This window comes from Mauremys reevesii, linkage group 7 (genome assembly GCF_016161935.1).
Source record: "Mauremys reevesii isolate NIE-2019 linkage group 7, ASM1616193v1, whole genome shotgun sequence".
NCBI classification, from domain to species: Eukaryota; Metazoa; Chordata; order Testudines; family Geoemydidae; genus Mauremys; species Mauremys reevesii.
This window is the reverse complement of record NC_052629.1, coordinates 26,154,155-26,442,512: the sequence shown is the minus strand read 5'-3', so window position 1 is coordinate 26,442,512 and position 288,358 is coordinate 26,154,155. Positions and strand designations below refer to the sequence as shown.

At 41.0% G+C, this 288,358-nt stretch overlaps 1 protein-coding gene and 3 long non-coding RNA genes across 5 annotated transcripts; 2 read left to right on the top strand and 2 right to left on the bottom strand.

The window, feature by feature from the left end:
- Positions 1-2,312: 2,312 nt before the first annotated feature.
- Positions 2,313-47,718, bottom strand: PPP2R2D (protein phosphatase 2 regulatory subunit Bdelta). Of its 2 annotated transcripts, XM_039481141.1 has the most exons (10): positions 47,561-47,718; positions 47,103-47,195; positions 29,979-30,076; positions 18,504-18,669; positions 13,965-14,077; positions 8,704-8,881; positions 7,598-7,762; positions 5,830-5,999; positions 5,656-5,747; positions 2,313-3,208 (listed from the first exon to the last, which is right to left on the bottom strand). In XM_039481141.1, the coding sequence occupies exons 1-10, from the start codon at positions 47,565-47,567 to the stop codon at positions 2,929-2,931; spliced, it is 1,362 nt and encodes a 453-aa protein (XP_039337075.1). In that variant the 5' UTR covers positions 47,568-47,718; the 3' UTR covers positions 2,313-2,928. The 2 variants fall into 2 exon arrangements, with proteins under 2 accessions (XP_039337075.1, XP_039337076.1); XM_039481142.1 differs by lacking the exons at positions 47,103-47,195; positions 47,561-47,718 and adding an exon at positions 19,457-19,577 and having other exon boundaries at positions 29,979-30,072.
- Positions 46,804-119,465, top strand: LOC120368715. Its single transcript, XR_005582737.1, has 3 exons — positions 46,804-47,213; positions 49,006-49,131; positions 118,592-119,465. It is a non-coding gene; the product is annotated as an uncharacterized LOC120368715 (long non-coding RNA).
- LOC120368714 lies at positions 106,347-113,565 on the bottom strand. Its single transcript, XR_005582736.1, has 3 exons — positions 113,434-113,565; positions 111,834-111,969; positions 106,347-106,924 (listed from the first exon to the last, which is right to left on the bottom strand). It is a non-coding gene; the product is annotated as an uncharacterized LOC120368714 (long non-coding RNA).
- Positions 119,466-163,413: 43,948 nt separating the features above from the next.
- Positions 163,414-282,890, top strand: LOC120369484. The gene is made up of 3 exons (XR_005583178.1): positions 163,414-163,547; positions 169,028-169,115; positions 282,670-282,890. It is a non-coding gene; the product is annotated as an uncharacterized LOC120369484 (long non-coding RNA).
- Positions 282,891-288,358: the final 5,468 nt, after the last annotated feature.

The window sequence follows — 288,358 nt, the reverse complement described above, 5'->3', positions numbered from 1 at the left end:
GGTGCAGTATAACAACCTCCCTAGAAAACAGACAATAGAAATCTCGCTCCCACCAGCCCCAATGGAAGTTTTCATCCTGACTTCAACTGGGTCAGGATCAAGACTATTTAACTTGAAAAGAGTAATGTGGTGTTACAAACTGATTTCAGACACCAAACAACTGATTTTATTAATCACATTTTATTTTCATGCAAATATTTGAAAATTGGAGTGGAAGAATCCCACCCACCAAAAAAGGTCAAGAAAAATTGTTTCCAAGTAAGATGCGTGTTGAAAGCTTTTCTTGAATCACGAGCTGTCTAACCAAAGAATTAAAAAAAAAATTTTTTTTAATATGAAGTAGCCAAATATAATGTCTCTTACAAAATCCTTTAGGTTTTTCCTAATCGCACCTATGGCTTGGTGTTTGCTGGACACAACTACAATGGCTCTATAATAAGAGCCCAACTGTATTTACAGTCATCCAATATGGTGAGATGTCCTTCTGAATTAAGGATCTGACCTTACGAACACGTAGTCCTGGTCTATAGTAGAAAATGAGTTTGGTTTAACTACATTGGTCAAGGGTGGGAGAAATCCATACCCAAGTCATGTCAAGCTGATGCAAGTCCCTGTGTAAACAGCACTAGGTCGATGGAAGAATTTTTCCATCAACCTAGCTACTGCCTCTCAGGGAGGTGGATTACCTATACTGGCAGGAGAACCCCTCATGTCGGCCATACATAATGTCTACACTGAAGCACTACTGTACCACTGTAGCACTACTGTACCACTGTAGCATTTTAAGTGTAGAAAAGCCCTTACACATATTTAACTTTGCTCAGTGGAAAATTAATGGGTCTACTCAAATGAACCAAGTGAAGTGCATAAGAAATGTTTGCAGGAGATTCTACAGGCTTTTGCTAAATATACTTGGTCATTTCCCTTTCCTAAGGAGCATACTAATTTAATATGGAAGTCTACATTGAATTATATTGGGGGAAACTCTGCTAGAATTTCAATTTCAGAAGCAAAAAAGGAAAAAGTTGTCAAAATACACAGAGCACATTCAGGTAAACATTTAAAATTTATTAAACTTTTTGGTCAAAATAATTGAACAAGTATATACAATCCCATTGTATTAGCTCTATTATGTATTTTAAGAACAAGGTCAAATCTAATGCTTAAATGACCTAGTTCCACATTTCAAGATTTGCAAATAGTGTCACAACCAATATACAGTATAAGATTTTTATTTAAACTTTATTCGTAGAACCCCAAAAAGTTAGCTGTATTTACTAGCTTATTGTGAACAAGAGTGGCACTATGGACATTAATTGAGAGGGAAGGAACAGAGACATTTTTCTCTTGCATATCCATATCTGATTGAGTAATCATAATACACCTTCATTTTTATTAAAAATGGAGTGTAAACCACACTTCTGTATTTCATCAGGGAAGCTCAAAGGTCTAATTTTCAGAAGACGCCTCTGATTTTGCAGGCACATTTCATAGTCCTTACATATCTAGGTAATTTGATGCTATTAAAATGAGCCTGTAGTTATTTCAGGTACAATTTTACACCCACACCTATTTTGGGTGAAAAACTGATGGATGAGTTTCAGGCTCTTTTTCAAAAGAGCCTGAAACTCATCCAAGAATTATTGTTTAATCTCCTGTTGTGAACAGGAACAGACATTACCACAAATGCATTTCATATCAGTATGTAGCCTCCATATAACCTGATCTCATGGTGTCAATGGGTTACAATACATTAAACTTTGTTATGTTGTGCTGCTGCTTGGCATAAGAAGTTATTTTTTTTTTTAACTGCAATGTGAAATTTAATATACATATGCCAATTTTTAATATTTAAAATAAAGTATATTTTTTCCAAAACAAAGGTACTAAACAGGTAAAAAAAAGTAATGCACGTAAGGTATGTGTCTATGTCAAACATTTGAGAGGCATCTGATAAATCGGATTTTGAATTGTTAAAGCAGCAATTTTGTTGAATGTTAAGATATTTTTTCCTTCTGTTCTAGGTGGTCTCTTTCTATTATGGCCCTAGATAACTTTATACCAACCTTTTCAATCTCCTACTTTTTGTATAAAGTATGATGTAATTTTACATGAAACCAACACAACTTAAACTAATACAAATTTTGTGGAAACTAATTTCAGAGTTTGAAATATTTCATACTACACGAAACTGTTCATACCTGCCTGTCAAAAATCAATGTTCTGGGACAAATTTTTCAAATCTTCCCATCAGAATTATTTTTCACAACCTCAATACATGCGATAAAAAAATAAAAAGACTGAATACATACTTTCAGATTTAAAAACACTTTTTATAGTTTGTTATTTTTATTAAGTGGTTTACACCAGAAGGTGTGGTTATCGATACAGTTGGTGAGTAAATATACATGGAAATCTGCCTACAAACCCAACTCAAGACCTACCTAAGTGCTTAGAGATAAAAACACCTAAGCCTAGATAAAAGGCCAGAGGAGGAATGTTTTACAGGCATAAAGCACAATATATGTTTTGAAAGGCCCAAATATTACAGCAGAGAAAGAGCGCAGAGACAGAAATTACATTTTTATGACAAGTTTTCTTCTTGGGTGTTAAATTTTTGGTCTATAAACTGGAAAGGAAGGCTCAGACTTAAATAAATACATTTGAGTATTGGCCTTTATTGAGCACTGTCCATCAATTCTGCTTCTTGTGGGTTTTTTCTTGTTGAAAATTGCAACTCACATCCCCCCTCACCGAAGGCAGAACTACACCATGAACTCAAAACCAGGCAAGCTTCTCTCCTTTATCTATAAAGGGAAGTAAGTGCATCAATGTTCTTTACTGGTAGGACAACAAGGCCTTCTCTTTTACAGAAACAACTGAGCTTAACTATGCAAGAAGACGACTTTGTCCTCAAATAAGCCATCTTTAGTTAATTTTGTCCTGGAATATATACAAGTTATTGGTGGCAGCTACAGCAATGATGTTCTCTGTGGGGTGCCATGCTGTATGAAGGATCTTCTTGTTGAAGTCCAGACTGTCAACACTTATCTCATCTTTCTTTCTCTTACCACCTGTACACACTTTGCGTGGCTTTAAGATGGCACGAGGTTTGCTACTTTCTCTTGATGCTTCTAATGTAATATCCCGTCGTGTGTTACGGTCAAACATCCTAAAGAAATTGTTGTAGGAGCCAGTCATGATAGCACTGTTTAAAACCAGAAGAAAGGGAAATATTTTACTTGGATTACTAGAGACCATAATACATTATTCCACTGCAGTGTGCCTCTAATTTATTTCTTCTGTGCACAGAACAAATGACTGCCAGCGCTCAAGTTTAAGACAACTTTGCACTATATTCTTTTCCCTCTTACTTTATATCCTTCCTCATTGCTACTCCTTTGATCCATCTTCCCACATTATTTCATACACCACATCATGTGACCTGCCCCTTGTGTCCAATCAAAACTAGCCAGCACTGCCTTCTCTCCAGCTCTCTTCCCACCCCCTTGCTATCCTACACATCCTCTCCCCTCACTGTCTCTTCTCTTACAGACACAGACAAATCATTCATGACCTTTCCCTGCTCTAGCCCTCTTGACCAGCACAAAAGAAAGTGGCTAGTGAAGTAGCAGCACCCTCCCCCTCACAGCAGAACTGCCCCTATTCTCTCTCTAGTATTATCCCTTCCCTACCCCCTTTTCATCCTACAGCACTGGAAGCAGCCAGGGGGAAAGGTAGTCCTTGAGCAACCACCCAATTCCAGCTAGCAGTACCAGAAATGCAGGGCAGCTCTCCTGCACTGCAGACACTTGGATGTGTATTTCAAAACTGCCTCCTGGAGCCCAAAGCCACTTCCCAGATACCAGTTATCTCTACCTTCCCCTGATGAGAACAAATTATAAAAGTTAATACAAATATCTACATCACAGTGAAAATTTAATAATTGAGAACAGTGTAAAATACGTTGACTTTAATATCAAAATACAAAGAATACTATACTGATTGGATTATACTAGAGAGGGAGAGAACTTCTCTGGGGTGGAAACAGTGCCACATAATTTGTGTAACAAGGACGATATCAGAGCCTTCACTACAGAACAGGTTTGTTTATATATAACATTCTAAACCTATGATAGTTCTTTTGACTTTGAGAAATCAAAAAGATAATGCAGGTAACCTTTTGCCTGCAAAATTCAGAAAATGATCAACTTTGTTGAAAGATATTTAACTCTTGTATTAGCAGAAAAGTAAACCGATTGACACCACTCCTTTCTGGAACTTGATACAAGCAGGATAGGATTGCTAACATTCCAAGTGAGATTTTTGCTATGACCCTAATAAGAAGCTCTCTGTCATGGTTACAGAGGTAGCTGCACCTCTGTCCTCTTTCTTATCTCACTGAATGCACTCCTTCAGGTGTTAGGCTCATTCCCATATCTATCCCAGGGTGCAATTTTGCAATGCTCCCTCTCCTTGACTGGGACCTAGGCTACAGTACCCTATCAAACATTTCTGCCCTGCAGATCTCCCTGTGTTTGGGCATCAGGATTTTCCCCTTCGGGAATCTGTAACCAGAGGTCTATATTGACCAAACAGCCTTCTTAAAACAAAAGCATTGTTTATTTTGCAGCAGAAACAAAGTGTATGGGGGAAAAAGGATTTTAAAATAAATAAGTCTATATGCATGTCTATCTTATTTAAGAGTCCTATCATCCCATGATGTTGACATAGGCAGGTCTAGCTTCCCCAGAAGCCTGGAGTAAGCTGTTATGTCAGAGTCTCATTTTACTCTGGTTCCTTGTAGGTTCTAACTCCCCCTGAGAGCATGTTCCTATTTATACCCTGCTATGGTTCTTTTGTTCTTTGGTATTTGGCGGGTCCTGGCCAAATCCAGTTTTGTAGACTGTTTGGAGACTGAAGCAGAATCAAGCCAGCAGTGCTGGCATTGTCCCTTAACAACTCTCCAGTGTTTGCTGATAGGTAGCTCTCTTGAGCCATTCTTCTCCTTCCTGCCTGTATTTCAGACATACCTCTATTGAGCTAATATATCAATATATTCATACAGTAAACACCCAATAATCCGGGCAACATACAGTATCAATAAGTTATCATAGTGCAGCTCCAAACCACTGCACTCTTGTATAGCACTTTTTATCCAGAAATTTTAAACGTTTCCATGGATCATGTAAGAAAACAAAAGCTAGAAGACGTAAAACTGCATTATATAGCTACCTCTGTTTCTACATGTATCATTTACCTTCGACAACAAATTTAAGGACAGAACCCAACAGAAAGGTTGGAAATAAAATTAAACAAAAACTGATCTTTCAAAATATTGAAAACCAGTTATTTTTTGTCTTATTTCAAAAAATTATGAAAAAAATGGTTTCAGGATAGTTTTAAAGTCGAAATCCAAAAAAGCTAGTTGTATGCAACCGCAGCAATAATTTATACTGAAATAGGGTTAATTGAGAGAAAGTTTACATTGCCTTTGCCACCTCTTTGAGAATGCAAAAGAAAATTTAGGACTCTAATCTTGCACATTGAGTTCAAAAGGACTGTTCACATACTTTACATAAGCATGTGTTTAAGTGTTTTCAGGATTGGGGACTAAATTTCTGAAATTAACCTTATTTCACAAGTTAACCTTACCTATCAGAACCATTCCAGCAGCACTCAAACTTGTCAAAGATGCAGTCATTTTCATACAGAGAACAAAGCTTGCTTCGAAGATATTCATGAACCTTAAAACATTTAAGGAAGTATTAGACAGATCTAAAAAAGAAAGAGATAATATTTTTTAATTTAAAAAAAGCAACACTTTACCTGATATGTCTCTACAGGCCTGTTTTCCATATTGAGATCCCACACTTTAACTGAAAGGTAGTCTCTTGTCATCATGTATCGACCACTGTGACTGAATTTTACATCAGATATTGAAGAAATAATTTCTGAAAAGAATGATCTGCTGCTAGGATCTTCAGGCTCTTCAAAAACTGTAAATAAAGATGTAAAGTAAAACTGAATCCAATACACCAAATTTTACAAATGGCAATGCTATTCAATATTTACATATTTTAAAATCATGGACCTGAATACCTCCATTTAAAAAAAGAAAAGAAAAGGAGACCATAGGCCTGCTTAGTTTTGTGGGATTTTTTTTTTTTTTTGTTTTAAAAGGTGATCCTTCTTTAAAAAGGCACTATGTTCTCGTAGCTAGTATCACTAGCTGTTAAGCTCCAATGGGTTCTCCCATTAGGGCATATCAAGAAGCTGCAATTCCTGGAGTTTGAGAATGAATGTTAAGAGGCAGAAACTAACAAAAAATGGTATATGAAGTTAAATTCAAAAGTCACTGTGTTCCACTAAGACTACCGATTATTCTATAACGTTATGATAAAGTAAATCTAAAATTTTTTAAAACATGAAACAGTAAGAGAAGTCAGCATCTCCAGGGTACATTTCTTTTACAGATCCCACATATTTTAGTGGTGCTGTAAGATACATGGTTTATTTATAAGTGAATATAAATTGCACCACACACAAAATTTACTGAAAGAGCAAGTTTGTATTTACACTGAAATTGCAACGACGATCTTTGTCTGCTTTCTTGAAACATGCTTTTTGGTTAGGTTGAAAGTTATTTACTCTTAATTCTTCAAATCAATGACAATACGAAGCATTCAACACCAAGGGAATAATACCAAAGTTCTTTCTTACAAACCTTTATAAAAACATCATAGATTACTGTACATTTTACAAAGTAAAGGAAACTATCAAAAATATGACAAGTTAGATTGGCCATTGACATTTCCAATTATATAAGCTAAGTTGACTAAAAAGGAAATGCACCATACCATACTTGCCACAATGTTTAAGCATTTTCCTTCCCCAATAAAAAAACCCTTATCTTTGCTACAGTATATGAGCTTACCTGGAAATATCAATGCAATTTAGGTCAACCCCAGGAAGTAGATATATATAAAACCATTACTACTGTAATACAACCAAGAAACAACAGGCTGTGTGTAAAGATGGGCCCTATTCCTTATGGTGGAAATATAAAAGCTTTCCTCACCTATATGAGGCTGTGTGGCTCAGTGCTTCAAAAACACTGGCCTTTCACCTCTGGGAACTGGCTTCAAATCCAGCACAGATCATTATGAATAAAATTCATTCCGATAGCTGTAAATGGTCACAAATGAAATGGGTTCTGGCAGCCTCAGCCCAGTTCCTAATGCACAAAGGTAGATGTCAATAAACTGCCCTGAACTGGCACTTGTTAAGCAGATACCTTTGAGAAGCACCAAGACTGAGTCTGGACAGAAGACAGGTCTCACTGGTGCCAAAAGCACTTGAGTCACATCGTCAATTGTCTCATGCTACACTTCTGCTTGCTGATGGCCTAGAACAAGACAATTAAAATGTTCCATTCTACAAAACTATGACTCCTTACCTTTGTAAGTTCTTTACCAATAAGCAGAATTTGACATTTTAATGTTTGTTTATATAAGCAGAATACCTACACCGTCTCATGTTGTATACGACAAACAAATCTATAAAGCAAAAAGATAGAATATTCTAAGTTACTTACATTTTGAATGCCTATCACAGAGGGCTGAAGAACGCATATCACAGAGTCGTATAGTTCCTTTGCTACTACTGTAGACAAACACATTACAATGATGTGGGTGAAACTCTGCGGCAGTAATCACTTCTGTTAGTTCCTCCATATTAGCAGGCTTAATATCTACAATGTCTGAAAGTTTGTTGGTAAAGGCAACAAATAGCATTTCACTTTTATTGTTTCTAAAATAAAATTTCCAAAAAAAAAAGAAAAAGTAAAAGAAAAAAAAAAGGTTAATTATGATTCTGGTATATTTTTAGACGCATAAGGTGAGTTCCTCCCTTCTGCTTTGGGGATATTTACTCATTGTAAAAGGACAGGAGCAGCATAAAAATAATCCTGGGCTGGTCCTAGAATCTGTACCCTACAAACTAAAAATATTTGTGTGGAATTTTTTTGCAGGATCTTACAAACTGAACAGTGAATGGCCTTCGTTCCCCTTATGCCCTGAAACAACTTAATGGCTATTTTATATTTCTTTCATCTTTGCTTTTATTGAAGACACCTATGTTACTTGCCAAAATATCTCTTGGACCATTTTGGCCTGAGATGGGCAGCCTTAAGCCATAGCAAAAGGGTCACTTTCAGTATTGTTTGCAAGGCATATCCATACTTGGTATGCAAAATTCTAAGTTTTTACTTTATTTCAAGATTAACATCAGACTACACAGCTGACACTTTGAATACAACAGGAGACAGAACTCTCTAGCAAAATGGAATTCTTTATTTTATTTTACATATATTATCAATAAGCTCCTTTAATGGAAGACTGACCCCCACATTTAAGATATATGGTCCCAGCATTTCACCTCATCTTCACTTTCTGCTCTGCAAAATTAAACTACCTAAACTCTACATATCTTCCTACTTGCAGCTTTCCATTTAAAAAACATGTTTCACTGTGATTTAGTGCATTTGAACTATTGTTTAATTACGAGACTAGAGTTAAATGAAAGTATTTAGGGCACTTATGTTTAGTAAAACTGCACTTATAACAATAAAAATGTTTCTATTAATAGTCAAAACAGAGAAATTTTATATATAATCATAGAATTCATACAGGAAAAGGATACTAAAACTTCTATCTGTGATTTCTAAATGCCATAGGTTAATTCTTAGGTCATCCGCAGAAAGGTATGTTTCATGATCACTATTTACTGAAATAGAGTTTATGTGATACGTGTGTGCATTTGCAAATATCCTTCGGGGACTTGCTTCTACCATTAGGTCCATGGGTTTCAATATTGGCACCTGCAAAGGGGAAGAGAAGATACAAGAAAAGTCAGTTTTTATATGTGGGGGAAAAAGTTCACTGTAAAGATAAGAGCTAGTAATTTGTGATTCAAAAGTTTACATTAAAGATGAATTAATTCAGCTACTGTATAAATAGTCTTATTTGCTATTATGTAAAACAATAATGTAGACTACAGAAATCTGATTTTCTCTCTGTACAGGAACACAGTTCACTTAGTTCTGGGGCACTTTTATTATATTTTTTTGCCCAGAGGATTTGAAAACAGTTGCACACCCTACTGACTTTCCCCATATTAGCAGTCACAAACCAGATCCCCCGATTGTCATTTTTTTGCATTTCAAATATGTAAGGCTCTCCCATACTTCCCCGTCGAGAGATAAGTACATGTTCATATGGAACAATTTGGAGATACTCAATTTGAAACTCTCACATACAAGTAACTACAGAAGATTTATTTTCAGGTAAGATCTATAACAAAAATTAGCTGATCAAAAGAGATCTAAGACTATTTACTTAGTGCATCTGATAGCAGTTGGTGCACTGTTTCTCCTCTAAAAATCAGTTAATCCCTTCTACACAGCAACAAGGGAGCTGAAAAACCCTTAAAACAACATTTTAAAATGGAATGAAAAAAACTATTTGAAAGATGAACAAGAAAGTTAATTTACAAATGAAATCAACTTGACCATGTCCTCATAACATAATCTGATGCTCTTTTTACTGAACTATTGACAAATTATTAACAACACACCAAGTGGAAAAGGTAAGAGAATGGAAACTTTTTTTTATTTTTTTTAAACGTAGATACAAGGTTTCTGGAGTTGCCACATATCTTGTTTATTATATAAAAAAATTCTTCTTGTCACTAACGATTAGTCACATTTTAACATTTAAGGTTAAAATGCAAGAAAAAATATAATTGATGAAGTGGAGTGCTAGGATGAGGTGGACTAAAATAATATTTCAGGGTACATGACTTTTATTATAAAAGAACAATCAAAATCCAGAACACTAGAATTAGTGTAATTAAGGAAAGGTTAAGCAAAATCTAAATTACAATTAATGCAGTTAAGTGTGAAATTCTCCTTTAACTCCTGGCTGCAAGGCTGCACAGAGGAACAGTGGGCACATGAGCCACACAGAAGGCTTCCACTCTCCATGCCCAGGGGAAAGACCCTCTGTGCCAGTTTCGTAGACCAGTACTGAAGGAATGGGGATGTCTTTATGTGAATCCAGTAGGCCTAACACCCCAATTGCTACAACTGCAATTCTGGAGTACCTGCTGTTTGGAGCGGAAGTCACTGTGTACCACATTGACAAAGATACATTCCCTGCATCTAGTTATTTAGGTTTTATGTGGGTGAAGCAAATTTCTTTAAAAAAGGAAAAGGGTGAAGTAAATTTCACTCAATGAAATCTAAAAGTAACTTTTGAGACTAGAATGTGAAAATGAAATAGCATCAGGTGAACATATTAAGAGACCACCTGAATCATTCCTGGGTGATCGATTATGAAAACATTCAAGTGTAAATATCACCAAATCTCAAATAAAAGGAACATATGTTATTAATAAGTTACTGGTGAAACTAAACCCTGAACCACAAAGCTGTGGAAGTAGTTTTTACTACTTATGGCTACGGGACACTAAGAAAAATATTACCTACACATACAATCTTGCTTTGGAAAAATGACTTGACCTATTATTGTAATTTGATTGGGTTGTGACTGGCTTTAATAATACTGTGTTTTTATAGCCTCAGTAATAAAAGCACATGACCAAAAGTAGAAAGCCTTCTTGTTTCTGCTCTCAAAGAATTTTTAATGTATAATAGAACCTCAGAGTTAAGAAAAAACACAGAATTACAAACACTGACCGGTCAAGCACACATCTCATTTGGAAGCAGATGTACGCATTCAAGCAGCAGCAGAGGGAGGGGAAAAAAAAAAAAACTACAAAAAAAGGAGAAAGCTTAAACTGTAAGGTAATGAAACTGTTTCTGTGCTTGTTTCATTTAAATTAAAATGGTTAAAAGCAGCATTTTTCTTCTGCATAGTAAAGTTTAAAAGTTGTATTAAGTCAATGTTCAGTTGCAAACTTTTGAAAGAAAAACCATAATGTTTTGTTCAGAGTTACAAACAACTTCCATTCCAGAAGTGTTCGTAATTCTGAGGCGCTACTGTATTCGGTCTTGTCTTGACACAGTATTGAATCTTCCTGCAATGGCTTTATATATTAAAAAGGGTAAATCAGGATTAGGAATGGATCCAGTTCTTAGTTTACGATGGTGAAATAGAAGAAAATGTTATCAATAACATTTCTTTGCATATTAAAAACATTAAATCCACAAAAAGAACAGGAATACTTGTGGCACCTTAGAGACTAAAAAATTATTTGAGCATAAGCTTTCGTGGGCTACAGCCCACTTCATCAGATGCATAGAATGGAACATATAGTAAGAAATTATCTATACATACAGAGAAATGAAAAGGTGGAAGTAGCCATACCAACTATAAGAGACTAATTAATTAAGATGAGGTATTATCAGCAGGAGGAAAAAAAAAACGTTTGGAGCGATAATCAAGATAGCCCATTTTAGACAGTTGACAAGGCGGCGTGAGGATACTTAAAATGGGGAAATAGATTCAATATGACCTAGCCACTCCCAGTCTCTATTCAAACCCAGGTTAATGGTATCTAGTTTGCATATTAAGTCAGCAGTTTCTCACTGGGGTCTGTTTTTGAAGCTTTTCTGTTGCAAAATTGCCACCTTTAAGTCTGTTATTGAATGACCAGAGAGGCTGAAGTGTTCTTCCTTAGCTCTCGTCCCCTAACACCCCTACTCTATTTGTGCTACGCTGATGACATCTTCATCATCTGGACCCATGTAAAAGAAGCCCTTGAGGAATTCCACCATGATTTCAACAATTTCCATCCCACCATCAACCTCAGCCTAGACCAATCCATACAAGCGGTCCATTTCCCGGACACTACTGTGCTAATAAGTGATGATCACATAAACACCACCCTATACCGGAAACCTCCTGACCTGCTATACTTACCTACATGACTCCAGCTTCCATCCAGGACACACCACACGATCCATTGTCTACAGCCAAACTCTAAGATATAACCACATTTGCTCCAATCCCTCAGACAGAGACAAATACCTACAAGATCTCTATCAAGCATTCTTAAAAACTACAATACCCACCTGCTGAAGTGAAAAAACAGATTGACAGCCAGAAGAGTACCCAGAAGTTACCTACTACAGGACAGGCCCAACAAAGAAAATAACAGAACGCCAACAGCCGTCACCTTTAGCCCCCAACTAAAACCTTTCCAGCGCATCATCAAAGATCTATAATCTATCCTGAAAGATGATCCCTCACTCTCACAGATCTTAGGAGACAGACCAGTCCTTGTTTACAGACAGCCCCCCAACCTGAAACAAATACTCATCAGCAACCACACAACAAAAACAGTAACCCAGGAACCTATCCTTGCAACAAAGTCCGATGCCAACTCTGTACACATATTTATTCAAATGACACTATGATAGGCCCTAATCACATTAGCCACACCATCAGGGGCTCATTCACCTGCACATCTATCAATGTGATATGTGCCAGCAATGTCCCTCTGCCATGTACATTGGCCAAACCAGACAGTCTCTACACAAAAGAATAAATGAACACAAATCTGACATCAGGAATCGTAACATTCAAAAACCAGTAGAACACTTCAACCTCTGTGGTCACTCAGTAACAGATGTAAAGGTAGCAATTTTGCAACAGAAAAGCTTCAAAAACAGACTCCAATGAGAAACTGCTGAGCCTGAATTAATATGCAAACTAGATACCATTAACTTGGGTTTGAATAGAGACTGAGAGTGGCTGGGTCATTACACATATTGAATCTATTTCCCCATTTTAAGTATCCTCACACCTGTCAACTGTCTAAAATGGGCCATCTTGATTATCACTACAAAAGTTTTTTTTCCCCTCCTGCTGATAATACCTCAATTAATTAGCCTCTTACTGTTGGTATGGCTACTTCCATCTTTTCATGTTCTCTGTATGTATATATATTTCTTACTATATGTTCCATTCTATGCATCCGATGAAGTGGGCTGTAGCCCACGAAAGACTATGCTCAAATAAATTTGTTGGTCTCTAAGGTGCCACAAGTACTCCTGTTCTTTTTGCAGATACCGACTAACACAGCTGCTACTCTGAAACCTGTCATTAAATCCACAAGCACTAAATCAAAACCATTAGGAAAAAATACTTTGACCTTTCCAATTTCAGAACAAGCTCCACTCAAATACAACATCAAATGTCCCTTGTAATGCATCCTTGAAACCATTAAATTTAGACCTAGATGACCAATATGGCCTAACAGTTCATTTTAATTAAAAAGTGAGCTGACCATTTCAGAAAAATATTCTTGAAATTTTATCTTTGACACTGGTGGAAAATTATCACCATACTTTAAGTGCAAATTTATGAATCCACACAAATACTGCGAGATGAGTCACTAACACAACAGGCTATTCAGGGAGATAAGTAGAAGTGATACATTATTTAGGTTCAAAGATAGCTTAAGAGTCTTATGTTAAAAAAATGATTATTCAAAAATATTCTCTCTTAATTTTACTGTCTTCTAGAAATTTAGATGAGTGAAAGGATACACCTAATGAAAAATATTAACTTATTTTAAACAGACTTTAAAAACCCTATTTATATTTACAACAGCATTAAGATGTTCCAAGATGTCACTAAGAAGCCCATAACAAAATATTTGTGCCTGAAGCACTCTGGTCTTTAATCTTCTCAAGGCATCTAGATAGTGTTATGGGCCCATGAATTAATGAAACTTCAGTAATGTCTTTCATTTAATTCTGTATGTTTTGTATGATCCTGAAATACCCAATACAGTTTTGACTCCACATAATACAAACTACAATACAATACACAACTTTATAAGTGAATAATACCTCTTTTTAAATGTACAAAGGTAAAGTTGTACATTCAAAAAGTAGATTTAACTAGAGCCAAAGGAAAAAACAAAAAACATACTCGTAGTGAGGTGATTCTAAATGGATCCCGAAGTCGTCCATCTTCATCTTTCAAGTTATAACCTTCAGCTCTTTTATCCCTTTCACTTATTTTCCATAATTTAATAGTTTTATCTAAAAACAAAAATTCACATTCTTGAAATTGAAATTACAAAATTAAAGATGATTCAATAATTATAAAGTTATATGCCAGATTATAAACTCTCCCAGGCAGGGATTGTTTCTTCATCTGAGTTTCCTCTGTGCCTATTACAAAGAGGCCTCAATTCTGATTGTCGCCTTGAGCGCTACCATAGTATAAAATGATTAAAAACACAAACACTACATACTAGAATATTTTACTTTGTTTGAACTGCTTATGAAACCATTCAGAATTGTCCTGAAAGTTGCCTATTTTAACTATATAAAGTTTCCAGACAAAATATAAATTTTAAATGGTGTTAAAGTTGAGAATACATATCAGTAATGTAGAGATTTGCAGGGATGTTCTTATTATGCCCCAAACAAGATCAACTGAGGAAGTTTGGAATTAAAACTGAAATGAAAAGAAATTCAAATATGTTACTGTATGGAAATGCATAGTTAAGGCCCTAACGCCTTAATTCTGCCCTGTAGCACCAGCATAAAATAATCATATAAAGGCACTGTATTACCCTGGATTAGATGAAGTCCAGACAGACATTAGACTTTTCATATATTTTTCCTTATAGTGTCACTATAGGATAGAGTTAAGGTTTTCTGGGTGCTCTAACAGTGTATTTCCATTCTTTAACATGCTTGGATTTCTTGTAACTTCAACTTTGAATTTCTAGGAAACAGCTTTCTCAGCCATTCCCCGAAATCCTGGATTCCAATCTGAGGACTACAAAAGCCATGTTGGATTTATTATTCAAGGGGGCAAAAAGCCATGACAAAGTTCCTAAATGACTGTAATTTTTCATATGCAGTCAATTTCCCAGACAAGCATCCTTGAAGGCAGCAACCTCTTTCCTCCCTCCCTCCCACTGCCAAAAACTGGGCCTCTCTTTCCACCTTCTGGAGCCAGAGAATAGTCCTCTGAATGTAGCTTTCAGCTCACCTGCTTTTTCAGTATGGTTCAAATATATTCCATTGGAAAATCTACTTGGGAAAGAATCCTATTCTCCTTCAGGATCACCAATCCCCATGATCCTTGTGCACATAAGGATACTGAACTATTAAGACAGGAAAGCTCTTTTTCCACTACAGAAAGATGGAAGAATCAGCCTCCAGGGACAATGTTAGAAAGGAATGTTACCCTGATCCAAGTAGTGAGGTTGTGTAAGAAGATTTAAGGAGGAACACTACACAGGGTGAATCACCTTGTTAAGGTCAGGAGCATCTTGGTCTGCTGGTTCAGACAAAGAATTGAACCCTAGGCTTCTGGAGACTAGCAGGTCATCTATGTGAAATAAGTTGTCCAAGGATGAGGCTGTGAGTTTTTCAATATATGACCAGACTGAAAGCTCTGGCAAAAATATTCTGAGGACCACCAGCAAGGAGTATTAACGCAATGTGTCTTTTGACAAATTTCCATGTTAAATATTCTTCTCCAAGAAAGCATATGATTATTCTATTCCTGACATGCTTACATCAGAACCAAGGTACCAATGGGCTTCTGGGCTAAGTGGGGGTTCTGACTTTTGAGAGGGGAGAGGAGCAACGTAGGAGCAGTGAAATCCTGATACCATAAGCATTGGGTATACTTGTATCTGTTGACATCATAAATCAAGGGGCATTTCTCACAAGATCATCTCTACCAACTAAAGGAGAAGGAACACTGCACCTGAAGGAGGCTGACTCCACTGAACATTCTGAGTGTAAGGAAAAACATTCAAAGCCCCTGACTCTATCCTGGCTAATCCTGAGGTAAAACCACAGCTGTGTGTGTGTGCGCGTGTGTGTGCGCGCGCAAATTTAAACAGAAGTCTAGCCTCTTTTTATCTGCTAAGACAAGGAAACAGCAGAGAAGCATGAATCATCCACTTTCCTTTAGAGGAAGAATGAGATCTTTAAGAAGTCTGCTATTTTCATTTGCCGTTAGGAAAATCTACTCCTCTGACTTAAGGAGAGATGTTTGAAAAAAAGTTTCTCCTCCTTAAGAAATAAATATACACATATGAATATACAATAAAAGGTTTGAGTAGCATGCTCGATGTAGTTGAATTTAGTAATTTGTTTTTGTTATTCCCCATCAAGCTAACAAAGAAATGTACAGTTGAACCAATGATCTCCTGAGGAGCGAGACTCCCTTTATATTTTAAAATTCTACTAAAAGTGTGACATACCCATTTGAATAAACCTTTCTTTCAGAAGGTGTTATATGCACTATTTTCATAAACAAAAAGGAGACTGATATACAATGTTGACATGTACAGGGATTTGTTCTGCTGTTTCACAGCTGATGTCCCTGGTGTTCTGTTTAACAGGTGATCATGAGATAGTGGACAAGTCCTTCTGAAAGGTAATAGGGTATGTGAACTGACACTTTCATAAAAGGTAGATGATTCCAGTCAAATGCTGGGTAAGATAACAGACACATTCTCTAAGGAGCTGGGTTGTGTTATTGCCAAAGGGACTGTAACTTCAACAGTACAAAGATGAAGCTTTGGCTGTTAGAATGCCAAGAAATTTCTACCATGTAAGGAACAAGGTAAACTATCCAGTTATTTCAAGTTTACAGATAGACTGCAATTCCTTTTAATAGACTCCATATAAACATATCTCATCTGAAACCTTTTTAGGTTTTCTTTCCATTCTATAATTGTCTAATTCAATATAGAATAAGCAAAAGCTGTATTTGTAGAATTGATAGATATCTGGGGAAAATTGTTTGCTAGCATTCTGGAAAAAAGTGAATTCATTATGGGAGACGAGGAAGAATGAGCCTTATTCCCAAACCCCAAATGCTAATCAGAAAAGCTATTATCACTTTTTTTTAAACCTATAAACTAGTACCTTCAAGGCCTCTGAGTAAGGGGGTTTATTTGGATTACAAGCTGATCTGGGGAGGGGCCTTCCTTTAAATCTTATACAGTGGCAAGTACATCATCAGCAAATAATGATAACTTGTGTAACAGTCAGATGTACAATAAAATGTAGGCTTCTACAGGCATATAAGACCCACCCCAACCACCAAAGATACAAAGTTCTTTCACACTCACTTTGCAGGTTATTTTATGATAAAGAACACCAGTGCAATTGTATACTGCAGTATTCCATATGAAACTCAATCACACTTGTTCCATGTTTTAAATCTATTAATTACAAATAATCATAAGGCTACATTAGTTGAAAGATTAGAGGGAAATAATTTTGATGTCATTTGTTTTTAACATTTAACATCACTTTTGTATTCAGTTTCACTGCTTCCTTATGTAGTTTCCATCTGTGTTCACCTTTCACACAGTAATGGGGAAGAAAAACAGTTACAACTAGAAAAAAGTGATTTAAAACAACAAAAATTGGCAGGTAGATTCCAGGTCAGATGTAATACTTGAAACTACTGTTGATTTTTTTTTTTTTTTAAACTGGTTTGATTTCAAGTTCATACCATCTCTTTGGACTTGCCAACCGGCATTTTGAGGACATAGTGTAGGAGTAATAACCTGCAAAAAAGCCCTTCCCTATTAATAGAGCATTATGGTGAAACAGCTGCACTGTATTACCTTACCCAGCACAATCGTACTGCAATCCAGAATGGAGTATTTTAGTGAAACCATGACATAAATATTTACTACTAACATATATTAGAAGATAACTACTAAGATTTTCCCCAATTTAATAAGGCAGAAAGGAGATTTATTTAAGTGAGACTCTTTAATTTTATGTATGGAATCGACATATCATGATCATGTACGTAATGGAAATATAAATAAATGTATTCCTGTCAATACAGCTGTTCCTTTTAGTTTGTAAGCTCTTCTAAGCAGGCACCATGCTCTGATGTCTGGGCAACGTATCACATTGTGGGAACCACCAGAAATAATGTTGCATCACTAACATCAGGTTGCTCTGTCATTGAAGAACGGCCCTGCCACTGGACAGCACCAGGATCAAAGAAACACAAAGGAGGCTTAAAGCCTCCTTCTCTCAAGCTATGCTAAGGTTATGGGGCTAAATTCCTGCCTTTTGCAACACATTTGTGCATTAAAGGAGTAGAAAGCACACACAGCTTCTTTACATAGCCTTCAGTCACGCAAGCAGAACAACAGGCAGGGAAAGTACTGCTGGCTATTATGTCAGCTTGCATATTACATCCAAGGGCACATTCAGTGGGTTGGTAGGTATATCATTCCATATTCCCCTAAGACAGCTAATGCATAGTTACTTCACTATTCTAAACATATGGTATCAAACCTAACATGTCTTGCATGGAATTAAAACTATGAAAAAAGAATACTATTCTGTTGTATGAAAGTAATGAACAAATGGATCCAGGGTAAGACTATGAAATTCAACTAGAAGTATCAGAAGATCTTGCTGTTTTACAAAATAAAAGTACACAATGAAATGTCCTTACCATTTGTAGACAGCAGGAAATGAGCAGCATTCTGTTGTGGTAACCACCTAATTTTATTAATTTTTTCCTCAATTTCTAGACTCTTCAAGTAGTCAAACTCAGGTTCATGACTCTGAAAGGTACTGTAAACGTTATATTCTCCCCGAGAATGAGGACGGCTTTTATTCTGTAAGGAAGCATAACATTTTTATTAATGAAATAGAACTTATTTATTTTTATACCTAGAAAATGACAACATTATATACATTCTAAATGTGAACCAGGAATTGGGAAATGCTACTAGGCAAAGTCTTGAACTGGTCAAGATCCATTAGAACAGGGGTTGGCAACCTTTCAGAAGTGGTGTGCCGAGTCTCCATTTATTCACTCTAATTTAAGGTTTCGCGTGCCAGTAATATATTTAAACATTTTTAGAAGGTCTCTTTCTATAAGTCTATAATATATAACTGAACTATTGTTGTATGTCAAGTAAATAAGGTTTTAAAAATGTTTAAGAAGCTTCATTAAAAATTAAATTAAAATGCAGAGCCCCATGGACCAGTGGGCAGGACCTGGGCAGTGCGAGTGCCGCTGAAAATCAGCTTGTGTGCCGCCTTCAGCACGCGTACCATAGGTTGCCTACCCCTGCATTAGAATGATATTTTGTATAACTGGTCTTTTACAATACAAATTGTAAGTTTTAATTAAACTTCCATTTTTGTTTAGTTTTAGAAATTGTAAAATCCAGTCTGTTCCTGCTATGTTTGATGCACCAGCATGCTCTCTGCTGGCAATGTTCTAGCCACAGAATTTCACTGCACATTAGACATACCCTACATGGTTACGGAAAGACCCCATTTCTCACAAGATGTGTGGTTTTGTAAAGTTTTTAAAATGTATTTTTTTAATATGCCAATGTTATAACATTACAAACTCTACAAAACTGCGCATATTGGAAGACAGTGGACTCTTACCACTATTGGGCAGCTCCAGTCCACAGTAGGGTTCTGTGGCTGGTATGTCAGCAACAGAGAGAATGTGGTGCACCAAATAGTGAGGGAGCAGGAGATCTGCAGCTGGCCTTGACTTAGAGATCTGCAGAGAAACAAAGAAGTTTTACAGTAGATTAATATTATACAAATGTTTCTTGTTCTTGTTATTAAGGACAATCAACATGTAATTTCTAAAATTACTGTTTTTTTAAAATATGCAAACTGACATCAATGCAGATTTGCATTAAAAGTGACCTGCAAATGGTCATCTCCCCTTATCAATGTGTGGCAAAACCCCAACCATCAAGCAAAGATGGTCCAATCCTGCAATGTGCTGAGCATCCTCAACTTCCATTCATTTCAACAGAAGGTGAGGACATTGTAATTCAAGACATCAACTTGGCTTCCATTCTGTTTTAGACCACTTATCAGCAGGCTCTTGTTCAGGTGCTTCCTTCTGTTAACAACAACCACCACGAAATACAACCGGAATATGGAGTAGGCTGGTGAGGCCTCAGGTACAGTAACTCCTCACTTAACATCCTCCCATTTAACACTGTTTTGAAGTTATGTCGCTGCTCCATTAGGGAACATGCTCGTTTAAAGTTGTGCAATGCTCCCTTATAATGTCATTTGGCTGACTTTACAAGAAAGCATTGCATAAGTTCCTCATCTCCTCCTCCCCCTCCCTTCCTCCCAGCGCTTCTGGGAGGACTTTCAAGGGGGGGGGGGAGCTGCCCCCCCTCCACCCCCTGGCAGGCAGGGCCACCCAGAACACAGGGACTGTAGGGGCTGCAGGGCCCTGGGCTAAGGGGGACCAAGGACCCTGGCCTGCAGCTCTAGAGCCCCTTTTGGAATGAGGCCCTTTGAAGGGGAAAGCTCCGCTTCTCTCCAGCCACTGGCTGTGTGGCTGCCCCTGCTCCTCCTGCCTGTGCTCGCAGGGCCACATTCTGAAAGGGGCTTTAGAGCTGCAGGTCAGGGCCCCCTTAGCCCAGGGCCCTGCAGCCCCTAAAGCCCCTGCATTCCAGGTAGCCCTGCCTGCCAGGGTGGGGGCAAATCCCAGAATCGTGGCTCCCAGAATCACGACCATGGGGGCGGTGCCACGCTGCGCAGAGCCATCTGCACACTCCCTGCACCAAACAGAAGCTGGCCCAGGTAAGTGCTCTGCACCTCCTGTGTGCCCCAGTCCTGAGCCTCCTCTCAAACCCCCACCGAGCGCCCTCCCACACCCTAACTCCCTCCCAGACCCTGCACTCCCAGCCCCGAGCTCCAGGAGGACAAAAAGAATGAAGGGGGGGGGAGGAATAAGAGAATGCTCCCCGGGGTGGGGTGGGGGGATGAAGCTGAGCACAGGGCCCCACTAACTCTAAATCCGCCACTGGTGGGAGGGGGAGGAGTGGGAAAGCGCCGCATCTCTGCTCCTCCCCCTCCCTCCCAGAAAGTCCTAAGTGCTGCCAAACAGCTGGGCGGAAGGGGGAGGAGGGGGATGCGGCATGCTCTGGGGAGGAGGTGCAGTAGGGGTGGGAAGAGGCAGGCCTGGAGCATCCCCTGGCAAACTCAGCACCTGTTCTTCTGGGGGGGAAGCTGCTGCTGTGCAAGGTGCTACCTAGCGTCCTTGCCTGCCTCATTGTCTGCAGCGGGCTGTGCCTGTGTGGGGTAAGGCAGGGGCACCTCCCCACCGCAGTACAGTACTGTACAGTATATAATGCCTTTTGTCTGCCCCCAAAAAATTTCCTTGGAACCTAACCGCCCGCATTTACATTAAATCTTATGGGAAAATTGGATTCGTTTAACATCGTTTCACTTAAAGTTGCATTTTTCAGGAATATAGCTACAACGTTAAGTGAGGAGTTACTGTAATTCCTTGTCTGGGAATTTTCCTAGATTTTAAAAAAGCTGTGTATTAGGTTATCCTTAATTGTACATAATTTTAAATATTTTTTAAAAAAAATTACTGTGAAGTCACTGAGGAAGGGACAGGAGTTAGCTCTGTGCCTATTATAGCCCATTAACAGTTATCATATATGGAACAGGTAATGAAGCGTATAGTTAAGGTTGACCAACACTTTATAACTGTACTTATAACTGTCATCACACCACAACCCCCTTCTAACAAAAATGATACATGACCCAAGGAGGGGGGGACCGAAGCCTGAGCCCACCCAAGCCTCCCCTTCCCTATCCCCACCCCGGCCCAGGATGGGGAGCCAAAGCCCCACTGCCCCGTATGTGTGGGAGGAAGGTGTGTGTGTGGGGGGGGGGGTGGGGGAAAATGACAAAACTGAAACCCAAGGGCTTCAGCCCGAGGCAAGGTGCCTGTAACCTAAGCCCTGCCACCCAGGGCTGAAGCCCTCAGGCTTTGGCCCCAGGTGGTAGAGCTCGGGCTTCAGCTTTGGTCCTGGGCCTCAGAAAGTCTAAGCCAGCCATGGCGACCCCAACAAAACAGAGTCCCGACCCACAGTTTGAGAACTGCAGCTCTAGCTCATGGGGATAAGCAGGACTTCCCTGCAGTTGCTTGTTCCAGCAGCCAGGGACTGCTGTGGTGCCAGGCACCAGAATTAAAAGCAGGAATACGGTCTCTTGTCTTCTCAATACTCCCACTGCTGGTGCCCAGGAAGTTTTGAGAAAAATAGCAGCGTAACTACAATGCAAAGGGATAAGGAGCCATGGTGGGGAGACAGGGACTGGGACAAGAAACCAAGAGGAGGCAGTGGGAAGGCAAGACTAGGACTGGAACAAGTTCAGGTTGAGACAGGACCAAGGGCAAAACAGTTTGTAATCACTTGAGTATGCTACACGCAGAATCTGGAATAAAACCCAGGATTCCTGAATCAGAGGCAGAGAATGACCCGGAAGCCAGAAATGGATGCAGCCAGGAGCCCTTCTCTACCCCAGAGGATGCTAGCTAGTCGCAGCTGTCAGATCTTGGCAAAGTGCAACCAGGAGAGGAGGCCCCTGGTAAGTGGCTTTGATTTTGGGAATCGCTGAAGCGAGTTGTTGCAGGCAGGGGCGTTGCAGAAAGCAGGCTTGTGTCTGTGTGATGCGCGTAACACCACGTGCCTAGTTTTGAGCGACGGAACAGGGTGTTGATTTACTCTGTCACTTCATGAGAGTTTCCTGAAGATCTCTGAGGCAGATGCTCATGGAGATACTGGGCAATCTGCTGCCGCAGGTTCTTTGGCAGAGCTGCTTTGTTTCTTGCCCCATTAAGCGTAACTTTCCTTCACCACTCTGCTGTCACTGGAGGGTGGGGTGGGAGGACCATTGCTGCACACAGGCAAGCCGCATAAGGGCCAGGGCGGACAAAAAACAGGAATTGGAGTGTCGGGACAGCAAGAAGGACTGAAAGGAGCACGCGGCACGCCAGAATGAAGCCACGGAGTGGCTCTTAAATGTTACGGAGAGCCAAGCGGACATGCTCCAGGTGCTACTACCACTGCAAACCAAGCAGCTCCTCACCCACCCTCCCCTGCGGCCACTGTCACAAAACTCTTTCCCATGCATCCTGTCCCTCACCCCAGACACCACACACACACTCTTATCAACCTCCCGGCTCCAGTCTGTATCCACAGTATTCCACTCCTCCCCCATCATAGTCCAGCACTGTGGACTCGCAGTACCCACTGCACTCAGCACCCATCCCTCTGCAGTTTAGCCCTGCTGAAGTACAGTACCCACTGCACTGTTCTCCAGAGGAGAAGGTTGGATATGATACCTGGACATACGCAAATCTAACTGTCCCGGGACCCCACCTCCTCCTGGGACCCTCCCTTCCCGCTCAGTGCTGATGTGTTTTTCTGTTTGTCTCTCTCCTCCAGTTGTTTTTTTTTAAATAATCGTGTTGGTTTGAAAGTAATCTTTATTCTATTAACTGAAAGAAAACAGCCCTGAAAAGCAGCAGGCAACTTTCTTAAACCTTCATAGTGCATCATCTGCACCAATGACAATCACCTCTTAGCATTATAAGCACTGCACTTCTGAGCACAGCAACAAATATTAGTGGCTTTCAGCATCAAAATTTCTGCCTCAAGGCATCCCTGATCTTTATGGCACCGCGCCGTGTCCCTCCGATAGTCCTGGTCTCTGACTGTTCAAATTCAGCCTTCAGGAGCTGAGCCTCAGTAGTCCAGCCCTGAGTGAAACTTTCACCCTTCCCTTCACAAATATTATGGAGCGTACAGCATGCAGCTATAAGCTTAGGAATATTGTCATCAGCAAGGTCCAGCCTCCCATATAGGCAGTGCCAGCAGGCCACTAAATAGCCAAAGGCACATTCAACAGTCATTCTGCACTTGCTCAGCCTGTCACAAACTGCTCCTTGCTGCTGTCAAGGTGCCCTGTGTATGGCTTCATAAGCCATGGCATTAAGGGGTAGGCAGAGTCTCCCAGGATCACAATGGGCATTTCGACTTCCCCTACAGTGATCTTCTGGTCCGAGAAGAAAGTCCCTGCTTGCAGCTTCCTGAACAGGCCTGTGTTCTGAAAGCTGTGTGCGTCACGCACTTCTCCGGACCAGCCTGAGTTAATGTCCGTGAAACGCCCACGGTGATCCACAAGCACCTGGAGAACCATTGAGAAACACTCCTTCCAATTAATGTGTTCGGTGGCTAGGTGGTATGGTGCCAGAATTTGAATATGCCTGCCATCTATCACTCCTCCGCAGCTAGGGAAGCCCATTTGTGCAAAGCCATCCACAATGTCACACACGTTGCCCAGAGCCACAGTCTTTTGGAGCAGGATGCGACTGATAGCCCTGCACACTTCCATCAACATGAGTCCAATGGTCAACCTTCCCACTCTGAACTGGTTAGCGACCGATTGGTAGCACTCTGGAGTAGCCAGCTTCCACAGTTCAATCGCCACACGCTTCTCCAATGGCAGGGCAGCTCTCATTTTTGTGTCCTTGCACTGCAGGGCTGGGGTGAGCTCATCACACAGTCCCATGAATGTGGCTTTCCTCATCTGAAAGTTCTGCAGACACTGCTTGTCATCCCAGATGTGCATGACGATGTGATCCCACCACTCAGTGCTTGTTTCCTGAGCTCAAGAGCGGTGTTCTACTGTGATCAGCATCTCTGTGAATGCCACAAGCAATCTAGTGTCGTAGCTACTACGCATGGTGAGATCAATGTCGCACTTCTCTTGCCTTTGTAGTTTAAGGAATAACTCCACTGCTACTCGTGACATGTTAATCAGAGCGAGCAGCATACTGGGCAACACCGCGGGATCCATTCCTGCAGACCGAAGAGGGAGAGCGCACAGTACACAAGCCGTTGAAAGATGGTGCTAAATGCGGACGAAAGCACAGGGATTGCTGGGATGCAAAGCAATGCCTCACAGGGCACTGGGACAGGATCCAGGATGCCCCACAACCCCCTCCGCCTTCCCTCAACTCTTAGTGACAGAAGAAGAAGAGATGCTTTGTGGCATAGCTGCCCACAGTGCACCACTCCAAATACCACTGCAAGTTCTGCAAGCGTGAACACGATATTGCGCAGGCAGCTGACAGTGTGAACACACAACAGAGGTTTCCCTTCAGTGCTCTCTGAGTGGCGCTGTAATTGCCGGCACTGTAACTCTGCCAGTGTAGACATATCTCAAGTGGCAGAGGTCTGTGCTGGGGATCTAAAGGTCTGTGAAGCAGATACGCCTATATACAAAAAAAACAAAAAACAAAAAACAAAAAAAGGATCCCAAAAGTGTGATTTTAGAAGGAAAAAGACTTTTTGCTCTGACCAAATTAAAGTCTAACCTTCAACCCCAAAAAAAATTTTTTCCCCCTTAAACTGAAAAGCTGCTCAAAGAGAACCAAAAAATAAAAGCGGATGTTATGAATATCTGTCTATAAAACACAAACTGTTCTTCTCTGTGCATGGCTCAGTGAATGTCTTGTTTGTGTTTTCCTATTATTTCAATTCCAACTTTTCATAGCTTTGTATTTTTTTTTCAATCATCATCAAATTGGGACTTTCATAGGATAGTTGAAATAATGTCTGTGGACTGACCCAAGACGTCAAATGTCTCAAAATTGCTTTGGACCTGCTGACTGTCTAAACATTTTTCTATCTGTGGATTTTCTGAGTGGTATTACTGCAATCCGGAGGTTCTTTGTCTGGTAAAAGTGACCTAAATTGAACCCCATTGGACAATGCTCATGACTTCAGAAGATGAGTACTCCATTCTGATTCCTCAAGGGACTCCTGAGGTGGTGTTCCAAAGGGAAGGAACCAGCTAGGCCACCAACTTCGTTCCACCAACATGCAAACATCTAAAATTCAACATCTACAAGCCTGTTTTCTCTAGAAAAGCAGCAACTTCTGTCAATGTTAAAACATCCAAGCTGATAAAACCAGTGGCTAATATTCTCAAACATGTAACAGCATCCTGAAGTTGAATTAAACCACAAAAGTATCAAATTTTCAAGGTTTATGTTTTTTCAGTTTTTGTTAGTAGATAGACCTCTCTAATAAAAATGCAAGAACACTAAAGTTTTTTTTTTTTTAAAAGAAGTCCAACAGATGGCTAGTAGCCACCAATGTGTGCACATGTGTGTGCACAGCTAATACCCACAGAATTTGAGACATTTGCAAGGAAAGAATAAAGTTTATCTAAGAACCAAGCATATAGGTATTTTATTGTTTTACCTCTTTTCTCGGAGTTCTACATACATTTGGGTAAATAAATAATGCTTTCTTCTGAGAAGCAGTTTTTGAGTCACTTTAATCAGATGCTAGTCACAGGCCCTCAGAGGAAAAGAGCTTACAGGTGCTGGATGCAGTTGGTCTTGTCATGTAATAATAGTTGGGAAGCGAGGCTGCCACCCAGAGTTCCAGTCCCAGAGTGGTTGGAACATATGTTTCCATCCTTGAGAGAGATGAAGGAATCTAAGCCTATTACCTGAAGGACACACTTGAGAGGGACCAAAAGTGGTCTGAACTATACCTCCCATAACTGATGTGAGGAAAAAAAAAAGTTGGCTTATATACATATATTGATAATTTCTTTATGGGTTGCACAACCTCTGAGGACCTAGTGTGAATACCACCCAGTCAGCTTTAAATGTGACCAATCCCCTACAAGTCTATACTCCCACATGATTCATCAGAAAGGTTGGAACATGTGAGAAGTCAATATGGCTCCACTTGATGGAATTTCTTTTTAGTTTTCCTAGGTTGTTAAGAAAAGCAAATTACACACAAATAGTCACGTTAAATAAACATTAAGGTTGCAAAGTCAAGCACTCAAAAGTGAGATAACCCAGGAAATAAGGTTGCTTGTGCAACCTTAATTTATCTCCCTTGTGTATATGCATTATAATCCTGTCTTAACTACATGATCATTTACTAGAGAGACAAGGTGAGTGAGGTAATATATTTTATTGGACGAACTTCTGTTGGTGAAAGACAACCTTTTGAGCCACACAGAGCTCTTCTTCAGGTCTGGGAAAGGTACTCAGATTGTTGCAGCTAAATACAAGGTGGAACAGACTGTTTAGCCTAAGTAGTTTTTTTATTAAGTCTGTGATTTTTAGTTTTGTCTAGTAAAGTTATGAATTCAAGCTCCAAGGCTAGCCTTTTGAAGGTGTTGTGCAGGTTTCCCTTGAGAATGAGGACTGAGAGGTCAGATATGCAGTGATTGTTTTGTGAAAAGTGTTCGCCCACGGGTTATATGGTGCTTTTGTCTTTAGTTTTCTATGTGATGAGTGCCATAGACAAGCCCATGAGAAAATTAATAATTCTGTATGCAGAGCAGGATTTGAATTGTATGCAGTAAATAAGGCAGGGGTCCATATACAGGGAAACCCCGCTATAACGCGCCCCGCAATAACGCAAATTCGGCTATAAGGCAATCATAAGGTGGCTCTGGCTGCCCCAGGCAAAAAAAAAAAAAAAAAAAAAAAAGCAGCGGCCGGAGCACCGCAGAAGCACAAAAAAGAAAAGAAAAAGAAAAGAAAACAGCCAGAGTGCCGCAGAAGCGCAAAAAAAAGAAAAAAAAGAGGCTGGAGCACTGCTTATCCTTTGGTGAGAAGAGCCATTCTCCTCCCCAGGTGCTCCTCCCTCTTCCTCTGCCCCTTGCACGTCTCCCCTGCTCTCCCCAAGTGTTTCCCTCTCTCGCTGCATGGCTGAGAGCCCCCGCTGCTGGAGCTGCACCCTTTCAGTTACTGTTATGGGCAGTTCGCAAACGCAAGTCGTTTTCTGCCCAAGAGAAATTGACTAGCTTGAAACTGACCATCTTGAAATGGTAAACCTCGCTATACTGCGACCCTACATTTATCGCGATCCAATTTTTTGGACCCCAATCATCGTGTTATAGCGGGGTTTCACTATATTAAACTATGAGGCTAAAATGAAATATTGACTACACATTAACTGAGCACTGCCCATCCTATACACTTAATGAGGCAAGGTTCTGTAAAAAATAGTAAGAGATCTTGAATTAAAGACTGCCAAAATGCATACACACAAGCAGTAAAAGTTAAGGTTTCATGGGCCACCTTAATTCTGGTGATTCCTAACTTCTGAGTGCTTGACTTTGCAAATTGAACATTCTTTTAATGTAGTTTTTATGTATAACTCTAAAATGTAGATATAAATGTACGCATACTTGAGAGCTCAGAGACAGGATTTTCCTCAGGCTTTCAAAGCAAGGTATAAAATGCTCTTTGGAGGCAGAAAAAAGTTGAAAGAAAGTGAACATTCCATTTGGTAGCAAGAACCATATAAAGATTTCTTTTACAGATATGGCAAAGCGATGGTAATCCAAGTATCTGGCTGTGTAAGGATCAGGTAGTAAATCTGTGTTCTTTACATTCCATAAACTCATAGTGCAGTATTCCAATGTACATCATTTGTGTGTTGTAATAAACTGGATTATGACCCTTTTAAATGTAACCATCTGTATTTATCAAGATTGAGGATACCGAATTTTTCTGTGTTTTCTTCCTTCTATTGTGTGAAGATTATGGTACAAACAATATGCAAATATGAAGTGTATATATACACATGCCAGCCCACACTGAGTAACAGGAAAATGTTAACTGGTGCCTACTATCTCAATGACATTATCTGCCAAAGTTTTTGGAGAAGGCCTTCTTATGCTCTGCCCTGCCAGGTTGTCACACATTTTTGGGGTTGATTGGGAAGCTGCTGTCTCTGCTATCCTAGAACACAGCAAGCTGCTGATGCTTCAATTTTCAAGCACCCTCTGGTTTCCTCCTAGCAGGTGAGCTGTCCATGCCTTCTTTCTGAAGACAGTTAAAATATTTCTAAAAGAGACTACAATTTATCTTTTGTCACTGTTAGGATATAGATATTCAGGCCTGTCTACAAAGGCCTATACTTTAAGAATTTAGGTGTATTCTTATCACTTAGCTAGTTATAAAGGTATAAAAGAAAGAAAGAATCAAAAATCACTGTCTGTGTAGTGGCCTTTTCTTACTGTGACAGTCTAAGGCCTGGTTCTTTAGCAGCCATAAACTGGGAAATGTATGGTCACGTCCTCACATTCCAAACTAGTCATATTAAAATAAGGCAATCTGGGGCTGTTAGGAAGGTGATTTGATCTATCACCTCCAGAGAAAGGAAAGAGCCTAGAAATTTAGTTTGATAGTTTTCTGTCTGGTAAGAACTCACTTATCTATAGACACAGCTGCAAAACCCTTATGTCTGTATAGATGTAGTTGTGAAATCCTCACTTCTGTATTGTTTTGTATGTTTATTTGCATGGTCCCTGTCTGGTTCTGTGATTGTTTCTGACTGCTGTATAATTAATTTTGCTAGGTGTAAACTAATTAAGGTGGTGGGATATAATTGGTTAGCTAATCATGTTACAATACGTTAGGATTGGTTAGGTAAATTTTAGTAGAATGATTGGTTAAGGTATAGCTGAAAATATTACTATATAAATTAGGGGCAAACAGAAAGTAAGTTGGGATTCGAAAATAAGGAAAAGGAACTTGAATTTAAGCTTGCTGGAAGTTCACCCCAATAAACATCGAATTGTTTGCACCTTCGGACTTCGGGTATTGTTGCTCTCTGTTCATGCAAGAAGGACCAGGGAAGGGTAAAAGTGAAGGAATAAGCTCTCTAACAGTCACCCTGACCCTGAGCTTTAAGTTAAACGGTAGGTCCCACGGTAAGCTGCAGAATAATTGACAAAGAGTCCTGTGGCACCTTACAGACCAACAGACATATTGGAGCATGAGCTTTCATGGGGGAATACCCACTTCGTCAGATGCAAGGATAATTGTGATGCAGAAGAATTGTGATTGTACAGGCTAAACAGAAATACTTGGAATGGCCATTGCTTCAAATACAACATTGAGTTCAATGAAGCGATTGGGACAATTTCAAATTTTCTAAATAAATATCATGGACTAGAAAACAACATGGGAACATTTAAAGTTGGTGATATCAAAAGCTGTAGCAATATCATGCATGTTAATAAATTAAAAACTCAAGAGCAGCTTTGGTAGGCACACTTCATTGTTTCTGAAGTCACTGACCTCTTGTTCCCTTTGAAATATAACCACTCTGCCTCCCTTGTCTCCTGTTGCAAGAAGATCTCCAGAGTAATTAAATTCAACTGTTGAAATAATATCAGCTGTAAACATAAAATAGAGACAAAGTAGCATTATAATATGTAAACTGAGCCAAGTAGTTTCAAGACCTAGAAACTGAACACAATACAGAGGAAGACAACTATTCCACTTTGGTAATATGACAGCAAAACAATCCTATCTAACTTACAGCATTTCTATCCAAAACTAAGCCAATACTTTTGTGCATGTATATCTTATTATAGTACATTTGCTGAGTGGCAACAGTATGCTCTGTGCTGAATAGAACAAGGTAGCAAGCTAAGCCCACAAAGGTATGTCTATGCTGCAAACATCCATAGCTGGCCTGTGTCAATTGACTTGGGCTTGCGGGGCTATAAAATTGCATTGTAGATGTCTGGGCTCGGACTGGAGCTCAAACCCTGCAAACCCCGGGAAAGCAGGTATGAGATAACCTGCCTTCTGGGGAAGTTTCCTTCTAAGCTAATCTCTAACAATTGAGGGTTACAACCTAAAACATGATATTTATATCCTCTCAATTTTTTTTAATTTTTGAATTTATTACAATTCTGGATATTTTTGCTACCCAGATAAATATCTAATCTTGTTTTGAATCTTGCTAAATTTCTGGCCTTAGTGATATTCTGGGGAAATGAGTTTCACAGTCTAATTGGGCATTGAATGAAAAAAAAAATTTCCTTAGTTTTGAATTTGCCACCTTTAATTCTTTTGGATAACCTCCTGCTCTGATGACACAAACAAACAGATATTCCTCTCAACTTTCTCTATACCATTATTTTGTATTTATGTCCCCTGAAATGTGTCTCCTTTCAACATAAAGAATCCCAATCTTTTTAATCACTTATGAGTTCACCTATACTTTTAAACATTTTTATTATCTGCCTCTGAACCCACTCCAATTCTGCAACATCAGTTTTGAAATGGAGTGACCAGAACAAAACACATTATTCCAGATAAAGGCATACCATTGTCATATAACAGCACTAGAGTATTTTCAGTATTAATTTCCATTCATTCCTTAGGCACTCTACCAATTTGCCTCTTTTTGTATAAACCACTGCGGAACATTCAGAGGCCTTCACTGTTGTCCAAAAGGATGCTTAGATCTTTTCCCTGAATTTATTGCTAGTTTAGAACCCAACCGAGTGTATTAGTAGTTCCAATTACTCTCTGCTGTGCACATCATGCTACATTTTATCAATCCTGAATGTCATCTGCCATTGTGTTGCCTCTTCAATTAACTTGATTAAGGGCCCTCTGAGGTTCCTTAAGGTCTTCTCCAGTCTTGACTAGATAATTGTGTCATCTGCAAGTTTACCACCTCACTGATCATCTCCTTTTCTAGATAAATTTTAATAAATTAAACATTAGTCTTACCATATGATGTTGCGGCACCCTGTTGAAACCTTTCCATGATAAAAAGTGCCTGCTCCCCCCAACTCTATTTCCTATCTCAGTCACTTTCTGATCCATGACAATACTTTGCCTCTCACATAACCTGAAACTATTTTTTAAAGTTCTAAAACACTTTTCCTAAAATAAATTTTCTGCAATACATATGGAATATTCTGAATACAGGATGGTGTGTCATAAAGGTTTTTAATGGCACTGAATAGAATGATCTAATTCAAAAATAGTTTTGACAATCCTGAGCTCCTTGAAGTGGACACAACTTGAGATAAAAATATCACTCCATCATACATATAAAGATATGAGAAAAAAATAGGTGTGTGCATCACGTACACAATGAGAAACTGAAAAATTGCGAAAAAGCAGAACGAATGAGCAAGCGATTTAAGAAAGTAGTGGAGGCAATCCAAATTTGATGCATAAAATCTATAAATTTAGGATATTTTCAAGAATGTTTCATATTTAAATGTCCAGCCTTTAAGTTACAGACTATCATCACTGTATAAATAAGCACATTGCTACTGTAAAATTTGAAAGCTATACAACAAGTGGAAACTGGCAAACTGCCTCTGAACAGAAACTGAAATTAATCCTTCTCTTAAGCTATTACTGATAACCTTTAAATCAAAGGAAAAAAACATTTTCCGGAAAACGCCTAACATCTATTCTATCCTCCAATTCTAACTACCAGAGTACTCATTGACTCATTCCCTCAAAAAAAACATTAAAACAAAAAGCAGAAACTGGCATTGCTGAAACCTTGTGAGACAATCATTATAGGTGTTTTTCACAGACTGATTTTGTTTAATTGCTATGAGTAACTGATATCACTTGCTTAACATAGGTCTATTATTTACTATTTGCATTACAGCAACACTGAGATTGGGTTCCCATTATACCAGGCACTTTACAAATAGGATACAGTCCCTGTCCCAAACACTTTAAAATTGTATTAGGCAAAACAAAGGGTGGCAGGGAAACAGAGGTACAAAGTGCTGAAGTAAATCAGGCAAGCTCACATAGCAGGTTGGTGGCAGAGCCAGCATTAGAACCCAAACTTCTCTGCTGACTCACAGTCCAGTGCTCTGTCCACTGAACTATGCAGTCAGGATACAGAACCCCCCAAAACATGCTGGGTGAATTAAAGACATGTTCGATATGGAGAGGTAGATAACTAGGGGCGGCATAATAGGATAAGGCAACAAAAGAAGTGGAGGCAGTGGAGTTAGGCCTTGGCAACACTTGCAAATTTGCAGCGCTGCAGCAAGGTGTGAAAACACACCCTCTCCAGCGGTGCAAATTGTGGCGCTGCAAAGCGCCAGTGTGGTCAAAGCCCCGCGCTCCCAGCGCTGTATGTTATTCCCCACAGGGAGGTGGAGTACAGACAGCGCTGGGAGAGCTCTCTCCCAGCGCTGGCACTTTGACTACACTTAGTGCTTCAAAGCGCTGCCGCGGCAGCGCTTTGAAGTGCAAGTGTAGCCAAAGCCTCAGTGACAAAGTTCAATGGTGGCAGAGGTAAACAAGGTCAAACAGACATTTGAATCATCTTGCAACTACAGTAGCCATTTGGATTGACTGCTGGAGACTATGAAAATATGGGATTTTCCACCGGAGAACTCCTTTATTGTGTGTCACTACTGGAAAACTAATGAGGCCATGTGGGAGATGCAGCCACTGGAATGACTTTTGGGTGCGTTGTTGGGACAAACGTAAATTGCTGACAGTCCATACAGGAAAGTAAGTTTTGGAGAAGGAAGCGACATGGGGTACAGAAGAGCATACAAGAGAACTTTACTGTTTTGCTGTTGCCAGGGAGCTGCACAGAGCATGGTGGAGTCACCACTGAAATTTCCAGTTTGGAAAAGGTCACTTAATTTCTGCTTCTCTAGCTTGTAACTCTAACAAATGTTTTAGAACACTTCTATTTATTTTTTCCAAAATCTAGAGCTCTCTTATTTAAGCCGACATAAGAAGTTTTAACGATGTTACTGCTATATAGAACAAATACAGAAACATTAGAGGGTCACAAGAATTAGGAAAGGGACTGTTATAGCTAACTACATCTAAGTGTTCTTTGGCTCTTTCAACTCAAACTATCATGAAAAAAATTTGGAACATAACATATAGCAATTCAGAACTATTAATCCCCTGATGACAAAAGTAATTTTTCATCTCCTTTCTAGAAGGTAACCTGGCTTGTTGCCTCCAAGAGCAGTTCATATGAACAAAGAGCTTCCCATAAGGATCAAGATTTCCTGAAAAGGAAAAACTGATTGGGCTTTTGCTCTTTTTGCTTTATGATGCAAAATTCAAATTGTTATGTTTTTTTAAAAAGGGGTTTCGCCTGTTTTTTCTGTTTACCTTAACAATGAGGAATTTCGGAGGACTTTTTGAATGACTCAAACATACGTACTGGAATCTTTCTGAACCCTTGGTCAAAAGGGTAAAGGTACTGAATATATAAAGTCTGTTCTTTGAAGTCTTTGAGTTAAATTAGCAAAAAACAGCTTTAAACATTCTAAATAAGTTAATTTTTCCTTTTAGGCAGGTTTCACTTCCATGATTATAAAGGACCAGTCCCATAAATTCTCTAACCATCCATACAATTCCAAGGGTAGACAAGACCTAAGTGTTTTAACTTTTTTTTTTTTTTTGGTGGGGGGTAAAAAAAAATACATGGAAAACCCTTCCCACCTTCTTCTCGATCCCTTTCTCATGCTGTGCTACCCCAGCCTCCAGCACTTTCAGCTCTTCTTTATGCACTGTGCACAAACCCATTTTCTCTCCCTTACAAGCCACTTTTTTAAAAAAAGCAACCACATTTGCAGGGCTTTATTTTTTAAACTCACCACACTAAACTTGATGTATTTTTAATCACATTTGTTACATAAGAATATTTTTCTTCCACTAGTTGCGGGACCACCAATTTTCTCTACTACTAGAATATATCAGGCGATCCTTGACAAGAGGGAAGTAACCATTACCAAGATTTCCCAGAAAAGTGAGGAAAGAACAAGTAGCATCAACATCATAATATCTTCCCCCGTCCTTTCTGAAGAGACAAAATAGATTTCTGGGCCTATTATACCACGAAGCACTACTCTTGGGAGCGGCACACCCACAGAAAGCTATGAGATTAATTATGTATTACTTGGAAACACTTCTAAGGGCTTGTCCAACTTGCTGCCCTGCATGTTTCCCTGAGGGTGACAGACTCACTCTGCCCAGGAAGCGGTCATAGGCCTCAGCAAGTGCACTTGTAAATTAGGCAAGAAGGCAGGTTTTTGGGGATTTATATGGTTCTATAATGCACTGTTATTAATCAAGCAATGATTTACTATCATCTTACTGTGGCAGAATAGATCTGAAGGAGGAGTATATTCTTACTGGAAGTAGTTCTGTTGATATAACTTAACTGCTCTCTGCAAATATACTGTGCAGCTTTGCTCCTTGTAACGTGATGGTTTAGGGAGGAAGGAAACTAAAATGTCATGGGACACGACAGCTTCAGTGTTGTCAGTAGCCATTCCTAGGGCCATTTTATCATCCTGGAATTTATGACACTCAATCTCTATAGTTGGGACCCATTCTTTTTGATTTGATGTTAGGGCATTTTAAATGACCACTTTTTAGGAAGGCAGTAAATGGAAGTCTTGCTCAGCAGCTCAAAACACTTCTGTTAATGTGTGCAGAAGAGTGTTGCAATTCAGGATAGGTACTCTCAATATTGAGATGCCCCAGTTCTTCACAGCAACAATGAGCATTTTCACAATGTATAACTTAGGATACCATAGAGGGAGAATAGCTTCTCCATAATTAAGGTCACAAACAGCTTCCATTACTAAAGTAATATTTTTGCCTGTTTGCTTTGGTCTGTATAATTGTTTTGGCCTGAAGACCGCCATATTTACTGTAAAGGCATAGGGCAGGGGTCGGCAACTTTTCAGAAGTGGTGTGCCGAGTCTTCATTTATACACTCTAATTTAAGGCTTCGCGTGCCAGTAATACATTTTAACGGTTTTTAGAAAGTCTCTCTATAAGTCTATATATTATATAACCAAACTACTATTATATGTAAAGTAAGGAAGAGCAGTCTCTGTTGCAGCTAGCTGGTGGGTGGTTGCAACCAGGGTGAACCATCAGCCCCCCATTAGCTCCACACTTCCCTAAGTTCCCTGTGCAGCAGCTGTCCCTCCCCCCACTGCCATGTGCTGCTCCTGCCCTCTGCCTTGGAGCTGCTCCCAAAGACTCCTCCTTGCTGTACAGGGGGCGGGAGGCAAGAAGGGGGCTAATGTCAGGGTGTCTTCCCCCTCCCGCTCCTGTACCCCGTTTACCTCATCTTCCACAGAGCAGGGGGGACACAGGACGGAGGGAGCTTCTAGGCAGTAGCTGTGGTCTCAGCAAGCTGATTTAATTAACAAAGCAGTGTACTTAAGCCTGGGGTCTGCTACTTAAAGGGGAAATGCACATTTTTTCTCTCTCACACAGGGTGTGTTTCTCTGTCTCTGTCTGCCCTCCCCCCTTTCCTGCTGTCTTGTAGAGTGTGAGAGTTAACCCTTGAGGGCTCAGTCAATTGCTAGTTCATTTAGCAGTAAGGCATTCCCTGGGAAATATCCCACCCTCTGACTCCTCCACGTCAACTAAGCTTCAAAATCATCATCACTGTGTACCAGTATTAAATTGTTTAAAACTTATACTGTGTGTGTGTATATCTAATATAGTCTTGTCTGGTGAAAAAAGTTTCCCTGGAACCTAACCCCCTCATTTACATTAATTCTTATGGAGGAAATTGGATTTGCTTAACATCATTTCACTTAAAGTTCCATTTTACAGGAACGTAACTACAACATTAAGCGAGGAGTTCCTATACTTTAAGCTGCACACAGGCTTCTGAGTGATCAGTTGTTAACCGGCTGGCAGGAGGTCAGCGGCTGGAACCCCAGATTGGCAGCTGAGGTGAGTGGAGCTGGCAGGGCTAAGCAGGGCCGGAGGCCTGGACCCTGTCTGGCAGCGGGCCTGTGCTGGAACTTCAACTGGAAGCAAGGTGAGTGGGGCTGCAGCAGGGACCCTGGCTGGCAAGGGGCCAGCTGCCGGAACCCCAGAGCGGGGGCAGGCTGAGCAGCTCAGCCCGTCCTCACTCTGAGGTTTTGGCCACAGGCTCCTGCCAGCCGGGTTCTCAGCTCGCTGCCAGCCTGGGGTTCTTTCATAGTGGAAAGGCCAGCAGCAGGAACCCCAGAGCGGCAGTGGGCTGAGTGGCTCAGCCTGCCCCCACTCTGGGGTTTCAGCCACTCCTGCCAGCCAGGGTCTCAGCCCGCTGCCGGCCTGGGGTTCCTTCACCCAGGCCAGCAGCGGGTGCCGAGTGGGACCGGCAGCGGGACCCTAGCTGGCAAAGGGCCAGCAGTGGGAACTCCAGAGCGGCGGCGGGCTGAGCCGCTCAACCCGCCGCCACGTGCCATCAAAAATTGGCTCGTGTACCACCTTTGGCATGCATGCTGTAGGTTGCCGACTCCTGGCTTGGGAGAATTTTTTTTTTTTGCATACTTTACAGAAACAATCAAAATCTTTTGGAATGACAAGTCATTTAAAATGTATCCTGATTTGAATTTGATTGTTGTCTAACGTTTGTCTTCTTGTATCTCAAAACCTGCCTGCTACTGTCCCTTCAAATTTGCATATAGTTACATCTTTTTGAAAAGTTTTAGTTAAGTAAAATTAATGAATCTTGGATTGTTTTGGGATCCAATCCTATCCAACTACATTAGGATTTTAGCGTGTTAAAATACAGCTGCTTTCCTAGATTTGTTAGCTACAAGAAGAAAAAGGAGAGAGGGAAAGGGCTGAGGACATGATCAACACCACAGGAAGGGAAAAACAGCAGTTGCTGGAGTTCAGCCATGAGGAGGGAAATACCTTCACTTTCACCCTCTCCATAGTGTGCCACTCTGTCCCACAGAACAGCGGTCCCCAACTTTTCATGGTCATGCCCCCCCACCTCGGGAGAGGGGCCCATGGCTCACAAGGGTGGGCGGATGGACAGTGGTAAGGGGGATGAGGCTGGGGCCACAGCTAGGGGCATGTCAGGGGCCAGAAGCGGAGCCACAGCCAGGGGCCAAGGCTGGGCTGGGAGAGGAGTTGCAATCAGACTGCGGGGGAGGCTGCGGGTGGGACCTGATGGCAGTCCCTCCCTGTCTCCTTGTGGTGGCTGGGCTGCGCCCCTCCCAAAACATTCCTCTGTGCCACCCTGGTGGGGCATGCCTCACAGTTTGGGGACCACTGCCACAGAAACAGAGGCACATAAGGGACAGACACACACGGGGGCAAGAAGCAGGAGAAGGTAAATATACAAGATTATGCAGCCAGGAGGCAAGCCTATATTTTCAAAAGGAACTCCTTATGGTATTCTCTGGACATATTTTCTAACCCCTGGAACTATGTCAATAATCTAAAATCTACTAAAAGAACATTTAATTTATTTAAATTATTTGGAAGTTATTTCACTGTACTACTGGCAAAGCTGTTTAAATGAACACTTAATTAGTACAAAATCCAGCTGGTACAGAGCATAGTACAGGGGTCCGCAACCTTTCAGAAGTGGTGTGCTGAGTCTTCATTTATTCACTCTAATTTAAGGTTTTGCGTGCCAGTAATACATTTTAACGTTTTTACAAGGTTTCTTTCTATAAGTCTATAATATATAACTAAACTATTGTTGTATGTAAAGTAAATAAGGTTTTTAAAATGGTTAAGAAGCTTCATTTAAAATTAAATTAAAATGCAGAGCTCGCTGGACCGGACGCCAGGACCCAGGCAGTGTTGAGTGCCACTGAAAATGAGCTTGCGTGCCGTCTTTGGTACACGTGCCATAGGTTGCCTACTCCAGGCTTAATACAAGCAGCTTGTTGACATAAAAAGTTTTTTCTAATTACATAAATATACTTAGACTAATGTAATGTCCCCATGGGGACACAATTACACCTCTACCTCTATATAACGCTGTCCTCAGGAGCCAAAAATCTTACTGAGTTATAGGTGAAACCGCATTATATTGAACTTGCTTTGATCTGCCAGAGTGCACAGCCCCACCCCCCCGAGCACTGCTTTACCGCATTATATCAGAATTTGTGTTATATCAGGTCGTGTTATATCAGGGTAGAGGTGTATTCCAGTAGAAAAGTGGCCTTTTTTTCACTTTAGTTTAATCCCTTCCCAAGCAACATAAGCTACACTGAAGGCAATTTTATTCTGGAATGAGAGTGGGGCCACTTGGTAATTACACTGTACCCGTATAAATGGTCAAATTTTATTATGTAAAACAAGTCCATGTGACTCATGGTCTTTACAAGACCTACCTCTCTGCCAGTCTCTTTTTCAAATTAATAACCAAGTACTTTTGCTTTACAGGAGCTGAGTTGGGAGACAGAAGGCGGTAGCTTTCAGTGGGCACACATTATAGCACTGCTGAAATGGACCCAGCTGCTGGGTTGTCATCTGTTTTAAGCTCACAGAGACTGAACAGCGGCCAACCGACGGCCCCATCCTTGGGGCCTTAGGCACATCCTCGGGGTGCAGACCCTCTGTCTAGTGCTCCCCCTCCCCCATGAGAGTTGGAACCCACCCAGCTGCCTAGCCCCTATTCTCAGATTCCCTGTTGCTTAAACTCACCCTACCCCAGAGTTCTGCCAAAAGGTGAGAGAGTCTTCTGGCTTTCAGTTTAACTCTCTCCTGAGGCAGTACAGTAATTGTTGCATATAATGAACTCAGATACTTTACTTAGGCTTTGTCTACACTGGACTTTTGTCAGTAAAACTTTTGTCGTTCAGGTGGGTGAAAAAACCATCCCCCTGAACAACAAAAGTTTTACCGATGAAAAGCGTCAGTGTGAACAGTGCTTGGTTGGCGGGAGGGCTCTCTTCTGCTGACAAACAGCAACAACACTGCACACATTTTAGCAGCATGGCTGTGATGCTAAAAGGTGTGTAGACACAGCCTCAGAAGTCACCACTGCTCTTTTACTTAAGAGATAAAATGCAAGACATTACAGATCATTTAGAAAAACAATGAAAAACCTAAATGCAAAGCCGCTTGTGAGTTCACTCTTTCCCTGGAAGTTACACAAGCAGAGTCTCTAGCCTCATCAAGCCACTACATGCTGGGCTGCAAGCTGCTACATGCTGGGTTGCTTCTTCCTTATCGTAAGCTGAAAAAAAATGGTCACAAAAAGAGCTCCTACCTTTTTGTAACTTTTAGCCCGCTTTGTCAGGTGACATCCCGCTCAGCCTCCTCAGGTGATCAAATTCCTTCCAGGTGACCTCTCCCCTGATTAACTAGTGTATTGTTTAGAGCTATTCCGTTTCAATGGGAAAGCATTTCAGATTTATTGACCTCCTATTGTCAGGCCTGTACCTCTACTCTGTTGGAATTTTGGTCTAACATGGAAGCAACAAAAGGACAACAGAAGAGAAAGGGCTGCAACTTCAAAATGAAGTTTGTAGCTTGGTAAAGATACATACAGAATGTTCATAATCTCAGAGGATGCAAAAACTGTACAGAGTACTCAAACTGTTAGAGCATGGCAACCTGATTTTCAGGTCTCCTATTTTAGAAGTGAGAAGAACATGCTCCGCATGTCCACTTTTGAGATGGGGCTCTTCCTTTTCCAATGGCTCAAAATCTTGCTTTTAGCCTTACCAAGGTTACATGGTACTCAAATTTAAAAAGACAAGTTATAGGATTTAAGGCTGACTGCCTTGCTCCTCAAGACAGTGTATTTTGAGGAACTTATCTGGCCAGCTTTTTTTTTTTTTTTTTTTTTAAGTGATTACTGTCTGGAATGTTCACAATAGTCCTGGTGGAACTGGATTAGTGAGCACAGAGTGAGGGTGCACATAAATGCAGTTATTATATGACTATCACCACAATATGTGGACATACACATGCAAGAGATTTTAAGTCTGACAAAATAGTATCTATGCAACATTGCTTCTAAGAATTAGTCTGTACCTAAAGCACAGTCGCAGCCACATACATTTGAAACTCCATCAATTTTAATGGGTGAGCACCTACTGTGACGAGCTGGGGCTTCTGTCTGAACTAGTTCTGAACTGTGGATGATATTATGAAATTGCATCATGAAATTTCAGTGGCATAGAAAGACATGTATGTTGATCCATCATGAGTTAGAAGGTTGTGTTATGTCTTTGCCAGGCCAGAGACAACTGAGTGATGAGCACTCAAAGATGGTCAATTCAAAGTATGACACCTTAGGACAATGGGTTTGCTCCAGCTGGGCACTTCCTCCTCTTGTCTATGGGCAAGTGAGGAGGGGCAGCAAAAGAAGCTGGCAGCCCCAGTAGGAGTCTATACATGAATTCACAAGGGTAACAGAGTGAAGGAGAGCCATTTTGATCAGATTAAGATGAGAGAGACTGCTGAAGGGAGAGGTTTGGTAAGGCAGCAGAGGACTGCACCTGCCTGTCCTGACAGAACACAGATGATCCCCCAAGTACTCCCAAGGGAAGGATGAGCTACTGTGGAATGCTACATTTGGGATGTATATTTTTGTACTACCTGTACTCTCCTGTACTTTACACGATTAAAGATAAGAGAACATAAAAGGGTAATGCTATACCCACACATACACACTCTGTATATGCTTCACAACTATTACGTGTCACTGAGAGTTAAACTGTAAACCAAAAACTTCACACTTTCGGGTGGAGTTCTGGGACAGGGATGTGTTTAAGTAGTGGGGAGTCTGAAGGGTCAGTGCCATGCCAGAAGGGCTAGGTGGCTAGATATTGGGTTCCAAAACTCCAGGGGCATGAGGGGGAAGGGAGAGTATATGTCAGATAGAAAGTCTGCACCCTGAGAATTTGCCCAGGGACCCCAAGATTAGGGCAGTGTCTGGACTCCACTCAGCCTGCAGAAGCTTGAAACACCCCAGGGATCCAACAGACAGGGGGTTGGATTCCCCTCAGAGCTATCCAAATAAGTGGCCAAAATGGGACACTTGCTAGAATGCGTGACAACAACATGCAGATATCTGCAGGACTGGAGTCTAAACTCATCCCTTTATTTCAAAGAAGGATCAAGATACACCAATGTCCAAATAAAGCTTAAAATACGATAGAAATTCAAGCTACCTTTTAAGAATTTATGAACACTTGTTCTGTGAAGCAATCACACTGTTAGAAAGCACTTCAAGTATAAATAGCAAAATATATATAGTTAGTATTTGACTACAGAAGCCAGCATCTTTAACACCGTCCAAATACCAACACACAATGCTTTCAAGAGAAACACATTTATGACAGTGTTAACAACCTTGGGAAGCCTTAAAAAAAACAAACACTCAAGATGTCAGTCTGATAAGGATCTTAGGTTCCTTCCAATATTTAGGCAGCTCCCTGACTTATCACCCCTGAAATTAAAACAGGAAAAAGGTATATAGTGAAGCTAAACAAATTTTAATGTTATCCATAGTACTCCACTAACCAGATTTGAAAGTGACTATTGCTTGGTCTATGGAGTTAGGTCAACATAAGTTGCCTTATGTCAACCTCATTATGTCAGTGTCTACACTACAATGATGCTTCCCTTAAGTAAGTGGCCCATTATAGCAACATAGTAACTCCACCAGCAGGCACAGTGCTTATGTTGATGTAGTTAGAGCAATGCAGTGTCTGTGTACACAGTGCATTACTTACATTGTTTTTTGTCTCACACTGTGAGCCCCTCCCCCCACACCACTGTTGACAGCTGGGTGTGGGCTCCCAGCCTTCCCCCTGCCCGGCGCTGACATCCCAGAGTTCTGTTGCTGCCTCCTGTGTGGGATTGAGTGGGAAGGAGAGCCTGTCCAGGGTCAGACTCTCCTTCCTTGCCAAATCCCTCACCAGGAGGTGGCAGGAGGACACTCAGCTGTCAACCCTGCAAGCAGGGCCCACAGTGGGAGCCCCAGGGCTGACCAAGTCGCCAGAGCTCAATTTCAGGGCAGAGAGCCCACCAGCAGTGAAATTGACAATCTTGTAAGTTTCACTGCTATTATTAATTCTCATTTTGTCTCCAGCTCAGGCTGTAAGCAGATCCCCAGAGCAAAATGTGAACTAACAGCAGCTGCGAAACTGACAAGAATGTTAATTTCATTGCTGGTAGGCTCCCTGCTGTGAAACTGAGCAACCTTCTGGGTCACTGTGAGCCCAACATCTGCCTGACAGCAGGAGGTGGGGGAAGCAGCTGTGAGCCCCCTGCATACAGATGAAGCTATCAGTCCCAGGGCTGCCAGGCTCCAGCTGTCAGTGTCCCACAATGCCCCACTTCAGTCAGTGGAAAAGCACCACCCACTGAAGAAGCAAGTACGCCTCTATCCTGATATAACACGAATTCGGATATAACGCAGTAAAGCAGTGCTGCGGGGGGGAGGGGGGGGGCGCGCAGGGCTGTGCACTCCGGCGGATCAAAGCAAGTTCGATATAACGTGTTTTCACCTATAACGTGGTTTCACCTATAACGTGGTTTCACCTATAACGTGGTAAGATTTTTTGGCTCACAAGGACAGTGTTATATCGGGGTAGAGGTGTATGGACATGAACCGCTGCTTTAATTATTGTGGTGGCTGTATGCCGACTTAAGTTGACTTAATTCTGTAGTGTAGACAAGCTCTAAGGAACATGGTCATACCTTTTGATCTCAAGGACACAAGCATATCAGTATGCTGATATACACAATAGACCAGTCTTGTTGCTTTCTTGTTTGTTTTAAAGAATTAATTTAGTATTATGTCTGCTGAAAAACAGCTGTCTATCGATCAGATAGGGCAAATTAGAGAAAGTAGTAAGATCAATCAATCACAGTTCTAATTGGTGCTTACAAAACATTTAAACTGAAGCCTACATTTATAAAGTAACTTTAAACAAAGTTAAGCAATCCCAGAGCTATCGTTGCCTGTGAAATCTGGGGTTCTCAACATGGAGGCTTTAGGCAAAATATTCCCCTGAAATAAGGAAACTACAATTGAGATTTAAACAATCCACTTTTAAGAAGTCTATCTTTGTTAAGTAACTGAAACGCTTGCTTTATATTATCAAATTTCTTTCCTCAATACTATTCTTCAGCTGTTCTCAAACTTTCCTACTTTGAAAACTACATCCTTCTATATGCAATAAATCTAATATCTATCATCATTTTGTATGACCAGTTTAGAGCCATCACTGATATCCTGAAACAGCGCACTTCCATTTATTTAAAGATATACATATAAAAAAAAATCCTATATCAATCTCAGCAAAAAAGATTCACTATAAATGTATAATAGCTGTTATAGCACACAGATAGCATCAGAAAGAAAGCAAACTTCAGTTTTCTATATTAATCAAATAGGTAAAAAAAAGTTTTGAAAATGTACATTTCAGATAGAACTTACCTGTATCAGCACATAGTAACAATCCAAATAGATTATATCTCACCACTCAGAATAGTATTTTCATTAAAACAGCATCATAACAGAAACAGATGCTGAACATGATCTTTTATGTTAAAGAAATACCTCTAACTTTAAAACTAAAAGCACTTTTAACTTCCTCAATAGTTGCAAACTAAACATGAGTACTTAATAAAGAGTTTATAGAAAAAAGTCTCCATTTGTGTATTTTATGGATTTGACACCACTTTGTGTACTGTCATTTTCAGATTTCTTTGTAGAGTTAGTTCTCCCCACTTACATCTCTTTTTCCATAGAGCAAAAGATAAAGACAGTTAAAAAAATATATTTGTAAGACCACAAAAAGTGACAGGAGATTTGCAGATAGTAGTCTATACCATCATGACTATAATGCAAGCTGATAATGCCCCATCAAATCAGTTTATATGGACAGCTTGGTAAAAAAAAAAAAAAAAAAAGACTGAGATTTGACACCACAATTCAATAATCAAGGCCCAACCTCAACACCTAGGATCAAATACTGCAATGCTCACTATAGGTGCGGACTCTCAGACTTCAGTGAATGCCACAATGACAAAGAGAGGCACAATAGCTGAGCCCAATGAAGGACTGGGGGACCAGTTATTTTTTTTAAATGTGATTATAAATATTCCTGTTTAAAGACAAAAGGTGAGAGAAAGAACTAACAAATGGCAAAGGCTAACAGTATTTCAAGTGTAGCAAATTATAAATATAACTAAGGTTTCAATCATGTAAAACACATATGCTTTCATATCAATGGGACTACTTACAGGTATAAAGTTAAGCAAAAGGTAAAGCATTAAGGAGTATCAGGAGCAAATAAGTCTACAAGATTTTGATTTATATGGGGGGGAGGGAGGGAAATAAGGCCAAAAAATGAAAAATGATTTTTAAAATGTACTTTGATATAGAGCTAATGAAATGTCCTTCATTTGAAGTCCATGCTTTTCATATAAAATTTAAGACACTCTTCAAAAACACTTAGAAATAAAAGATCCAGCTAATACCTTCAGTTGACACAAATTTTACTATGAAAGAAGATTTTATGAACAAATGGATGAAATTTTAAATCTCAGCCAAAAGACTGAAGAAAACGCTAAGAGCCACAACACCACATGAGTAAACTTTCACAAATATTGGGCTCAACGCACACTTGAAGGAATGGGGTTAAGTAGGGCACGGACCTCACTTCCCATGCCAACAAAGGGGCCCGCTGCACACAAGGGGATTCACTCATATTATAGGGTAGCAAACACCACCATCATCCTCTGTGGGATACACAATGGAAGGGCAATTTTAGTATGGTGATGTGTTAAATAGGAGATCTGTTGGTGAAGGTTGCTTAGAAATAAGCTGAATCAGCACATTATCTAGTAACCCTGGCTGTACCCCTTCTAATGAAAATACTGTCTACTTCAGATTGCACTGGCCAGCAGTTATGTGAGCCTTGCAATACTAGACGTCATTTTTGGGGAGACTTTCTGTCACCTTGAGGCAAGATCACTGCCAGATTTAATGTAGTTTGTGATGCTAAAGTGATGAAGCCACAACAGGTGCTTCTGTTTCACTTAGGCAGAACTCCTGTTGATTTAATAGGTACTTAAAATCAGACTCATAGTTGGAAAGTGTGTTGTTAAGAGTTTTATAAGTTATAGCTATACAGTTTTTCCTATCAGACTATGCCAAGGGATGGAGCTTAAGTCTTTCTAACTTGCAATACATCCTGTAATAATGTGCATTGGATCTTTGATAATATACATTTCTTCCACATTGAATTCTAATGTTACAAAATCACTGAATGAGGTAGTAAAACGTACTCGCTATTTAGAAAGGCGAGAGCTTCTGATTATATACAAGTGTCCTGCTAATCAGCAGTGACTGAAAGGTAATTTTATCATAGTAAATATTTTGCCAAAACTGGATTGTTTCTTAAAATATAAGCAAGGGTGGCTCTTTAAGCTTTTTCACGGACAAGAGGTTTAAAGAAACAAAAAGACAGTGTTCTAGGAATGCCTGAAAACCTATTAATTTACATAAATTCACAACTTTAGAGTGTGTTACAAGTGTAGAAATAATCAGCTGACGTATAAATCCCATCTCTAATCTGAATATTATCTGCTCCAATAAATTGAGTCTCTTCACATGCCAGATATTTTGGAAGCAATGCTGTTTCTCCAAAACAAAAGTAACACGAAAACTAAAACGGTCTCATAATATTTTTGCAGTGAAAAATAATATGGATGAAACAAACTATGTACAGAAAAATACATTCAAAAGTAATTCCAGAACCAAGAACAATGCACACAAGTAGATAAAGTATGTGTGTGTTTTTATTTTTATTTTTAATGTAGTAGAAACTCAAATACGTGAGGCAGCATATGGCATCCTCTTTACAAGCATGTTTCTCAAACTGGGACAATCTGAATATAGGAGATCTTTTAAAAACAGAGACTGTAACTCATTGAAACTCATATAGCAACACTATACACATCAATCTTGATTATTTAGAAGTGGACTTTTTAAAGCAAAATGTTTATCGTTTTACCATTCTTATTCCAAAATGCTCTACAAGTCTAACGTATTTCAACTGCGCTTAAAAGGATACTTATTTCCTACCCAAATGTCCTTATTTATAGCTTTCAAATGTCAGCAGGTATGAATAAAATCCTTCATTGCCACAGTGAAATTCTAAACACTGCTTTTTAAATTCATTGCTAATGAAGGAGCCTCCCTCTCTGCAGAAGGCAGAAACTTGACATGTCTGACTACCTTTCTTTAAAAAAAAAAAAAAAATTACCACTGTCAATACCCCATCTCCCTGGTGATTATAAATGAAGAGGAGGAGGAAGCCACCTTCTCTGTTATGCTATCTTGTGAGAGCAAGCCGTTCTGAAAAGCACAGGCACTAGCTTAGTCATCGCATCCTCCCCCCGTTCCTACACACACCCCATCCTCCGGGATTCACACTGGGGCAGGAGAATTGCAGCACCAGCACCGACTCCTCGCACGAGTCGATAGGCGCGACACGTTAGACAAAAATAGGTGTTGGTGTCTGGGTCTAAGGCGGGGGTGGATTAAAGTGAATGCAGGACTGGGAGTCACTGATACCCCGACTGGGGACCCCTATGACACGGCGATTCCTGCTCAACCGCGGGCCGCAGCGCCCGGACCCCCCTTCTTACCTTCCGCCACGTCCTCGTCGATAGCCCCCTTCACCTGGGAGAAGCACCACTGGAAGTCGTTACCACCTCCTCCTCCGCCACCTCCTGCCACCCCTGCGGAGACAGAGCGCGGTGAGGGCGAGCGGCGCGGGCAACCCCAACCCAACCTGACCCCTAACCCGGCCCCGGCTCCCCCACCAACCCTGGCCAGGCTCTTCAGTGCTCGGCCCGGCCCGGCTCAACCCCCACCCAGCACCGGCTCGGCCAAGGCCCACACGCGGTCCGGCTCGGCCCGAACAACCCAGCCAGCCCCACCGAGCCAGCTCCGCCTCCCATGCCCCGGCTCCGCGCTGCCCGCCCAGGCCTGACTCGCTGCCCGCCCCGGTCGGAAGGCAGAGCGCCCTCCACCCGGCCCCTACCCTAGGCCAGGCCCAGGCCTCCCCAGCTGACGGCCGCGGCGCTGCGTGCGTCCCTCTCACCTGCCATGTCGCGCAGTGTGTGTGGGGCGGGGGGCTGCGGGGCCCACGAGGGGGAGGCGCCGGCCGGGACCGGGTCAGAGCCGCCGCCGCCGCCGCACACAGCTGCAGCCGCTGGAGGTTTTGGGGTTTCAAAATGGCGCCCATTGCCGGTCGGCCTGATCCGGTGACGTCATCCGGCTGCCTCCCTCCGGGAGGGGGAGCTGGGAGCGCCGGGCGGTGCAGGAAGCAGGCGGAGCCGGGCTCGAGCTGTGACGACGGGGGATACAGGGGGTGTGGGGGGACCTGGAGGACATAGGGTGGCCGAAGGGGGAGGCCTGCTGGGCTGGGGCTGGCTGAGGTGGGTGCACTGGAGGGGGTGGCCTGTTGGCACCCAAGGAGGGGCAGTTTATCCCCTTTGAGCTGTAACGGCCGCCAAATGGAAACCTGCTTAGCTGGGGCGGGGGGATCCTGAACCAGGAGGAGGGGGACAGGCTGGAGTGGGGTGGCAGCTAGGGTATCACCCAGTGCTTAATTTGTGCCCGTTCTGAGCCCTGGCAGTTCTGAGCCCCGGCACCTCTGGGCTTGCTGTGTCAGTATGAAACTACAGATGTTGCTTGAGCACCAGTACCTCTTTCATTACCAATTAAGCACTGCTAATGCCAGGCTGGGGGAAACGGTTCCTTCAGGCTGAGACCAAATGGGCAGCGAGGTGGTATAAGGCAGAGGTGACGTGTAGGGGAGCATGTGGGGGTCCAGTGTCTCCCTAGATGGGCCTGCTGGGGGGCGGAGGAGGGGTTCTGTCCTTCCTCTGTGCCTGCCCCCCCAGCACGCTTGTCCCTGGCAGCCAGGTCTGAGCAGGGAGTGGCAGGGGTGGGACCAGCAGCTTCTCATGCCAGCCATGCTGGGTCACTGTAGCAGCTGCCTGAGAGAGTCGGGCTGGGGAAGCGGTGGTGGGCTACCCCCTGCCTGGGCCTGGCTGCTGGGGACACAGGCCGAGCAAGCTGGAGCCCCCTCTTCTCCAGGCATATTTCTAACTTGCTTGGCCCCTGTCCATGGCAGCTGGGACAGGGGCGGGGGGTGGCCCGCTGCTTCCCCAGCCAGGCTCCCTCAGGCAGCTATTGCACAGAGCAGCAACCTGGAGTGGCCAGCTTGAGCTGTACGAGAAGTGCACGGAGAGCAGCCAAACATGGTGGGGAGACACAGTGGGAGATGGACAGAGCCCACTCCGGCAGTAACTCTGGTTGGGTAGGGTGAGCGTGGCGGCCCTGGGCTGGGTGCAGGGGTGGGTTGCTGAGCAGAGGAGACAAGTGTCCTCCCCTTTAGATTGTGCCCCCCCCCCCAGTATGGGGAGACACGGATCATCTCTGGTACAAGGCAGCAAGAGAGGAACAGGAGGGATGAAAGGGCTGAAGTGTTACTATTGCCGTGTTTAAACACAATGCTAGCTAACCTTTTTTCTGTCTCAGTTTGGCTGGTCGGTGCAGCTAATGTTGGATAAACTGTAATGAAGTTCAAAATCAGAGGCGATATAGACCCCAACTTGGTATGCAGGTCCTGTTGGGATCCTGGGCGAGCAGAAGCCTGGTATGCAGGTGAGAGGTAAAAGGATTGGACCTGGGAAGGTTAGGCAAACATCATCTCCACACATCAGGGCACTCAGAGCCAGCATTGACAAGATTGAGCCGTGGTGGTTGCACAGCTGAGAGCAGTTGCTTAGCATTATCCTGTGAGATCAATCAGGACAGAGAGAGTAGATCTATATTGGTGTTTCCATTCTCCATGCCAGTTTATGCAATCATTTCAGTAACACCATAATCAACAGGCCACAAAAAGAGATAATACTGTCAGGAAGATATCTGGCTTCTAAGCTGGCTAGATAGATTCATGGAAGATAGGTCCATCAATGGCTATTAGCCAGGATGGGCAGGAATGGTGTCCCTAGCCTCTGTTTGCCAGAAGCTGGGATTGAGTGACAGGGCATGGATCACTTGATGATAACCTGTCTGTTCATTCCCTTTGGGGCACCTGCCATTGGCCACTGTCGGTAGACAGGATACTGGGCTTGATGGACCTTTGGTCTGACCCAGTATGGCTGTTCTTATGTTCTTAGTATGCTGGACATATTTTTGCTTTTAAATCCCCCATTAATGGTAGGCTCCTCTGCCCCCCACCCCCCTTTAGTCCTCTGTTCGGAATCCTACACTCTGAGCTAATACCATTGACGTATTACCGACTTTTAGTATCTTTATTCCTTACCCTTATACTGTTTTTTTTCTTTAAACAGCCATATGTCTTTATAGTTTTAAGGATCTGATTTAAATCCAAAATAACAAGGAGAATTCAGAGTTGATTTACCATTCCTTGTTAAACCGTGCCATTCTAGTATGGAACTAAATAGTATTATAGAAATGTAGGAGTTGAAGGGACCTCGAGAAGTCATCAAGTCTAGCCCCCTGCTCTGTGGCAGGACCAAGTAAACCTAGACTATCCCTGACAATTTTGTCCAGTCTGTTCTTAAAAATCTCCAATGCTAGGAGTATGTACTGCTCACATTTCCAGCTTGGGACAAGGTTCCCTTTCACATACAACAGTAGTCTGTCCACCTTTCTTCCCAAGTGTTTTTTTTTCCTCTTAATAAATTTAATGCTCACAAAATGTATTTTTGAAGTCCTCTATTTATGTGCAAGGACATTATAGACAATGGCATCTGCAAACTTCTGACTGCTGCCCTGCCAGTGTACATCAACCATGATCTACTTTAGAGAGATCAGTCTTAGAACAGTTTATGTCCATTCAAAACCTCAGCACTATGAAAAGTGCACTAATAACTTGTATTTTTTTCTAGCTAATGCCTTGCACAGCTAATCTATAGTATCAGTCACCCAAGAAGTTTAATTTATACAACTTTATACACAAATGGTACTTTCATGGAAAAATGCCCTGAATCTTTCATTTTAAAAAGGAAAATGGTGTCAGTGTATATTAGAATCCCTTAAAAATCCTTTAGGCCTTAATTAATTAAATGCAGCATACCACTGAAGTTGCATGTTATTCATTAATGCCAATTGGATTTCCTATTTTAAAATGTTCTTTTTAAAAAACAACAACTTCATCCTGGAATGATACAACATGAAGTAATAATATAGACCCCAATCTTGAAAGCGAATCCACGCAGATGCTACTGTGGGCTCCACATGGGCGCAGGAGTCCAACCAGGCATATCATCCTGCAGTATGTGGGCCACAGGTGTATCTTCTAGAGGCCCAAATCTCCATTTAATTCTGACAAAGTCATTTTGACATTATAAATGTGGGACAAATGTAATGTGATTTCAATTCATATTAATAGAAATAACATGGTTTTTAAACTAGTATAAAACCAATGAACACTTCTTAGGAGTAGGATGTGCACATCTGGGTTACAGACCACATTTTATTTATTGCTTCTCCCCTAGTCTCATTTATCTTGTTTTCCTGTAGACTGGTTTGTTTGATTAAATATACAATGAAAAAGAAGACACTTGCATTATGAAAGAGCCATTGCAACACCATAGTTAACGTTGCTGTCTGTTTTGCACTTAAAGTGAGAGTTTAACCTATGTTTTATATGAGAAACACAGTGAGTGAAATCCTGACCCTATTGAAGTCAATAGAGGTATGTCTATACTGCATTTGGGAGGTATGATTCCCAGCATGGGTAGACAAAATAGCATTGTAGATGTTGTGGTACAAGCGGCGGCTTTGTCTAGCCAATCGATCTCAGACCCAGGGGGTTGGGTTGGCCTGGACTTGGTCAGCAAGTCCAAGCCACTACCATTGCCGTAATGTCCACCCTGCTCTTTTTAGCACACTAACTTGAACAGAGCTAGCAAAAGTCTGTCTACCTTTGTTGGGAATCATATGTCCCAGCTGCAGGGTTAGACGTTCACTAAGAATCTTGTCATTAACTTCAGTGAAAACAGCATTTCACCTAGTGTACCTGCCCCCAATTTTCAGTCAGAATCTCTCTCTCAAGTAAACCTTGAATTTTCTGAGGAATTTCAAGAAGATTGGTTAATTCATAAATGTCTAAGGCTCATAATTTTTTGAACTGCTCTAGCTCAGTGGTCCCCAACACGGTGCCCGCGGGCACCATGGCGGCATTTCGGCGGCGACACCTCTTGATGATGCTGCCTCTTGGCAGCATTTTGGCGGCGACGCTTCTTGGCTTTGCCGCTTCTCGGCAGCATTTTGGCAGCTGCTTGTCTAGCAGCCACACTCCTCGGCGGCTAGTCGTCTGGCGCCCGCTACATGGAAAGGTTGGGGACCACTGCTCTAGCTTAAAATGTATGTAACGAGAGTTTGGGCTCCTTGGCGTTATGCAGTCATTTTGTTACATAAAGAAAAAATAGCATTCTTTGTCATAACAATCTTTATGTGCCTCAGGTACCCAATGGAGGATATATGTGACTGTGACTTCTCCAGAAATGTGCAGAACAGATATCAGGCCAGAAAGTTTAGGAGAACTCTGGTTGTTTGATGGTGGTGGGAAGTTTGGAATAGAGGATGCGGGAAGCCTGATATACTTACTGGTATAGGTTTTGATGTTTTTTCTGTGTTATAGTGTGGTGGTTCTATGGTGAGCTGTGTCTCTCTGGGTGAGACAGGAAAAGGTTTGTACTGTTAGATGCCTTAACTTTTGTGGTTCTATGTTAATATGTTACGTCTGCAACAATAGCTCGCAGCATAGCATTTTTATGTGTCAGTATATCTATGGAGTGAGCTAGCTGCTTTACACATGTTGTATAATAGCATATAGGTGTCAGGACTGCTGTTGCATCCCCTAGCTAGAAGTGGTTTCCATCATATACAGGGTTTACAGTTTGGTTCAATGGCTCTTGGCACCCTCACTATAAAAATTGTTCCAACACCCATGAATACATATGCACAGCATTGGTCTGTGTGACCTATTTATTTATTTATTTTGTTAGAATGTTACACTAACTTTGACTATTTTCCTGTTGTTATGTAAACTTTCTCAACTTAAAGCTTGATTTCAAGACAGTTCTGAAGAGTGGTATGGTGGAAAGTGAGAGGGCATGATCAGATATTTAGATTGTAAGCTCTTTGGGGAAGGGACTGTCTTTTTCTGTGTTTGTACAGCACCTAGCACAATTTCGTCCTGGTCCACAACGGAGGGTCCTAAGCGCCATAATACAAATGAATAATAATAATAATAATTAAGAAATAACTTAGTCAGTCATCATACTTGTATTTATTTGTATGCTATAAACCTGTTTAAAATGCTGTAAAGGTTACCGGGTTTTGCTTACATCTGTGCAATATTGTACTCTGCTCACTCCTTCATGGCTGTGAAGTTATTTTTACCAAATGCCAGTGGAATTTTTTTTTCATATGTAAAACATAGACAATGTACTATTAATTATCAGGTGAAAGAAGGGTTAGGGTTTGAGGCTATAGGTTGCTTAGCAGTGTCCAGAGAGACAAAGCCTTAGCATTCAGCATCTGTATTCACTGTAATGCAAAAAAGTGCTATTAGCTACCTCTACCCCAGCACTGGGCTGAGAACTGGTGAGCAGGATGAAAAGTGGACATGATGCAACAAAAAAAAGGGGGGGGGGGGGCGGGGAGGAGGCAAAAGGATGAACCTCTTGGTGCCAGCTGGCAGAGGGATCCCATGGGTCAGATGTGTACATAAGAATTCACTAGGGTGGCATGTGAGCCTGTAGCCCCTTGATCATCATAATCACTGTGAAATGTATGGATGGATAATACAGTATTTAAAGGAGGTGTGTGTCTGTATAGAGAATTTTGTTCTTAAGGCAGGTAACCAGGAAGTTACACATCTTGTACAGGTTCCTTTCAAGCAGGAGGTCATGTGTGATGTGTGTATTGGACATTGTTTGTCTCACAACTGATACCTATTTGCATACTGAGCCAAATGTTAATGAAGAGATTGTGAAATCTTCAAGAGAAGAAATTTATAGGAGGAAGTACACAGCAAGAAGGGATCCCGTAAAGACAGTGGATTGTTGGGGTGTATCCCAGGATGAACTGAGGAGGAAAGCTGACAGTGTGACTTGTCTCATGATTGGAGGGTCACAGCCAAGTGTGGCAATAAAAATCTAGAAGGATTTTGTGAGCACTGCTCTGTTACTTAATTCGATACTTTAATATCTAACTCTAGGTTCTATAATGCTTGATATGATTTTTATTTTATATGTAGCTATTTGTTTCTGCTACTTGAATCTATACTTTGTTAAATAAACTTTTACTTGTTTTCATTATAAACCTACTTACCTGCTATATGTTAAGTGGAGTGGTGATCTGAGGTGTGACTGGTAAGCTGTGGTATACTTTTTCCTTTGGAAGCAGTGAATGGGTGAATACTGTGAGTGTCCTTTGGAATGGGCTAGACACTACAGGACGATGCTAAAAGGGCTCAGAGATTGGAGTGTGCCTGTCACTAACCTGGAGAGAGAGAGAGAGTGGGGCCTGTGTAGGCTTGGAGGAGAGTGAGTGTGTTGCCTGCAGCTTATGGAATCAGGGAGCTGACCCACAGCAAGCACGGACAAGTCTTCCTTACACTAATAAGAGCCTGAGATATTGGCTCACTTTACTAAAGGTCAGGCAGCTGCCCCCAGTTGATAGAGTGGTTAAGGACTTTCACCTTCTTCCTGCTGTTGACCATCACACTTGTCCAGACTGAGCTTCAGTTAGCTGGTTTTCATTCAGATTCCAGTTACTGCCAGACATCAGGTGATGTGCCAGCCTGGAGTGAAAAAAAGATATAAAACTGGGTATCATAATCATAGTGAGGACACCGCAGTCCTTATGGATGATTTCCTACAGGCATTTCATATACACCTCTACCCTGATATAACGCTGTCCTTCGGAGCCAAAAAATCTTACCGCGTTATAGGTGAAACCGCGTTATATCGAACTTGCTTTGATCCGCCAGAGTGCTCAGTTCCGCCCCCCACCCCCATCCCAAGCACTGCTTTACCGCGTTATAGCCGAATTCGTCTTATATCAGGTCGCGTTATATTGGGGTAGAGGTGTAGATGTTGAACTGAAAAGGTGTTAGGATTGAGCCTGCCTGGGGCCTGCACAGCTGAGAGCGGTTGCCCCAAACCATTGTGTAGGATCGCTCAGAACAGAATGAGCAGGTGCTTCTGTTCGCCCAGTCCAAGTCCTGTCATGAGTTGAGCAACATCCTAAGATCAACAATATCAAAGGCCACTGAAATGTCTGGAAGTGTCAGGCAGTGTATCTTTCCTCTTTCCAATATCCTAGGGAGATTCTTGACCACCCAAATTAGTACAACGTCCTATCTGAAGTCTAATTGGATTATATGCAGTACATAGGTATTAATTTAAGGGAAGAACTATAGCTCACAGATGTCTCATGTAAATTACCTTTGCCCTGAGGATTTGTGACCCTGATTGTAATTGGGGGGGGGGGGGAAACACAGTTCTATATGCTTTTTTATGGATTTCATTATACGTTAAAGAAACTTAAAATTAAACTTTCAGCAAAAGACTAATTACTATACCTTTTACTAAACTAAGAAAGAATTAAACACACAGTTAACAAATCAAAGTTACAAACATGAATTGAATAAATAAGCCTATGAATTAACAATGATATGGAATGGAATCGCAATCAGATCATTAGATGAACACAATCAAGCTTCAGATCTTGAAATTAACACACTACATGATTCTTTCAAATACTAACCCTGGAAACTTAAGGAGGCATAGTTTTACTTTTAATTCCTTTGAAGCTGTATCTAGATTCCTGCAAGGTTGCCATATATTGAATAACTTCCCTACCTTACCCACTGTAATAGAGTAGTCAGCAACTCTTAATCTTCCCTTTTGGGCACCGTGGTAAATGCAGGCACGTTTTTACAATCCAGGGTAGCACAAAGTGATTTGAGGTTGAACTTGCTTAGGACTCGGATATGCACTTGCTATTACTTAACACGCATCTTAAAGAGTGTTAGAGGGAAAAATCAGGAATACAATGATCACAAATCCCCATGATCGCAAAATACAAAAAGAAAAAAGGTTACTTAGAGAGAGAATTCTCTAGCTTTCATAGTCTTTGGAGCATCAAAGTCAGGACTAGAGTTCAGGGAACATGGTGATGTGTGTGGAATCTCATGCTGGCTGGCTTTCTCTGGGCACTTGGCTGGTCAGGCTCACATGGCCTGTGGAATCTTGGCATCCTGTTTCCTTGGAACTTGCCTCAGGAAAGCAGAGGCATTGGCTTTTCTTGATGTTGCAGTGGCCCAGGAGGATCACACCATCTTCTATATTTACCTGGTACTTAAAGGTTGCAATTCTTACTTGCTCTATTCTCATGGCACCTTCCTGGAGATCTGAGGAAATCCAAGGATCACAGATCTCACCCCAGTAATGTGTGTGAATCAGGGTTAAGGGTGGGCAAGCTTCAATTTGTCAGTTTGGAAAATCCTCTCCTTTTACTGGCAGTCCTTTAACAGTATCCATCACCATACTGCAAAGCAGATGTACTTCCAAAAAGTATAAAAAGCATGGGATTTAATGGTAGATGACTTCACAGACATGATTTCAGGCCTCTTTTGCCCCCCCACCCCATCTCTGAGTTCAATAGGTGGGTGCAGATGGTGCCAAGTTCCTCAAGTGTCCTACATATTCTGAATGTGATCAATGACCTAATGAGAACTATTTGGGTACAATACCTCACACTTGTCAATATTTCATTCTCTCTGCATTTCTTAAAGTATTCTGGGCTTTTTACTGACAATTGGGGCAACAGTTTGTAGCTTCCCCAGATAAAGGTTCACCTCTTCGCAAAGTTGACAGAGCTGTCTGCGATCCTGTTACTAGAAGTTCCACTTAAACTAAAAAGGACTAGTTTATACATTATAAAGAAAATTGAAGTTTATATATTAGTCCTCACTCACAAAAGGCTATTTCCCTCATAATGATGTCCATGAAACTTCTGGATATGACTTGTTGAAAGAGTTGTCCTGACATCTTCTCAACTCTTTCCTAGGTAAGTGAAGTTTGAGCCTGGAAGACAGGTGGATAGGATATTGGTATCCAAAGTTGTTTTCTTTAGCAGAGGGTTGACCGCACCTTGTTTGAGGTTGTTTGCCAGCTATTTGCTCTGACATGTCTTCTAATAAATGACCCAATTTCATCAGCCAGGACAGGCACAGATCCAGTTCATATGAGGCATACTGCTTGCATCATCACTAGAATTTCAGACACATATCTCGTGTCAACTCTAGAATCAAATTCCCTTCAGTTCACTTGAAAGTTATTTCATTTTCCACAATGGTTCTTTACTTTTCCCTGCCCATAGTGCTGAAGGGGCAGTACTCAGCACCATTCTAATCAGTTGCTATAGTAAATGTGCTACCCATTTTTTTTTTATTCAGTGGGAATAGCAAGCAAGAGTACCCAGGTGAATCATGGGGGTATGTCTACACTACAAAACAAAACAAAAAGCACCTGCTGCAGAGAGTCTCAGAACTGCCTTGGGCTGGCAAGGCTCACGCTAGGGGGATAAAGATAACAACGTAGATATTCCTGCTCAGATTGGAGGCTGAGCTCTGATCATGCAAGGTTGATGGGTGTCAGAGCGTGGACTCCAGCCCGAGCAGGAATGTCTACACTGTTATTTTTAGCCCTATAGTGTGAGCCCAAGTCAGTTGACCCAGAATCTGAGATTTGCTGCCGCAGATGGATTTTTTTTTTTTGCAGTGTAGACATACCCAATATTACCTTTCCACTTAAAGTGGAGATGAGATATTTAACTTAATAATTATTTTTCTATTTTGTCACCTACTATGTCTTATAATTCATGCTGTAGAATGCAGATCCCCTGAATTTAACGTTCTGATTCGTAAAGAAAACTTTTCTTTGTATTTGCAGTTCACCATAATGGAAGGGATTGTCCATTATGCCATTTTAAAACCTACAACAGCAAGAACTTCTGTGAGGTAATTTTAACGTGCAGTTGATGTATGAGGAGTGTCTGTCTATGACATTTCATAATCAAGATGCTATAGAAGGGCACAGTCTTTAGTTTGAAGGGAATTGCTCATCCTCTTGATGCTTCCATGACTGAAGTAAAAATGAGCTTGATTTCACAATTCTCTTAGAAGACAAAAGAGAGACATATTAGTGAATTAGTCATAATTGTAATAATTATTGTAATAAGATTTCTATTCTGTGATACGTTGCTAAATGTCACAGTTACATCCATCCCCACCCAGCTACAGCTCCTTCATTCTGTGGAGGCTAATTAAAACTTTAGAAAAATTCCATACATTTTTGGGTTTGCCCAGCCCTACCTAGATTCAACGTGTGTCTAAATGCAACGTGTGTCTTTTCCAGGGCAGAAGAAATGTTATAAACATGTCACAGCTAAGTTGTGAGTCATTTCTTTAGTTAGGTGTGGTTCCTGATACTCCACTTATACTTTAAAACCAAGAAGACAGTCACTATCTGAGATTGATCACCAAGGCAGATTTAGCATGACAGCACTCATACATTTAGACCTTTTATACCTGTATAAGGCACTAAAATGGATACTTAAAAAAAGAAGTATTTGTGTTTTGCGGTGCCTTAAGGGCGTGGGTCTCCAAAACCTCCTTCAAAATCTGAAGAATATTTGTTTCAGAAACTTTGCCACAGCATTCTGCTCTAAACATAGACCAAATATTTGTTTGCCTGAATATAAACAGTTTATAAATATGGTGCAGAAGTCTGCAAAAGGCCTTTACTGAGGGGAAAAAGAAAAATGACATAATCACGGATGGCAGCCTGATCATGTTTCTTTTTTGCTGGAACTTTTCTACTTTGGGTGTAGTAAACAAGGGCCAATTTATTGAATAGTAACTTTTAATTTGGCCTTTAAACAGATACATTTATTTTCTTCATTTTCCTTTGGTTTGTCTGAGCTACCCCTGGAAGAGGTTAAGGCCCCTGCAAAGGAAATGGCCTCCCAGAGTAAATTTCTAATTGGCCATGAAGTGAAATTAACATCCTTTATCTTAATCTTGTGACTGCATTTCAGTTTTTATATTCAGTGTGCACATCTGCATGCTGATTTCAGTCATAGGAAATAAGTTTTTGGATGACACCCACATATTCCCCTTGGAGTAAAGAAGTGCTGTACATACTGCTACAGTTGGTTCAAATGCAGAAGCAGAGTATTTCTTCACTTCCCAAAACATACTATGCCAAGGCTGGCAAAATTTCTTCCCCTGCTACTTTTCCCTTAGCCATTACTCCCTAAATAAGTATTTAAGAGCAGTAGAAAGTTGATGTAGATATATTGGTGTAGATCTACTCTGGAATTCTGATCAGAAAAAAAAGTGAAATAATTTAGTGAAGCTGAGAAACAATTGTATTTTAAAATATATATGAATCTGGCAAACTGGAGAGGTGGGACTAAATGGATGAAACTCTGGGATCCTCTCAGAGCCAGAAGCAGGCATAATGGCTCATGTTCCTTGTCCAATGTGTTACCCCAAAAGTAGTATGGTAACGCTTCAAAGAGAATATACTCGAGAAATGGTAGGGGGAAAGATAGAAAAGGAAAGCCCCATATATCAGAAGAGCAGAATTGGCTCCCTTCCATGTCTGTCACCAGTGGATATAGCTTACAGTAAGGGTGTCCCTCCCTCCCTGTGTGATGTAATAAAAATGAAGAAAAGACAAGGTAATATGGTGCAAACAAAGGTAAGTGTATTAAGGGGAAAGGTACAGAAAACTGGGAAAAATGGGGGAAGAAACACAAACTTAACCATACAGTGATTCAGTGACTGGCTTTAGGAGCTTGAAGCTCAGACCCACAAAACCTCCCTTGGCATTCAGAAAAACAATAAATGAAATCCCAATACAGAAACCTTTCCTACGATTTAGGCGCAGTGGACACAGTGTACAGGTACAAAGCCCTGGACCTTCTACTCTCCAGCTGATTTAGAGCCTTCGAGGAGGACTACTGGGGAGTCCCGACGACTGTTGGATTTTGTCGCAGGCGGGGAGACCCTCTGGGATGATGGACACCAGGAAAGCAGGAGGACCCTCCACAGGTAAAATGGATTTGGTTCGCTGTGGCGGGGATAGTGAGGACAGGCCTCTCCTTCCTCAACCTCGCTGCGGGATAGATGGTACTCTTCTCTCTAGCTCTGGAGTATTAGGAAGACCTGACCATGCACACGCTGCCGCTGGAATGGACAGCCCTGTGCAGGCTCTAAGAAAGATCTTATATAATCTCTAAGGCAGGAAAAGCTGATTCAGTCCAGTTTGAGCCAGAGGACTCCAGTGTCTAAGTTGTAAACAAGTTTGCTTACTAAGATGGAGTCCAAGGGCCATAGTTCATATACTCCATATTAAATTCTATTGAAGCCAGTGATTTACTTAATATTACTTCAAAAATACATTATTAAAATACCTAATTGAACATATTAAACAACACCAACTTTTTCTTTATACCTAACAAATAGTATGATGTCAACTTGCTTATTGTACAGAAAGTCATCCATCAGCCATTTTAAAATGTTTGCCCTTTCAATATAAATTAAGCTCTCAAACTACATAGAAAAGGTACTGTGCAGATGTGAAGTCTTGGATTCTAGTGAAGAAATAATGGGTCCAATTCGGCTACGAAGTGAGCAGGAACCAGTTTATGCCAGGGCTAAATTTGGCTCTATTGAAAGAAAAGAACATTTAAATTATTATTGGATGTTGCTAACAGAGTTTGAGGTCAGCTACTGGTTTGACATGATATGTTGGCTACTTTGAAATTTTAAATAATTTAAACATACTTAATAATTGAAACAATCTTGCTACTGTCTGTTGTATATTCCATGCATCTCTTCGTAGTAGCGATGGCTAACAGTAGTATAAATATAAAAATAGAGAATAGCATAAAACAGAGTATGCAGTCCATATTTTGGAAATTAGTACTGGTAGTATCTCAATCTAGATGTATATATCATGATCAACAGTTAAACTGAAGACATGCAGCAGCAGTCTTAGGACCCAGGGCTTTTGGTTTTTTAAAATGCAGACCTTATGAGCTAAGAGAGAATCTTCATTAATTGTCATTAGGGGCATAGGCAATGTGGAAAATCGCAATAAGCAGGTTAAATGTGAAAATCCCATTTGTTTCAATAGGAATTAGGCAACTAACCTGCTTACATACTTAAGAAAATCCAATTAGTTGGCTGTCTGTGTCTTAAGGCACCTAAATACCTTTTGAAAACCAGGTTCTGTGGGCCAGATTTTCTAAAGGGCTTACACACAGTTTCCTATGCACCTAATTTGTGTGCAATTACCAAACTGAGTATTTGTGGATTCATTTTTCTGGTTAAACATATAACTGGCCATTTGCATATATAGATATAATTGTGGCAATTTATTTATTACATAATTCAATGTGCATCTGCACCCTCAGTTTTGAGTATCAAGTTAATGGGCATAAATAAGACCCATAGCACATAAGAGGCACCGTGTGCCAAATTCTTCTTGCACTGTATTGAAAAATTACTCCATGGAATCAGCATTCTGCTCTGCAGGAAAGTAACAACTATATGCTGTTGTGAAATGAAAGGAGGAACACTTCCTCACACAGGTAAAATAATAAATGGTAAAAAGTTGATGGCACTCTGTGATGCTTCCCAGGAATGCATAGAGTTCTGAGGCCTCTCGCTACTACCTGCCCTTTATGTGAGGCAGCCTTGTCTCTGCCTGCTATGGGTCATCTCTCTGACTTCATCAGCCATGAGCAACACAAGCACTACCCTGTAGGCCTAGGCAGGCCCATCTCTCTCTCTCTCTCTCTCTCTCTCTCAACGGGTTAGAGATAGGCACGCTCCAACCCCTGAGATCTCCAAAAGTGTCCTCCTGGAGTGTCCAGATCCTCACACACACAATATTCACAAAGTCACTGCTTCCAAAGAAGCAGTACAACCCACCTTACAGGTTACACCTCACATCACTGGTCCACTGGACACACAACACTTAGATGTGTTTATAGTAAAAACGAGTGAACGTTTATTTAACAAATTATAGAGATTCAAGTAATGACAAGTACAAATATTGGAAACAAATGGTTACATATAAAACCATAACACATATACTAGAACCTAGGCTTACTTAACAAGATACTTTCATGTCTTGTAGAACAATGCTCACCCAACATCCTTCCTGAACAGGGCCCTAGGTGTAGGCCTAGGTTGCCTGTACTTTAATCTGGCCCTGCCTATTTCATACACCATGCAGAAATGTGCATAGGGCTGCAGGCGCCACTGACTTCTAAAGTCATCTTCATGGCCCATTGTTTCGACTATATCATGGCCTATTTAAGTCCTTTCACTAGCTTCCCTGCATCCAACACAAGTGCCTTACATTCAAAGACCTGTACAAACTTTCAAAGTCCTGTACAATTTAGCCCCACACTCAGGAGTGGCAGAAGTGCCCTAAAAGTGGGGGGGGGGGGCACAGGTGCTTGAACTGTGGCCCCACCCCTCTCCATGCTGTGCTGCCCCCCGAGGCACTGCCCCCGCACCACCCTTCTCTCTGATCCCCTGCCCTCCTGCTGCCCATTTCCACTGAGGGCCCGCCCTCGCATCGCTCATTCTCCATGAGCCCCCACCCTCGTGCCGTTCCTTCCCCTCAGGGCCTGTCTTCATGCCGCCTCTTCTCCCCGAGCCCCTGCCCTCACACTGCCCTTTTCCCCCCAAGGCCCTGCTCCTGTGCCGCCTCTTCCCCCCAAGACCCCACCCCTCTTGCCTTGCTCCTCTCCACCCCCGCCCTGTTGCTCGCCCTTATGGCCGGTAAAAAGTAAGGGAGCCATAGCCCCCTGACACTCCCTGTTGTGATACCCCTGTGCACACTGCCTATCTAGTCTATTTTATAGCAAGGCTGACTCTCACCTTCACACCACCATAGGTACCAATACTGATCTTTTGCCTTGTGGAAGCACTTTGTCCAAAATTCAGGCAGTCTGAAATTTAGGCATTAGACACGACAGCTAATTAAATGAGATTCTGTACACCACAGTAATTCTAGAGAGAAGTGAAAAAGAGAGGATGGTTAGTCTCAAGATTAAAACACTAGAGTGGGACTTTAAGAGCTGTGGGTTCTGTTTCTGGCTCTGCTACAGACTTCTTGTGCTACCTTGGCCTCAGTGACTCTGCCAAAGTTTTGAGAATCATCATGTGGGAGAAATTCACAGTTTACCAGCAGAACCTTTTGAAAATGTCTTTTGTGACCAGTGGAGATAAAGTTCAACAGCTCTCATGAGGTGCCCCAATGGGCAAGGTTCAGGAGGCAAGCCTTCAAAGTCTACTCTTCCTCCTGTCTGTGATTGGCCTTTGTAGGAAAGGGCTGAGAAAAACAGCAAGGGGTAATGAAGGGGGAGCTGTGGATTATCAGCATAAGAAAAGCTGTGAATCCCTGTCATCATCATAAGAATCTCCTGCTGGTGCCGAGGAGCAAGGAAAAAGTATCTGTATTATATACTCCTTTTGAAGTCATTTGCCAGCAAGCCGCAAAACACTTTTCAAAAAGAGGTAGGAGATAGGAGCATCCTAACATCATCAGTGGCCTCTGGCCTTTTTGCTAACCACAAATGTAAGTTAAGAAATATGAGGGTGAATGAACGAGGAAGGGGATAGACTAAACTGTCAGTGATTTGGAGTGGCTTGGTGAGGTGTCAGGAGACAGAGACTTGAATAGGGAGTGAAGAGAAAATATCCAGATATGGGATCATAACCTGGGTGGGTGCCAGAAGGGCCAAGAAATAGAAAAGCAGCAGCCTCGGTGCCTCCTTCAGAGCTGGGAGGCATGGGAAAGCACTTTGAATGTAGAATGAGTGAATACTGTTATGCCATTAGTGTGTTGTATGGCTATTAGACTCAGCATTTTTTGTTGCCTCTTCCCTTTATCACATCACAAAACTGTGCATAAGTCTGTCTCGCACAATTAGACTATGTGAAGTAGTTGGTGTTTTCACTGTCATATGGACTGCCAATAACATATCTAGATAAAGTTGTGCAGTCAAACAGAATACAAAATCGGCCATTAGTCACTATGCTGTAACACCAGTAGCCTTTTATTTATGTCAAGCTGTGTCTAAGCAGTTGGTATAGATTAAATAGCGCTTAACAAAAAAGCAGTTTCTTACATAGCTTTATCATTTCTATTTGACAGCTTGAATGTTTGTCAGTTGAAATGTCTGTCATTGGTATTTATAAGTAAATGAATAGACAACTTTTGCTAGTCGGCGTGTTTAAGTTGTAGGGAGTAAAAATTTCCTGACCAGATCTGATATTCTGCAGCACAGAACACTTCTTTTCTAACATCAATTATATTTTGTTATCATAGAAATTGAAATATGGAAAAGATCTGTCGGGTCATCACCCTGCTGGTACAGGATATTATGCACTACAGTATATTATCTAGTTCTGGGACCTATATGGTTTTAAATAAAATTGGTGAATCTGGAATTACAGTATATGAGCAAATTCCTGTTCATATAGCTATGAATAGACTCACCACAGGCACGCCACTTGTGACTGAGTTTGGCATAGCAGCCCATTGGTCATCTGGTGCTTCCTTTCCTCACAATAGCAGCTTTGGCACTGTGGTTGCCTCTCTACTTGTGACTTTGCCCTCCAGCCAGGTCACTTAAAAGTTTCTCCCCTTCCAGCATATCAAAGTCCCACAAATAAACAGTCCAGTGCCCTTATAACAAGGTCTTCAGCCGCAACTCCAGGCCTTAAATGGCCATAAGATATTGTGGGGAAGTGACAAAAGTTATAAAAGAACACCAAGAGTCTAGAACAATTAACTGGTGAAAACAATTTCGTAATACTGAATGGATGTACACCCACCAGGTTTAATGCAGCTGATGGAAATCTTTCCTGTCCAGACCTAGGAATTGTGTCAAGTAGTATAGCAAGCAAATGCAGCTAGGAAGTCCATAAAGAGGAGGGAATGGGAGGTGATCACTTCCTTGTACTTATGGTATATCAAGGTAAAGGCAATGTTAAGGAAGGAAGAAGGCCCCCTACTTGGAAAATAACAAAAGCAAACTGGGAACTATTTAGAAGCAAGGTAACAAAAATACGGATGGATAATGTATAAGTGATGACATTGAGGAATTTAGTAGCAATATGACCAAGGGAGTCATGATGGCAGCAGAGTTAACTATACCTAAGATATCAAGTTACCCTAAAGGTAGAAACCACGTACTATGGTGGAATGAGGAGTGTAAAAAAAGCATTTATGAAAGGAACAACATATATAAGAAACCAAAAAAATATAATGAATAGTGAGGACTTAATGAAATATAAAATAAACAAGGCAATTATGCAAAGGGCTAGTAAAAAGGAAAAAAGAAAGCTGGAGAAAGTCCTACGAAAAAATCAAGATACTAAAACAAGGGCAGTATATAGGTAGTTTAGGACAATTAATTGAATACAGATGAAGAGCCATTCTATACCAGGCCTCATTGTAAAAGGCCATTAGAGCTTTTAATCCATTGAAGAAAAAGCAGAAGCCTTAGCAGAAATATTCCATGACATTAGTAATAGTGAAAATCAGAGTATAGAAATCCACATGAGGAAGAAAAAATCATTAAAGGGAATCATGAAACCTGGAAAAGGTGGGAGGAAGATGAGGATACAATATTAAATGAAAAATTCTGTATGAGGAAACTTCAAAAACTATATCTAAAAACAAAAATTCTGCACCAAGCAAGGATGATATATGTAAGAAAATGCTAAAACACCTGGATGAAGAGAGTCTGAAAATACAGCTAAAACTGTACAACAGTATATGAAGAAAAGGTGAGCTACCAACGGAGTGAAAACATGCAGTTGGTGTCCCAGTGTGGAAACCTGGTAAACTGCAAACCAGCCCTAATGTGTACAGGCCAATTGGGGTACAAATGTTGTAAGTGAGATTAATACATGCAGCAGTTTACAAGCATTCCATAAATCTAAACACTGAATACATTTTTATACCTGTTTTAACAATACTAAGATGCAGGTGAGCCAGACTGGCCCCAGCTATTATTTGTTAGTGTTCCGCTGAAGCCAAAGGGCCATGCATGAGCTGGCACCTGGTCTGCTGGCATCACTCATGTCAGTCTTTGACCATTCACCTTTAATCCTTTGGGAATTTAGTACCTTGTATTAGGACTATTTGTTTATCAAAGCTTCCTGAGCCACCACAAATCCTTAAATCTTATTTTGAGATCAAATGTCAGCTTGAATGATGGGATGATTCTGAGAACTAAATAAGGCATCTGATTATCTGAGACAATAACAATTTTTCCCTTAAACCATTATATATTAAAACATACATTTGTTTTCTTCCTATTGCTTTGATAGTCTGAGAGTTCAAAAATATCATATTGCTTTTTAAAATTATATTTGCCATAACTCATAACCTGTACTGCCAGAGCACTCCTGTGTTCCATTATCTTTTATACCTGTTACCCTCTCTTTTAATAGTTATGGAAGAAAATAGCTTGTATTAGCTACAATTCTGTTGATCTTTAACAAGGTGTTGCTATCTATGTTGTAGTTAGAGATCTACATAATGTTCTGGTTCCTTACGTTCATTTCTGGATGAATGGTGCCCTCTGCTGCCTGAGAATCATAGCTTCAACCTGTATATGAATTTCACACTTTGAAACCAATTACAGTGTAGTTCCCCTCTGCTTTGTAATACTTCAGACTGTCATTGCAACAGATTAGGGTTCTCCAGGGCCGGCCCACAACATTTTGGAACCTGAGATGGGGAGCTCAAATGACACCCCCATGCCTCCTCGCTTGGGCCAGACTTTGAAAGGTCTCAATTCTGCCTTCTTCATGTTCTACTCCTTTCATGGTACTACCTACCCCAATAAAGGAGAGCTAACAACTTAAAATGCCTTGTTCAAAAATTTTAAGTAACACTTAACTTCCAAACGCCTGAACAGCAAATGTAACTTTTCTTCTCTGCATAGTAAACACTGGCATTTTTATCTGTTTGAATAATCAAAGTGGTGCTTTCCGTGCCTTCTTGGTTGCAAAGATTTGAACTGCTTCCTGCTGAAGGTCTACAGTATGGGCCAGCTCATGCTCTATTGAGATGGTTGCAAGGCCGACCAGCCTCTCCTGTGTCATTGTGGAGCGTAAATGTGTTTTTATTAACTTCAGCTTGGAGAAGCTGCTTTCTCCACTGGCAACTGTTACAGGAAGTGTTAGAAGTATGCGCAGAGCAAGAAAAGCATTCAGAAAGAGGGTGGTCATCTTATTTGTGCACATATATTCCAGAACAGCCTTTGGAGTTGATCCTGCTGAAATGTACCTTGAAAGGGCTTTCAGTTTGTCACCTAAATCACTCACCTCAACATCGCATGTCATCACGTGTCAACTCTGTCTCTAATGCCCTGCATTGCTGGTGTAGGTCTTCTTCAGGTACATCAAGGAGTTTTGGAATATCATACAACATCCCAAATATACTGCTATGTTCCTTGAGCTGCATGAAACTTTCTTCAACTGGCTGTACTGTACAATCAAGCACCTGGTTAAAGAATTCAACTTTGAATTGTTGTTTGGGGTCTCTTATGGGATTATCCCATGCCTCGTAATCAAAATGTCGTCTTCTTTGGTGGTTTTTGAATGGGTGGGAAAATAGCTTCAGTGTGAAGTTCCTCTGCCAACTTCTGTGCACTCTTCACAACATTTTGAAATCCCTCATCTGACCAGTAAGAGTGTAGGTATGACTTTGCTTTGTCCAGTTGTTCCATTGCTCCAGATATATCAAGGTCAACACCTTGGAGTCTCTTGCTTACAACATTTATTTCAAACAGTATGTCATGCCACAACACTAAGCCACACAGAAATTTGAAGTTATGTATGTTTCTGGTGATTCCATTTCCCTCTGCCACTGTTCTCCCACAACCTGTTCCTGTCACAGCATTATCTTCCATAATGGCAACTATGGCATCATCTATCTTCCCAATTTGGTGTTCGATAGGCTTTATCACCTCCGCTCTGACAGTCACCATTGCAGGGACATTTTCACTAGGTTCTGTTGTTGTTACAAAACACACCATTAAAGTCATTTGTTCCGTATGGCTGATGTCAGGTGTGCAGTCCAGAATAACAGAGTAATATCTTACTGACTTCAAATCTGTAACAATCTTCTGTTTGACGTTTGTTGCCAGTAACTGTATGATCTCATTTTTAATTGTTTTTCCAAGGTAGTGGTGCGTGTACATTTCTTGGGTGGTGACTCTTCTTAGATGCTCCTGGAGTACAGCATCAAACTCAGCCATCAGCTCCACAATTTTAAGGATGTTTCCATTGTTTGGCACATACAAATGATCTGAAGTGCCACACAGTGCTAGGTTTTGGGTAGCAAGCATTCTCACAATGGCAATGAGCTGTTGCAGAACATTTTGCCAGTAAAGAGACTCTGATGCACTCTTCTCTTGATGCTGATCATCGATGGTGGCCTTAGTCTCATCTCAAGCTCTTTCCACCTATGGAATGCTCTCTGGTGATTTGCTATCTTCTCATGGCATGCTAGATTTCTAGCCAGATTTTTTCAGTCCTTTGTTCCTGTAGAACCCAGCGTGGCTGGAACATTAGACTGGAAGAGTTTGCAACAAAAACAGTATGCAGCATTCTGGGTTTTTGAGTACATAAGCCATGGCCTCTCCACTTTGTCACCATTGGGGATTTCAGGCCATTAATGTGTTGAATGGAAAATTCTATATGGATGCTGCAGTAGCTGCCAGGTCACCTTCACTCTGACTAACTGGAAGATCAGGCATCTCCTCACCACTCACATCCTCACTGGGGCTGGAAGGCTTACTGTGAACATTTGTTTTCTCTGTATCTCAGGAGAGCTCCTTCCTGCTTAGATAGAAAAGCTTCCTGTGCTTTCTTTCTTTTTCTGAATGCTGCCCCAGAGAGGTGTTTTCTTCTTTCACTCATGGCTGCTATTCTATGCCAGCTATAGTGACTCTCAGTTGAAGGGGACAATTAAGCAGGCTGGTAGCAGGGCCTGAGTGAGGGAAGATATCAGCATCCTAAGGGCCTAACTGGCTCCTACTACTTCAGTTGACTGCCTGTTCTCCTCACGTGGGTTCAGGGAAGCAGTAGGAAACAGGAAGCTCCCTGAGAAGCTGGTGTTAATCAGTCCAGGCTCCTGAGGGTGCTAGAGGGGTACATAGGAGGCTCCTCCTCCTCTCTCTCCCTGCAGCTCCTGCTGCTTTCTGTTATTCCCTCTCACCTTTTCTCCTGCCTGCCTGGTATGTCTCTTGTGCCCTCCTTCCTCCAGCACAGCACTCCACCATCTCTGTGCATCTAGAGCAGAGAGAATACATATGCACCAGCAGCAGACACAATTTTCTAAACTCTGGGTTCTAGTGGCACCTCCCCACAGACTGGCATCTGAGGCAGCCACCTCAGTTCGCCTCATGTCTTTCATGCTATTCATCTCATGACTATTCACTGCAATCCTGCCCATTAGTATTTTAAAACTTCCTTTGCTTGTAAAAACTGGACAAATACTTAGCAGCTCATAGTGCTTTATGAACATTTCAGAGTTAATCACAACTCTCCTCTCAGGTTGGTAAATACCATTTTCCCCATTGTAGAGATGGAGAAACACAGCCTGACTAATTGCTCAGTTATGGCTCTTCTGAGCCCCGTGTCCAGTGCTTTGCAAAGTACTGTGTGTACAACAGAGTCCGGTGGTTCCTTAGTGCGGCCTTTCTTTAAAGTGATAGGCTTCCAATATACCACATGCAGGGGCATGCATGACCATGGTCTTATACACTTATGCCACCTAAAAATGCCCTTCTAAAGTCACTAGTGCCACTTAGATCACTGCAGAGCTGACCCTCAGTACTCCCCCGCACTAAAACTAGATTATACTGGGATCCAAAGTGTGGTGCTTCTTATACCCTCTCTTCTCTCTTGCACAATTGTACAGCAGGAGGTGTAATTTCTTCCTAAATTACTTGTTCAAGGCCACATCAGAAGAACTCAGAAGTTTAAGGTCCCTAATCCAGTGTTCAGATCACTAGACCATGCTCACTTATGAAATTTTGCTGTTCCTATCCACCAGTATACCACAAGTTTTACTGCAGCACTGTGCACTGTACAATCCTGAAAACTTGGCCTATGTAAACTGTACATGTCTAATTTTTCAAATAAAGTATATTTCTTTCTGTTCTCTCATTGTCTCAGGAAGTTTCCATTCTCATGTGCATTTATTAACATAGCTTTTCATGTTTCCAAACTAGCCTCCCTCGGCTGGGTGGAGCAGGTTGAGTAGGCTGTTCAGCCATTGAGCTGTACGTTCTAACTAGGCCTCGTTCAGGGGTCAGACTGGGAGGAATCTGGAAAATGCAATTCTCATTGTTACTATAAGGCTCTGAGACACACAAGTTTGATCTAAATCTAGATTCAAATCCAACTTATCTAGGTTTTTTTAGTTAGAGCATGATGATGATGAGGGAAAAATCAGGTCATTGTGAGAACCTGAGCACATTGAAGACCCTTTCAAAGGTACTGGGTAGTGTGACAGATATAGCAATTTCCTACACATCTTTGGGAGAGCCTACTGAATTAAGTCTAAGTATCTTTGGGGTGCATTGTGTTAAATGCAAAGTGTATATATTTTTGTGGGCTAGGATTGAATATCACCTCTCTGGGGTTGGGGAGATGTGATGTGAGGCCTGGGAGTTCAAAGGACTATATTGAAAATGTCCCAGACAAGAATGGATTTTCAGGACAATAAATGTGAAGTGGATTTCCTGGGGATTACCTCTGGGAGAAGCTAATGCAAATTCCCTATCTCCAGTTATGCAAAATCCCAGCCTTTTGAAGCTAGGCCCTGAGGAGAGGGTCATTGTCTGCTGATTACCTGTTCCCAGAGTCTGAGATCAAAGGCCTGAGTTACAGAAAGAAACAGGTTTCAGAGTAGCAGCCGTGTTAGTCTGTATCCACAAAAAGAATAGGAGTACTTGTGGCACCTTAGAGACTAACAAATTTATTTGAGCATATTTCCCCATGTTAAGTTCTCCTCACACCTTCTATGGGTCATCTCGATTATCACTTCAAAAGTTTTTTTTTCCTCCTGCTGATGATAGCTCATCTCAATTGATTGGCCTCTTACAGTTGGCATGGCTACTTCCACCTTTTCATATTCTCTGTATGTATAAATATCTTCTTTCTGTGTGTTCCATTCTATGCATCTGAAGAAGTAGGCTGTAGCTTATGCTCAAATAAATTTGTTAGTCTCTAAGGTGCAGAAAGAAACAGCTGAAGTGCCCAGTGTGAGGTCTGGTTTTGAATCTCAGATAGCCATGAACTGGTAACCATGGAGAAAACCCAGCTGTGGGTTTTGAAGGACTGACACTTACCAGAGTCCAAGGTTGGAGTTGGGGTGATCGCTGGTAAGCTTATTAGAATGTGTGTAGGTTCTTTTATTGTTTTTAGTATGTTTTCAGGTTAAGTATGCTTGCTTAGAAAGATCTGTGTGGTAACTTGTAACTGTAGTCAATTACACTGTTCATAGCCTTTGGAGAGAGAGGCTGATGCTGGCCTATTTAGGCTGTCTGGCTTGCTGGAAATCTCACAGAATAAGGCAGGAAACTGTTCAACCTTAAAACACCTGGTCATGAGGGAGACAAGGGTCTCCACTCAAAGAGAGGCGACGGACCCTGAAACTGTGATAGGTGGTAATGCACATAGGTGTCTTTAAACCCTCCAACACTCAGCACTTAGATACTGTAACATTAAAGTGCTCTATAAACATAAACTAATCAAGGATCATGATATTATTTCTATGGGAAGCAGAAAGTCTAAATGATGAGTCAAAGCAGGGGCGCCTCTAGCTTTTTTGCCGCCCCAAGCATGACAGTCAAGCAGCCTTCAGCGGCTTGCCTGCGGGAGGTCCGCCAGTCCCGCAGCTTTAGCGTACTCACCGCCAAATTGCCACTGAATCTGCGGGATCGGCGGATCTCCCGCAGGCGCACCACCGAAGGCTGCCTGATTGCTGCCCTTGCAGGGACTGGCAGCGCGTCTGCACCCAGGCACACGCTTGGAGCGCTGGTGCCTGGAGCCGCCGCTGGTCAAAGACGAATCAAAATGAGTTTAAGTGCATTTAATTGATTGTGATTTATACCTTTCTTTGGCCCCTCAGCATGCAAATTGCACTATGGTAGGGCTCAGTCCACCAGAACATTAGGCTTGGTTCTCATTGATCTGGCAGCACACAGCAGCTTTACCTGGCCGCTCGAGGATTCCCTGCTGGTACAGAGGCCATAGCCAGGGGAAAGTGGGTTGGCTGGGGTATCCCTATGCCTCTTCTGGTCCCTGGCATTAATTAAAGAATCCCTAGGGGGTGCCTGCCACAGTCACCTATGAGCCCCTGCAGCAGCTAAGAATAGAAGGTGCTATTATCTACATTGGCTGTCTTTGGCCCCCAAGGGTTGTTATCGGAAGCCAGGGATCAACACAGCCAACTCCAGAAACTGAGGGGCCACAAACATGGTGTAATATATTGCCTCCTCCCAACCTGTCTGTCTCTCCCCCGCCCCCCCCCCCCCCAGTATCCCAAACAGGAAGATGGCACTACAGGGCTCCCTTGTGAAGTTCCTTCCATCTGAGGATCAGGGTTTGACCCCTGCTGAAGAAACAGAGTGCTCACACGCAAACCTCATGGATATACAGCTCTCTGTGCCTCCACCCTACTAATCAGTTTGATTTGCAGAGGCCCCTCAGTGTGTGGTTCCACTGCATGGGGAAGGCTGTAGTTACTCCTGAGCTGATGATTTCTTGTGGATTTGAGGAGGATGGGGAATGATGTGGTTCTCACTGGTGCAGCCCCAGCTCACCCTCTGTGCCTATCATTCATGTGCAGATCCTGACCCCACAGAAAGCTTTTGAGTGGGGTCCTGAGAAAGGGTTGGGAACTGTGTCATGAAATAGGGGCAGACTCATGAATAGATGACCCCTCTCTTCTGATGGAATCAGGGGAATGAGTGGACCCTAAAATTCCAGTATTCTAGATTTGTATAAGAAAGCTCTGAGTGAGATAGATATGTCTCTTTGATAGCACCTTCTCACATGAGTGAGCAGGAATGGAGACTGTGAATCAAAATCATATAATATGGGATTCAACCCTCAAACCAGCCTATTTGGAATCCCAGAGGAGTAGGCCCACCAGAACAAATGGCCAGCCCTTAAATGAGGGTGGGGCTACAGAACTAGGAATCAACTAAACATGAGGGACAAAATATGATAAACAGGAGGGAGAGTCAAAGGTGTAAAACAAAGGAAACAGATGGGGATACTGAGCAGAGAACTCCAGACCGTGCCCACTGCACCATGAAAGAATTAAGGCCTCAGATATACATACACCTTTGTAGGCGTGAGAGGGTGTGTTACCCATCCAGTTCTCAAGAGACTTTATGCAGCTGGAATGGGCAAGGTCTCCAAGGTAGGGTCAAAGGCCCATATCCTCAAAGGTGCTTGGGTGCCTAACTCCCATTGATTCAATTGAGAGTTAGGCACCTAAATACCTTTGAGGATCTGGGCCCAAGTCCACAACTAGTTTTCATTTCAGATCTGCTGGGTAAGAAACCAGATTTTCAGGGTTAAATGATTGGAGAACCAGTGCAACTGGGGCTCATTTAAGATACAAAAAGGAGCAAAAAGAAAGGCATGAGTTGAGGGTTAGAAAATGTTAGATGGGGAACATGGATCGAGGAGACTGCTGACTTCATTAGCTTTGTATGGTAGGTGAGGGGTAATGTGGTTTTTCTGTTTGTGCTCTGCTGAAGAGGACAGCTTTTTAAATGATTAAGCACCAGATAAGGATAAGAAGTATGTTTGAGTTTCCCTGGTTGTGGGTGAGGGGAAGCCCTATTTTTTGACTGCTGGGGGGAAAAGGACAGATTACTTGAGGTAGCAGGATCCAGTTTAGATTTATTAATAATTCTTTTTCCCCTTTCTCCCTCCCTTCTCACATATATGTTAGTAAGAACAATGTCCTTGGAGTGACGTACCATGCTCCAGCCAAACTGAAGGTAACACTTAGGGCTTAATTCAACCAAAGGATCAATTAAGTTTCACCTGCTTAGGCTGCAGTTGAATTGGGCCAAATATTTTTACAATTTAAATATCCAAAAGGATAAAAGCATAGTTCAAGAAAGTCATGAATGAGCAAAAGCTTGAACTGCAGTCTTTTCTCCCACTTATGATAGGGAAACTTAGGTTTTAGCTGGATATGTTTAAAATACAATATTAAACAAAACTCTGCTAGTTCCTGTTAAACAAATATACTTATTACTGGTGTTTTCTAAAGTGTCACTTCAGGATGAAGCAGTACATTATGCTTGAGAGTAGCCAGTGACAGGGCCAGCCTTAGGGAAAATGGTGCCCTGGGCGAACTTGTATTTTGGCACCCACCGCCTCCCTCTCCACCCCCCCCCTCCTGGCCCCCGCTGTCTCCCCAGGCTCCCCACCGCTTCCCTTCACTCCTGGGCCCTGCTGGCTCCCCACCTTTGTCCTGAGTCCCTTCCATGACTTCGCAACCCAGGCCTGCCCCATTCCTTGCCTCTTAACCATGGCACCCTGGGTGGTTGCCCACGTTGCCCACCCATAAGGCTGGCCCTGGCCAGTGACTTAGCTTGATCTAATTCCACGTGCATGGCCCTGATTTTGAGAGTGTTTGGTTTTAAATTCTTGTTCTAAAGCATTAATTCCCAATCTTTGAAAAGTGAGCCCCCCTTTCTGCCAGTCATGCCCCTCTACACTTCAACCCCAGTTTATGTGGCTAAGAGTCTACACATCTTAATTTACACAAATCCATTCCCACCCTCTGGAGGGGCAGTATCCCACGCTTTAGGAAACTGTTCTAAAGGGTCCATTTTCTCTTCCCAGTGAACTACATTTTTGGCAAACATATCAGCCTTAGCCTGAATTGCTGTAAAATCCTATCAGAACATACCAGTAACCTGTCTGGATAAGGATAATCAGCTGGTGAAATGATACTCACATTCTTCCATATTGAATAATCTTGTGGGGAGGACTAAGGTGCTGAAATAGGCATCAGTGAACCTACTCTTTTACCAAATGCATTAGAAATGGGGAGTGAGACATTTTAAGAAGCTGGTTCCGGGTGTCCACAAATGACACTTTGGTGCCACTTTCTGTCAGAGAATGAAGAATAAATAAAGAGAGGCACAATCAAATATTTGCTAAACAGAACCTCTAAAGAAGGCCTGTGAAATGCCATTTTAGAGCACCTGCTGTTAAAGCACCCTATGATAGTGCACCTAAATTAAAAAAAAAAAAGATCTGCACTTCAAACTATGATCACATCCCCTCTTTCATATATCCTTCTCTCCTCTATTGTAAAGATGACGTCCATGGTGGGCCAAAGTGTTGTAATGGTAGTAACAGCTACAACTGAAAAAAAGGGAGCTAAGTTAGAGTTATCTCTCTGCAGCAGATGATGATGCATGTTTGGTGGTGCAGTGGGACAGTAGCATCTGGAACCATAGGGAGTTGGCTACATAGGTGCCCATTTACCTGTTTTTAAGATGTAGGTGCTGGTTTGGGTGCTCAAATGTAGAACTGGGTAAGCCAATGATGGTATCCAAGTGTGCAATCTGAGCTCCCCAAAATGGCAGTAATCCTCTGTTGGGGTTTAGGATTTATTTTTTGCAGCCTTCTCAAAAGAAGTTCAGTATTGTTCACCTGTATTAAGATTTTCTTTAAAATTAAACAAAATATAGAAAATTATTCTGCAGTTTAGCAAACCCTCAGGCTCCACCCCACCCCCAACAAATGTACCAAATATAGATATTCCTAGAGAACCAGTCACCACAGAGTTTAGGCACTAGATTCAAAAGAGATCATTTGTTCATGTAAGGAAGTTATCCCATCTTAAGAAATATTGAATTTTTATTTTCTGTAGGTCTAGATGTTCAATTATTGTGCTGAGCAAAACAAAGACTTTTTCACTAAGACATTCCTAGTATTAAAATCAGCCACTACATGAAATGGACTAGGTCATCTATGACACAAACTCTTGAATATCCCTTCCAAATGTAGGGGAAGGCTGCACTGTTCCTTCTTTTGCTTTGTGATTAGATTAAACAGTGGATTGAAATACCTGTGTCTATCATTTGAAAATGGATGACAAAGATTTCATCTGATCTGAAGAGACACCAAGTGAAATAAAAAGAAAATCTTTCCCTTGTGATACACACTCTTCACAGAATGGTTACATTCTATGGTCCTTTTTCAGCAGCATGATGCTTTAAAGACCAAAGTAATCAAAAGATCCAGGATGCTAAGAAGTTAGGGGAAAGGATTTGATAGATAGTTTACATTGGTATTGATTTATTAATTTTGATGGAGTTAAAGCCATAGAAAAGGAATCTGGAACTAATGATTTTCTGGGAAAAAACATCTAGTCACTTGGTGGCACTATCGTTCCTTATTACAAAAGATTCAGTGGAGAACATTTGATTGCAGAGAACTTCTCCTAAAAAAACAAAAAAAACCCCTCCAAACCCTAGATAAATGTTTAAATTTTTGTCCCTTTTAGAAACAGTTAAATCAGGGGCATGAAAGATACATACATACATACATTTTTTTTAAAAAAAATGGTGAAAATACTATGGATATTTATTATTCTAGACCAGGTTCTCTAGGTTGTGGGTTTTTATTTTTCTTTAATGTGGGAAAATATGTAAAACATTGGGAAATGTCTCTGACTCTGTTTTTTAGTATTTTTACCATCTGAGTCTATGGGTAGAATACTAACACTGGAAAACCTTGTTTTATATGGAAATACTCCATCAAAGTTTAAGGATTTGTTTTTATACTCTACAAGAATGAGTGCATAATTGCTATCTACTAATCCAGGAAACCAGGTGATGGATTAGTAACTAAAAGACCAAGGGGCATGGCAGAGAAGATAGATAGCATGGTTGGTAAAAAAAACCACTTTTTTTCTATGTAATCTGCCATTAGTAGTTTTTTCCTGCCTATTTTCTCGTATTTGTTTCATGTGTTTACCAAGGAAGGGGAGCTCACCAGAGAATTACAAATCCATATTGTCTGCATAAATGAAAGCTGTATGTTCAGGATAACTGACTGCCCAATTACGATGTCCAGATCAGAATAAGTCATGTTGGACATTGTGCTATATAAAATGGTCATTGGTACATTTAGGCTGCTCAAGTAAGGAAAACACAATGTAATGGCATCCAAAACAGAGAGAGATTATTTCTAGAACTGAAAACTGAAGTTCTCATTCCCAGGGTATCACTTCAACTATCTGTTGGTAACGATGAGCAATTAGGTGTGAGGAAATGCTCCCTTTATGGAAAATAATTTGAACATCACTACAATGGAGGGGAACATTCTCGTATGAAGCTTCACTTCAAAGCTCCATCCATTCCAGGAATGCTTCCTGGGGAAGTAGAAATCAAAAGCCATTTTGACTGCAACTTTCTATTTTAGATCCTTATATGTCCCCCATTAGTATAGTACCTGAGCGCCTCCTTGTCTTTAATATAGTTATTCTAACAACACCTCTGAAATAGAGAAGTGCTATTATTCCAATTTTACAGATGGGAAACTGAGGCCCAGAGAGGCTAGATGACTTAACCAAGGTCACTCAGGAAGTCAGCGGTGGAGCAGGGAATAGAACCTCATTCTCCCAAGTCCCAGCCTAGTGTTTTAATGGCTAATCCTAACTTCCTCATGCCTTTGACCCTGATGATTGTGTTTTGTTTGTTTCCTTCATGCTCCCCCATTCCTCCTCCCCTGCCACTCTTATGTCTTGGGACAGATGCTCCTTCCCTCCTTGCTAAGTATTTTTGGGAAAGGAGGAAGGGTTCATGGCTCCTTTCCTGCCCACCCCCTATCAACTCAGGATTTTAGTGTGACTTCTAATCCATTCAGCACTCACCAGCTGCAGGGAGTCCTGGGGAAGGAAGCAGCATCAAGACTGCATTTTGGAATACTCTACTGCAGGCCTGCACAACATGCAGCCCCTAGGCCTCATGTGGCCTGAGTAGGCTCACTGTGTGGCCTGCGGGCAAGCGGCAGGGTGGGGCTGCTGGGTTCGCTCACAGCCCCACATGCGCGCATAGCGCTCCAACTGCCCTAATAGCCAGAACCGCACGTGTCTCTGTCTCCCGCTCCCCTTGCCTGGCGTACAGCGGGTGCGTCATTTCCGAGGCCCGCTGAGGTGTGAAGTGCTGGGCACGAGGCAGAGCCGGGAAGTGCCAAACAAGGGTAGGGGCACCTGGCCTGGGCTTGAGCTGCAGCTCAGGGGGAGGCAACTGGGCCGAGACCCTCCCCAAGTCCCCCTCTTCAGTTGGGAGCGGGGCGGCTACTGTGCTCGTTGGTCCCAAGGGTGATCTCTGTAGTGATTGCGGGTGGGGGGTTGAACTCTCTGTAGGCAGCCAGGAAATCCCTGGGGGAGACGTGTGTTGCACCTGCCCTGCCCCGACTGCTGTCTCCTTCCCTGGTCCAGGGACCTTCCTCCTTCCGCACCCCCCCCCTCCCGGGCTCCCTGCAGCCCCTGTGTTTGTGTGTTGGACAGTCACATTCAATCCCTTCACGCTGCCCTCCTTTCCCCTCGCCTTAGTTCATAGCCCCAGAAAATCCCTTCAAGCTGTCCCCCTTTTTCCCTTCCCTTATTTCATGGGGGGACTCTCTCATTAAATTTGCAAGGTAATTATGAAAAGTACAAATGTTTTCTTTCAACGGAACAGGTGTTTTTCATTTTTCCATGATTCATAAAAAAACATTAACATTAAAAAAAATTGTTTGCTTTAATTGAAAAATTCTTAATAAAGTATCACCTGCCCTCAGCCTTCCCTTTCAGCCCACAGCTGTTTCGGCAGGGTGGCGCTGGGGAAGGAGGGTTTGTTTCCATGGGGCGGGCGGCGCTGGGGCAGGGGATGTGTTTTGGGGGAGCCGGGTGGCGCTGGGAGGGGGTGTTTCAGCAGGGCGGGTATGGGGTGTGTGTGTGTGGGGGGGGTTAGGCCCTCAGCTGTTTTCCTTGGAGTAATATGGCCCTCGCCGCTTTACGAGTTGTGCAGGCCTGCTCTATTGGCTGTTCCACTGGCCTTCATGTTAGTATTCTGTACTTCCGTGAGACACAAGCTAAGATACAGTCTTTGGTTTTCTGGTGGGTGGTTCTCAGTAGGCTTAGAATGCTGTGGGTAGGACTGGTTTGGAAATTCTCCCTCCTCCCGTTCCCTCCCCCCCCATAAAAAAAATAGAGAACAGAACTTTTTTTTTTTTTTCATTGAAAAATTTCAAATTTGAATCAAACCAAAACCCAAAGAAAACCTAAAAATTTCCCATGAAAATAGACCTTTTTTGCAAAAAGGTCTATTTTTCTGAAAACCATTTTTCATCTAAAAAATCAGTGAAACATCTTTTACCAGCTTTAGCTGTGGGGCACAATCTTGTGGGATAGTGGAATTTGTCGTAAGACTCTCCCTTCCCCTGGGACAGACAATATTCATTTTCACACTAAACAGTTTTTGTTTATATTTTAATAGTACCATTTACAAAAGCACATCAGGTTGAAAAAAATAGGCCTGTGACAGATTGACTAAACTGATGCAAAAGCTATATTTGGTTTCTCCCTCTCCCTTACCTGTGAAGTTTTCATACACTTCCTTTTCCAGTTGGAAACACTGCACGTGTTAGAACAAACAGCATGAAGAACAAACAATGATTCCAAGAGTATTTTGTTTTTTAATTCACCACATAATGTTACAATAAATAGACTATTCATTTGTAAAGGAGATAAATTTTATATAAAGGTCCTAGTTAACTGCAATTAAGAGAATGTCAGGAAGTAATATGCACATTAAAGCAGCACCTTTCCATAGCACACTGAAGGATTTGTCAGCATTTCCACTATCAATCTCTGGTTTCTAATTTGGGAGGGGTTGGGAAATTGTCAAGTCATATTTGAAATTTGATTGCAACTGAATACCCTTGCCCTGCCCCTTCTCCGAGGCCCCACCCCGCTCACTCCATCCCCCCCTCCCTCCGTTGTTTGCTCTTCCCCACCCTCACTCGCTCACTCACTGATTTTCACTGGGCTGGGGAGGGTCCCTTTTCCACCAGGTGTTCCGGTTCAAAACCGGACACCTGGCAACCCTATACTAAGGCACGGGATGGGAGGTAGGTAAGCAGGAGCTTCCAGCCTGGTACTTCTCCCTCCCCAACTTGCAGGGAGAGGACGTGAGGGGGTGGGGGCGGGAAAGTGAATAGTCAGTCTTGGTCTCCCTCCCCAGGACATTTTCCAACACAACTGAACCAGCATATGGGGGGGAATAGTAATCTGTATGGGCCATAGTAGTTTACTATCTCTGACAGTAAGGGAAGAACAAGGAAAGAGTCATGCCTCTCTAGAATATTTCTGAGGTGCTGCACCTGTGAGCTGCTCTCAACACAAGTTGCTTGTATTCGCACTGGTTAGTAGCTAGTTTCCTAAAGTAATTCATCTTTGTGTTCAAAATAATCGAATTTCTCTCCCTGGAAATAGAAAACTCATATTGCCATGAAACCCTAGGAACTATTCAATTTTTTCCTACTTTATACTGTCTATTTCAAGGCCTGTGCCCACTTCCAGAGAGGATTGGCTGGAACAGTCTTCAGAGCCCACTAATGATTCCCTTTAATGCGTTAATGACACCAGCGGGCACAAACTGGTATGTTGTAGAAAATGAATCCAGCATTTAAGGGTCTGATAACTGCTCTTGTTTGATATTGATGGTTTTGCTAAGTTTGTCTCATTATTATTGTTTTGTTTAAAGCAATTATCAAAAAAGATACTTCAAACAGCAGCACTTACCTAACTCCTTATGAGTTAGTTCTATGGCTATTGTAACATGACCAGCATGGAGCATATCACCTATATTGTAAACAACTCAAGGCAAGGAGGGGGACGGTGTCTTTTATTTCTTTTCTAAAGAGCCATAGAGCCTATTTTTTGGCGCCATATAAATTATAACATCTGAGCAGGGGTGGGCTTTAGTACTGTGTGATCTACAAAGAGGATGAAAGGGAAGTGATGCTTTAGTTGTTAACATGTGGAATACCTTCTTACCCTGGGAGATGAGCAATAAAACATGGGCTGCTAAAGATGATGGAATTTTTGCTAAATCCATTTGGAGACCATTTCCACCGCACGCCTGTCTGTAATATAGCTATAAAGGAATATGTAGTGACATGTTAAACTGCTTGTGAGAGACACAGTACTCTTTCCTAAACATTCCTCCATCTTCCTTACCACAAGAAAACAATAAGTCAAAATTAACTGTGAAAAAATTGGACCTATAGGGCCAGACCCTGTCCTGGGAGACAACTGCTTTATATTCTGCCACTGATGTTAAGCATCTCTAGAGCTGGCTTAAGTGGCTACTGGTGTGTGTGTGCATGTATGGTGTTGTTTTTTCCTTGCACAGGGAGACCATTGACAGTAAGTGCAAATTATAGCAGCCCCATGGCTGTGCCAGTTTATGTTGGGGACCAGATGTCGTCATGCTTGGCAGGTTGCATTGTGAATCTTTGCTCAGCTGCAGTTGAGGGTCTTGGCCTTAATGCTATCTATATGTTTGGAGTTGACAGAGAACATGCATCCATATTTTTCATTCCTTCATGCAATCTTGGGTGAGCTCTATAGGAGGCACAATATCCTCTCATACATCACAACATAATTTTTATTTGGTATCACTTGAAAGAGCTGATGGAACTGGGAAGAATGATACAAAGATCCCTGTGATCTCACAAAGCTATAAGTGTTTAAAGCTTCCAGAAAGGAATTTTGCTTGATTCACATTTTGTTAGTTTCCTGGCACATGAAAAGAAGCTGTGTCAGTTTATACTCAGGACAGACGTATTAACAAATCAGACATGAAAAGCAATTGATGAAGAGCAACTGAAGGATTTTCCTTTTGGTGGATGTTATGTCATACTAATATTTCCCCCTAATACAGCAGCAGTGATATTTAGTTATAAACTTTTCAAGACAGCTTGTCACTGGTGTGCATGGAGAGTTAAGCTGAGCATGCCCATTGAACAATACTGCACCTGCAGCCCAACAGACATTTCTCCTCTGTTAGTATGAATAAAATCTCCTTGTATTAACAGCCTGTGCAATGGAAGGAGAGTTATTCACTCCATTGACTGTACTTACAAGTAAGGAGCTATGTAGTGTTCTGCCTTCTCTGTCCTCTTCTGCAGCTTCTCCCTGTGAGAGTGGAGAAGGAAGGACACTGGCTATGAACAACTATGAACAAAGGTTTTATTATCAAACATTGGTCACCCAGGTTATGAGGCCACAGAGTTAGAATACTTCTCATATAATGACTGTCAAATTTAACTGAGGGCTAATCCAATTAGAATAGGTAATACTGTATGAATAGTTATGCTAGCAGGCATATTTAAAGCCCTGATCTTGCTCTCAATGAATTCAGTGAGTTCAATGGGAGCAGGATGGGGCTCAAAAAGTGTAAGTCCCCATTCAGCTCAGTGCACGCTTTCTTAGACCCATGAATGTTAAACTCTTGCCAGCCTTTTAGTCAGGAACAGAAAACAAAACAAAAACCGTAGGATGTAGTTAACAAACTGGCCAGTTTGTGTACAAAATTCAACCTATTGCCCTTTTTGCATTGTACCAGAAATTTTCCAGGGCTGGGGAGTGCAGCCTGAGGCCTTCCCCTGCAGTATAGACCAACCTGCCTGAAGGCAGAGAACAGTGATCCAGGGAGGAGAAGCCCAGCCAACCTGGAGTGGTGATGCTACTTCACCCCCCAACAAGTCCAGCAGACAGCTTTGATGTGGGTAGCCCCCTATTAATGCTACCCAGGGCAGGGGCATGAACATGGCCTGGCATTGCCATCCGTATTACCTTCATCCAGCCTTGCCATACACTCTTATTGCTAACAGTGGGTGAAGTGAGATCTAGATTACTAACAATAAGATGATCAAAGGTATGAAGAAGAAAGGAAACCTGCACAATGCCGAGAGAAATGTCATTTCTCAGGAAACAGAGCATTGTATGTGTGATGTTTTGGGATTTAACCCAGACCAGTGTCACCCCCTGCCCTCCAACTCTGCGTGCCTTAAATGCTATGCTGTTGTGGCTCACAGCTCTGACATCAACAGCTAGCATATGATCATGCAGCTCATACTCCGTCTTCCACCACCCAGTTACTTTTTGCAGGGTGACCCCCCACATCCGCACTGCAGTCCTGAATTTCCCCCAAACCATCTGCCCTGTAGTGTCTGTCCTTCTCTTGGAACACTTACAGAAATTATTAAGTTTGCTGCTTCTTTACAGAGACAGTAAACAGCAGCTCATTAATTTAACTGGGGTTTGACGAACACTCTTCTTTCACTCATAGCACTGTTGGTTATTATTAACAGTAAAATAAGCTTATTAATAAAAACGGCATAGATTTAAATGACAACAAAAGTAAGGAATAAAGATAGAAAAGGTTACAAGCAAACGAGTATGCTTCTAAGACTAAAACTTAATTTAACAAACGAGTAGTATCTCTTGTTCAAAGAAGTGTTTCTGGCCAAGTGTCTTTTCCAGCATGGCTGACCAGACTCTCTGACTAGGACCCTTCACCGAGATCAAAGTGTTCAGTACTTTTGTCTCTTTGGGTGAAGGATGCCAAAATGGCTTTTCTGACTCCTTATGTTCCCAACGTTCATTGACTGTGTTTCAAGAGGCAGGAAGTCTTCCAGGTAGGTGCAGTCTCATTCTCTGTTGAGACTAAGTGGTCATCTTTTCCCCAACTTGCCTCTTATGTCTTTGTTTACCTTGCGTGTAAATGTGATTTTCTTTGTCTTTGGTCACACCTTATTTAATTTACATTGGAGACAGGTAGATCGCTGCCTTCCCTCTTATCTGGCTGAAAACCTGTTTTTCCCTTTGTTTGGTCACAGGTGTCAGTCACTAATATTAAAACATAATATCTGTGAGTACTCATCATCCCTCATAGTGTTAATATATACATTTCACAATGATATTAATCACCAGTGTTTCATTAGTTCTCAAATGATATATTACACAACATCTTGTACATACCCACTATCCCAGCACGCAGTTGTCATAATCTGTGTCATGCCTGACAAGAGTTGCTGACACAGAGTAGTAAACCATCAATGGACCTCTGTGTCACAGTTTTCCATGGCATATTTCTGCTGATATCCAGGAAATGGGGTAGGGGGAGATTTAAAACCTATGACAAAGGATTAGGAGTGGATAATGAAGTTCATTTTTCCAAACTAGGAACTAGGCAGGGCTAGCAATACAGCATCCAACACACATCTGCTGCCTGTGTAATGATGCACTTTTTTTTATTCCTGCACACTGATACTAATCTCTACAAGAAGGTGTTCTGGCTGCCAATTGGCTTTCTGCTCAACCCCCTGACCTATCCAATGTCCAGTTCCCAAAGTTATAACAGCAGGTCCAAAATTAAGTGGGAAGTTGATTTCTCTCAGGTATGTGTGTCGGTTAGCAGGGGATTTGGAGAAATATTTGATAGCAGCCTGGACTAGAAATTCTTAAGTAGCTTCTGAAAGTTTCCAGTTTTTCCTAGTGCAAGGGTTCTAAAATTTCATTGCACCGCAATCCCCTTCTGACAACAAAAATTACTTCATGATCCCGGGTTGGGGGGGGACACCGAAGCCTGAGCCCACCTAAATCCCACTGCTCAAGGTGGGGGGCAAAGCCTGAGCTCCACCGCTTTGGGCAGGGGGGCCAAACCTGAAGCTCAAAGGCTTCAGCCTCAGGGGGCCTGAAACCTGAGTCCTGCCGCCCACGGCTGAAGCACTCAGGCTTTGGCATTGTTCCTAGGTAGTGGGGCTTGGGCTTCAGCCCCCAGGCCCCAGCAAGTCAAAGCCAGCCCTGGTGACTCCATTCAAAGGAGATCATGACCCACAGTTTGAGAACCACTGTCCTAGTGTAATGGTTAATAGGCACTGTAACAGGGGCCCTGCTCCTCTCCATCCTCTTCCCTGCAGAAACTGCACAGAGTCCCTCAGGTGTGCTTTCAAGTCCTCTTCACCAATATCACCACAGTCCCCTGTGCTTCCACCTATTTACAGTGTTTGCCAGGATCTAGGTCTGATCAGCAGGACCTGAAGGGAACAGAGGTCTTCCCACTCTGAGCCCTCTCTGTGACTAGCCCTGTTCCTCCTCCTTTCTCTCCTCTCTCCCCTTGCACTTCCTTGCTGTGCCTCTTTTTATCAGCCCTGGGCTGATGGGGTCAATTAAGTTCTTCCCCAACTCAGCCCACCAGACTGATTAGATCATTACCCCCAATCAGTTTCTCTTGGAGCAGTAATTGTCCTCTAGTCTAAGGGATCAGAATGTAGACCAACTAATCACTCCCTGCAGCCACCGCAGCCATGACCCCTCTTGCTGTATCGCTGTCTGTCGCTGCTTGGGAGCCTGCTGGCCTTCCTCCCAGAGAGGCAGTTTGACACACCACCACCACCACCAAGGCCTCTTCTGGTCAGCTACCAGCTGCTGGTGCTGCCGCTGTTGGAGAAGTTGCTGTTGCTGGAGGAGGCTGTCGCAGAGGTGTTGTTGCTGCTGGGACTGTTGCTGTTATCTGGACGGAGTCTTTGTTTCCATCATTGTCTCTGCTGATAGCAAGGCAGTTGTTGTCCGTGCTGTCAGCAGGGAGAACAGAACCCTCCCCCCCCCGACTCCATCTGCTCTCCCACTACCACCATTATCCCCTCCGCGACTCCCACGGACCACCTGGGACTGCCTCCTCTTGCCAACGCAGCTACTTGCCTCCGCCCCGTCTGCCATCTGGGATTCCAAGAGCAGCTGGGACTTTGCTCACAAGCGCACGCTGGTGCATGTGTCCTCCCCATCCCCTTGTGCTTGTCCCTCCCCAGCTACACTAGGCTGCTAAGGCCCCCACACCCTCTGTTTACCCATCAGCCTCCCTGCAGCGGTTTGCCCCCTTTCCCTTTGCTGTCATGGTTATTAGCTGGAATAATGCTTCATGCAGGGCCGCCCAGATGGGGGGCAAGTGGGGCAATTTGCCCCAGGCCCCGCAGGGGCCCCGCGTGCCGCTCCGGGTTTTCGACGGCACTTCAGCAGCAGGCCCTTCACTCGCTCCAGGTCTTCAGCGGCGGGTCCTTCAGTGCAGTGGAAGACTTGGAGCGAGTGAAGGACCTGCTGCTGAAGTGCTGCCGAAGTCTCGGAGCGCTGCCCGCAAGCGGCGGGAAAAAAAAAAGAAAAAGGAAAGGAACTGCGATTGGCAGCAGCTCTACTGCTGCTGCTTCATTCTTCGGCAGTGGGTCCTTCCCTCCTAGAGGGACCGGCCGCTGAATTGCTGCTGAAGACCCGGCCCTGCCCCAGGCCCCCTGAATCCTCTGGGCAGCCCTGGCTTCATGTGTTCACTTCACCAAGCCAGTATAGGAACCAATTCTGCTTTGTTACAGCAGGATAAATTCTCATCCGTACAGTTAAACTGGATTTACGTTGCTGTAACCGAGAGCAGAATTTGACCTTATGTTGGCTTGGGGAAGTTAGTACATAAAACATCAAATGCTTATGGAATAAACACCTCTGGATCAAAGAGACAGTGTTACTATGGCTCTGCTTTAGGCAAATTTTCAGCAGCTTCTTTACAATTAAAAGGTCAAAATACAAGAAATGGGAGAAAAGAAAAACAACAACATTTTGTGTATTTTTGCTGCTATTTTCCTAAGTACAAAAGTGCATTGTTATGATAATTACTTACCTAAGATATCTTTATGTATTAACCAACACCGTTGTTAACAAGCTTAACTTTGTGAAGCAGTTAATTAAAAATAAAAACACTAAATGAGAGACGTCAATTTGCTTTTACTGAAGGGAAGATCAAATCCCAGCCTAATTATTTATAAAAAGTGGAGATCTCAGTAAACTGCTAACTTTTAGTACATTAGTACACAAAGAAGTACTTTGCAAACAAACTTACTAGTGATTTTTTATGAGCATATAATTATTTGATACTAGAGCGGCTTGGGGGAAGAAAAAGTACATACTGTATAGTTTGGCCTAGGGAAACTAAGATCAGATGATAATATATAGTAAACACGTCTAAAAAATAATTATCCCAAATTGCTTTTGTGAAATTAAGAAACAAGGGAACTAATCAAAGTCCAGGAAAAAACATGATTTAATTAGGAGAAAAAAGGAAATGCGCTAATGCAAAAGGTCAGCAAAAATATTGTGGGATTGTATGGAATCTTTAATGAGTGCTGGTGTTCTGATGTAGACTACCCTTTAGCACTCAACAATTTTAAAAGCTGCTTGATTAATTATTCCACTAAATGGGCAAAATATTAATGATCAGTCTGCTTCAATATATTCTGAGCCTAATCCTGTTCTGACTGGAGTAATGCCAAAACTCCAACTGATTTCAATGAGAGCAGTATTGGACCCATAAATGCCACATTTGAAGGATCAAACATCTGTGGTGCTAATGCAAAAAGAAAAAATGTTAGAAAGAGTCTTCTTGATGAAGCGACTCTAGGGCCAGATCCAATTCACACTGAAATCAATGTGAATCTTTCCACTGACATTAATTGGAACTGGATGAGGACTAGAGTAGAGAAATAAAGCATCATATAGCAATATCAGCATTTAGATATATACAAAATTAAAGAAACAATGTTGAGATGCGTGAATGAATGCAGTCCTGTATTAACAGCCTGCACACTATTCTAATAATCTTTGTACAAAATATGCCTCGTGAGGTACCATTTTAAAACTAATAAACTCACTGGTCAACAATATCATGATGAAATGTGTGCAGCAACATTATATCTAGTTTTAAATATAAACTGAGATTATCTGAGATGTGTTTACCAGACAAGTCTGGGTAAATCAGTTTTTCACACACAAAGGACAAGCTGATGCCTCTACCCAGGTGTCATCAAAGTTGATGGGCCATCACAGATGAAGTGGCCATTCTTTGGCAAGGCAGGGGGGCAGGAACAAACAGACCTACATTTTAGCAAGCAGCATGAAACCTCTGTCACTGGGAGACTCCTTGTCCCTGCCTTTACAGTGAGAATAAACTTTATCTAGAGGTAACCCTCAGGCAAATGCATTTCAAAGAGGGACTGGCTTACAAAAGTGAGGAGCAAAACACCTCAGGGTAACTCTCCCTAACCATCTCTCTCTCTTTCATCTAAGAAGACAAAGGGAATAGCTTTTGGACTTTGGGAGCAGATCCTGGCCTGAGAATTTGGTCAGCAGTGTTACTGGGATCATGTGGTAACCACATCTAGTTTGTTAAATTTTAGTATAAGTATTTTATCTTTATTTCCCTTGTAACCATTTCTGACTTATACTTGTACTCACTTTGTAGTTAAATAAACATTATTTTCTTCTTTAATCAACACTAATCCAGTGTTGTGTTTAAACTGAATTGTGTGGGTAATTCCATTTAAGGTAGCAAACTGTTGGATATTGATCCCTGAAGAGGGGTAACCAACCTAAAATACCTGAACTATCCAGTACTCTTTTTTGGGGGAAATTCAGGACTAGGTGTGTTTGTGGGGTCACCCTGCAAGTGGTAACCAAGGCTGGTGGAAGCCAGAGTGTGACTGGACGTTGCTGACACGTTGCAGCTATACACAGACGCTCAGGGTGGGACCTGCATGCTGTTTGTGAGGGACCTAGGTTGTGAGCTATAGCAGCAAAGCATTATGAGACACCCCAGGTTACAGGGCATATGGTGACACAACCCCTCACTGGCTGGATTGTACCCTGGAATGTCATGAAATAATAGCGACAACGTAGTGATCTAATATTGGCTGAGCGTATTTCTCCAGGGTTAGAACTAGAGCTGAGAGGGCTATAATGGGTAGACCTGGTTGGAAAATTTCTGGCTTCTCAGCAGCCCCGTGAAAACCTGTGGTAAAGCCTGGGCTTTCAGGCTCCCAGCCCCTTCACAGCCAGCCTGGTGAGCTGCTGAGGAGCCTGGAAGCCCTGGCTTTGGGATTTTTTTTTCCCAACCAAAACAAGGAAAATTCACAAAATGTTTTGGTTGATTGGAACCTACATTTTTTAATGAAGAAAAGTTTTGTCTGAAAAATTTCTCCCATCCCTACCTGGGAGCCTGCCCTGGCTTCCGAAAGCCTAGGGCTTCCAGGCTCCCTAGCTCTGCAGTGGCTATTGTGGTGGGGTGCTGTGGAGCCAGGACTTCTAGGCTCCCAAGTGCCTCCAGGGAGCATATTTTACTTTGAAAACACCTGGTGCTTCTGGTCTTTCCAGTTCCATGGAAAAAATCTCAAGCTTTTGGAGGTTTGTTCTTATTTGAGACAAAATATTTTCCAAAAATGTAACTCTTTTCACAGACCATTTCCTGGCCAGCTCTAATAATGGGATGTGGCAGCCCCTGAAATCAAGGGGCTGGGCAGCAAGAAATTAGTAGACAATCAAAAACCTCTTTAAAAGAGGTTTTAATTCTGTCCCACCTTGTATTAAGCTGTGACACTCAGGTTACCTTTTCCAGACCTGAAGAATAGCTCTGTGCAGATCAAAAGCTTGTCTCTTCCACCAATAGAAGTTGGTCCAGTAAAAGATATTACCTCACCCACCTCTCAGATCCTGGGACCAACATGGCTACAACACTGCACTTTACTAAACACAGCTAAAAGCCAGTGCTGTGCTGAATATTGTCTGCACATACTGACATAACTGCTTGCAGGTTTGAAATAGAAATAAAATAGTGGTGGTCTCCCAAGCTATGCCAATACACCAGGCTGCATCCATTTGAGGTGCAGGAATAACATTTGAGACCCTACTCACAGCAGATGGGCAAATGTTCAATATGTGATCATCCATTCTTTGGGTTCCTTCCCATATGGTGGGGTTAATTGCTCCCCATAACTCTGCTAGACTTATTGGGCATGGCTTTCTCTTTGGTAGAGCCCAGGATACCATCTTTGCTGCTCACAATCAAGCTCCTCTCACTTTGTTCCCACTTGGTGGAGCTCACTTGCCTCTATGGTTTCTTTGCTTCCCATGTGGCTTGTTGGTTCCAGGGGTCAGATTGTGAAAACAGTTGGTGATATTCTACCAAACTGCTCCAAACCCAAGCTTCACTCACACATGTCAATATCAAAATAAGATGTTCCTCAAAGTAGATTGTGCAGATCTCCATAATACTGTTATGAGCGGGGTGAAATCTTGTTGTGGTCTGAGTTAAAACCTCATCGAGATGAGTAGGTCTGAACACACCCCTCAATAAACATAACTGTAAGCATAAACTCCACCTAAAACAAAAGGTGTGTGTGAACCCACTCACAAGCTTTTGGCTGAGTATTGTTTTGGGTATGTGTGAGAAGAGGGATTTCACAGAAACTGAGGTCAGGCAGGAACAGATGGAGTGAGAGAGGCAGCCTGAAGGAACAGCTGAAAGCATGTCTGACCCTGGAAGAAACCTGGGAAGAAGTTTTTGTGGCGGGGATGCAGGTTAAAAAGAGTGCTCTTGGTTCTGTGAGCAAAATAATGTTTTCTGTTTGATTTCTTCCGTGTTCAGAGATATGGGACTTTGTACGTTCTTTGTAAATAAAGAAATTGCATCAGAGAAATACCTGATACCATCAATCTCTTCTTCCAGCTGGAACACGCACAGGGCCCCAAACTTTGGCTCAGGTCAAAGAGAGGCAATAGTATGATCATCCCTCAACTGTAAGTGTTACCAACCCCTGAGATGAAAGAGCCAGGTCAAGCTTCTCAGAGTTATAAGCTGTCTGCAGACTACATTGTATTTGTTTTACACATGGTTAACATTTTCAAGATTGTCTTCATTGCCATAAATGCTAGTGACATTTTATAAATGAAAGCTTAGATTCTGGAGTACAAGATGGCAGGTGCTGCTTCTCCCCAGGGCCGGCTCCAGACCCCAGCACGCCAAGCAGGCGCGTGGGGCGGCATTGTCCCGGCAGGGCGGCATTTGGCTCCGGCGGACCTTCCGCAGTCATGCCTGCGGGAGGTCCACCGGAGCCCTGGGACGAGCGGACCTGCCGCAGGCATAACTGCGGAGGGTCCCCTCTTCCCACGGCTCCACTTGAGCTCCCGCAGGCATGACTGCGGATGCTCCACCAGAGCCGCGGGACCACGGGACCGTCCACAGGCACTTCTGCCCGGCTGCGGGACCGGGGAAGGGCGGTGCGAGCGGCGCAGTGCACCGCCCTGCTTCGGGCGGCGGAATTTTTAGAGCCGCCCCTGCTTCTCCCCAAAAACGATGGGAATGAAGATATGGGGGTAGACATTACGGTATCTGAGGTAGAAGCCAAACTTGAACAGCTTAACGGAAGTAAATCGGGGGGCCCGGATAATCTTCATCCTAGAATATTAAGGGAATTGGCGAGGGATATTGCTAGCCCGTTAGCGATAATCTTTAATAAATCCCTAAATTCGGGGATTGTACCGACTGATTGGAGATTAGCTAATGTAGTTCCTATATTCAAGAAGGGGAAAAAAAGTGACCCGGGGAATTATAGGCCTGTTAGTCTAACATCTGTAGTATGCAAAGTCATGGAAAAAATCTTAAAAGAGAGAGTGGTTCCGGAGCATGAGGCCGATGGCAACTGGGATAGATTACAGCATGGATTTACGAAAGGTAGATCGTGCCAAACCAACCTGATCTCCTTCTTTGAGAAAGTAACAGATTTTTTAGACAAGGGAAATGCGGTGGATCTAATATATCTGGATTTCAGTAAGGCGTTTGATACGGTACCGCATGAAGAATTACTGGTTAAATTGGAAAAGATGGGGATCGAAATGAAAATCCAGAGGTGGATAAGGAGCTGGTTAAAGGGGAGACTGCAGAGGGTAGTATTGAAGGGGGAACTGTCCGGTTGGAGGGGGGTTACCAGTGGAGTTCCTCAAGGCTCGGTTTTGGGTCCGATTTTATTCAATCTATTTATTGCTGACCTGGGAACCAAGAGTAGGAGTGGGCTGATAAAGTTTGCGGATGACACCAAGTTGGGGGGTATTGCCAATTCGGAAGAGGATCGGGATATTCTCCAGGGAGATTTAGATGACCTTGTAAACTGGAGTATTAGTAACAGGATGAAATTCAATAGTGAGAAGTGTAAGGTTATGCATTTAGGGATGACTAACAAGAACTTTAGTTATAAGCTGGGGATGCACCAGTTGGAAGTAACGGAGGAGGAGAAGGACCTAGGAGTCCTGGTTGATCGTAGGATGACTATGAGTAGGCAATGTGATGTGGCGTTAAAAAAGCTAATGCGGTCTTGGGTTGCATTAGGCGAGGTATTTCTAGTAGGGATAAGGAGGTGCTAGTCCCGTTATATAAGGCGTTGGTGAGACCTCATTTGGAGTATTGTGTGCAGTTTTGGTCTCCCATGTTTAAGAAGGATGAATTCAAACTAGAACAGGTACAAAGAAGGGCCACTAGAATGATCCGAGGAATGGAAGGCCTTTCGTATGAAAGGAGACTTGAGGAGCTCGGTTTGTTTTCCTTAACCAAAGAAGGATAAGAGGAGATATGATCACACTCTTTAAATATATCAGAGGATAAATACCAGGAAGGAGAGGAATTATTTCAGCTCAGTGCTAATGTGGACACGAGGACAAGCGGATATAAATTGTCAGTCAGGAAATTCAGGCTTGAAATTAGACGAAGGTTTCTAACCATCAGGGAGTGCAATACTGGAACAGCCTACCGAGGGAAACAGTGGGGGCGAAGGACCTCCATGACTTTAAGATTAAGCTAGATAAGTTTATGGAGGAGATGGTATGATAGGATAACGGGCTTAGTCAATAGGTCAATTAAGTGCCACACTGGTAAATAGTACAATGGGTCAATGGTATGATATAATCTTTTCCAGAGGGTTTGGCTGGAGAGTCTTGCCCGCATGCTCGGGGTTCAGCTGACCGCCATATTTGGGGTCGGGAAGGAATTTTCCTCCAGGGAAGATTGGCAATGGCCCTGGAGGTTTTTCGCCTTCCTCCGAAGCATGGGGCAGGGGTCGCTTGCTAAGGAGTGGGTGGATCGGCTTATGTGGCCTGCATCTTGCAGGAGGTCAGACTAGATGATCATAATGGTCCCTTCTGATCTTGAATTCTATGATTCTATGATTCTATGAAAACAACCCCAACAACCCACCACTTACAAGCCACCACAAGATGGCACAATTTAAGCCCTGAATGCCAACAGCGAGACATAGAAAATATTAAAAATTATGCCACTGAAGATTCATTAAGACAGATAGAAATAGATCAAACCAGATGTGTCCTGCTTTCCTCTTCTTTCCTTTAGAGTCAGCCTTTTAGAATCTTGCTGATTAAAGTCCTGAGATAGACACTTCTTTTCAGGACACACATCCAATATAAATAGGCAATGAAGTGGGTAGAAGGTAAAGTGGAACTCGTATTAGCTCAGAGGGAACTAGAGTAAGCCAAGTATATTTATTACATACAATGAACGTACAATTTAGCATGGAAAGTGATGAATGCATAATTCTGAATGAAGTGACACACTAACTGGGGAAGAATATCAAGACTTGACCTGTTGTGATAATTCAAGCTGAAATTTTGCAAACAATTGTTACAACAAGAAAGTCAGTTATTTATTATTCATTATTCTTGAAGCATACATCAGATATCAGCAAGAGCAGATGTCAAGTTCAGTGGAATCTGGTTTGCTGTTCAGTACTTGCAGTGATCACTTGGTAGTATATGAATCACATCTTACTTGTTAAAAGCTATTTCCCATGATGCTAATTTATTTTCTGCATACTTTACAGATTATTGGGTTTTTGGTTATAAGGGTCAGATTGGAAGCAACTTATTTTGATTTCTATGACATTTTCATAGTCAGGAAAAATTTCTTCATGTTTGAGTATACCAGGGTGGGTGCAGATAAAGAACTGAACAGCTTGTGGAAACACTAGTTAGAGCCATTTTAAAAGACATTGACCTTTCATGAGAAAGAAATGTCTGTCAGAACTTGCTGTGCCTTCAATAAGGACACACACACACACTTGTGCTATTTAGACATTAGGGTGTCTCAGAGCCACACCACCCCTGAGGGAAGTCAAAAAAGAATTTTGTCTCAGGGTGGCAGAATTCTTCCTATAGGAGCAGAGCCTGATACTATATTTCTTTAATAGTGGACCTTACTTCCCCCACAGCTTTGGTCCTACTCTATGAACCAGAAGGCAATGGGTCAGGACCACACTTCTTCCCCAACTTTCCCCAACCCCTTTGAAGCACAGGGACTGCTATTTATACAGCTCATTCATTCATCACCTGCTTGGTTCTGGAGTAGGTTCACCAAGGGATGATCCTTCTTCTGTCCCCTCCACCATCTCCACTGTGCAACACTTAAGTGCCAGCCACAATCTGGCCCTAGATGAAGATTTTGACTCTACGCACATATCTGATTTGGAAAATTTACTGTTTTATTAATCATATGAGCAGGCTCATGTGAATTGATGAACTTGAAGGATCCTCCTTCTCCCAGATTGATCCTTGAAGCAGAATCTCACAGTAGTTTGGTTTATAGGGCTTTTCTATCTATGTAGTTAATGCAACGTAAGAATACAATGGGTTGAGTATTGCCAGCAGTGTTTGTTCCCAATTTGAAGGGAGACAATTTGGACACAAATAATAGCTTCAATCAATGCTTTGAGGGAGCAACATGAAAGAAAAGAGTTGCTGTGCAGGCTAATATAAAAGACTTAGATTACGAAGTTCTGTGCTGTGTGGCTTCTAAATCTGGTTGTCTGTGATGGAATAAATTCCTCTCTATTGGTATCAATTTCTGACTATTTGTGGAAGATATAAGTTGCACTCTATATATCCCTCTTCTTCCCTTTCAAATCTTGAAAAATCAAGTAAGTTTCAGTGAAAAGTCATTCAAGAGCCAGGATGGAGAAACGGGGTGAGTGTGTGTGAGTGAATGAGAGAGATGGGACAGAATGGGTTAAGAAGCCTTTTTGGGTCCAGGTGACTCCACCCTGCTGCACCTCCAGAGCCTGTTTCAGCTGGAGAAGTAGCTAAAAAGGAAGGGAAAAATAGCAGACAGCAGAGGAGAGCCATATGGTGGGAGCTCCTGAATAAAGGTATAGTAGCCCTTACTTCAAGGGAGAGGCCTGCAAGGACTAGTTTTCCCAGGCCCTAGAGAAGGGGCCAGGGAAGAGTAGCTGGGAACTTTCTCTTGGGCTGAGGGCTTAGAGACAACTGGGAGGCTGGAAGCTGGAAGCCTGACTGGAGACAGGCTGATCAGAAACTGCAGCCTGCCTGAAATCCTGGGTGGAGGGAAAGTGTGACAGTCATGGGCAATGTGAAGCTGAGGCTAGCTTACAAAGAAGAAGGCTTCCAGCTGAGTCCAGCTAGGATGAACATCCTGTTGTTTTCTGCTGGATTTTTAAGTGAAGGAGTTTGAGTCTTGTGGGGAAGCAAAAAGTAGGAAATGGCCCAGGGGGGAAGACATGAAGTGCTCTGTGATGTTTGCTATTGCTGCTTCTCACAGGGCCCAGGCTCAAAGCCTGGCCGACAGGAAGGGCTCAGGCTCCCATACAATTATGTTTTTTTGTGGAAAGGGCATAAACCCCTTTCTTCCTCCCACCTCACTCTCTTGGAAAGGATAAAGATACTGTAAACCCTGAGTCAAGGGTGTGCCTAGGGTGACCATACATCCCATTTTGGTTGGGATAGTCCCTTTTTTAGGCCCTGTCCCGGCCGTCCCAACTTTTTTGGCAAAACTGGGCATTTGTCCCATTTTCTCTTGCCAACTGATGATCAGTTATTATCATAGAATATCAGGGTTAGAAGGGACCTCAGGAGGTCATCTAGTCCAACCCCCTGCTCAAATTAGCATGAGCAAACTGGACCAATGCCCAGTTTTGCCAAAAAGCTGGGATGTGACCCCTAGCAGGGTGTGGAAGAACGTGCTGGGGAGTGGGAGTGAGTGGCAATGCCAGCCCAGCACTGGAGGGAGGGCTAGGGAGAGCCGCTCGGGCCAGCTGGCTCCACATGTGGGCAGGGGGAAGAGGGGAGCTTCGGGCCGGCCTGTGGGGTGTCCCATTTTCAATATCGTAACCCTACATGTGCCACCATCAGGAGCCCAGAGCTGGGTAGAAAACCCTTTCTTTTTATGGGGACACTAGACTGTATATATTTTGTCAGACTCTTACCCCAGAAGGGGGCAAATTCAACTGGTAGTCTGGCTGGAGGGCTGAGACACTACTTACCAAAAAGTGGACTGCCACAGTGTTGGTGTTATTGCTGCTGAGAGATGCTACAGACGGGGGAGAGTTGGGACCTAGAGACCTAACCACTAAGTGTCACCCCCAGTAAGCCAGCCCCTGTCCTGGGGGAGGGGAGGGTAATTTAAATTCCACTGACAATTCCAAAATTCACTCCCACTTCCAGAGAAGCTGGATATTTCTGCTACAATGATCATCTTTTAAATAGTCAACAATGGTGATTTTAAACGGCCATAATTGACTCTAACATTAAGAATGAATAGTGAATCCCAATTTACAACCAAATGAGCAAAAATCTACTGGACGTTCTGCTTAAAAACTCACAGTGCAGTATGTCCCCATTTTTATTTACTGTCCTTTTTGGTATTTACCTCTCCCATTGCCGCTCCCATAGCAAACACTCTCTATCAGCACTCAAAAAAACAAAGTTGCTTATTTCCCTCTCCCAGAGATAATAGGCTAAATTCTGCCTACAGCAGTCACTTACACCAATATAACTCCAATAGTCTCAATGCAATTGTACATATTCAGGTGACATGAGAGTTTGTTTCAATGTGTTGGTGTGAGACTATCATAAATTGGTCCAACTTGATCTTCAGAAGAATTAGTAATGGACAGGTGATGAATGAATATGCTGCTGAATACTTACAGTGTTTATCCTGTGGTGCATGGGAAGGATTTAGCTCAGCCTAGATGGTGACTGATCAGTATAATCTAGAGCTGGGCATAGTCCCTTAGTGCAAGTGGTTGCCCTGAATGGCCCAATTCCTTCAGCCATGGGAGTTACGATCTTCCAAATACAATGCAGGCGAGCACATGGGTTGAGAGATGGTTCAGTCTGATCCTATTGTACAGTAAATTCTATATTTTACAAACCTGTGTTTTCTCCTTGCAGTTTATAATTGAATTTTACAATCAATATGTGTCTTGTGGCAGTATGTATGTATGCCTGACAATACAAGTTTTTCATTCTCCCTGGGCTACTTCTAGCAGTAAGGAATCAGATATCTTTGCCTGGGTGTGATCAAGATCCAGAGACATTTATTTTTACTGCTTCTAGCCAACTGGGTCTTTATGGCTGTGCAGATATTGTTCTTTCAACAATTAGCTACTGAAGCATTGTGTAGATAGCTCTTGCACTGCATAGCGATTGCTGGAACTTGCAGCTGGCTCTGCTGCAAATGGACAAAGCCATAAGCTCTAACACTGATGATCATTACCCTTCACCATAGGTTTGTCTGTGTCGGGACATGGGACACATTTACTTCAATTTAAACATAAAGAAAAGCAACATGAAACAGCAATACTTGGCACCTATACAATCCTGTATCTTCAAAGTACTGTATAAGCATTAACAAATGCCTTTGTGAGCTAGATGAATATTACTGCCTCCAGTTAACATTTGAAGGAAGAGAGGCACAAAGAGGCTAAATGAATGGCCTAAAGACAAACAGTAAAATGGTGATAGAGCAGGGATTAGTTACTGATTCCCTTTCTTTGGGCTCTCTACTACTCTCTAGTTCACATTTTTAGTTAGTTAAATAGACAGGCAATCAAGTTCTACTTTTATTTACACTAGTGTCAATCCAGCATAATTCCTCCAAACTGAGTGCTCTGAATCAGGCACCTATGCCTAAATATTAGCTATCAGAAGAAAAGGGCCTGATTTTCAGAGCACCTACAGCTCCCACTGAAGTCAATGCCATGGATTTAGGTGTCTGATTTTGTGCTTATTTTCTTAGAAGAAAATGTTCACCATGTGCACTGATGATTGACCCTACAAAACGAATCTAGTTCTGAACATCTCACTCAGATTAATTTGCCTAGTAAGGATTGGTTTCTTGTACTTGCCTTACTAGTACTATATACACACTACTAAGCATAAAAGACTATGTTAAAAGAATATTACGCTTGCAATCTCAAGAACTCATACTTCCAGCTCGGCCTATACTTGTCCAGGGCACTATATGTCAGTCTTCCAAAGAGAAATGACCCTGAAGAAATACTGATAATCTTAGCTCTAATCTTTTTACTAATCACAAAAACTGGTTAGCTGTTGTTCTCCAGTATTCTGTCTTTTTCTCCCAGTTTGCCAAACTCCCTGTTAAAATGATTTACTCATTTCTATATTCATCTTCCTGTCACTCTCTGCCCTTCCCCTGCCCCCGTAAAGAAATTTTAATAAATAACATACACAGCATCCCACCCCCATTTCTTTTCCAGCCCTAGCCTCTTGTTTTTTCACAGTAACCATCTGGAAGAGCTTATTTTCATTAATCTATTCTTTTATGTGTTATTCACTTCACTATTTTTTTCCTAGTTACATTGATGTTTGCTTAAAAGTATGGCACATGCCCACCACCTGCATCCAATATATTTTGCTCCACAGGAGCCAATGCAGCACTCATTAAAATACAAAAGGTACTTGTTGAGTTCAGTGAATACTCACTGAATGTTAATGAACATCTGGGTTCTCGCTATGGATGGGAGAACTTGTTTGCCTGAATTTGAACCCACTCTATCATCATGGATTTGAAAGTTGTGCAGGTTCTGAACTTCTGATCCATCTCAAATTCACATTTGTTAAGCTTCACTAACTTCAGTTTTATAACAGTTTTATGAGTGAAATTAGGTCTTGTAAGAGTCCTAGAGCCTTAAATTCCTGTTTTATCCAAGGAATGGGTACAGATCTCCTTGCCCCAGAGGGGGTTTCTCCATGAATGGTTGAGGCCCACTGGTGGGGCAGCCTGGCAAAACTTGCACTGCTGCTGCCTGTGCTATATTTCTGCTCTGTGCATTCATAAGTCAATGTGTTTTGTGTCCAAGGCTGGCACTTTGCTACATTTCATGAGCACTACATTCATTCTAGGTGAAATTTGCCCTTCCGGAGTAAAGCAATGGCAGTCAGATTGTCTATGGAACTAAACATCAGTGTGCTAATTTATCTCACCCTCAACTCATAGGCAACACTGCAGGGTTGCAGTTTGGCCCTATCATGGAGCCTATGGTTGAGAACAGCAGTTGTTGTTCCTCTGTCTGCTATGTGGGAATTTTGGACCACTAAATCTACATTTCCATTGCTCTCTTATATCCCCAGTCCACACCCTGAGCCCACACACTTCGAGCTAGCATGAAACCCGCTTGGGACCATGTAGTGATTCACTGCCACTCCCCATACAACTCTCTTGCATAGTATTGCAACAGGATTTAAGTGGCACATAGTAGACCTGTCTGAATTCTAAGATGCTGGGCAAATCATGGATTTTTCAGTTTGTTGGCAATTTCAGAAAGTTGAAGACAAATTATTTTGAATGAGATGAAAAGCAAATTTTGATTTTTTTTTCAAATTAAACCTCCTCACTCCCCACCCCCCAAAATTCCCAAAACAAAATCTCAAACTTTTTGTGTTTAACAAAATGTTATGGTTCAATGGCAAGATTATTTTTTAAGTTGAATTTTCAAATGTTAAATTAAAGGAAATTTGTAAGCCAAAAAAAAATCTTTTTGACCAGAAAAATTAAAATGTTGTTTTGAAAGTGTCAAAAGGAAACAGTTGATTTTTCTTTCAGAATACTTTTTGCTTTCCAAGTTTAACAATTCGGAAAAACGGATGCAAATTTGCAAAATGCTTTGGTGTCACCAAATCTGCATCTTTCACTGAAAAAAGTATGGATTGAAAAATTTTGTCCAGCTCTGTGGAAGACCTATGTAGGTTCCAACACCATTATTCTGCACAAGACTATTCTTTGTGCATCTCTGAAATATAACAGAGTTAATAGTAGGATCTCAGAGCTCTGACAGCACAACATGCTGAAGACCATGTGTTGTACATAGTAATGTATTATATTGACATGTAGTTTGGGAATAACATGCTCCAAAGAAATGGAATATAGTTATTTATATAATTAACAATTACATATGTTTCAAAGCTTTCACTTTTCCAGAAGTAAGAACTTCTGGCCTCTAGCTTTTTCCAATTTCAGTACTGTGTCCCAAAACATTAAGTGCCAAGGAAGTCCATGGATGTCACTGGTGTTCAACGCATTTGTATTTCAGATAGCAGTATTCCTTCTCTTCAAACTGATTATCAAAAATGTATTTGCCAGATTTTTAATAAAAGAAAAAGCAGTGTTTTCAATTTGTTAAATATTTGATGATCAAGGCTAGATTTCCATTTAAAAAGCCCTACTCCAGTTACAGTAACTGCCTGCCAGGAAGCATGTTTTAATATTTGTTTATCACACTGTAAAAGGCAATCAAAAGAACAATCCAATCGAGAAAAATGTGTTTCCCTAAATTATTCTTCTAATTACTAATTTACAAAGATTTTGCTTATTAAAGAATGAAATTAAAAAGTGTTTTCAGCTATTTAGAACAAAACAAACAAGGAATGTATCCCCATGTATCAGGAATGAACTGTTAATTTGATAAAAGCTCTAATGGAGACATTTTCAAAACAGCCCACCCCTTCACTCCAATTTACCATGCCAGTGCTTGATTCTTTTACTTTTGATTCCAGTGAGAGCAGGTTAGGCCCTTGCTGTCTTCCATTGTCACTGTTTTCCATAGGGCCCTCAGTTTTTATTGACAGAGGGAATTAAGAGCTAAGTAGAGTTGACATCAAGAGAGTGGAGAGGGGTTGGTCAAACCAAAAGAGCAAGATAGGGGTGTAAGAAAGGAAAAGGAGTTAAATAAGTAATGGAGAAAGTGAAACAAGCATGGGTAGACTATGTGAATTTGGAAAAGCAATACACTTAGTTATGCTGCACAGAAAGCACTTTAGAGGTTTTTTTTACTTATTTATGTTTATGGTAATCCCTGAGGGGCAACCAAGCGTGAGGCCATTATACAAGGCATGATACAAACACAGTGTAGTAGATTGTCCCTGCCCTGAAGAGCTTACAATCGAAATAGACAAAACATAAACAGGAAGTAATGGTGTAGAACAATGATGGTGGTGAAAAGCATGTTCGTTCCATGATTATTTTGGGGGGCAGTGGGGATGAGTATAGTTAGGAGGGAATAAGCTAAATGGAAAGAAAAGGGAAGGGAAGATGAGGCGATCAATACCTCCTGGGTGATATTTGAAAGTAAGGATAAATTGGTGTCCATGGATTTAAGTAGTCCTCATATTTATCTTGGGTTAAACATATCAATTTTTCTTTGATTCCTTGACCTTTACCTTCCAGATGTTAATCCATTTGTATTAGGAGAGGGAACTGAGTTCTTAGCTACCATAATTAAATAGCTGGTGCATAGTGTATAATAGAAAACGAATCTATACATAATAGCAAATCAATAGCATCTCTGGCCACCTTCCCATTAGTTGTATCTCTGGTGAAAGGGATGGCAATAAGCTCATTATTTTTGTGACTGTGGGCCAAGTCCTGTGAAATATTGATGCCTTCAGCTCCCATTCATCCAAACTCTCAAGTCTTTACTCCTGGCAGGACTTCCATTGCCTGCAATGGGAAATGAGGGCACTCTGTACCTTGCAGGACTGGAACAATAATTTCCAGCCTTATTCCCAAAACTCTTATTGAAAAGATTCCTCACCCCCCCACCCCGAAAGGGGCCGTGTTTCCATCATATGGTGTGTTACCAGGGTCGCTTTCATAAGGGGTATCATTTTTCAATTTTTTTTATATTCTGAAAGCTGTTAATGTTTTTAAATCAGATACTTTTTCCATAAAGATTTAGCTAAATTTGAATTTTAATCCTGTCTGCACAGGGCCTTAGTCGATACCAGCTGGGGTGTAAATTCTAAATGTGCAACAATGAGTCATGCGCTAACTGGACCACATGGACCCTGCTGGTGCATCAGTAACAATTCTCTAAGGAGTGTTAATATTGTACTGTTTGAAAGGGAACTACATTAACATACACTAGGAAACTTTCTGTGTGCACCAGCATGGCCTGTTACTATGCAACACACTGGTGCTCCTCAGAATGTACACCCCAGCTGGTGCAGAATAAGGCTTTGTGTAGAAGAGACTTTAGTAAGAAAACTTATCTCCAAACTCCCCCTCACTCCAACTCACTATTTACAATTGTGAAGCACTAGTTTGTTTCACTCTATTCAACGATTCACCTTCTATCCTTGGTTAGTACTAGGATTGCCTCCAGAATTGTCCTGGAGTCTCCAGGAATTAAAGATTAATCTTTTTAATTAAAGATTATGTCATTTGATGAAACCTCCAGAAATATGTCCGAACAAAATTGGCAACCCTAGTCAATACGCAAAATACATATGAGATGTTTTGAAGTAGAGCTAAAAGAAGAACCCTATCAAAAATTTCATTAGTATGGAGGAAACAGTGACAACAAAAGCAAAGCAATGGATATCATGTCTTTGCATAAGAACAGTTCTCAACAGATATTGGGTCACAATAATTTGTATCACTTGTAGAGGCCTAGGCCACTCTCGTCTTATAATTAGAGCCCTGCACAGATACAAAATTTGTATCTGCATCTGATCTGCAATCCGTAAAAATGATCCACAGATATATAATGAATATCCGTGGATTTACAGAGCTCTATTTATAATATACCAGAAGCTTTCTTTGATTTTTTCCAAAATTTTGTTACAGCATATCTGATTCTTGGTTCCTAAGTACCTAATTTTGAATGTAAGAAGATTGTGTATTAATATATTAGTAGCTGCAGACAACATTGACCTTTAAAAAAAAAGTTCTCCTTTTCCATATATTGATTACATTAGCAACATATTTAATGAAAATGAAAACCATACACTATTCTTAAAGTTAAAATATTTTACCAAAAAAAAATACATTGAATATAAACATTAGGATAAATTCACTTTGGTATGAAACTGGACCATTATTTTAAATATGACCTAAATAGAAATAGCGATAATATATTTAGTGTGAGTGGCTCCCAGGTACTAGCATCAAGAACAAGCAAAACACTCACCCTGTTAAAAAAACACCCTTGTACTAGGATATTAAAGAGGCAGTGTAGGCATGTTCTTTGGAGTGTCCATGTTCATACTGGCAGTTGTCTGAGGTCAGGTCTGTACTACAGACCTATATCAGCATAACAATCAGCTGTGAAAAATACACACCCTGAACAACGTAGTTATACCAACCTAACCCCATGAGTAGACAGCACTATGTCGACAGGAGAGCTTCTCCCATCAGCACAGCTATTGCCTCTTGGGGAGGTGGATTAACTACGCCAATAGGAAAAGCTCTGCTGTCGGTGTTGGGGCATCTTCACTAAAGTGCTACATCAGTGCAGCTGCACCACAGTAGTGTTCTATGTGAAGACAAGCCCTAAGTTCCATATATGTTAATTAAGCTAAGTGACATTGATTGGTTTTATGCAGAAGAGGAGATCAACACAGAATACTTAGCACAGACTAATTTTTTGAACGCAAATCTTATATAGCAAATTTTAGACCAGTGACTGTCTTTTGATTATGTGTATACAGTGCTTGGGGAAAACAGATTCATATTGCTTCAATGAGCTTACAATTTTGTCAATAAAGATGGCAAGACAGTTATACAAAGTGATCCAGATTACTTCATAAGCTGGGCTCATTTGAACAGCATGCACTTGAACACAGCCAAATGCAAGGTCACTTATCTAAGAACAAAAAGGCTGGTGGACTGTGGAGTAAATGTCTTATCTTATGCCCAGCTCTGCCTTTAACTCCTTTTATGGCTTTGTACTCACTCTTTTACTTTGCTAGAGTTTCATCTAAAGCTCTCAATATCCACAAATACTGTATACTGGTAGGTGGGCATGGGACTGGCAGGGGCGGCTCCAGGTCCCAGCACGCCAACCCTGCGGGAGGTCCACCGGAGCCGCGGGACCAGCGACCAGCAGAGCGCCCCCCGCGGCATGCTGCCGAGCTTGGGGCGGCGAAATGGCTAGAGCTGCCCCTGGGGACTGGATTCTTTTGTGGTAATGAATATTGTGATTCTGAACCATATGAAATTTCAGCTTAAGTAAGAGTAACAGATACACCAACCCACTGGTGAAACATTACTTCTGAAAGTAAACCTTTTATTTAGTTATTTGAGTTGTTTTTAACAAGACAGCTCACACATCTAATTAAGTTTGTACATTAAACAATGTGCAAAAGAAAATATGCTTTGGCATTAATTTTATCTTTTGAATTTGATGTACTTCCCTCATTAATTTTTAGCCTAAAACCCATGGGCCTCATTACTGCATCACTGATTCACTTTTGGTACATTAGTTTTTTTCCTGAAATTTACTCATTTACTTTTCTTTCCAATCTTTATTAGATGAGTAATATCAGGAGATATAACTGACAGCACATTTCATAACTAGCCTAAGCCCATGTCTGCATCAAGTACATTAAAGATTCATTTATATTTTATATGAAGATAGTATCTGACCTCTTTAGAAATATGTGCAAATTCACCCTTGGTAATACCTTTCCAAGGAAATAATTCACTGGGGAAACACCAGCATCTGTCATTCAAAATCCTAGGGGTTGGAGGATGAGGAATTTTTCTCTCTGCCCTCTGACCAATGTGTGCTCAGAACCAAATAGGAGTTGGTGATTTTACAACATACACAAAGCTTTCCATGACCATGTATCACAGGGGAGGACTGTGCCCTTTATCAATCCAAAATGTATTGCATCATACATGCTATTTTCTCAAAACCTTATGGTTCATTATACATGATCTAGAGTAAAATGTGTGCTTAGCCATCAGAAAAAGAGCATTAGCAGCAGCCTCTTGCATTGAACTCAGCTGAGACCAATCTTTAGTTACAATGTCAGAAGAAACACACTGAAGCTGAGTCTAACTTTAAGGAAAACTACTCTAAATATTTTAGATATTCGATCCAGGTAATTGTTTACCAGGAAAGCTGGAAATTACTGATGGCCTGTGGTTTTAAGAATTATATATGATAAGAAAACAAACTAAATCTTACCATATTTTTGATTAAAAAAAACTTTGCTCTATTATTTTACTAGAATTCAGAAGTATAATTACTGTTTAATTCCCATATTTTACCTAGGTTAATTTTAAGTTCTATTAATTTGCATAAACTAATTATTGTATGCATAGCAGTTTGTTGGGTAAAGGAAGCCCAGCTAAATGTTTCCTTCATTAAGAAAAATGTTCAGGTGCTACTGTGTGCAATAATCTTTAGCCTACGTTGTGGGTATGTACACAGTAAAATATACTGTAAAATAATTGCCCTGATATATTGAGAAATTCTTCTAAAATGAAGCGGAACAACTCTCAGAAGTTAACAGGAATGTTTTAGCATGCAAATGCAGGCATCAGGACACAGAGATCAGTGTTGAAAGTAGATATAGATTTAGCTACTGGATGATTAAAATAATCCATTGCCAGCTCAGTAGCTGGTGCATTCACTCTTTAGAGCAGAAGTTTGTCATAGAGACTACTACGTTTGCGGTAAGTAGTATTCTTTGAGGAAGGTAATAATCAGTACTTCTCAAATAGTTTTTAAAATGGGTTTACAAAAATTAGGGCTTTTGAGTCTCAGTAACACAGTAGGAACATGATGCAGATTTAGGAAATATTTCGGATACTTTAAACCTTTTCCTTCTAGGCCACTTGAATCAGAACTTACTTGACACACTACTACTAGACCGCTTTTGGAAAAGCATTATTTAACAGGAATTCATTCAAGAGGATTCTCTGGGAGTCTTTCTAAACTTCCACATAATTTAAAAGGTAATATTAACTTTGTTACTGATTGTCTGAATCATTCCATAGCAGGATATAATTCTCTACTTCTACTGCATCCTTCACCTCATTATGTCAGTTTACACTCATCCAGTAAGGGAACAGAAGCAACGTTGCGTAATCACATTCAGTAATAATGGTGAAGACACTCTATGCCAGTGATTCTCAAGCTTTTGTACTGGTGACCCCTCTCAGATAGCAAGCCTCTGAGTGTGACCCCCGTTATGAATTAAAAACACTTTTTTATATATTTAACATTATAAATGCTGGATGCAAAGCAAGGTTTGGGGTGGAAGCTGACAGCTCGCAGCCCCCCACATAATAATCTCGGACAGCACATATTTTCACATAACTTGCGTTGCTTTGTGGGGGAATTGGGGGAGCTTTTTCACACCCCTGAGACATGTAAATTATATTGACTTAGGCTGTAGTGTAGAGCTTCCCTGAGACTGACAGTGGAATTTAGCACTCTTAAGCACAGACTTAACTGCTTTTCTAAACTGGAGCTGCATGGAGCCCAGAAATCTGGTTAACACTCCCCTTCATGTTCTTTACAATACACCTACAGTAGCATGGCTGGCTGATGCTACATTTCACATCCAAATGTGTAAAGTGGTTCTGCTTAGTGCATACTAAGCATAAGGGTTTGCCTGTATCCAGCCCTTCCAACATGAGTACTAAACATTGCTTTATAAAATACTTTGAGATAAAGCACCGTGAAATCATTGTTTTAATATCCAAAGTACGCAATGTGAATACACAAAGGATATGAACCATTTCTTCTCAAAATTAACATTCCTGAAAATCAATAGAAAGCCTTAGCGGATATTCCATGATGCTTTTTGACCTTGAATTAAAAGTCGTGATGATAAACACTGACAAGAGGAATGTCTATATTTGATTACTTGGCATCTGATGAAAACATTGCTGTAAAAATAGAGAATAAAAGAAAAACAAAACTGATTCTATTCCAGACTAGATCTGCACTGATGTGAAAGTAAAAGACAATAAACCAAAAAGATCTTCATTTAGCTTACAAGAATGACATTAGAAATTAAGTGTCCAATTCATTAGAACATAATACACTATTTGCATATGATGTATGGGTACAGTAATCAGGAAAGTGTGCAAGGCACTTTTACAAATAAAACATATGACATTGAAATTCATTAAAACGTTTCTTTCTCTTGCACAGAAGTGGCTACTTCTCCATTAGGTACCCAACGGATATATGATGTAAAAAAAATCAGCATCAGCAGAAAAAGGGATGTGGCTGCTTCAGTGCACTGGATGTGGGAACCTATATTTAGTGACAAATGTAGGAAAATAGACAAAAATGGCTTTGCCTAAGTTAAGGCTGCTCCGGGCAAATGTACATGCTGTCAAGTTGCACAGATTTCCACTCTGTTGCTCAAATGAGTAATGATATAGTGACATTTTATATTCCAGGAACATAAACCTGACACAAATGGTCAACTTTAACTGAGGGGTCACAGAGAGATCAGTCAGAACTTATAAAGAAAACTTCACCTTCGTCTCATTATCCTCCATCTCTTTAGTTTCACATACCATCCACATAGCTTCAAATCATTCTATATCTACCAGTCACGCTTCATCTTTTTGTACTAGATCTCATTCAAAACAGTCTCCTTCAGGGTAGTACTGACATTGTTTACTGCTTTCAAGCATCATTGGCATATATTAGACATGAGGTAAAATTCTGGCCTCACTGAAGTCAAAGGGAATTTTGGCCATGACTTTAATAGGGCCAGGATTTCACTCCACCCTAGACCGAACTTAGTCAACTATTAAAACTTTCTTACAAAGGATAGAAGAATTGATTGTTTTCTTGTTTAGTGGCTACTGACTCACAACACCCATATATCTCAGTTAAAGGACGTGTCATTGCTATCTCCTCCATAAAGGGCCTCTTCCATATCTGTCTTGAGCTCCTTAGCCCAAAAGAGAACTCAGATCTTGCTTTATTTCTCTGAATGCCTTACTGTTTTTTAGTTTCCCAATACCAGAATTTTGTGAACTCCAGAGATCTCATAATGGCTTTCCTACCTCACCTAGTGGACAAGTCAATTTTCCCAGATGTTATAATGCCCATGAATCAATTTACTTTACTGACACCCTGAACCTCCTTCATATGGGTAATCACTTACACTCTCTCATTCTGGTTTGACTCTTCCTCCATTAGTGAATTTGCCTAGAAACTTGATTGTCTTTTGAGAATTCACATTTGTTGTTAAGTGTTAGATCTTCTTTCTCCAGTCTTTCCAGGACTGCAAAAGAGATGTTGGTCATGTTGGGTTTGAGATGATCCATAGATAAGGATATCTTCCATTTGGCAGAGGACCCCTTTCCGACCCTCCTGGAGTTGTGACATTTTCTTCTGGAAGTATTCAGGAACAAGTAATATGTCAAACAGTGACCTATTGAAACAAAACCTTCCAAAAAGTGTGATGAAGGCCATTAGTAGTGCAGATTCTGCAGGAAGAGGTAGCTCCCAAAATCCAGACTGGGAATCCAATTTTCAGATGACGACTTTTGTTTCACTAAGTTGTCCAACGGTATGGTCAACTCATTGGTGTACATGTCACTCTCTACAGAAATTCTCATTGAGTTTGGTAAGGTCTACACAGATCTGAACCTTGTCATTCAGTTTTGGGACCACTACCATGCCTGCACACCATTCAACTGGGCATCTAGTCGAAATGAGACCCACCTGCTCCATGCAACTGAGCTCTGCTTTCACTCTGGGCAGTAGAAAGGTAGACTTTCCTAGGTGTAGCCAGAGCAAATGGTTTTTCTCCCACCACTTTCCCCAGTCCTTGGAATAATTTTGGGAACCTCTTCCTGATCTCAGGTTTTATGTCTGTGGTGGCTGGTTCTATACCTATAACCAGGCCTAGGGCTGTGATTGCTGGGCAGCCAAGCAGAGCAGCGTGTAGGCCATCTACACCATAGACCTCTGGGTGTAGTCTTCTCTCTCAGTTTTAGAGGGGCCAAAACATTTTCCTTCCCTGTTTTAAAGGGGACTGTCCTGGGCCTTTCAACATCTTTTTGGGCTCTTGAAGTGTTGGTGCCTTCATCCTCCTATAAAATGATTCTGGAATCACTGCTACCTTAGCACTTATGACTATCCTGAAGTCTATTTTATACTTCCCCCAGGGTGATTGTGATGATCCATTGTGGTGGTGGTGGTGGTGGGGAAGGGGTTGGTCATATCCTATGGCTCCAAGAAGTGCAATCTCACAGGCTTTTGGATCATCTCCTTGAAAGACAGCTGCTACTATGCATGTAGACTGGCAGACTGCTGCATAATGTCCCCATTTTAGACATTTCCTGATTGTGGTGTCCCTTCCTTAACAAAACCGTTTGTTGTAAGGTGTTTTATCACTCCATGAGCATTCTTTCATGCTCCTGTTTTATTCTTGTTCTTTAATCTATGTTAATATAGCCCTCTCTGGATCCTTCTGTGCTTGTACTGGTCTGGGTGGGCATCGTTTCTGGGCAGCCTGAGGTATTTCCCTCCCCATTTGTACAGCATGTACAGTGGGGTTTCCTCTACATTAGTCCTGAGAAGAGTCAGTCTTCCTAAGTCAGTATATAAAGAAGTAACAATGTTCTTGGCTGTCTCTAGTGTGAGGTTAGGATCATTTTGGAGTCTGATAGCTGGCTGTCCCTCTGCCTTGCAACAAGCCTGTCTGATAACTTTTTTATTCATCTCCACATAGCCACAGTATTGGATTAGGTTGTACAGGGCTGTGATGAAATCATTCACTGACTCATCCCTCTCTTGCTTGCATAAGTGAAATTGTGCCTGCTTTAAAAAAAAAATCAAGTTGCAGCCTGTCATGAAATACTTATCCATTTTTTCTTTAGCTGTGTTGAAGTGTTTCACAGTCCTCTGCCGCAGGTCCCACTTTACAGAGCAGGATGATAGCTTGATTTTTTCAGATTTCTGGTCAATACTGGAAGCCTGACAGAGCTCTAGAATCTGCTTACCCAAAGTAGTCATCCTTCAGGGTGCTGGAAATCTAATTCTCCTGGAGGTGGTATTTGGAGTCAGATGTAGTCATCTCTGCTGTTTTACAGATTATAGATTCCCCCCCACACACTTTCCTTTGTTTCTATGAGAAGTAAGGTGGAGTGGCCCTTTAAGAAAGCAAACGGGTGTTGCTGTGAGTGAAGCCTTAATTTCAGTGTCCTTTACTTTCCCATCATGGATTTACCAGTCCTCTTTGGGATCTGGATTTTCAGGCCTCTTCTCCACCTGTTTTGCTGCTTGCTCTGTCCAGCTTTTCACTGTTCTGGCTGGGCTGGAGAGCTAGTTTGACTATTTTCTTTTTCCCTTTTTGTGGGGGAGTTCTATGATCTGTTGGGTTTTTATTTGATTCCACTCTGACACCATATAGAGATTAGAGGCTCAGAACACTGTGGTTGAGGTGAACACAAGAGTGACTTTATGTCCTGTTTACATGGGACATGGCTACACTTGCAGATGTAGTGCACAGTGAGTTAAACCAGCCCTCGGAGAGCGCAGTAAGCGCTGCAGTGTGTCCACACTGTCAGATTCAAGCACACTGGCATGCCCACATTAGCAGCTCTTTCAATGCCACAGAGAGCAGTACATTGTGGTAGCTATCTCAGCATGCAAGTGGCTGCAATGTGCTGTTAAAATGCGGGGGAGAGGGAGGTGGAATGTGACAGGGACTGTGTTGTGTGTATGTGGGGGGAGAGAGAGTGGGTTTTTGAGGGGCTGATAGCATGTCAGCAAGCTGTCTTGTAAGTTCAGACAGCAACAGACCACCCCTCTCTCTCTCCCGCCTCTCTCTCTCACATACTCACAGCAAGCAACATTCCACAGTAATGGCTTACTTTGTCCCGGAGCAGATAATTATGCCGCTGTCAGAAACGGAACTCTGAAAGGGCATATCCGCATTCCTACAGCCAATTCCAAAACGATGACAAGAGGGGCCACTTGACTTAAGGGGATTATGGGACATTTCCGGAGGCCAATCAGAGCGCAGTAATGCAACACCTCGTTCACAATGACGCTGGGGTGTTTCAGCCGAGGCGCAGCAAGCGTTATGCTTCTCCTGGAGGTGAATTACCAGGAGCGCTCCAGCTGCAGAGTCCAGGCGCTCTATGTGCTTTGCTAGTGTGGATGTGTCATGAGTTAGTGTGCCTGGGGCTGATTTAATGCACTCTAACTTGCAAGTGTAGCCAAGCCCATGATCTCATCTCCCTACTCTATGCCCCTGAGTGGTTACTCTAAAAGTTCACAACTAACACCACCACCAACTAATACCACTGACTTATATAAGAGTTGAGGGCGTTCAACATCTCATAGGAGTGCTCATCACTTTGGAGGGTGAAGGGCTAGATTTTTAAGGTATGTAGGTGCTTGAAGATGCAGATAGGGCCTAGCAAGATATTCAAAGCACCTAAGCAGATTAGGTGCTTAACTCCTATTGATATATTGTAGTTGCCCATAAAGAGAAGGAATGGTCTCTGATAGTTTGTCCTTTAGCATCTCTCTGCCTCCATTTACCAGTTTGCTAAATAGGTACACCTCTACCCCGCTATAATGCAACCTGATATAACATGGGTTCGCGTATAGTGAGGTAGCAGCGGGGCTCCGGCGGCTCTTTAAAGGGTCCGGGGCTCCGGCTGCTGTGGGGAGCCCCAGGCCCTTTAAATCATTGCTGGAGCCCTGCTGCCACTACCCTGGGGCTGCGGAAGTGGGGCTCGGGCAGCGCTTTAAAGGGTCCAGGGCTCCGGCTGCTGCGGGGAGCCCAGGGCCCTTTAAATCACTGCTGGAGCCCTGCCACCGCTACCCCGGGGCTGCGGAAGCGGGGCTCGGGCAGCGCTTTAAAGGGTCCAGGGCTCCAGCTGCTGTGGGGAGCCCCAGGCCCTTTAAATCACCGCTGGAGCCCTGCTGCCGCTATCCCGGGGTTTCAGCTATAATGCGGTAGAGATTTTTGGCTCCCCACAACCTCATTATAGCGGGGTAGCAGTGTATATTAATACCTAAATGAGAAGTATTCTCAGGCTTAAGTAATATTGGTAAAACACTCTGAGGAGCTTGGATGAAAGATTCCATGTAAAATAAAGAATATATAGCTATAGAGAATAGATTGATAAATATATTTATCAATATCTGCTACTGTAATAAGTATCTAAGAAGATATACTTACTATAGTAGATAGTTATGTTGTCCCTCCCTGGTGCTTGCTAATCAGAGTGGCTTCTCCCCTCTTCTTGCATGAGTTGGGTCCTGGGTTCTTTGTTGAGATGCCTTGTACCTCCACTCAAGGGGATTCCTTCCTGTGCCTGGGACACAAAGGTTGCTGTCACTTGGGCAATGGCTAATAATGCTACCCTTAGCAAGGAATAGGACACTGTACACAAACAAAATACAATAATACAAACCCCAACAAATAATGTGCCAGACCCCAAAACAACAGTACAACAAAGGGGGACTTTATGGGAGGCAGGGAACAGTGGATCCAGGGAAGTAGAGGGTTAAGGTCAACTAATAATATATTAATAATACAATAAATTCCCCACTTTCCACCATTCACAACTGTACCATAAACACCAGCTCCCTCCCTGGCATCTTCCCAGGCAGAGGAAATGTGAGGAATGAGTCTAAAGAGGAGTGTAGAGCACTGCAAACATTAGCCAGCTTGAAGGCAAGAGGCCCTCTCACAGTATTTTCACCTGAGTGGGGCAGGTTGCCTGGCTCCCTGGTCCAGAGTCCTGGGGAGGTCTCAGCTGGGCCTATAGCCAACAGGGGATTGGTTGTCTGCCTTTCTGACATCCTCTCTCACAACTCCTAACTTCAAAATAAAAGCTCCAAAAGTGAAAATAAACTGAGTCCCTTTGTCTGTGAGTCAGGCTATCTCCTCACACCGAAGGATTAAGCAGTCCTGGCTCCTCATGTAAATCACCCCATCACAAGTGCTACAGACTCTAAGCAGGCTGGTAAATGGTGTCCAAAGCTATGGAGCTACTATTGCACTCCATAAGCAAGGTCCTGTCAAGACTCAGTCCAGTGTTCCAGGAGCTGACAAACTCCAGAAGGGATTACAGATGGAATAATAGATGCAAAAGTGGAACTTCAAAAGAGTGGAATCTGAGAGTGGTGTCTACAATTATCACATTGTCTCTTCCTCAGGTGCTGGACATCTGTGGCTTGTTGGCAATGCTTTTGGTTGCTATGCAGGAAACTCTTCATGTCACAGCCAGCATTATAATATGCACTCCTCAACCAAATGTTTTGATGACAAGTCTCAGTTGTAGTCCACAAGAGCAGGTGAAATTCTGATTAGCTAATGACAGGTTTCAGAGTAGCAGCTGTGTTAGTCTGTATCCGTAAAAAGAACAGGAGTACTTGTGGCACCTTAAAGACTAACAAATTTATTTTAGCATGAGCTTTCGTGAGCTACAGCTCACTTCTTCGGAACACAGAGACAGGAGATATTTATACATACAGAGAACATGAAAAGGTGGAAGCTAAAATAAATTTGTTAGTCTTTAAGGTGCCACAAGTACTCCTGTTCTTTTTGATTAGCTGAATGATAGTTGTCTATCCAGTTCTATCTACACCTGTGTGTTTTGTACTGTGTTTTAAAGATAATTAAGAAAAAAAATCTATATGAAAGAAACTACATATCTACATGGAACCAGAAGGTCATAGCATAATGAAGGCAGGGTTTTTTGTGGGTAAGGTCGCAGGACTGTTGGGGAAAAACCCATCATAGGTAAAAACACTCGGAGTTGGAGCTTACTTACATGTTTTGTTGTCTCAGGACTGTAGTGCTCAGCAGAGAGTCCTAAGTTTAGTTCTTCCACACTGAGAGATTCTGTAGTAATCCTCAAACCCCTAAGCACCCACTCCCCTACTTGCAGGACTTCATTTCCCCTTTCCCAGGTCTCACTCATTACTTTTTACCTGTTCTAATATATGCAACACTCACCTGCTTCACACAGGACTGAATTCATCTTTTGTGATTAAAATTTAATCTTAAAGTAGCAGAACATCAAACAGGGCTTCACTCCTTTTAGAGTAATTAAATGCTTAAACACTTAAATTATGCATATATTTTGTTTATAAAATTGCAGGTAATGCTACTGCTGTAAAAATCAGCCCATCTGTATGTTATGGCAAATCTCAAGTTGACAATAAAACCTCTCTCAAAAAGAGAATGAAGGGGGGGAAATCAAAACAAATTTAACTCCAGGAAGAAAAATAATATAGAATAAGTCATTTCTCAGGACTTATTAAAAAAGTAAATAGTACTTTCACTGAATCATTAAATTGTGAATACCTTTCATTTGGGCCAGGGAGCATGAGTCCTACGTTACTACCATGCAGTATTCTTCCCCTGCTAGCATATTTCTAGTTAGTACTGTTTGTGTAACCATTTCTCCCAACATACCAAGGCCAAAACATGGAATGCAATGTACACCAACATCCCAGAATGAGGGATACACAATATTATTCACACAGGACACTTAAATGACTTTGGGATTCACCCCTGAAATAACTCTTTCTATAGTCTCAATTGCATGATTTTTTGACTCCGATTAAAATAATTGTCAACAATAAAAGTGAGGGAACATCAAATTTATGTGGAATGCAGGTAGCTTTGGGAATAAAATAAATGATGATCCTTGAAATGAGACCTTTCTATCATAAGAGAGCATCCAGATCTTTCATCTTTACTCTGTATTTAATCATTCTCCTTCTCTGGCTTTGTCTCCAGTTTACCACTATTGCATCATATTAATAGTGCTGAACTGTATCTCAGCCACAAGTTAAAAAAAAAGAAAGAGGGTTTGATTCTCTTCTCAGCTGCAATGGTGTAACCAGTTTACTGTTATAGAGAAAGCTAATCTTTTTCTATTGCTTAGCACTCTTTCTAGTCTGATTTGTAAATTGTTCAGGGATTCTAGAGGAAAAATTTCAGTGTAATAAGACATTTTAAAAATTAAATGAATGGTGGCTATGTCTCTAGCTTTTTATGTGGAAAATATTTAGCATGCATATTTAACATTTCTCATTACTTATCTTTCCAATAAGACATCTGCAGCAAAATAAATGTTTGTAGAGACTGGTAATGTGCCTCCCCTGCTGTGTTCTTCAACCTCTGAACTAGCTCAAGTTCTTCCTGGGAAAAGGGTGCACATAAAAACCTGATACCCCTGTATCATTTTCTCATTGTTTCTTCCAATGACCTGCTCCAACACAGCTTTGCAACATCAGAATGTGACTATTTATTGAAGGCACTGTACAGTAGGAAGAAATCCTTTGTCTTTTGAAACGTTACATCTGTTGGATTGCTTCTGAATTTTCTAATAATACTGATGATTTTCCATCAACGTTTTTATTCAGTAATTTGAACGCTGTCTATTGTTACTACTTTTTTTGTATTGCTAGAAAGGAGTTGTTGATAATTTAATCTTAAATTAGTTATGTTGATGTCCTTCTGTTGTACCATTTCTTGATGACGGTAGCCTCAATGAATGCTGATTACTGTTATTTGTATAAAGTAGTGCCTAGAACCCGACAAGGTACATCTTCCATGCTGTACATTGCCATTTATCATTGTTCTTTATTTTGTATCTTTTCCAGTTTTCAGTGTGCATGACAATGTTCCTACCCAAACCAATTTGAATGGTTATCAATCAAGGTTCAGTGAGACACAGTATCAAATACTTTACTAAAATCAAAATAAGTTATTTCTTCATCTTCTTGTGCTCATTCTATAATGCTATCATGTTTTTCTGGAAAGATTTAGTCTTTAAAACCTATATGCTGCTCACTGAATCTATTGATCGTTAAATGTTTATGAATTTTTTCCTCCTAATAACCCTTCCATTAGGGGCATTGCCTGTTGAAATAAACATTTCCATGTGTTGCCCAAAAGTTTATTTTAACATCAATGGTTCTGCATTTATTATTTAAAAAACTAACTTTCTTTTGCAATTGTCATTTAAAAGATGTAAGAGAGAGAAAATGTAGGCTTATTAGAGCAATTTTTGCTTCCGTTACAAACTCAGCCTGTTTGGAGATGCGGAGAGAGGTCTATATGTTAGTACCTTCCCCACCCAGCTACCAGATTAGTAGTGGAAGTCAATAAGTAAGCTCTAATACCTTTGATTTAGAAGGTAAGGGATCCTAACGGCATGCTGATCAACAAACAACTACTCCTTTAGATACAAATCTTGATACAAGAAACGTTGCACTTTTTGCTTGTCCTTTATGATGTATCAAAATGGCCTCAACATTTGCTGGAGATATATATATTTTTAATTTGGGTTTACCTTAGCAATATCAGGAATATCTGCTCTTGCCTTCCCTGAATTTTAATGGAGGCCTTAATGGAGAACTGGATTAGATACTCTGAGTGCACATACCCCACTGAAGTCAATGGAATTTTTATCATAGAATTTGATCCTACGCCCACTGAATTCAAAGTGCTTTGTTAGCTAAGGGCCAGTGTGCACATCACCTTGACGAATCAGGACCAAAGAAAACCCTTCTCTGAGGTAGGAGTTTGAGTTGAACAGGTATTAACAAACAAGCACAATGTAGTTTAAAGAGTTGGATTAAACATCTTCTTCCTCCTTAATTATTCAGGGTTCAGTCTCCAGTGATGTCTCAATCCTCATTAGTTTTCTGTTTTTCTAGACTAGAGGATCCTCTAGGTATTGATCATCTAATGTATTTTCTGCTGTACTGACAAGAGATCAGACTAGTTTGAGCTGGAAAACAGAGATTTTCAAACATGCTGTTAAATTTATTACTTTGAGAACTGTGGGGTTGATGGAAAGAGCTGAAAGGAAGACCCCACTGGAGAAACTAATTAACGGCTGTGAGAATGTTATGGGAACTAAAGTTATTTGGTAACTCATTTTATATCCTTCCTATGGATGCTATAAATCGTAAGGCTCTGACTTCAATGGATATGACAGTTTTCTCAATGGAACTCAGTTGTGTTCTTTTCCTTTGGGAATAAGGTTAACTAAGTTTATGACAGTGGCTTGGGAGAAAAAAGGTCTATCATTTGTCAATCTTTGCAGACAGGCTTGAAGTGCAATACTGATTTCATTGACAAAAGGGCATAAGGATTAGGGATATTGCCACCTCATTCCCTGCCACTATTTTTTTATTAGAGTTGTATTGTGTTGTCAGGGCACTGGAAGACAGGTTGTCTTTTAGTCCTTGTTAAAGCATGAGAACACAAGAACATAAGAATGGCCATACTGGATCAGACCAATGGTCCATCTAGCTCAGTGTCCTGTCTTCCAACAGTGGCCAGTGCAAGATGCTTCAGAGGGAGTGACCAGAAAAAGGCGATTTAATCAAATGATCCCTGTCATCCAGTCCCAGCTTCGAGCATTCAGAGGTTTAGGGATACCCAGAGCATAGGTTGCCTCTCTGTCTTGGCTAATAGCTATTGATGGAGCTATCCTTCATGAATTTATCTAATTATTTTTTGAACCCATTATACTTTTGGCCTTCACAATGTCCCATGGCAAAAAGTTCTACAGGTTGACTGTGTTGTGTGAAGAAGTACTTCCTTGTGTTAGTTTTAAAACTGCCATCTATTAATTTTATTAAATAAGAACATAGGAATGGCCATACAGGGTCAGACCAAAGGTCCATCTTGCTTAGTATTCTGTCTTCCAACAGTGACCAATGCCAGGTGCCCCAGAGGGAATGAACAGAACAGGTAATCAGCAAGTGATCCATCCCGTCGCCCATTCCCAGCTTCTGGCAAACAGATGCTAGGGATACCATCCCTGCCCATCCTGGCTAATAGCCATTGATGAACCTATCCTTCATGAATTTATCTCGTTATTTTTTGAATCCTGTTATAGTCTTGGCCTTCACAACATCCTTTGGCAAAGAGTTCTATGCGTTGACTGTATATTGTGTGAAGAAATACTCCATTTTGTTTGTTTTAAACCTGCTGCCAATTAATTTCATTTGGTGAGCCCTAGTTCTTGTGTTATGAGAAGGAGTAAATAACACTTCCTGATATACTTTCTGCACACCATTCATGATTTTATAGACCTCTAGTATAACCCTTCTTTCCTTGTGTCTCTTCCAAGCTGAACACTCCCAGTCTTTTAAATCTCTCCTCATATGGAAGCTGTTCCATACCCATAATCATTTTTGTTGCCCTTCTCTGTAGCTTTTTCCAATTTGAATATATCTTTTTTAAGATGGGTTGACCAGAATTGCATGCAGTATTTAAGGTGTGGGAATACCATAAATTTATATACTGCCATTTTGATATTTTCTGCCTTATTATCTATCCCTTTCCTAATGGTTCCTAACATTCTGTTAGCTTTTTTGATTGCGACTATATATTGAGCAGATGTTTTCAGAGAACTATCCATGATGACTCCAAGATCTTTCTTGAGTGGTAACAACTAATTTAGACCCCATCATTTTGTATGTATAGATAAAGTTTTCCAATGTGCATTACTTTGAACTTAACAACATTAAATTTTATCTGCCTTTTTGTTGTGCGGTCACCCAGTTTAGCGAGATCCCTTTGTAATTCTTTGCAGTCTGCTACGGACTTAACTATTTGGGGTAATTTTGTATCATTTGCAAACTTTCACAACTCATTATTTACCCCTTTTTCCAGATCATTTATGAAAATATTGAACAGCCCTAGTCCCAGTATAGATCCTTGGGTGACCCTACTGTTTACCACTCTGAATAAATCCAAATAAATACATCATCAAACAGGACTTCTGTTGAAAAAGTAACTGCTCTTATTTAGAGACTCCAGCACCATTTTAAGTCATATTAAAGGGGAGAAAAGAATTTCTAAAAACTCTTTCAAATCTCTTTATTTATAATGTTCGTAATGAGTAAATATTTATTTCCCTATGAAAGTATCACTAATTTCAGCAACTTTCCTTTCAGATCCTGCCTTCAAACAAAGACCCAGAGGCTTCTGAGTGGAATTTTCTAGCACCCATGTTCACAAAAAAGCCATCAGCTTTGACACTTTTATAGAGCAATCTTTACCACACTAAAGCTGGCATTTACTACACATCTTAAAAAGGCTGATATGCTTGTTGCGGCAATACTTCCCAAAGAGGCTATCACTTGGAATGTAAACATCCTGCTTAATTTCCAATGCACATGAAACGCTCACTCATTCAAGAGCTAAAGTGGCTTTACTTTTAGCACTAACTCTTTCATCCAGATGTTCAGATTCTCATATATGCACTTTGGCTGATTTGTACCTTCCCAAAGGCTTTCATAGGAAAAGATAAAAACTAAAAACCAGTAGAGCTAAACATCTTATTTGACAAGGATGACCTAGATTTATGTCTTGCTCTATACTTAGACTTGGATCTGGGTAAGATAGCTCCCTGAAATTGAACATTACATGCTGGTTTATCATTATCACTCCTTCCTCCTCACCCACCCACCCACTTTTATTGATCAGGTCATAGTATTGTTGTGGCAGGCATTGCTAAATATCTGTGTGTTTTAAAACTTTATTGGTAAGAAGTGTAGAAGTCAACAGCTAATGAATGAGATGCCCAGGAGCCTTTTAATCTTTATTTATTTTTATTTTTTTTGCCAGTTCAGCCATCACTTCAACCTAAAGACACAGATATTAGTAGTTCTTTTTGAGTCCCAATTTCACTTATGAACAGAAATTTTCTTTGGAGCTGCATACTCAGGCCTCAGTAAACACCGTACTTATTTTCAGCCACAGGAAGAATAAAACATTATTTTTTGTGTGAAAATTTGAAGTTGTGTTTGAAAATTTTCAATCCCTCACACCCCCACCCCGAAATAAAAAAAAATCAAAAATGTTCTTGGAAATGTTATTTAAATGGTTAATACAATTTTTGATTTAGCAAATGAAAAATTTCAGTAACCATCAAATACATAATTTAAAAAAATAATTTTTTTTGTGGAAAATAATAATAATAAATTAATAGTCAACAACTTGTCCTGATGTTTTTAAAGGCCATTTTTTGGATCCACTTTTTGTTCAAAATATGTCGATCTGTTATAAATAAAAGTTCTCTTAACTTGTTGTGGAGAATCAATACAATTACTCCACTGCCACTAATACAGCCTACATGAGCTATAACAGCAGCTAGGGCCTCTCTGTGTAGCTAAACTTGTGGATTGACATAATGGTGGAACCACTGGCCACTTCTCTGCCCCAGCATAAACCACTCACTCCTCCAAACCCACTTTCTGTTTTAACATCTAGACAATCACAGCTTCTCCATGGCCTATCTCACTATACAACAGAACCATTAAGAGTCTTCTGCTCCTCAGGTTTTCCAAGTCCTGTGGAGTGACTGCAACATTTTGACTCTGTTTGTGTGGTGAACATTGGCTATAATTACTACTGCAGGCATGCATATGCTATAAGATAAGCAGATGCCTTCATAATATGAACATAACTTTTCTGTCTCATTCTCTTCCATTCCAAAAGATAAAAAGAATATCAATGGTTCCTCCTGGGCACAAGGGAGCTGATACAATGGAGGATTGAATTTAGTTTGTAGACTGTCATTTTTTGACCTTTGTCTTTGGTTTACATTGCCTTCTGGGGTTGATTTGATATATTCTCTCTGTGAGGGTGTTTATACTGATGCCAGCCAACTGCAACAATCTGGTCATTTGTCCTTGTAGCTAAAATGGCAGAGTTTCTCTGCTGCTGAGGCAAAATGACCAATCTTGCAAAAGGGCTATTCTAGTTTCCTAAATGTTGGTGGCAAATGTAAAATTTGTGTCTGGAACATTTGAACATTGTCCAAATAGTTGAAGCTGTCCTTCTTGTCAAGTAGTTGAAAATCCTGAACACTGATATCTGCACTTTATCTGAGGTGTGTTGGCCAGGAAATAGTGAAAAGAAAGTTGGCAATAAGGCAGCCTGAGAGCAAAAATGAATAGATGGATTGCTCTGGCTAGGTTGTCCATTTTACTTTCACCCAGGTATGGCAGGTGATTAATGAGTGACTTATCAGCATCTGATTCCATACTGGCTTTGGGCATATTACCATCATCGCAATGTATGCTTTCACCAACACTAAGGCCAACAGTGCAGCTGCATATAATATTTACCAGCAACTGCAATCAATCTTTAATGAAACTCTGAGAAGACATGTTATCATATTCCCGGGCAACTTTAGTACACAGGTAGGAAAGGATAATGGGCAAGTACTCTTGGGAAGTTTGGTATTGGGCAGAAGAACAGGAATGGGCAGCAACTTGAGAAATTTGCGTCTGCCAATGAATGGTGATCTGTGATTTGGTCTTCCATCACCCAAAGATACACAAGCAGACCCATACAGCCCGGATGGTTTCACTAGGACTGTTATTGGTCATGTCCCTGTTAATGATCATTAATGGTTAACAGTCACTGAAGTATGAGTTCACAGAAATGCTGAACTTGACACGGACCATTGGCTTCTGCTGACATAAGTGTGCCTTTGACTTCAAAGACAGTTAATGGTACAAAATTAGTCAGATTCAACCAAAAGCTCTTATTACAGTCAAGTTATCAGATGACTTTCTGTTCTGACTGCCATCAAAGTCTTAGGCCTGGTCTACACTGGGGGGGGGGTGTCAAACTAAGGTACGCAAGTTCAGCTACGCTATTTGCGTAGCTGAACTCAAACTACCTTAGTTCGAACTACTCACCCATCCAGACGCCGCGGGATCGAAGTCCAAGGCTCCCCTGTCGACTCAGCCACCGCCGTTCGCGGTGGTGGAGTTCCGGAGTCGATGGGAGCGCGTTAGGAGTTCAAACTATTGTGTCTAGATTAGACGCGATAGTTCGAACTCCGAGAAGTCGAACTCTACGCGTCGACCCAGCAGGTAAGTATAGACCTACCCTTAGAGAGAGAAGTCTCACTTCCTTTGTTATCTGATGAGAAATGACATTGTTTCAAGTAATCAGTGCTGACCATTGCGAATTCATTTGTGGGGTTATCAGCCCTTCAGATGTCAGCCCTGGATCAGTGAAGAGACACTTACAAGTGGAGCTATGAAAAAAGTGAAACTAAAATTTGAGTTTTCAATGACATATTTGTTATTTTGTATATTGACTTGACTTTGGAACGTCGTTGAGTCCTTGTGTAAGAAAGATAAGGAATCTTTATGGTCAACTGAAGCAGCCAGTTTAGAAAAGGCAGCCACCAGATGTGATTTTTGCACCCTTTATTCGTCTTTGCAGTGTCAGTGGGGGAACGTGGCACCAGCTTGTCCAGTAAAGAATCAGGATGGCAGCATCAGGAAGAGTCTGCAGGATCAGTTGCATCAATGGGAAGATCATATCAAGACATTTTCCAAATGTCTATCACCCAACAATCCCTCTTCCATTTGAAAAGGGGCAGGAAATTCTGGTAGAGCCCTCTGTGACATTGCACCCCATAATACTTTATAGAAATATGCTTATGAGTGTAAATATGACATAACTGGAATATGTTTTACACTAGATCTGGCATGTAACATATCTTTGCAAAGGTTATGTTCTACTGAATGGATTCATCCTATTCATATACATGTATAATTTTTATATCTGAAGTTATGAGCATTGGCTCTCTGCTTGTATTTAAAGTGTTTGCTGTAGGAAGCACATAAGGCAGATTTGGTCAACATAGTGTAAAGGGGTTTTTCAAGTAATTGGGATGACTTATCTAACTATGGACTTTGGGAGATGTCAATCCACATCTAAGCTTTCCTGGGAACGTTCAAACAAACATGTAAACAATGGTGTCGGCCTGCAAAAAGCTGAATCATTTATAGACATGTGACTTGCCCAGGTGACTGCAAAACTCCATCTTGTGGAGGGGATTTTACACAGGAGAAGAAAGGGGTTTCCACCCACAAGAGAGACTATATAAGCCTCTGGAAACCCCTCCATTTTGGTCTTCAGCTGGCTCAAGAGAGAGCCTCTCCACCCCAAAGAGATGCCTGAAAAAAACTGGAACAAAGCACAGTAACCATGGGGATGTGAGTGATTGCTGGACCCAGACTAGGAAGAAGTCTAGTCTGTAAAATAAACTTATTGGAACATCTCTGAGGGTGAGATTTACCTGCATGTAGTTTCTGATTGTATTAGGCTTAGACTTGTGTGTTTTGTTTTATTTTGCTTGGTAACTTACTTCGTTTTGTTTGTTTTTACTTGGAACCACTTAAATCCTACTTTTTATATTTAATAAAATAAACTTTTACTTATTAATTAACCCAGAGCAAGTATGGTAATTAATTCCTGGGGGAACAAACAGCTGTGTATATCTCTCTATCAATGTTACAGGGGGCAAACAATTTGAGTTTACCCTGTCTAAGTTTATACAGAGTAAAACGGATTTATTTGGGGTTTGGATCCCATTGGGAACTGGGTATCTGCGTGTTGGAGACAGGAGCACTTCTTAAGCTGTTTTCAGTTAAGCCTGCAGCTTTTGGGGGACGTGGTTCAGACCTGGGTCTGTGTTTGTAGCAGGCTAGCATGTCTGGCACAACCAGGCAGGGTACTGAAGTCCCAAGTTGCCAGGGAAAATGGGCTTAGAGGTAGTCTCAGCACATCAGGTGGCTGTCCCACGGGGGTTTCTGTGACCCAACCCATCACACCCTCTTTCTTCAACCAAGAAGAGATCCAGATTGCAGTCCATAAGTGAACCAGAGGTTTGTAACATTATCCCTAAAATATGAAGATTGTGAGAGTATTGTTGTTCCATAACTGCATAGGCTCTTCCAGACTATCTGGTATACTTATATCAACCCTGAAGCCTGGAAAATGGGGGTCTTTCTGGCTCTGTTCATAAAGAGCAATAAGGCTGAATGTAGCAACTATAGAGGAATTACTCTGTTGGACTGAGGGAAAATTTTTGCTTTTGTTTTAATATCTTGAATCAATGATGCACTTGTGGCAAAGATCGGGATACTCAGTGTGACTTTAGACCTGAACATTCTGCTGCTGACCAGATCTTTACCTTGAGACAGCTTTTTGAAAAGATGGCTGAATTTAATAAGCCATGTGCTCTTTATATACTTCTATCAGGTTTTTGATTCATTGCATTGAGGAAATTTGTGGGATCTGATGTGGCAACTCGACATCCTGAAAAGATAGTGTCATTAACAGAAGAGCTCTGTAACAGAATGGAAAGCTACATTTGAGTCAATGGCAGATACATGGTGTGGATTACTATCTCAATGGGAGTTCGGCAACGCTGTGTTGTCACCATCATTGTTCAATATCTGCATTGACTAGTTGATGGATAAGCTTGAGGAGACAGCTGTCGGTGGCATTGAGTTCATACCATCCTAATGATCTGAGCACCTCGATTGGGGCTCAATTCAACGCTTATTGAAGTCAACTGAAAGACTTCCACTGACTTGATGGGTGTTGAAGCCAAAATTAAATCAGTTTTTATAACAATTAAAAAAATAATTTTTCTATTCACATGAATTCCACACACTAAGCAAGGTTGGGCAAAAGGGTGAATGTAGTGTTTGTCATGTTGTGTCTTTGAATACACTCTCCATAGTCTCTGGATAAGATTATATAAAATGCTACTATATGCATGCATTTTGCTAGGCCCTGATCCTACAAAGTGATCTCTTACCCTATTGGTTTCAACATATCTCCACGTAGAAGTAAAGGTCTCTGCTTGTGAACCACCTGGCAGCCCTGTTTTAATTAGTCTGATTGCCAATAGGGTTGAAACCTGTCAAAGAGATACAGTAAAAGTTGTTCTTACTGTTACCTGTTGAGAGCTGTTTCATCTGAGCATTCTCATCATATGAATGTATTTTTACTGGGCACAGCTGTAGGGAAGCTATGCTGTATAGACTCATACATCACTATGGCACTAATTCTTTATAACATTTGTCAACTGCAATCTGCAGCTGTGCATTACTAATAACAAAAGGGGTGTATATACCTGGTAAATAATATTAGCTAGAAAAATTTAAATCACAAGTATTCCTTTGTACTAAAGACATATTTCCTTTCTCTCCCTTTTTTTACTCTGATGTTTTTGTTCACATTTTAAATATGGTGAAATATTTATTAAGACCCCTTGAGATTTTTTTTGCAGATAAAAGAACCACTTCAGTTTTACATTTTATTTTTCATTTTCATGCACCTTCACACTTCCAACTTATGGCTGTGCAAAAGAATGTGCTGAAATATATTAAGCCAGGCAGTTTTTGTGATAATTCATCCCATGTTCTGGGTCAAGAGATTTAGATTACCTTCTGATAAGCTTCTCTTTATCCAACCCTCTGTACCTATTCAGATTAAGTTATCAATAGTCAGCTCACTAAAGAGAAGATGCTTCTATTACTCTCCATCTAGCAATCTGCCAGTTTCAGGACACCAGGGCCATCCCTAGCTATTTTGGTGCCCTACGCAGCCCCACTGCCAATCATGAACTCAGTGCAGCTGAGAACGGAGTCTGATGTCTTTCTGGATACCCTTTTATAAAAATATAACCAAGGACAATTGGCATGTTGGTTAGAGTAAAATCCATTAACAAATACTGTGTCTAACGATCCTCAGGCTTGAAATGAACATTTATGCTGAGCTGTGGGATCTATATTATGTGGGTTAGCATAATCCTTTTAAAAATGTAGAATATTTCTATGGTACATGGCAGACTAATTTAGAGTACATGATTTTCTGTTGTCCTTTTTCACTATTCTTTAACCTCAAGAGTGTGGATGTGAGTGGGAGATGTGTACTATACATAATCTTAAAAAAGAGCTTCCAGTTCTCTCTTCCTCATTAAAGTGCTATGGAAATCTCACCTTGGGAGATCCTGAATGTTTACATACTCAGCCTGTGCTGTGCTCAAGTAAATTGTTCTCTGAGGCACTTATAAGGCCAAGCCTCAGTATAAAGAAAAGATAACTGGATGACTTTGTGCACCATCAGATCCTTCACAGAAAGCAGAAGTGAGACAAGGGGGGATGAAGGGCTATAAAATAATGAATGGTGTGGGGAAAAAAGTGAATAGAGTGTGACACTCACAAACTAAGTGACAGTTCTAGCCAAGGCCATAAGCACTGGCTAAGAACTGACATAATCATAGTTGGAAACCAAACCAGCTCACTTGTATTTTACTTTTGTTCAAAATAGGAATCAGTTTTATCAGATTGTATTTAGTGTTTAGACTCAATGAAATGCTTGTAAATTGCTGCATGCATTAATCTCACTTGTAACACCGGTATTCCATATGATAAGGAAATATGTAAGTTTTGCTGTATAACTTTGAAAATGTTTGTTCTGAACTTGTGAACCCAGGCACAGTAATCATCCCCTCCCTCCTGTCCCCATTCAGGAGACTTATCAAGATTAAATGGGTCGTTAAAAACATCACACTGCAAAGGACTGGTGAATGGCCCTATCACACCTTTGCATTTCCAAGAAGCTCACTGGTGGACTGGAAGGCCAAATGTAAAAGGTAAAACAGGGTCACAAATTTGTCATCTCTTTGCTGTTTGAACTCTCACAGGGGCCGAGACATTGAACTAAGGCAGAGCAGGGCCACCCAGAGGATTCAGGGGGCCTTGGGTAAAGCAATTTCAGGGGCCACTTCCATAAAAAAAGTTGCAATACTATAGAATACTATATTCTCGTGGAGGCCTGGGCAAATTGCCCCCCCTCCCCGGATGGCCTTGAGGCAGAGATCCCCAGGGGTTACCCCTGGGTTTGCTCTGAAAAACATTTTGAATTGACAGATCCCTACAATAATGTCAGGATTTAGATTTCAACACATTTGTGTGTATATGTTTTCTTGCTTTAACTTGTAAAAATCTCTTATTTCTCTTTCCTAGTTAATAAACCTTTAGTGAGTTTATTACAGAATTGGCTACAGGCGTTCTCTTTGGTGTGTGATCTAAGATACAAATGGATCTGGGAAGTGACTGGTTTCTTGGAACTGGAAGCAACCGAATAATTGAATTTTGGTGTAAGTGACTATTTATCACTAAGTCCAGCTTGCTTGGATGGAGAGAGAGACTGGAAAGTCTAAGTGGACTGTTTGTGGTAAGACTGTTATAGTGACCCAAGAGATCTCATTTGTTAGAGGCTTGGTGAAATCTAATTATAGAACTTACAACCAGTTTGGGGGGTCTGCCCTGTTTTTCACAGCCTGCCCTGAGGTAGGCGCTCATGGTTGTGAGCCACTCCAGACAGTGACTTAGGGAAGTGTTGTTTACCCTTTCATACAATACAAAAACCAGGGGTCACCTGAGGACCTTAATAAGCAGCAGGTTTGATAGAAACAAGAGGAAGTACTTTTTCTCACAACACTCAAGTAGCCTGTGGAACTCATTGCCATTGGATGTTGTGATGGCCAAAAGTATAACTGGGTTCAGAAGGAATGGGATAAGTTAATGGAGTATAGGCGCATCAGTGGCTATTAGACAAAAGGGTCAGGGATGCAACCTCATGACTGGGGCGGGCAACCCTAATCTTCTGACTACTAGAAGCTAGGAGTGAAAGACAGGGTGGATCTCCATAAATTGCCTGTTCTATACACTCCTCCTGAAGCTCTGATATGGGCCACTGTCAGAGACAGGATACTGGGAAAGATAGACCATGGTCTGACCCAGTATGCCAGCTCTTATATTCTTATTCAAACTAAACTATCTTGCTTGTCAGTTGAAGGGGTGGGCTTGGTATTAGTATAACAAGTGAGGGGCTAAAACCATGTACAGCTATTATTACACTTCCCTGCCTGCACCTCAGCTGAAGTTGTTGCTGAAACATCAGCCAGAATTCTGTGTTTTCAGGACTTTTTGGAAAGCTTTACAGAGTCAACTCCCATGGCTATTGTATTCAAAACTTTAAGGTAGATGTGAATAAAATGTGCATAAAAACTTCCAATCAGCTTCCAAGAGAAATAATATCCTCTGAACAAACATTTACTTTAGTAAACACAGAGATAGTAAATTGTATTTAGTAAATCTACCAGTGTTTTGTCCCGTACAGACTTGCACAACCCTACCACTATTACTATACACATTCCTACAATGAAAAATGAAAATTAGGTTTGTAACATCTGCTTGACAATGGAAAGCTTCAGCATGACACTTACACTTCTACACGGTAGCAGACACATAAATACATTCTTGCCCCTCTGATCTTTCTTCAGAGATGATTTCTCAGTCTATAATTTGGCCTAAGGTAAAGTGTGTCACCTGGATTTCTTCAGAGGTTCAGAGGTGATTTGCTTTCCTCAGCACATGATTAGGTAGGCCTGATATATAGGAGGCCAGACTAGATGATCTACTGGGTCCTTCTGGCTTTAAACTTTATGAATCTATTAAATCTGCGGCCTGTATCCAAAGAATAAAAAAAATTGAGACCTAGCTTGACAGCAAATAACTCTCCCGGTCTTACATCTTATTCTTCTGTCAAGTCCATTTGAGTATTTGTTCCTGTGTATAGAACTCTCTTCCTCCTCCAGCCCTTGAGCTGTTATTGACTCATCTCTCAGGCTGTGAATATGACACGCACAAAACTGCCCACCCATAATGGTGGTTTTCTACAAAGGTTTTTTAAAAGCCTTTCAGTCATACCTAGTAACTACAACCAAATCCCCTTCTTGGGGATGTTTGTGGGCACTTCTCGCTAAGCTCCCATTTGTATTTGTTTCCTGAATGTGTCCAGAAGCACAGATAATTCAAACAAATCTATTTCTCCTCCCCATTGTTTCTCTCCCTTTTTTTGGAAAAAATAAAATGCTGTAGTATTAATCATGTAAGTTACCTATTTGTAAGGCCTCAAGAAGTCTGTGGGCATCTTTCGGCATGATTGACCATTGCCCTGCACCTAGTGTAGCAATTTACATCAGTGCAAAATGAGCATGAACCACAACCATTCTCATCTGGCAGTGTTTTCACATTCACTTTGCAATTATATAAATTACTACCTAAGACACAGAGCAACAGTGAGTCTAGGTCCTATGTTTAAGGCCTTGTTTATAGGGCTGGTTGAAAAATTTCAAAAGAAATATTTTCCCATTGGATAATGGGATTTCACTGAAATTCCTGCAGGTAAAGATCAGTTTCTGCAGAATGACACACTTTTTGTTCTTTTGCAGCCTATTTTGCAGGTATATCACTATTGGGTGACATATGTTTGGAAACAAGGCTTTAGTTAAAAAAATTAAATTGTTCCTCACATTACACTTGTGAAGCATGATGTTTTCCCCTGTGCTATAGTCTGATCTGTTACATCTCAGAGACCAGTATGTCCCTGTTACCAAATACTGGCATTAAGGCCTTTGTTTCAGTAATTGTTTTATTCCACCATTTGCTAGAAAGAGAATGATACCCACTCAGATATCTGATATTATTCTTTAGATATTAAAAGCTTGTTGAGTTCCATCTCTTACACCCCCATTGAGACATTGAGTATTTGTAGTGTTTGAGGTGATTTTCATACCAGACTTAATGAACTGTGCACACTATGAACTGTAGTTTCCTGCATGAAAAGATTATTGAATATAACAGAGTTTTTAATAGCTCATAAAGGGGATATTGCATACGTCCTACAGAGAGAATGAATGCTGAGAGCTGCATCTTTCTTCACACTAGGTATTATTCAACCAGTAAACTGGAATTTACCTAATCCCAAACCTTTCTGAAAATTAAAAAAAAAGTTCCTTTTTAAAATGACTGGTACTTGCTAAACATTAATTTCATTATTAATATAATATATATACATCATCGAGAGGCACTAGGATAAGTTCAGTCTCCTAGCTGGTTCTCCAGAGGAAGGCATCAAAAGTGGAGGAACTGATATTTTGTTTCAGACTTTACTGATGAATATTTACATATACAGAAATCCTTTGAGGCTCTTACAAACAACCTCGCCAGCTGGGACCAGCCATCTCAATTAACTGAAATGATAGTTTGTGGCAAATCTGATTTTAGCAACTCTCCTATCCCCTGAATTGTAAAGCCCCAATACTGGGGCCCCCAGTTGTAAGCTCTTTGGAGCAGGGGCTGTCTTTTTGTTCTGTGCTTGTACAGCACTTAAGACAAATGTATCCTGGTCCATGATTGGGACTCCCAAGTGCTACAAGAATAGAAATAAATAATAATCTTTTTTCAGCTATGTGAGAGACCAAGTAATGGAGACCTTGCACTTGAGAGCTTTGTACTCCAGTACACGAAAGATCAGATAAAATAATAATACCCTCTTAGTCTAGTCCAGTTATGCACCGTGAGATATAGAAACAAATGTGGAGCCTGTGTTTCCTGCTCAATTTAGGGCACCCAACCTACACCCTACCATGGCCTCAAGGTGTGACCTGGTCAATTTAGTGAACTCTGTCTATACCCTACCATAGGCTCAAGGTGTGACCCAATTAATGTAGGTAACCACACCCTTTCCCTTCCGAGGGCTCAGAGTGTAAGGCACTCTATCCTTACCCACGGGGCTCAGGAAGAAACCTGGTCAATTACCTGCCCTTTCCCTTGGGGATTAGGGCTCTATGGGTCTGCGGAACCTTTTCCCAGTGAAAGAGCCTTACACAGTTGTGCTCTAAACATCTATTTATTAGCAACACACACAGAATACATATACCAAGCAAATCTCTTATGCTCTTATATTCCCAATATACAGACAGGTTTCACCCAAAGACCATTCAGGATTCATTCATCTGGGGGTTCCCAGCAATGCCTCTGCACATCCCAGTTGTGCAGAGGGGTCAGAGTTCCAGCAGCTTGATCTTGCACTGCAGTCTGGAAATGGTTCCCAAAGAGCACTGTTTTTAATTTACATTATATAGGTAAAAACTAGCTCCCTCCTTCAAATTTATTAAACCTATCACATTATCCCACACTCCTAAATAACAAAAAAATAATCAATTACTCACTGGCACGTATGTGTCCTCCTTCCTGCCCAAGTTTTTTACATTTTATCTTTAATTCCCAAATTGTAACTTAGTTGTGACCTTCTCTGCTTATGCAGATGGTCAGCATTAAACCGCTGGTCAGAGCTTATCTTAGCATTTATTGAGTATCTTTCTGTATTCTCCCTAATTTCCCAGAGCGTGGGTGTCTCTACTTTACTCTGAAACTTGGTAGTTATAACTCTCATTAGGGACATTCCTGAGGTCAGGGTGCTTTATCAGTAGCAGAACATTCTTTTTTTCAATTTCAGTGGTGCACTCCCTGAGTTTCACCCAAAGGTGGTTAAATATGGGAGGGGTGGGGGGAGGGTCGGGTTGATCAGGTCTCAGGCCTACACCTGTAATTCCCAGATAATTTTAAAATGTATGAGAGCTGTGAAAGCTACTAGGCAAAACACACCTAGGTTTTTTCAAAGTCAGCTCTTTAGAGGTTAGAAGCTTTATGTCAATGTTACTCCCTCCCACTCTGGTCTTATTGCCCCTCCTTTTTTATGCCCTTTGAAGAAGGTTTAGTGGAGCACAAGAAGGTTAAGAAAGTCTTTTTTTAAAAATGAATATATATTACCTGGGATTAGATGGGTTAATGGTCGAGGAGGGATCAAGGCCATTTTTGCTATGGTCATAAGGATGTGGAGTTCTGAAGGCAGCAGCCGATCAGAGTAGAGATATTTGCATAGTGTACAGTTTTTGAGGACATTAATATTACTATTATATACATATATCATCAAAAGAGACAGTGGGACAAAGTTCAATCTCTGTTTGTTCTCCAGTTGAGCTTTCAATATGGATCTGTTAAAGTACTGAGGAAAGGGAATTATGATATTAAAATACTGTGGTGGGCATCTACCAGAAAGTTAGATGTGGAAATAACTATTAAGATCTGTGTCTGGAATTCTCTTGCAGTTACAGTTTGTGACTGCCAAAAGGGAGGCTAGACATCAGCTCAGGTGAAAGTGCACCTGCTAATGCACATCTAAAAAAGCAATTGTATATGTTCCCCTAAGGGCCTTATCCAATGCCCGTCAAAGTCAATGGAAAGACTTCTGTTGACTTCAGTGGGCTTAACTCTGCAAATTGTGTTAGCACAGATACAATATAATTGTTCCCCAAGGCTATTTTCATTGCTGTCATTCAGAAATAACTCAATTCTTCACAATATCAGCATATATGATTAACTGAAATACAGCTTCTCTTCTTCTTTCTTTGTTAAATATTAGGTTCACCTCAGCAAGTCCATCCAGAGGTATGAATTGAGAGCAATGACCCTGATCCTTTTTATTTTTAGTTTATATTATTGAGCATGGCTAATTAAAGATAAATACATCAGTTAATCAGAACAATCTGCATATTTCTTGTTTTTACAGATGTAGGTGGAAAAATCCTAAAGGAATTGCAAAAGATCATAAAGCAATGAAGAAGATTTGTAATGCTAGCATCTAAATCCTTCTTCGAACATTCATCCAGATTAACTCAGATGAAATTCTCATTTGAATACTGGAAACGCATCAACAATATTGATCTGTCAACAATATTAACCCCTTTAAAGAAGTTTGTGGGCATCAAAATTAATTGTAGGTGAAACACAGAAACTGTGTATTTGTATCCTTAAAATCAATTAGCACTAAGTATAGAGCACAAATTCTATGTGCTTCCTCCTTTACCTTCCTCTCTGAAGTTACCAGCAAAACATACTCTTGAAACTGTATTGCACCCTGTGGGATTTTTGACTTTGTGCCCAGGTAAAGATCACTGGGACACAGATGATCGCAGATTACAAGCCGTGCTATGTAATGTATTTGAATTGTCACTTGAATTTCCATCCATACTGTCACATAGTAGAGCTGTACTTTGAGGTAGACATTTTATTAATTATGAAATGCTGAGTTTATGCCAACCGTGCATTCTGATGAAGGGGTGAATTTTAATTATGCAGCATGGTTAATTAGATTAGATACAGTTCCTTAAAATGGCTTCCTACTGTACCACTAAGGTTAATTAAATGACATTATTGTTCTGCAGTGACTGTGACATGGACAGTACATTGTAATGGAGATTTCATCCTCTGGTGTTGCAGAACAGCAACACTTTGAACAGCTTTCAAGGTATTCCTAGAATAAAATTAACTTTCCTCCTCTGCTCCACAGAGTGCAGTGGGAAACAGTTGGGAGGCATTCACAGTTGAAACGAAATGGATTAAAAGTTCCATTTTTGTTAACAATATTTTCCTGGCCCTTAGCTCAGTAGCATGATTTTGTATAATGCCACATCCTCAGCTAGTATAAGTCAATGTTGCTCTATTGACATTGATGGCTCTAATTCTGTCACATGACAGACCTCAGTTGTCAGCAGACAGGATTGAATTGGGGACCTTTGGAGCTTAGTGCATGAGCTTCTACCGTATGAAAAGCCAATTGCTTGTTAGCTAACGCTGTAGAGCAGACTCATTTAACTCTCTCTAAGTGGTCTCGGTGCCACTAGTTGGGACAGAACTCCACATTCGGGAGGAGTATGGGTTACACTCTCACCACTGGGGCACCTCCTTGTGGCCACATCTGCAGATTCGCTCCACTCCAGTCCAACCTCCATTTCTGCTAATCACTGCATGCCCTGCCACCGCTCTCTCTCTCTCACTCTCTGCAACTCAGGGTGCTGCATTGTGTCCCTTCAGCCACATCACTGTGTGTTTCCCCCTTCCAGGGTGTCAAAGAACCACTGAATCAATGGCCCTCTTGCCATCCCAATCAGCCTTCCAGTCCAAGGCCAGGTCTAGTGCCATTTTCCCAGCAGCTGGTAGGGGGAAATTAGGCCTGCCCACTACTCCAGCTTCCAGTGCAGGGACCCTATATTTGGCAAGTGTGATCTGCTTTCCCTCAGATGCTGTTGCTCTTTCCCCAGACTCCTTTCTACAGCTTCCAGCTTCCCTCCTCCCCACATGTACCAGCTAAAACTCTCTCCTAACTGCAGACTACTGAACTCCGTAGCCTCAAAAACACCTCCCTACTCCCAGGGAGCAACTGCAGCCTACATCCCCTACAGCACCTTTCTGCTGCCAACTTCCTGACTTTACCAGTCCTGCTTGTTCCTTCCCAGCTGGGCTCCATCTTCAATCAATCCTTCACACCTTGCTTTTCCCCAGGTGCATCTCATCAGGTTAATTATCCTAATTTAACCTGCTCTGCCTTGTGTGGGGTGGACACTGCATCACATATACATACACCTTTTTCGGAGATGAAAGGGACATTTATTAGGTTCAATAATGAAAGCTGGTGGGAATGTGACGTGGGATTGTAAATGCTTTGGGGGAAAGGATTAAAATTCAAAATGATCTGGACAAACTGGAGAAATGGTCTGGAATAAATAGAATGAAATACAATAAGGACAAATGCAAAGTACTCCACTTAGGAAGGAACAATCAGTTGCACATGTACAAAATGGGAAATGACTCTAGGAAGGATTCCTTTCTGCAGAACTCCTTATAATTTGGAACCTAATGATACCTTTTGGATGTTTATTGGAGCTATCCTGCAATTTAGCAAGGCTACTCCTTTTATACTCCATTATAATACCAATTAACATTAAACTGCTTTTTACCATAATTATATTTCTGCCACCTTCTTACTGGATCTTTACATTACACATTCTTTAAATTAACATCTGCACTAATGTCCTTCCTTTACTATCAATACAGATATAATTTTAATAGAATGTTCACAGTTTTCAAAAACACATTTTGAAAACCTTGCTCAAACCAATCATAACCAAAACAGAATGTTAACATGACCCTGGGTCATGTCCTTGCTAGCTTTCACCCATAACGCTATGTCTCCAATTTATCTTTGACTTTTCTCACACTAGCAACTTCAATTTCCCATACTCCTCTACACCTACATTTTGGGCTTATTTTCTACTTATTTCTTAACCCAAAACCATTCTATAGGCTACAACCACCATGCTAGCTAGTAATTTTTTGAGGAGCAAAGTGGTTGCTTGCACTGATAAGTGCTCCTTCTGGACACAGCCAGTCCTTGAGTCTGTAAAGGAGAATCTCTGCTTTCATTAAAGAAGAACGGTCACTCTTTCTTTCCAAGATAGCCTTAAAACATAAGCCATTCCTGTCCCATTGCTATGAGTGAAATAAATGTGCAGCTACATTCCACTTCCTCAGCAGGAGGAGATCCCTAAAGATCCCCCCTCTCATACTTCTTATGTAAAATGACTCAGTTAAGTTTGGGGTGTAACCCAAAGAACCAACTCACTAAATTGCCCCCTCCCAAATCCTTAGTCTGGCCCTGGGCACAGGGGAGATTACAGTGGATATAAATTATTTTGGGAGGAGGGAGGTGACTCCACTAAAATTTTTTTCACAATTCACCTCAATATGCTGTCTCCAGTTCTTTCTATTACAGTTTGCAGTTCCCTTTGAATATACCCCCTATTGCTATATGTGTGGCATTTACTGCAAGGGGAACACCATCCCCATGAGTGCCTACAGGAGCATGATCCAAAGCCCACTGAAGTCAATGGAGAGACTTCCACTGATTTCAATGGGCTTTAGCTCAGATCCTGCTATTGCAGTAATTTGATTTATTCAGGCTCATTATTGCAAGAACCAATCTTAATTAACTGTATTATGTTAAACATTAGCCATGGAAAATCTTTTACTGTCTTGCAAATTGTAAGTGATATTTGAAAACGACTTCTGTAATGTGACAGAGCATTCAAAATATGGATAGTAATATATAAAAACTGGGCTGATTAAAATTAAAACAGTGCCTTTTTTTCAACCATTGTGTTTAATACTAAAATTAATAATTAAGCATCATGTGCCTGGGCCCAACCCTGCTCAAGTGGTGTGAGGAGCTTGCACCTACCAGTATGTGAAACTGATGATAGTTTTACTTGTTAAAGTAAAATAAGATCTATCTCAGATGAGACAAAAGAAAATTATGAGACAAGGGATGCAAAACTTTTAGGGGCTATTTGCAATATACACATATAACTCCTGTTAACAATAATGGCTGCGGATAGATTCATTGGTCTCTTGGTTTCTAACTAATGAAAGAGGAAAGAATCTTTTAAATGATTCTGTCAAAGAGAGAGTTTACTATAGCAGAGGAAGGAGGCATTGCAAGATCAGAGCAACAATATCCACTTCCCATATGAAAAGGACTTTTTCAGATTTCTGGCTGGCCATGATGAGCTATGGAATAAGACTAAAAGGGAGCATAGAGATGGCTGTCTTTATTAGTATGGCAATTTATTAGGTGCATACAAGGAGAGGTCAGAAAGCAAGGTGAATTCACCGTGTAAGTGTTGATTGGGCCAAGTTCTGCTACCAGTCTGTATGTCAAAACCTGTGGGAGATTTACGCAAAAATCAATTACCTAAATATTACCAATTGAGCTCTGAAGAGGGGTAGGAAAAGAATAATGTTTGAGGGAGACCACATCTGAAAGGGGAGGGAACAACTCCTAACCACACTGGAACCCTGAAATATGTACATGTGAACAGAGCTGGTTGGGAATTTGCCAACAAAACATTTTTCCATTGGCAAATGCCGGCTGCTCAAAAACCAAATCTGATCACCAGAAAGTGTTGGTTTAAATGAATCTCCGATTAAAATTTTTTTGGAAAAAAGAGTTTCAAAATTGTCAAAACGCCTCGTTTTGACATTTTCAAAATGAAACATTTCATGTTCCAGTTCAAAATGGCTTTTTTGTTTTGCAATTTTAGTTACTTGACACTAAAAAAATAGTTTTGGAAAAGGTTGAAGTAAAAATGAGCGTTTTAAAGTTACTGAAATGAAATGTTTTGATTGGATTTTCCCCACATTATAAATTCATGAATATTTTTGAGATTTCAGATTTGACGTTTCATTCTAGTTCAGGACAGGAAAATTGTTTGACATCCCACAAACTCCTCTGGGATGGAAAAACTGCTTCCTTCCTATTTCTGCTATTAACTTTCAGCTATAGTTGCATAGTTAGCTAAAGGTAAATCTCTCTATATTTCCTCACAACTGTTAACTGAATATGAATCACAATTACAGTTTTACAATATGCAATAATTTGTAATAATGCATGAAGAATAGGCCTCAGTAGAAGAAAAAATACCTTGAATATCAGCTTCTTTACCCTTCTTAGGTGTTCTGCAGAGTAATCAGTGAAGGTAAGCAGCATGTTTTAGAACTTGGACGTGATCAGAAGATACATGGGCAGAGTTGCTGGATAATTATTTATTTCCTCACACAAACATATTTTGGCTACTAGAACACCTCTCAATGGCTTCCCTAAGATTCAGGTTCTCAGACTTCAGCATGTGCCAAACAAGGGAGGCTCAAATATACTATCCATATTCTAACATGCTGCACTAGTTCCCTATTCATTTCAGACTCAATTTCAAAACTGTCTCCTATTTTTTAAAAAGCCTCAGTGGAATTTCTCCTGGATACCTCACAGCCTTTTTATATGTTCCCTTTTCTGCTCTACCAATCTGTATCCCTCAGTCCTATCACTGCTGACACAGGAGCCTTCTTCTTTGCAGCTCATCTTCTCTGGCACAAGCTTCCCAGAACTCTCCACCTCATCAATTGCAAACTTCATCAAAAGGTTGCTCTCTCCCTTTGTAAAATAATAGAATATTAGGGTTGGAGGATACCTCAGGAGGTCATCTAGTCCAATCCCCTGCTCAAAGCAGGTCCAACACCAACTAAATCATCCAGCCAAGGCTATGTCAAGCCAGGCTTTAAAAACCTCTAAGGATGGAGATTCTACCACCTCCCTGGGTAACCCTCCTAGTGAAATAGTATTTCCTAATATCCAACCTAGACCTCCCTCACTGCAACTTGAGACCATTGCATCTTGTTCTGTCATTTGCCACCACTGAGAACAGCCTAGTTCCATCCTCTTTGGAACCCCCCTTCAGGCAGCTGAAGGCTGCTATCGAATCACGCCTCACTCTTCTCTTCTACAAACTAAATAACCCCAGTTCCCTCAGCCTCTCCTTGTAAGTCATGTGCCCCAGCCCCCTAATAATTTTTGTTGCCTTCTGCTGGACTTTCTCCAATTTGTCCACATCCATTCTGTAGTGGGGGGACCAAAACTGGACGCAATATTCCAGGTGTGGCCTCACCAGTGCCAAATAGAGGGTAATAATCACTTCCCTCGATCTGCTGGCAATGCTCCTACTCATACAGCCCAATATGCCGTTGGCTTTCTTGGCAACGAGGGCACAGCTTGTAGAAAAATGCCCCCCCAAGTCCCAATTTTTGAATCCCCACACTTTTCCTCCCAAAATTGTGTCAAAATCCCCCCCCCTCGACTATTTTAATTTGCAAAGGATTTTGGGATATGTTTTGTGTGAAAGTGTCTTTTACAAAATTTAGTTGCATTATATACAAAAACTACTGATAGTTGCAAAAATATCAGGTGTCTCTTTTTTGGGGGAGAAAGGAAATAATTATTCACATTGTGTGTGTTATATCTTGGGATACAACCACAACTGGAGTTAATGGCAGTTATACTCATACACCACAAGGCAGAGTAAAGCCATCCATTTTTTTTAATGGAAGTCATGACACTGCAATTGTTGGCTGGCCCACTGTCCCTTGGCTTGATGATATTGGATGGATCATGTGATTTGCAATGGAGTAAAGAACCTCTTACTATTTGGTCATTGCTTCAAAGCCTGTCAGAAAGCTACTTCCCTCTGATGGCTGTGGAATGAATCAGCAGTTGCCATCCAGTTTGTTGTAGACAAATGTTCACATCTCAGAACCCATAACCATAGTCAGCACAGTGAGACTAGGGAGGGCAAAGATGACATTGAGTGAATTGACTGTTGATCCTTTTTGTATGCACAGATTAAATCTTTTCCATGGTGCATAGTGCCATCCTGTCGCTGTGCTCACATGAAAGTTCCATTGTGTTCAAGGCTACATTAATCTCTGCACAACACTAGTTGGTAAAAAGACCAAGGATACTGGTCAGTAGGGGATAAGGGAAGATATATTTTACCAGAGATTTTCAGTTACAATATCTAAAGAGAGAGGGCAATATTTTCTATTTGCTCTAACTCTGAAGTTGTTTTTCACCATCATCTAAGGGGGTACTCACTTGTGCTTACTGATGTAACATCAAACAATTCTGACTTAATAAATTGTAAGAGAGTGAGGCAAACAACCAAACCTTTTATGAGCTTCTGTATCATCAGAATGCATCAGTCTTTTTGCTAAATGGAAAAAATTCTCAGTGAAAACTTGCAAAGAAACTAGTCATCAGAATCCAAGATTGTTCTACTTTTTATTTAAAAGGATAAATTATCATACATATCCTTTAAGGTAGAAAGAGCTCCGTGACTGACCTGATTCTATCAGAGTCTATAAAATTCCTCATATATACAATGAATAAATACTACTGAAATTAATTTCACTATTTGAAACAAAATGTTTCATAGCCTCTCTTCTCTATATCTTGCAGTAGCTAAGGAGATTGTCCTTATCTTGTGGTAGCTAGGGTGATATACTCAATGTAATCTAAAAATTCTGAATATTTGGCAAAGCCTTTGTGGTCCAGCAGTGAGAACAGGTAGGACTGAGTTCTACTTTCTAGTTGTCACTAGTTTACTGTGTGGCCTTTGTCAAATTGTTTAGCTACTCTGTCTTCCTTTTCATAGTTACTGAAGCCTATGTATGTCTCTCCCAGAGAGTCGCAAAGATTTTCGTACTCCAAGAGTATAAAATTCTTGCTGATGCAGGAAGTACCGAAAAAAATTATATCATTCTCCACAACGCCCCCCCCCCCTTAACAGAATGGCCTTTAATTCTAAGTTATTGCCTATCAACACAAACACTAAAAATCTCAGAAATCACCATTTAAACAAAAAGAACGAGGAGTACTTTTGGCACCTTAGAGACTAGCAAATTTATTTGAGCATAAGCTTTCGTGGGCTAAAACCCACTTCATCGGATGTATGCAGTGGAAAATACAGTAAGAAGATATATATACACACAGAGGACATGAAAAAATGGGTGTTGCCATACTAAGTATAATGAGAGTAATCAGGTAAGGTGAGCTATTATTAGCGGGAGGAAAAAAAACTTTTGTAGTGATAATCAGGATGGCCCATTTCCAACGGTTGGCAAGAAGGTGTAAGTAACATGGGGGAGGGGGGAATTAGCATGGGGAAATAGGTTTTACTTTGTGTAATGACCCGTCCACTCCCAGTCTTTATTCAAGCCTAATTTAATGGTGTCCAGTTTGCAAATTAATTCCAATTCTGCAGTTTCTTGTTGGAGTCTGGTTTTGAAGTTTTTTTGTTGGAGTATTGCGACTTTGAGGTCTGTAATTGAGTGATCAGAAAGGTTGAAGTGTTCTCCGACTGGTTGAATGTTATAATTCTTGACGTCTGATTTGTGTCCATTTATTCTTTTGCGTAGAGACTGTCCAGTTTGGCCAATGTACATGGCAGAGGGGCATTGCTGGCACATGATGGCATATATCACATTGGTAGATGTGCAGGTGAACGAGCCTCTGATAGTGTGACTGATGTGATTAGGTCCTACGATGGTGTCCCCTGAATAGATATCAGGGCCGACGAGAGGTGGGGGAAGCTGGTACAAATTACCGGGGCCCGGTGGTCCGGAAGGGGGCCTGGAGCCCAGCTTCCCTGGCTTCATCAGCCCTGTTTAGCCAGTCCGCCCTTGCTGGGGAGCCCAAATTTTTTTTTTCCACCGGGGCCCGAACCCGCTCTCGGGGGCCCTGTAGATATGTGGATAGAGTTGGCAATAGGCTTTGTTGCAAGGATAGGTTCCTGGGTTAGTGTTTTGTTGTGTGGTGTGTGGTTGCTGGTGAGTATTTGCTTCAGGTTGTGGGGTTGTCTGTAATTAGATGTCAAGAATTATAACATTAAAAAACCAGTCAGAGAACACTTCAGCCTCCCTGTGTCAACCTAACTTTGTACTGTAAACCAGACCACAGGCTCTGCATTGGCTTTTACGGATCATGTGATAGGGCAACATTTCCTCCTGTCTTCTGCAATGTCTACACAGACTCAGAGGCCTTCAGTTTTTAAACATCCAGTGCAGTTTATTTACATTTACTCTTCCCACCACCTTACTGACGCATGCAATGTATTGACAGTTTCACTTCAGTTCTCTGCTAAGGAGAGGGAAGGGATTTCTCTACTCAGCAATCCTTTCTGACTCAACTAGCCTGCCTCTCTCCCTCTTACATTTCCTTCTTGTGCCTTCTTATACCTCCTGTGTTAATGGGACAATTTGCTCATTAGTCCACCCCAACCCATTCTAATCCACTAATTAGGTCCTGTCAGGTCTATTCTAGGGGGGATTAATTAGTGTTTACGTGACCATAGTGCTGGCTCAGCTCTAGGTTCCCTGCATTTTGTCATCAATCCCATGAAGTTGGCCAGCTGGATGAGGCCTGTTTACTACATCTCTATCATGTCTACTACTCAGTGGTGCAGCAGCTGTGACCTGTCATCTGCAGTTTCTGCCCTCTCCCTCTACTGAGGCTGTGACAGATATGGCAATTTCCTGCAATATTCTTAAAATACCTTATTGTATTTTATTGTACAATTGTATGTGTATGTGTATGTATTATTGTAGGCCAGGATTGTATGTGACCTCTCTAGGGGGGCGATGTGACATATGTGAGACCTGGGAGTTTAAAGGACTATATTGAAAATGTGCCAGATAAAAAATGGACTTTTGGAACAGCAAGTATGAAGAGAAATTCCCTGAGGAATACCTAGAGATAGGTGAATCCAAATTCCCTCAGAAAAGGAATCCAAAGTCTCTCAGAATCCCTTGGTTAGACAATCTGCTATATGTTTATCCCAAGTATATGTAACACACTCACTAAAGTAAGTTTTAAGATAGGATTTTGTGTACCATGCAAAGGCTCCAAGTTATGTTTTGTGTCATACAGCTAGGAGCTACTTGGGTTGTCCCGGTTAGAAATATTCTTCTATCATGTTTATGGCTGAGTGCATATGTGATGCTGGCATGCCAGATGCCAACTCTGCAGGCATTAGCTAAGAAATGACAAACTTATAGCTAGAGATGAGGCCAATTCACCTGTATGTTAGTTTTGCTAAAATAGGTATTAATATCGTAAGATTGTATTTAGTGTTTAGACTCTATGAAACGCTTGTAAATTAATCTCGCTTGCAATGTCTGTATGCCATGCTATAAGAAAATATGTAAGTTTTGCTTTATAACTGTGAAAATGTTTGCTCTGAACTTGTGAACTGAGGCATGGGCATTATCTCCCCCACTCATCCAGAAGGACTATCAAAATCAGATGGACCATCAATGAACATGACAATACACAGGATTAGTTAATGGCCCTATCACACCTTGGAAATGCTTCATGCAAGGGAGCTTATCCTATGGACTTGGCTCTGTAGCTCAGGGGGTTAGAGCAATGGTCTTGGAATGTAGGAATCATATGTTTAAATCTTGTGGGGGCCTGGGCCAGGGCAGGCTCCAGGCACCAGCTTATCAAGCAGGTGCTTGGGGTGGCCACTCCGGAGCGAGCGGCACTTTCAGATATTCGGTGGCAATTTGGCGGAGGGTCCCTCACTCCTGCTCGGAGCCAAGGACCTCCCGCTGAATTGCTGTGGATCGCGATTGCGGCTTTTTTTTTTTGGCTGCTTGGGGCGGCAAAACCCCTGGAGCCGGCCCTGGCCTGGGCATGGGGAGCGGGTATTGAAGGCAGGGGGAGGCTGTGCCTCCCCAAACAGCCTTGCCCCGCCCATGCTTCACCCCAGCCCCTTTCCTGCTTCCCAGGCTGTGCTGTGGGGGGCTCTTCTCCCTGTGGCTGGGGCCCCAGGCTGAGGCTGGGGTCTAATGGGGGCTGACCTGCTCTCTGGTGCTGGGGGAAGGAGGCCGCACCATGGTATACTGGGGAGGAGGGGAGCACATTGCCTGTCTATTTTTACTTTAAAAAAAATCAGAGGTTATAAAACACAGAGGGATACAATCATTTACAAATTATGTGTTTAAGCTGTTGCCAGACTACTTTAGAACCATAGACCAATTAATCATACAAACTTGAATCAAAATTTGGTTAGTTTGTGCCTGCTTCCTTTGTAACTTCTAGACATGTGAAATGTTTTAGTATGTAAGCAATTGTGTAGCATGCATGCATCTGAAAATGTTTCATTCCAAATCTAAAACCATCCAGCCATGTCTCTTCGGTATCACCCTATTATCTAGTGAATTGGTAATTCGAAAGCTTGTGATCTTCACTGAAGGGTAATACATCTGTATGCATTACAGGGCTTTCTGAGTGCCTTAGCAGTACAGAAACATTAAGAATAAACAGCAGCCATGTTTCATTGAAACTGCTGTGCAACAATGGTTTTGTATAATATGAATATTTTTACATAAAAAAACAAGGTAGCCTTTTATTAATATGGTAGTCTAACCATAATGTAAAGAGGCTAGATCTTCTGCATCTCCAGCATGGAGTAGGTGTCAATGAATTTATTTCTTGCATTTGTATATTAATCTCATAAATATGAAATTCCCAAACATATTTGTATTGACTATGTCAAAAACACTTTAACATTTTTGAATGATTGTCTATTCCCAGATTGACAATATTTTCTTCCTTAATAAATAATCATAATGGTGGGGCAATTATATACTGTGTGTAATGATGATATAGCACTTGTTACACTACGAATTTTCAGAGCACCATATAGACCAAATTCTGCACTGATTTACAGCCTAGGGAACTCCAGAAACAGTGCAGAATTACATGTTTACACACACGTGCTTGTGGGATGTGTATATATGTATATGAAGACATGAACACATCAGTCTCCAATGTTTATAACTATAAAATATACACAAACATAACTTAGTACACCCCAGGAACAGAGCCATCTCTGGGGTGGAACATGTCAGCTGTTTAACAGCTCAAAGTAGTATTGCACAACAGTGTTGGAAAGGAATTTAGGAAGAATACTATATCCAGCTGAACTACAGAGACAACTAAGCAAACTATCTAAATTATACTTTGACCAAGATAGTTGAGCAAACACCATTCCATTTGCAAAATGTGCCAGGTAATCTTTAATAACCCCATGTTTTCAGGATCCCTGTTTTACATTTAATATGTAAGACCTCTGCAGAAAACTCAGTGCCCCATAACACTATTTCTAAGGTTTTGATTCAGTAGTGACAGGTCTACTTACTAAATTGCTGCCACCTACTATTGCTACCACCTACTACATTACTTACAGCACTCCCCATAGTTCCCTGAGTTTCCCTAATTCAGGAAGGCACTTAAGCACACGTGTGGGAGTTTAGTGGGTGTGGCAGTTTGGTGGTCTGTAAGGAATACAAGATCATGGCCAATGCAGGTAGTGTGTACATTTATATACTTTTCTAATTCTAGGTCTGATTGAATTTGTGCATTAGCAGTATGTGCTAGTATCCCTAATTTATTTGTATGAAAAGCATGTCTGCAACTTCTATATCAGCAAGCTTTGCAATTTCCTACTTAATTGTGTACATGTTTAGTAAGCAAAAAATCTATGCATATTTATATTTTTGTTCAGCTTCAGAGCCTCAGCATATGTAGGGTTTGTGGAATGCTATTTGAAAAGTTACGCAAACTAAAAATGTTTTTTTTCCTTGAGAATAACTTTTGTTAACAAGAGAGTGAATGTAAATGCCTTTTAGTAACTGTTGGTGTCTTTAAACCTAATTTCAATATGAAATTCTAAATAGTCTTCAGGTGCCAAAGCATTTGTATCAGGGTATAAAGATGTGTCTCAGAGGAAGTATCTTTGTCCAGCTGAGGGGGGAGTGGAAAGTCCTGCCATTGACTGAGCTGCATTCTTTGTCACAGGCATACATATCTTAGTATCCTCATAGAGTCTACCAGGTGCTATTACCATGCTTTGTCTTTGTACCTTAACAGATCTTGTGGTCATTGGGTGGTTTGCTCAAGGTCTGCTGTGGTGGCTGTCTGCGCAGAGCTGGGGCAGCACACAGGGAAAACACAAACATGCAGCCAAACATCTAACCACACAGCCCAGACTTCAGTGAGAGATCTAAATCCAATATTTTATGGAAACTGTAATCCATCTGTATTCCACAGAATATAATCTGTAGCTGCTTCTCCCTAGCTCCAGTGCAAACAGAAAATATGCCTGTATTTATTGGGTCAAACATCTGTGGTCCTGTAATGGTTTGTTTAAATAAATAGTATAGAATTTTGGCCTTTTGTTACTAAAACTTATCCTCACCTGAAGATGATATGATGTTTGTGGCTGTTTTACTTTAGATAATATTTTCTGGCAGGTTATAAAGATGTCAAGCACAAACTTTCATTCGAGTCAAACTGTTTTACTCACCATGCAATCTAGTTGTGCATGAGTTTCTGGTGCTCTGTATTTTATAAATCAATGGTATCTCTTTACTTGAAAGAGAACATCCACAATATATAACCACAACAATTCTATACTTAGAGAAAAGCAAAAATGCAACAACACTAACTATATTTTTGCCAAAGATTACTTACTGTACTTACAGAGTCCAGGTGATTTAGCTTACAATTTATATTTTATAACTCAAAATGCTGACTAGAGAGAGAAGGAAATGTCACCTATAAAAATAGGATCTATGGTCTCTCAGTGTATTTAACTGGGTAATTTTTTTGTTTTGTTTTTATGGGTTGTTTTATTTATTTAACCTAATTTAAAATAAAAGATAGAACTGGGACCAAACAACAAAATTCAGATCCTGATCAACTTCTAGTTTTCAGTGACATTTTGTATAAAATATTTTTCATTATTTAGATGATTCCAAACTTCTGAAAACCCTTTACACTCAAACATTCATCTTTGGTAGACGGAGGAAGGAGTTCCTGTACAGAAGTCACATGGGCTAGAGGGTGAAGTAAAGGGCTGTACCTTTGGACATCCTGAGTTCTCCTGCATTAACTACCAGTTACTAGGGCTGATAATATTTTACAGTTACTGTATGTGGCACTTTAAAATATTATTCAAATATGAAATAGGCAAATATTTTTGCACAGTTCACAGATGGTCAAACTGAAGGTTAGAGTGGCTGAATGAATTTCCCATTTCACACAGCGAGACAGTCAGAAGCAGATTATTTAGAACCCATGTCTAAGCCATATTCTTATATTCGTAAGAGCACTTATTAAGGCCAGTCAATGGCAGAAGTAGAAACAGAACCCAGGGACTTCTTAAGGTTAACCCATTAGGCTATGTGGCTTTTGCAGACTGCTTCCTCCTGCCACTAGTACTCCTAGGCCAAAGGTACTTTTTGAATTTTCACAGAAAAAAAAATCACTTTCCCAAATTCATTTAAAAAAAATCAAAATATTAGGGGTGTGAAATTGCACATTTTCCTACTAATCTCCCCAACCCTAATATTGCATTATTTACAACAGCCGTTCGATTTTCATGAGGCTCAGGTTACTTTTGGCTGGTCCACACCTTTGTCTTGACTACAAAAACCTTTTGAAGAATGGCATTGATTAGTCCCAGAATATATGCATACTTTGTACAGGTGAATTTAGTTAATTGTTTCTCTGTATATGAGGGAGTATGTGTGTAATCCGAGGATATTTGTATATAAAAATATCTTTGTTTTGTTATGGGCCATGATTTGGTTCAAAGTGTATTTCAAGGTTGCCTAAATTATTTCCATTTGAAATGCAAACATTTCCTTCTGTGTAAATTGCATCAGCTCTACTGAAGCAAGAAGGAGCACAGACAATTATTTTACTACATGGCATTCCTTTTTGGAAGATAGGTCCAGAACAAGACTTCTGAATAGGGGTGAAAATATCCTTGTGGAGTCAGCACATTCTTGAAAAATATTGTTCCAGATTTTGTAGTACAGTAATTATTATGTAATTTATGGTGCATTGAAGTTTTTATGCTTAACTGACATTTACATCAGAACAGTGCATTTTACATATTAGCTCTGTATTCTCTTCCCCACAGACTGCTAGAATATGATGAATTTGCATTTCATAGTTTCACTCTTTCAATACGAATACACCAGAAAACTTTTGCTCCTACTTACAGTGCAAAATAGTAAGGCTTTTCAATTTAAAATATCATTGGAGGTTCGTTGTATAGTCTTAATTCTTGTAATCTGATGTGAAAAAATATAAATATATTAAAGTGGTTGAAATGTATATTAATTCAAAAATTCATATAATGGGCAAGTATGCTCCTTTCTAACAGACTGTGTTCACTTTTTGAGGCAAAAGCTGTAATTACTGATCAGATTAGGCATGCGATATCTCAAGCACATCATCAGAGAATCACTCAGCTGTGTTAACATGATGATAATTATGCTGTGTTCAACAATCAGGTCTCCACCTCACCCACTACTAGCGAAGGTGAGAAGGCTAGGTCTCCTCTGCCAGCTTTGCTAATGTACAGTCACCAAACAGTTTGCCATTCTGGCAGACTTACTCATCTCTTGTATTTCTCTCAATAATCAGTGAGCTTATTTGGGAAAACAAATGGCCATTAATAAGACCTGAAATTCACTCTGTTGAACAAAGTCTTCCTTGTAACCTACTTTGAAATAGTTCTAGTAAAGACTCAATAGGACACACATAACCATGCAATAACTCTGTAATCACATTGTAATTGTTGAACATGCATATCAAGTAATAATTACTATGATGACAAGTATCTGGCTACTTTTATTTTTTAAGTTGAATAATTATCTTTGTGGATCTGGGCTGTCCCCTCTGTGTCTCAGTTTCCTCATCTGTAGAATGGAGATGATGATACTGACCTCCTTGCTAAAGTACTTTGAGATCTACTGATGAAAAGTGTTATTTAAGAGCTAGGTATTATTATCTATAAAATATAGACATAGGACTGTGTGTGCATATGTACACATGCCTTGTACAGTGTTAATGAAATTTGTCTTATATATACATATATCTTATATATTGACTATCCCAGGGATAAGTTATATACATAATATATAGTCATCTACATTGTATATGTTATACATATGTTACTATAACAAGGAGGAATTTTATCAGGTTTGGTCACTCCCTCCACCCAATGTGGCCATTTTGACACACGCTCAATTCTAATGTCTCTAGACACATTGAAGGTGCCCATAAAACATTTGTCAGTTATTTCATTTATTTATTTTTCCCCAAACTAGTACAGAGTGATTATACCATAATTTAAAGGGAGATACACTGTGATATCTTAGCTATATTACATTCCATGGTGACACATTTTGTTTTCTCTGAGCATTAGCAAGAGCAGCTGTGGCTATCGAGTGGTATGGTTTTCTTTATAATTTAAAAAAAATACTAAATGGAGACTGTGCCATAAGAACTGAGGCATGTGTAGGATTGATAAATGGTCCATCATGAAATATTACATTTTGTGAATTGGTGCAGTTGAGTGCAGACTACAGTGGAGAGAAACAAACTGAATAATCAAAACAGAGATAGCATTTCCCCTCAGGGGCTGGAAAACAGATGGAGTTTGCATGTTCCCTTCAAACAGAAATATGCACATTTTGAGCCTGATCCAGCTCCATTTATGTCAATGGCAGTTTTTTCCTTTTAATTTCCAAGAGGGCAGGATCAGGCCTTTTAAAGGAATAATCTATTTTAGTTTAAAAAAAAAAAGAAAATCTCTCTCTGGCAAATACTAGCTACATTTCTTTCAGAAGTTCTGAGCACCCACAACTCCCATTTTCAGCACCTCTGCAAATCAACCTGTAGCTGTCCATAAAACTCTATCAATAACATGTTCAAATAGATTTTTGCCCCCTTTCATGACATACATTCTGGTAATACTGTACAGTGACACTTCTACGGTGCCTTTTATCTTAGCATCTCAGAGTACTTTACAAACATACCATTTGACTCTGAGACAACCTTCATTTTAGAGATGGGTAAAGTCAGACACAGAAAGGTTAAGCAATTTACCAAGGCCTCAGAATGAATCAGTGGCAAAGCTGTGAATAGAACCCCAAAATCCTGGGGCCTACTTCTTGCTCCAAGCACTGGGCTACATTACCTCCCATATGATGCAACAGGTGCACTAGACATTTCGTTATAAAATACAAGTACATTCTTGCTCCGAGTTACTCCTTTACAATCCCACTGGTGCCAGCCCTATTGAAGCCACCCACCTTGAACCCAGCGAGGTTGCACAGGTATCAATGAGAGCAGAATTTTGCTCAGTATCTTTTTAGTAAAAACATGATACTGAATACGTTTGTTTTATGCCCTTATAGACAAACCCTGCGGATTTTTCTCAGACCAAACTCCCTCTGAAATAAGTGGGAGTTTTACTCAAGTGAAGAGTGCATTACTTGGGGCCCAATTCCATGTTCACTAAACTCAGTGGGAGTCTTCCCATTAATGTCATGGGCATTGCATCAAGCTGTTGGCTCACAGGCATTTTATACAGTCAGACAGTCTCTTTATGAATCATTGTGGAAAATGAAAAGGAGAGCATGAGGTACGAACCTGCTTTACTTGTGATAATACAGCTGCCTCTAGTCTCTGTCTTTTTGACAGTTTGGCATTTTTCTAAAATCCAGGTAGCATAATATAAATAGACATTCCAAATGCAATTCAGGCAGAGATACTGAGTGGAGATTACACAATTGGGGAGAAAGCATGAAAATAGTTTAATTATTGAATTGTTTTATGACATTATAGAATAAGGTTCTGGTTTATCAGACATGTGAATTTGTCTCTTCCTAAGTTTATCTGTCAACCTCAGAATGAATTATTCTTCATGGGTTATATTATATTATTATAATATATATATATTATATAGTATTTGTCAGTTAGTCATTAAAACACCTAGTTTTAAGACATTGGATTCCTGTTGGTGTCTCGGTATCTTTCAGGATAGTTATGTTAGGCCGCCTTTGTCGGTTTCTATTCAATGTTTATGGATTATAGCTTAACTAGATTGAAAAGGTCTAGCTGTTATCCCAAGGTGTTAGAAGACAGTGAGTCAGAAATAACCAATTTCCTTAATAAAGAAATGAAAAGAAATTCCCTGGAGTTTCCCCAAATCACAAATAACTCACCAGACCTCATGTTGACTGTTCTGAATACCTGAAATCATTTACCCAGATATTACTGCTTGCAATAGACATAATTATAACTTCACATGTGTTCAGGATCCATGGCATATGAAGGAGGAAAAAGAAAATCAGAACCTTAAGAGCATCTTCAGGAAAAGTGAACAACAAGGAGGTAAATAAAAAGCTACTTCATTTTGCTGAGGTCAGACTCGCGAATGGATTCTCCTCTTTCCAACAAACCATTAGTAAACTAATGAGCATTTGGAAGATGGTTCAGAAATGACAGCAAGCATATTGTCATTCTGCCCCAAATAAAAAACTAAACATGCTAATTCAGATAAATACTAGAGCTAGTCAAAATTTTTTGTTGGGATGGTTTTCCAATGGAAAATGTCCTTTTTGCTAAACTGAAATGTTTTGTGGGAATATTTCAATTTTGCTAAAAATTGTGACTTTTCCCTTGGGAAAATCAAAATGATATTTCCTTCCTCCCCCGCTTCCGGAAGGCTCTTCTCAATTTCACTTTTAGCCAGCTTTCCCAGAGAGCTGATAAGGCTTAGGCTGTGTCTACACAGCTCTCCTGCCGACAAAAAGCCCACCCCCAATGAGAAGCGGTAGCTCTCTTGGTGGGAGAGTGTCTCCCACCGACAAAGCGCTGTCCACACCAGTGCTTTTTGGCAGTAAAACTTTTGCCATCGGGGCTGTGAGGTTTTTTACACTCCTGACCAGCAAAAGTTTTACCGACAGAAGTGCAGTGTAGACATAGCCTAAGTTCCCTGACTTTGCTTCTCAGGGGCCAGAGAGGCTGAGTGGCACCCCACTAAAACTATTGTGCTTTTGGCATTTTGTTCCAATTTGGAACAAAATATTTTTCAAAAATGGGTAATTTTTTGCTGGAAGGGATTTCAGTTTCCAGCCAGCTCTTATGACTACATCTTAGCTGATGCCCTGAAGCAAACTAGACATTGGTTTTGGAGGCCTGTAAAAACTAAAAGGGATGTTATGCCAAAGGTATTAGGTTGTATTCATAAAGGGAAGAATACAAAACAAAGGCGTGCAATTGTCATTGTGTCAGGCTCTGTGTTGTATTTACCTTAAAAATACAGTAACATATTTTTAAATATTATGTCATGACTTCTACATGGCTTAAAGCGGGCACTTCTCAGAAACCTATCTGCTAGAAATTAGATCAAAGAGGCCCAGATTATGTGCTGATTTACACCCAGTAACATCCTATATATGTCAATGGCATTGAGCGTGGTGTAAGTCAGTGGAGAATTTAGCCAAGTTATGAGAAAGGAAAAAGATGCTTCATCAAGGCTCATAGTCTATCTCTGTAGCAAAACACACTCTTGAAAACCCATCTGACATGCCGTGTAGTACTGGCAATACACAACAGGGTGCAGCATAACTCAACAAAAATAATACCAGGTCTGACTACAAGTATTTGGGAGTATCTCTACTAAAGTCCATGGAATTAAACTGGTGTAAAAATGGTGAAAGGGAGATCAGAATCAGGTCCACCCTCTCTTATATTGTTCAAGGATATTTTGCTGTGAAAAGGTATCGGTGGCTGTGTTGTGTATTGAAGAATTACTGAGTACCTATCAAGATATCATTAATGAAATGCTTAAAAGAAAAGGTTTCTAAAGAGTGAAAGATCAAAACAGCAGCCTACCTAGCTTGGAGGCAGCTCCCTATCTCTCTGCTCTGTCATTAGACTAATACATCACAGGTGCATGTTAGCATATTAGTTGCAATTTACAACTATTTATCATCCCTTGTCCATTATCAGACACATCTGAAGAATAGGAAAGCAGTAGCTCATATGGACTCCATTTTAGTTCAGGTGTGTACTGAAATAATAAACCCTTTACTGTGCAGAACTGAAATATATTATTATTGGAATGTTTGAACTTAAATTTTAAATATTCAAACCTGAGGTTAAATTTCCATGCAAGACTCTTGCTGTATGACCTTCACTCCTGTTAAGACTTTCCTATCTATCTGCATATGTATTTGTGTAGCCTCAGTGGCACAGGAAGTGATTGGTGGTTGCGTTTTTGCACCTACTGAACCAGTGTAAACTAGTCAGATCTGGCCCTTGAGGATTTCCCCCATCTTCCCCAATAGGATGATGTTGGCAGATCCTAACAAAGATTCCCTTCCCCCAGAGTTCCTTCATGAATAGTTTATCTCAGGAGGTGATAATATAGTTCATTACGATTGGCATTCTAAGAACACATTTAAAGATAGATTTGTTAGGTAAAAAGCAAGTCCTACTCACCTCTCCAGCACCCGAGTTTGTGCGGAGTTAATTCGTTGATCAACGGCTCACACCATCCTTAGCTTAAGAGCCAAGCTTTGGAGTAAGTGTGGCAGTTTATTAGGTGAGAGGGGAAGGGTCATGAGCAGTTCAGGTCTACACCCCATTTTAAGGAGCCAAGGGTCGCTATATTTTTCAGCCTGGGCCAACGAAAGAGAGTAGGGTAAGGCTGAAGAAAAAAAAGAATAAACTGGACCCACATGAGTGAGGAGAGGAGGGACACACATGACAGCAACACAGTATTATATTATAAGGACTTACTATGGCCCCAAACCCACCAAGAGTTTTTTTTTTCCACCCAAAGGCAACCAATTCCATAAGGCCCCCACCAATCATCATAGGGTGGCTGGCCAGAGGAGGAGTTCTTTCCATTTTTCTTTGGTTCCCACAAAAGTTGACCCTTTTTCTTTAACAAAAACACAGTGATCCTGTCTGATTTTACCCCTGAGATATCTATTAATTGGCACTCCTGTTTTGTCCATGTAAGATTGTGTGTGACTTTTAGGTCAGGGAATGGGTGTGAAGGGAGTCCCCTCTGCATTTTTACTGAAATTGAGTACACACCAGCAATTACTACTTCTATTAAAAAAAACGTTTTAAAATAAAAGGTCCTCTCATTTTTTCGAGTCAATTTAGTCTGATGTCTCTGAAAGGTAAGCTGGTCCACTGAGGCGAGCCTGTAGGAGAAGAGAAACACACGGTCATATGATCCCCTCCCAATAGAAAAGGAAGTCCCTGAGGCCACTTTTACCTGTTTCCTGACAGTATATTAGCATGTAAGCTTAAGCTCCTATTCATACGCTCCAACTTTCCCGCTAGAGACTGGTGGGTGGGTGTATGAAAGTGTGAAATGCCAGTCCTTGTTCTAAACAGCCATGACATTACCATGTGGGGTATCTGAATCAAGTATGAGAGGGATGCCAAACGGGTACATGTCTCTAAGGAGGATCTTTCCACTGTGGCAGCAGCAGTAAGTAGTAGAGAGGAAAAGACCCTCACCAAGTCAGAGGCAAACAAGGAGGTGCCAGCGAACTGCCACGGGTATGTGGGAGCGAGGAGGGCAGGCTCGCATCCCGGGCAAGCCAGGTCCCTTTGACCAAAGCATACTTGCTATCAGTAAAATGGTAACGGTTTACCACATAACCGTGAAATGCTTGCCACATCACATAAGAAGAGCTTCCCCGAGAAGAGGATGCAATCAGGTTGTCCAGTGGCACGTCAAACAGGTTGTTCCTTGTCTGTAGATGCTGATGAACTACTTCCAGTCAGTCGTGCTGATCCTGAGGACTGAGCAGGGTCAGGAGGCAGCAGATAGGATTAAAGGCACCTTTAAAAAATTAAAAATTAGTTTCTAAGCTTCTTCGAGTTCCTTGCTTAGCTGCTGCTGAAGATGATTGTGTCTGTTGGGGGGGACCTGCAAGGTCAGCAGGGGCAGTCAGTCAGTGTCAGTCGGGTCTTTTCTCAACTGTTGTTTCTTGGTGTTTGGCAGAGGGCAGTTTGGATAGTCTTTATATGCGGACTTCCATTTGTCTCCCTCCCTCTGGGGTTAGGAGGAAGCCCAGATATCGGACCTTCTGTGAGACCCAATCTGTTAGGTTACTACCTTGTGGCCTCTGGTGTGTATGTAATAATAATAATTACCATCGGAGGCATTGGCTGAAAATCGTGGGGCTGTCTCTGTAGCTTGAGAAAGTCGTGCCCAGACATAACTTTGTCCCCCCCCAAAAACCAAAAGAGATATTGAGAGTCTGGGTGTACAGGAAAAAAAAAAAAAATTTTTTTTTTATAAATAACAACCATTCATCCCAGCAGGATTTGGGGATTTGGATGATGATAGTCAGGAACTGCTGCACTACTGCATGAAGAGGGACCTGATTAATAAACAGGGGTATTGGGGAACTGACGGGGGTCTAAGGAGGCTTTTCTTGAAATCCTATGGCTCTGCTGAAAGGAGCAGGCCAACATCAGTGTCAGAAATTCAGAGGTTGAAGGCCTTCAGGAGTGCAGGTTAAAGTAGCCTCAAGCTTACAAGTAAAATCCCCCCCAAAGGGATCGGACAAGCTGGGAAAAAGAGTCCCAGAGACTGTGGATTGCCTTCCACCCCAGTTGCAGTTTTAACCTCAGAGGATAGCCAGGAGAGGGGGGCAGATTTAAAAAGAGAAAGTAAGGCATTCACGTTTAAAGTGACCGGGTTGTCCGCACTGAAAACAATTCTGATGGCATCAACTTATATTCTTCCTTTTTCTTTCTTCTGCTGCTTTCCTTCCTTTCTCCCATGCAAAAATCAGCTACATCCAACACTGAGTGACTGACTGACTCTCCCAACCAGGCCAAACTGTAAAATAATCCATACAGGGGTTACTGACTGATTCTGAAAAAAAAAAAAATCCTGCTGCAGCTGCTTGATCTTTTGCTAGTAATTTACTTCTTTCCGTGTGTGCCCTCCATTTCCTCCTTCCCTCTGCAGAGATTTCAATCTGGGAGTCCAGCAGATTCCTCTCTGGGAATAGGGGCAGGTGCAGTGGGGACCAACTGACGAGTTAAAACACGCCGTGGTTTTACACCCTTTCGAAATGTATACCCAGTCCAATTCTTACACACAGTGTGTTACTGGGAGTTTCCTTCATTCCATAACTTATTTACAATCCCCAGCACTCTCAAAGAGAGGCACGCTGTCCTTGAAAAAGTCCTACTCACTCACCTCTCCAGCACCGTTTGTGCGGAGTTGGTATAAGCTCAGAGAGAGAGTGAGAGAGAGACAACAACAATTGATCAATCAACTCACACACCATCTAGCTTTTTAGAGCCAAGCTTTGGTAGTAGTGTGGCATTATTAGGTGAGCATTCTACAGGATAAAACAGGTTAAAATGCAAATTGGAGAGAGAAAAACGGGAAGATTCACTATAGTGCTGAATTTCAATGATCCCTGCTGTATGTTTGATTTAACATTAGTTCAAAATCCATATCTTCAAAGCTTAATGCTCCCTTGCTTTACCCCAATTTGATACATTTGTTCAATTGCATTTCAGGAGACTAGGTCAATTTCAAAATGCCTTTAAAAACATTATAGATTAAAAGGTACAATTAATGAAGTGTATTATACTGTTTGTTTTTAAAAATAGTTTTTTCCCCCTTAAGTGGGGTTGACCTCTCTCTTTAATTCTGCACTTGAAGAAACCAAATTAGAAACTCTATTATTACACTTGATGGAGCCTTTTAGTATTCTTGGCAAGAGAAAAAGCTTTGTTATGCACACGTAGTCACATTCCACAGAAAAAAATTAACATGAAAGTCCAGGTGATTTCATGAATATTCATTTGTACAATTTAATCAGCTTCTGTTCATTATCAGCATTTACATTTGAAACAAGTATGCAGAATGTAAATAAAGGTTTCAGAGCGCTCGTATTGACATTCCTTTCGGTCTGGGGTATTGTCTCTATCACTCACCTTCAATATTTTGCCTTCATGGATGTGTGGATTACAGTTACTTGTTTGGTTAAAAACTTGCAGCTCCAATATTGATGTGATGATGAATTCTTGGAGTATTTACTGTAGCTCACAGGGGTGCAATGTCCTCTCTGCTTTTTAATTATTGCTGCTTCTTGCAGTGCTCAGTATGACAACTTTGTGCAATGTGTTTTCAGGTTGATTGCTATTTGGGAAGTACACTTTTTGCTATTAATTCCTTTACACAACTTCAAACTTTGAATATCATTAAAGACTGAAAACATATCTAATGGCAGCCCCCTTAAATGTATCATCAACCAGTTGAATCAAACTCTGCCTTATGCAAGCAATAAAACACAGTGAAATGTCTCCCATATGGATTCTATTGTATATCTTGTCAATATATGATTGGTGCAGCTTTACATGGTTATGGCAAATGCACCTATACCTATCTCATAAAGCTGGAAGGTCACTGAGTCCAGCCCCCTGCCTTCATTAGCAGGACCAAGTACTGATTTTGCCCCAGATCCCTAAGTTGCCCCCTCAAAGATTGAACTCACAACCCTGAGTTTAGCAGGCCAATACTCAAACTGCTGAGCTATCCCTCCTCCACCTACAATGCTGCTCAATGAAAAAGGGAAAAACGGTAATTGTGAAAGGCACTATACCATCAATTTTTTTCTCCTAAAGTCAAGCACTGCCCTGTGTACTTCTTTTTCGGTACACGATCATTATACGTATTTGCCTAAACATTTTGTACACAGTGTTGATTATATATTCTGAAGAGATAAATAAGAAAATCTTAAGAAAAGAACTGAGATGAAATGTCAGTGGGAGTGTGGCTGTCTTATTTCTTGATGAATTAAAACACAAATATTTTATTTTTTAAATATGTTTGTGGCTTTGTTTCTCTTTGTAGAATGCTAACTTTCCGGTATTACATTTGAAATGGGGATCCGTGTTCACTCAGGGCCTAATTCTTCTATCCTTAGTCATTCTGTAGCTTAATCCATGAATAATCCTGATGATTTCACTGGGATTACACAGAGAGTAAGGTACTATTCCATTTGAGTACAACTGGCAGATTCTGTCCCTTAGTTACTCTCTGTGATGATACATATATTTAAAGAGAAAGGGTAGGGCCCATTGAAATCAATGATCAGCTGAAATCAGATATCTGAAAATTAACTAGGGAACTCAGAAAGCCGGATCTCAGTTAAGTGATCATCAAGGTACCTCGGTAGGTGTTGGCCTATCACAGAGAGAACACAGTATTTGCCATCTATGTCCATCCTTACATCTACCCCTCTGTTTCATTTCCAACATCCTACTAATGCAGAGGTCTTTTCACTATAGCTGAGCCAACTGTTTTTGAACCTAACATAAAACCAGGTAGCTGATAATTTCCCAGATTCACAGAAAGTTTGTGAATGTTTCAATATGCCTGGTTGATTTTTCAAGTGAATTAGGGAAAGTTTTGAGTGAACCCAGGCCAGTTACAGTTTATGGATTTGAAAACAGGTTAAATGTAGGGTGATTGATAGGTTTGAGTTTAAACTGAGATAAACATTGCTAGTTTTGGTTGAGTTTCACTTTGAGAGTACTGGTTCCTTGAGGCAAACAAAGAGAAGGTAAAGTTTCTTAAGTAATAATACTGATTGTAAAGTTATCAATGAATAATACAATTAATATGGTACATCTTGAAAAATTACTCAAGTGAAATTGGATATACTTTTTAGCAAAATACACAGTTAGCCTGTGGAACACTTGCCACAGCATATCACTGCAACCAAAACCTCAGCAAGATTCAGTGGAAATCTATATGAATAACAAGAATGTTCAGAATCACAATAGCAAGGTTTAAAACTAAAAAATAAACAACCCCCCCCAAAAGAATATAAAACCTTGTGTTTCAAGGTATAAAACAATCTGTAACTAATTGGGGTTCTGAAGACACCTTCCCAGGGGTTAGGTTGTTTTCCTTACCGTAGGATTTCTTACACCTTCCTGTAAAACATCTGGTATTAGTTACTGATGGAGACAGGATAAAGGACTAGCTGGACTATGGGTCTGATCAAAGGTGACAATTCCTAGGTTTCTGTAGTTTTATAGATAGACTGCTGCTATGATCATCTGGACATATCTCACCTAATTGATTCCCTGCCATCACAGGGGCCTTGGGCATCCGTCTGTCCTGTTTTGTCTGTGGCAAATGATAGTCCCCGGAAGCCTAGAATTTTTGGTTTAACTCAAGTCGTTTGGCTCAGTATAAGGGTACTTGGGTAGAATTTGATGGCCTGCAATATGCAGATCCAACTAGATGATCTAATGGCCCCTTAAGGCCTTAAACTCCATGAAACGAAATGCAGACGCACAAGAATTTTAGGAGCCATACAGACAAAGGCTTCCTATGTTTATGAGGCTTCTATCTTGCACATATTTCAGCAAACAGCTTCTCTTTAGTTATTTTCTTATGTGAAGTTGCTATGGTATTAACAACATGGTAACATACTATAAAGTATATTAGAAATAATTGATCTTTACCATTCCAGAGGATAAGGAAAATAAATGTTATGTGCACTTATGGGACAACACGAAGAAGCATCTTATGAAATCAACTACAATGACAGTGAGTGGAACTGATGTTACAGAAATATTACAGTGCCGACTTGGGAACATGGAAACTTTACACTCTGTCTTAATGACAACTTTAGATCCAGTATCATGCTGAATGATATAATTGGATCTCTTATCCAAATCATTTTGAGGAAAATTGCAGTTTTCAACCCAGGGACTAGCAAAAATAATTAAATGGCCAAACTAAAACCCCGGAAGATTTACATTATGATTGGATTTGAAAAAGTGTTAGAAAATGTTTTGTAAAATGTATTGTTTTATTAAAAACGAAAAACTTCATCTATCGTTTATATCTCAGGTCATAAATTTTACACTTAATTACAGGGATTCTTGTTAACCAACCCAGGTTTGAACTGACAAATTGGAGGTCTGAAAGAAATTTCCCTAGGACATACTAGCATAGATCTTCAGTTTTTTTGTTCGTTTGGCTTTTAAAACTGAATATAATGCTTCTGGAAGCTACCATATTCACAAGCCTAGTGCCTGAAGACCTATATTCATTGAAGAGGAAAGATATACTTACCACATGATTTATGTAACCTTCCAGAATTTGACTATAAAAAGAAATCACAACTAGCAACACTGACACAGGCTATGACAGAAGTCCTGTGGTCTTTCAATAATGTATATTTCCTGGCAAGGGAAAACTGATGAGTTCATTCTCCCTCTAAGATAGAAGCTGGATATATCCAGCATGAGGATGTGGTCTTGCTGAACTCCTGTAAGGAACAACAATGGATATGCAAATCAAAAGTCAACCACTTTACTGAGTGGGGAATTTTTAGGAAGTGGAGCTCAAAATGACCTGTTAAATGCTGGCCTGGGATACAGGAAGGTGGGGCAATATCTCAGAAATAATGTGAGAACAATAATCCTTGAATGAGGGACAGAGACTGCTATTTGCACTAGACAGTAGTGTTAAGGGTAATTAGCATGACACTCCATTTTGTAAGTTCCCCTATTTTGTATCCATCATTAACTAAAAGTGAGCACATCATGTACAAAGCTCCCAAGGCTTTATCTTAAAGAAAGATAAAGCCAGAAACAGGAAAGAGGATAGGAAAACAGCTGCAACAGCATAATTAAGGAAAAATTCTAGTATGCAAGGTAACAGCTGGACTGTGCACTAGCCAGCACGAGGACAATGACTAGCTGTAATAGGCTAAAGATAAGATAATGGCTTGTTTATTGGCTAAGGCTTCTGATCCACGAGGGTAGCATGCACTCCTAAAAGGTATATAACTTCTATGTAATCTGCAGCCTGGGTCTCTCCCTGACTAGCAGAGGGACACCACGTTCGAACGTTGTTTGAACCTTGTGCAATAAAACTTTATTGTTTGGACACTCTGTAAATCTTTGGATTTTGTGCCTCAGCCTAGAAACGAACGGTGCGTGGCCTACAGGTATAATTCGCAACAGTTCTTCTGATGAAACACTAAAATGTTGATCTCACAGTGAGATGATAATGAACTCTTAATGCCTTGGACTTGCTAAGCAGATTGAATGAGATATAAGGGATTTTTTCTCCATACAGCAAAAAAACATTGTCAGGCTGACTTAAGGATGGTCAGAAAAGAACTCTGGACCTGGGGACTGGGAAAACCTAGGGACACTAAAAGCTATTTCAGCATTCCTTGCTGCAGAGCCTACAAAATCCACCGCTTCTCTATATCTTTTCTTATTTTGTTTTTTGTTGTCATTCACTTCCCATGAGTACTCAGTCTCCCTGATAGTACAACTCAAGTTAAACATCCAAAAACAAACAAACACTTTAGAAAATCCGGGATTTAATGTCTCTGCACTTTACTTACTGCGTTTAGAAAATGGGGCTAATGATATTTACCAACTTGGTAGGAGTGAGGTGCAGTCTAGGACATGCTCACAAAATGCCAGGTAAATGTAAAATACTATTAAGATGACAACTAAGGTTGGAATAGGATTCAGGAATTCTGAACTCTGAACCTTTGTGCTTAATTATCTGAGCCCTGGGGCCTCTGTAAAAGTCCTCCTGCGCTTAAGGCAGTTCAGCTGATTAGGCGTTTTAGTACACAATATAATAGCTATGCAACCGTGCAGAGCATTCTTGTTTAAACTGATGCTGTTTTCTATTGCACATACACCATGGCAAATGCTCAAATGTTCAAACCTTTCATATTCATAGCTAGCGAGAGGAGTGTGAGGTTATATCTTTTGTTGGGCCAACTTTTGATTGAGAGGGAGATAAGCTTCCAAGTTGGACAGCTTTCTTCTTTAGGTTTATAGCTAAACATTTTGAGAGAAAATTAAGACTCTACTTAATGAGGAGGGAAGAGAACTCCAAGTTATTTCTGACCTAGTTGTATCAAATTGGAACAAAGATCTTCATCTTTATTCTCTAATTTATTATATGGGTAGATTTTCTTTTTGCAGTTGTCTCATGGGAACAAATACATCACATAAGAAAGTAATTTTCCCCTTCATTCCAAGATCAACAGATAGCAAGAATTAGCATAATGAGGAAAGACCCTTAGATCTTCTGAGAAATAAACGTAACAGGAAGGCGCGCATGCATTCACACAGAGAAAATTTGTCAGAAGAGGAAATTTAAAACAGCTCAGGTTCTAGCTAAGAGGAGCAGTTTGGCTATAATCTCTGATGTTAAAGGAAAGCGTAATTACTGCTTCTTTTTCACTGTAGGGTACTAGATGATTTGCCCTCATTTTATCAGTGTTTAAATCAGCAGAGCATCAAAGAAAGTTGATTAATAATCCAAGGTCCTAATTAGATGGTAAGATCTTTGGGGCAGGGACTATCTTTTTGTTCCCTGTTTCTACAGTACCCAGCACAATGGGATCACTGTCCATGACTGGGGCTCCTAGGTGCTGTGGTAATACAAATGATAAATACAAATAAGCACAATATCTCCCCTTCCTGCACAAAAATGAAAGTGGCCCTCTGGATTGTACTTCTGCCACCTAGTGCTGCTGGCTGTAGGGGTGTATCATGGGGTAAATGGACTCCACGCTAACCCAGTAACCAAAGGGCTAATACAGGCTCTGCCAGCTACTGCTGTTTGGCAGCACCACAGCAGCTGGGAGGATAAAAGGACTGGGAAACTGAAGGGTGGGACTGTGGGGTGGCTACAGAGGAGTGAGCAGGCTGGAGAAAGGAGCTCCTGCCAGGAAGCTGCTAAAGAGCCTCCCAGAGACAGCAGCCCAGAAGGGTATGAACTGACCGACAGACTGGAGAGTCTGCAGAGACCAAGGGGAAGGTAGGAAGGAGCTCAGGACGCTGTCAGAATCAAAGAACCCTGGTCCTGCTTATCTAGCTTGAGGGCCCTGAGCTGGAACCCCGCAGAGTGGAAGGGCCTGGATTCCCCTACCAACCCCTGATGGACTTGGGAGTGAAGAAAGGTTTTCAGACTCCTGGGCACCAGGAATAGACTGACAGCCCTGCTAGGCCATGTGAGCCTGGGGGCTGTGCCATGCTTGGCCTGAGGGGGCCCTGTTAATCTGATGCACCACTGCACACAGTGGGGTCAGGCAAGGAGTACGCAACTGCTCTGACTACTCCTAGGACCCCCACATCCCAAATGTTTCCTAACTTGCTGTTCTCAACCAATGATAAGCTTCAAAACAATAATTAATTTAAGGACACCAAACCGCTTAGGAAAGGCTCAAAACAATGATTTTTGCACAAATATGTCCTTTGTTGCATTATTGCCAATTTAGTTGCTTATTACTACATATTTGTTTTTGTACATTATTTATTTAATAGATTTGCTTTTGCTTTTCATGTTCTCCTGTAGGCAAAGTGTAGCCAGACTCTTGGTTACAAATACTTTCCATCAGGGATGGATGTAGGCTCTCTCTCTTACCCTAAAGTCCTGTGTACACTATACTACTATAGTGCATGCCTTGTTTTAAGCCACTCTGTGGGACTGCATTTCTTTGAATGATGTACTAATTGAGGTGCCCTTCATTCCATTAGCAGTATGCACTACTGCTAATGAAGACTTTGCACGGTCTGATTCAGTCTCATCTCATCTTCCATTCTCCATATCTGCTGAAATCACAGTTCTCCTTTCTGTAGTTTCTCATCAAACCCTCTGACTGACTGGAAATAATAGCTTTGTCCTTTACTCCTCTATAGGCTTAACTTCACTAGTCAAGTGTGTTCCTGGTGATGGTGGGGAAACATAGCTCATTGCTGAATATGGATTGAATGTCTTACTTTCTGTTCCAATGAAGTTCACTTTGGAAGTGCTCTGGAGAAGAGTCTGAAAAAGCTAAAAAGAAACTGGGTTGATGTATTACACACCACTTAACATCAGCACCCTGAAAGTCATTAAATAATAGCAGATCTAATTAGTGTAGCTTCTTAGTATACTGCTGCTTGGGAACAGACCAGGATTTCCAGAACAGGGAGAAACACCGGACTTCAAGAGAAACCTCCCAATTCTCAATAGACAACTCTAGATAGACTCCTTCCCAAAAATCTCTCTGTAATCACAGGCCGTTGGAATGGTCTCCATCTGGCTACACTCCTCCCAAGTCACCTGTGTACATAAGGCTATTGTTATTACTTGTATTATGATAATACACAAGATCAGAGCCCTAAGCATGGACCAAGACCCCATTATGTTAGATGCTGAACAAAAGCAGAAAAAAACCTTCCAGTCTCTTCCCCAAAGCACTAAAATCTAAGTTGATACCTTCTTTGGAGGACCTATGGATTCTATACATCTTCAAACACAGAGATACCTTTACATGACAAAATCTCACTGAATAAGACCTTACACATGGTAATTCAGTGAGGATAAAAAGTTCTCTCCTTTACCTTAGCCCATAATTCAAATGTCCTTAAGTGACCTTCCCAAGAAGCTCAGTTCCTCAGAAACATGAACATGGACTTGTTTATACCGAAGAAGGACAGAGAGAGTTTGTTTTGTTCAGACTTTAGGCCCACTTGTCTACTAAATAATGGACAAGTGGACAAAAAAATCTCTTAACCCTCCAAATCCTTGCTTAGAAGATATTTGGTCTGAAACTGAGGCACAACCATGCCCAGCAGCTGATGTGGATTTACTTCAGTTTTCTAATCTGAGAAACATCATGAGAATAATTCTCATTATATTTTCAATCCATCTCTTCAGATTCTCACTTGGAAAAAACTGAACTCTTGAAATATCATGACACATGCTCCTTGTCATATTTCCTTGATGTCATGGCAGTGATGACAAAATGAGGAGACAAGGTGTAATGGGGTGGCCTGTCCATTTAAGGGCTGCAGATCTGGATGGCCAGCCCTGTACACTTATCTCTGCCTGCCACACCTGGGATGAGATGTAGAGTTTAATTAGTAGAAACATGGAGGAGCTGATTATCCTATGAAGAGCAGCAGGATGGTATGCTCAGGGAGGGAGAAACAACTGAGGGAAGGGATGGCAGGAGAAGACAGCTGGAAGTAAGTAGACTCTAGCAGGGAACCCTGAGTCTTCAGGAAAAAGGTTTCAGGCAGGGAAGGTTTGGAAGGCTCCTTGTGGGAAAGACTGGGAGCATGTCTTGATGAGTATCTTGAACTTTGTTTTAGGAATGAGTTTATTTTAATAAATCCAGCCCCAAGGTTGGATATTGCTGAACCAAAGAAGAGTTGCTTTGACTGTTTGATTTAAGGGTCCCTGAGCTAAAGAAGCTGGGGTATGGTATCTCCAGTGCAGCCTCAGGTCATTAGTGGGGGCTCAGGAGGCAGCTGGTCAATTCACAGTGGGGTTATTTTAGGCCTTTCCTTAGCATTCTCTTATTGAAGTTGGTGGCCTACTTGATACATTTGTATTTTACTTTGCTGTATTTGTAGTATGTTGTATGTATTGTTCTAGTGTATTATTTGTATATTTAGCAAGAATAGTGGTTTGTATTTAATGGTACCTTGTGTCAGATCCTACATCAGCTCAAGTCTACAAACAGCTCCAAGATCTCTTATGCTGGTAAAACACCAAATGCAGTTTATTTACAGTATTAGTTGCCACCTCCCTTACACACTATGTAGCCACCACTGTCTCACCTCCTCTCCTGAGGCAACTGGGGAGGGGACTAGGAGAAGAGCTCACAAGCTCTTTGTTTTCCCCCTTTCTTCCTGTGCCTTTTGTATTCTCTGGCTAAAGGCTTAATTAGCCTCTTAGCGGTCTTCAGCCCCTCAATTTGGCACAGCTCTCTTTAATTAGGTTTGCTCTGGACAGAATAATTAGAGTTGCAGTGATCAGAGTGCTAGCACAGCAGCTGTTGCTCAGGGTGTAACAACTCCTCTAGTCAGGACCTCTGTTGCTGTCTCCCTGGCTGCTAACCTTGAGGAGGAGGAGGAGATGCTGCTGCTGCTACTGCAGGGGTGGGAGCGCTAGACTGAGTAACTTTATTGTCATCTTTGTTATCTCCTGGGCCTGTGGTGGTTGCTGCTGTAGTTGCAAGGGGAGGGGGGAATGATGAGTGGCCACTCATCTGGGAGTGCCTCCACTCCCTGGCCTGGCTGTTCACCTCGATCCTGCTTCCACCTGGGACTCAATCAGCAGTGATGAGTAGTGACTTCTTTGCAAGCACATGTACCCTCCCGCCCCCTGGGCTTTCCCCCTACCCTTCCATTTGCCCATCCACCCTGTAGCAGTTTGCTACCTTTCCCTTTTTGGTACCCAACTGTCCCATAAGACCATGAGGAGGGCAGCCCCTGCCGAGCCTTTCCCTGTGCCCCCTAGCACAGTCCAGTGTGTGGAGCTAGCTGAGGAGATCATGGCAGCAGAAGGGGGTGGTGTTGCCCCCCCCCCCTTTGGAGACCTTTTCTGAGGAGGCTTCGGAGGAGGCAATCCCTGCCCCTTTGTTATCTGTGCCCCTGTCGATGCAGAGGTGGATATCGCCTTGGTCGCTGATGGGGAGAACTCTGTGGTGGCAGGTGGCAGGGACCTGTGCTCCATCTTTGAGGAGATCAAGGCCCTGGGTATGACCTCTGTCGCCCACGGGGAGGACAGCTCCTTGCCAGCAGGCCTTGGTTTGGACAACGACTTTGTCATGTCACTCTATCCTTCTTTCTCCCCACTTTCCTGGACTGCCATTCCCACTCCCCCTTTCAGGGTGCCCCTGGGCTCATCCACCTGCCCAGTCATGGAAGGCACCCTGCTTGAGGTTGCTGTGCCCATTGCGGCAATGGCTGATGCTAAGTGGGCTTGGAGCCATTGGGCATGCCTTGTGCCCCCTACACAACCTCTAGTTCAGTGTGCAGGTGGTGGAGTCTGGTCCTGGCGGGTACCATCAAGACTGGGACCTCCTGGGCTATGAACAGAGGAACTGGGTGAATCCCCTGGCACTCAGCAGGTGCATGGTGCTCTTCACTCCTTGTGTCCCCCAGCGCATACTCCAGGAGGTGAGGGCAGCCTTATTTCCCTCCTCGTGGGTCTTGCTTGAGCAGCTCCTGTGGGAGAGAGTTCCCTGTCCACCCCTCACCTGTGGCCCTCCAGACATCCCCATTGAGTGCATGCCCTGCCACCCTCCCTGTACCACCCAAGCGGGCTGAGTGACCTGGTTTGTTTCTGAGCTGCACTCAGGAAACAGGTGTATGCGCTTGTGCTCCATACCCCTCACTTCCTCACCGTAGTGTGTCCCACCCTAACACCACGTGGCAGGACCATCTACCACCTGAGGTATAGGTATAGTTTGACTTCTATATTTGCAGGGGTGAGACTTGGTAGGGGATCCAGATGTGTGTGTGTGTGTGGGGGGGGTTGATGGGGCGGAGGCACTGGATGCTGGGGGTGAGTCTGTTTGGTGGGGATTCAAGTGTGGAAGGGTGGGGTGGGGGGATCTGGATGCATGGGTTTTGGGTGGCTAGGGGGACAGCTCCCCATGCAGTGACTCCTACCCCCAGCAGCTGAGAAGCGATGGAGGTAGGAAGTGGGGTGAGGGTGCGGAGCTACCTGGAAACAGGGGAGGTTCCTGTGAATGGGTCTGAGCTGGCCCCTGTGGATCCCTGCAGGGGCAGTCCTGTCTGCCTCTTCTCCCCCCACCCCTCCAAAAAACAAAAACAAAAAAACAGTTGGGACTAGCAGTTGAGCACTCACCTGAGTTGGGAAGCCGCTCAGCCTCCTGACTTTTGTTGAAAACAGCTACAAGCCAGAGCTCTGCTGTGAGGGTTGCTGCACCCCTGCCCTCCCCTCAAACAGCCCACACGGAAAAACTGACTGGCAGCCCCATCATTCCTCTGTGCCCCCTAGAGGGATGGGGAGGGGGTGGTGAGTAGCAATGCCAGGCTCTGCGCCTGCTGGTCAGTTCCTCACATGGGCTATGCAGTGAATCGTCAGGAGCTGCTTTCCTATCCTCCCCTTACACAGACCATGTGGGGGGAAACTGACCAGCAGGCACAGAGCTTCTGGTGTCACCCTTTGCCTCCACTCCCCAATGTTCCTCTGCAGAGAGGAAGCAGGACCATCTACAAGGGAGAAATCTGGGTCCATCCTCCATGTCTCATATCCAGTTTGGGGGCAATGTTGCCCCCCTGCCCTCCCAATCTCTGCTCATGGTGAGGAGCCCTGGTAGGCCAGTCTGTATTCCACCCTGGTCCCCTGGCCTACTGAGGATATAAATTGATGGCTCCTTCATGGAACTCTGAGCACAGGCATGTATCTGACTTGTTTCACCCCCTTCCTGACACTTACCCCTTTTGCTGCATGAGGGAGACCCAGGTGCACACTTATATCGAGCCCCTCTTCTGGTTCTTCCAGAACTTTCTCTTTAGGTTCCAGCTGTACTTTTCCTTGTGCTTCCTGATGCACACTCACTCCATCCGTGGCCACATGAAGTCACAAGACTTCCTTGTCAACCTCCCCCTGGTGTTGGCCAAGACAGCCATCCATCATACCAGGAGGCCGATGCTGGATGGGAAGGTGTTCTGCGGCTCTGGGGCTCCTGCTCCTCCCTCAGGTCATGTATCTGGGCAGAGTTCCTCTGAGCTGTGTCCACTGGCTCCCTGGATGCCTTTGAGGAGCAGTGTCCAGGGTTTCTGCTTGGTGTTCCCCTCTGGCTCCCCTGATTTTGACCCTATGACCTCAGTCCTGTCCCTATTTTTCATTAGTTGGCCCCTGAGCTCAGTGGCTTCTCTGCTTAGGCTGGGAGAGGGGCTGTTAGTTTCCCCCAGGAACTCAGTAGGTGCTTTTGCCAGCACTGTCACATACCTTCATAGATTCCAAGGCCAGAAGGGACCACTGTAATCATCTACTCTGACCTCCTGTATAGAACAGGCCATAGAACTGACCATAAATAATTCCTAGAGCCAACCTTCTAGAAAAACATTCAATCTTGAGTTAAAAATTGTCAGTGATGGACAATCCACCATGACCCTTGATAAATTGTTCCAATGGTTACTTACTGTTATGTGAGTGTGTGTGTGTGTGTGTTGTTATGCTTGTTTCCAGTCTGAATTTGTTTAGCTTCAACTTCCAGCTATTGGATTGTGTTGTACCTTTCTCTGCTAGGCTGAAGAACCCATTGTTAAATATTTGTTCTCCATGTAGATATTTATAGACTGTAATCAAGTCACCACTTAACCTTCTCTTTGTTAATCTACATAGAGTAAGCTCTTTGCGTCTATCACCATAAGACACGTTTTCTAATACTTTATTCATTTGCGGGTCTTTTCTCTGAACCCTCTCCAATTTATAACATCCCTCTTGAATTGTGCACACCTGGACACAGTATTCCAGTAGTGGTTGTACCAGTGCCAAATATGAAAGTAAAATAACTCAGACCCAAGATTCCTCTGTTTATGTGAGACCTCCAAGGATCTCTGAGCATATACTAACATTAATAGAGATTGCAGCATACCTGTGAGACAGGGAAGAGCAGAAAATTCCCATTTTACAGATGGGAAAACTAAGACCGGGTCTACGTGGGGAGGGGTGTCGATCTAAGTTACGCAACTTCAGCTACATGAATAACGTAGCTGAGATCGACGTACTTAGATCTACTCACTGCGGTGTCTTCACTGCAGTGAGTTGACTGCTGACGCTCTCCCGTTGACTCTGCCTGCGCCTCTCACTCCGGTGGAGTACTGGAGTTGACGGAGAGCGCTCAGCAGTTGATTTATTGCGTCAAGTCTTCAAAAAGATGTCAAACATGCTGAAAACATACCAGATTGTTTAAGTTAATTACAGTTCAGATATTCATGAAGATTTAAAAATGTCTAGACTAGATTGATCCCCGCCTGCTGGTCTGGCGAGTAGTATAGACAAGCCCAAAATAAGTGATTATACGAGTTGCTTAGTATCACAGTATATTGCAGTAGTATTGAATGCATGTTGGTCCCAGGATATTAGAGAGACAAGGTGGGTGAAGTAATATCTTTTATTGGACCATCTTCTCTGTTGAAAGATAAACTTTCCAGCTATGGTATAAATAGAACCCAGGAGTCCTGACTCCTAAGTTTTCCCTGCTCTTGTCTCCAGACACACTACTTTTGCTGTTACTACTGCAGTTTCTAACTCTTAACTGGCTTTTCTCTTCTTTCCAGTAAAGGCAGACTCAGCTCAAGTCTGGGTAGAGAGACCTGATAAATGAAACTGATGAGCGGAATGAAGATGAGTGTATGGGAAAGTAATAAGTAATTTCTGGCTAATACTCCAGCAAGAGGAAAGAGATACAGGACAAGACCAGAAAAGATTCAGTATCCCTCTTATTACTAGTGTGTCCCTTTTTAGAGGCCATTGGTAGTTTTATGCCTTGGTGAAATCATGTATAATGTGTTTTACAGACACGATAAGCTAGCCTGTCAGCAACCTGCAATAAGAGATTAACTTCCTCATATATTATCAGAGCCTTGGTTTAACCCTCACTATTTCTTCTTTGTAGAGAGTCCTTTATTTAAAGTCCATCTGATGATGTAATTCTATATCTCTACATTTTCCCCTGCAGATGAACAGCAGCCACAGAGGTCATATAGTCTCTTCCTTGCTGAAGAATGGACTGCACACGGAACATGGGACCTGAAAATGGAAGACAAGTAGGTCCCATTGTAGTGTGACACCTTCTGTAAAATTAGGTGTTTCAAACATATGAAGATTAATTTTTCATTGCTAAATAGACTTATTTCTATCTACTCGTAGCCTGGTTTTATCAACTCCAGCACAATATATGGTTTATACTCAGAACAGGAACACAGAAATATAAACTTAATTGTATTAAACATTTCATATTAAGCCCCAACACTTCAGGGGTTTTCCCACCTCGTCTTGTCAATTACACAATTGTTAAATCTCTCAGTAAGGTACCTGACTATGTTTTTGTTTGTAGGAAAGATAAGCCAGAACCAAGTTCCCATCTGAATGCTCCCAACACTTGGGAGAGGAAGATAGTATTGTAGTGGTAGTAATAATACAATATTAGCAATTGTACAGTGTTTTTTGTGTCCATAGTCCTCAAATCTCTTTACAAAGTGGTAAAACATGATTTTCTGGATCCTAACCAAGACCTTAATTTTGTGACTCACCTACATCTAGGGATTTGGCTTTTATGCAAACTAGCATCAGTTCTGCAGGAATTAGAAAATCCATAGATCCATATCGAATCAACTGTATTTTAGGTGTTTTGAGGGCACCTATAATCTACATATAGCTAAGAGTTCAGTACAGTTAGACAATGTTATCACAAGAACTGATACTTCTGTGTTCATTCAAGTATAATTTAAAATGGTTGTGTCTTAACACTGCACCCTTGCTGGTAAATAAGGGAAGTGGTCACCTTTGTTCTGATGGCACAGGATGCTACCTTTGACTTCTCCAAAGAGCATTTAACAGTTTCAATTCTGTCCTATTTACTTTCTCTACTCTCCCCCCACATCTATTGGTTCTACCTCAGTTCCACTACAAAAGTGGGGGGAGGGCAGATTTTCAGCTCAAACCTCCCACCTGTTGGAGATCCTTTAAAGCTACAGGGATGTTTTTTTTCATTGAGCCACAAACCTTTCAAGCCTTGCAGGTCAACTGCGACCACTCTGTCACATTAGCCCCAGTGACACAGCCAGCAGGTCCTGCTTCAGCTGCCACCATAAGCAAGCAACATTCCAAGGCTGTCTGACAAGATTTGTGAGATGTGCACCCTTTCTATACCCCTCAAGCACAGCTTTGAGATCTCACAACAGGATTAATGGCCTGGCTGCTGGTTTCCTATTGATACTGCTCCCATTTCTCTGCCCCCTCCCCTTTTCCTTTTTGAAGCATTTTACGAATAGCAGCTGGATAATGAAATCTCTCAACACTCCCGTGAGTCAGTATGCTCATTCTGCAGATGGGGTACCTGCAGCACTGAGGTTAAATTACTTTCCTAAGACAACAGAAGGAATGTATGTCAGAGCCAGGGCTAGAGCTCACGTTTCTTGATATCTGCTTGCATAGAAATTTAAGTTGTCAACTCCAAAACATTTTAAAAATCATGAATCAGGTCCAATGAAACACTATTTAAAATTACAGTACCTTGTCTCCACTGGGATTTTACAGAGGGAGAGCTGATGTGCACTAGCTGTCCCATGGTATTGAACCTTTTTGTAGCAGTGAAGAGTAAATTTCTGATTAATGGCAAGGCTTTGAGAGGGGCAAGGATGAAGTGAAAGAATTATGGCTATCTTGAATTTGTTCTGTGAAATGCAAATAAAGACTGTTCCTAAACTTACCACTCCATTGAATTTCTCCATAGATATCTTCTGAAGTCATTAACACTGGGAAAGGATTTTAACTGTAATTAGCATTAAATTTTACCTGTCTGTTAAGACAGTGATATTCAAACAAATTAGTTTCTTATGAGTATATGTGGAGCTCAGATATGCATGCAGTACTTTAATTGCACTCAGTGGGAGGTCCAGGAACTCATCCCCTCACAGGACCTGGCCCATGTAACAACACTGAGGGTACGTCCAGACTACCCACCGTATCGGCGGGTAGCGATTGATTTGTCGGGGATCGATATATCACGTCTCATCTAGACGCAATATATCGATCCCCGAACGCGGTCCTGTTGACTCCGGAACTCCACCGGAGCGAGCGGCGTTAGCGGAGTCGACATGGGGAGCCGCGGACATTGATCCTGCACTGTGAGGACCCCAGGTAAATTGATCTAAGATACTTCGACTTCAGCTACACTATTCACGTAGCTGAAGTTGCATATCTTAGATCGATTACCGCCCCCAGTGTAGACCAGCCCTGAGGGTGTCAGTATTAACATTAAGTTGAGTATGTTAGAGTATTGACACATCAATAGTGGAGAGGAATGATGGCAGTGTGATAATGGCTGGAGACTGGCAGCGTCAGGATTTCCTTGCTAGTATTGAGAACATACTTGAGCCACTTTCATTTTCTTTAACAAGGGTGTGTGTATGTGAATAATACTGATGATCTATACATGTGTATGAATTTTTAAACAACTCTTAATATTTAAAATATCCCTTCTCCCCTCATTCCTCCATCATCTTAACTATTAAAGGTATATAACTTCAGCAAGGCCAATAAAACGTGTTATGAATTGGTATGTTGCGTCCTTTCAGAGGTACAATGAACAAAAAGAAATTGGAAATGTTAGGAAAATATACCAGGCAGTCATATTTTCTAAACACTGACTTTGAAACTTTGTGTGTTGTGGTGTGTGGGTTTTTAAAACCTTTTCAGGAAGACTTCAGCCTTGGCTAAAATGCAGCATGTGAAATTTTCCAAAAGATGGGTTTGTACCTGCAGAAGTTGCTGAGGGAAGAGTTTTTAAAAACAGGATTTATAAAGGGAAGCCAGCTTCAAGCTTAATGCTGGAGTTGTTACAGCCATGCCATAATACAGCCTATTGTTTTTGGAGCTTGTCTAAGAACTTGAATGTGTAGAACAGGTGTTTTGTTAGTGCTTGGCTTATTGGATGACTATCTCTGTGGATTTAGCAAGAGCGATTGCTTAATTAGGGACTGTCGGAAGTCTGGACACTCTTGTCAGGGAATTTATTTTAGTAATTTACCTCACAGATGGCATGGATATCAGTCACACATTAGCTGCACTTAGGTTTGCAATGCTTTTGGAGAATCACTTTTTGGAGGGAGACAAAACTATAAAATGGATGCTGTGGTAGCACAAATGGTAGGATGGTGGATTATCCTAGGGATATACTGGTCTTTTTAAGAGAGAAGAGGCCAGTGCACTTCTGAGTGATCAGTTGACCATAATTAGGCTTCAGAGAGCACCTAGACCCTGAGGAAAAGGGAGCAGGTGAGTACTGCCTGAAAGACTCAGGAAGGAAGCAAGTGATCGCTGCTTGAGAACAGAGGAGTGGTAGAAGAAGCAGAGTTGCCTGAGAGGAAGAGCTGCAGGAGAGCAGTAACTGGGCTGCTGGTAATGAGTTCTGTGGAAAACGGTTGGGAGGATGGGCTAGAGCTAGGGCCAAGTTGTAGGAAGGCTTATGCATTGCCCCTAGGAATGAAGGGAAGAACCAATGTGGGCAGTGTAAGCCCTACCCAGAAGCAAGGGGTTGACTCTCAAGGGATGTCTTGAAGAACAGGAGTCAGACTCGCAGACAAGGAGGCCTGGAGAGTATAAAGCTACAGGGAGCCCTCATAAATTTATAGATTCCAAGGCCAGAAGGGACCAATGCGATCATCTAGTTTGTATGAAATAGGCCATAAACTTCTCCAAAATAATAGGCCTGGGGGAGTGAAACACTGTGTAGGGAGCCCTCACTGGGGTTACGGAAGAACTCGTAGGAGCAAAGTAGGTTGTGGAACTCTCAGGGAGGAGGCTTGGAGAGTAGGACCTGGGAATGGGGTCTAATGGAACTGCTACAGTGGTTACTGGAGCTGGAGTGGGTGATCTGGGAATGGTGACCTATGAATGGCATGGAAGAGCTGCTGTGTTGTAACCTTGTTTTCCTTAGCAGTTTTAAGAGGAACCATCTTTGCTACAAGCAATTTGCAGACCATGGCGCTTAATATAAAGGGTTTGAATTTGCTGCTGCGTGAGACTAATATTCCTTTGTATGGCCCTTATAAAGGGGAAACAGAGGCAATTGTGCATGGTTTGCCACGGGAGGGGTAGCTTTAGACAGGGATGTTTAGGACTGCACTATACAAAATCAGATCTGTGCACCAGATTGAGACGCACCAGGTTACAATCCAGACTAATGATTAGCTCCTGTGTGACTCCTGTCCTGTGACCTAGGATGCCCTTTACAATGCCTTGCTGCTGTAGCCTCCAACCTGGACTACTCACAAACAATCTCCAGCATTTTAAGTCCCTCCCAACTATGTCTGTGTGTGCTGCAGCCAACCACATCTTGGCTTCTACTAGTCTTAAAGATTTCCACAGGGTGACCCAACACATTCCCAGTCCCAGATTTCCCCCCAGAAATGTATGTCTGGTACTGCCCAGCCCTCTGCTGTACAGTACAAATATATTGAGTCCCTTTTATTCCTTTATGGGAATAATATGCACACAACTTGTTACCCAGACACTTCACCTTAAACACACCAGAGTAGATAAAACAGTAAAACAAGTTTATTAACTACAAAGAGATTTTAAGTGAATAAAAGTAATGAGGCATGTGAGCCAGAGATGGTTACAAATGAAAGATACAAAAATGAAGATAAAACACTTACTGGTGCCTAGTTTATCAAACTATGTTGGGTTCAAAGCAAAGTTTTCTCACCACAAGCTTCAGCAGATTACTGACCAAACTCTCAGGTCAGGCCCCCTCCCAGAGAGTCTAATGACTGGTTCCTTTCTCTTCAATTGCAGTGAATGCAATGGGCACTGGAAGGAGGCGGGCGCCTTGGGATGTCTGCCCCTTTTTTATAGTCCTGTTCCCCCTTTGAGAAGCATTTCCAGCTGGGAGCAGGGCAGTGTGTGTTGATGGAAGCTACATGCTGTTTGCTAAGATGTGTGTGTGTGTGTGTTTCCTTCCCCCTCCCTTTTCTGCCAAAGGATGACACTTAGGAGATTAAATGGTCCATCAGATTTGTTTACATGAGCCTGAGGCATCAGCTTACCCTTTGTCTCTGAGGAGCTGGTTGGGCCACTCCCCAGACTTCTCTGGAAAACCTACTTTTGGTCATGATTTCAGCGTATGTTTATAACATTATATATAACACTGCTGTGCACATTTTGCCATTGTATTACTGATCAGCAAATTATACAATAAGTTTTTAAATGAGACCTTACAAGACATACTGTATACAAAGATCCTGACTATCATGTATAGCATGGGAACACTGGTATATTCTGTTACACAGATATGTACAACTTTATATGTACCACTTTTGATCCAGCTTCACTCTGTAGTGCATGCTCTAGCTGGATGCAAGTGGTACATATAATGTAGGTGTATGTACCCTGCTTCCCTCTAAGGGGGTGAATGGGGCTTCCAAGCTTCCTTATAGGGGAGGGGAAATATCTGTTGCACCCAGAATTGAGTGTACAAGTTCTCAGTCCTGGAGGAATGAACTACCAGCTGATTCTCATTAAGCATGCAGGCCATTAAAGGAATTGTTTGGGCTATAAGACAGGCCCTTATCTGCAGGGTTGGCCATACTGTTCCTGGCTCTGGGTCAAGAAGACCTCTGCCTAGAACTGAACAGCACAGAGAGACCAACAGACCATGCTGATGCTGCTTGGGAGTCCTGGGATTCTTAATATTATGCAACCCTTCCAGGGAGCTTATTACAGAATTCTACTCAGTACACATGACTAGGCAATGCCTCATTGTGTGAACCCCAAAGTCAGCTGGAGGCTGCCTACCTCACTGAGTTTAGCTGAAGATGCATTAAAAAGATTAAAATCCATAGCAGAGAAGAAATGTATTTTCTTCCTTCCTTCCTTCTCATCCTTGGCTTTTTCACTGGCTATGCCTCTAATACTGCAAACTGATTCAACTGCAGTCAAATACTTTTAGGAAATTAATTCACTTACAGGAGACATGAGAGTAATAATGCAAACTTCTTCACTGTCCTCTGTCTCTCCCCAGAACACTGAAAGTTTGGCTCAATAATAATTAAACTATATTAAAAAGATATAAAATCATTTAAGGTTGGAAAAAGTCAAGCACTCTAGTCAGTTATGGTCACCCATGCAATCTTAATTTTGTTCCATATTTATTATGAAACTATCGCTAATTACGCGAGCAAGTGCTATTTTACCACAAGGCTTTTTTTTGTTTAACTTTGAACTTCTGTTTATACAGAGGGGAAAGCTGTAGGGGATGATTCTTGGCCAGTACATGTGACCATGCAATCCTAGCTTAGCTTTAGACAAATTGATTAGCCTCTTTGTAGTTGCTGTCCCTGGACTAGGGTTCCTCATTGTCTCCTGTTTTCCTTTACTATTGTAGCTAGATTTTCTGAAAATCTTCTAGGTGCCAGGATATGCCCTAAGCACAAAGCAATTGCTGAGTTAGCGTTACACATTTTTGTTCCCACTTCTTTTTTCAATGACTGCATTTTTAATCAGGTGCAATTCTTCATCTTTGAACATTATTGAAGCTAATGCTTTTATTTACCTGATGGACACACCAGGCGTCCACAGATTTTGAACACGTGACTGTGGCCTCTTCATTTTAAAGAACCTAGTTCGTAATGGCTAAACATAATGAAAACAACAACTTAAGAATGGGATAAGTCTCTCTGAACTCTCCTGCCATGTACTACAGTAATAAGGCACATTCCGCTAAACATGAATCAAAGAAATAGTTTGATATATATAGTTCACTAACAATTCTGCTAACTAATTAAAAGAAAACAGAGCATCAGAACAGAAAATAGATAATACCAAAGATCTAGATGAGATGGAATTGAATGGCAATGTACAGGTTCTTAGAAGTGATTTTGCTTGAATTCTCAGGCTCTCCAGCTAAATCCCCAGCCTAGTAACATAGGAATAGTTACAGCAGAATTCGCTGCATAGTGCTCTCTACTAAGGGTTTATTTTGGAAGTACAAAGAAGCAGATGTCTCTTAATTTAGTCAGGGAGCTGCTTAGGGGTAAGAAAATTAAATCCAGCACATTCTGAATAGCTACATTGCAGATTTAGCCTCTAAATTCATTCCCAATGTTTATAAAATCTTTTTTATAAAGAAGAAACTGAATAAATGAGCTGAAATCCACATTCACATGTATGGCAGGGTAAAGTACAGAATTCCAGTCAATGAATAGAGAAAAGAACAGAAAATATCCATTGCCTCGTCCCTAGAAAATCTACTGTAGAGGAACTTGTATATAGTGGGTTTATAATTAATAAGCATATTAAACAGAAAATGCATTTTAAAATATTCATACTGGCTTAAGGTTACTGTATTGGCTATACAGTACCTGTATTATATTAATCTATTAATAGATAGTGCTATTGCCATGAAATGGGATTCCTCACAGAGATAAAACATTGGGCCAGATCCTGGCTCTGGCTGTACCCATTTTGCTGTAAAACAATAAAAAACAACAACAAAACCAGTGGGCAGGGATCCTCGGGAGGTATACAGCTGGCATAGCAGTTCCTGTGCCACCCTATCTTGACTGTTCCCATTGTAGCAGGGCATTGCCAGGAACCTGCTATTTCTGTTTGGCAAAATGGTTATGTGGCATCAATTACAAGCCAGGGAGCCCTGAGTCTGCTTTAATTTGTGCTTTGGTCTGGCCTGGCATCCCCAGGATCAGGAAGATGTAGAAGTGCCTTAATGTCCCTTTCATAACGTTGGAAGTCACTTTGGAAGCATTCTGTATATAAAAGTTGGAGTTATAGTCTGTGTATCATCTTGATTTCGGAAGTAAATGGCAAAGTGTGATTCTTGAGTGTTTTTGTTCTTGTTTTACTTATTGACAGCAAATGAGTTTGCTCTTTTTATTTACCAGATCAAATTTTCACTATTTCCTTGTGTGTATAAATGAATTATTTTATGTGGTTGCTAAACTCTGTGTCAGATCCAAAGAGAGGCCCATTTGAACAGACTACTTATGCATTTTTAATACATTCAAATATGGCATTCTTAAGACTCAATATGCAACAGCTCAGGTCTTGGTTTTTATATATTTTTTATATATTTGGTTTATATATATAAGAGGAGCTAGTCAGTAGGGTACTGGAGAAATCTATAGAACAATCACAATCAGTTGACTGCTTCAGGAGACAAGGGAATCTTAAGTATCAGAGGTGTAGCCGTGTTAGTCTGGATCTGTAAAAGCAAGAAAGAGTCCTGTGGCACCTGATAGACTAACAGATGTATTGGAGCATAAGCTTTCATGGGTGAATACCCACTTCATCAGATGCAGAATCTTATAGAACAGATTATTTTTATATCACAAGCATTATGACCCATTAGAAATTTATGAACTATTACCCAGAATGGTTTGCCCCCAGATACCTTTAACCTAACATCAAGACTACAGGAACATTGATAGTATATGTTGGTAATTCATTTTACAGTTATCTTGGGACCCCCATTCCCCACCCATCACAATTTATTAAACAATGGATCAAAAGGTTTTGAGTCAAAATGCAGGCACAGCTGCTTTTTTTGCTAGTGGTTTGGGATGCCTGCAAGGTGGTCTTCTAATAGAGAAGCGATTACATATTCAACTAATGTCACAGTGGGATTAAAAAGGAACTATTAAATAGGTAAGGAAATATCAGAATATCCTCACGGATACAGTTACAGGACCCCAAATCCTCATTCTCTTTGAGCTGCCTCAAAAGAGACATTAACAGGTACCAAGTGCCACATCAGATGAAATGGCCATATTACACTCTTGGCCAATTATTATGAATGAGAAAATAAAACTGGGGAAATTGTTAACTTGCCAAATAAAGAGAGTGAGAGACAGTCTGGTGAATAATGAGATTGCCTTGTCCCTTCAGGTAATTACTTCAGAGTCCTGTGAAATAGATAGTGTAGTAAAGAATGTCCCCACTCCTTCTGCAGCAGGGACTGGAGCTGGAAGTTCTGGGCTTTCCTCCAGAGGCTGTACTTGATAGTCAACACTGATACAGGCTTGAGGGAAATGTCTTTTAAGAAGAAATACAAGAGGTAATACAGGAGTTACAAGGATAAACACTAAGTCCTGCAGAATAAGCTCCCTGTAAAATGATACAAAGTTTTCTAAGGTACATTGGCCCCATGCCGAAAGTTGCACTGTACTGAATTACATGATACAGAAAAAACAGAGTAGAAAATCTTGATGTCTGTGAATCAGCCCAGTATTATGTTAACAATGAAAAAAGGTGAAGATGATTCACAAGCTGAGCAGTCGGAACCTTAGATGGTTTGATAGATGCTATTTATAATTTTCTCTCTACATGCCAAAGCTTTTGATTAAGTATTTGGGCACCTTTAGCCTATGCACACCTCAGTTTAACTTATGAATATGTAAAGTGGTGGTCTTTCCATCTTATCTTGCACAGGTGTTGTGAGCTTAAAGTGTGCAAGGAGATATATTATTGAATGAAAGGAACGGTATAAATACAAAGTGTTTGTTTGTTGTTTAATTGTTAATATGTTTAATAAAAAACATATGCTTGATAGTTTAATTCAATTTATATTCTTTGGAGTTATCCACTTGATTCTGTTACTGTTAGAGGCATGTCCTAAGTTTTCCCCTTTTTGTGGAAAAGGTGCAGAGTTGCTCCCTTTCACATTATGTAATACAACAGCTGGCCAAGACAGACCAAGAGGAGGGAATGTATTTGGGGTAAAAAGAAAGGATAACTGGAATACTATGTCAATTTTTCTAAAGAGTCTATTTCCTTCCCTGTATTCGTAGAAGACTGACATCTCATTTCTGAGTTAAAGATTAATCAACCAAAAAGGGAGGTGATACACATGCTTGCATATATGAATATTAAACTCTGACAATGGTATCTCTGAAAGGAGACAAGAACACTAAGCTCCAGTTATTAGGGAGTGAATAAGAGTGCAAATTACAATGAGCCGAATTTGAACTATGCCACATTCTTCTCTAAAGGTCTTTGAAATTAAACTGATCTTTCCTTGCACGGTAGAAACAGATAGTGCTATCATTAAAATGAATATTTAACCATTTGTTTCTTGCCTATGGATGGTTCAAGCTTCCTGAAGTGAAGGTAGGCTCGACTATAGTTTCTGGTGGCTAACCAGCAGGTACTGAACTGGACTGTGGCTTGACAAATGCCGCCTCCTGAACAAAGAGAGGTTGGTGGCTTGTCTGGGACTGGCTGTTTGTTGGGGGTTGGGGTTCCCTCTTTCTTCTTTTCTTTTTTCCCGGAAAAGGTAAACTCCTGAGAAACTCAACTGGGGGGCAGAGATGCTGTACTAGGCCCTATCCTACTCCCTGCCCAAATCTAGATGACTGGAATGTGAATGAGTATATAACCCTGTCACACCCTAAGAGGGCTCATCCATTCACTGTTGGGTGAGTGGCTTTTTTTAGGCTTCTGTTTCATTTATCCAGGGACATTGAACCAATGGATAGGGCGGCTCTCCTACATTGGTTTGCCTATCTGCTGCTGGACTTCAGGAGCAAATCTATATTTTCAGTTCTGATCTTACTATATTTTTATTTTTTAATATATTTTTTCATTCTTTTTTCTAATTCCTTGGGTCTATATTAGGCACAGCCCAACCAAGGATAGATGCCCAGGGCACATATAGCTATATTTCATGAACTCCAAGAAATAAATGATTTTGAAATAATACTGCTGGCTTTTTTTAGTTTTCCTAGACATTATTAATATATCTTTTTGGCATGTGATGTTCAATTAAAGTGGCCTCTTTCCCCTTGTCCATTCCCCTAGTTATTGTAGTCTTTAAAAGGGACGAAGAAAGAGGGGAGATGCAACAGACAAATGTATATCTATATCTAAAGAACCTTCAGCCAGGATGAATTCAATGGCGGAATTGACACAACATAGCCTTTATTTCATTCCCTTTACAAGTACAAATCCCAGTAGAAGGAACAAGCATAATACAAGTAATGCATCTTCTTAATAATCCAGCTAAAAATAGCCCAAGACTTTGGTAATGCCACAGAAACAAAGTTACAATGGAAGAGAAAATAAAGATAAAGGATGTTAGGATTTGGTCCTTTCTAAGATTTTACTCAAACTCTCCTTGACTCCAAACTAAGTACAGATCTCAGAATTTCTCCCACATTTTCCTAAAGGACATCTCAGTATCTTTGAGATCTTGTTGGGACGTGGCATCTGGAAGGAAAGCAGCAGTGTGTGAGGCCTCATTTTTGGCAAACTTACATTTCTGTACCTGGGTAAGGAATTTGGAATTCAATATTTGACTATACACCCCCCCCCCGACTCCTCTAACTTGCTGATCAGCCAAATATGTTATGAATCAGTCCATTCACTTTACACATTTTAAATGGCAAAATGTAGCAGTGATATAGATTGAGGTCATATACATGACATCTCACAGTCTCCCACATGCTCGGTGCCATGGTCCATATCACAGGAATCAGTTTCTTTATTAAAATAAGTGACGATATAATTTTACTTGCTTTTGGCAGAGGGATTGGGGCCTAAATGTGTGAGTGGTTGCATTGGAGTGTTTGGTTTCTAATTTGACATTTTTTGGTTGTATATGCCGCCAGTGATTTTGCTACGGTGGGTACTTTAGGAATAAAACTAAATGATACCTACTCAACTCCCCATTATTTCCATACAGTTTTTCTTTCAAAATTGCAAATTAACTGTTGCATAAGTGGCAAAACAAAATGCTCTGCAAGCTTCCCCATGCAGCTCTGCCAGTGCACCTGCAATATCCATTAGTTTTTTAGACTACACAATACCATGTAAGAGTCAATGAAAGGACTCCCATTGGTTTCACTGGGCATTGGATCGGGCCTTTCATGAGCAGAAATTGCCAAGACTATGAAACTGTGTGGCAGATTTATGACATGGGCAAATGGGACAAGAATGACATCACCAATCACATTTTCATTTGTGACCCAAGGTAGGATCTGAAGACTGGTTTACAGACATGAAAGATTGCCCCTCTGTTTCTGCACTATATTATGTCCTACCTAAAAAAGTACTTTTTTTGCATGAGAAATCCCATACATAATTGCACGAACCCTTTCAACTGTGGTTAAGGCATTACTTTGTATTTTAAATACAAATATTTTGCAATTCCTGCCTGATCATGTGAACCATGATCATTTGTTTTAGCAGGTACACAAAATGTTGTGAACAAAGCAATGCAAAATGCAAATGCACAATGAATCCAGATCTAGCTGTGCCATACACTTCAGGATTCCCCCAGTGCATCTGCAAGACATTGCTTTTCTGCTCCAGATCTGCCAGTTAATTTTTTAAATGATCTCTTGACAATCTGTGAAACTGAGAACAAAAAGAAAACAGAGCAGCAATCCATTGTAATCCAGAGTTAAATGAATAATTTTTCTCTTAAACTAGGCTTAGATTTAGAGTTGTGAATTCATATTACATAATGCTTGTGACATCGAAATAAGTGGAGAACAAACTGTTGGTATGGTCATGGAATCTGACATCTACCAATTTGTTTTCTTAAGATAGTTAATTGTATACTAGTTCATGGATGGGGGCTAGGATTATGCTGAGCCGCACTTCATGAGACAGAGCTAGGTTTATGTTAAATTTATGAGCCAGTTTAGGATTAGGATTGAGGCCAGTTCATAGGTTTAGTTTACCTTTAAAGTGTGTGCCATTTTACATGTCCAATCAAGTGGCATTTTTTGGGCTTGTTCTTGGAATAGGTGAGGGCTTGTTAGAATCATAGAATATCAGGTTTGGAAGGGACCTCAGGAGATCATCTAGTCCAACCCCCTGCTCAAAGCAGGACCAATACCCAGACAAATTTTTGCCCCAGATCCCTAAATGGCCCCCTCAAGAATTGAGGTCAAAATTGTATTCTCTGACTAGGTTTAGCACCAGATTGTAAAACCAATTTGAAGGTGAGGGCTAGGATTAGTCTTGGAGCCAGAGCATGTGCCTGGGATATGGTGGTTAGCTTTTGGATTTTGTAGGGCTAGAAGTGAAATGAAATTTGATTCCCAGCCTAAGAGTACGGAAGGTCAAGTTTTCTGGTCTGGTGTAAGGAGGGGATTGGTCCTGCTTTGAGCAGGGGGTTGGACTAGATGATCTCTTGAGGTCCCTTCCAATCCTAATAATAATCTATGATCTATGAGAGAGTTGGGGCCAGTTAGCTTCTAGCCTATTGTAGTACTAGTTCATGAGCATGGGTTAGATGGCAAGTTCATGGGGCCCAGACTAGATTTAGGGTGTGTGCCAGATAGTGTACTTTGGGTAGGAATAGAATTGGGGCCAGTTAACAGGCCCTGACTAGGGTTAGAACCATCCAATTGCAGTCTATGACATGTGACGTTTATGACCCTATGCAACTACTCTGTAAAATGTACTTCAAAATGAAATGCCAGGACATATTAATAGAAATATTAATCTGTATTTTTGGTGTGTAAAAATTCAAATGGCTTTAAAGAAAAGCTTGAAGAACAATTAAGAGAATTAAACAAAGTAGCATATTACTGCTTAGCACAGATATGATGTTTACAATAAATTATTAAGGAAACCTCATTTAGTAATTATGGAATTAAACCAAGAAACATAAAACACTAATTTACTTTTAGTAATCCATTATGGCTGTCTATACCATTTATGAATTCTGATTGATATTACAGGAATTTTTTAACTGAAAAACTTTGCATCATCAATACCTCTATGTATGTGGATCATTGCTGACAGGCCATGTAGCAGGGACATACCAGACAGATACAAAGGGAAATACTTAAGGTTAATGATGCTACTTAAACCTTACAAAGGCTAAAAGCCGCTCAAGCCTTGGAAATCCAGTTTAGTTAGATTAGGCAGGAAGGTAGGACCAGTAGAAATTAGGCTCAGCGACCAGGAGGGATTTAACTACACACAGGAGCAGTGGGATGCACAGGAAGAGGAAATGTGAGGCAGGAAAACATAATGTCACAAACTGGGTAGGGGGCTCCAGGAGGGACAGAGACCAGGCAGCATGTAACAACCTATATGAGGAGATGCCCTGTTAGCTTGTCTTTTTGGATCCCAGTGGTTCCCCAAGGACTCACAAGGGAAGGTTGAGATAAAAGTGAGGGACATCGGGGTTTGAGATGCTTATTGTTCTGTAGAATCAATAGTTTCTTGTGCTTTACATGACTAAATGTTAGAGCATAAAGGTGTTAGACACTGACTCTGTTTAACTGCTCACTACTGCTGCATGCCCTTGAGAGAGTTAAACTGTAAACCAGAAGCTTCTGGGGGAGAAGTGTTTAAGTAACTGGGGTATATCAGGGATCAGTGCTGGTCCTGTGGCTTAGGATAGGTGGGCTGAGGAGCCCCATTTCAGAGAAGGGATAGCATACTGAGAGTCAACACCCAGGAAATGTGCCAGAGAGGCCAAGGGAGGAACTAGTCTGCAGCCTGCTGAGGCCCTACAGCTTAACACATCACAGGGGAGCCAGAATAGAGATGCTTGGCTGACCTAGTGGTTGGCTGGAAGGGGGAACTTGCTAGGATCTGTGGCACTGAGACACCTTGATTTCTCAAAGAGAAACAAACAGGGCTAAACTCTGTTCTGTTACACTTGTGCCATCCTGCCCACTTCCGTGGAGTTGTATGAGTATATTTGAAGGTAGGCTGTGTTGCATAGGATGACAGTTAGGGGAAGAAAGTCAAGGCTGGCAGGATTATAAACTACTGGGGTCAGATCTTCAAGACCAATTGAACTGTCTCTGGTGCAAGACTTGAAGTGGGAGGACAGAGATTGGGTTCTTCAGTACGGAGGCCATTTTGGTCTGAAGTGCAGGTGAGGATTCTATAAATTACCCGTTTATGATTGCCAGAGTGCAAAGCACTCTGAACACCCCTGATGCTGATGAGGAAGGTGGCTTACAGTCTGTTCACCATCCAGGTATTCTGCTATACAAGGAGAAAGTAGGGCCTGTAAACTTCCAGGAAGCCTCCTCTCCTTCATTGTAGAGAACAGGATCCTTCTTTGTGTTGTTATATTTTGTGAATTATAATACTCACCTTGCAAATCAGAACTAAACAGCCAGCCAGAGAGGACAGTGAAATGTGCAAACCAAAACCAAGTTGGTAGATCTAATTTGAGGTCTGAGCCGTGACAAAATGCCTTTAATGCAAGCACATCCTTATTATGGTATGTTTATATCTCAAATATAAAATTTTATTTAAAGAGAAAGTCACCTGAAATGAGATCCAAATTATTTTTGCCTTTTACAGCTGAACATTGCTTAAATAAGATTTGAATTACTAGTCTTCGTTGAACCTGGGATGACTCCTTGTGTGTTGTTTTAATGTGATTTGAAATGTGGAGACACTGAGCCGTCTATAGTGAGCTCTGCTTTAAGTAGAGCAGTGTTACTCTTCTTTATATACTTGCATTGTTAGTATTTTATCGTCTTGCATACATTACATCAAAGAATTTTTAGGCAATTTAGAACATAATATTCATCCATTTCCAGCAAACCTTCTTAGCAAGTGTGTTACAGAAATGGCAAACCTTGTTCCCTTTACAAGGTTACCAGCTGTCATAAAATATAATGCACCAGTCTGCTGAATATCACAGAAGAAATGGATAGAGAGGAAGGGAAACAAAGAGCAAAGTACTGTGAATCAAGAGAAGAAAGATAAACAGGAACATCTATGAAAAAAAGCAATTTGTATTAATATTGTTACTCCTTTTTTATCTGAGCAGTTATCCAAAGTTCAGGGCCCTGCAGGTGGTTTCTGCTAGGAGGAGAAATTGATGATAGTCTGTATTGTGTGGGGTTTTTTTTGTCTTGTTTTTGTTTTTGCTTGGGTTTTTTTGGATGGAATTTTTTTACAAAGAATAAAGTTCTGGTTCCCTGCACACAGCAGGAATCAAATAGGAGACCATTTATTTGCTCACAGCTCCAAACGTCTTTTCAGCCAGTACTTAACCCAAAAGCGCTCTCTCAGCTTTTTCCTAGGACCACTATACTGATGCTTCTGTGTCTGTCTGGAGCTTATTTGATCTTTGCTTTTCTCTGAGACTCAGATGTACACAGCTCCACCACTCTTTGCCTTAGATTATGTGCTTGCTATCTCAGTCCCCACGGAACCCTCTTGGGCCATACGATTCAGCTTCTCCTTTAGACTTGCCATGTCCCTGTGTTTTGAATATTGCTCCTATTATTTCTGCTGCCTGGTTACATAAAATAAATGATTGGCTTCTTTACATTTATCATGAAAGAAAGGCAGTGATTACGCCCACTGACTTCCACAAGGTTTAAACAATATTTAAAAATATTTATGCTTCAAAGATCAAAGGCAAACTTAATATGGTCTAACCAAACCTCTTATACATAAGTGTAAGCTACAATGGATTGAATCCTTACAGCTGGGTTTTATTTATGGGAGCTATGAAAGGTCTCTGCTCCTTTGGAATGGCTTGTGGGAGCAGCCTTTACTTTCAGGGGAGCACAAGGAATCATGTCTGGCATTAGAGATTAGGTTTTGTGTAATTTAGTTTGGATTCTTGTAGGACATCAGGAAACAAAAACAAACAAAAAGAACCTGAAACAAACACCAGGCAATGATATGTCACACAGAAGATCTGCCTCCTGACTTGCTAGTGTGCTCCTACAGTATATTATTTAAATGAAAATAAACGAATGGTGAAATGTCTAATTCAGCTTGTGGAAAATAGATGGATAAAAGAGTAATGTTGAATTGATCATGATTCTTAATGTAAAATAATTCTGGAGAGAGAGAGAGAAGGTTGTGCTTTTTCACTGGGTAAAAAAGGTTTCCTATTACTATGAGCTGGGTGAAACCTTGCTGTGGGTTGAGCTAAAACTTCACTGAGATCAGGTGTGATGATGCACCCTACAATTAACATATGTGTGAGGATGAGTTAATCAGAAGAAACCACCTATGACAAAAGTGGTTTGTGAATCACCAGAATTTAGACTGAATGGTCAGAGGGCTTTTGAGGGGAAGGGAAGAGGAGGTTAAGGGAAGGCTGGTGATACAGGAACTGAGAACAGAGAAAGTCAGAGGCAAAAGCATGAAAGTCAAGCAATAGCTGGTGAGCACAGCGTGACCATGGAAAAAGCTTGAGAGAGAGCTTTTCAGTGAGTTGGCTATAGAGGTTTCGGGTTGTAAGCTAAGACCCTACCTACACTATGTTTACTAGTGTGGCATAAGTGGCACCATATTTATGCCACCGTACTTCCATAGTGTAGATGCAGACTACAGTGACAGGGGTTCTTCCATTGATGTAGGAACTCCACCTCTACGAGCGATGGTACCTAGGCTGCTGGAAGCATTCTTCTGTTGAAGTAGCTGTGCCCGCTGATGGGTCAGCATCGTCAGGGTGCTCAGGAGTGTGGATTTTTCACATCCCTGAGTGCCATAGCTATGTTGACCTAAGTTTTAAGTGAAGACTGGGCCTAAGAAACCACTCCCTTTTTTCTTGCTTCTTCCTGAGTTTGGAGAAGCAGGACTTCATACATTCCTTGTAAAGAAACAAGATTCTATCAAAGAAAATACCAGCCTCCATCAATTTCTACTTGCAGCTGGAAAGTCTCCAGACTCCAAACTTTGACTAGCTGCTCATGTTAAAATGAGGCAATGATCTGACAGAAAGGTTTCCTGTGATTATACGTTGTCTGTGGATGGAATACAAATGCAGACACTGGGACTGAATCTGGTCTCACTTGCACCGGTTCTACACTAACGTATCTCCACTGACTTCATTAAAATCATTCTGCGTTTACACTGGTGTAAATGGGAACAGAATTCAGCCCTTTACCTACTTTCTAAGGTTTAGTTGGCCCTGCTAATTGGTTTTTGATTAAGTTTGTGTTTGCTATATGTTATTCTTACTACATTGGATTACAGATATTTATATCATGTTGGCTGTCAAAGTAGGTTATGACAGATCATGGCTGCTAATAAAATAAGGGATTTTGGTCAGTGTCAGCATTGCCTGATACAATATACAGTAGAGTAGTTGAGTAGCACAATGTAGAAGAGACCTGAAAAATCAAGTCTACTACACATGCAGCAATTTCGTTTGCTGTAATTGACTTGCCTAGGAAGATTCAAAATCTGTGTCTTTTTACTATTTCCCAAATGAGTTAACTGAGGTTGGTGGAGGCCAAGTTATTTGCCCAAAGCTATTGAGTGAACTAGTTGCTCAGCTGGGATAGGAACATCCTGGATGATGTAGGGAGGGCATATTAAAGTAGTTCAACAAGCACATTTTATTTTAAGTGCTTACATAGTCAAAATCTCTTCTTTCTCCCAACCCCCTGGTTTCCTGCTCCTTTAAAGCTGGTTCTGAATGGTTGAGAGAGATGTATAAAGTATCATTGCCTAACAATCTTGGCCCCTATTCCATTAATCTAACCTCGCTGCTTTGGGTAGGTTCCTGAATTGTTGGCAAGTCGAAAGGCATATAGACACAAAAATAAATGTTCAGGGACATATTCTCGCTTCATTTTGCCTGGATTCATACAACTCCCAATACTGCTAATGAGAATTATTGTGGCCTGTGTATCAACTTTCTCTCCATCAAGGAGAGAAGATATAATTCTGCCTTCTACTCAGCAGAAAACTACTTGGTTTAAGGTGCCCACATTTATTTCAGCTTTTAACATCCCTTCAAAAAAAAACCAAAAAAACCCACCAACAAATGAACAAAAACAAGGAAGAAATGAAGTGGTCATCACTCATTTACACACGTCTTTGTGATGAACAATATGTATTGCTGAAAGCAACCCCATGGAGAATTGCAAGACCGTGTTTTGTTCAGGAAGAATTATAATATTGATATTTTCATGCTAACTTATCCTACAGACATCTGTGAGGCTGAAGACTAAACACTGATAATTTAATTATGTTGCATTCTAGCAAGCTGTTGCTATTGATTGTTGTCATGTAAACAATGAATTTTAGTCCACAAGGATTTTGCTTAGGATCCTATTTTTAAAAACAGTCTGTCATCTTTAAATTGTTCAGAAGATTGAGATGCATCTGACATGTTGATTTATTTACTTCACTTAAGAGCCTGATCCAAATCCCTGTGATATCAAGAGAAAGATTCCTATTGCTCTCAATGGGCTTTGGATCAGGTCCTTGAAGTGTCAGGAACTGGCCAACTCTCACAATCCACTTTTCCATTTTTGGTGGGGATGAGTGGGGGTAGAGGTAGAACTAAACAAATTATCTTAAAGCTATGAATTTTTTCGTCACTTGTGCCAACTAACTTTTGAAAACTTAATTTAAAAGAAAGCTCTGCAGTGTATGGATACATCTTTGTGGGTAACTGATATTACGAGCAGCAGAATCTAGTGCCATACAACTAATAGTAATATCCCTTTGTGAGATGAAAGTTAGAAAATTCCCCTCATTTGCTACTATCCAAGTTATAAACACACACTTACCTACTTATAATAAAAGACACAGCTAAGTATTGCACAGCCTTAACCTTTGCAACAATAAAAGTTTAATGTGGGAACAACAATAAAATTAATCAAGAGATAGTGTGAGGGTTCTTGGGGCACTCAGGACTGAGTCATCTTGTTACCTCCTGCCTGTACAGAGACAGAGCCTTTCTTGGGTGTCAGCTCTCTAACACCACCAGCCTTTCAGCCACTCAAGCACTCTCTTCCAGGCTATGCCAGCCCTGTCTTCACCTTGCAGGTGTACCTCTATCCCCAAGTCCCTTTGAATTGTTCCACAGATATATCCACCCCCTGACACTGACTACGTACAGAAACTCCAGCTCCTCTGCACCCAAAGTTACAGTGTACCCTAGAAGTTTACCAGTTTTACTTTTAAACCACTGCTCCTGTGAGCCACACAGTACTGGAGAACACTTAAAATAAAACAAATGAAGGTTTGTTTAAGAAAGGATAAGGATTTAACTAGACTCGGGAAAGTGGTGGAAACAAGTAGTTACAGTACAAAACAAAACCATAAAATACAAACCTGGATCTACACCCCTCCCAACCCACCAGGTTCAGCCTGTTGCAGAGTTTACTGGTTTCTCAAGAACCAGAATCCAAATGCTTGTGAAAACACTTCCCACCCTATAAAGTATTTTCTTCAGTGAATGGATACAGAGTGCTTTTTCCCTCCTCTAAAAAAAGAACAGGAGTACTTGTGGCACCTTAGAGACTAACACATTTATTTGAGTATAAGCTTTCGTGGGCTACAACCCACTTCTTCAGATGCATAGAATGAAGCCTATAGTAAGAAAATATATATACATCCAGAACATGAAAAGGTGGAAGTAGCCAAATCAACTCCCTCCTCTGTCATACTGAAAATAGTTTCTTATTACTATTCACAGACAGGGCAAACTTCTGTTTTGTTAAATTTCTTTTTTACCTTTAAGTGGCTTTAATTGTTTGTCATTACCGCAGATGGCTTCCTATTCAAACTCTTAGGCCTTGTCTACACTAGAAAATTAGGTCAGTTTAACTACCCCTGAGTGGCACTGTTAAGCCAACCTAAGTACTCCTGTAGACAGCACTAGGTCTATGGAAGAATTCTTCCATCAACCTAGCTACCATCTCTTTGGGCGGTGGATTACCTATGCTGATGGGAGAGCCCCTCCTGTTGATGTACGTATACACTGAAGTGCTACAGCCATGCAGCACAATGGCTACCCCAGCAGAGTTGGTGTTTCATGACCTGCGCTTCTGTACTGCTGATGTTGGTTGCAGAGAGAACGCTGATGCTAGGCCTTGTCTACACTGCTACGTTACACGCTGCAACTTTCTCACTCAGGGGTGAAAAAGCACCCCCCTCAGCGCTGCAAGTTTCAGCGCTGTAAAGTGGTAGTGTAGACAACGCACCAGTGCTGGGAGCTACTCCCGTCGTAGAGGTGGGTTTTTTAATAGTGCTCCCAGTGCTGGTGCCACGACTACACAGCCATGTTAAAGTGCTGTTGGAACCACGCCAGCCGCTTGAGATGTTGTCTATAGGTTACTCAGGTTTCACACCCATAGAGAAGGGTGGGGATGACAACTGCCTTGTAAACCAAGATCTTGGTGCCTGTTTGCAGATCCCTATCATTGAAGACTCGTTTTGAGTCATATTCCAAAGGATGTTCTGGTATAGTGGATCCTGTATTCAATTTCTGTGTCAATGCTGGCTGTTTGGGAGAGGTGGCTGCCAAGGTATGGAAGATGGTCCACATTTTCTAAGAGTTCTCCGCTGATGGTGATTTGCAGAGTATGAAGAGTGGTTTGTGCAGGTGAGGGCTGGTAGAGTACTTTGTTACAAATAGGTAACCACTGAAACTAGTTTTTTTACTCAGACATAGAAATAAGCACTATTGGGGAGGGAGAGGCAAATTTTTTGTGGTAGTGAAGTTGCACTGATTTACACCAGCTAAGGATCTGGCTCTATATTTCTAGCATCTTCTCTCAATAAAAAAAAATAATTTTCATGATTTGCTCATTCACTCAATGTTTTTTCCCCCCTTGGTCAGATAACTGATCCACCCTGCCCAGGCAAATGAAACTGAGAGGTTCAAGCATTTATCAATGTGCAGAAAATACTTCAGGAATTTACAAGCATAGTAGTAGTATATCTCCTATCTGTACCTGGAGCATTCAATGCCTAAAGAGCTGTCTGCATTTTTATTCATCATTAGCAATACAGCAATTTGCCACTTTACCAGTTCTCTTGTAGGAGAGAAAAGCTGATAGTCAGGTGTTGCACTGTTGGGAACTGTCAAAGCATAGGCTGTCCGAAATAGTTCCCATTGCATAACATAGAAGAACAAGGCTTTTATTCTGCAATTATACTTTGTCTAAGTTGAGCATAGTCAATGTATAGACAGTGAGTGTCATAGCCTGTTAATACATAGAATGATCATAGAATCATAGAATAACAGGGTTGGAAGGGACCTCAGGAAGTCATCTAGTCCAATCTCCTGCTCAAAGCAGGACCAATTCCCAACTAAATCATCCCAGCCAGGGCTCTGTCAAGCCTGACCTTAAAAACCTCTAAGGAAGGAGATTCCACCACCTCCCTAGGTAACCCATTCCAGTGATTCACCATCCTCCTAGTGAAAAAGTTTTTCCTAATATCCAACCTAAACCTCCTCCACTGCAACTTGAGACCATTACTCCTTGTTCTGTTGTGACCTCTTTTGACCTGAGCAGCTAGCCAATATTTGGGATCTTGCAGGTTGTGTCCGTTAGAGGGGAAAGTGATGATGGAGTTAGGTATTTCTTTGATGCAGTTCTGATTATTTGCAAAAAAAAAAAATTACAGAAAGTCCCATTTCCCTGCACACAGTTCCAAGCTTGTTTCCAGCCAGCACTCTTTCCAAAAGGTGTCTCTTAGCTTTTTCCCAGGACTATGCTTCAAGTGTTTCTTTTGCTGTCTCTGGGGTTTCCTTTAATTCCTTGCTGCCTTCTCTGTGCACTGGTCTGCTTCTCACGCTTACACAGCAATCAAATCAGTCAGACCCTGGGAAACTTCTTGGAGCTCATGGCCCAGGCACTACCCAGTTTGCACTCACTCTGGTCCTTGGGTGGTGGTTTTGCGTTGTTTCATCTGTTGCCAAACTAAGGGACATTTAATTATTCCATCATTTAGCCTAAAAGGAAAACAACTATCATGCCCAACAGCTTCATTGTGGTGCCCAGCATAACAGTATTATATTTAATACAATAGTAGTAATGTCTGCATTTGTTTAGTACTGTTTACCTTCATGGACCCAAAATACTTTACAAACTGTATGTACAGGAATCATTTTACCTATTACTGACTTAAAGCACCTCTAGGGTGGAAATATTACTGTCCCTATGTACCTAAAACTTTAAGGAACAGTAGACCAAACCCTCGGCTGTAGTAGTGCAGCTTGGTGCTGTTCTCTGGAACAAAACTATCCTAAGGCTGCCTTAGACAGCTCCTAGAAGAACTCTCCTGTGAAGGATCCTTTGGTATTCTAGAGCTGTTGTTGTGACTCCTAACAACTTGTTTCCTGTGAGTGGTAAAGAATATGTAGACATAGGAAAGGAGATATAGCTAGGGGTATTCCTATCATGCCAATCCTACTTCTGGATTAGACCCTTGATCTTGTTTCAGTCTGTGCAGCTCAGAATAGTCTTCAGACTAATATAAGTTGTGCCAATGTGTCTATCCCCGTGCAGATTAGAACAGGGTCAGGGATAAGCAATGGTTCTAATGACACCTTTATTCCTTTCCTTCTCCTTCATTCCTTCCATCTTGAGCTGTGCTGAGTGCTCCTGGGCTGCAGCTCAGGTTCTGGGCCAGTGCACTGAAGACCCAAGAGGAATAACACGTCATATTGAAACCAAAGGTGCACTTTAGGCAGCCAGACTATCACTATAAAAGTTGAAACATGGCCAGTGGTTTAGCATATGTATTTTGTTGGGTGTTAAAGGTGAGAAATTGAGTCACAAGTCCATAATTTAGGCTCAATAAATTGTCACCTTTATTTATAAATTTTGAGACAGAATTATTGTCAATTATAGTTTCTGAACATGTTTATGCCAGATAATAAACAGATAAGATGAAATGGGTAGCGGCTCAAGTTACTGATTTCTGGAAAGTTCTCCCCCACTTCATGATGGTCATCTCAGCCTTTGATCCCTGGTCTGGTCTTTCAATCTCCCTCCTTTGGTTTTTGGTCCAGTATTTTTCCTAGCTGGGCCTTGTTCACTTTTTGGGGGATATCTTTCCACATTATATAATCATTAGCTTTTCTCCACTCATCGTTATGCATTTGTTTTACAAACTTCAATTTATACTTTTTTGGTTTTTTACCTCATTTTCATGTCATTATGTTTCCATGAACTCTTTTTCTCAGTAAAGGGACTTTTAGCACTGCCTTTTGTGTAGTATACTAATTAACTTTCTTTTATCTAAATCTTCCAATGCAATAACAAAACATCACCTTTCTACTGTCAGCAATAAGCAAAGAATTATCTGCATAAGTCTATATAAGAAAAAAATTGGCAAGACAACACTCATCATCTTAGGCAAAATGTAGTCCAAGGCCTTGGCATAAATATTGTCCTATCCAAACTCATTCACTATCCATAATTATAAACTATTTAAGAATAACTGACAAAACTTTTATTTTTACCATTCAGCAATTCTTAATCTTTATATTTCAAAAACATGTATCAGCATAATGTTTATTTTGTATTTGCCATTAAAGATTACCGTAACTTCTTCATTCAAACATTTTTTCTCTCTTAAACATGGGTTTTCAGGGGACTTTTTACTTGAAGCCCAACATCATGTTTGTACTTTATTAAAAAGGCTTTATCAGTAATTTGCCCATTGCATTTTGAGGGATACTTTTATTATAGTTTAGTTCAGGATATTTAATTGTATTCAATCATTTCCTAATATTGTATTGGTTAAATACTAGAGCAACTGAGAGAATTCTAAAGCTGTGTTTTAACATCCCTTCATTAGTGTTGTTGTCATAATGAGTTCAGCAAACAGTACCAGATTATAAATCTCACACATAGTTGGACCCATCTTTTCTATTTCTAAGTCCTGGAATTATTAAATAATATTGATTCAGTAGAATAAGATTCCTCTGTATTGAAATTAAACTTTAACTCTGCATAGCTGAGCCAAATATGATTATAGATCAGAACAAAAGAGCAGTTCTCTGCTTTACTGTTACAGGCGGAAAAAAGAATAATTCAAATGCCTTCAGAATTTATATTCTTTTAAGAGATGTCATCCAAGACTTTACCAGTTGGAAATATTAGCCAATAAATATCCACTTCAACATCAGTCAGCAATATGAAGATATTTGTTAGCCACTTCTACCGAATTTACATTGTTATCAAATGCCCTGATGTGGTTTGACAAAACCTCAGTCACTGTTTTGGTTTCAAAAGAACAAAAAACTCCTGATTTCATCCCATTCCTCCTATTTATGCCCCCATGTGCTACGCTGAGGCATGGTGTGGGGAGGAGGAAAGAAAGTGGCCTTCCTATGTTACCAGCAACATAGACATGTCAACAGACCAGCAATCTCATCCCTTTGACTAGGTCTCCAAGCACAATGCCCACCATCAATTCAAAAATCTATAACACAATTCCAAATTCCACAACCATTGTCTTGCATACTGTAGCACTCAGACCAATATCCCATTGGTCTGAATACTATCATTGGGGTTTTTTTTGGTATGTAGTTGATTGCAGAATAGTGGTGTCCTTCTCCCTGTAGACTTGCTTCTATGTCTTCCTACAGGTACATCTAAAGTTCCTTCTGGGCTACTAAAAGGGAATTTGTCTGCTGGGTGAGTTTCTACTCAGTGCTCTTCTTCTGCATAGACAACTAAGTTAATTCAGTTCCCTCAGCCATTCATGTAACATAGTAATTAAGACAAGTTATCAGTACAGTGTTATTACTAGTTGCATTAACTTTTTTTGAAGAGTAAAACTACAAGGTGAGATTATGATGCAACAGAAATTTTGTTTAAAGATAAAAACATTAATTGCAGCAAATAGAATTAATATCAATATACATGCAGGGTGGGAGTCAGAGCTGTGTCATCAATCTGATAATTTACTTAATGGCTTGGTAAACTTGGGTTTATCTATTTCAATGTATTTTGGAGAAAAGGATAAGACATTATAGTAAGCGATATAAAATTCAGCCAAAGGCATCTTAATCAACACACATAAAAATTAAATGAGCAATTCAGTATGCTGTAAGATGAAATCATTTTTCATCATGTTAGTTATACTAATACTTTAGATTTTTCTGATGGCTTTATTAATATTAAAAAGCATTTTAGTGCAGAAGTGCTCCATTCTTCTTGAAGTTCAGTTCTGTCCCAATCTACATTTGAAACTTCAGTCCTATCTAGCCACACTAAGGCCTGGTCTACACTGGGGCGAGGAGGAATCAATCTAAGTTACGCAACTTCAGCTATGTGAATAACATAGCTGAAGTCAGCATACTGAGATCTACTTAGCATGGTGTCTTCACTTCAGTAAGTCGACGGCTGATGCTGTCCCGTCTACTCTGCCTGCGCCATTCGTCCTGGTGGAGTATCTGAGTTGATGGGAGAGCGATCGGCAGTCAATTTATCGCATCTAAACTAGATGCGATAAATTGACCCCTGCTGGATCGATCGCTGCCCGTCGATCCAGAGGCTAATGTAGACAAGCCCTTAGAAATACAATGATTTTTTATTAGTTTTATTGAGTATAAACATAGCTAATGCTTCAGCATGAGTAGGCAATTCATCCTTTCAAGACCTTTTTAGCATGGTATGATAAAGTTACTGATACTTGCAATATGTAAGAAACCCAAATGGATTCAAAATAATAAACAAGGTATGCAAATTTGAAAGATAACACCTGAAATGTGTTACATATACATCTAGTCTCACATGTCAAACCCTTTCTGCATTACTACTTGAATGAGTTGTAAGTAGTATTTTGTAATAGGAGGTGAAGTTCTGGGCCTGCTGAAGTCAATGGCAAAAGTTTTAATGACTTCAATAGGGCCAGGATTTCACCTTAATGCTTTGGACATGTGATATTGCCAGCAAGTTAAAAAAGTGTGGATTGGGTGAATGGACTATAAGGTGGATAGAAAGCTGACTAGATTGTCAGGCTCAACGGATAGTGATCAACAGCTTGATGTCTAGTTGGCAGCCGATATCAAGCGGAGTGCCCCAGGCGTCAGTCCTGGGTCCAGTTTTGTTCAACATCTTTATTAATGATCTGGATGATGGGATGAATTGCACCCTCAGCAAGTTTGCCAATGACACTAAGTTGTGGGAAGAGGTAGATATGCTGGAGGGTAGGGGTAGGGTTCAGAGTGACCTAGACAAATTGGAGGATTGGGCCAAAAGAAATTTGTTGAGGTTCAACAAGGACAAGTGCAGAGTTCTACAGGTAGGACAGAAGGATCCCATGCACTGCTACAGGCTGGGGGCCGACTGGCTAAATAGCAATTCTGCAGAAAAGGACCTGGGGATTACAGTGGATGAGAAGCTGGATATGAGTCAGCAGGGTGCCCTTGTTGCCAAGAAGGCTAACAACATATTGGGCTGCATTAGTAGGAGCATTGCTAGTGGATCGAGGGAAGTGATTATTCCCCTCTATTTGGCACCGGTGAGGCCACATCTGGAGTATTGTGTCCAGTTTTGGGCTCCCCACTACAGAAAGAATGTGGACTAATTGGAGAGAGTCCGGTGAAGGGCAACAAAAATGATCAGGGGGCTGGGGCACATGACTTACGAGGAGAGGCTGAGGGAACTAGGCTTGTTTTGTCTGCAGAAGAGAAGAGTGAGCAGGGATTTGATAGCAGCCTTCAACTACCTGAAGCAGGGTTCCAAAGAGGATGGAGCTAAGCTGTTTTCAGTGGTGGCAGATAACAAATCAAGGAGCAATGGTTTCAAGTTGCAGTGGGGGAGGTCTGGGTTGGATATTAGGAAGAGCTATTTCACTAGGAGGGGCTCTGCTACTGGCCCCTCATGTGGGGTCCCAGCTCCAGGCCCTGTGCTTGGGGCTCTGCTCCTGGCCCCATGCCTGCCCCCAGCCTTTGCCCCCCCAACCTCTGTACAGGTCCCCGCCCTCCCGGAGACATGGCACTGCTCCTGGTCCCAGCTGGGGGGAAGGCGGATGGACAGAGTAAGGGGGCTGGCTTTCAGTACCCACACTATTAAAAGGGTTCCAGTGCCACTCCTTTTGTGTGTGTGATTTGTCTGTTTTTGTCATCTTGTTAAAATTTGATCCCATTTCCTAGAACAGCCGTGACAGCTCCAGTCCATCACTTAAGATCTCTCTAGCTTCCATAATAATGTAGTACAATGATTGACTAATAATAAATCTAAATGAATATATTTGCATTTATATTTATTTAAAGAGAGCCCTAACACATCATGAAACAAGCAAACAATTGGAGCAGCAGAAATAGAAATAAAGGTGACATTGGTAATTTAAAGTAGTGAGTTTATTCTAAAAAGTGTTAAGTGCCAGAGGCATAACCAAGAACATCAGTACAATATTTCTAGCTGAAATCTATCTTGAGGATACTTGAGCAAATTTTAGTTTAGAAAGTGACCCACTTCACAGATGCAGGGCATATTTTTGGAGGATTAATTATTTTGTAATATCTTATGTTGATGAGTACATAAAGTACCTGCTGCAGGGGATCTTACCAGTCATTCCCTGTGTCATCTTTTGGTCAGGCTAGCTGAACCTTAACTAGCTTAGGTTTTAGAAATGGGTTGTTTGTTCACTGTTTTTGTCCTTCAGCCTCTCCCTTTTTTTCTCACCCACAAACTGCCTCTTTTCACCATCTCAAAAAGGTGTTTTCCCCTCTTTGTCTTCTCCAGTCAATGTTTCCCTCCTGCCACCACCCATTTATTTAGCATAAGGGTGCAGGGATTTTTTGTGGCGTCTGGTGAGTTTAAGTAATTTCCTCTGCTTTTTTTTTTTCTTTCTTTTTTTTTTTGGTCTAATTATTTAGCAACATTAATATAAACTCTTCCTCAGACTTTCCAAACTATATACGATGACTGACAGGGAAATATATTAAACAAAAGGAGCAGAAATAAATGTCATTCACTAATGCCGTATGCCTTTACTTCCCCTCGTATCTTATTTATGTCTCCCTTTCTTTTTCTCTCTTCACAGCTTTGCTTCCTCACTTTCTCAGCCTATCTCCTTCTTCAGTGCCTCGGGAGAAGCGGAGGCCTTGGCTACACTTGCAAATTTGCAGCGCTGCAGCAGGGTGTGAAAACACACCCTCTCCAGCGCTGCAAATTGCGGTGCTGCAAAGTGCCAGTGTGGTCAAAGCCCCAGCGCTGGGAGCGCAGCTCCCAGTGCTGTACGTTATTCCCCACAGGGAGGTGGAGTACGGACAGCGCTGGGAGAGCTCTCTCCCAGCGCTGGCGCTTTGACTACACTTAGCGCTTCAAAGCGCTGCCGCGGCAGCGCTTTGAAGTGCAAGTGTAGCCAAAGCCTGAGAGAGAGAGAGAGAGAATTACCCACAGGTGACAGTCACATCACTAAATGCACTATTGGTAGGCTCTCGGATACTATAATGATGAGCACAGTATAAGAACCTGAACAGAATAGAATGCCTTCTGCTCAGAGGTCACTACCTGTCTCCCTCCTCTCTCTTCTCACTTCCCCTTCTCTTTTTCAACACTTACAATAAAGAAATATAGAACTTAGTAATTACTCTTTAGGAATTCATCTGTGTGTCTGACCTGAACAGGTATGATACTGTCTAGAGAAAAAACAACAACATAGAGCTTGACTGGGTCCCTAGCAAAAACCAGAGGAGCATTACTAGCTGCCACAGGAGCTGTGCAAGCAGGGAACTCTGGACTCAGGTAGCCATAATTCCTGCCCTGTTGCTCCTTTCTTCGAATTTACTGCTGACCTATGCTAGTAGTAAATGTCTATCTTAGCATGCTGGATCAGCTAGCTGCACTAGCCTATGTTAGGAGGGATGGAGCCATGGTGTCATCCATTCCCCACCACTCCTTGCCCACCTACTCAGGGGGAGACAAGTAAGCAAGTATGGAGAGCCCCTTACCACTGGACCCAGATTCTAGGTAGCCTGCACAAGAGAGTAAGAATGGAAATGTTAAGAGCTATACCCAAGAAGACTTTTGCAGTGCACCACAAGAAGTTTTAGTGTCCCTGCAAAAGACAAAAATTATGCTATGTATTCTTCAGTGCCATTTACTGGCACTTTATCATCCATGGAGGGAGGGAGGGAAGGAGGGAGAAATAATTACTTTTCCTTACTCACCTGAGTAGGCCCAGAGATGCACAGAACAGCATGTGCTGTGATCAGAAGTAGCTGGGATTGGAATTTTATTTATATATTGTGCACAAATCCTTTTAGAGATGGCTCCTTTCATTAATATTTTCAATGTACAAATTAATTTATTAAGCACTTGCCCCTTTCCTTAGTGCTCATCAGAGCTTGAATGCCAAGAAGACTGATTTCCTGGTAAATCTGTGTTCTAAGTAGGGAGGAGCTGAATTTAATTTAATTTTTGAGCTCACTGTTTGCTCTGGTCATAATATTAGTCCTATTTGCCTCTGGTAGGGCAGAGACACTGTCCACTTCTGAGGTGCATCTGACGAAGTGGATATTCACCCACGAAAGCTCATGCTCCAATACGTCTGTTAGTCTATAAGGTGCCACAGGACTCTTTGCTGCTTTTACAGATCCAGACTAACAGGGCTACCCCTCTGATACTTGACACTTCTGAGGTGACTTACATCTGGAGATCTGGCCTGTAGCTTGGAGACTATGCCTTTGAGGAGGATAGGTCAATGGTTATTGGAGGAGATGGGCTGGCTGAGACTTGTCTGTGTCTTCAGTTCTATCCCATCCCTCTCTTCCCACCTGATATTGGCAGTACAGTAACTCCTCACTTAATGTTGTAGTTATGCTCCTGAAAAGTGCAACTTTAAGTGAAACGATGTTAAGCGAATCCAATTTCCCCATAAGAATTAATGTAAATAGGTGGGGTTAGGTTCCAGGCAATTTATTTTTGCCAGACAAAAGGCATTATATATGTTTTAAACAATTTTAAACAAGTAATTTAATACAGGTATAAATTTTAAACAATTTTAAAGAAACAATTTACTACTACAATCATCATTGCTGAGTATGAAGCTTGGTTGAGGTGGTGGAGTCAAAGAGTGGAAGAGGATGGATTGTCCAGTTGCTCCTTGTCCTCACTTCTCCCCCCTCCCTCCTGCCTCCTAAATTCTGCAAGCCAGCTGATTACCACGGGGGGAAGGCGCTGATCCATGGGGTCTGCCGGCGGGCAGGAGGCGCTGTGGAGATGCGGGGGGGTGTAGGGAGGCTGCCAGCTGTGGAGAAAGCAGGTAGCCAAACAACATAAGAGTGGAGCATTGCACAACTTTAAATGAGCATGTTCCCTAAGTGATCAGCAACGTAACAACGTAACAATGTTAACCGGGACGACTTTAAGTGAGGAGTTACTGTAGTCTCCTCTTATCTCCCAACTGACTGAGGACCATTACCCTGTCTCCCTCTGCTGTCTACACATAAACTGCTACTGCAGCACCACTGTAGTGTTTTCATGAAGATGCTACCTATGCTGATGGGAGGGGCTCTTCTACCAGCATAGGTAATGCTCATCCCTGAGAGGCAGCAGTAGGAAACAAGGGCCTCAAATATTCAGGAGCATCAAGGGACTTCCTGTCAGTCAGCCCACAAGGAGCTCCATGTTGAAGATGCTGGCTACTGAGAAGGGTTACCAAGGGAGTGTGTGACTCTCTCTGTCCAACTAGGGAAGTTGCCACTTTTGGGGGAAACTGTGGGAGACATCAGAGGTGCTGTTTACATAACTTGGTGATAAGTATGTACCATAGATAGTGGTAGAGAGTGGGATGAGGGGAATGGGTAGAAAGGATAGCTCAGGAATGTAATTCTCCTTTGAGAATGAATGCTTCTTCTTTTTCTACTCCCCATCTCTCTCCCCTTGTCCCCACCCAATATTCTGATTCCTCTATCCCCTCAGATGCCCAGATCCTTTCACCCTGTCCCCTACTCCTCCATCTCCTTCCCATTCGGTATTTTGGTATTTCTGATTCTGGTTCAAGCCAGAACCTGGAAGTGAAAAGAAAAGCGAAACAAATGTAATGTACCCAAGGCTACATCAAATTCCATATAGTTCATCTGTGGACTTGTGACTTTCAGCACCCAAAGCAATTCCCGCCCCCACCATTTGTGCTAAAGGAAAAACTCCACTAGCAGTGACTAAGTAGCAGGCTCTTACACTAGCTGGGAGTAACTAGTAATGGAAGATATGATCATATGCCCTAAAAGGGCTGATCCTGCTCCCTTTGAGGACCAGGGCAAAGCTCCAGATGACTTATGAGGAGCAGAATTACACCAGTTTCAGAACCTGCAAAATGGCTTATCTTGGGTATCGTGGAAGAAATAGGTAAAGGTTTGGAAAGGTGTTAGGTTCTGAGCTCAGGTGTCCATTTCTACAAATTTTACACAAATCATATTCCTTCTTGTAAGGAGGAAGAGTAATTTTAATTCAGCACACAAGGTAAAATGAAACATTAAAAAATATCCTATTTAAATGCTCTCATATTTCAAGAATTCTTTTCATTTTTTATTGTCTTTTCATTTAGTACACTAATATTACTGAAAATAGTACTGATTACAAAATCAATCACATTAAATGGAAGCTGTATAGTTTAATCTGTGAGTACAATATTCAGTAACATTTCATTAATTAAAATGCCTTTGGCACAATGTGGAATATTTGCCTCTCTCTCTCTCACAATAGTTTTAAAAAGCAACATTCTGATTATTACTATGAAATACAGGTGAAGGACTTTGGTTAATATTCTTTAAACAGCCCATCAAAACTTGTTTCAAAGTAATTTTCTCTTCAACCAGAGAAAATAAGTTAGATCTTTGGGCCCAATTACCTGAAATAGCCTTCGATTTTTGTGCCTGGAAACGTGTATTTTATACAGCACTGAGGTGTCTGTTTACCAGATTAGTCCTGCAAATCAGGTAGCTAGACACCCAAGTGCTATAAAATGCCCTGTAGTTATGTTTGCACATCTGTGCTCACAAATGAACAAGTCCTAAGCACCACCTAATGGGGGCTGGAGGGTGAGTGGAGAGGGAAGCAGAGGGATGGGGGAGTGCAAGTGGAGATGGAGGAAGCAGGGACATGGTGCTGAATGGAAATGGGGAGGAGAGAATGGAGAGGCAATATTATGGGGGAGGGAAACAGGGGACACAGAGCCCCTGGCATGGGGGATTGTGGGAGCCACACCGAGTCCCTGCCATGGGTGAGAGAATGGGGCACAATGGTATGGGGGGAGGAAGACATTGGGTACACCCAGAAACCTGGTTATAAGGGAGTGGGGGGAAATGCAGAGGGACTGGGAGGGTGGCCCACAGGGAGCTTGTGTGGGGGAATGGAGAGATGGAAGGAGTCCCTTGTGTGTGCAGAACACTTGGCCTGTGTGAGTTACAAAGTGTGCATCCTCCTAGTGGAGCTAGGAACATATACAGCTGTGCTGGATTACAAGTCTTCACATACCATTTTAAAAATTATTTTACCCCAGTTTTTGTGAACAGTTTGATACAATTATATTCTTGTGCAATTAGCCAAACTCTTCTGAGAACAGCTTTCAGCTTGGAGTTATATCAACTGGGTATTTTGCTCAGTCTTCTCCCACTAGTGTACTAAGATGCTCCCCTCCTGAAGTCCATGTGGGAGGGGTTTAAGTTAACAGTGTTGTTAGTTTTTCATACTATCAAAACAAAATATACTAGTCCCTATGATAGATAGCCAGGTAATAAGTCATGCTAAACTTTTATAAATGTTGTTATCCCATTTCTGCATAGGGAAAAACTCCAACAAATAGGTTAAGTAACTTTCCCTTGGGCATGGAGGAGTCAATGTGAATGCTGACGTTAGAATTCTGGAGTCCTTGCCCCATGTTCATATTAGGCCATACATCTCTCTCTCTCATGCCTTTATCTCCAATTAAGTTCTTTGATTTAATCACCTTATCCCTCGTGCTTATTATTCTTTACATGAAATAGTTCTGCCTGAGTTCACTGTTCAGTCATCATATTTATATTATACCTTAGCCATTAGCTTTTCATCTCCTCACCAGTGTGAAAAAATATCTCTAGCATGAATTCCCTTAGTGATTTTGAAATCATGTTGCATCTCACTTTGAAGTCTCTTTTCCCATGGGAATAAACTCAACTTCTTTAGCTCTCAGATTCATAGATGCCAAAGCCAGAAGGGATCATTGTGATTGTCTAGTCTGACCTATATAACAGCCGATAGAACTTCCCCAAAATAATTCTTAGATCATATCCTTTAGGAAAAACATCCCGTCTTGATTTAAAAATTTTCAGTGATGGAGAATTCACCACAACCGTTGGTACATTGTTCCAATGGTTAATACTCTCACTGTCCAAAAATGTATGCCTTATTTCCAGTTTGAATTTGTCTAGCTTCAATGTCCAGCCATTGGATTGTGTTATACCTTTCTCTGCTAGATTGAAGAGCCCCATATTAAATATTTGTTGCCCATGTAGATACTTACAGACTGTAATCAAGTGGCCCCTTGACATTCACATTGTTAATCTAAACATACTGAGCTCTTGGAGTATATCACTATAAGGCATGTTTTTCTAATCCTTTAATTGTTCTCATCACTCTTCTCTGACTCCTTTCCAAGTTATCTTGCAGTGGTGTATCGCCTCTGTTTTCCTACTTATCACCCTTCCAAGGCAACAATATCTTTTTGATGATGGAAGATGGAGACACAATCCTGCAAATCTTTCCTTATGTGAGCAGTCCGATTGTCCTCATTGGAACTACTTACCTGAGTCTTAAAAGACTTTTCATGTGAGAAAAGTCTTGTTGGAGCAGGGCCAGTACTGTTTACAATGGGCCTGATTCTCATTTACTCTAAGCCCTTTACACTACTCTGGCAGTGGAAAGGAACCTCAAAGTGAAAGTAAATGTAATTTGTTCCAACTTTAAGGGCCCTTTCCACTGCTAGGTCGATGTAAAAGGGCCTTAGTGTAAATGAAAATCTGGTCAATATTTTGTTTGAGAGCTAATGTGCATTCTATAGTAATTAGAATTATTCTGTGTTCTCTTATAGTAGGAGTACAGCCTACTAGCTTGCTTGCTTCCTTTAGTGCTGCTGTGCAATGGCTTCATTGTTCCAACAGTTTTTCTCTAACAACTCACCCCTATTTCTAATATTCTTTCTCTGATCAGCATACTGGGTGATTGTTCTAGTTAGCATACCAGGGCTGCCCAGGGTGGGAAGCAAGTGGGGCCCCCACGAGAATATAGTATTCTATAGTATTGCAACTTTTTTATGGAAGGGGCCCCCAAAATTGCTTTGCCCCCGGCCCCCTGAATCCTCTGGGTGGCCCTGTAGCATACAGTCCTTGGCTAGCCCTTTTGTACCCAGATGAATAATTATTTTATTGTATGTCTCTAGTTAACTATAGTTGCTAATCAACAACCAAGATTTTCAAAAGTAACTTGTGATTTTGAGTTCCTTAGTTTCTGGGTGCCCAACTGATGCACCTTAAAGGGACCACATTTGCAGAAGAAAAGTCAGGGCACGTTAAGCAGTATGAAGTTGAGCACCCAGGAATGGAGGCATCTAAAATGGTGACTCACTTTTTTGAAATTCTTCATCCAAACCTTTTGAATTTTGTTGTATTGTTACTTGTTTTTTGCTCTGCTTCCACTTTTAGTGACACTTCTATATTTAGAGCTCCTGTTTTTAATAACATTGTCCAAATCATTTATACATAGCATGAATAACTGGAGTCTTAACATTAATCCCTCAGACACTCTACTTAACATCTCTTTGCAACTGTACAAGGTTAAATCTCTGCATATTCTTTGCCTTCTTCCTCTAAGCCAGCATTCAGTTTAATACCTTCTTTTTACTTCATGGGGCGTAACTCTAATTTAGGCACTGATCCTGCAAACTGCTGTACTTGGGCAGACCTTTGCACCTACTTCAACTGGGTTCCACATGAGCACGGGTTTACCTTAATGGAGCAGTTTGTAGGATCAAGGGTTTAGTCATTAATCCATGAAGTTGAACTTTTAGAAATCTAACTATGCTTCTTCAGTATTTGTCAAATACTTTTAGAAATCTAACTATGCTTCATCCACTGACTGTCCTCCATCATGACAGTGATATAGTTCAAGGACACTAGAAGGTTAATAGAGCATGGACACTCTGATTATACTTAATGAAACCAAGTTTTGCTAGATAGTTTTCAAGCTTGCACCCACAAACAAAGATAAACATGTTGGCTTAAACCAACAAAATTTATCTTTCTATCTCCAGACTAAAGTATTCATGTTTTCCATTTGCTCTTTCCAGTCTTCAAGGAACTTTTCTGAAGCTTCTGAAATTACAAAAATGTCCCTTCATCAGTTCTCTGAGTCACTTCCATTAATGTGTGCACATTTTTGAATCATAAATGGTGCATTGTCTAGTTTAAGTGCATCTAACTTTTTTTTAAAAATTACTTCTGTTTATCTGTTACGTACAGCACAGCACTAAACCTCAATGTCATCCTGGAAATTGATCCGCTAGTTTAGCAGAACTCCATCTTCTTCCATTATGAAAAGTCTAAGGCAGAATTCCACTTAACTCTATCTCCTTATCCCTGTCGCTCAGCTCCCTCTTCCGTCGTTTTTAATACCTCAACTGTTCAATGGTTTCTTTTATTCTTTATCTACTGTGTTTATCATTGGAAAAAAGACATTTTAATGGAGATATTTTCTGCAATTTATTTATGATCTTTTAGTTTTTGATTCAGAAAGTTATGCCTGTTTTCTGATAGAAAATATGTAGTTATTTTTACAACCTTTTGTATTTTAGAACATCTGTTCATCATAAAGGCTCTGTAAAACCAGTGGGTACTAATGTGCTTTAAGTTAAACACATGTGTAAGTGTTTGCAGCACTGAGGCATTTTAGACTGCTCTTGACTTCTCTACATAGTCACACGAGTTTCTGATGCATTTACCATTTTATTTTCCTTGGATGATGATTACAGATATATTGAAAACATTTAACATTTTTCCTTTGTTGACTTCCCATTCATTGCGGAATTGCAGCAAACTTTATTTAGGTCATTTTTGTTTCCTTCAATGTCTGCTTTTATTTTTGTCATCTTTTCCTTAAGACTTCATCACCATTTCAAACTGGTATTGTTACTATTAGTTCTTAGATGATCAGCAACTTCAACTGTAATTTTCAGATCTGTCTCAATTCCAATTGTTAGATCCAGAATAGATTGAGTGGATGGCTGTTCAATATATTTTATCACCAGGACAAGTCACTGTAAGCATTACACTAAATAGCATTTACAGGACTGACAAGTTCCCACCTCAGCCAAAAAGGGGTAAACAAGCTCCTCTGGGTACAATCAGCTCAGAGCTGGTACACCTGTGAAACCTGCAGGAGGGTGGCTCCTTAACAGGGAGGAACCAAACACAGTGAGGGGTAGTTGGATAGAAGCAGAGCTTATCACAGCTATGGAGTGGGAACTGCTGACTTAGGAACCTGCTGAAGATCATCTGCCACCTGGAACCTCTGGCTAAGTAGAGGGAACCTTCCCACTTTGTTTTTCTTTTCCTTTAGAACCCAGGATGCTCAGGCTGGGCCTCTCAGACTGACAAAGGCTTAAAAAACCCTGCCCTTCCTCAGAGTATTACTTCATTTGCCTTGTTTCAGAGTAGCAGCCGTGTTAGTCTGTATCCGCAAAAAAAAACAGGAGTACTTGTGGCACCTTAAAGACTAACAAATTTATTGTAGCATGAGCTTTCGTGAGCTAAAGCTCACTTCTTCGGATGCATAGAATGGAACACACAGACAGGAGATATTTATACATACAGAGAACATGAAAAGGTGGAAGTATGCATACCAACAGGCAGAGTCTAATCAATTGAGATGAGCTATCGTTAGCAGGAGGAAAAAAAACTTTTTGAAGTGATAATTAAGATGGCCCATAGAAGGTGTGAGGAGAACTTAACATAGGGAAATAGAATCAATTGGTGTAATGACCCAACCATTCCCAGTCTTTATTTAGACCACAGTTAATGGTATCTAGTTTGCATATTAATTCAAGTTCAGCAGTCTCTCTTTGGAGTCTGTTTTGAAGTTTTTGTTGCAAAATTGCCACCTTCAAGTCTGTCACTGAGTGGTTAGGAAGGTTGAAGTGTTCTCCCACTGGTTTTTGAATGTTATGATTCCTGATGTCAGATTTGTGTCCATTTATTCTTTTGCGTAGAGACTGTCCGGTTTGGCCAATGTACATGGCAGAGGGCATTGCTGGCACATGATGGCATATATCACGTTGGTAGATGTGCAGGTGTACGAGCCCCTGATGGTGTGTCTGATGTGATTAGGTCCTGTGATGGTGTCACTTGAATGGATATGTGGACAGAGCTGGCATCGGGCTTTATTGCAAGGATAGGTTCCTGGGTTAGTGTTTATGTTGTATGGTGTGCGGTTGCTGGTGAGTATTTGCTTCAGGTTGGGAGGCTGTCTATAAGCAAGGACTGGCCTGTCTCCCAAGATCTGTGAGAGTGAGGGATCATCTTTAAGGATAGGTTGTAAATCTTTGATGATGCGCTGGAGAGGTTTTAGTTGGGGCTGTAGGTGATGGCTAGTGGTGTTCTGTTATTTTCTTTTTTAGGCCTGTCCTGTAGTAGGTGGCTTCTGGGTACTCTTCTGGCTCTGTCAATCTGTTTTTTCACTTCAGCAGGTGGGTATTGTAGGTTTAAGAATGCTTGATAGAGATCTTGTAGGTGTTTATCTCTGTCCGAGGGATTGGAGCAAATACGGTTGTATCTTAGAGCTTGGCTGTAGACAATGGATCGTGTGGTGTGTCCGGGATGGAAGCTGGAGGCATGTAAGTAAGTATAGCGGTCAGTGGGTTTCCGGTATAGGGTGGTATTTATGTGACCATCGTTTATTAGCACAGTAGTGTCTAGGAAATGGACCGCTTGTGTGGATTGGTCTAGGCTGAGGTTGATGGTGGGATGGAAATTGTTAAAATCTCGGTGGAATTCCTCGAGGGCTTCTTTTCCATGAGTCCAGATGATGAAGATGTCATCAATGTAGCGCAAGTAGAGTAGGGGTGTTAGGGAACGAGAGTTAAGGAAGCGTTGTTCTAAGTCAGCCATAAAGATGTTGGCATACTGAGGGGCCATGCGGTACCCATAGCAGTGCCACTGACTTGAAGATATATATTGTCCCCAAATGTGAAATAGTTGTGGGTGAGGACAAAGTCACAAAGTTCAGCCACCAGGTTAGCCGTGATATTATTGGGGATACTGTTCCTGATGGCTTGTAGTCCATCTTCGTGTGGAATGTTAGTGTAGAGGGCTTCCACATCCATAGTGGCCAGAATGGTGTTTTCTGGAAGATCATTGATGGATTGTAGTTTCCTCAGGAAGTCAGTGGTGTCTCGAAGATAGCTGGGAGTGCTGGTAGCATAGGGCCTGAGGAGAGAGTCCACATAGCCAGACAATCCTGCTGTTAAAGTACCAATGCTTGAGATGATGGGGCGTCCAGGATTTCCAGGTTTATGGATCTTGGGTAGCAAATAGAATACACCTGGTCGGGGTTCCAGGCATGTGTCTGTATAGATCTGTTCCTGTGCTTTCTCAGGGGGTTTTTTGAGCAGATGGTGTAGTTTCTTTTGGTAATCATCGGTGGGATCAGAGGGTAATGGCTTGTAGAATGTGGAGTTAGAGAGTTGTCTGGCAGCCTCTTGTTCATATTCCGACCTATTCATGATGACGACAGCACCTCCTTTGTCAGCCTGTTTGATTATGATGTCAGAGTTGTTCTTGAGGCTGTTGATGGCATTGTGTTCAGCACGGCTTAGGTTATGGGGCAAGTGATGTTGCTTTTCCACAATTTCAGCCCGTGCACGGTGACGGAAGCAATCTATGTAGAAGTCTAGTCTGTTGTTCCGACCCTCTGGAGGAGTCCATGTAGAATCCTTTTTATTATAGCGGTGGTAGGAAGGATTCTGTGGGTTCGTATGTAGTTCAGAGGTGTGTTGGAAGTATTCTTTGAGTCGGAGACGGCGAAAGTAGGATTCTAGGTCACCGCAAAACTGTATCATATTCGTGGATCTGGAAGGACAAAAGGAGAGTCCCCGAGATAGGATAGATTCTTCTGCTGGGCTAAGAGAATAGCTGGAAAGATTAACAATATTGTTGGGTGGGTTAAGGGAGCTATTGTTGTGGCTCCTTGTGCCATGTAGCAGTTTAGACAGTTTAGTGTCCTTTTTCTTTTGTAGAGAAGCAAAGTTTTTGTTGTAAATGGCTTGTCTAGTTTTTGTAAAGTTTGTCCATGAGGAAGTTTGTGTAGAAGGTTGGTTTTTCATCAGAATATCTAGTTTAGAGAGTTCAGTCTTAATCTTCCCCTGTTTGCTGTATAGGATGTTGATCAGGTGGTTTCGCAGTTTCTTTGAGAGTGTGTGGCTATTCTCTTAGCCCAGCAGAAGAATCTATCCTATCTCGGGGACTCTCCTTTTGTCCTTCCAGATCCACGAATATGATACAGTTTTGCGGTGACCTAGAATCCTACTTTCGCCGTCTCCGACTCAAAGAATACTTCCAACACACCTCTGAACTACATACGAACCCACAGAATCCTTCCTACCACCGCTATAATAAAAAGGATTCTACATGGACTCCTCCAGAGGGTCGGAACAACAGACTAGACTTCTACATAGATTGCTTCCGTCACCGTGCACGGGCTGAAATTGTGGAAAAGCAACATCACTTGCCCCATAACCTAAGCCGTGCTGAACACAATGCCATCAACAGCCTCAAGAACAACTCTGACATCATAATCAAACAGGCTGACAAAGGAGGTGCTGTCGTCATCATGAATAGGTCGGAATATGAACAAGAGGCTGCCAGACAACTCTCTAACTCCACATTCTACAAGCCATTACCCTCTGATCCCACCGATGATTACCAAAAGAAACTACACCATCTGCTCAAAAAACTCCCTGAGAAAGCACAGGAACAGATCTATACAGACACATGCCTGGAACCCCGACCAGGTGTATTCTATTTGCTACCCAAGATCCATAAACCTGGAAATCCTGGACGCCCCATCATCTCAAGCATTGGTACTTTAACAGCAGGATTGTCTGGCTATGTGGACTCTCTCCTCAGGCCCTATGCTACCAGCACTCCCAGCTATCTTCGAGACACCACTGACTTCCTGAGGAAACTACAATCCATCAATGATCTTCCAGAAAACACCATTCTGGCCACTATGGATGTGGAAGCCCTCTACACTAACATTCCACACGAAGATGGACTACAAGCCATCAGGAACAGTATCCCCAATAATATCACGGCTAACCTGGTGGCTGAACTTTGTGACTTTGTCCTCACCCACAACTATTTCACATTTGGGGACAATATATATCTTCAAGTCAGTGGCACTGCTATGGGTACCCGCATGGCCCCTCAGTATGCCAACATCTTTATGGCTGACTTAGAACAACGCTTCCTTAACTCTCGTTCCCTAACACCCCTACTCTACTTGCGCTACATTGATGACATCTTCATCATCTGGACTCATGGAAAAGAAGCCCTCGAGGAATTCCACCGAGATTTTAACAATTTCCATCCCACCATCAACCTCAGCCTAGACCAATCCACACAAGCGGTCCATTTCCTAGACACTACTGTGCTAATAAACGATGGTCACATAAATACCACCCTATACCGGAAACCCACTGACCGCTATACTTACTTACATGCCTCCAGCTTCCATCCCGGACACACCACACGATCCATTGTCTACAGCCAAGCTCTAAGATACAACCGTATTTGCTCCAATCCCTCGGACAGAGATAAACACCTACAAGATCTCTATCAAGCATTCTTAAACCTACAATACCCACCTGCTGAAGTGAAAAAACAGATTGACAGAGCCAGAAGAGTACCCAGAAGCCACCTACTACAGGACAGGCCTAAAAAAGAAAATAACAGAACACCACTAGCCATCACCTACAGCCCCAACTAAAACCTCTCCAGCGCATCATCAAAGATTTACAACCTATCCTTAAAGATGATCCCTCACTCTCACAGATCTTGGGAGACAGGCCAGTCCTTGCTTATAGACAGCCTCCCAACCTGAAGCAAATACTCACCAGCAACCGCACACCATACAACATAAACACTAACCCAGGAACCTATCCTTGCAATAAAGCCCGATGCCAGCTCTGTCCACATATCCATTCAAGTGACACCATCACAGGACCTAATCACATCAGACACACCATCAGGGGCTCGTACACCTGCACATCTACCAACGTGATATATGCCATCATGTGCCAGCAATGCCCCTCTGCCATGTACATTGGCCAAACCGGACAGTCTCTACGCAAAAGAATAAATGGACACAAATCTGACATCAGGAATCATAACATTCAAAAACCAGTGGGAGAACACTTCAACCTTCCTAACCACTCAGTGACAGACTTGAAGGTGGCAATTTTGCAACAAAAAAACTTCAAAAACAGACTCCAAAGAGAGACTGCTGAACTTGAATTAATATGCAAACTAGATACCATTAACTGTGGTCTAAATAAAGACTGGGAATGGTTGGGTCATTACACCAATTGATTCTATTTCCCTATGTTAAGTTCTCCTCACACCTTCTATGGGCCATCTTAATTATCACTTCAAAAAGTTTTTTTTCCTCCTGCTAACGATAGCTCATCTCAATTGATTAGACTCTGCCTGTTGGTATGCATACTTCCACCTTTTCATGTTCTCTGTATGTATAAATATCTCCTGTCTGTGTGTTCCATTCTATGCATCCGAAGAAGTGAGCTTTAGCTCACGAAAGCTCATGCTACAATAAATTTGTTAGTCTTTAAGGTGCCACAAGTACTCCTGTTTTCATTTGCCTTATGAACTAGGGGGGAGAATCCAGACTCTTTGTGGGTTACAAGACTATTGTACTTTGCCTCTTTCATGTGGACTACTGGAAAACCACAAGAAGAGGGAAAAGTGCCTCGCTGAGACTTGTAGCTGCTCCTGCTGCAGGCAGTCTCTAGCAGCACTTACAGCCAGGAAAAGATGTCAGACCAAGAAAGGTGCCCCACTCTGGCCTGAAGAGCGTGGTCTAGAGGCACAGCTTATGATGGATCCTTAGAAAGCAATGCTATGTTTTATGCATGCAGACTTCCTTAAGTCGTCCTTACTTACATGGTCACTCCCATTGACCTCATGTTCACATGAGTTCTTTACAGGATTGGGCTTTCTGATTTCTCCCCACATGTATTGTTTACATAATTATTCCTTTTTGCAATACTTAAATTAATGTTGCTCTGAATGGAATTTATTCAGATAAACTGGGTTCTAAAATAATGTGTTATTCTTCTATGGGGGGAGGGATAGCTCAGTGGTTTGAGCATTGGCCTGCTAAACCCAGGGTTGTGAGTTCAATCCTTAAGAAGACCACTTAGGGGTCTGGGGCAAAAATTGGTCCTGCTAGTGAAGGCAGGGGGCTGGACTCAATGACCTTTCAAGGTCCCTTCCAGTTTTAGGAGATTGGTATATTTCCAATTATTACCTTTATTACCTTTATGCAAATCTATTAGACTCTTTAAAATCCCCTCTCACCATTCCCCACCTTTTCCTTCCTTCCACATTCACAATGTTTGTGTTCACCTCAGATTATTGATACCCAGTAACGTGCCAATGTGAAAAATAATGAAAACAAAGAGAAATCCAACTTAAATTAAACATGGTATTAGCTTGTGTCCCTCTTATGCCTGAAATAAAACTCCTGACTTTGTGAAGAGCATGTGATGTCAAGCTATATAGAAACCTATTATTTTGCAGCACACAGATGTGTAAGATCTGTCAGCCCAGTGAGCCATTAGCCCTTTAAATAAACGAGGGGTTTATTGACCTTTCAGTGACTGAGACAAAACTAAAAGCCAAAAATACTCCTGCAGTGGATAGGTAGCAAGGGTGATCAGACAAAAATTTCTTGTTTGCATGAAATATTGCAGTAATGAAGGTCACTGTGCTGCTTATTGAAAAGCAACAAGGATTACATTGATTTTCTAGAAAGTTCTTCAAAAAGTAGCTCCAATATTTCCAGCTTTATGCTACTTAACTCTCTGAGTGGGTGGGTGACCTCTATAATCTCTATTTCTCTCATTTGAAGTGGAGCTGCTAGGCCCTCAGCAGCTTTGGAAAATCGGGCTCCTGAAAGTATGTCTACACAGCATTTTGGAGTGAGCTGGAGCAAGCTTCTCGGCTTGGGCTGACAGACTTGCATTACAGAGCTTGTACTAGTGCTCTAAAAATATCTGTGTAGACATAACCTTCAATTCCCATCCTGCAAACACACGCATAATGAGCTTTACTGTTGTGAGAAGTCACAGTGATTTTTTTGATTGGGACTACTTACTGTAATAAAGTTAAGCATGTTCCTGTTTGTAGAACTGAGACCCTTGTTAGGTGCCTAAATATTGACCTAAGATCCAAACTGTAGACATTCAGTTTTGAAAATCGTGGCCTGGACTTCTGTTGGATTTCCTTCCTTGAGAATTATTGCTTAAAACCCCCATGATTTTAAATAATGAATTGCAATGCAGCAGGGATGATTTGTGAATACTTCAGACCCTCCTAAGTTAAACTTCTTTCTCACACACTCCTCCTGTACATGAAAGTTTGCCAGTATAATTATCCTGGGGCAATCTTCTTGAATTGATACTTTTAAACGAAAATAAGAGTGCCCACACAACGTTGTTGCACTGATTTAACTAAATCGGTACTTTAATTTTGTTAATCCAGTATTACTTTTCCATGTAGACAAGTATATAAAACCCCTTTTTCTTAATAACTATATTGAATAGTTTTAAAAGGCTTTTGTTTTACAGAACAAAATAGAAACAGGTCATGCGGAAAATACAGCAATATTAAAAATACAACTGTAGTAGGGGGCAAATGGGTTAAGATAGATTTCAGCAGGGGAAAAGGCAAAACTTTCAAGATGTTCAGCCTGAATGTTCTCCCCGAAACAAGTGCATGATGAGGGTGAGGGTTAAGCAAGCAGGGCCTTTTACTTTGAAATAGAGTAAAGGCAAAAAGTCCAATCAGGCTATCAGAGGAGATGCAGGAAACCCTTTAAGAATAATTTCCGAGTAATCAGAAAAGGAGCAACCCCTTTAGAAGGTGACACACTGTAGCTAGTGATCACAGGACTGAGATGTATGCCAAGCTGGGGAAAGTTTCTATTTCCACATCCCCATAAAACAAATTTATTTTTCTTATTTCAAAATGTACTGTCACCCAGGGGCGGCTCTAGGCACCAGCGGGCCAAGCGCCCACTTGGGGCGGCATCCTGGGGAGGGCGGCATTTGGCTCCGGTGGAGCTCCCGCCGGCATGCCTGCGGCAGGTCCACCGGAGCCCGGGACGAGCGGACCTGCCGCAGGCATGACTGCGGCGGGTCCCGTCTTCCCGCCCTCCCCAGGATGCCGGAGCCACGGGAAGAGGGGACCCGCCGCGGGACTGGGGAAGGGCGGCGCAGCGCTCCGCGCTGCTTGGGGCAGCCTACTTTGTAGAGCCGCCCCTGCTGTCACCCGCCAAGATTAAAAACATCAAACTCGTGGAAGGGAATTTGCTGGCCAAGTATTTAGTAGTTGGTTTTTTGGTGTTTTTGGCTGCTGAATTGTCACATTCACCCCACTATCACACAAATCAACTGTACATCCAAAAAGGAGAGTGATTGCACTTGAGTTTGGGGATGACACTCAACAAGTGGTGCTTAAGAGCTTACAACTCCATTCCAAACAGCTGGGAAGTGGCTGCCTAAACAGGAGCTTGTCTTGAGCAGTACATCTTTTACACATAATTTGACTGTGATTTAAGCTAAAAACTAGATATTACACAAACCAAAAGCCTGCAGGCTATGCTGTGAAACTTTTGAAGTGGTTCTTTACAAGAGGAAAACATGATGAGTAAGAAACCACCAGAGAAGATCTCCCCCATTTCAAAGAAAAATCTGAGCAGAAAAGAGAAATTGATTATTCTTCAAACAGATATTTATTGGCAATGATAAAATGTGTCTGCTCGGCTGGTTAACATGAAGTCTTCCCTTTCAACACTAGCAGAATATGGATAATGTAATGGAAGCAGTGAAAAAGATGGCTAGGGACTTGGTATCAGAAGTAGAAGTTTTTCTGGAGTAGAGATCAAAAGACAGATGGGGAAAAGTATAGCCAGGATATATAAACAGAGATCATGAATATCACAAAGTTTCTGGTCTTTGCTGAAGGAGACAGGATTGTTTTATCTTTCCTGGATTATGGCTGTGAAGGAGAAGACCACTCTGATCTCCTATCAATATTCCTAAAGGAGATGTTAATGGGAAGGAGGCATTTGTAGGACTCAATCCTGTGAACTGAGGCTAATGGTAACCGATACTGTATTCTGCCTTCTTCAGTCTGGCGCAGGTCTGTTTTATGTCAAACAGAGGCAGTAAGGGCTAGATTTGAAAGGTATTTAGGCACTTAAAGATACATATTAGGTACCTAGTAGGAGTTTGAAACAATGTGTGGGCACCTGACTCCTATTGAAATCAATTGGTGTTAAGTGCCTATGTGCTTTAAAGGGGGGAAAAAAGTCTACTTAAGCTGGTTGATGTATGAAGCCTCCTCCAGTTTCTAGCTATGATATAGGTTATGAAGACAGAACTCTATTACTAAGGTTTCTTTTTTTTGTTACTCTTGGGTATATTTTGTGCTAAACAATGTTTGTATTTAACATGACTTACAGTAAACATATAATAAGTGTTGAAACATATATATATATAGGCACACTTTCATATTTTTCTGTGCGGTGGCTCATCTGAGAGGGTACTGCTTCAGCTGTTGCTATAAGTTGGTATAACTGTCTTATCGCATTTCTTTGACCCTCTTAAGATTTAAAGGACTGTTTGGAGTGGCTGTTACAGGTAATGCCAGTTCAGAAGTCCAGGCACTGGGATACTATAACAATAAGAATGGAATAAAAACCTAGGTAGAGAGATTGGAGGAACAGGTCCTGGTTAAGTAGTTGTGGTCTCCATTTGGCTGGAGCATTTTGTAAAATAAATTACAAACTTTTCCTGAAACATGAACAGAACCAAAACAATACGTACCTGTAATTTTGTAAGGGAATAGTGTGTCTCTAAAACAACCTAGAATTTTCATAAGCACTCTTGAGGCTTGGCCTGAGTATTCCTAAATGGTGCCTTGCTGAAGTGCTCAGATCCTGCTTTTGTCTTACTGCCTCATCTGCGGTGAGCACTACAATGGAACTACATCTCAAGGTCAAAGCTGCCTTTAATAGCACATAGATCTGCTGGGTCTTTTGGACAAGCTTAACTGTAAACTTGTGCAGGATAAGAGAGAGCCAATTCAGTTTAATAACCTATTACTTATAAAGGGCCCAATCAGCTCCCATTGACTTCTTTGGAAGCTGGAACAGATCCTAGTTCCCAATTCAGGAAAGTATCTCTTTGGGGATATGGTATAAGCACATTCTCAAACGTTTTCCAGAATAGGGATGAACTTAAGCACATAATGAAGTGCTTTTCTGAATTGGTGTGCAGATTTTTAACTATAATTTTGTCTGGAATCTATTTTTCTTTAAAAAATTAAGAATGAAATAGCTATCTATATAATCAACCCCTCATTTTAATGTCAAGGAAACAAGAGACATGAAAGGGCTGAGTGGATGATAGGTGGCTGCGGGGGAAAAAGGAAATTATGCACCTTTCTTGCAAATTTGTTAGCCATGCTTACCCAGTCACTATATAGTTTGTAGTAGGAAGTGAGCTGTAATGGCTGATCCAAGGTCTTTAAAACCAATGGAAGTGTGTAGCCCCCTGCATTTTCTGACTGCATGTGGATGCAAGTATCCAACTGTGCAGAAAACTACAAAACAACTGAATAATGACTAAAAACCCAAAAATGTCTGCTTTGGGCAATAAGAAATCTGATTTCTCTAAATAAGCAACTGATGGAAAAATTGTTTTTGTGTCCAATGATTCTGTACTTGTTAGACCTAAAAGAGCCTCTGTCTTTAATTGGCTGCAGATATGAAATGGGAATCATATTTTATTATATAGGTTTTTAGCTGTAATGCAGACTTATTTTTCCATCCTCTATTTTTTTTTTGAAGGGACACTGTCAGTTTGAAAATCAGTTAAAATAAAGGGTATGTTGGATGTGATGTGATTGAAAATGTAATTTCCAGCTTACTTGCACTAGCTCTGATTGACTCCTCATCTTAGAAAGAAGAGTAGCCATAGTGGCGCAGGTAATGGGTGTTAGCAGCTGCCCGAGTACATGCTTCGCGTTTCAGATGGGATCATACCGAGGTGGTAAGCCCCACTTGTTGGTCATGCCACAACAGCTATACTTCTATATTTAGGATGCTCATTGATCAGCGCTCATGCAGGTATTTCTACTCAAGCTGAAAATCAAACCTTCCCACTCCAGTGTAGATCTGCTCTTAGGTACTAATAATGCTTCACTTTAAATTTGAAATATCCAGTATACTTCTTGCTATTGTTTGTATATTAATTCCATACTGTGCTCTCATATGAGATGAGGGAGATGTATGAGTGTCCATACACAGCATGCTGCATTTTAAAACAAAAGGGCAGCTACCTTTGCAGCATTTAAATATGCAGCAAACTGAACCTACCTTGGGCATTTATTTGACCCATTGCCATAGTATCTGAGAGCCTCAGAATCTTCCTTGCATTCAGGGTGGGTGTAAGGATGTTTCGCTCCCTAGGCAAAACTTCCATCTTGCGTGTCCCCCTCCCCCCTGAGCCCTGTGGCAGCTCTCCGCCCGCCCCCCCTCCCCTGACCTGAAGCATCCCCCCGCGGCAGCTCCCCCTGGCCCGGGGAGCTGTGCGGCAGCTCCCCGTCCCAGCTCACCTCTGCTCTGCCTCCTCCCCGAGCACGCCATCACCGCTCCACTTCTCCCACCTCCCAGGCTTGCGGCGCCAATCAGCTGTTTGGTGCCGCAAGCCTGGGAGGGAGAGAAGCAGAGTGGGGCGGCGTGCTCAGGGGAGGAGGCAGAGCAGAGGTGAGCTGGGGCGGGGAGCAGTTCCCCTGCGTGCCACCCCCCTGCCTTACTTGCTGCAGGTGGCCCTCCCCGTGCCCCGCTGCCCCAGGTCCCTCCGCCTAAATGCCAACGACGACTGGGGCAGCCGAAGATCCGGCCGCCGTGGTCGCCGCCAAAGGACCTGAAATGCCGCCCCCCAAATGCTAGTGCCCTAAGCAACTGCCTAGGTCGCCTAATGGGTTGCACCAGCCCTGCTTGTATTTAGTCTCACAATAACCCTGTGAGACAGGGAATTGCTATTAGCTCCATTTTGCACACAGGAACTGAGGCACAAAGGATGAAATTCACAAGGGGGACTTAGGCATTTATAAGTGGCATCTGGGCACCTAAGACTAACTTTTAGGTACCACTGGCATTCATAGAATCCCTTCTCTGCTTCTGCCTAGCTCTGTAGGCACCTAAGCTCCCATGGCACCAAGTCCCCAAGGCACCAAGTCCCTTCTTGCAGTATTCCTTCCTAGGCAGTCATTTCCCATGTTGTATGTGTGCAATTGTTCCTTCCTACGTGGGGCTCTTCACATTTGTCCTTATTGAATGTCATCCTGGAAAATAGGAGACTAAGGGGGGATATGATAGAGGTATATAAAATCGTGAGTGGTGTGGAGAAAGTGAATAAGGAAAACTTATTTACTTGTTCCCATAATATAAGAACTAGGAGCCACCAAATGAAATTAATGGGCAGCAGGTTTAAAACAAATAAAAGGAAGTTCTTCTTCACACAGCATACAGTCAATCTGTGCAACTCCTTGCCTGAGGAGGTTGTGAAGGCTAGGACTATAACAGGGTTTAAAAGAGAACTAGACAAATTCAGGGAAGTTAAGTCCATTAATGGCTATTAGCCAGGATGGGTAAGGAATGGTGTTCCTAGCCTCTGTTTGTCAGAGGGTGGAGATAGATGGCAGGGGAGAGATCATTTGATCATTGCCTGTTAGGTTCACTCCCTCTGGGGCACCTGGCATTGGCCACTGTCGGCAGACAGGATGCTGGGCTGGATGGACCCATTCTTATGTTCTTATATCCTACTTACTTCAGACCTTTTCTCCAGTTTGTCCAGATCATTTTGAATTTTAAACCTATCCTCCAAAGCATTTTCAATCCCTCACAGCCTGGTATAGTCCGCAAACTTTATCAGTGTACTCTCTATGCCATTATCTAAATCACTGAGGAAGATATTGAACAGAACCAGACCCAGAACTGATCCCTGCAGGACCTCACTCAATATGCCCTTCCATTTGACTGTGAACCACTGATAACTACTCTCTGGGAATGGTTTTCCAACCAGTTATGCACTCACCTTATAGTAGCTCATTCTAGATTGTATTTCCCTAATTTGTTTATGAGCGGGTCATATGAGACCATATGAAAAGCCTTTCTAAAGTCAAGATATACCAGATCTACTGCTTTCCTATATATCCACAAGGCTTGTTACCCTGTTAAAGTTATTAGGTTGCGTTCACAGGACTTTTTCTTGACAAATCCATGCTGACCATTACTTATCACCTTATTATCTTGATGGGCTCTGATCAGATTCAGAGTCTGTTTTCTTTCCTGGCTTCAATACAATTCAGACATGTGCCAAATTTGACTTGCTTGTATATTTCTGAAAGAATCTCCTGCGATGGAGTAATGGTGGCACATCATCTAAACTAGAAAACTTATCCAATAGCTACCAATACAATTAATTTCTCCTTACTTCTGCTGATAGCATCCCAGAATTCTTTCAAGCATTAGTAGTTGCTTTTGAAAGTCTGTTTTTTTGCATTCCTTTATTTCTTCTTGACAAATAGACTTACACTTTTTTCAATGTTTGTGGAGTTTTCTCTTTGTGGGGCTTGTATCCTCCATGTCTTCATAGACTAACTCTTCTATAGAGATAAAAATTCCTAAATTATATTGTTAGCATTATCATCCCAGCTACCATCATTTTTCATTTTGTATATGTATACAGACTTGTGCTAAGTTTGAGTAGGGTGACCAGATGTCCTGATTTTACAGGGACAGTCCCGATATTTGGGAATTTTTCTTATATAGGTACCTATTACCTCCCACACTCTGTTCCGATTTTTCATACTTGCTGCCTGGTCACCGTAAGTTTGAGCTACATGTTACCTAAATTGCCACTTTTGTTTAGTGAAAACTTTGAAGCCCAGTATGAAGCTGTATATTGTCAACTCTAATACTAACACTGACCAGTGCACAAGTGTCATTGAATTAAAAAGTTAGTTTCTAGAATATGTCAAAGTCTAATGCTGCATGCATAGGCAATTACAAGTAAAACTAGATGCTAAATTGTATGTACAGAAGCTTACAACTGGAGAAGCATTAGATTGGGAATTCACATACGCTTGTATCTACCTATTATGTAGTACAAACTATGGGCATGCAGTCTTCTGCTATTAGTGCACAACTTTTAGTGGGGGACTGATCTGGTCAGCAAATTTCAGTTGGAAACAGAACTATTATAATTGCTTGTGAGATACTTTGACAATTAAGACTGATGTGAGAACAGTTCATGTGGCAAAATATTGATATTCAACATTTTTTGCCACATCCTAAACTGGTTCATCATTTTTGGTTGGGGAGGCGAGGGCAGAGAGGGGAAGCTTTGATTAGAAGAACATGCTCTCTGCTGGATTCAGCTTATTGTGCTACTTTAACATTCAAAAGGCCTCCAATGCTATTACTGCCAATATCCTGTAGTACTGTCAAACTTCACACACTTTCTTTTCCTCCCGGATTGGCAGTTCTTACAGTAATGGAGGTAATTTCCTCATACTATGGCGCTCTCTGGTGCATAACTTTTGGGCTTCATTTCAAAATTTAAAAGTGGCAAATTAGAAGGATTGGTTATTTATCCTGCAGAGCAGCTCCTGGTCTTGTCTTACTCCAATGGAAGAGTAAGTTGTGACCAAAATGTTCTAGACTATTAGAACACTATCTGAAAGGGCCACATATTGAAGGGCGAGGGAATAGGCAACCCATGTCTCTCCCTTAAATTAATGATTTTGGGATTACCAGTCAAGGCTGCTGCGGATTCATAACCTCTTTCCCGTGAGGTAGGAGGATCTGGGACCTATTTATGTAAGTGATTATAAGACAGTTGGTTACAGAGGTGGTTGGGAAGAGGAGCATAAATCCTTTTTGTGGACTCTATAGCATTTGCCTAATTGAAATGAGCATCCAAATTATTGGATGCTTATCAAAACTATAAACTCCTTTCTCTCCCTCCCCCCACATCACTAAAACACATCTACGCTTCCATTATCACCTAGGAAGAAAACACAGAAATCTAAGCCATGCCTATTATTGCAGTTATTCTTCCTATTTAGCTGGTCATTTCTTATTTAGAGCCTTCCTTGAAGCTGTGATTTTTAAAAAGGCGTAAGAAATTTAGTGCATAACTTTTTCAGAAACACATTTTTTTCTTCGTGTGTGTAATTTATTTCTGATACATTACAAGGATTGATTTCTCTCTCCCTTTCCTCACCCCTCATCAGCTGAACAGTGTACAGCATCATTTCTTGCTTCATAGGTACAAAGAAATAACATAGTAGAGCAGTTTAAGGAACACAGGATTTGTAAGAGGAACTGGTTAACTGGAAGAGACAATGTAGCAGTGTGAATTAGCTGTTCTGATGTTTGCACTACCTGAGGGTATATGATAATCCTGAATGAACTTCAGTGTCAGTCTGTGTGATTAAGCAGATGGAAAAAAAAAGTGTAATTGTCATCCAATCATCAAAAACTATTCCACGGTGCATTACAACATATTTAACATTTTGATTTTTACATGAACAAATGTAATCACTTCTGTATTGTTGGTTAGGCTGGAGATGGATGGTTGTAGAACAAGAAATCCAAATGCAATTTCTTAAATGTCTCAGGACACGATTCTCCATTGCATTGTGTACCTGGTGCTATCACTTATGCTTACCCCTACCATTCTAATATCATTTTACATCCAATTTGCACTTGCTGTATAAAAGTCTTAAATAGCTACCCAAGATGCAAGGCGGCAGAAAATCAGGCCCTTAAAGTTTAATTTAACATATGACTTCTGGTTTTCCTGATTTAGCAAAAGTACAGCCCTAAGTCCTGATCTCCCCAATCAAATTTAACAAAGTTTAGAAACTGATTTCGCTAAATTAGTTCACCTTCCTTAGCTATATCAGTATAAGGCGCTCTTAGACTGAAAGACAAGTCCCCTTAAGTCAATTAAGATGTGGTGGTTAACCTAGTTTACAATGCTACTCATCTTCCTACTGTGAACAAACCCTGGGTATTTGACAATATCATCTTTCTTGATGGGATTTCTTCTCCCCACTAGACCTTAAAACCTGCTCCTGCAGCTTGTCCCCCATGTACCAACATTTCTGAATAGTATTCCACACATCAAGCACAGGAATGCACCTCCTTTGTATTTATTTGAAAAAGGCAAAAAAGTAGGGGTGTGTCTGTGGTTTTTTTAAATTCTTATTAAGTGTTTGATGAAATGCATTAAAATGCTGAAGAACCATTGCCGAAGTCCCCTCGCACAATACTGAATGCAGTCACGCTGTCAACAGCAGCTATTCCAGGCCCAATTTGTGGCTCAATGATCATGGCAGTGGAAGGAATAGTGGCCTTTTTCCCCTTACCATCAGTGCTGTAACAAGGGTGAGGCAAGTGAGGCACTTGCCTCGGGCATGCAAAGCGAAGGGGCGGAGCTCTACCGTGTTCGGCGGTGCTTCAGCGGCAGCTCTACCGCTGCTGCTTCTTCGGCGGTGGGTCCCTGAGTCCCTGTCAGAGGGAAGGACCTGCCGCTGAATTGTTGTCTCCACTTCATTCATTCTTTGGCAGCAATTCGGCGGCAGGTTCTTCTCTCCCAGAGGGACTCAGGGACCCACCGCCAAAGAGCCTGGAGCCGGCCCTTGCCTCGGGCGCAAAAATTCCTTGTTACGGCTCTGCTTACCATCCTCTGACCTAATGTGGGTGCTTGACGATGCCAGTCATTTTACTCACCCTTATTTGTGCAAGTGTGTCAGGTTTAATTGTCCTAAATGAATGTTTAAGCCACAGGCCATTACAAATCTAGACCTATCCTGGCAGACAAATTAAGCCAAGAATACCAAATGCAGGAGAATAGATTCAATTATTTATGAGATTAATGTTTTTGTGTACATTCAACATAATTTATCAGCTGTAAATTTTAAACATCAGGATAATCTAATCTTTCTATTTGTATTCCCTAACTAGTCTTGTGTTGCATGTCCTTTATACACCGTGGGCTTGAGTCTCCCCTGCATCTAAGCTCTGCTTGGCAAGGGAGGTAGCCGTTATGATACGGTCTGTGCCTGCATGGCATCAGCTAGTAATTTGCATAGCCTAATGGGAACTTATGTCAGCAGAAGATCAGTGCAGCAGGGCAAAAATATGCCATTCTCCAGCCATGACCTATCCCTCCTTGCTCTGATAGTCCCCTGTACTGAGGAAATAGATTGACTGGTGCAGGAACTGCCTGTGCCAGCTTCATGCCACTGAGGAGTCCCTCTCCACAATCGAGTTCTCCTCTGGCCCTTTATGGACAGGATTCAGACGTGCATGTAGTTGAATAGAAACAGAACTTCTTAAAAAAAACAAAACAAAAAAAACCCACCACCCCCTATAGTGCTGCTCAGGGAGATCGATTTGATACCTTTATAGATCTTTTTCACTCCAGCTTCTCTGATAGTTTCCTATTAAGTCTGCATATATTGACTTGACCATCGTATCTGGAGCACCCAGCAGACTCAGTCTGATCCGCTGAAGTTCATGAGGAATTGATTTGTATTGTGCTAGTGCTTAGAATGCCGCAGCCACATTGTGCTAGGCACTCTGCAACCTTACAGAAAAAAGATGGTCCCTGTCCCAAACATCTTACAATCCAAGTTTATAAACCCTGATTTGATTTTGAAATGTATCCTAATCTGTTCCCTTATATTCAGCATTAATTTGCTATAGCAGTATATCACAAGGTTCCCCTTTATAATGGGACAAAAAGAAAGCTTTAGAAAGCATAAAAATAATGTGTAGGACATATCTATTCTCTTAGCATGTTTGGCTTTAAGTAAGCTCCTTCATTTGCATTTATTGCACAGAGGGGTTTGCATTTCTCCTCAGTCAGATAATGTGGCTAGGAATCATCGCTTCACAGGTCTGGGACTGCAGAAAATCTTCATTATAGCATTAAACATAATTATTATATTTCACCCCATGTTTGATGCTTAAAACTACAACAAGGGACTTTCTTCTTTCACACGTGTTGAGATTTTTTTTTAAACAATATGATTGAATCGTAATTGTTAGGCTACCTAGAGGGCTTTCCAGGAAAGTACTATTTTTGGTACCAATATAGAGAAATGGAACAAGGAAAAAGATCTGCTAATAAAAATCTGGATTTGCCTTCAGTCCATCAGGACATTTATCCTCCTTAGCAACCAATACACTGATTACAAAGATTATCCGGCACTTTGATTCAGTTATGTAGTGCTGTGGCAACATATTGTGCTGTCACGTAGGGGATATGAGTTCAGTATCTGAACTCAGTCCTAGATTCCTGTGTAATACCCAAAGTCTCTATATTGGCCTTCTCTGTCCAATCTAGTCTTTAGCAGACTTAAGTTTGTTGCTGTCTTTGTGCAAAATAAATAAATAAATCATCAAGTGTCAGAGGGGTAGCCATGTTAGTCTGGATCTGTAAAAGCAGCAAAGAGTCCTGTGGCACCTTATAGACTAACAGACATATTGGAACATGAGCTTTCATGGGTGAATACCCACTTCGTTGGATGCATGCTCCAATACATCTGTTAGTCTATAAGGTGCCACAGGACTCTTTGCTGCTTTTAAATAAATCATGTGACTATGCATACAAATGGATGGATAACCTCCTAGCTATCTATTTGCACATGGAATAATCTGAGACTATTAATTTCATGTTATAGTAGGAGGGTAGAAATATGGACCTTTGATATTGGTGTAGGTCATCATTCAAAACAAAGGAATGGACATGTTACTAGAATTTTTTCACAAATAATTTGTTGAAAGCCTTTGACATTGTATGACAATCATGAAGATAATCCTGGATTAGGAGCCACATATGATAAATTTGTAGCTAGGGAACATCTAGGTTCTAGTGATCAGAGTATCATTTGGTTTTGTTGTTGTTGTTTTAATTAAGTACCAAGGAAGCAGCATGAAAGTTGTTTGTTGGGTTATTTTTGTGTGTGGGCCTCCTACCCTTCAGTTTTAAGGAAAGCTAGGTTTTTAGAGAATGCAAAATGTCCTAAAAACTTTTTTGTAATATAGGGGAAAAATGTATTTCAAAAATATGGGGAAAAACATAAGCACCTTCCCAATATGTGGGTACACATGTTTGGAGGTGGGGGGGTTGAACAAGGTAAAGCCCAAAGCTCCCCTCTCCTCACATTCTTTGCATTTGTCTCTTTCGCTCTCCCTCTCTTTCATCACTATTGCTCTATCTTGATTTCTCCAGATGAAGAAATCTGTGGATGGGAGGGAGAGTGGAATCATTTCTCATGTACAAGTCCCATAAGTCATGAATAACAGAGCCCAGTCCCAAGAATCAGCCTGTCCCCTCAGAAGCATGAATTTTTATCCCAGCCATGCTGCCAATGAATGAGATTTGTCTCCTTTCCATACTTCGGTACCCATTGTGCACACTGACAGAAGGTTGTAGTGGAGCGCAGGGTGGGAGCATTATGCATGATTACCATTCATCCCATGCTTTATCCAAGCATGTAGGCTCCCTTTCTACACTGTGTGAGAGAGGAGAACACATGTTCTCCTAAAAGCCTGATCCAACTGTCATTGAAATCAGGGGGAGCTGGAACAAGCCCTAAAAGAGCAACAGATAACAGTGTAGCTAGGTAGATCTCTGAAAATTATAATAAGTAATAAACAGAATGCCATCTGCCACCTCATTATTTTATCATTCTGTACTAAAAAAACACCCAGAAAAAGTTAAACTTACTATTAGAGCACCAAAAGAGAAGTAGCAAATAATGAATTGCAGAACAATTGCAATGATGACTGTCCCAGTAGCACAGAACTCACTAAATATTTATAACAGACAAAAACCAAAAGGGGAACATTTTGTCTATTTAGAATGACAACAAGAAGCTGAAGAGAAGGGATACTAAAATGGCAGATTTGTAAAACAATTATCTTGCTTCTGCCTAAGATAAGGTTTATATTTCCTGACATGGCAGGATCTAAATGAGCATCATGCAGCCATGGTGGAAAGTTGTCCTAACACAGATGGAAAAGCTTTATTTGATGGAAATTATACATGAATGTTAGAATTGCAAACAGACAGGCGAAAAGTTCAGCATAAACACAGTGACTCTCATGCAATACTTGCTATCTATACTAAAATATATTGATATGAGTAGATAATTATTTCTCATGTAGGCTGTCATTCAGTAGTGTTTAGCAGTTCCAAATGGCAGATCTTTGTCTTGATAATGATATCTATAAAGTAGTATAGGACCAACCTTGCACTGACAGGGATGGTATGATGTAGTGTGTCCATCTCTAATTTTCAATACAGTCTGATTTAAAAGAGAGGTTGGTCAAAGGGTGTGGGTATTCGTTTCCTCTCTTTTCATCAGTTCATTGCTTCTGCAGCTTCTGTTGTGTCTTCAGGCAAAAGCTGAAAAACTACCTTTACCCTTCCTCCGTTGGCCATAGATTGGCATGGCTTCCTGAAGAGCTTGCACAGTGGTCCATCATATCATCTCCTTAATTGAGGCTCTGCCCAGAAGATAATATTACTGGCTCCCACCTACATTTCTGCTCTGATTCCTCATTTCCTCCCTTTGCCCTTCCGAGATGACTTACTCTCCCTTTGTTGTCTTCTGCTGTACTTGTTTCTACATCTTCACTCATGTGAATGGACAGTCTCTTCCTATAACATTCCAAGCATAAAATGCATGCTGATTTAGCACCCTCCTTGGGTGTCCCTTTACTGTTAACTTTAAATTAAATAAAAACACAAAGCCTGAACTTTCTCTTGAGCTTAGCTTGTGCCAAGGTTTCTTCCTGCTCAGTCTTCTGCCCCTGCCCCTAGTGTCCTCATCTCACTTATAGACACACAAAGCCTCATAACCTGTGCTGGAATCAATGAATCCCACCCGGTCCAGCTTCTAGCATGAGTCAACAGGCTATTATGAGACAGGTTAAAGAGTGGGTAAGAAGGCCAATTGCTATGATTGGGCTATTGTCACCTTCTGTATTTTGATCCACTGCTAGAACCTTCTGCATTTTGGGCTACCTTGTTTAGTTTCAGTTCAGAAAAACAGACTTTCTGTTCCTGGCTGCTTTCTAAATAAATGTCTGCCCTTATTAGTGTCTGCAACATACTTGCTAGCATTCATATGGGAACATAGAAAACTAAATGGAAATGATACCAGAATCCGACAAACTTCCTACAAGCAAGGGGATCAGAGTTAAAAATACTTTTTCCTAACTCATGCCCTTATATTGTGACGAATTATTATATTTGTCATGTTATTTGTGGTCGCGGTCTATTGTGCCACAGAAGAAGCAGTACAAAGGCACAGCAGGGTTGGGGACAGATAGAACTATCAGGTGAGGTCTGAATAACCTCTGTTAACATACAATTAATGTTGTTTTAATACAGATTTAGGGTTAAAATCTTACCCCCTTTTTTTTTAAAGAGGAGGGGGCAGCATGGGCCAGGGAGAGGGCACAAGACAATGAGGGAGAAAAGTTTGCTTCTATTCCTGGCACTGAGATTGACCTACTGGATGATTTTTTGGGCAATTCAATTCCTCTCTGTTTCCTTTCCAGCCCTCTGTCTTATAGATAATATCTAACCTGAAGAATTTACAGTCTCCCATTATGTTTTTGTACAGTGCCTAGCAAAATTATGTTCCAGCCTCAGTGAGGCTTCTACGTGCTATGTAAAACAAATCAATTGCACTATTATTAACATCCCTCAACAGACATAACTGCAATTCAGATTACGTAGTGGCCATGATAAAATAATTATGTAAATTTCTGTTAACAAAACTTTGTTTGCAGTATATACACTTAATGAATACTACAGTATCCTGCAGAACATTGGTGTATTTCTGTTCTCAACTGGAAAGTTTTGGTCCATGTTCACAGGACTGTGTGCATTTTTTGTTGTTTAAAATATGAGGATAGAAGCCCTCAAGTTGAATTTAGTACATATATTGTTTTGGACTTGGTTTCTGGGTCTGGTTTATGTGTACCTGTGGAAAAACCCTGGCCAAGAAGGGAACCACAGGGTGCAGTAGTACTTCTGACTGAATCCTCAATCCCCAAAACCCAAGGAGTTCATACTTCACAGGCCCTTCCTGGAAGGATAGTCTCAAGTGGGGTTTATTTTCTGGACATTTTAGCACATTTAGCATATGCATCCCAATCTCCTTTGCGCAGACTAACTAGTATTAATAGTCCGTGTATGGGCGTCCTGTCACTGGAACAAAGTCACAAAATTATGTCACTTCTCCACTTATTTGGTACAGTAGAGAACGCAGAGACAGAATTTGGCCCTGATTATTTTCAGACATTCAAAATTGATTCAGTCATCATTAATCTGATACAATTTTGGTTGGGCGGGGGGAGAAAAGATGTATATATTTTTTTTCCTGTACTGAAACCCAAAATTCTATTTCTCAGCCCAAAGGAACGTTTCATGGTTGAGTTGTAAATCCCCTGAACGATGAAGTTTTATGAGATGTTTATTCAGTTTTCACTGCTATACCTATGATAAGAATTTTGTGTGTTGTACTGTTTTTCCAGTGATAAATAAACCATTTATCTTTCTACAGATCAGAAAATTCCCCGTAAGGCTGAATTAGCCTGATGTGTGAAAATATAAAGAAGTACTGTACAGAATGTACTTCACTTACCAGATCGTTTTGTTAATGACTGAATATGTTCTCCAGCTTTTTTTTTTTTTTAAAGAACTATTAACAGCTAGGATGTAGTGCATTTTCTTTTATGGCTAAGAACTGGTAGTGATCATCATGTGCTTCAGATGAAGAAGATAATTAACTTAGGATAATATATTTTTGTTGCTAATCACAGGCAATTTTCAGTGGTTGTAATAACTATGACTTGTCATTTCAGACCTAAATGAGGTAACACAGAGGAACAGATAAAAAATTTATCTAGTAATTCAACATACCACATGCTTATTAATTCCCATTGTTGCAGTATTTGTGTAATGTGAAGTTGTACAGCATGAACACAGGAGTCTGTAAAATTACTAAAATTAAGTTTCTTAGAATACAGCTGCAGACTGAGCTTTTGAAAAAAACTGAAACTTAGACTCAGGAACAAAGTTAGTAGAATGATCTTTTTTTTGGTCAATTTTCCAGCAGAACTTTCTGGGTAGCCAAATAGCCATATCTTCCTCCTCCTGCACCCCCAGGTCCCTTAAAGTTTCTATGCATAAGATTGTATCTCTGTAATAGGGGGTAGAATCCAGCTCTGTGGTTTTTACTTCACTTAAATTTTACATCCAAACTAATTTTTGAAAGGAAAATTCTGTGTTTCCACTTCAATTAAAGAAGCATCTACTTTCAGTAAGAAAAGACCAGAAACAACAACAACAACAAAAAGTGAGTAAAGAAATCTAAGTGCCCAGCTGATAGATTCAGAGAAGAGAGATCTGCCATTGAAATAATTTGGATTTGTGGGAGTAACGGAGAGTTAATAGTAGCCAAAGGTGGCAGTATTTGAGTCAAATTTGGATTTTCTATTTTTCTGATTGTTTTGGGCAAGGCCTTTCCCCCTTGGTATCTCTTGCTGTGGCTAGTCTGCAATGAGAAGAATGAGTGGAAAGAGCAAGAAGACTATGCAGACAAATAGTAAGAGGCTTGATAAGAAAAAGGAGGCATTATTGCTCTGTAATCACATGTTCTAGAGTAGAGATCCCGTTGGTAACAGTTAATGCTACCTTTAAATTGTGTCTGGTGCTTAGATGCCATGTGGTAGGCCCCTTGGAGAGAATATGGATGAAAGATTTTGTCACTGATTTATTGTTTTTGTTCTACTGAACTTTAGAGACATTTGAAATGTACTTAAATATGAAGAGGGAAGAATACCCAATATACTTTAAATTATGTTTTTATATTGTAATTCTTGTACTTTACGCTTACATAGCACATTCCATTCAAGGATCTTGTATATCTTACAAATTCTGGAGTGACGTTATGGTAGAGCATACAAATACACTAGGCAAGGAGGCAGTGTGAGCCCATTTTTGCTGCAATATTCAAAAATAGCTTTTCTAGTTACTGATGTGCCTCATATAAGCTTGTTCAATACATCTGTAGCCTGTGTGAAATACATCTGTTTTCCACTCAGCCGAAATGCAAAGAGTGCATGGTCTGTCTACAATGGGATATTCCTAGCTCATTGAACAGCAGATATGAATTTGGTCAGTTTATTGGAATAAAGGCTGGGTAGAAATGAGTTTCTACTCTAAGTGCAGTAACTGTTTATCGCTCCCAGTATAAGCCACTGGGTGATGCCTCTTCTACAGTAGGAAAAAATGTGTGGACCAAGGATTATTTATTTTCCACAGCCACACTCATAGACTTAAAGGTCAGAAGGGACCATCATGATCATTTAGTCTGATCTCCTGCACATTGCAGGCCACAGAACCTCACCCACCCACTCCTGTAAATACAACCCTAACCTCTAGCTGAGCTACTAAAGTCCTCAGATCATGATTTAAAGACTTCATTACAGAGACTACACCATTTGCATTGGTTTAAACTTGCAAGTGGCCCATGCCTCACTGCACAGGGAAAGAATTCTCTGCAGTAACTCAGAGCCCTCCCCATCTAGTGTCCCATCACCAGCCATTGGAGATCTTTGCTGCTAGCAGTTGCAGATTGGCTACATGCCATTGTAGGCAGTCCTGTCATACCATCCCCTCCATAAACTAATCAAGCTCAGTCTTGAAGCCAGGTTTTTTGACCCCACTGCTCCCTTTGTAAAGCTGTTCCAGAACTTTACTACTCTGATGGCTAGAAACCTTTGTCTAATTTCGAGCCTAAATTTGTTGATTTATTTATTCATAAATGATCTGGAGAAAGGGGTAAACAGTGAGGTGGCAAAGTTTGCAGATGATACTAAACTGCTCAAGATAGTTAAGACCAAAGCAGATTGTGAAGAACTTCAAAAAGATCTCACAAAACTAAGTGATTGGGCAACAAAAAATGAAATGAAAATTAATAATGATAAATGTAAAGTAATGCAAAAAAAAAAAATAACCAACTATACAACATACATGGGGGGGGGGCATTTAGCTACAACGAGTCAAAAAAAAATCTTGGAGTTATCTATATTTCTCTGAAGATGTCCTGTCACGTGCAGTGTGCAGAAAAAAAAAAAAAAAATGTTTAGGATGTTAGGAAAGATTAAAGGGAATAAGACTGATAATATATTATATATATTATATAAATCCATGGTACGCCCACATCTCGAATACTGTGTGTGTGTGTGGTACTCATCTCAAAAAAAAAAAAAAAGAAATAGAAAAAGAAAAGAAAAAAAAAGAAAAAATTAAAATGGGTTTAGGGGGGGTTTAGAGTAAAGAGGCTAGGAAGAAAGAAGAGGCTAGGAAAGAGAAAGGAAGAGAAGAGAGAGAAGAGGGGGGGATGTATATAAATGATGAAAAAATGTTGAGAAAAGTGAAAAAGTTAATATTTAAATATTTACTATATATTTATAATATCAAGATAAGGGGTCACCAAAATAGGTTTAAAAAAAATAAAAAAAAAAAAAAAAAACTCTCTCTTCTTCTCAACTTGTGGAACTCCTTACTGAGGAGGTTGTGAAGGCTAGGACTATAACAATGAGGGCTATAACAATGCTAAAAAAGGACTGGATAAAGTCATAAATGGCTATTAGCCAGGATGCATATGGTGGAATGGAGCCTAATGGTCAGAGAGATGGGAGATGGATGGGATGAGGATGGAGATGGAGATGGATCATTTGAGATTTGAGTTTTGTCCTCAGGGTTCACCCACACCTGGAGGCACCTGGCAGATACAGACAGATACTGACCTGGATGGACCTTTGGACTGGCTTTCTTATGTTCTTATGTTCTTATGATTGCCAGCTCATATCCATTTGTTCTTGTGTCCACAATGGCGCTTAACTTAACTAACTTCTCCCCATCCCTGATATTTATCCCTCTGGTGTATTTATAGAGAGCAATCGTGTCTCTCCTCGGCCTTCTTTAGCTTAGGTTTTGAGTGTCCTCTCATAAGGTAGGTTTTCCAGAATTCTTAAAGATCGTCCTGAGGCAGCAATATCAGTAGAGTGAGATGGAATGACTACACAGCTTTAAAAGCAGCAAAGAGTCCTGTGGCACCTTATAGACTAACAGACATATTGGAGCATGGGCTTTCGTGGGTGAATACCCACTTAGTCGGATGCATCACCCATGAAAGCTCATGCTCCAATACGTCTGTTAGTCTATAAGGTGCCACAGGACTCTTTGCTGCTTTTACAGATCCAGACTAACATGGCTACCCCTCTGATACTTTACACAGCTTTATTTCACCATCTGGGCTCTATCAACATTCATAACCATTCTGACAGATGCTGGTATAGTCTAGGTTGTAAGTAAAATCCTTTTAGTAAATGGTAGCAATGTATTTACTGTACATTAGAGTTAGGCAACTCTTTTTAACAAAACTGTTTTCAGCAACAAATGCAGATTCAGTGGCATTGAAATGTTTAATAAATGATTGAAATTATTTCAATTAGGCAAAAAAACATTTTTAAAAAATTCTGAAAAAATCACAACTTTTCATGTTGACATTTTCAGAATAAAATATTTAAACATTTGATTTGAAATGACTTTATTTGAAAATTTCCTTTCATTAAAATTGAAATGAAACAATTTTGGCCAAACAAAATATTTTGACCTAAAACTTTCTTTTAATTTGTCAGAAACTGGCAGCAAATTGAAAAATCTGTTGTTCATCCAGCTCTACTCTAGACTCATCTGCAGTATTATCCTGTATGTCATATTGGTTAAACTACATTTAATTACACTGAGTAGCAATCTTTTTCTTATCCATTTCAGATAATATTGAACATCAGTGCCCAAAACTAAAAAAGCATTTGACTATGAAATCTCCAGTAGTAAATCCAGATATTATTCTTTCTTTGAATACATTTCAAAACTAATGTTTTTAATGCAGTTTAAACTGCAATAAATAAAAAGCATAATAAAACCACCTTCATACTAATAAGTTTGCTCCACACATCCTATCCCATAATAAATCCTATGCCACTTCTATCCTGTTGAGTTATTATAGTCTTCATATTAATGAGATAGCCTCACTACACATTATTATCGGTCTACTATTGTTAGCACTTTTAATGCGTTTTTAATTTCCTGTGATGTAGGTATTGCAAGAAGACTTTTTTTTATTGCCTTCTACAGGAGCTTTTTTTTTTTTTTTTTTTTTTAATTCGGTCTGCACCAGGCAAATGCCACTTTCACCCTCTTTCACCCCACCCCTCTTCTTGATACTGTTGATACATTGTGTGATTAAAAATAGTATAACTGTCAGTGAAATCATATCCTGACTTAGGTCATAAGTGGAAATTTAGTTTGGAGGTTTCATCCATTCTTCTGTGTGCTCATATCACAAAGCAACCACACATTTGGAATCTTTCAGGTTAGAGGGCTTGTGATTGCCTCGATGGTCTAGACCTGGAAGAGAAGAAATGTTGCCGGTTAAGATTGTAGTGAAGTGGTGGAGCTAGATGGGGTAGCTTGTACTTCAGTTGCCATGTTATGCCTGGCTGGTATTAGTCAGTCACACCCAGTAATTTAAGGGAAGAGCCCTGACACACTATTAAATGGAGTAAAATCCATTGGATAAATAAATAAGACCATACCATTCCATCTTTACACCTGCCAGTGTCTGACACAAGCTACCTGAATATGTGACAAATAAAAAAAATTTTGCTGGGGGAGGTGGGGCACGGAGGTTGTTGGGCACTCTGCCATGATTCCTGTGACTTTTAGTTATGAACATTGGTTTTAGGGACATTTTCTCACTGTGTGAATCAAATAAACCAATTTTGGCATTCTGCTAGAAATGACAATGGGGGAGGGGGACCCTGCCCAGGCTGCCTGGAGGCTGTGAAGTTTGGGGAGAGGGCACCTGTCTGGACTTCTTGTGGGACACCCTGGGGTGGAAGGTAGTCTTCACCCAGGCTGCCCTTAGCTATGATCAAAGCTGGCTTTCCTCCCCATTAGATACAACTAATGCTGGCTGGCTGTACCTTTCCAGGGCTGTCTCACTGGTGCTCAAAACACATTCTTCTGGCAGCTCTGCCCTCATTGTTCTTTCCTCATCCCTTCCTTTAAAGAAACAGAAAGATGCCTCCGAGGGAGGGAACTGAGCTGTCCAACTGGCACAAATGGTTATTTTCAAGTATGGGAGGTGGGAGGCAGCTGGGTCCAACCATTTTTCATAGGGGGGTGGAGTGAACAGCTGGGCTGATTCTGTACACAAGAGGGGTGGAGGGGGATTCTCTGTTGTACTGCATCTTATGTGAGATCACAGCAGTGCAATGTGACTGCAAGGTGGATGAAAAATGCTGCCATCCTGATTTGGTAGCATTTTACACTCTCACTTTACTCTGGTTTAAATGACTAGATATGGTACAGTGCCACAGAGAATTGGGACCTGAGAGTTTTGCTTTCAACTTCAGTGAGAACAGGATCAGTCCCTTATTCTGACGAACATGGCATACTTTTGCATCCTATTAATTCATTACCTTTAGGAAATGAATTAAATATAGAAAAGCAGGGAGTGAAGATAATTCAAAATGAATTCATGATGACAAATGATATTATAATGACTTAGAAAGGAATAGTCACTTGCCATAAAGCAGAAAATAAGCCAGAAATTCAAATAACATGCATTTTGCCAATCACAAAATGCAAAACACAACTCCATCAATAACTAGAAAATATAGTCTGAGTAGAATCCTGGAATAATGGACAACAACAGCAGAGTTGCTAATGAGAATGTACTTCATATGCCCTCCCACATTCTCAATACAATGCATAGTTAAGTTTGTCCTATATTTTCCAGATTGAAAGTTGCTGGCAGGACATAGAAGAACTTTTTTCCTCTGCATCAAAAGCTATTGTTCAACAATGATTTTTCAACTGGATGTTCTATGACTATCAAAATATAATTTAAAGTATTTTCAGTGTTCTTATTGGAAAGCTACTGGCCTGGTATATTTGCATATTATGTTATACACTAAATTTTATTTCATATCCATTTAGCAAACAATTATTTGGTTCCTATACTAAGCCAGAGAAATCAGATTCTCAAATAATTTTAAGGATGTCAGTAAATAAGTGTTGCACTTTAAGGGTCTAGTATCCTTTGGATATAGGGAAATTAGGTACACACATGAAAAAGAAAAATGTCCCCATAGTAATATTGTTACTATAGCCTACTCAAATTTATAAATCGGCTCATCATTCTACTATACCAGCTGTGGCACATTGAGCTCTTTCCCAATATATATTTTGAAAATCAAAGCTTAAAAACTGCAGGGCAAGTAAACCTAGTTTGCATATTTCTTTGAATTGTGTACCAAGCCATTTAATTATACACACACACACACATATATACATACACACAGCTGTTGAAGACACCACTAAAGGCATTTAGGACTTGTCTGGGCTGTCATCTTAGGATCTGTCTTGGGAAAGCTTAAGTCCCATAACTGTCACCTCATGAGAACAGCAAAATCTTCAGGGAATAAGCTTGGAATGGGCTGATTTTTGTAAAGGGGTTGCTTCTGCTTCCATTGAAATCAAAATAAAAATCTCATTGATTTCAAAGGCAGTCGAACTGGATCTAAAGGAACCCATTCATTGAATCACAATCTTCTTTGCAGGGTGCTGTTGGGCCAGGACAACAATGTGCTGCTCCTAACTCTGGCCTCATGGCAAAACCATGACGGAAATAAGTGTTAGAATTTGGCTATACATGCACAAACTTTTCTTCTCTCTTTGATTCAGTGTCCAAAATTACCTCAATGAAAAGGCTCATTATTTTACAGTGATTTACAACCCTCCCTCCCCACACAGCTAGTTTGTAACTATCCCAGTATTTAACATATTCTTGATCTATGTGAAAGGAGGAACATATTAACTCAAATTTTTAGATGCTAACCTACTTGTATCTCTCCTGTGTGTTGATCACATCATTATGAAACCTCAAATGCATCTCTTTAGATCCAAAAATAGCAGGCAGTGCAGAATGTTCCTGATCTTACAGAATGTGAACCTAAGAAAGTCAGTGTTAAATATGTATTTCTGTTCTGCATTGAAACTCATTGAATAACTGGAGAAATGTCTGGAATAGTTGTTTTTGTTAATGTGCACAGCACTTTGGTTGAATAACTATAAAAATTAAAATTCAAGCTTGCTAAGAGGTCTAAGCTTCCAACTATCACAAAAGAACTAATTAAACTTGCATGCTACTTATCTGAAACACTGTTTTTGGAAATTTGGATTCCACACAGTCTTTTTTTTTTTTTCCTCCAAAGTTAAATGGTTAAATTTATATGCAACATTACATCAAAATAGACTATTGAGAGACAATTATAAGATCGTACATTTGCCAATAAATATAAATGAGTCCTGTTAGCTAATAAGGAGTATGAGTGAACTGTTTGGTTTGGCATTTATTTTACAGTCAGTCAGTTATTCAAAGGTAATGAGTTGTCTTATTCAGACATCCAGGAGGAGACCTAGCTCAACTCTGGTTATCTCATCAGTGACCATATCAGCTTGTATAGTACAGATTTTTGATTATGATGCAGTTCTGCCAATAGCTGAGCTAAAACTATTATAATTATTCTAAGATGATTCTGAGATAAGAAAGTGTGTATGTGTGTAAATAATATATAAAATCTCCAGCTTTCTGCCTCATGACTTTGTAGTTCCCAGCACAGATAACCAGTTTTTTCCTTGATTAAGCAGCATGTATAGTTTGTATAGGCAGTTAAAATATAATTTTAAATATAATTGTAATAGTTTCAATTTAAAAGCAAATCCATATTGACACTAGTTACTTTGAGAATATAAATTCATATTAGGAATTCCCCTATCTGCATGTGTGTTACAATATTTGCTTTATAGACTGTGGATTCAATCTTTGTTTTCTTATTCAGATAGATTTAAATAATCCTACTGCTGGTTTGCAAGTGTCAAAGAGATTAATGGTAAACAAAGTCTAAGACACACCAAAATTAAAAGCTTCTAATTATCAACTTTAAGTAAATCCTTCATGTCTGGCAGAAATAATTCCTTATAAAATGTTGTCTGTATCCCAGAGAATGCAATTTATAAGGACATAAGTAAATAACAGTTTTTCAGACTTTTTTTTTCAGGACATTTGAATAACTCTTTTTAAATTTTAATTTAATAAGTTACATTTGTTCAGCCAAAACCGACAATCAGATTCTTCTGTGTAGTCATTTCAAATCGTACCCATCTCTCAAGATGTAGCCACACACAAACATTCTTCTGGAGTCTTATTCTGTGTTGGGCATAGACTTTATTTTTAAGAGCTCATAATTAACGTAAATGAGTTTTTACAGTTCATGCAAATCTCAGACTCTGCAAAGCCAATTCATTCCCACATCCCCTCCATCACAAGAATCAGTGCATGATCTTCCTTTCCTGCCTCAAGGTTTTGTAGCATAGAGAGTGGGTTTCAGTTCTATGAAGAGTAAAGTACACAGGAATAGAGACTAGTAGAATAGATAATATGCCCAGAACTGTTGCCTCTTTGTGCAGGGAGTTAGTAGAATAGGTGATTGAGGCTTCCTATGAAACAGGAGAACTGAGGATGTGCCAAAGCCAGGGCAGTGATAGGAAGGACACATCCTTGTTCCATGAAGCCTCAAAGGGTACATCTAAACAGCAGTTGCGGGAGGTGGGAGGGGATTCCTAGCTTGGCACATTCTAGCTTTGCTCAAACTAGTACCTAAAAATAGCAGCCTGGCCACTGTTGCGCAGCCAATGGTTCGGGCTAGCTGTCCAAGTAAGACCCTGTCCAAGATCTGAGGTTGTTCTTGGGCAGCCAGCCTATGCTGCCATGGCCCCATTGCTATTTTTAGGCAATAGGCCAAATGTAGCTAGCGCATGTGTGTCCACCTAAGCTGGGAATTACCCCTTCTAGCTGCTGTGTAGACTTACCTAAGTTGCCATAACCACAGAGCAATTTCTGCATAAAGCAACTTGTTCTATGCACCTGTTGAGGATTTGGCACACTACTACTTTTTTCTCTATATTGGTCTGTCTGTCTCTTGATGCTATTGTACTGTCGCCTTTAAAAATCAAATTTAGATGTAACTATTCCGGAAATGTGATGACACCCATCACACAACCAGCCAGATCTTTCTAAGCAGGCAGTAGGTATAAAAGCTCCTCAATACATTACCTTTGCTTGATAGTAAAACACCAACATATTGCCTCAGATGCCAAAACCAGAAATCTGTCAAATTGCAAATAAAAGGAACACAAGAATGGCCGTACTGGGTCAGACCAATGGTCCATCCAGCCCAGTATCTGGTCTTCTGACAATGGTCAATGCCAGGTGCTTTAAAGTGAATGAACAGAACATCATCTGTCACCCATTCCCAGCCTCTTGCAAAAACCTCTGGCAATTACTTTATTATTTAATTTAAGTAACTATTTAGTCATTTATTTATAAATATTTAGTGAATTAAATTGCTTCTCAGTCAATTGAATCACAAAGAGTTTCAAAAAATGTGTGTTTCTTCTGTCAGATGCTGAAATGTATTAATTTTTCACTGCTCCTTCCCACTTTAGAAGGTATTTTGATTCCTTGGCTTTGTATGCCACTTTTCACAATTCCTTGGTGTGGTGATACACATAAGAGTAAAATCTTAATAGAGGTGTGTCCTTTCATAAAAGGCTTCTCAACTACCTAAATTAAACAAATAGTAATTTTTAAATTCTTCAGTAAAATACTTAAGTATCTTACTCTAAGGAGTACTGTATATTCACTCTAACAGTGCATATATAAGTAATCAGCAACCATAGAATATAAAAGTGTACAGGAATGAAATCCATTGGCCATAAAGCTCAAGTAATGCCCCCCTACACAATCTTGGATCAGTTCACAGGACTGAAGAGCAGACTTACTACCCCAGACAGAACTAAAAACAGTTTGCCACCTATAAAAGTTGTTAAGGCCATCAGGATCAGCAATTTTTTGGATCTGTGGCCTGCCCCATGAACATTCTATGATGGACTACGAAGATCCCACTCCAGGGACAGAGGCTCCTCCAACAAGTGGCTGCTCTGCCATTGTCTCTTTTCCATGTCCCCTTCCCTATCGAGTCACACTCTAACTTAAATGATTCAGGGACAGCTTTGGAAGTATTTACTTTGGGGTAAATTTCCTCCTTGGAACAGAACTGAAAATAAATATTCGAAATGATATGGTGTTTTAATTGAAGTGTCTTTTTGCTGGCTGTGGAATGCACAGTACAAGGAAATCAAGCTACTTGAAAATGTGTTGCAGTCCTGATCTCTGATCTACCAGAGCTTACTGTCACTTGTCCAATAGGCCTGTTCTTCATCAGTGCATTTTTAGTTCTGTGATTAAATGCACTTTCTTTCTATCACCTTTGCCTTTTTCTCACAGTGGAGAAAAAGCAAAGAATAAGCTACATGTTTTCCCCAGGATGCCCTACTGATGTCTCAATTGTGACCTGAGATCACCACCTCTAGAGGAGGAGAACACTCAGTTTTTGTGCTTGACCTCTTGGCTGAGTCTGTGAACATGGATAGCAGTCAGTGTCAACTGTTAGTGGATTTTTGTGATGTGGATATCGGCCTGTGAGGAAAAGGACAGAGTCACCAACTCAGATCACACCGGCTATAGAAGAACCTCCAACCCTGGGAGCAACCTCCTGCCCTCTGAGGCAATTTATTTTCTGATGAAGCAGAATATATTATTAAAACAGATTGAAACTTTCCAGTATACTCCCCAGCTCCATCACAGCTACCTCTTTTTTCACTTGTGGAGAAAAGTAATTTATATGTTTGAAAGAAAACTGAGTATACCCAAAGTGGAGGTTTGCATACCTGATCAGCATTTAAAATAGGAATTTTAGGAGGGAGTAGGAATTTGTTCAGATTTTTTATAGGTTTTTCCAAGGTATTTATTTATAGATGTTTTCCCCAATATATTTTTAAAGCAACAGTTCTCAACCAGGGGTCTGGGGCCTTTTGGGAGGCTGCGAGCAGGTTTTGGAGGGGGGGGGGCGCCAAAAATGTTATACTTATAAGAAGCACACAGGACCTGTATAGGGGAGAAGGCAGCATGCCGCATTTTATTGAGAATACAACAGTTAGCATATGCTTTTTAATTATATATACTCACTCTCCCGCCATGTTGTTTATAGTTACCAGTCTTTTTTCTTCTGGCCACTACAGCTATTGTAGGGCTGGAATTCTGTCAGCCAGGTGTCCTCTCTGCCTCTCCTGGCACTGGTCTCCTGCTAGGAGTAGGCCAGTGTGAAGTGGTGAGGGAGATGGTGGTGGTAGTCACAGGGTGACGGTAGTCACAACTGGGAGAGAGATGGAAGCACTGGATGTGGGGGACAGAATGGGAGCAATATTGGGGGAGTGGGTGCTAAAAGGTGACAGAGTGGGGTCAGAATTTCAGAGGCTAATGAGCAAAGGGATAGAATGAGGAAAACTGCCCTAGGTTCCTAGCATTCCCAAGTAGAGCCAACTGGAGGACAACATTTCAAATGTTGGTTCTGCCTTAGAACAAAAACCAAACCTTTTAAATGTTTTCACAAAAATGGAATTATGTAGAAGTGTCTTAAACCTGAGCTTTTCAATTCAGAATGGGAGGTGGTATGTGTGGGTTGGGATAAGTAAGGCCCAGGTTCAAATCTGTGCTCTGCCTGCTTCAAAGCAGAGGTATTTTTTTATTCCAGATCATTCTCAGTCAGGAAGGGACTTTACCCTGTCTCTCACATTTCAGGCCAGTGTCCTAATCAGCAGGTTACTGAGTAAGAGACATAGAATCTCTTTCATCAAAACCTTCCAAACAACAAACTCTGATGCCCATATGTCTCTGTGAACTGTTTTGGCTTCAGGGAAACAGGATAATTTGATTGAAATATCATTTTGTAGAAAATATTCTGACCAGCTCTACTTCCAACAACCTTACAGGTTCCAGAATAACACTGCCTTCCAATAGACCCTAGGCTCACATTGCCCCACATCAGCCCCTTCCTCAGGCTATCTGGGTTCTTCCTTTCTCTCCTCTTACTCCATCCCAACCAACCACGCTCCTCCCAGCCAGTCTCTTCCCCGCACCCCAACAATCCCTTTTCTTGGTCCTCTCACACACCAACTCTTCCTCCTAGTGGCCTTTGACTTCAATATTGTGCCCCCCAGTCCTGCTATGCATTGGATTAAGGCATTCTGGGCCATAGGCATACCTATGCGGTGTCCCTTCCCCTCGCATTATGGGCCTACCTCTGTTTTTGACAGCAGTGGCAGGACCATCCACACAAGAAGTGACTAAGGGCAAGTCTTCAGGCAGGTTGGGGTCTGTTCCAGTTTAGCTCCCACTCATCCAAGCAACAAACTACGTGGGGGGCATCTTCTGATACTACACAAGGTTGGGGTCTGTTCCAGTTTAGCTCCCACTCATCCAAGCAACAAACTACGTGGGGGGCATCATTCTGTTCCAGTTTAGCTCCCACTCATCCAAGCAACAAACTACGTGGGGGGCATCTTCTGATACTACACAAGGAATAGTCATGATAAGGTGGTGTCAGCAGGTATTTTGAGTGATGCCGTTCAGAAGGGTCAGTTCTCACCTCTCACAGCCATTGTTTTAAGTAGGCATTGTTCCATCAGTTACTCTTGGACCATGTTTTCAGGGCTCTTTGGCAACTGTGAGGGCTCAAAACTATTCTGACACCATCCCATAACTCCAGGATCTGGAGATATAGGCAAATGCCCCTACCTTAATCCAGCCCTAGATAATCCTTTCCCAGTCTCACAGTGGTGTTGTGAAGATTATTTAAACAGTGTGCTAAAGCTCTTTCAACATGCTAATATTGTGCCAAATGTTACAGATAGAAAACATTTTTCCAGTACTGCAAACCTATTCATGCTCTAATTTCACAGAAGCATCAGCTGTGTATCTATTGTACTCTTTCTACTGCATAGTCATTGTAGTGGAGACAATGAGACTGCTGAACTGTGACATTCACTGCAGTCAGAGCAATGGGGAGACTACTACTATGCTTTCTGGCTATTAAGAATGGGTTATATTAGGGTGGATGAACACAGAAGAGCTTTGAACTCTGTCACTCAATCAAACTATTTGACAAAATTCTATTTAACATATTTAGGCCATTTTTTTGCCCAAGGAAGATTTAAAAAGACACACTCTTCTACTTTAAGGGAAGTCTACCCTATGTCTATAGGAAACACTCTCAAAATGCTTAGCAGGCATAAATGGGTGCCCTATATTTGGTGTCTATATTGTTCTTCAGTTTCTTTTTCTTTTCTTTTTCTTGCCAAACATAAATAGAATACAAAAGCTTGTTCCTATATACCTCTCTACCCCAATATAACACAGCCCAATATAACACAAAATCGGATATAATGCACTAAAGCAGCGGTCCAGGGGGCGGGGCTGCGCACTCCGGTGGATCAAAGCAAGTTCGATATAACATGGTTTCACCTATAACGCGGTAAGATTTTTTTTGGCTCCCGAGGACAGCGTTATATCGGGGTAGAGGTGTACTCTTTCTAACATGAGTAACCATATTGCCATCAGTAGGTGTACCAGTGAGAGTAAGAATTGCTCATCTGGAGTAACGATTATCAAGACTGGGTGCATACTCTATAATTTCCCAGTTTGGGTACATAATGATGGGATACATAATAGTATATTCAAAATAATGAAAATTATTTTACCTATTCTAAATCACGTCAATAAAAGCAGTATTGCATATTAAGACTGGTTTCTGTGTTTTCATTGATATTAAGTATTAATGAAAACAAGCAGCAAAATTCATACTGAGATTTTGAATGACCTAAAGTTTAATGCGCTTTGTCTAATTAATAATAGAAAAAGTATTAAAACTAGTTCCTCATCCTATTAAAGTGTTCAAAATCAGCTAGCATGATGACCTATTTTTGACTTGGTCTTAATTGCAGAAAAGAAGAAAAAATTAATTTTTTTTCTGAAAAAAGGGGGAATAAAAAACCACCACCACCCTATCTGAGGTAGCTGATCTGATTTCCTCATAGGAAAAGGGTTGAAACATAAATAAAATGTGCCCAATAGGATATGTGCAGTTTTGCTTCAGGATAATCTGTTGAACTATTTTATCATTCTGGAATGCATAAGAGCTAGATAATGTACAAATGAAATGACTTCTTCAGAAATATGAGTGTCATAATTTAGAAGTAAGTTGAAATATTGCAAATACGGAGAACATGCAGTACTAGTAATGGCAATAGCTATAGTTCAGCTTGATTTTATACATTTATTGGAAAGACTTATATTTCTCAAGAGAATTTACAGTGTGAATTTTGTGGCTAATGCTTCAGGAGAGTGACACTTTTATGCAGAATGCAAACTGTGTATTAACACAGGTAACTTTTTAATTCATACTCTTCATTGCAAAGCTTTGTAATATAGGTGCTAATAGTCCAGACCATGGTAGGCTGAGTTTATCCCCTAAAAGACTAATTCAGTTTGTCTCCAGAAAAGACAAATGACACACGTAGGGCATTCATATGTATAAATCATACCCACATGCACAATATCTTCCTGGGAAATCTGTTAAAATTAAATCTGCACTTGTGTTGTACTCAGTATTTGAATTTTTAAAATGGATCCCCCTTTACTAAAGTAAGTACAGGTTTACAATGAAAATTTCAGTTTACATGTCAAAATAATAGACCTTGTGGAAAGTCTCAAATGAGAAAACATAGAAGTATAAAGGCAATAAAACTACTGTTGACAAAACTACATTAATAAGGATAAAAGCCATCTTAGTCTGATTTGTATTATGAATGTTTTTATCCACATAATGGAAGCATGACAGCTCTATATGCCCCATCTTTTCTGATAGTGTACCCTTTTTTCCCCACAAATAACTTATCTCCCAATTTAAAAAGTCAATTATTAACAGTAATATTATTGTGATAGTTTGCATTCAGAGGACAGTGCTAGTACAGAACAGGATGTAAAGAACTGGCATTGGCCTTACCATCTGGTGTCAGATTTCGCGGTAGGACCAAGAAGACAGTGTAATAAGACCCAGCCCCATTCGGAGTGCTTTCTTGCAGCAGGCTGCAGCATGACATGCACCCCTGCTCATTTTCCCTCCTTCAGAGTCCCCAGAAATAGTCCAAAGAGTTATTCTGAGTGCAAATAACCCTAGTGGGGCTATTACAAAAGAAAGCACCATGCAGCATAAGCCATAACCAAGTCCCATTACCAGAGCCCACACAAAATATCAACTACAGCTCTGGCATCCCTCATGTTCTCCAGCAGCGCTGCAGGATCCCTCACCACACTCCAGCTCTCCCATAGAGCTCTGGCTTCTGCTCTCTGGAGCCAGGAGGCAGCAGATCTCATTCTCTGCTGCTCTCAGCCTTCAGCTCTATCCCCACCTTTCCTGGCTGTGGCTGTCTGCTGCAGGAAGTACATCAGACTAGCCCCTCCAGTGGCTCCCTAGCCCTCAGGCCTTTTCAGTCTTCTGGCTCTGGCTCTTGAAAGCCAACAGGCCAGCTTCCTGATATTTTCTCCTCTTTCTAGGGAGGAGAGAACTCTCGGCAGCTTTTCCCAGAAACCTCCTCCAGTCTCCTGATTACAGGTAGCTCCTTTTTCCTGGTTAGTTTTTGCAGACTGCCCTCATTAGTGTTTGCGCCTCGATCCTTTATAGCATAAGGTGCTGCACTTAATTGGCCAAACTGGGAGCACCTTTTCTGAGAGAGGCGCTGGACCTGCTCTGTTTACAGGGGCAATGCACCCTGTGACAAACCAGGGGATGAAAAATTGCACTCAATATCCCCCAATTTAAGGTACAACTTTAAGCATTTTGAGAGAAGGAGGCAGGGAAGTTGATAATATTTGCTTTAAAATGTATCAGACTGGATTTTCAGCATTTAAATTCCAACAGTTGAAGCTACAATATTAAAAACCAAAAATTACTACTCAGAATGTGCAATAAAATGTAAGGTCAATTAAATCGAGCCCCTTTCAATTAGCTCTATATTCTGAGTTCTATGGCTGGTGAACAATGGACCATGCACATTGAAATCTTCATGAAGTATAAGACCATAGGTTCATCTTGTTTGTTTATTTGAGCCACTAAGTTTCTAACTTTAATTTTTTTGCCCCAAAGTGCCAGATGGTATGTCTTTTAACAGAGTGCTCTGTTTGAGGGGAGCACTGACAGGTCGTGCCAGAATTCCTTCTGGGACTCTGTACTGCCACCCTTTAAATCAGTGAATTGTATATGCCATTCCATGCCTGCCCAGCTTTGCTCACCTCAGTTTGAACCCACAAGGAACCGTGCCCCTATTCCCTAACATGATTGTGCCTGGCCTGTGGATATGGATATAACAGCAGGTGCATATGACCTCCCCTCTGTGGCCAGCACAGCCTGGATGCAATCTAGCACCAGATATATTATTTTAACAAGTTTATTCATTTACATGGATAAGCAAATAACTTAAAGTGAATAAGCAATAACTAATGATGAGTCAACAATCTATGGATACTTTTTTAGAGTTTGCCCTTCCAACTTTCTCTTCTGTCTTTCTTTGAATGCCAGTTATTCTGAAAAGAACTAATAAGTAAATCTCTCTACTATCAGGGCACCATATGGTCTATTAGGTCCCACTTTTGCCTCTCAATTCATAAAACACATTCTACACTTCAGTAGGGAGAGGTAAAGTAAGGAGAAATGAGAATAAAGAAAATTCCCACAGCAGCTTCAGCAATCTACTTTAAATCAATATTTGTATTATTTTTGCCCACGCTCTTGTCTTTTAATACATCACTTTCACTTTAAGTGAAAATACAGTACAAATACATAAATAGACTTGATTTTGAATGGTGCTGAGCACCTTTGATTTCAGCTGGAGTTGTGGATGCTCAGGACATCAGAAAATTGGGCCCATATTCATATCATACAAGCCTCATTTGTCTTTGATCAACTTGCATTTAAACTTCTGTCAACAAAAAATAGCATAACTTTGTATGAATCTCCATTTCTTTTAACACATTCTAAGTGTTAGGACTGAATTAGAAAATGGAACCTGAGCACTGATATGGTTGACTATATTTACATGGAACAAGCATTAATATTGCATTGTGATGTGAGATCATGTAAAGTGTTTCTGTTTCTTTTTCTTTTTTTTAAAGATGGATAATCCTCTTATTATTTTCAGGAAGCAAAAAGGATACTGTTAATGTAAACTTGGAATGAACTTTCTCTCTCTCTTTATACATGATAGATAGCCTATATTCAAGGCCTTGCAGAGTGTTTCCATTGAGAAATTGATGATTGATTCAGGTATTTCTTTAATGCAATCTTGTTTATTTACAAATAATATATACAAGGTGTGCTTTCTCTAAACACAGTAGGATTAAACAGGAGGCAGTTTCCTTGCTCACAATTCCAAACCTCCCTTTCCAGCCAGCGCTCTGCCCAAAAAGCACTCTCTTGGCTTTTTCTCAGGTTTAGGCTCCAAGTGTTTCTCTTGGATTTCTGCTACTCTCATTATCCGTTCTTTCTGGTTCCTTTTTTACCCACACTGAGGGGAGGAATCAATCTAAGTTACACAACTTCAGCTATGTGAATAACATAGCTGAAGTCAACGTACTTAGATCTACTTACTGCGGTGTCTTCACTACGGTGAGTCGACTGCTGCCGCTCCCCTGTCGACTCCACCTGTGCCTCTCGCCAAGCTGCAGTACAGGAGTCGACGGGAGAGTGCTCGGGGATCAATTTATCATGTCTAGACTAGATGTGACAAATCGATCCCTGCTGGATCGATTGCTGCCTGCCGATCTGGCCGGTAGTGAAGACATATCCAGAGACAGCTGCAATCAGCTCAATCCCCAACCCCTACATTTGCATTTAGTTTAGTCTTTGGGTTCAGGCAGTGTCACTTCCATTGTTTAAGCTATCACTAAACAAATGGGCATTTAGTTGTTCCCCATTTAGCTTCAATGGTAGATGACTAGCATGACCATAAACTTCAGTTAGGTTTATGATTGCTCATAGATCAAAGACAGGCTTACTGAGAGACACCCAAATTTTGGTATAACAATGTTATATATTAGAGCTCATTGGGAATTTTCTATCAGAATGATTTTCTGATGGAAGTATCCTTTTCACAAAATCAACATTTTCTTCAGGAAAATGTTGATTTTATCATTTTGTTGTTGTTGTTGTGTGGCATGAAAAGTGAAATGACTGCTTCCCAGTTGCAGGCAGAAAGTAAAATTGTCGAGTCTTCCAGATGAGCATCTGGCAAGTCAAAAATTCCATTTCAGTTCTCTCAACATGGATTTTTTTTTCTGGAAATCCTTTCTCATGAAAAATTTCATATTCTTGACTTTTTTCATCCCAGTTAAGATTTATTTTTTTTCAAAAGTGATAATTTTTCATGGGAAGGGATTTCTGTTCTCAGGCCAGCTCTGTGTCAAAGAAATGGAGAACTATGTAATATTATTGATTGAATGGATGCTGATGTATTATGATAGTGTACATGCAATGGTGTATATGATTAGTGGTAGAGAAGGAACATATTTTTAAAAGGCTAGAAGGAGCAAAAGTAAAAACAATATTACGAAAAACCTGATTTAAAAATACACAGAAGTGCAAGTGAATAAGAGAAGGGGATCTTGCTCTCAGTTCTTCTTATTACCTTCCCTGCACTAGTGTAAAAATTGGTGTTATAGACTGAGTAGCACAAAGAGTCAGTGTAACTGATGAAAGCTTTCCCTTTCTGAAGACTGTATCTGCATTAGCATCTCATTGATGAGTATCACAATCCACTACAAGTTTTTAGGTCAAGCAACAAAATTTTACTTATTACATGATGACAGAGGGGGGAGAAATACTGACAATTATCTCTAGATCCTAAGAACTTGCACTTTGTTCGAATTTTGTCTTCATTCAGGAACAGCCAGTCTACACCTAACAAAGTTAACTAACAATGTCACTCACTTGAATGAAGTGTAGTCAGACCAGGATCTTATACTTTAACATACTTTAAATTATATTAAACTCATTACTCCTTTTATGGATACAAATGGGAAGGCTGTTATTCTGGACTTTAAATCTCATAAGTTTGACTATTAAGGATATAACCTTTTTCTTTTTCAATAAAATATTATATTCATATTATAGTCATATGTTAAAAACACAGCACCCATATATTTCATAGTTACTCTACATATTTGCAATTGAAAGCCAGAATGGACTGATAGATTTAATAATAAATTGAGTATATATCCCTATAGAAGACCTAAGATATTACATCAGAAGATCACAAGAAGAGTGCAATGAGAATGGGCTCATCATGTTCCATTAAGGTTTTTATGACAAATGTATTTACATATATACTGATCATTACTTTGTTTCTCTTGAGAGCAAGGCATCAGATTTCTAATAAGAATAATGGTTGGTATTTTCCTTTTATAATATTGACTGATTGGGAGAAGACTCCTTTTCACAGTCAGAAAAAATTGGGGAAGACAACCAGTAAAAGTGCAGAATACTGAGCAGCTGACAAAAGTGCTTCAAGGTTTTATAGTGTAAAGGATATTTAAGACATGATTATTCCTGTCAACCCTTCACGCTGATGTTGAAAGCAACAGTTTGGCTATTGACTTCCGTGTGAGCAGTATAGGATCGTAAGGAGCATTACATATCCTGTAATTGCTGATTAACACTTTAACAACGTGAACATTTTTTTACAATTAGATGTGACTGTCACTTGGCTAACACTGAACAAAAGAAAACCCTCTTGTTATTACAAGGCTTAGGCTTTGAGGCATTATAGCACCTCAGAGGGCTTGACTTTAAACATGTGCTTAAGTCCCATGGACTAAGAGTGAAACAGGTGATTCATTACTTTGCAGAATGGGGTCTTAGATACCTTGGTGATGGGTGTTACGGGGGAAAAAATTGATAGAAATATAAATAACACCACAAAAATGGGAGGCAGAGAAAGAAGAGTTTATGCAGACATCTTGATCTACACAGGGCCAGATTCAGATACTTACTCACAATGAAGAATACCTTACACCCTGAGTAGTCTCATTGAAATCAGTGGGACTACTTGTGCAAGTAGCTGCTCATGAGTGGGAGTAAGGGGTCACAAGTGGCATGTTAAACCATAGATATGGTTTCCTTTTTCCTTAAAGTTAAGTTGCAAACTTAGACACACATTGCAGTCTTGCTGTCATGTCTCAGTCGGAAACTGAGTCCAACACTGTAGTCTTAACACAGGCAGAGACTAAGGTTCTTGGGCCAGCTCTAGGATGGTACATAGCTGATGGCACCTGCAGGGTCAGGTTGCAGCTGAGCAGGGGTTCTGAGGATATACATTTTGGATTTAGACACCAAACTGCCACTTTAGGCATCTAAGTGCCCCTTGTGAAGCCCACTCCTAGATAGATGATTGACTTCTGAGTATGGGACTTGGACTCCTAAGGAGAGCTGAATGAAATATGTTGGACAAAACATTTTTTGCTGAAAAATGCAGGTTCAGGTCAACTGAAACATTTTGCAAATTTGTGTCAATTTCAGGGAATTGTTTTGGCTGAAATAAATTTCAGGATTATCAGAACAACATATTTTGATTCCTTGGGGTTAAATTCATAAGGGGATTAGGCACTAGTCACAAAACTGACAAGGAAGTGGTGGGAGCAATGCCCTGCTTATACCAAATAGTCTAGTGGTTATGGTACTCTCCTGGTCTGTGGGAGACCAAGGTTCAAAACCCCCCACTAGAGCAAGGAGAGGTGTCCCCCTCCCCATTCCAGGGAAATGCCCTAATCATCGGGCTACAGAATCATTGGGCAGGTCTACACTAAGGGTGGGGGTCGAACTAGGGTACGCAAGTTCAGCTACGTGAATAGCGTAGCTGAATTCGAAGTACCCTAGTTGGAACTACTCACCCGTCCAGACGCCGTGGAATCGAAGTCCGCGGCTCCGAGGTCGACTCCGCCACCGCCTTTTGCAGTGGTGGAGTACCGGAGTCGACCACGGCGCTTCCGGAGTTCGAACTATCGCGTCCAGATTAGACGCGATAGTTCGAACGCCGAGAAGTCGAACTCACCGCGTCGACCCGGCTGGTAAGTGTAGACTAGCCCATTCTCTTTCTGCTCTAATGGCAATTCAAGAATTTTGTACTTCAGATTCACAAAGCACTACTTTGTGCTTCAAGAGAACATACTCACCCCAGAATATCTAATAAACCGGTGACTAGAGCACTCAGGCAGGAGAAGGGACAACTGGGTTTTAGTCCCTGCTCCAGTGCAGAGATGTGAACCTGGGTTTCCCACATGGGTGACCAAACCACAAACCCTACTGGGGGGTGTGGGGGGGAAACACCACTTCCTCTTCCCATTTTGTGACTCTATCCCTTCATTTCCTTTTTTTTCATAAAAAGTAAAATTGCCCAGAAACAAAATGACGTCATTTTGGGTCATATGAAATGATTTGTTTGACACAAAATGTAACTTAAAAAAATAATTGATTTGCTGACCATTCCAACAAAATTTTAGTTTTTGTTGAATTGAAATTGTCCAAAACTGCCAGAGAACCAAAAAATCAGTTATTTACCCAACTCTATTCCTAAGTAATTTAGGCATTTTTGAAAATATTGCCAGAAATCTAATAGTTATTGTTACAAAGAAAAGATTCAAAATTTGAACTCAGTGTAAATAGATGCAGTAATGTCGCAAATAGCCTTAAGAATGTCTCTGAGAGAGATGAACCACCTCTATTCGTTACCGTGTGATATTAACTCTGAAGCCTACTAACAATATAAATACCAGCATTAACTATTTCACTGCTGGAAATATATAAAAGAAAGAAGAGAATTGATCATATTATAAAGATTTGCATTATCTATTGAGAATAGGAATTCATTTTGGCATAATTAATAGGTAGAACTTGGACTGTGAGTACAGCATGGGAGAGTACTACCATTCCCTTCCTCTCCCATTATACCCTTGCAAACCTCTGAGTGATTTCAGTGGGAGTTTTTGCTTAAGTAAAAATTGCTTGATAAGACCATTTTATCACAGATTCACTGGGGACAAATCCAAACATAGTATAAAGGCCAAATTCTATAGTGAAGTAAATGCTGATATATGTTATACAGGAATAAGATGCTCTGAAAACCACTGAAAGTGGGGGAAATAGTGTAATTTGTACCAATTTGAGATGCAATAAATACACAAAATGAGCGTACACACAGAATGTATGGAAAGCGGGAAATACAGCGAACAAGCTGGAAAAAGAAGCTCCTTAGTAGACTGATACCTTATCTTTATTTTTCTGGTACAATTCATTCCTTACCTTTCCCGTGTCAGTTACTTGTTTTGCACACCTTCTGAATATCAATTTGGCATAGGTTGCACTACTTTACCACTTACATAGACTGTGTCACTGACAAGAAAATTTAGATCACTACAGAATTTAATTCTGTGAGCCAGGCTCTAAGATGCTGAAATGTATTTTTAGCCTTGAAGGGAATCCCTTCAAGTTCTTCAGCTTCTCAAATTATACTAGAATCCTGAGTTCCCATGACACCCTCGCTGAACTTTTTTGAGCTGAGTTGGCAGTAGGGTTCCCCCCCCCCCCTCTTTTTTTTCTTTTCTTTTTTCTTTTCATTTCTTTATAATTTTTAGGAGGTCGGTAGACACCAGCGTGCTCCTTATATTTGCTGTCGTGGCACTGGTAAAAAGTCAGGGATGTGTACTCAGTTAGGGAACCTTAATGAAACCAAGTTACATGCCAGGGTCCAGTCCTGCAAACATGCATGTGCTTAACCTTACATGTGAGTCAGTACATGTCACTAATCATGCCAGTCAAGTTAAGTATGTGCGTAAGTGTTTGCAGGATCAGAGCCTAGAATGATGGGCTCAATCTAAGATTCCCATTGGCTTTGGTGGGTGTTGATTCAGGCCCTTTTTGTTGCTGTGTGTTTTACACAGTGTGTAGCAAAGAAGTGTATAGTAACTTATTAGAGAATCAGGCAGCAAACCCCATTTGGAACGGTTATTTTATTAGACAAATAAGGTTGCAACACAAAATAGACAGCCTGCAGGCTGTGGTAATAGCAGTAAGTGGTAGTAAGATTACATGAAATTGAAATAAGTATGTCGCATGTTCAGTTATCATTATGTGCTACTCTCAAAACAATTGACTTAGGACTGTTGGAAGGTCTAAATTAAATTGCAAGTTACTGCTGCCCATAAAGCGGACTATGAGCATCATTTCCTTAGCTTATCATATATATCACCAGTTACTGATGCACAGAAAGGTATGTACCATTGTTGTATTTGTGTGCAAATGACTTCTCATAGGAAAGGGACTGGCATATTGGTTTGTGACACCTGTCCTCAGGTAAGGACATATACTCAAGTAAGTGTACTAGAACTCTGCTGCATGTTGCTTTCCTGATGGCATCAACATATTTTTGCTTTTATATCAGTCACTGTATGTTCTATGGAGTTTGAAATTGTTGTGTACAAAATTTGTATCAATTAAATTTGACTGGAGATTTCATTTTTTCAGGGCCACCCAGAGAGGGGGCAAGTGGGGCAATTTGCCCCGGATCCCACAAGGGCCCCCATGAGAGTTATTTGGGGCCCCTGGAGCGGGGTCCTTCACTCACTCTGGGGGCCCTTGAAAACTCTCATGGGACCCGGCCACCCGGAGCTTCTTCCACTCCGGGTCTTCGGTGGCAATTCGGCAGTGGGGGCCCCCTGACGCCAAAGACCCCAGGCCCCCTGAATCCTCTGGGCGGCCCTGCATTTTTTGGAAATGGAATCTTTTGCAAAAACATCTTTGATTTTCTTAATCTTTTGTTCTTCCAAATATTTTCTATTAAAACTTTTTTTATTTATCAATTTCTTCACTTTTTTCAGCTTTTGAGGGTTTGTCTTCTACTGGTAATTTTAACTGGCCAATTTAGATGCACTAGAAAACTGATTTTTGAAAATAAATTAAAAAAAAAAAGATAGGATTGCCCTGAAAATGTTGAAAATCTTCATTATGAAAAAAATTATGAAATGAAAATGTCTTTGCAATTCTTGCAATTTAAAAAATGTGAGAAGCTCTGGTAAATGCACATCAATCAGCATCTCTATAGTCTGTGCTCAACTGTTGTTCGGTGTCCCCGAATATAGTCTACATAATATGCTGATTATTGTATGTATACATGGTGGTTTGAAGTATGAGGAAGTTTTCAAATAAACAAGAAGTTAATTTTTCTCATTGTGTCCAATTACCTGAAGAATCTGAATCATCTCTGCCGGGCAGACTCTGCAGTCAAACTCTTGCCCTATTAAAAACTATGGTAATTCTACATTTTAGGAAATAATGTATTTTGAGAAATGTTGAACAAGGAAAGAGGTGTTAAAGCCCAAGAAAGAAGAGAAGAGAGCTCATGGTTTCAGATGAACAGCTGAGCTGAAGCCATTACATGTGCTGCTGACTCCCTAGCAAGAAATGCTAGATTTGTGGCAGGTGGCTCTGTTGGCACAATTGCCATAGCCAATCCAACTGCAGCTGGTGCCTTTGCTGGAGCAATGGAAGCCATTGCTTAGCAGCTGGTGATGGGGGGTGAGTTATGGGACCAATGCCACTGCTAGGGCCTTTGGAGAAAGGACTCCTGCTGTTGGAGAAGAATCTGAAGCCAGGCAGAAAATGAGTCAGGGTTTTTTCCACCCTGTATCTTTGTTAAGTGGTAACTGTATGCTAATCCGTGATATGAAACTATGTCTTGAAACATTTAGATTTCATTAATCTTTTTGTGTATCTCTGTTCCATCTGCACAGTTTTCTGCAAAAGAGGAGCATATGGCCATTTCTTCCTTCATTTTACACTAGGTCCAGACTATATTCATTAGATTTTTTTTTTGTTAGTTCCTTCATAAACCTAGCAAAAATATGCAATCACAAACATAGGTGCTGTAGTCAGTAGCATTTGATGAAAATTATGCTGGAAAGCAAACAAATCACATTTTGGAGATCCAGATGTTCAATTTAAGGTGCCTCTGGCTCCCAAATAGAGATTAAAATACATATATTGTATCTCTGCCATCAAGGCTGAATGTAGCCTGTTGTACCTGCTAAATCGTCATTAAACATCACAGAGAAATACCTGTAAAATGTTAGGGTCAAATTCTGCCTTACCAGGAGAGGGAGAAGAAATGATATTTGGCAAAGTCCTCTCCTACAGCAAACCTGCCTGCCTTGCCAAGATTCATCAGGGAGGGATGGGAGGAGTGAATGCTGGTACACTTTGTTGCATCTCTGAACAGTAGTGGTGTGCTCCCATAGTGGCGTTAACTGCATAAAGCTGCATACTAGCCAGACAGTTCTGAGGTCTGGAGGAAATGAACATGGGCATTAAATCCCAGATCCTATTTCCTTGGAGATATGGGACTTGGGTCGAACAAAGCACTTAAGATCTTTACTTTTTATGCAAGTGCTGATGTCCTTTGCTGGTTTGGGACCATGGTGTACTAGCTGGAACATTAGCAAATCTGTTCTCTCAACATTCATTGTTATGGAGAGACCCAGATATGTGGCTTTGGGGGAAGGTAGCGGGAAAGAGAGTTCCTTGTGTAATCTTCTACTTCAACTAGGTAACAGTGCAACATATGGGACGATTTAACCCATGTTAATTTCTCCACACAATAACAGGAGTGAGAAGCAATCCCTAATTTATCTGTGGATCTATGACGCCAGACTATTTATCTGGGACTCTTTTGCATTTCTAGTGGAGGCCTGGAAAGGTGATCTAGTTGCCTGCTGGAACACTGTACTTAACATGTAAATTGTTCTACAGGAGACAGATTCAGCTGAGTGAGTGCTACAAGGAAAGAACTTATTGCAAAACTCTAATTTCAAAGCTTTGGTAGAGGATGAAGCCCCTGTATTGTGTAACCCTGTAATTGATAGCCAAGTACTATACGTGCTTTTACCCCTCCTTCACCCCCAAACAAACAAACCAAAACATTCTGTTTTATCAAATTGTTGACCTATCAAAATCAGGTCTCACTTATACCTAATATAAATCAGGAATAACTCCAGTAAAGTCAAGGGAGTTACAGAGGTATAAACCTGATCTGAGAGGAGAATTGAGCCCTTTATGTAAATGAGTCATTCACACCCAAACAGCTATTATAATATCAAAACAAATCACCTTCCACTTGTTCTTTGGAGACTGCCACCTTTCTCCTTGCATTATTATCTCTGATAGATTTACAGCTCTCCTCTTTGTTCAGCAGATCTCCATTGCCAACATTCAGCAATTCCTCTGACACTGCTGAAGATGAAAAGAAAACTTTAATTCATTTTTAATTTTATTGAAAATCAAGGCAGGTGAAATTTAGCTTTTCATGACACTTACACAAATAGAGATCACAAATTTGGAGACTTTAGTAGAGATATTTGCCACATCTTTGCTAATGACAAAGCTATTGCATTTGCATATCAATCAAACCAAAATTGTTTTTTATAAAGTATTTAAATTACGGTCAATGAAATAATTCAAAGTACATTTTTATGAATTAAACCCCATTGTTCATCCATGTAATTATAAATAAAAGACGAGAGTTATTCATTCCTAGTCATTCTCTGTACCCTCAGAAAAATTAAATTGTTAACTTTCATCTGCTGAAATCTAACAAATCAATTTAATGACTGCACAGAACACAAGGAAATCAAAAAATAATCTTGAAGATGAATCACAGAAAATAAAGTCCTGAATATAAGAAACCAAGACATTTCTATATATTTCATTCTACCCAAAGAGGGGAATGCTATTGAGCACACTAAGCAGAAGAAACTGAGCTGGATTTAGTAAAGAACCATGTGGGGCAAATGGGGAGGGAGCTAAGGTATCTTTAAGCCACATCTGTGTTCCCCATATTTTAGGGCAGGGGTCAGCACCCTTTCAGAAGTGGTGTGATGAGTCTTTATTTATTCACTCTACTTTAAGGTTTCACATGCCAGTAATACATTTTAATGTTTTTAGAAGGTCTCTTTCTATAAGTCTATAATATATAACTAAACTATTGTTGTATGTAAAGTAAATCAGGTTTTTAAAATGTTTAAGAAGCTTCATTTAAAATTAAATTAAAATGCAGAGCCCCCTGGACCGGTGGCAACCTGGATATCTCAGCTGTCATTCTTATCACCGGCTGACAGACTGAGAAGACTCTGGAAGAGGCCACGTAAAAGCAAAGACATGCTGCATGAGGTCGGTAGCTGTCTGGAGCTGCCAGCTTCCAGATTGCAACAGCCACCTGCTTCTCCACCAGCAGGGCAGCTCTCAATCTCATATCCTTGCACAGCAGGGTGGGGGTGAGCTCAGCACACAGTCCCATGAAAGTGGTATTTCTCCTCTGAAAGTTCTGCTGCCACTGATCGTCATTCCAGACTTACAGGACGATGTGATCCTACCACTCACTGCTTGTTTCCCGAGCCCAAAAGCAGCATTCCACAGTGGAGAGCATGTCCGTGAATGAGACAAGCAATTTCATGTCATATGCGTTACGTGACTCGATATCGTCGGACTCCTCACTGTCACTTTGGATCTTAAGCAGTAACTCAACTGCCAAACAAGACGTGCTGGCGAGACTCATCAGCATGTTCTGCAGCAGTTCAGGCTCCATTCCCACAGACCGAAAGGGAAGACAAAGCGCGCTCTGCACAGAAACCGTTGAAAGATGGTGCCAAAAGTGGACAGAAACATAGGGATTACTGGGTTGCGAAGTGATGCATCATGGGGTGTTGGGACAGGATCCAGAATACCCCGCACCCCACGCCCCCTTCCCACAAGCCACAGTGCCAGAATGGGAAGAGGTGCTCTGTGGGATAGCTGCCCATAATGCACCGCTCCTAATGCCGCTGGAAGTGCTGTGAATATGGCCACACCAGCGTGCTTGCAGCTGTCAGTGTGGACAGACTGGAGCGCTTTCCCTACTGCGCTCTACAAAGGCTGGTTTAACCCAAAGCGCTCTACATCTGCAAGTGTAGCCATGGCCTAAGCCAGCTATATGGCCTACCCATGTGACTTTGTGGGGTTACAGTAAGGAAGAGAATTTGTCCTGCTGTACTCTTCGTGTATTTTTTGTGCAATACCAGTGAAGCCATATACTATGAAAGATAATTGTTTATTCTGAGTAATGAAGTGAATGAAAAATGCAATGTATGTTGATTCTGGATCTACTTATGGAAAGGATAGAACTAAACAAGTAAGGTAGCTTGAGAGCTATGCAAGTTTCAGGGGAAAAAAAGGGTGTTGTTAAAATATTAATCATTTCAGTTTAGCACATTTTCTAATCTAATCACAGTTACAGAGGGAGAAAAGCATTTCCCACTGCAACTTTTTCGTAGTCATGAGTTGGGGTTTAAAGCTTTAACCTTTTTGTCACATCATTCAAGACTGGAATAGAAATCCTTCCCTGGAGGCAAAAGCACCATTTCATTAAGGTTAGTATATTTATCTAGTGAAATAACCAATTCCCATGGGTGACAACATGGGGCATCTGCCCAACAAACCAATTTAAATTCTTTTTATTTTATTATTCTTGCTGAGAACAAGATTATTTATTTAAATAGCAGGAATGGAAAAAATGGTATGATAATACTTTCAGTTAAGTTTAACCACTACCTTATGATTGCAAATATTAATTAAAAATCCACCAGAGCTACTGTGAGCTATGTACCATCCATAACATTATATTATATTTAACACACAATTGTATAGTAAGTAGATGTGTCTTGTAAATTAAAGCAAAATAGTTTAAATGATCCACAATAAATATGTTTAATATGAAATCAGATCCCTAGTCTTTCTACTGTGATCAAGTCAACATGCATAACAATTTACAGGAACTAGTGAAGTGCATTAGAGTTGCATTTGTAATGAATGTAATACATAGGTTCCCCCCTCCACCTCCCCCCAAAAAAGAAGGGCAGTGAAATATACAGATAAATATCTTAAACTATATTATAGGTGTACTGTATTAGCTACACCTATCAGCTATAACTAGTCATACCCAGTATATGCTGGGAAATACTTTATTTCCTGTGCCTGTGGCTATACTAGTATACAAGTAAAATGAAATAACACACTGATATCATATGTATTATTATTTAAAAGCTGTTTCTGCTTTAGGACTACTGCATTCTATCTCCTCTCCCCACCCAAATCCATTATATCGGTATATATAACCTTATTCGTATACATCGTTCTAGTCTCCTAGCACTATAGGTGTATTGAGACTAGGGGGGGAAAAGAACAAAAACAACAAGAAAAGAGAGGTAGAGCTATAAAAGGAAAGCAAGTCTTTTGGGCTATTTAGCATTCATACTATTTATTGCCATTTTAGCTAAGAGTTCTTGAATTAGTTAAATGGGTCTTGAAAGTTGGCTATTGCATTTTAATGGCTTTATATCGTTGTTTACCACCACATTTCTGCTGTGTAATAGTGCTGGCTGGAAGATCTATGCACATCAGGATGAAATAATCAGATTCATAAATAAATGGTGACATTCTCAAGAGGATTTGAGGAAATGTCATACAGCACTACAAAAGCACGGGTGCAGAAAGGGCCAAATGCAAAAGTAGAAGGCATTTTCCAGCCAGAGCTAAAAAGGATTAAATTAAAAACAAGTTAAAGAACTTTGAAAATCTGAGATTACAGAATTATTGGACTTTCAAAGATAACATGGTATCCTACTGGAAGCCTAAAAATACTGTGTACTGCCTGAATCACACAGAGCAGAAAATAGCTTTTACAGTCTTCCTGATTCTATCTGTTCTAAATTGCTTGAACAGTTTGGCTTTACAGTATATACTGTAAAATTAAATTAATTGTGCGATGCACAAACATTGTGATTTGGTAACCAATATTGTTTGTTCATAGTATTTATGTATGTATTGAGAGAGAGAGAATTGTAAAGAGGGATGTATGGATTACATTATGCCTTGGATTATAAGGACAAAATGCTGCCCTTACCTTAGAGAACTGTGCGGTAAAGTTGCTAGTGTTAAATGCACAAACACTGGAGTTGGTTTGCCGCTACAGGGTAGAATGCATCCAGAAAAGCACTTAGGTACGTGAGTTGTCCCACTGACGTAAATGGACCTACTTATGTGCTTAAAATTAAGCATGTGCTTAAGTAGTTTGCTGGATCAGGAGGTCAGTGAGAAAATAGCATGGACAAAATTCACAGAGGAGCACCATGATCTCCTGGAGATCGTCTGGATTTTGAATAGTCTATTTAGGAGATATGTCTCCACTGATCTGTTCTCTATTTGTGATATCTCAGCATTCTGTACATGATAAGAAATGGATATTGATCATCTCATGGGGATTTAGGGAACTAGAAAAGAACTAACATATGTTCCCTGGATATTGATGATGGTTTTTGGATTTGATGCTTTGATGTATCTTCTGTTACAGAACTGGGGTGAGATTTCTACCCCTCTCTGGCCCCTTTAAGGCCACATAAAAGGGCTGGAGTTCCACAAGTGCCTTTTAACTGGATAGATGTGGATTCTCCTAGTGCAGGCACTACAGATACAGTCACAAGCTGCTTCTCAAAGACTTCCATGCAAGCTCTGGTGCAGGCAATCAGCTGGAGGCAGGCGGGGCATGTTGGGGATGGAACCACAGCATTTTGAACAGTACTGTGTCCCACTGGGGGAGACTATGGTGGCTTAGACAGGCCGTCTGGGCTATGTAATGCTGAAGCCTTTCCAGTCCCCAGAGCAGCCCAGGATTGGGAGAGCTCAAAGAATGCTTAAATCCAGTCGGTCCCAACCTTTCTGTAGGCTGTGAGCCCTGCACTGCACTGCACTTCCAAGAGCCTCAGCACACAATCTCACCTTTTGATGTATAGCCCTGAGTATTTGTGCTCTATGCTTATAAAATGCAGATGATTTTTTATTCAGATATATTTTTATTCCAAAACCTGCAATGAAAAATCTGTTCATATTAAAAGAAATCAGCATTGAAATGTTTATTGGAATGAAATAAGAATGTGTTTAAAAGTATTTCCTATTATCTGACAAGAATAGATTCTCTAATTAAACAACTAAAGCTTTTGAGAAATCACCACCTAATTAGATACCTCTGGGATCTCAGGTGGGTGACTGTACTAAGTCATGTGCATTTTGCTATACTTGTGATACAACAAATAAGGCGACTTATAAAACACCCTTTCTATCTGGAAATGTAATGCCAGTGACTGACAGTATGTGAAGGATAAGTAGTGAGAAGTAGTTAGAGGGGGAAAAACAAAGTGCACTGAAAAGCAAGCCCATATACTTTTCAACAGGTTTTAATAAAACATAATGCTAGCTTCTCACTGCATCCATCATCTTAAAACTGTTAAACCTCTGTGGACAGCTTAGCATTTGTCTAAAGGATCATCTTGGACTGAACAGTATCACATGATGTGTGCAATGAATCATCAATGCTGGCATTCCATTGCCAAGGAAAATATTCTTTTTTGTGTGTTAAAAAAGAGCTATGGTGTTTGGATACAATATTAAGTGTGCATGGGAAGTTTTTGAGCAACAGAGAGAAAGAGGAGGTAGCCTAGTGAGAAAAGCTTTGGTCACAATCCTAGAAGTGAGAACAGAACTAAATTGTGAAATCAACTATATGCATGTTGGAGTGATGTAGATGGTGCATGGTCACTCTGTGGCCTCTGCTGCAGGGTAAGGATAAAAGCATAAGAACATAAGAACATAAGAACGGCCGTACCGGGTCAGACCAAAGGTCCATCTAGCCCAGTATCTGTTTACCGACAGTGGCCAATGCCAGGTGCCCCAGAGGGAGTGAATCTAACAGACAATGATCAAGTGATCTCTCTCCTGCCATCCATCTCCATCCTCTGACGAACAGAGACTAGGGACACCATTCTTACCCATCCTAGCTAATAGCCATTTATGGACTTAGCCACCAGGAATTTATCCAGTTCCCTTTTAAATGTTGTTATAGTCCTAGCCTTCACAACCTCCTCAGGTAAGGAGTTCCACAAGTTGACTCTGCGCTGCGTGAAGAAGAACTTCCTTTTATTTGTTTTAAACCTGCTGCCTATTAATTTCATTTGGTGACCCCTAGTTCTTGTATTATGGGAATAAGTAAATAACTTTTCCTTATCCACTTTCTCAACATCACTCATGATTTTATATACCTCTATCATATCCCCCCTTAGCCTTCTCTTTTCCAAGCTGAAGAGTCCTAGCCTCTTTAATCTTTCCTCGTATGGGACCCTCTCCAAACCCCTAATCATTTTAGTTGCCCTTTTCTGAACCTTTTCTAGTGCTAGAATATCTTTTTTGAGGTGAGGAGACCACATCTGTACACAGTATTCGAGATGTGGGCATACCATGGATTTATATAAGGGCAATAATATATTCTCAGTCTTATTCTCTATCCCCTTTTTAATGATTCCTAACATCCTGTTTGCTTTTTTGACTGCCTCTGCACACTGCGTGGACATCTTCAGAGAACAATCCATGATGACTCCAAGATCTTTTTCCTGACTCGTTGTAGCTAAATTAGCCCCCATCATATTGTATGTATAGTTGGGGTTATTTTTTCCAATGTGCATTACTTTACATTTATCCACATTAAATTTCATTTGCCATTTTGTTGCCCAATCACTTAGTTTTGTGAGATCTTTTTGAAGTTCTTCACAATCTGCTTTGGTCTTAACTATCTTGAGTAGTTTAGTATCATCTGCAAACTTTGCCACCTCACTGTTTACCCCTTTCTCCAGATCATTTATGAATAAATTGAATAGGATTGGTCCTAGGACTGACCCTTGGGGAACACCACTAGTTACCCCTCTCCATTCTGAGAATTTACCATTAATTCCTACCCTTTGTTCCCTGTCCTTTAACCAGTTCTCAATCCATGAAAGGACCTTCCCTTTTATCCCATGACAGCTTAATTTACATATGAGCCTTTGGTGAGGGACCTTGTCAAAGGCTTTCTGGAAATCTAAGTACACTATGTCCACCGGATCCCCCTTGTCCACATGTTTGTTGACCCCTTCAAAGAACTCTAATAGATTAGTAAGACATGATTTCCCTTTACAGAAACCATGTTGACTATTGCTCAAGAGTTTATGTTTTTCTATGTGTCTGACAATTTTATTCTTAACTATTGTTTCGACTAATTTGCCCGATACCGACATTAGATTTACTGGTCTGTAATTGCCAGGATCACCCCTAGAGCCCTTTTTAAATATTGGCATTACATTAGCTAACTTCCAGTCATTGGGTACCAAAGTCGATTTAAAGCAGTGGCAATGGGCTTCTGTCTCTTCCCTCCCCCAATACATTGATTTTGGGACGTAGTTTCCAGCCCACCTTCACCAAACTCTCTCTCCTTATGTTCATTCAGATTGGGTCGTCGTGGAACCTGGTTCCTCCATAAGCAGGGAGTCCAGAGTCCTTTATGCAGCATCTCTACAATCCTCTGCCTATGTAGTGGAACTAATGATTTGAATCTTCTCAGACATGGTGTAGTAGAGGGGAGAATTTTACCTTTAAAGTGCAGGAGAAAAGGGAAGCTTAAAAAGAATAAGTGAGGGGGAGACAATCTAGAAATAGAAAATCTGATCATTACAGACATGAACCAACATTTTAATATACAGTGAGCCCATTCTGTAAACCACGGGGAACTTTACTGACAGACAATTGTAGGGAGATATTACTTTAAAAAAAAACTTTCACATAGTATAAATAAACTACTGAGCAGGAAAATGCGTTGGCTGGTGATTGTTCTTGATCTAAATGTTAAGAAGAACATGGAAATTGTTAGTATATAGAACAGGATTTTTAAAACCCAAGTAAAACAGCAGTTAGACTGAGCCTCTTGTGTTACAGCTGTGGTTTATTAAATAATATTGAACCGAACAATTGAGAATGGATGCAAGAAAAATAAAAAGAGAATGAGAATAAATCTAGGCCATTATTTTATCCACCTTTTGCTCATCTACCTCTCACAGAATCATAGACTTTAGAGATGGAAAATGTTTATTAGATCCTCTCCATTCCCTATTAATGCAGAGCTGTTTGTGGTATTTTCCAGTTCTTAGTCCAGTGTAGTTTTTATAAATAAAATGATAGGACATCACCACTTGATTTTGGATATAGGCCACAATCTCTTCCATTGTGCTGCCCAATGCTTGGAACAGTCTGCTTGTTCTTTTTCAGAACTCCCTCTGTCTTCTCGTTCCAACACATTCTTAAAGCCAGCTTCTTCCAGCAACTCCACCTGCTCCTCATCAATAATCCCCATGTCTTCTGTTACCTTAACAGTTTACCAGGACTGTATCTTGCTTTTGACTTGTCCCCTTTGGTTTGTGAGTGCTTAGAGCAAGGGAACATTTCATTTGTTCACAGTCCATACGTAGGCATTTTAGCACCAGGGGTGAGCAAGCATAATTGTGCCCCTAGAGATGACATGTGGTGGGGGTATGCAGGGTCATACCCCCCCCCCCGATTTCTGCCTTCCATTTAGCACAGAGATTTTCAAACTGTGGGGTGCAGCCCCCTAGAGAGGTGTTTCCCACAGTTTCAAAACTGTTGCTTTCTGCCAGGAGCTGGCGGATTGGAAGCTGGTGGGAGCTGCTTGGGCCTCTGGCTCTCTATGCTGTGGGGCGCTGGCTGGCTGCCTGGCAGCCCTCCCTGTCCTGATCCCCAAGCCAAGCCTCTTCTGCACTGACGGGCACTCCCTAAGTAAGGAGGGCAGCACAGTTCTGTGCTGCACCCCCACACCCCCAAAGGGCCCTGACTCTGGCCAGTGATACCCCCAGGAGCCAGCCGCTGCCCACAGAGCTTGGCTCTCGTGAGCTGCACCCCAAGGCACTTGCTTACTGCTGCCCTGGTGCTCCTCACATTCACAGGGAATTCTGTGTGAGTATTTGCAGTTTTGTTGGCTCTTGTGAGGTTGTTTTTGTTTGTTTGTTGTAATTTGTATTGTGGTGCCTAGGTATTTGGTTTAGGTCCTTCTTTTTATATCTGTATAAATTAAAATAAATAACTGCAAAGTTCTTTGCCCTAAATGGCAAGCCTTATTTGGTGATTTACACACTTTTGGAATCCTTGCAGAAGACTGGTATGTACCTTCACATACCTTTTTACCTGCATTTTGGCATAAGGTTTTGCTAAAACATAAATCAGTGGCAAAGTGCCCTTGGAAAATGTTGAACTATGCAATAAGAAGCTAGTTTAAGATGGATGTTCTGATAGAGGAAATATATTCAAAGACCCGGCATGGTTGGCACCTAATATCTTGCTTAGTTTGCCCAGGGGCTTCTCTGATGAATTTATGGATATACCTCTCTTCATCTGGAAGTGAATATTGAGCTAGTGAAATGCAGTGAATTGACAGTGCTGAAAACTGAAACCTCCAATCAAAAAGCACGTACTCCATTGATCACTGCAGTGTGAGCTTTGCCAGGCTACTTTGCTACCGTGATTCAGCTCATTATGGAAGGGAACCTCTCTGCATCCGTGTAACGAGGGAGATGAGGTGTGGGTGAGGGCAGAACTTGGCCGTACGTTATATTTTTGAAGGACTATGTATTTTGAAGTTGTATGGAATTTCCTACAAAATTATAAAGTAGCTTATACTTGTGTTACATTGTAACAGCATAAAACAATGAAATTTTATTATTTTAGGTTCTACAATGCTAATAAATAACAGCACTGGTTTTGATTACAACTCCTGGGAAATGTTTCATTATTAAGTATAATTTATTTGTATTGCAGGCAGTAAGTTGCCTGTACCTGATAGAGTTTGGGGAGCGAAGATAGTATTTTACTCCTCAGGGAGGCATCCAGGAATCGGAGTGTAAACATGGGGGAAAGGCCAGCCTCTTAGCATTATGAAGATAAGAGGAGTATACTTCAGGGACAACCTTTATTGTAGAAAAGAAACTCTACCCACACAAATAAGTATTGCTACATATCACAGAAAATGATCAGAGAGCTGCTGCAGAGAAAGAAATGGCCACACAAGTGGAGTTGGTGTAATTTGCCTTTCATACAATATACTCTCAAATGAAATGTGTAAACAATGTTTAGAATGTAATATTCAGACTTGGAAGGGAGAAAAGTTTAAAAAATAAAGTTAAATAAATAATTTATATCAGTCACTGAATACTGACTGCAGACCGAGGCACCTACCCAACCTACATTCTTAGCTAAATATTTTAAATTACTTCCAGCACTATGCTTTTTTTCTTGCTACTGAAAGTTATCATTTCTGACTTTCTTCTCAAGTTGTAAATATTACAAAAGTTACTACATCTGATATTTTTATTAAATAACAGTAGGCTCTGTTTTGTGGGACTAGGATAAATCTTTAAAATATTAAGAAACTTGAAGCAATAATACTTGAACAGGAAACACAAGAGGAGGCTGCACGGACTTTGGTTAATTATGTTTCTGAAATGAAGAGGTGCATGAGCAACATAAGCTCTTGATGGTATTAGCTGTGCTGGCCCAACGTTGATCATATCTTTAAATATAGTCTAGTATAAACACAAGTTGTTGGGCTGACTTGTTGCAGGCATCATTGGATGAAAGAGATTCTATGCTCTGTTATGAGTGAGGTGAGACTACATGATCGTAATGGTCCCTTCTTGCCTTAATCTATGAAATGAAAAGTGGAAGGACAACAAACTTCCTTTACTGAAAGAGTGGATGTGTCAACATATTAAAGAGTACAGGCTATCTTAGCCAATTATGAAGATATGTTCCTTGACTTCTGTTCCTGAATTACATTAGGAAGTAATAAGATTTGTAATATTGTTAGCCAAATTAACTCAAACAGATGCATATATACATTTTATTTAGTTATTCTTTCACCACTGTGGAGCTGGTGAGTCTGTGCTCTTGTTTTCGTCAGGAGGTTATGTATTTGGGCCTCTGTGACATTAATGGAGTTGGATTCAGAGGTCTTGTGCTGCTGCTTCTTCAGTGCTTAGCCAAACAGTTGGCTGTAGTGATCATTCGCCATTTGGTCCATTCTTGTGGGGCCAGTAGGGCTTGACGGGCCAAGAGTCCAACATTGGAACAGACTTGATGCAGCCATGTAATGCAGGGTCTGCCTCAGTGCTGCATCCATCCCTCAGTTGGTGGAATTTTATCTCGGATGTTACAAGCCACCCGGAGAACGCTGTTTGCTAGAACGTCTTCTGGCCATAGGTGCTGGAACTAGAGGTGCAGAGGGTGCTACTGCTTGAAGTGATTTCCATTATATACAGGGTTTACAGTTGGGTTCAATGGCTTTCAGCACCCCCACTATAAAAATTGTTCAAGCACCCCTGCTTGTGATATTCTCGTGACATGTCCGAAAAGTGTAAGACACCATATGCTGACAATGGCCCCATTTTATGCCAGGTATACAATAATACAATATTGGCATTTTGTGTGGAAAGCCTCCAGCTTTGCCCAGTTTGAGCAGCATAGTGTCCATATTTCACAACCATACAGCAATACGGAGAGGATACAGCTCAAATAGATCTTGACCTTTTGGTTGTCGTGTCGAGATTATGTTGATTCCTTATTCATTGTAAATGCCCCATGGCAGATGCTGCAATGCCAATTTGGTGGAGAACCTCCATGTGAGAGTTTGAGGAACTAGTGAGTATAGAATCCAAAAAGCAATAGCTGAAGATTGCTTTAACATTTTCATTATTCAAAGACATTGGGGTCATGGGTGGACCTGGTCCTAGATTTTGCAGCTTTGTCTTTGACCATAAAACAAGGAGGCCAACCTTAGCTGACTCCTCCATTTGCTGGAGTGCTTTGCAAAACCTGTCAGGGCTCTGTACTAAAAGAACAATGTCATCCACATAGTCAAGGTCTGAAAGCGTGAGATCACTGATCTTAATGCTTATGGATCTGATGGAATGCTGCATTATGAAATCTATTGCCCGACAAAAGAGTGCAGGGGCCAAGACACTGCCTGCTTGACACCAGATACTGATTTAAAAGGTGCCGACATCCGATTCCCAAGATGTACATGGGCAGTGGTTCTGTTATGCAGCTCACTAATCAAGTCCAGCAGATGATTGGGACATCTACACTCTTTAAGGCCTTCCATAGTGTGACTCAGTCAGCTGAATTAAATGCAGCCTTAAGATCGACATATGCTACATGCAGGGGCTTCTGCATGATGTTGCTCTGACGGTCTTGTGCTCCTGGTATCCATTTGTTCTCACCTTGTGGGATGTTCTTTGCCATCAAAATCCAGTGACTGAAGTTATTGCTTGACCCACAGTTACACAAGAAGCAGGGCCAAATTTTACTTTTGGTTAATTTGGTGCAACCCCATTTATTTCAGTGGGATTTCCAGTGGCATACGTGGAAGAGCAGAATTTGGTCCCCAGTGATATTGCCCCCTAGAAAGGCTTTATGCTTTCTCTGTATAGGTATGAGAGTATACATTGTATCCTTCTAATTCTCTCACGTTATTTCTATTTCTCACGTTGAACAAGCTAGCTTTATGAATTATAGTAATGTTTCCACACGTTCTCTCACAAACTGTTGCTCTTCTCTCTAGCACCTCAGAGTTATGGTAGCCTCTCTATCTGTTCTCTGGGAGGTTGTTTATGCCTTTTTTACCCTTGCTTAAAATTGCTAGGAAACATTGAGACCCCAAGTAAAAAGTGCACCCTTCAGAAATCACTTCAGAGAGATCTGACAGAAGGTTCACAGGTCTGGTCAACTGCCCTGGATTATGCAACCCACGTTTACTTGAATTGTACTAAAATATGAATTGGAATTTTTTAATGTCACTCTGTAATTTGCCTTGATTTTACAATAGGCATAGTCATTTGATCTAAGTAAACAAATTAGTCTCCCATAGGAAGTTTCAGGGTTTTAGGGTTAAAAGAAGCAAACATGAATCTAAAGTATTGTTGTTTTTTTCCTTTGGTGATTTTCTTAAAAAAAAAAAAAGTCTAGTAAGATAGCCATCGGGTCACATTCTTTCTGCTTCTTCAGGGGGATACCTTTAAATAAACAGATCTCATTACACTCAGAGGGTACAAATTACTCAGCAAAGCAGAGACAAAAATCACTCTGAAGTGAGAATATAGCCGCTGGTATGTTTTCAGCAATGGTTTTCCAGCTTTGCTACATGCCAAAACAAAACTACACATCCAGCTGAGATAATTAGATATTCACCCACCCCTTCATTCTGGGCCAGTTTCCTTTCTAACACTTCCCCACCCTCACCTCCTTCTTTGAATCTTCCTGAGGCACCATGCTGATGGGAGGCTAGAGAGCATCACCTGCACTTCCTTAAGCAGAGGGGACCCTGATCTTATGTGTGGCTGCTACAGTCAATTGTTGGTGACCCCTGTTATGAAACAAGGAGACTTAACCTTTTTCACTGTCCCCCACATACTGTGACTGAGGCCAGTAAATAAAGTCAAGATTTTTACTAGGACTTCAACTACCTTTACTGCATGACTTGAAAGTCAGATCCTTAGCCAGTAGGCCAATCCCTAGAGGATCATTCTAGCCTGAGCAAGTCAAAGCAGCCCTCAGGCTTCTCTGATTTACACTGGGGATCACTTTAGTTGCTGATCAAAGTGAGTACTGGGAGAAGGTATTAAGATGTTTTAGAGCCACCTTTGTCTGCCACCAGGTGAACTTTACATTACTGAAGTGTGCACCCTTTATGTCCTTCATGCAAGTAGTCACATTACAAAAATATTTTGCATTGTATTCTGTGCAAAATCACAGATTCAAGACCTCTTATTTTAATTACTATATATTTTTAATCATGAACATAAATAACATATCAAATTTACAGCAATTGTAATTTTCCTGCACGTAAAAAATGCCATGCATGAAGCTAGAACACAAGCAGTAGCAATCTCTCCATGCTCAGGAAGAGCTTTATATCTGTACCTAGATCTCCCACAAATTAGCTGTTCTGTAATCTCTGTTGTTATGCAATTGTGGAGCAGCAGCAACTTTCACACCATAATTAGTAAAAGCTTTCCAACCCAAATTCTTACTCAGCCTCCTGTTTTTATTCATTGATTAACTTCCAACCAATTTGTCAGAAAAACATTTAACAATCCATAAAAGTTCCAGATTTAATGAGTCTGGAAGAGAGATAATCAAATAAAACCTCAAGTGAAAATGTCATGGGAATGTTTAAAGAATGATAAACAAAGTGTTAAACTTGTGAAGCCGCACTTCTAATACTAGTACTAGATAACAATGGATTATTGCACTGGTTCATGAACCAGTATGTGAGTCTTACTTAAGTAGGCGAGTGTTGTTTATCCAAGTAATCCTAATAGAATTATTATTATTATTATTATTATTTGTATTGCAGTAACATCTAGCAGCCCCAACTGAGATTGGGATCCTATTGTGGTAGATATTGTACAAATAGGTACCAAGAGACTTCCCTGAAGAGTTAACAGTCCAAACAGATGACACAAAGGACAGGAAAATGAAGCATTATTATCCCTATTGTACACTTGGGTAACTAAGGCATTGAGAGATTCAGTAATGTGTAAAGGTCACACACAGTCACTGGCAGGGCTAGGATTTATCCCAAATTTGCGGAGTCCTAGTCCAGTGCCTTAACCCCAAAATTCTGCTTCTGCCTCTACTTGCATGAGCAAGTGCTCACCTGGGTCAGAAGGGTGCCATAAACAGGGCTTCACTATGTATCATTGTCTCTGATTCATTGTCCGCCTGTTTATTTTGAAATGCATAATACAGCTTTAATGTCTGTTAATGAACAATGCCATAGGCACTGAAATGCTGGAAGTAAATAACATGGGAAAAATCCCAAATATGCAGGAGTAAAAATGAGGTGAGATTTAAGATTGGGAATTTTCTATACTGCAACCAAGATGCATTGTCATGAACACACACACAAGTGAAAATATTTAGTTTTGAGAGGTGCATTAGGAATGCTGGGGTTCCAGTTCATTCTAAGTTACACTTATTCATCTTTTATACTACTGTTCAGCCTCTGTAGACTCAGGCTATGTCTACACTACAAAGTTAGTATATTATTAATGTGCCTGCATATTTGCCATTTTGAGTTGGTGCTGTGTATATTCACCAGGACTGCTTTTGCCAAAACACAATGCAGCACACCAGGGGAAGGTATTCCAGTGTGCCACTTGACATTGTCTGGCATACGCTTTTGGGAAACTTTTACAATGAATGGTGGAGTGGAAACAAGCTGTGCAGGGTTCTTGGAAGCCAGGGGCCAAGTTGTGGATGTATTTGCAATAAACTGAACTGAACTGCAGTGGGGTGATAGACAGCACAGACAACATCTGCCCACTTTCCACAGTGTACATCAACAGATATGGGTCGTTTTCTATGGTTATGCAAGCATTGATGGATCCTGGAGGATACTTCACCTATATCAGTGTGGGCTGGTCAGATAAGGTGTACAACACTTGCATCTTTTGTGAATTAAAGTGACACTGGCATTGTTTGCGCAGAAGATTGAATCTCTGTGAGAAAAATATACTAAAGGTTATAGCTGCCTATTGTGTCTTGCATAATATCTGTGAGGTAAAGGGGGGGGAAAGTTGCCCTGGGGTGGAGGTGGAACAGCTTTCTGCTGAATTTGAACAGCCACAGGGGCCATTAGAAGAGTTCAATGTGGAGCTGTGTGGTTAAGGGAGACCTTGAAAGAGTTCTTTAACATTCAACCACAGTATTGTGGTGTGGACTGTGCTCTGCATTGTCCTGAAGTTTTATGGGTCCTCAGATATTGTGTAGTGCTTGGTGTACATATGATTTATCTTTATAATGCTGTTTGTTTTATACACCTGTGAGTTCTGTAGTGCTTGCTGTACGTTGATAATTATTACACTGTATTGAACCTATGAGTTTTGTACTCTAAACAATTCAAGTAGTGGCTGCTTTGGGTAGCACTAGGCACTGAGCAGCTGAGTTGTGAAGTAAAGATGCATTTCTCTTCAAAAAATAAAACTTTATTACATAACAAAAGCAGAGAAAATAATGGTGTGCAATTAAAATACAAACAATAAACGTGGATAGAACTTATAAAATATATCACTGGAAGACAATCTTTTAACAACAAAAGGGACATTCATGTCTTTTTCAGTCCATTTTTTTGTCTGCCTTACATAAATGGGAGTATGTGAAGTTGGGGCTGTCCTTGCTGTCTCCTGCAGTGGTAAGGTGCAGCCCCTGATGTCTTGTGGAATGTTGAGAAGTGTAGGAAGGTGCTAAAATGGACTTCTCCATTGACTGCAAAAGGAGATGAGCTTGTGGGTCAACAACAGACTGAAGCAGAGGAAAGTGATGAGGAACAGTCAGCATGGATTTGAAAGCAATGGACATGTTATTCTTTGACTTTAGCAAAGCATTTGTGTTTGCTGCTTCAGAAGCCACAATATGTCCTGGTGCATCTCTCAGTCAGACTCCTGGCCTTTACTTCTGTCAGCTTTCTCCTTCTCCAGTGTGTCTACCATATTCCCCCTATGTTCATGATCATATGCAGCACTGGCTTGTAGGATCTCAGCAAACATGTCCTCCATAGTTGTCTTCTTCCTCCCCTCCTAATGAGGGTCAAACAGTCTACAGGAGTGGAGTGGGCACCTGCCCAGGCCAAAATAGAAAGAGCTACATATAAAGTACATAGATGGACCATTGTATTTATAGTTATAATGGAAAGTGAAAGACAAGTTTCAGAACTCCTTCCTTTCCCCTCATTCCCATAAAACTTTTAAATAAGACATGATTATTGCCACTTCAGCTTTGGAGCCTCTGTAGTGCACTGCTCTCTAGTCCCAACTGTGGTATGTCCTGCCATGTGCTGGGGAGGGGAGGGGAGAACTGGGAGGGAATTGTTCAGCTGCATGAAGCAGTACAACTTTGGCCCCTATGAGTGCAGGGCAATGCCACTGAGAGAGGGCACTATATTCCACAGGCACTTTGATTTTAGCTGATATCTCACTCCTGAGGCACATCAGGAACAGCTTCTCTGTTGGCAGCCTGAAGTCCCCTGGGGCCATATGCTGCTGCAATGGTGCCTGCCAAATTTCTCTTGGCATGAGAAAGTGTCATGCTGTGGAGGAAGAAATAAGGAAGCCATCCCTACAAGCCTTTGGGTCTGAATTGCAGAGTACCTCCATGAAAATTTCCTCGAGGATGCAAGGGAAATCCCTCTGCACATAAACTGCTCCATATGGCCCTCTCAGCCTAACCACACAGGGGATTGAAAAGCAGATAACCACTCTACTTCTGTTTGTTGTGCTTCTACTGCTAAACCTCTACCTCTTCTATGACTAGTAAAACAATGAAAAGTCAATGCTTGTGGTGTCCTTCAGACTTGGGGCATGCACAGGTGGCAATGGTTACATTCACAAATTGTAATGGAAAAAATGTGCACATTGACCTGAGGTTCCTTCACTTGGATTGGGCTCATCTGTGCTTATCTAGTGGGACTAGCCAGACTGCAGCAGAGTCTCAAAAAGATCTTAGCTAGTGATATAGCCAGAGCCCCCCACTGTGTGTCCCACATTTTCTTCTTCCTCTTGGTCCTGCTCCTTCTCAGTGTTCATCACTGGGCTCAGACTCCTTGGAGGTATCCACAGTGCACAGTGGGATGCTGGTGGGGTCTCCTTCAAGCCTGGCATGCAGTTCACTGAAAAAGTAGCAGGTCTGTGGCTCAGCTCCATACTGACTGTTGGCCACCCTGTCTTTCTGGGACGCCTGGTTCAGTTCTCTGATCTCTGTTGTTCCCCTTTGCCTGTCTCCACTGGGCAATCTGCTCATAGATGTCCGTGTTTCCTTAGCAATGGCTGCACAGCCTCTTCTCCCCAGAGGCCCAGTAGATCTGATCCTGCCTGGAGTAGACAGGATGTAACATGTCTGGAATGTGTAACCAGCATGGTCGGTTGGGCCACTGTCCAACAAGGAAGAGCTGCTAGATTTGCCAAGCTGGGCAATCAGGAAAAAGCATTTAAAAATGCGGAGTGTTTTTAAAGAGGGAGAGAGTGGTGTCTGGTGTTCATGACCCCTGGGCAGTGGAGTTCACAATTGTGGACAGAGCAGTCAGTGTTAGGCATTGTAGAATAGCTGCTAGAGGACTGCTAGGGTTGATATAGGTCAAAAAGTGTTTACATTTGTACTGCGTCAAACTCAGTATGTCACTCTTGGCTCTACCCTGTTCAGGTAGGTGGTGTTACTACATTGACATAACAGGCCACTTACATTGTAGGAGACAATTTTAAATGTAGATACATGCACAACTAGGTTGACACAGGATGACTTATGTCAACTTAATTTTCTAGTGTAGACCAGGCTTCTTTGCCCTGAAAAAAAGTACAGGTATTTGAAAAGAAAATCGGAATGTCCTGGGATACTGGCTCCTGCATGTTAGAAGCTTTGTTCTTACTAGTTTCCAGAATCTGGTGAGGTGCAGGCTAGAACTTGCAAGAATTTCACCCAGTGGTATTTGATTGTGAGAAAAGGGGTGTAGCTTTCTAGTGGTATCATCACTGCTCAGAGTTGGTCCCAGTGATCCTCTTTGCACATAGATTTGGTAGACCTCATTCCATCTGTCATGATGCATGGTTCTGCATTACTTCACTACTTCTAGCATACTTCATTTATGCTATTGGTGCAATATACTCATACTAGTTTTTGAGGGTCCAAGTTTCTCCCATGGCAAGACATATCATAGAGGTTTTTTGGTCACACTTGACATCATCCATTGTGAAACCCACTCAGATATATTAACAATGATACATTAGGGGGAAAGTCTATTTAAATCTCCATTTGTGTTTCTTTTAAAAACATATGTTCCCATGTTCTTTTCCAGACAGCAGTAACAGTGCCTCATTCATCCCACCAATTGTGCTGAAGCCTACAATAACAAACCATTGTCCACGCACAATGGAGGAAAAACAATCCACTAAGGAAAGTGATTTGACTTTGCAGCTTACAGTGTGTGATAATCTACATCAGTGAATAGTTCAAAATTATTTTTAAAAAGATGATATACTGTGACTGAGTCCTTTGAAGCAGGAAAGCATTGCCTGAAAAGCCACACAATGGAAACTTTTTAAAAAGGGACTATGTGTAACTGAATAAAGGTGAAGGCTTCTTGCCTGGCATGTATATTCACGATAACTATAGGTCTCTCTTACTCTATCTTTCTTAAATTCCTCTCTGCAGGAAAAACATATGGAAATCAGAAGTTACTGTCCAAGGCAATTAACCTTGTTACTGGGCATCAGCTACTCATTCTTGTACTCAAAAGTTCCCTGAAATCTTTATCCTAGTTCCCCTTGTTCATTAGTGTTTCCAGGAAAGAAAGATAGAAGTACAAAATTGATCACCTGCATAGATAAGTGAACAGGTACCAAATACCTTCCCTAGCCACTGCTCATAATATACTCCCTTGTTTGAAGTTACTGGACTTCCTGTGAGGATTATGTGGCACCCACAATCAGTGTGTTTAAGGATTAATTTGAATTATCTTTATAAGGTTTGATGCAGCGTTGTCAAGTGACTAGTCATCTGGGGACGTTGGCTTCTCCCTCCTTTTCAGGGAGCACTCAGGAAGAACCTATGCACTCTCTTCATCTGTCTCCCCATCCTAGAAATCCTCTTCAGGAACTGGGTAGCCAGTCCAGACCCTACCTCACTGCAAACTGTGAGGGTTTCCTATCCTGCTGCACTGGCCCTGAAGCTCTCTAGCGTATAGACGTTACAAGCCAGAGTTATATAGAACACAGACCTCAGGGCAATCTCCATGCAGATTGAAGGGAAATGCACTGAGGTCAGCCCAGGAATCTCTGCCTTTTGTTTCTGGCCTGGAACTGGGTATGGCTTCCCATGAGCTCAGTACTCTTTAGGAAGGCTCTGCCCTGGAGAGCTTAAAGGTCATCAGGATTGAGTGTACGTTCCCTTTTCTATCATAGGATTCTGGGGCTGGGCAGGCTGCCTGCTCCCTGAAATCCTTCCTGGAGTTGGGGATAGGGGCAATAATCTTTGTAGGAGCCCAACCCCTCTCCCTGAAGCAAAAAGATGGATAAGGACTATTGGCATTATACAGAAAATGTGGAGGAGTTTCTTCAGAGATGATTGGAGAGCTGATATTCAGGGGAAGAGTTGCATAGCCATGTAGGAGGAAGAGTTCTTTCTTCCTTCCTCACTAGGAATGAAGGGAATGTGCTTGTGCAGCAACTCAGAACTGGAATGTTTCCAGCTCTAAATAGATCATGGACCTCCCTCAAAACAGCTTGAGCTCTGTTCCTAATTTCGAACCAATAATGTTCTAATGGGTGTGAAATTAGGCAAAACAGGTCCACACATCCAAAGTCATGCAGAGCTACATCCAGTGTGTCATAAGGCTTAATTGAGATTTGTAAACTGCTTTGAGATCCTTGGATGAAAAGTGCCATGTAAGCTGAAATAATCATTATTGGCATTTGAGTTTCATACACTGCCCTATACTTTCAAATAGTCCAACATGCTGTTGTTCAAAATCATACATTTTATTTCTCCTTAGTATTAGTGATGTGAATGAATGCTGTTTGGAAGCTATGAGTCAAACATGAAACATAATTTTAATGTTTAGGACATATTAAAGCCAACTCAAAAAGAGAGAGTAGTTTAGAAGTGAAACTCACTTGGAAAATATTGTTCTTAGAGAGAGAAAAGTAATTAAGCAGCAAATTATACCTTGCAGATGGCAATCACACCTAGTCAATCCAGAGAATTATGAACAGCCTCAACTGATATAAGAGAGGATTTCCAAGCCTAATCTACAATTGCTAGTGAACTGAAGTGAAAAAATGTTATATGGAAGATGCTCTCTATATAGATTTGCTGGTATGTAAGATATGTGCACGTTCAGGACCAAAGCAGAAAAATCCACAGAACTCTGGTTAGAGTATGCTGTTATTAAAACCCAGATGATCTGTATGTACAACTAACTAGCTACTGCTAATTCAGAACCCAGAAGACCACCTGCTCCACAACACAGATTGCCAAGAACACATCACCACTAGTTGCCATGTTCTACAGTGGCTCACCATTGAACGGAGAGCCTGTTTTGAAATTAATCCTAGCTTCCTAAGAGACCATTGCCTTTTCTCTCTGTCTCTGTGAGTATGACCTCCCATGACAGCTTCATTCAGTTGGAACAATTAAATACGGTCACTAGCAGTGATAGAATCCTGAGTACTGGAGACAGAATCTTCACAGGAGCTAAACCAAGGCTGTGAAATTCATTGTCAGATGACTGACCACTACCCTCACCAGATTCAAAGCTAAGTGAAAAACCCATCTTTTGTCCAAGCTTTCCCACAATAGTACCCTTATTCAGAGCAACCATCTCACGCTTCTACGTGCAATATTAATTAAAACAATAATCCAAAGCCTGCCTCTTGCCAGCAGGTAGGGAGGAGAGAAATATTCACATTGTCATATCTATTCTTGGGAGGAACACAGAGAACCAGTGTAAGAACCTACATAGATAGAGGCTTTAAAAAAGACAGAAAAGACCAAAGAACTCAAAACATTCCATTTAAATTAAATTTACAAATAGCTGTGACATTTAATTCTCTCCAAGAACAAACAATATTTGAAGATAATTTCTTTTAAATGGTTACTGGCAACTTGAACTTTTAAAATTAACACTTAGAGGAGAGGAAAATGATCAGGAACAGTCAGCATAGATTCACCAAGGGCAAGTCATGCCTGACTAACCTAATTGCCTTCTATGATGAGAAAACTGGCTCTGTGGATGAGGGGAAAGCAGTGGACATATTATTCCTTGACTTTAGCAAAGCTTTTGATACGGTCTCCCACAGAATTCTTGCCAGCAAGTTAAAGTATGAGCTGAATGAATGGACTATAAGGTGGATAGAAAGCTGGCTACATCACTGGCACTAAACATTAAAAAGGTTGTAGAGCAGTTTTTAAACTAGGAGATGGGGGAAAGCTGACTGCTGCAGAGGAGCGTGTGGATCGGACACAGACTTCTCTTAGGGGAGAGTCTGATGACAGAGAATCTCCAGGTTATAGTCAGGAGCAGAGGAATGAGAAGTAAAATGTAAGGGCCGGATCAGATGATAAACAGTCACATAAAAAAGAATCTGGCACATCAGAAAAAGGCAGGCTAATAAACAGGGACAAGTTTTTAAAGTGCTTGTACACAAATGCCAGAAGTCTAAATAATAAGATGGGTGAACTAGAGTTCCTTGTGATAAAGGAGGATATAGATATAATAGGCATCACAGAAACCTGGTGGACTGAGAGCAATCAATGGGACACAATCATTCCGGGGTACAAAATATATCGGAAGGACAGAACAGGCCGTGCAGGGGGAGGAGTGGCACTATATGTTAAAGAAAGTGTAGATTCAAATGAAGTAAAAATCTTAAGCGAATCCACAGGTTCCATAGAGTCTCTATGGATAGAAATTTCATGCTCTAGTAAAAATATAACAGTAGGGATCTATTATCGACCACCTGACCAGGACAGTAATAGTGATGATGAAATGCTAAGGGAAATTAGAGAGGCTATCAAAATTAAGAACCCAATAATAGTGGGGATTTCAATTATCCCCATATTGACTGGGAACATTTCACTTCAGGACGAAATGCAGAGATAAAATTTCTCAATACTTTAAATGACTGCTTCATGGAGCAGCTGGTACGGGAACCCACAAGGGGAGAGGCGACTCTAGATTTAATCCTGAGTGGAGCGCAGGAGCTGGTCCAAGAGCAGGACCGCTTGGAAATAGTGACCATAATACAATAGCATTCAACATCCCTGTGGTGGGAAGAACATCTCAACTGCCCAACACTGTGGCCTTTAATTTCAAAAGGGGGAACTATACAAAAATGAGGGGGTTAGTTAGACAAAAGTTAAAAGGTACAGTGACTAAAGTGAAATCCCTGCAAGTTGCGTGGGCCCTTTTTAAAGACACCATAATAGAGGCCCAACTTCAATGTATACCCCAAATTAAGAAAAACAGTAAAAGAACTAAAAAAGAGCCACCGTGGCTTAACAACCATGTAAAAGAAGCAGTGAGAGATAAAAAGACTGCCTTTAAAAAGTGGAAGTCAAATCCTAGTGAGGCAAATAGAAAGGAGCACAAACACTGCCAACTTAAGTGCAAGAGTATAATAAGAAAAGCCAAAGAGGAGTTTGAAGAACGGCTAGCCAAAAACTCCAAAGGAAATAACAAAATGTTTTTTAAGTACATCAGAAGCAGGAAGCCTGCTAAACAACCAGTGGGGCCCCTTGACGATGAAAATACAAAAGGAGCGCTTAAAGATGATAAAGTCATTGCGGAGAAACTAAATGGATTCTTTGCTTCAGTCTTCACGGCTGAGGAAGTTAGGGAGATTCCCAAACCTGAGCTGGCTTTTGTAGGTGACAAATCTGAGGAACTGTCACAGATTGAAGTATCACTAGAGGAGGTTTTGGAATTAATTGATAAACTCAACATTAACAAGTCACCAGATGGCATTCACCCAAGAGTTCTGAAAGAACTCAAATGTGAAGTTGCGGAACTATTAACTAAGGTTTGTAACCTGTCCTTTAAATCGGCTTCGGTACCCAATGACTGGAAGTTAGCTAATGTAACGCCAATATTTAAAAAGGGCTCTAGGGGTGATCCCAGCAATTACAGACCGGTAAGTCTAACGTCAGTACCGGGCAAATTAGTTGAAACAATACTAAAGAATAAAATTGTCAGACACATAGAAAAACATAAACTCTTGAGCAATAGTCAACATGGTTTCTGTAAAGGGAAATCGTGTTTTACTAATCTATTAGAGTTCTTTGAAGGGGTCAACAAACATGTGGACAAGGGGGATCCGGTGGACATAGTGTACTTAGATTTCCAGAAAGCCTTTGACAAGGTCCCTCACCAAAGGCTCTTACGTAAATTAAGCTGTCATGGGATAAAAGGAAAGGTCCTTTCATGGATTGAGAACTGGTTAAAGGACAGGGAACAAAGGGTAGGAATTAATGGTAAATTCTCAGAATGGAGAGGGGTAACTAGTGGTGTTCCCCAAGGGTCAGTCCTAGGACCAATCCTATTCAATTTATTCATAAATGATCTGGAGAAAGGGGTAAACAGTGAGGTGGCAAAGTTTGCAGATGATACTAAACTACTCAAGATAGTTAAGACCAAAGCAGATTGTGAAGAACTTCAAAAAGATCTCACAAAACTAAGTGATTGGGCAACAAAATGGCAAATGAAATTTAATGTGGATAAATGTAAAGTAATGCACATTGGAAAAAATAACCCCAACTTTACATACAACATGATGGGGGCTAATTTAGCTACAACGAGTCAGGAAAAAGATCTTGGAGTTATCGTGGATAGTTCTCTGAAGATGTCCACGCAGTGTGCAGAGGTGGTCAAAAAAGCAAACAGGATGTTAGGAATCATTAAAAAGGGGATAGAGAATAAGACTGAGAATATATTATTGCCCTTATATAAATCCATGGTACGCCCACATCTCGAATACTGTGTACAGATGTGGTCTCCTCACCTCAAAAAAGATATTCTAGCACTAGAAAAGGTTCAGAAAAGGGCAACTAAAATGATTAGGGGTTTAGAGAGGGTCCCATATGAGGAAAGATTAAAGAGGCTAGGACTCTTCAGTTTGGAAAAGAGAAGACTAAGGGGGGACATGATAGAGGTATATAAAATCATGAGTGATGTTGAGAAAGTGGATAAGGAAAAGTTATTTACTTATTCCCATAATACAAGAACTAGGGGTCACCAAATGAAATTAATAGGCAGCAGGTTTAAACAAATAAAAGGAAGTTCTTCTTCACGCAGCACACAGTCAACTTGTGGAACTCCTTACCTGAGGAGGTTGTGAAGGCTAGGACTATAACAATGTTTAAAAGGGAACTGGATAAATTCATGGTGGCTAAGTCCATAAATGGCTATTAGCCAGGATGGGTAAGAATGGTGTCCCTAGCCTCTGTTCGTCAGAGGATGGAGATGGATGGCAGGAGAGAGATCACTTGATCATTGCCTGTTAGGTTCACTCCCTCAGGGGCACCTGGCATAGGCCACTGTCGGTAGACAGATACTGGGCTAGATGGACCTTTGGTCTGACCTGGTACGGTCTTTTTTATGTTCTTATGGGCTCAACAGGTAATGATCAATGGCTCCATGTCTAGTTGGCAGCCGATATCAAGCGGAGTGCCCCAAAGGTCGGTCTTGGGGCCTGTTTTGTTCAATATCTTCATTAATAATCTGGACAATGGCATGGACTGCACCCTCAGCAAGTTTGCAGATGACAGTAAACTGGGAGGCATGTTAGATACACTGTAGGGTAAAGATAGGATACAGAGTGACCTAGACAAATTAGAGGATTGGGCCAAAAGAAAAATGATGAGGTTCAACAAGGACAAGTGCAGAGTCCTGCACTTAGGATGGAAGAATCTCAAGGATGGAAGAATCACATGCACTGCTACAGACTAGGGACCAAATGGCTAGGCAGAAAAGGACCTAGGGGTTACAGTGGAGGAGAAGCTGGATATGAGTCAACAGTGTGCCCTTGTTGCCAAGAAGGCTAACGATATTTTGGGCTGCATAAGTATGGGCATTGCCAGCAGATTGAGGGACGGGATCATTCCCCTCTATTCTGCATTGGTGAGGCCTCATCTGGAGTACTGTGTCCAGTTTTGGGCCTCACACTACAAGAAGGATGTGGAAAAATTGGAAAGAGTCCAGCGGAGGGCAACAAAAATGATTGGGGTGCTGGAGCACATGACTTATGAGGAGAGGCTGAGGGAACTGGGATTGTTTAGTCTGCAGAAGAGAAGAATGAGGAGGGATTTGATAGCTGCTTTCAACTACCTGAAAGGGGGTTCCAAAGAGGATGGATCTATGCCAGTGCTTCCCAAACTGGGGTTCGTGAACGCCTGAGGGTTCACCAAATGTTACAGGGGGTCCTCAGGGGAAAAAATTCCCTAATGGAGAGCAGAGCTCTCCATAGGAACCCCAGGCAGCACGGGGCCAGCAGCATGGAGCCTTGGGGACTTCCAAGAGCTAAGCAGATGGAAGCAAGCATATCTATCACACTGGGGAGATTTAAACTTCAAGACTCCTTGTAAGAAATGGAAAGGGAGGTGGATATTTTTTGCTGTTTTTAAAATTAAATAGGCTGCTAGTGTTGTTTTAAAATTATTATGAAGAACAAGTTTAAGCTTTGTTTGTTTGCCTGAACTGCTCCAGATCTGAATGCTTGTGTAGGAGGAACTCTTTGAGTTGGCTTCTTAAATACCTTCATGCTGTTTCACATCTGATACTCCTTGATGAAACATAGGAGTCAGAGGCGCCAGTATGAGGTGGCGACGAGGGTCATATGCCACCCCCCGTGTCGGCACACCCCTCCATGAGTCCCTCCCCTTTTTTCCCACGCCCCCCCCCACTTTTCTGGTGGTGCCCCCCCAGGCCTTAGGGTGCGTGGGGGCTTTCTCCCCACATTCTTTTTTTCTACTGGCACCTCTGATAGGAGCCCTGTCTTATAATAGGCTTAATCAAAAGTGATATAAGCTACAAAAGTGAGATCTTGGAAGAGTTGCCATTTTCATAATGTAATAAAAAGACTGTAATGATAACTAATAATTAATAAATAATGTGTAATAAGCATGTCATAAAAACATGTTATATTTGCAAGATCACTGCTTTTATAATTTATGTTGAGGTAAGGGAGAAAATCCCTGGAAATATTCATTTTTAGGAGGGGGTTCATGAGACTTGACATTTTAGTGAAAGGGGTTCGTGGGTTGTTGAAGTTTGGGAACCACCAATCTAGGCTGTTCTCAGTGGTACCTGATGACAGAACAAGGAGTAATGGTCTCAAGTTGCAGTGGGGGAGGTTTAGATTGGATATTAGGAAAAACTTTTTCACTGGGAGGGTGATGAAGCACTGGAATGGGTTACCTAGGGAGGTGGTAGAATCACCTTCTTTGGAGATTTTTAAGGTCAGGCTTGACAAAGCCCTGGCTGGGATGATTTAGTTGGGGATTGGTCCTGCTTTGAGTAGGGGGTTGGACTAGATGACCTCCTGAGGTCTCTTCCAACCCTAATATTCTATGATTCTAACATTTAAAAAAATCAGTTTTCTGATAGATCACACAATAAACTATATTGTGAATATTTAAATTACTTTAAAAATGTTGTATTAGTGGGTTTTATTCTGCTTCCCCACTGTATTTCTAAGGGTTTTCGGTGGCCAGGAGCAAGCCAGCCAAATATACTATGGGGTATCCTTTCCTCTTCTGTCTGCCAGTGCATGCTCTTCCATTTCATTTTCAGCTTTGCCGCTGCTGTTATTGATAAACAACTTCTCACAGATCAACCCATGGGTGACGCAACTGGGCATCAGAAAACAGTGAAACTGAAGCTATACCAAGTGTCAGATTTTCAGCTGGCCAAATTCAACGAAGCTCCATTGAAGCAAGTTGGTGCAGCAGCAACAGCTGAGAATCTCAGGATATTGTCAAATGTACAAAGTAAATAAAATGAAGAAAAAATCATTAATCTCTCTAGTCTAGTAATTTTGGTAGGTATAGAATTTTCACAGAGAAATGTAATTTTGTTTCAAGTTAACGGAGCCCCTTTGAAAAGTTACTTTTTCTGTCTAGTATTCTAGCCTAGTCTACTTAGGTTCTTATACCGCCCTCATCATCACAATATCTGAGCACATTCTAGTAGCGCATTAAGCAACAGGACTAAAATCTGTCACATGTAGCTCACTGTCTCCTGAGCAGGAGAACTGTTATGCAGTACACCGTCCTGCTTTGCTAGGGATTGGAATTTTTTATTCAATGCACATACTGCTGTGTGTAAATGTTAGGGAAGGCTAGGCTAAAGAAGTGCACCTTTGCACTAGGAGTGGAAGATGGTGAGTTTTGTGATGGTCCTTGGTTCCTGTGGGAACAGAGAAGTATGCAACTATATTTACCCTAAAATAATTAATTTCTTACTGAACATGGATTTTACAAATGGAGATATTCATAGGTGGGGCAGCTTTAAATATAAATAGAGTCTAACAATTCTGCCCTGGTTTTATATAAATATAGAAGTCAGGTGGAGGGGGGGAATTCCTTTCAAAGAACTTTTCATTAACAGATGGTCTCACGCTCATGGGTAAGATGAACACATATTAATGGAAGAGATTAGAATGAAACAGTGTGCACAGGCAACTTAAATTGGAGTTTTCATGAAAACCACATATGATACTTCTTACTGAACTGGGCACCAGAGCTGGCTCCAGGCACCAGCGCAGGAAGCAGGTGCTTGGGGCGGCCAGTGGAAAGAGGCGGCAAGTCCGGGTCTTTGGTGGGAATTCGGCAGTGGGTCCCTCTCGGAGGGAAGGACCTGCCGCTGCATTACCGCCAAAGAATGAAGCGGCATGGTAGAGCTGCCCCCGAAGTGCCGCCAATCATGGCTTTATCTCTCTTTTCTTTTTTTCCCCCCTTGCCACTTGGGGCGGCAAAAAAGCTGGAGCTGGCCCTGCTGGGCACACTGAATTTTTCCAAGGTACTAGTGTGAGGAGGAGTCTGATGTCCACTGGAAAAGCTTTAATTTTAAAAGCAGCAAAGAATCCTGTGGCACCTTATAGACTAACAGATGTATTGGAGCATGAGCTTTCGTGGGTGAATGCATCCGACGAAGTGGGTATTCACCCACGAAAGCTCATGCTCCAATACGTCTGTTAGTCTCTAAGGTGCCACAGGACTCTTTGCTGCTTTTACAGATCCAGACTAACACGGCTACACCTCTGATACTTTAATGTTAAGTGGCCCAGAATACCTTACCAGTAAAAGAAATTGTGAATCTTTTAATTCATATAGTTTGAATAACTAAGTAGCTGCAGCATTTTGCATCCAAATTCTAACCTTGACCTACCTAAAATGGAAGAGATTAATTATTTAAAGGGTGAAGCTTTGTGTATAGACAGATAAGATCATATTTGCAGCTGGAAGTTTATGGCTTCCATGCCCAGAGAAAAATGAGATTCTGACTCAATTATCTCTGAAACAATGCATTTACTAGTTTTTAATTGCAGAATTGTACAGGGAGCTTTCCCATGTTCCATGGAACAGTGTAATACAAAGCAAAGGAAATTGAAAAGACCAAACCTCTAGACAAAACTTCCTTTGCTTTTGGGATGTGAATTAAAATACATCTAGATTAAAATGTCAGGAAAACACTTTAACAGAGTTATAAAAAAAGTTCATATGAGCAAAGAATTGATGTAATGAGGTTATTTTAATTGGCACCCCTCAAAGTCTCCCAGGGTGCTCACAATACAGTTCCAAATTCGTAATAGTAGAACACACAACTGTCTCCATGATGCCAACAAACAAGTTTACCAATATCATCAAAGTGAGGTTACTAAGCAGGAACAGAACTACCATTAATGGTCTGATCATAAAAGCACCTAAATGAATGTGGCTATTTTGGTCAGTAGTCAGCTAAAGGGGGAAAAAAAAAAAGAGTAGCTATGTGTATTGCAATACCTGACTGCATCTGGTATGATCTGTTTCCTGATGTAGCTCACCTTCACTTTTCAAAAAGAATTAAACAGAAGATTTTTCAGGACTTTTAGGCACCCAGCTCCCATTAGTGCCTTTGGAAATATTTCCTTAGAATATGCAATCCATCTAATCTGATAGATTTAGAGATTGACAAACAATGCTGTTAGAGATAGAAAGTAGGGGAGGTAATATCTTTTATTGGATCAACTTCTGTTACTCTCTCTAATATCTTGGGATTGACACAACTACAACAATTCTGTTACACATTTCATAGTTTATATTTTAAGGCTTTATATCTTTGGCCAAAAAACTTCACTTTCAAGTAAAACTTGGTAAAATAGAGCAGTGTGCATATATTTTTTATATCTCCATTTGAGTCATAAAATGGCAAAGAAAGGTAACTTTAAAATTTGGCTTGCCATCTCTTACATTTTCCCCATATTAGCTCAGATTTTGCTGTCAACACATCACTATATCCCCGTTTGAATCAATAGGGCTGCCCATTGTTACTGAAGATACAATTTGCTCCAATGATACCATAACGTGGATTGATTTGGGCCTCACTGCTGAGAAACAAAGGGTGTGGGTGAACCCTGTGTCTGAACAGAGCCCCACTGAAATCAATAGGGCTCCTTATAGGTCAGGGGTCTGCCCACATGATTCTCCTTGCAGGTTTGGAGCCTTGATTTGATGTGTTGACTTTCTTTGTGAATGTCTGAAAAAATAAAATGAATATAATTATACTGGACATGCACGAGGCATATTTTTGCATGGCACATGTAATATTAAGAAAACCTACCTTAAAGTGCATTATTAAGGCTGCAAAATCAAGTACTCAGAAGTTAGGAAATGCCAGAATTAAGGCTGCTTGTGCAACCTTGAGCGTATGTATTAAATCCTTGGGCGGATGTATTATGATGCAGTCTTTAATTACATGATCACATACTCATTTTCTCACAGGATCCCTGCTTCGTTCAGTGCATAGCATTGTGGGGATGAGTCATGCTTGTGTGGTGAAAGAGACTGTTATTTATAGTATCAGAGGGGTAGCCGTGTTAGTCTGGATCTGTAAAAGCAGCAAAGAGTCTTGTGGCACCTTATAGACTAACAGACATTTTGGAGCATGAGCTTTCGTGGGTGAATACCCACTTCGTCGGATGCATGTACATGGTGCCACAAGACTCTTTGCTGTTATTTATAGGACCTCAGCTCATCTGTTGCTGAATTTAGAACAGGGGTCTCTAACTCCCGGCCCGTGGGCCATCTACGGCCTGTGAGCTCCTCGCAGGGCTCCAGCAGTTTTGGGGCTGGGTCTCTCCCTTGGCCCCACCTGCCACCCCCGGGTGCTCCCCCCTCAGGGGCCCTGGCAGCACTGTGGAGCTAAGCGGTGTCTGCCTGCTCGCTCCAGTGGCTGCCGGCCCCTCCCTGCGGCCCAGGGCCGGGGTGCAGCTGTGCCTCTGCATGCGGCCTCCACCCTGAGCACCCCTGCAGCCCCCAAACTCCCTCCCAGAGCCTGCACCCCAGACACCCTCCCCCACCCAAACTCCTTCCCAGATCCCAACCTCTCACCCCTTCTGCACCGAAACTCCCTCCCAGAGCCTGCACCCCAATCCCCTACCCCAGACCTCCTCCCCAACCCAAACTCCATCCCAGAGCCTTAGGTAGTTGGGGGGGGGGCGGAGTTTTTGGGGAGGTGGGTTCTGGGCGGCATGAGTGACATTGGCCCGCTGGGAGGATTGGAGGACTGGCACTGACCCTAAAGTAAACTGAGTTTGAGACCCCTGATTTAGAAGATGTATAGTGAAAGGGATAGATGCAAGAAGAAAAAGGCTGGTGCCATGTTGAATGCCGTGCTGGAGAATTCTATTCCTGCCTGTGCTTTATGATGCTATGCAAGTAACTTAAGCCAGACTTTTCACAGCTGGTCTCTAATTGTGCATTCCTCATTTTCTAGGTGACTGATCTGAAATTTCATTTTGCAGAAATGTTGAATAATTACAGTTGCATGGGAGCTGGGAATCAATGGGAGCTGTGGTTTGATCATATGAATGCTATACAATGCTGATTAAAAAAAACAAAAAAACCCTCAGGTCCTAGCTGTCTCAAGTTGGGGCATCCAAAGTTAGTGGATAGTTTGATTAGTAAATTGTATATTATGATTTTTGTATATTAAACTCTCATAATTTATTGCATATTAAGGATTGTTCCAGAATCCTTACAGTATTAGCAAAAAGTGTGTCTGAATTCTAAGGCCTCAGAATGTTGACTTTTAACTTTAACCGACTGGGTGAGCAGTGTTCAAGAATATATATATATACATATTGGGCTGTACCAAATCATCCCCAGTATCTCTAAGTCTGTGAGAGTTTAGATGTCTAGGGAATCAGACAGCTCAAAATTAATGAAAGTTGTCTACAGAAGTATGCTATAATAAACCAGACTGGGTAACTGATAAGCTGTGCTTCTGATCAAATCATGTTCTATGATTGATAAGAGGTACTCATTATTGCAAATGTTTTCTTTAATTGAGGAAATAATGACCCATTGAAAAATGTTTAACTCATTAAGAACTGCAGGTAGCTATAGCTGTCAGTAATGATGACCATATTAGAAATTCCTTTAGTGTATCAATCAGGTAAACTCATAACCTTAAAAGAAATTCCATCAGTAATTAGGTAACATAAGACACCAAAAAAGGAACACATAGTGAAACTAATTGTGGGAAAGTATTTTTTCTCTCAAAAGAGAAATTTATTTGTCTCACACCCTATCAAAAGACAGAGGTTTTGGTAGGTAGATTGGGGGATGTATTCCGACAACATCTCACCAGTTAGAGGGAAGAAACGGCGGCCAGCTTTTCACCTTACACAAAGTGTGGTAAAGTATGTTTTTTTCTTTCTGTATAATGCTGTAGTAAGCTGATTAATTTCATTTGAGACTATTATTTTGAGAATCTCACATTATTATCAAATTCAAACATGCAACACTTTTTAATTTCTCTGTGTCTGTTTCCCATTTATATAATGGGAAACCCACATCTCATGGAGTGCTGTGAAATTAAATTAATTGTTTCTGAAGCACACAGATAGGGTAGTGAGGAGTGTCATAGACATGCCCACGAGGGAATTAATAATTTGGTATTCACTGTATGGTGCGCAGGGAACAGTGTGCAGTGAATAAGGCCTGGGGCCGCACATTGAACAATAAGGATAAACATAATATTCAAATAGATGCTCACTAACTCAGTGCCATCCATTCTGTGCACTGAATGAGGTGGGGTCCTGTGGGGAAAAATAGTTTGTGATCATGTAATTAAAGACAATATCATAATGAATGAATTAAGGTTGCATAGGCTGGTAGGGGCAGATGGGCTGCTCCATTTCCTTGAGCAGGAAATTATTCTGAAATATTGAAATCTTCCAAAACAGAATTCGTTCTCCACCCACCTCTGTATCTGAGCT

Bases quoted from the DNA above. Each gene is read 5' to 3' on its own strand.
- PPP2R2D (XM_039481141.1), bottom strand. The intron at 18,670-29,978 runs GTCAGTGACTTC...GCTTCCTTACAG, and splicing joins TATTTCAAAGGGAACAAGAG to AATAAAAGCCGTCCTCATTC. The intron at 14,078-18,503 runs GTAAGGACATTT...TTTTGTTTTTAG, and splicing joins TTTCCTGCTGTCTACAAATG to ATAAAACTATTAAATTATGG.